Here is a 245,986-nt window from a genome sequence, read left to right as displayed (position 1 = left end):
AAGAACATCTGAATAGATATGTTTTAATTTTGAAAAGAAAGAAAATCGATTACAGAGATTATCGACAAATTCATCAGATCGAAATGATAAAAGACAACACTTCTGTTTCAACTCCACATTATGTTCGATAGAATTTGGTAAGGAGAATGACCAGTTATCTTCAGTAGTGCGAAGGAACTCCTGACCCACCCACCAAGCAGAAGTATTTAAGAAATCCTCAGAGAAAAGTCCACGTGGATCCGGCGATCCGGGATCCGAAGCACTATTCAATGAAGAAGGAATATATCGCCAGTGTTTTGAAGCAACCCTAATTGGAATACAAGAAATTCTGCTACTTACGAAGGCATTTATATGGTTGTAAATTAATCCAATGAAGAACAACAGTCGAATCTGACCATGCGTATATTCTACTAAACGAGATAGTAAGAGTTTGCAGTAAATAAGAAATTCAATTACTAAGAATTACTGCTGAGTTGAGCTCAAGACGAGAAATAGTTTGCACTCTTGCAGGAGACACGTTTGTTCGAGTTAAAAAAAATAAATTTTGATGACAGTTGTATCATAACAAACACGAAGGTATGTAACAGCACTGCTGTTACATACCTTCGTTACCTGTTACAGCAGAAGATCCAAGTAAAGAGGTGTCGCAAAACCGATGAAGCTCACAGAAAACAATTCAATTTAAAGGAATATGACGAGGCATAGAAAACTTTTACAGTATAAGCAATTCAATTTTAAATTGTTCCCATGTTGAAGTAATTTCCAAAGGTGGAGTTCCGTCCCAATCTAAATCAAGTAGACAAAGACGCTGAATATTAGTCTTGACCATCGATGTGATAGGATTAAGAACATCATAAGGATCGATTATGCGAGCTATTTGGCTTAAGAGATTTCGTTTTGTACAGAAAGATTGGAGAGGTAGAATTTTGTAAAAGAAATCATCAGTTGATTGATTCCATTAAAGTCCTAATACCTTCAACGAAGATTGATCTAAGTCAAATGAAAGACCTGTTGCAGAATATTGAAAGCACGATTTGCTGATTTTCGTAACTCAAATCCACCACGTTTCAATAAAGATATTAATTACTTTATAGTGAGAACACTATTTTATAAAGAATCCTTTCCTGACACCATATCTATATAAGTATCATTCAGAAGTATAGATGAGGCCACAAGTAAGTCCAGTTCCTTGCACACACCGAAAGTAACTCGAGTGAATTCGTATTCAGTACCTACCAGTATATTTTAAAGCGTTTCATCACTTTTTGGAATTAAAACCTTCTGATTACATACAACCAAAACATCTTTAATAACAACTGGCAAGACTCAGATCGATGGAAGGGGAAACCATACTAATATACCTCATAAGGTAGGTACATCAATAAACTCGTGAACTGTTATTACAGTTTTTTGGCTCATTAAAGGAACGTACTACGCTAGGAAGCGCTACAGTTTGAAGGATTCTAACAGTGTACGTCCCGGAAAATATGAATGTTTTAAAAGCTTCTTGAATTATTTTTAACTAAACATCCCCATATTGAGATGTGTTATAAAACATTCAGGCAAATATTTGTATCAAAGTTTAACATCAGCTTCGGTTAGCCACGAACTGAAACGTGCTGTTGGCGTAACGAGCAGAAAGCCAAAAATTATTGAGCCGGATAGGAAAACTGCTGTTTCAAAAAGTGATGACGAAAAAGTAAAGTTAGAGGAGGATACCAGGAAGCTAGAAGTTGAAAAGACACTTCATTTGAAGAAGATCGATTGGTTTTATGTTTTTTATATTTCAAAAATCTCTCTACTCCGAATATAACTTCTGCTAAAGTGTACTTCAGAAGACAGCTGTAATTCTATATTTGTGATGTTCTTATTTTGTCAAGTGGTGCTTCAATCATGTGCACGTAAGACTAAATCATTGAAAAAAAAGGGGTCAGATGACGTTGTCTCAACGCTCTATTATTTTTTTTAACACCTACCTGGATCCTGCTGATAAAAAACTTCGCCGACTCTTGCGGGGGAGAAAACAAAAATTACTCCATCATCCAGTTCTTCCACTACGTAACCGCCACACTTAAAAGATTTGACATTGTGACAATTACCCAGTGCGCGACCATTCCTTCATGGAACCGGAAAATAACATGGGATTGATACCCAAAAGCCAGGATCCGCAGAGGATTGTCGAGCCAAAGACGATGATTATGAAGATTCCCAAAAGTGGGAGGAAATCCCAGATAGCTGGAGAAAGGTTATAGAAGCCACCCGAATCAAGTCGTATCTGTTTGTTGTTGTATCCTGTGAACAAATAATGTTTAAAGAGTGAGGTACATTTTTGTCCTTCAAGTTCTACAAAAAGAAAATTTATTTTCCTAATCGGCAACTAAAACAGTTAATGTTCTTTAAAACAAAATCCAAAAGCGTGGATCATAGGAAAACATATAGCGGATCTTCCCCGTCGTCCGTAGTAAAAGATCAACGGAAGAATCAGAAGAGGAAATCAAACAGATCTTCAACAACCCATCAGCTCTACCAAACGGTTATACTTTTGCCCAAAGAAAAGCGTGCTTATCTAAAAGTTATAATGAAATTCTGTGAAGAAGAGGGCTCTAAAGTGTACTATGGCCAATTTCTTTCTGCTAATCAGCCTGAGTTACCATCTGAGCCCGACGATCAAAGCGAAACTTTAGTCAGTAATTTGTAGCTTGGTTTGTTCTTTTAATATGACGTAGAAATGCCTTATAGAAAAAAATAGAATAAAAATAAAAATGTTTTGATTTGTTCAGAGGAAGAACCAACTCAGTGCATATTCTGTTTAAATAAAAAATAATTAACTACGAAATAAGAATACAATCATAACATTATTATAGCTATTAAGAAAAAGTAAGTACATATCGAACTAAATATATAAAAATATTTAGCTAAAAAGGTAAAAAAGCGTAGGATTTTTATCGATTCAAATTTTGTTTACTTTCTTCTGAAAAATATAGTTTTTGTAGTTGCCTTTCCCCCTGTACCCTTCAACGCCAACAACTAACGTCAGGCTGTAATACTGGTGGCCTAATAACGGTTCTTACTCAAATTGACAAGAATATAAAAAAGCGCTGTTCGTGTATTTTTTAGATTTGTTTGCAGAAAATTTATTTAAGATAAACAGTGTGAATTTAGCTTACATTTTTTAAAACATACGTGTTGTTTGAATGTATTTTATTTCCAAATTATTGTCGATTATATTCGATATAATCGCATTTCAACCGACGACAGCTGTGCAATCGAATGATTTAAATGACAACCTTAAGCGAACGAATGGTTTCTTGTCAAAGTTTAGTACGTATGTAGGGCGGGGAGGTTTCGTTATCGTACGTCCTTATTTTCCCGAAAAACAGTGTTTAGAAAAAAGAACTAATTGTAACTTTCTAATTTTGACATTCGTGTGTTTCATAAACATTCGAGACTGTTTAGTTTCTTTGGTGAAAAAGTGTTTATGAAAGTGGTATGTATGTACATGTACACGATAAATGTAAACAATACCCTCTTCATTTCTTTTCAACTTACATACAAGGTACAGTAAATTAAAGAAAATGTTGACACCACATTGTGTTTTTCATTTATTTAGCGTTTCTCAGGAACTGTTTGAGAAATTTTAAGCTTTAATAAAAAAATAAACCTGTGTTGATGAACCTTAATATAAAAGAATAGGGTAATAAAAGCAAACATGGGTGGTTATTAAGTTAAAATATTATAATGAGTGTGAATTAATTGAGTTATCCTGTTACTACTAGGAGATAATTATAGAAATTAATTAAATCTTACATGATACATTATTGGAAAAGGCATCAAATGGCTTTAAAGTAGAATTATATTGTTAATTTAAAGGCACATCTTGATTAAATGAGTTTTAAATTCTGATACTACAGATTTATAGACTAATTTCTTAAAAATCTTATTGGTAATTATCACGTTAAGTAAATGTAAAATCTAAAAAGAAGTGAAAATTGTAACACATTTACAGAACTAGCAACAAAGAAACATAAAACTGTTGTTTATAACAAAACTCTCCAAATACCTATTGTTCAGATTATAATTTAAAATAGTGAATACATACTAAGAAATACAGTACTTAAAACTATTAAGAAATATTGTTGTGACTGAAATCACTCAATTGGATTTTATGGCGCTTATAATTAAATTTTATGTTGTTAGAGTATTAAATAGCTATTTCATATTTCAAAGTAAATATTTTGCCAAGTCTTCAAGCATGGATATTTGTGTTGGTAGAAAAGTAGGATTAGTTTCCTTGATGCATGTTTTTTATTGTATGAGCTGTGGACAGATGATTTTATTTGTTTATTGACATGATAAACAGATAAATAAATGAATATATAGTGAATACTATCATGCAAATATATTGGATCATCACTTTAGTTGTCATTCTTATGCAGTAATATCAATTAAATTAATATTTTTCATGTTTATTTGGATATACTGACATTAAAACACTCATGGCACATCCACTTGTCATACTGTTACAAATACTAAAACAGTTATCACAAGTGATATCCATCCACAGGTGAGCACAAACAGATTCTTCATTTTTTGTCACAAATAACAGATATTCAGTGGAGAGTTCTTCATTTTTGTGACAAGAAGAGTTAAGTACTTTAGACAGTTTCACTTTTGGTTAATGGTCAGCTCCCACACAGGCCACTTTTCATAAATTTTTATTGAAAGTCACAAAATACAGCAGGTATTTCATGTGTCATACATGACAAGTGGCAAAAGACAATTAAGAGTTGTATAAACAAGTATGGATTTCTGCAGCCGGTTTTTTCTAAAGGTACGTTTTGATCGGTGTTCATCAACACTGGTTTGGAATTGTTTTCTCTCTGCTCCTGACAGTCCTTTATAGCTGCGGTAGATATTATCAAAAGCAGATGCGGCAGTTGACGTAATAGTTAATGGAAACCAAGATTCAACAAGGAAACATACACAAGAGCTTCGAAATTGTGACATGGAATATAAGACGCATTTATGACTCGGAAAATTAGGAAATATCGAGCAATAGAGATCCAAATGAAACATCGATATACTGAGAATCAACGACACGAGATCAACTTTGGAAAATGCAAAAAATGGAATATAAAGAATGGAAGAATATAAAATTCGGGAAGTCAACCGAAGTAGACCTAGCAGTGGAATACATTTACCATTATATTGAGAACAACGCTGATGAATGTCAATTTATTGTAAAACGGCTGCAGCAACAGATTGAAGGAGACTTTATTCTGGATCGAAGGACAATAAAAAATTGATTGCAAGAGGAATACAGTGACGAAAATATATAATTTGACGTACCCGGATTAGAGACGAAAATTTGTTTTCGTAATACTGGTCAAAAAATCCTCGCGCACAGCTCAATTATTCTAGAAGATAATACAATCTACACCGTATGATACGAGATTGTACCCTCATTCAGGTAATTTGATGGATAACGTCGATGAATCCATCCCGACTTCTCTTAAGCGGCTACTGAAATGAAAGAAAGTTTTTTTACAGTCATGGAAAATAAAATGCACATATATCCCGCATGCAATTATATCCGCAGCTCGTCCTCGATCTTTCATTTCTTCACTGAAAAATAGGCGTGGGTGCGTTGTTATACAAAAAATTGGGTCGAAATCTTACGAAGAAATCTATTTTAGAAGCTGCTTCCATCATCCGTCCACAGCGTCGCGTAAGTCATCCGCCTTTACGCAGTTCGTTTACGACAATGAGGAATTTAATACCAATACACTTGATAGACACGATACTTTCCATTGTATGGGGGGATTCAGTGCATAACTCCATACACGACGCTGTAGAATCAGACGGAGCAATGAATCGGAAATCTCAAGAGGATAACTTCCGCTGCCACTGCTGAAGTGGGACATGTAGAGATAGTGCAAGCACCACGGCGCAGTAGACGAAATTTGGTTAACAATAGAACCTTTTTGCCTTTACGTGAATTTTGAGTCCGCCTTTGCGCAGCTCTATGGTCAAGAGTGTTTGCACTATCTTTAGATATTCTCTACTACGGAAATAAAACTGAGCGTTTTTTGACTAAAAGATGGCATTCGAACGAGTACCTAGACCAAAAACTGTTAAAAATTAAAATAAAACTTTAGATTTAAGAGAGAGTTTCGTTGAAAATCCACATATTATATCCTCACGTAGAGCTGCACAAATACATGATGTAGGTCATTCTTCAGTCTTGCGTGTATTCCATAAGAATTCATTTAAACTCTACAAACTCCAGTTTTTGCAAGAATTAAATGAAGATGACTACGACCGTAGATTACAATTTAGTGAGGTAATGATAAATAAAATTGTAACTGACGAGAACTTCGTTAACAAGATATGTTTTACCGACGAAGCAATACTGATACTGTGTGGAAACGTAAACCGCCAAAATTTAAGGTATTTTAGTGGGGTAAATCCACACTGGATACGTGAAAAATATACTCAAAAAGTTTGGAACCAACTTTGGAGCCTATTTTAGTGAGGTATGGTTTCAGCAAGACTCGAGCTCCAGCTCAGTTTGGAGTAAATGTTCGGCGTTATTTAGATCAGACATTTCCTGGACGATGGATTGGTAGATTAGGTATTATTGAATGGCCTCCTCGTTCACCCGATTTGAATCGTAAAGATTATTTTTATTTGGGATATTTGAAAAGTAGAATTTATAAAACTAAACCAGCAAGTGTTACAGAGCTAAGGTAAAGAATTATCGATGAATCCATATTAATTACTAGAGAAACATGGAGAAATGTAATAGACGCATTCTACCATCGTTTTTTAGGATACTGTCAAATTAATAACGGATGACATTTTAATTAGTTAGACATTAATTTAATATTTTAAATGAATGTATTTTATTAGTCTGTCGTGTGGAAAATTTACTTAGCTTTTGAAATATTTAAAGATTTCCCAGTTTGTAAACTTTAAAAATTATAATCAAGATTTCAAAAATGAAGGGAGATAGGTATAGCAAACCCCAATAAAGATTGAAAGAAAGTAAATAGGTGTTTCATTTGAAATAAGTACGTTAGTACCGCTTGAATTTGCTAATAGAACAATCTAATATTTTGACCACCCTGTCAATAATTTTGTTATAATAAGCATCTGTTTAAATATGACAAATAGTTTGTCTTGAATTCTTAGATTTGTCGACATATAATTTTTTTCCAAAAATCTTACATTTTTAGAAAAATCGAAATAAAATCAAAACTTAAACTTATAAAAGTATAGTTTATTTTTTACGGACCTATATATACCGCTCTTTTTTAGAGCACCCTGTATAATTCACGTTATTTTTAAATTGTAGCGTTAATGGCCCTGTATAAATAGTTCTGTGAAGAAAAAACGAAAAAAGGTTTGGATATTAAGTTGTTTTCCCTATAGAGACTGAGTCGTTAAGATGGGATAACCTGTATATATTATAATCAGTTCGAACAAGTCACAAATTTCGTAAGAATGTTTATATTTCAAATATAATGTCTTAAATTTATTACATGCGCAACGTGATAATATTACTTGTACTTAAATTGTGTTTTCCAACTAATTTGGGTCATGTATCCATAAAAATTTTTCTACAACTACTGAGGCTCCATTGCCAATAAAAGTTTGAGGACCGTTGTTTTAGAGAAAATACCTCACGCATAGTGACCTTCAAACTAAGGCGGCGCGGCGTAAAGAAACTCATTGCATTAGATTTGTTTATATTTGATTGAAATTAGTTTGTGTAAAATAGTATAGAAAGATGCATTATTCATAAGAGATGGACAAATTGAACCTTGTTACAAATTATTGTACATTAAGTTATCAATTTGTAATTCTGCAAAATAACAAATAACTATTTTATAAATTATTCACATAATACTTATTCGAACATTATAAAGGACTTATTTACATTTATATAATCGCATAACATACATAAAATAAAATATCTAATGCAATAAAATTTTCCAGTTCCAATAGTTGCAGTATGCAACTAGGCAACTAAAAAACAATACAGCTTCGGCTCCAAATTTAATTTTTGCTGAAATGTATAATACAGGGTGAGTCATGAGGAACTTTACATACTTCTACCATATGTAGAGTCCCTCAGGGAGCATATCATGTGGCCACTAAAAAATGTCAACTCCTCTTCTTTATTAATTAACAGGGTGATTTGTGTAATTGACCATTTATTTCATTTTACTGTAGTGTTTATACGGCTCATTTGATTTTTTTAATTTTTGCATGATACAGTACACTACTATCAAGCATTCGACTGGTATTAGCTAAACTAAAAAATTCCAGGACTGGCTTTGGAAAAATTAATTTAGGGATTCGTATTAAATATTACACCCTGTATATATTTTTTTTTAAAATGCAATAAGTGATTTTCAAACTACATAAATAGCCAATGAAAACGACATATGCGACAATGTTGTCGCACTTTTATTAAATTTTTAGTGAACGATCAAATCTTACCAAAAATAGAACAACCATAATGAAGTATCAAATTATAAGGTAATTAATTTAAACAAATGTTATAAATTTCAAACATTTTAATTGAATTTAATTGTAGAAAGTTCAAATAGACCTGCCTTGTTAAAGGACCATCAAAAAAGTGAGGACCCACTAATTGGTTATTTATGACACCAATCCACACGTTAACCGAAAACCTTAACTGAGAACGACGTTCTCGAATAGCATGGGGATTTTCTTCTGCCCACACATGTGAATTTCGTGAATTATTTATCCCGTCTCTGGTAAATTGGGCTTCATCTGTAAATAGTGTCCTGTATAGCGTTGGTCGATTATTGTTAATCCATCTACAAAATTCCAACCTATCGATCTCATCTCCAGCATGTAGTCGCTGAACCATTTGAATGTGATATGGGTATAGATTATTTTTTTGTAAGACTCTACTTACTTTTGATTGAGTAACATTGAGTTCTCGACTTACTTGTCTAGTGCTTATTGTAGGGTTCATAGTAACAGCGTCCATAATGTCATCTTCCTGCGCTTCATCTACATGTCGCTCTGTTGTTCCACTAGGAAAAGTGCCATTTTCTCGCAAATAATTAAAAACTGACCCAAATGTTGGATGACTGGGAGTTCGACGATTAGGAAATCTCCTGCGATATTCTCTACTAGCAGCCCTACCATTCCCATTACAGAATCCATAAACAAATATTATGTCTGCATATTCTGTGGTCGAAAACTGATGTGGCATTTTGAACGAAAGTAACAAAAGCTCTACCAATACTAACACAATGTACTTAACGTAGATATGACAGAAGAAATATGTATTCTTGTACACATAAATAACAATTGATAATGACAATAATGACAATGGGTATAAAATATCAAGAAACGTCAAACGGTCAACGCCAACCTTCATTTTAAACTTTTTTAGATTTATTTTTATTTAGTACAGTTGATGCAATGTATTATTATTTGACATAAAATTTTAATCATTTACAATCAACAAAAACTAACACATACAAGAGGTTTGACTTTTTAATCAATTTAATTTATTATTTATCGAAAATAATGCCCCAATACGATCTATGAGTAAAAATTTAAAATTGAAAAACAATTGATTCTATCGTAGAGATAATACAAAGTGATAGTAAAGATGTTAATTTTCTACGTATTAGATTATGTTGTAGGAACTCATTTTAATTAAAATGTTTGAAATTTATAACATTTGTTTAAATTAATACCTTATAATTTGATTCTTCATTATGGTTGTTCTATTTTTGGTAAGATTTGATCATTCACTAAAAATTTAATAAAAGTGCGACAACATTGTCGCATATGTCGTTTTCATTGGCTATTTATGTAGTTTGAAAATCACTTATTGAATTTTAAAAAAAATATATACAGGGTGTAATATTTAATACGAATCCCTAAATTAATTTTTCCAAAGCCAGTCCTGGAATTTTTTAGTTTAGCTAATACCAGTCGAATGCTTGATAGTAGTGTACTGTATCATGCAAAAATTAAAAAAATCAAATGAGCCGTATAAACACTACAGTAAAATGAAATAAATGGTCAATTACACAAATCACCCTGTTAATTAATAAAGAAGAGGAGTTGACATTTTTTAGTGGCCACATGATATGCTCCCTGAGGGACTCTACATATGGTAGAAGTATGTAAAGTTCCTCATGACTCACCCTGTATAAAAAGGAATCGCAAAATGTGTTGGTAAGCGCATAATTCAACAAGGGATGGGTGGACCAATCTTAACAATTCTTTTTTTTTTTTAAATGTTCCTTGATGTCTAAGGATGGTTTTTACGGCTAGAAAAATTCGAAAAATTTCCGGTAAAATCCTAAAACAGCCCTTTTCTTTTTTCCATATAAAAATTTTCTAACTAAATGTAGAGTCAATTTGATCTTTATTGCTATTCAATAAAGTTTATATTAAATTACAAGCATTCATTGTTGTATAAACAATATAGGTGTGTTTCTAACTTCGAAGAGTCAATTTGCGCTTTATTATCGCTGCACAAAGTTCAAATTCAATAAAATGTATGTGTGTGTGCGTTCGTGTGTGTGCGTGTTCGAGTTGGAGGATCTAATGCATTCACACAAAAGTGATAATATCGCGAACCCGACCAAATTGAAAAGTCAAAAAATGTAAGAGCTATAGATTTGATAGGCCTCGCAATATTCTTTCATTCTTTGTATCAAATACGGATCAGAAGAGAAAATCCAAATATACAAATAAGCGAAGAAATTTACAATGAAGCATTGATTTCATTTGAGGACATGTGCTTGATGATGTCAAACGAACTATTATTTCAATTAGGCCTGGCCGCGCCCAATCGTCCATTGCATAATGCTTTTAACCAAGAGTTGCACCGAGAAAAACTGTAGGATCTCAACACTAAGTGTGCGTTCATAACGAGGCGCCGACCCTCGATCGGACCATACGATAGTATTATATTATCATCGCCACGTAAAATAAATGCATTATTTTAAATGCGAGTGTTCACTGTCAGTGCTATGCTCTAGGCGAGGATACCATGCCATGGTCTCCGTAATGAACGCACCCTTAGAAACAAAATTCAAACAAATCTTCCACTATTGAATGAACAACAGAAGTATTTATTTCATACACTTATGGATTGATGATATACTTAAAACAGGAGGGATTTACTTCTTAGATACACCTGGTGGTACAGGAAAAACTTTTTTGATTTCATTGATATTAGCAACAATTCGCTCACAAAATAAAATTGCACTTGCACTTGCTTCGTCGGGAATCGCAGCAACTTTGCTTGAAGGTGGTCGAACAGCCCATTCAGCACTAAAATTGCCATTAAACATGCAAAGCAACGAAACTCCAACCTGCAACATTTCGAAGAACTCTGCGATGGCAAGGGTTTTGATTGTAAATTGTAAATTGATATTTAAATTGATAAATTGATTGTTTGGGATGAATGCACGATGGCACATAAAAAATCTTTGGAGGCTTTAGATAGAACCTTACAAGATCTACGGAGCAATCATAACCCATTTGGTGGTTCAACTATTTTATTAGCAGGAGATTTTCGTCAAACATTGCCAGTGATTCCACGATCAAAGCCAGCTGATAAACTCAATGCATTTTTAAAGTCCTCCAATTTGTGGAAACATGTCAAGGTATTACACTTAAGCAACTCATTGACATTGCTAATGGCAAATTTCCTATAAATACCTTGACTGGTTGCATTAATTTTCCTCAAAGTTTTTGTCAGTTAACTCGATCAAAAGATGAACTTATTCAAAAGGTGTTTCCAGATGTTGCTCAAAATTTCAGAAACCATAATTGGTTTAGCGAACGGGCTATATTGGCTGCAAAAAACATAAATATAAAAGAATTAAATTACAAAATTCAAGAACAAATTACAGTCGAATTGAGGATATATAAATCAGTTGATTCGTCTACTAACCAAGATGATGTCGTCAACTATCCGCCTGAATTTTTAAACTCGCTGGATTTACCAGGATTGCCACCTCACAATCTTCAATTAAAGGTTGGATCGGTAGTTATAATGTTGAGAAATATCAACCAACCGAGTCTTTGCAACAGCACACGGTTAGCGATAAAAAAATTATTGAACAACGTGATAGAAGCAACTAAACTGAAAGGAAAGTATAAAGGAGAAGACGTTTTGATACCACGCATCCCAATGATTCCGACTGATGTACCATTTGAATTTAAACGACTACAGTTTCCAGCGCGGCTTGCTTTTGCTATGACCATAAAAAAATCCCAGGGGCAATCATTAGGTGTTTATGGTATTAATCTAGAAAACCCATGTTTCTCACATCGTCAATTGTATGTTTCCTGTTCCCGTGTTGGAAAACCATCAGATTTGTTTGTATATACCAGATAATCAAACAAAAAACATTGTATATCATAAAGCACTACAATAAAAACAGATTTTTGTTAATAATTATGATTCACTTGATTTACAATAAAGCGATTATTGAAAATACTTATATACGTTTTATTTCATTATTCTTTATTACATCGGTTATTAACCCTATGTTAATAATAATAATAATAAATAATTAATTGTCTCTATGTTTTGTCATTAAAGCACCCACTTTATAAATATTTGTCACCTTTAGGTTCCCACTATCCCTTTAGATTATTTTTCAATCAGGTTTAAACCTTAAGTTCCCCTCTTAGTTTGAAGCCCTCTGGTAGACATCCCAGTCGGGGTTTTTAGTGGGTCCAAAAGGGTGGCCAAAGTTCGTGGAAGCGAAGATACTTAGGTCACCCGAGCTGACCCTCACACACCGCCCTATCATCATGGTGACGGTTCTGTTCAGGAGAATTAAAGAAATAAACTGCCACATTCCAAATCTATTTGACAGAACGAAGTCTGTCGGGTCCGCTAGTAATTAAATAAAAATGAAAAATTATAAATAATTGATCTGCATTCTTAATAAAATCTACAACATAAAGGGTGTTTTTTTAGAGGTATAGAAATGTAAGTTGGTAACACTTTTTTAACTGTCTGGCATTTTGACAGCTGTCAAGTGATTTATGTTTGATTTAACAAAATAGGTTTCCGAGGTTACAATATTACCTATTATTCAGAGCCGTAATAGTAAACATCATTACTTAACAAAAAATAATTTCATAATTAACTGATATGCAATAATGTAGAAGTGCATATTTTCGCCCAAACTTACGAGACATGACCAATTTCAAATCGCTTTTCCTAGCGAAAACAATAAGTTTATTTTGTTCTCCTGTGTTTTAATTTAATTCCAGAAATGGCACCATATCGTTTTGTAAACTGATTCTAGAGTAATCTCATCCGCTGTTCCGGTATTTTATCCATCATACATCAGTTTCGCTCGGATTGTGAAACGAGAAGATTGTTGTTGTAAACGGGGTTGAAAATCTCATTTTGTTACTTTAATTTACCGGTTTAATTTTATTTTGAATTTCGAGCGCTTTCAAGGTGAGCTATTCTGTAAAATTAATTAATTAAAAACTTATTAGGTTAGTGAAAAAATATTGTTGAGTTTAAAAACATGTCTAGTGTTTTAATCATGCATTTACTGTAATTCTAAATTACATTCTACTGTTAATTATGGGACATCATAGACAGAGCTATCGAATTGTCACTTTTTCTTCTTTGTCTTAAGGTGGTCATCTTGTATCGAAGGTTGGCGATCATTTTTTTAAGCCCTTCTTTCTGTTCGAATTGCCGAATATAGGCCTCTCATAATTCTCGCCATTCATCTCTGTTGTTTGTAAGACGTTTTCACATTGGTCCTGCAGTTCTTTTAATATCGTTGCTCCAGCGCATTTGCGGTCTTTCTCTTGGTCTTTTGGCTTCATATGGCTCCCAATTCCCGATTTCTTTATTAAATCGGCCATCCCAAAGTTCGTTATGTCCAGCCCGTTTCCATTTCAGTTTAGCTGCCTGTGCGACAGCATATTTTACTTTTGTTCTATTACGAATGTCTTCATTGGTTTTATGGTTTTTGAGTGAGATACCCAGCATCTGTCGTTCCATAGCTCTGTGAGTTTTTCTGATCTTCTTCATGTTTATTTTAGTGAATGCCCAGCTTTGAGCTCTATATGTAAGTACAGGTAGGATACAGGAATTAAACACTTTGGTTCGCAGTCTTTGAGGTTTATTTCTATTTTTAAGTACAGTGGGTGATCAAATTATTATGATCACTTCAAAAAACTTTGTATTTTGCTGTTTAATAAAGAATAAAACTGCATATAAGCATCTAATGATGTGAATATAATATAAAAGTAGATCATAAACACGTTCTTTTACAAAATTTGAAAATATTTTTTTCTTTGACCTTAAATAACAATTTTTTTAATATTTTGTGTGACCTCCTTTAGCTTCGATGACAGCTTTGATCCTCGTTGACATGCTTTGAATGTTTTTGAGGCAGTCTTTTTTTATTTTATCGTTTATCGTTTCTGTGTCAGGTGGCAATGAGTCCCTCAATTAACTACTGCTTATTTGTGACAGTTTCCTGGGCAATCCCCCTCTTCATAAGCTCCCATAGATTTTCGATCGGATTGAGGTCTGGGGAATTACCTGGCTACTTCAGTACTAAGATGTTACTGTTTTTGCCTTATGGCACGGTGCTGAATCGTGCATAAAGGTAAAATCCTCCGATTCGCCAAACCAATCTTAATTTGTGGCATGAGCTTTCTTTCCAGAACTTCAATATACTGATGTTGATTTATCATTCCATTCACAATGTACAGCCTTCCTGTGCCCTTACTGCTAATCACAAATCATACCATGATCTTGAGAGGATGCTTTACTCGCTCCACTATGCAATCCTTTTGATATTTTTCACCCACTCGCCTTTGGACGAAGGCCGACTTATCCATGAGTATCTCCACTGTAGACTCATCGAAGAAACAAACCTGTGAATGGTTGGTATTCTTTGGCCCATTCCAGTCTCTTTTTCATCATTGCGATGGTCAAAATGTTTTGAAAATGTCTTTAAAATTACAACTGATAGTTTTTTTTACCCACAATTACCACTAATACATTAATAAAACATAATACAAAGATAAAACGATACTTATCTGTCAAAAACAATACAAAAACATACAAATTCAGTTGTAAACTCCAAGCGCAAATTCACAGCAATGTGTATGTTGTCACGTAATTTGACACAAGTGACAGTTATAGAGCTGTAAACGTCAACAAAGTTAGGTTATTAGTGATAAAATATGTTGGGATACCTTAATCGTAAAGCAGCATATTATTTTATTATAAAATTTTTGAATAAATTTGAAAAACTTAAACTTTTGTGACTGATCATAATAATTTGATCACCCACTGTACGTATGAGAGTCTTCCGAATGCTGCCCATCCCATTTTTACACGTTTGCTTATTTCGGTAGTCTGATTTTCTTTGCTTACCTCGATATTTTGACCCAGATATGTATATTCATTGTGTTCTATCTTTATCTTTATTTATTATTTGGCATTAAATTAACCATCATAATAAATATTTCAAGTTTTTAACAAATATTATTACTTACTACTATTATTACTTGATACTTGATAGTATGATTAATTATTGCCGATAAGCACCCATGAATACTCCAAAACTTCTTAAGCCAGAAGTTTTGAATGCCGCCTGGTCCAGGAGATTTCCAGTTATGAAGTTCTTTGATAATATTTGAAGCTTCTTCACTAGTGAAGGAATCGTAAAGGGCAGTAACGTAGTGTTGGCAGTTGTGCCGTATCTTCGATCCATCCAACATTGGTATTAAGAGCGTAGGCGCAAAATTTCGGGCAAATGCTTTTTAAATGCATTCATTTTTTTTCGAATCCTGAGAAAACTAATAAGTATTTTTGAAAAATTTAAACGCAAAATGAAAGAATACATTATTGCTGAGGACCGAAAGTCGCTGAAAACTTCTATAATGTTTATTTTAGAAAGTTATAGGGGTCAAAAAGAAGAGAAAATTAAGTGTGATTTTTAATTTCAAATATCTCAAAAAAAAACTTTTTGTTTATTCTAAGGGACTTTTGGCCCTCGGTAATATTTCATTTTGCGTTTCAATTTTTAAAAAATATTTAACAGTTTTCTCAGGATTCGAAAAAAATGAATGCATTTAAAAAGCATTGGCCCGAAATTTTGCGCCTACGCTCTTACGAGCAGCTGCTGTGGAAAGTTGATTTCCCCAAAACTCCCCCCTAATAATAGTTATTATTATTATATTATTATTAGCATAATATTCTTTGATTATTCCTTTGAATCATTTTGTTAATCTTTTCTAGTTCTTTATACATATATACTGAAAGAATTTACTTTGTTTCAGGGGTAGGAGAGGATGTGAATATTGGTTAAGCAAAGATCAGGATGCGTTCAATGCCAGTTAGACAGGAAAAGCCAATAAAAGCAGTGAAAAAAGTTTCAGCGCCAAAAAGAAAACCTATAAGCGACCCAGCTACTCCCGTACCCAATACCATTGATGAAACTATAAATTTCGTGATTCTCGGACAACTTTCTTCACCACAACGTATTTCTCACGAAAAAGGAAGTGTTGTGTCTGAAAGAGAAAGTAGCGTCCCAGAGAAAGAAAGTGTTGTGCGGGCGAAAAAGAACACTACTAGAAGTCATAGAATCTTAAGGAAATTCGAAGGCAAAAATTTAAGAATTAAACCTTCGAAAGAAATTATTGTTAAATCAAATTCCAAAGCTCAAACAAAAGCTGCCAAAAAACTAAGTGCCCAAAATAGCTGTAAAAAGAAATTTAATAATAAAGTAGCAGAAATTATTACGCAACCCATAAAAGAAATAACATTAAAGAAACCAAAACTTGAGAGTGTATCAAAAGATAGCAAGAAAAAACTTAGAGAAGTAGACAAACCAAAGATTACAAAGAAAACTATAGTTAAGGCTAGGACAATTATAAAACCAATCATCAGGAAATCGAAAAAAGTAACGGTAAAAGTTACTCTAAAAGCATCAAAAGAACCTCCCGTAAAAGCATCAAAAGGCATCTCTCTAAAATATACAAAGGATATTTGTATAAAAACACCAAAAGATACTTCTGTAACGTCTGTAGTAGCGACCAAGGATACCTATGTAAAAACAGCAGAGGGTCCTCAAAAAACCACAAAGGATATTACAATTAAAACAACAGAGGTCGCTGCGAAGCCAACAGAGACGACTCTAAAGAAAACAGAGAAATATGTAAAGACAAATAACAAACCTCCAGATGTTATAACAATTCCCGATGAGGATGAGATCAAAAAACAACAAACTATAAAGCAGTTGTTAAAACAAGTCAATGAAGAAATAAAATCTAAAAAAACCAAAACTGCTAAAATTAAAAAGCGCAAGAAAATTTCTGTAAACCCAGCAGAGAATTTGGTCAAATCAAAAGATAAGGCAGAAGAACTTTTTGATCAAATAGTTAAACTTGAATCAGTGTACTCCCCTTTGGAGATTAAAATAAAAGAAGAAAAACCAGAACCAAAAGTAGAAATATCTTCAGAAGATATTCCTGTTGTACCAAAAACCGAACTTTGTTTAGATAACGAAAAATCTGAGGATACCAGTAAAAGTGAAGCCGAGGTTAAACCTGAAGTTCAGCCCAAGGTTGAAATTGAAAGTCAAAGTAGAAGTGAGTCAGACTCGTCATCCAAAGAAAAACAGGCATTACTTAAAAAGAAAAAATACATAAAACTAAAATCAAAACCAAAGTTAACAGTTATCAAAAAGAGAGTTCTGCAAAAAGGTAAAAATAACTTAGATGAGCAAGCTTGCAAGACAAAGCTATTTAAATTTTGGAACGGACCAAAGAGACATAGAGTAGCTTCTTTAAATGCTTTAGCTAAGGTTCACTGTCTGTATGAAAATGAAACAAGAGCAACTATCTTGGACGTGATCGAAGAATCCAACAAAACCGCTTATATGCCCAAAAATTTTGGCACCAAGACCAAATTAACTAAAACTGACACTTCTATTAAAAATGTTGACTTCGATGAAGAACAAGAACAAGAAAGTTCTCCGCCACCGACTAGAATTTTACGATCAGTTCCAGGTTTAAGAGCAGTCGGCAAACACTGGGATATGCATGATACAACAAGCTCAGACGAAGATGATCGTATTTGCAGAGTACCAGTTAAGACCGATGAGAAACCAGCTCCGCCAAAACCAAAAATAAAAAAGGAAGTAGTTGAAAGGAAACGAAAATCGAGCGAAATCGTCATGGATCTAAAGGATATGGTTGTTCGTAAGCGAATGGCTAGTTTGAATGCTACTGCTATACTCGCAGCCAGCTACTCCCAAGAGAGGCGACAACATAAATCCAAATATAGCGACGATAGCTCTTCTTGCACCAGCAATTCTTCTGATGAATATTTCGCTGCTTTGGATAAGGATATTAAGGTAGAACAGGATGATAAAAAGGAGGAATTGATCGATATAAGTACTACTCCTAATAAAAAAGTCGCAGTTATTTTAAACCAGGATACGGATGTGACTATAACTGGTGTATATGTGAACAGTACCACTAGATCGACTCATCACGAAGGATATTGCAGTATAGCTGGGATGCAGTATAGGATTTCTGCTACTAGTCATACACAAACTGCTTCGACAGCTGTATCTACTGAGGCTATTCTTCAATCTTCTTCTACTAGCGGTCCTGAAAATGTAAGTCATTATTTAATGTCATTTTCTATATTTATAGGCCAAGGCCGATATTCTTTATAAGCAAAAAAAATAATATAAGGATGAAACCCATCGTAAAAGGAAAACATTATAAAAACTTTTAAAGGAAAAATAATTTACGGGCGTTCTGAGATCGGGGAGTGAAAAGGGTGAGTTTTTAAGGGTAAAAACGGTTTATTACAATTTCCGTCCAATGGAAAAAAATTAAATAGCAAACTTGTAGGTACCAAAAAGGTCTACAACTTTTGTATTTACACTTTTTCCACATAACCTCATCATTTATGCGAAAAATTCAGATAACCCAGTTTTTGTTTTTTTTTTACTTTTTCTCTTACAAAAAAGTTTTTTGTTCTCAAAATTTTGTGAAAACTTTCCTTTTTATGTCCCAAACACGTTGTATTTTTTTTATTTAAAATATTATTTTTTTCCTTTTATTATGATGTAATATCGGAAAAGCATTCTAACTTTCAATCGAACATTCTCACGTCAATATATATCTGGTTTTAAAAAAAAAGTCGCTGTTCTTTTTATTCGCCGAAAAGTCTACTTTCTGGTGCTGTAAAAAATTTACTCGTACCTTAATATGAGGAATTTTATCAGAAATGCAAAGAAAACAAAAAAACTCGAATTCGAAATTTTTTTTAACATTTTTGTTTAACATATTTATTAAAATATTCAGTTTAATTACTCAAAAAACGTAAGATTCCATGATACATTGATAGACGAAAAAATTGCAAATTCATGAAATATAAAAATTAAAAAAAAACATGTGAAAATAATAATATTTTTCTAATAAAGGGGATTTTATTTAAAAACTGTGCCTGCTGCAATTTTTTTCAGTTTAAAAGTTGATTTAATAAATTCTAATTACATTTATGTCATAGAAAATCTCATAATATATAAAGTAATAAGGCAATTAATAAAATTCTTAGTGTATTCACATGCTTAGCGGCCCCTTTTTTCTTTCAGTTGTTTCCTTATAAAATAATGGGGTTTTACTGTGACTAAATCAGGCACATTTCCCAAACGAGCTGAAATGTTTTAATCGAAATCATTTAATGTGTTTTGTTTTTGAATATATTATCTCTTGTATCGTTATTTTGAACAGATCGAATTTTTTATTTTGAAATATCGCCTAACACCCACCACAGAGAAAGCAATGAGATTCAAAGTTAAATCTAAGAGGGTCTTTATTTATTTCTGTTCCTTCCTTTGATTTTCCCTGTCACAGCGTTAAATTTTTTTATTTATTGTCGCTTATTTTCTTGCTACACCCCACTAAACGATTCAAAGCTGTTTTTTTATTTCATACACTAGCTTATCATCTGTCTTATTGCAGATTATACAAACCAATTCATCCATATTGATAATATGAAAAGACAAAATCAAATTAATAAATCTATGGAAAAAGTATGGATCAAGTTACCTACGATATGAAATGGAATTTACCAATTGTCGGTAAATTATTTCTTTTAGAAATTTTTAACGATATTTGGTTATACATATAACGCTGTCATCGAGGAGTGAAAGAATGTTGTAGTTGTACCAATCCCCAAACCACAGAAAAATCCCAAACTTGCAGAATCTTATCGGTCCATTTCCTTATTATCCTGTGTAATGAAAACTTTTAAACGGATTATTAAGCACCGGTTAGAATTTCATTTGACTAGCACTGCCTTTTTTCCGTTGGAACAATTTGGTTTTAAAGGGGGGTTTAGTACTATTGACGCAATTTTTTTATTTAACAACAGACATTCAGTTATGTTTTTCAAATAAATATTACTTAGGTGATACATTTCTCGATATAAAAGGTGCCTACGATGCAATTAATATCATTATTTTGATAGAAAAATTGCTTCAGGCAGATGTTCTTGCGAGAGTTTATGTAATATAAATAAGTTTATGTTATAAATCCTTTTATTAGAGAATTTAAAGTAAGAATTCATAAATTTAAAAAAAGTTAATACGAATTAAAATTCACTTGGGTAAAGGCTGTTATAGGACTTCATGGCAATGAGGTTGCAGATTCCTTAGCCAACATCGCTACAACTGGACAGCATATCAATAACAGTTCAGGAGCTCAAGAATATTGAATGATATCTAAAAGTAACTTTAAGGGAATTGGGAGTTGCATTGGAAAAAGTATTGCTCTAATAAGCTCACACGATACACACTGTTACATCCAAGTATTCTTAAAGTGTTGTGGCACCAAGATTATGATTTTACAAGAAATGATATTGTAACTATTTGTAGACTGAAATTCGGACATGCAAGCTTCCCTCAACACTTTTATAAAATCCGTGTAGTCAACACCGAATTTTGTGAAACCTGCAATCTGGTTTGCGACTTAGATCACATTTTTTATGGATGTAGTACATTTGAAATGCAAAGACAGGAACTTATTCAATCAATCAGCTTATAACGTTCTACGTCGTCTTCTGATTTCCAGTTTTTATTTATCTCGATAGTTTCAAAGGTTTTCTTTGACTCCCCTCTCCCTTAAGTCTATATCGATTCCCTATCCCCAACTTAATCTCGTTCTACCTTGCTTTCTTCTTCCATGCGGTGTCCAGTTCAATACTTTATTTGGTATTCTGTGTTCATCCATTCTTTGGACGTGTCCATACCATCTTAGTTGATTTATTCTTATGTTCGCTGTTATATTGTGCTTAACACCCATAATTTCTCGTATTCTTTCGTTTCTAACTCTGTCTAATTTTGATTTTTCAGCCGCTCTTCTTTCTCCAGAAGTCCATTTCTGTTGCTTTTAATGCTTTTAAGTTTTTTGCTTTCAGTCGCCATACCTCACTTCCATACGTAACAATGCTTTTTATAATGCTGTTATAGATTTTGTGTTTGTTTTCTTTGGAGATTGTTTTGTCCCACAATACACTGTTTAATTCCCTAATGGCTTGTCTTCCCTGGTTATTTCTATGTTTAATTTCTTCGTCTAATTTGCCATCGTTGGTTATTTGTATGCCTAAATATTTGTATTTTTGACAGTGATTTATTTCTCGCTGTATTTCTTCCAAGATTACATTTTGTTGAATTCCCCCAATACACATGTATTCAGTTTTTTTGATATTTACTTCTATCCCCTATAGTTCGCATTTATTTTAGATTTGGCATCGCCAAATATTTTACCTTTTTATCTATTCTTTTCGTGGCCCACCCTTTCTGTCTTTAAGTCACTTTGAATGACCTCTAGGTGCAAAAAATAATCCTAGTTCCTCTCCCATCGTAGTTTATCTTTTAATTTACAGAATAGTTAGTGCAGTTAGTCTAGTTAGAATAGGTTAAGTTAGGTGAACGTCATTACACATTTGCTGCTGGCTGGATGGCCACTTAAGCCCGATTGCCAAAAAACGCTAAATCCCGCAAATGCGATGAATTTAGCCTTATTAGCTTAATGAGACACTTACTAAAAATGTTCTTATGTGTGACTTATGTGTAACAAATGTTCTTATATGTGACCATATAGAATCGTATCTGTAGAAAGTGTGATACAGAGAAGTTTCTTTAACGATATATGTTTCCTCCATTTTGTATTCCGGTTCGTTGCTGGTTTCTTCACGTGATATAGTGCTGTTGCAAAATGAAATAAAATGAAATGTCTCAAACGTCAATTTAAAAATAAATTCAGCATATACCAACCAGATTAGGACTTTTCAGACACTGTATAATACGATTAGATTATACGCATTATGAACCATTGTTTTAATTGAAATTTTTATTAATTTATTCGCTTACAAAAAGTGTTAACATACATACAATCTATTAACCACAATGACGAGCACAAAAATTAAAATTCAGCAGTTGCTTTCAAGAAGCATTCTAAATATGTAGTCAGTCAATGTTAAAAGCTTATGTGTATGATAATGTCTAGTTTTATAAACCTTGATATATAAAATATTGAAACTATTCTGTCGTATATAAATTGATTTTGTCAAACTATCAGCCGTATCATCGATCATTTGACTCGGATAGTGACCTTACTAAGATATTACTTAGTGTTTTGTTAGATAGGTAAATAAAACGGACTGAAAAATACGAAATGAATTATTATGAATAAGGAAGAACGTTTTTTGAGGTCAAACAGAAGTGCAAAGGGCAAGTTTTTATAAAGGAGCGGTATAGCGGTACAAATCAAAGAAAAAAATGTTAACACAAGTGTAGAACGTTTATAATTAATTATAATAATTTCAAGAATATAAGAAATAAGACATAAGAAACATGAATTGTCAGGAAATAACAGTTAAACGTATATACCGCATATAAAAAATAATTAATTCGCAGCATCGTTGGTGATGGTGGTAGTAACTACGTGTTTTACCAATAAAAACATTCACAGAGATATATATGACAGTCACATACAGTACATTCAACCAACTTACACCTCTAAACGATTAACGGAATTCGCAGAAAACTTTCGTTGTAGTAAAAGGCACGGTAAACTGCAATGGTGTTCTCCATAAAATGTAAAACTTTGATAAATTTTAGGCATTAACCAGATGTTTACACTACGACAGATCCTCGATAAAGCGCAAGAATTAAAAAAAAAGGCGACATTAAAAAGCGTGTCAGCTTTTTAATGTCGCCTTAGAAAAAGTTGTATGAGACGCTAATTTAGATAGCAGGGGAACAATATTTAATAGATCAGTCCAAATTCTAGCATATGCAGGCGACGTGGACATTATAACAAGAACCAGGGCAAGAACTGCGGAAATCCTAACCGAGCTAGTAGCAGCAGCAGAACGAATGGGGTTACATATAAATCAAAATAAAACCAAATTCATGGCCACTAACACAAACAGAAGAGCTGGAAATGTTGACGCAGATTTAATCATCAATGACCAAAACTTCGAAGCAGTCAAAGAGTTCATATATCTAGGGACATCGGTTATCCCCAATAGTAACACATCTGAGGAAATAAAAAGGCGAATAATAATTGCAAACAGGTGTTATCATGGTCTATCAAAGCACTTAGCTAACAAACGTCTGTCTCAAAAAACTCGTATAAGGCTGTATAGAACACTGATAGTCCCCGTTCTCACACATGGATCAGAGGCATGGACGCTAACTAAAACAGATGAATCCGCTCTATCGATTTTTTAAAGAAAGGTGCTACGCAAGATATTCGGAGCGGTCTGTGAGAACGGAATATGGAGGCGTAGATATAACTTTGAACTGCAGAATATCTACAAGCATACGTTTGATGATAAAAAAGATTCGAAAAGCTCAGCCGGTAGGAATAAGAAGACTGGTAGACCAAAGCTGAGGTGGATATACGGGGTAACACATGATGCTGAGAAGATCGATGCAAGAATGGCTAAGCCATTCAGACAGAGCAGAATGGCAGGTCGAGGTCCTTTAAGGGATATAGCACCATGATAATGATGATAATATTTATCTTTTCTTCTTTCTTTGAATCGGCTCGTGTTAATAATTCTTCTTCACTAAAAAGGAAACATTGGATCTGTTTAGAATCAAAGGAACATAGTAGATCTTCTTTATGTTCATCATCTGGAACAGTAAAATAGATTTTATAAAATTAGCGCAGCAGATTACTTGGTAAAAATCGTATGAAAATGATGCCCTGATATTTCTGCTTTTTATAAAGTGAATTGTAAATTTTTTTTACATTCGGTTACTCATTTTTACAGCACGTACACAACAAACAGCAATTTAAACTAGGATATAAACTGTGACTTGCTTCAAGATGAAGCTAAAAAGAACAATGCTGCACCAAAATCAAAACAGGCTGGAGATTTCAAATCCGAAATCATTTAGAGATGCATTAAAGGAAACCAGTATGTTGAACACACAAGACAACCCAGAAGAAATGTGGAAAGGTTTCAAAAATGCCATAGAACTACATCTCTGTAGAAAGAACTAGAACCGAAGAAAAGATCATCAAGAAAAAACACTGGATGACAGACAGAACGCTGCAACTTCTCGAAGAGCGAAGAAGAATCAAATCTCTCATATATCAAAACGACAGCAACAAAATTGAATTAGCAAGGTTAAATAGAGAAATTAAAAGAGCATGTAGGGATGATAAAAATAAACATATAAATGAGAATGCGAAGAACTAGAGAGACATGCAAACCGGTATGAATCCCATGAGTTATATAACAAAGTTCGATATCTATTCAGGGAATTTAATGTTGGAGTAAATGTTATGCATATGATCTGCAAAAAGATTTGGGAAACCGGAGAGTGGCCCAACGACTGGACAACATCCACTTCATCCCTATATTCAAAAAAGGAACTCCGCTGGATTGCAGCAACTACAGAACGGTGACCCTAATATCCCATGCAAGCAAGGTTCTACTTCATGTAATACATGAAAGACTAAAAGCTTTTCTATTGCCTCAGATATCAGAAGAACAAGCGGGATTTGTCCCAGGAAAAGGCACAAGAAAACACATCCTTAATGTCAGACAACTAATCGAAAAAACTCGTGAATTCAATACTCCTATGCTTACGTGCTTTGTGGATTACACAAAGGCCTTCGATAAAGTCAAATGGCAGCAGCTATGGTCCATACTAGCGGAAATGGGAACACCCCACTATCTAATTCAACTAATTAGAAGTCTATATGAAAATAATAAGCGCACAGTAAAAATAAACAACACCCATTCCTATCACTTCAGAACAGAGGCAGGTGTCAGGCAGGGATGCATAATCTCGCCAACTCTGTTTAATATCTATATTACACAGAGATATATAGAACACATTATGCGAAAGGTACTAGACGAATGGAAGGGTGGAATATCAGTAGGAGGTCAAAAAATCAGTAACTTGAGATATGCTGATGACACTTTAATAATCGCGTCAAATCAAGAGATGTATGGAGGAGAAAAGCAAAACATATAGACTAAAGCTAAATAGGAGTAAGACAAAAATCATGATAGTAGACAGAGCTCGAAATAATCTTCAACACATTAACGAAATTGGGGGCTTTGAAGTAGTAAATAGTTTCATATACCTGGGGTCCCTAATAACAAATGACGGAGGGTGTGACAGAGAGATACGTAGAAAGTTGACTATTGCTAGAACAGCTATGACGAAACTGGTAACAATTTGGAAAAATTCTAGCATAACAATACACACAAAACTAAGGCTGGTAAGGGCACTCATTTTTCCCATAGCCACATATGCATCCGAAACGTGGACCTTAAAGAAAGCGGATAAAAATAAACTAGACGCTTTTGAAATGTGGGTATACCGCCGCATGTTAAGAATATCCTGGATTGATCATTGTACTAACGTATCGATATTAGAACAACTTAAAGTAAAGGATAGGTTGCTTAAACACATACAACAGAGATATTTGCAGTATTTTGGACACATTGCTAGAAGAATAGGTACGATGGAAAAACTGATAGTCGAGGATAGAGTTGAAGGAAAGACACCTAGGGGAAGATCTCCAAGCCGTTGGGTAGATCAAACAAAAATATTGATTAACCAAGGGTTACATGTAGCCGAACAACTAGCCCAGGACAGGGAAGGATGGAGGGAAATCGTGAAAAAACTGTAAAGGCCTGATGGTGTCACCACATCCCAAAAGGGATTAGGACTAAGGAGGAGGATAAACTGTAGATACAAACGAATGTTTGTGTGCATCTCCAATGTGCGAAACAACTCCCAACCTAACCTAACCAAATCAAACGACCGCTACCAAAACGACAGCTGTCATGGCGGTCGAATGTATACGGTCGCTTGCTGTTTTTTGCAAATATCTTAAATATTTTAAATAATTTGGGAGACATAAAAAGTAAAACTTATTTATTGCTCTAATATAGTAAGTATTTTCATCTTGGCTACAGAGGCATTTTTTTAAATTTTCATGTGGCAGTCAACCTGTTGACAAGATATTCATTACTTTTACAATCTTGTCTTTAAAATACATAGTAGAGCAACAAAACTGTGTAATGATCACACATTTTAAGCGAGCATTTAAACAAAGTTAACACTTTAGCGGTGTGGGGTAACATAAATAAAAATATTCATTTAACTTCAGTATTATAATGATAATTACATTGCAAAAAAGACGTGTAAATACATGCTCGTACTGCCAATTTTGTGGTTAACCAAATTCCGCCAAACGTTTTATTGGGGGCTGCGCACGATCACGAAATCACTGGAGCCGTACAAAAACTATAAAGATCAAATGTAATAAATTACATCTTAAATAGACGTGGAAGAATTAGACGGTTTGTTACGATAATAAGATACAAATAGCTGTAAAGGCCAACGAACTTGAAACGTTTTCAAGGTTAAAAAATTACGCAAATTAGTAATTTACCACAAGAAGACAACAAAGAACATAAGATCAGCCATCGAATTATATAATAGGTTCAAAGACTTATAAATAGTAAAGCAGTTGTGTTTGTAGAATATAAATGCGCTCAGGAAGGGCGAATGATGTTCCTTAAGTAGCTTTTGTTATTTTATGCAAACATTAAATAAGTACTTATGGCGATTCGTGTGTGTTATCGTCGTGTCTTTCAGTGTATATGATATTGTTTCTACTTTCATCCATATTTATATTGTTTGCAAAAATGTTTTGTCTCATCTGTGATTTTTTACTACAGTTGGTTTGTCCGTCAAGGTTATCCACAAATCTTTTTATTTGCCTTTCATTTGTCTTTTTCCTTCTAGCTCTTTCGTCAGTAATTTTTTTGTTTATATCTTTATACATCCTTTTAGGTGTGCTAAAAACATCAAAATGCTAGAGGTAAGGCAAGGGTGCATTCTTTCTCCATTGCTCTTTAACTTGTACTCTGAAGCGGTCATGCAGAAAGCTCTAGAAAGTGAGACTGCGGAGATTGCAGTAAACGGAATCCCTATTAAGAATCTGAGATACGCAGACTATACTGTGTTATTAACGGAGAATATTGATATATTGAAAGAATAGTCCAAAAATTATATACGGCTTGTCTAAACTTTGGCTTAAACATGAACCTGGACAAAACAAAGTTTCTCATATGAACCAAGAGACCAAATAATATTGCCCAACTCATTATTACTAACAAAAATATATATGTATTTCGAACGTCTTTTTGAATATGCAGCCTTGTTTTACATCTCTTTCTGTGAAATTCATCACATTCTTGATTATGTGTCCTTATTTTTATATTGTTATTTTTATATAGCAATTTCTATCATATCCATTTCTACTCATTTTTTCTTCACACACATCCATATCACTTCTTTACATTTTTATGAAAAATGCGTTAAGACGAGACAAGAGTTAAGACGAGAAATCATCAAAGGGGCATTTTAACAAATTTAGTGAAGCCCCTAAACCAAACTATGTTAAACCATAGACCATGGAGATTTCAACAGGACTCTGCACCTGCACATAAGACCAAAACTACTCAAAAGTGGCTTAAAAATCATGTACCCGAATTTATTAGTGGTGACCATTGTCCATCAGCCAGCCCAGACCTTACTCAACTCGACTAAAAATTGTGGTCAGTTTTAAAAGGCATGGTCTGAACAAGACGTCATCGTAATGTGGAGTTATTGAAGCAGGTGCTGGTAAAAGCTGTGGACAATTTTCTGAAGGATGTCATCCGTACAGCGATAGATGAAAAGCCTAACAGATTTCGGCGCCACATTCAGGCATCATTCAGGGATTTGATAATTCGTACATCGGATTAATAAGAAAATGAAGAAAATTGTTCAATTGGAAACATTTTTGGAAAATATTTCGAAATTTAATTTTCTTAAACTTCTGTACTTCATTAAAGAGGTCAGCTGTACTTCATTTTTAAAACTTTGGCGTAAATTTCATTCCTCAATTGTTATAAACAAAGAAGCTGTGAATTTTTCAAAAATTTTACCTAGATCAAATTTTTTTCTTTAGATAATGGTAGAAAGATATACGCTTTCTGAATATCTAAAAATAATTATTTTACGAATAATAACAAAAAGTTATTCTATTTGTTTATAAGTAAAAAATTGGCATATTTTTGTAAAATTATTTTTCGGCAATAAATATTTTTCCTTCAATTTCTTTTTACTATTTTTAAAGAAGAAGAAACACTCTTTCATTTGAAAATCGAAAAATTGTTTTAATTATATTTTCTTCATACATCTGACTTGCAAAATGTTATTGCAAAAATATTATTGCAAAAAACAACTTTCTGGGATAAACAAATAGAATAACCGTTGAGGAAAATTTCAAAGCCTTAGAACAATTTTTCCAAGTAAGATCCAAGACAGGCGAATTACTTACTACAACAGATGACCAAGTAGAGAGATGGAAAGAGCATTTTCAGGAGATGCTAGGTATTCCCAGAGATAACGCAGACGAAATTGTCGAAAACCCGCAGAATATAGACTTGCATATTTCTTGCGAGGCCCCTTCCAAAACGGAGATAATAGCAGCTATCAAATCTCTGAGAAACAACAAGTCACCGGGAATCGATAACATTGCTGCTGAAATACTTAAAGCTGATCCGCATCTAACTGCTGAACTTTTGCTCCCCATAATCCGAGAGGTGTGGGAAACAAACCACATTCCAGCGGGCTGGAAAAAAAGGTAACATTATCAAGCTTCCAAAAAAAGGCAACATCACACTGTGCAAAAATTGGAGAGGAATAACCTTGCTTACTATCATAAATAAAATTTTCACGACCATAATACTGAAAAGAATAACAAACAAGGTTGAGTTTCGAGCTAATCAAGCAGGCTTTAGACCAGAATTCTCCTGCATAGACCACATTAATACTGTGAGGGTAATAATGGAACAATCGGTTGAATGGAACACACCCCTATACATGGTTTTTGTTGATTTTGAACGTGCCTTTGATAGCTTGTCTCAAACATCCCGCAAAAAATAATTTCACAATGGGATCAACAGCGACGAATTCGATGTACTTACTGGAGTTAGAGCTTTCTCCGTTTCTTTTTAACATAGCTATAGACTATGTTTTCTCTAAACTAGACTCCGACACAAGAGGGATACAATGGACGTTAACCACACGCCTAAGCGATCTAGAATACGCGGACGATATCTGCCTATTAGGTCAAAGGTTCCAAGATCTGGCTTACCAATTGGAAACACTTTCCACTGAAGCAAATAAAATAGGTTTGAAAATCAGTATTAGTAAAACCAAGTCCATGAGAATAAATGCAAGGAACAACACGCTATTTACTATCGACAATATGCAGATTGAAAACGTGGAAAACTTTGGAAGTGCGTATCTTGGAAGTGTCATAACAGAAAACGGAGGTACAGAAGACGATATTCGTACGAGGATACGAAAAGCCCAACAAGCTTTCAGCACGCTCAACCCTGTTGCAACACGCTATTTACTATCGACAATATGCAGATTGAAAACGTGGAAAACTTTGGAAGTGCGTATCTTGGAAGTGTCATAACAGAAAACGGAGGTACAGAAGACGATATTCGTACGAGGATACGAAAAGCCCAACAAGCTTTCAGCACGCTCAACCCTGTTTGGAGATCTGGCGAGTATACTACAAGGACAAAGATCCGAATATTCCGATCAAATGTCATGTCTGTTCTACTCTACGGATGTGAAACCTGGAAAGTGACAAACACCCTCACAGACAAACTGCAGGTCTTTGTTAACAAATGTCTACGAAGAATTGTTCGTATATTCTGGCCTAACACCATCAGAAACGAAGATCTGCTACACCTGACCGAACAAAAGAGGGTACAAAATGAAATTAAGTCCAGAAAGTGGGGTTGGATCGGTCACACACTCCGAAAAAATAGTTGCAGTATCGCAAAGACTGCCCTAGAGTGGAATCCCCAAGGGAAAAGAAAAAGAGGTCGCCCAGTACAAACTTGAAGAAGATCCATCATGGACGAGATAAGAGGCCAAGGAAAGTCTTGGAATGAGGTGAAGGCCTTAGCGCAAAATAGAACCCGATGGCGCGTTTTCACTGAAGCTCTATGCTCCACTTAGGAGTTTAAGAACCTTATATATATATATATATATATATATATATATATATATATATATATATATATATATATATATAGAACAATTTTTGCAAGAGATATAAATAAATGAATTTTTTCAAAATTTTGGTTTTTTTTTTGCATTTATCTAAAAAACAAATACGTATAGAAATTTTTGTAAATCTTTATTTTGAAACTTTTTTCATGTTCTAATATAAACCATGGTTGTGCGAATAAACCTTCAAAACCTTATGTTTTTCAATGATAAAATAAAAACCCCAAAAAGTACTTTTTTCCACTAATTTGTTTATAAATAAATATTATAAACAAACCTCACTCAGGAAATGGTTAGAATATGTTTGTATAAGTATTATACATAAAAAAAACCTGTCAATACCCTCGCTTTTTGAGTGTCACGAACAGGGTATATTATTACTTACTCTAAATTAAGTTAAATATTGTATTTTATGAGATTCCCAACTATTAGTCTAATGAACCACATTGTAAAGCTATTTCTACGAGTGAAACAAAGCCGACTGTATCGAAAACTAGGAGAACACAGTGGAGAGGCACAATAGTTTAGTTTCAATAAGAGTAATGACAGAGGCGTAATGTAAGTAAAGAACAAGTATTCGGATATATCACATATTACTACAGTGGACCAGCAAAACATCGATAGTGTTGTTTATATCAGTAATACACAAAATAAAATGTAGTTTCCAACTTCTTACGAAGTTCCGTATAATCCGCGTTGTTTTTCCTACAACTTCTCAGCTACATGAGACACTAAATGGATATAATTTTGAAATCAAAATACATATTGTGCTGGAAATATCTCTGATTGTTTTGGAGCATTTTTTCGGAGTATTAGGCTTATTTTTACTTCAATGACTGTGCTGGTCAAACTACGTGCAACATAAATGGAAAAGATTAAAATTATTGGTCAATAGTATCATATTTAACTGATTACTAAGCTGAATGACAATATTGTACGAACTTCTCAAAAAAAGCAATAAATAAACGATAAGACGCTGTTATTAATTTTTCGTTTTTCACGTGTATTCTTGTTCTCAAATCGCGAGAAGTGTTGGTATAAATTGGAATCTCTATAAAGTTATAGATATCTGGAAAATCTCGACACTCGATCCATCATATCTCCATAAATCTTTAAAATTGAACTTATTTGATCTTAGGCATCGGCTGGGTAAAAGAGACCGATAAAAGCGTTTAATTCCGTCATCGACACATGATTCTTTTTAATATTATTTTGACAAGCTACTTCAGATTTATTTGATTATTTGTACGAATTAGAACTTGGTACAATCAAGGGAGTAACCCTTAAAATTAACCAATAAATAACAGAATATTGAACAAGAACCGGGAGTAGAGAATGTGGGGGGTGGGCTAGAGCACGATGCGATTTTATAGAGATCATGTTGACAGGGTACCAAAAGAGAGATATGTTCAACAAGTTCCACAATAACATTCAATTCACTTAATTAATTAGAAGAAAACAAAAATACTGAAAACTACTAACTGGTTTACAAAAGATGTTTGGTCAGGAAGATATTTAAATTTTAATACCAAAGCATCTGTAACTCATGTACTGACAGATCGGTTAAGGTATCTAGACCACAATACCATTCTGAAAATCTGAAAAAAAAAGAAAAAAGAAAAAAGTTAAAAAAGAATAATCTACCCGAATTTTACAACCGTCTAATTAAAAAAGAAGTTGCATTAGCAAAAATCAATCTAATTCCGCTACTAATCCAAAATATACCTATAAAAATAGTAAAAAGAAATTGAAGAAAAAATATTTATTACCGAAAAATAATTTTACAAAAATATGCCAATTTTTTACTTATAAACAAATAGAATAACTTGTTGTTATTATTCGTAAAATAATTATTTTTAGATATTCAGATAGCGTATATTTTTTTACCATTATACAGTGGGTGATCAAATTATTATGATCAGTCACAAAAGATTAAGTTTTTCAAATTTTTTAAAAAAAAATTTATAATAAAATCATATGCTGCTATACGATTAAGTTATGCCAATATATTTTGTCACTAATAACCTTACTTTTTTGACGTTTACAGCTCTAGAACTGTCATTTGTGTCAAATTACGTGACAACATACATATTGTGGTGAATTAGCGCTTGCAGTTTACAACTGAATTTGTATGTTTTTGTATTGTTTTTGAAAGATTAGTATCGTTTTATCTTTGTAGTATGTTTTATTAATGCATTAGTGGTGATTTTGAGTGAAAAAAAAACCTGTCAGTTTTAATTTTAAAGGCATTTTCAAAACATTTCGATTTTTGAGAAGAAAATCATAATGGGTAAGGCTAAAGACGTCCCTGTGTGTAAAATGGTGGAGATAAAGACACTTTTATTGAATACAAAGTTTTCCCAACGTCAGATAATTCAACAATGCCAAGTAGCGCAAGCATCAGTGAGCAATATCAAGAAAAAAATTGATACCAACAAACCCCTGACTCACTAGCGTGTCCAAAAATTTGGTCGAAAGCGTGTCACTACAAGAAGAATCCTCACGGGACTTATTCGTGAAGCTGTGATGCCGGTTGCTGACATGACAGTCCGCAGAAGGCTTGCTGAGCAAGGTTTCAAATCATGTCGCTCTGCCAAAAAACCAAAGTTGACCATCACAATGATGAAAAAGACACTGGAATGGGCCAAAGAACACCAAAATTGGACAATTGAGGATTGGAATAAGGTAAATTACGTCACTAGGTCACAAATAAGCAGCAGTTAATTGAGACACTCATTGCCAACTGGCACAAAAACGATAAAATAAAAGAAGACTGTCTGAGAAACATTCAAAGCATGCCAAGGAGGATCAAAGCTGTCATCGAAGCTAAAGGAGGTCACACAAAATATTAAAAAAAATTGTTATTTAAGGTCAAAGAAAAAAATATTTTAAAATTTTGTAAAAGAACGTGTTTATGATCTATTTTTATATTATATTCACGTCATTAGACGTTTATATGCAGTTTTATTCTTTATTAAACAGCAAAATACAAAATTTTTTGAAGTGATCATAATAATTTGATCACCCACTGTATAAAGAAAAAAAATTTGATCTAGATCAAGTTTTTTTGATAAATTCACAGCTTATTTGTTTATAACAATTGGTGAATGAAATTTACGCTATTTTAATTATGAATTATCAAAGGTTTTTGTAAACAAATTTTGGTTCTATTTGCACTTCAGGAGATTCGTCGGTAAAGTTTTAAAAATGAAGCACTGCTGACCTCTTTAATGAAATACAAAAGTTTAAGAAAATTTAATTTCAAAATATTTTCCAAAAATGTTTCCAATGGAACAATTTTCTTCATTTTCTTATTAATCCCATGTACGCATTATCAAATCCCAAAGTCGCTTCAGTTTTGTTATAAATAAATTAATTTATACTCACGTCGTCAGAGACGAAAATACCACTAAGATTCTACAAGTCATAAGAACAAGCTTAATTTTGCGGCAAAATTCAAAAATTTAATAAGAAAGCTGCACTCTTCACTTTTAAAGCGTCTTTTGATTTTTGTCGATAGGACACTCTGATCAAAAGATGTCGAATTTTTACCGTTGAATTGATACAAATTTTATTCAAAATCGCCGGTCCCTTTAAGCGTTGTTTCCGAGACTCTAGATACCAGATCTTTCGAAAGTACCTTCGTTTCGAAGGGCTGTAAGTTTCGAAAAATTTGATGAATTTTATAGCTATAAGTTTCAATATAAAGTTTAGATTTTCATTCAAAATTTGTGCAAATTTTACTTCTGAATGTTTATAAACAATGGAGATATGATTTAAAAAAAAAATAGTCGCTAACTTCGTTCCTATTGGTCATAGAAGTTTTTTTTTTAAATGTGAGTTTTTTTAGCAGCTTTCCAATGGTTGTACGTACAAGTCTGTAGCTTGAAAAATATAGAAGTTATTACAATTGTTTATAAATAAAAAACATACCCCTTTTCAAACGTTTATTTTGTAAATAATTTCACTGAAAACGCAGCAATATGCATTTAACTTCTAAGTCTTAAAGAATCCTATGTAATGTGATAAATGTGTCTAGCATCATTCATAGGGCAAGTTCAATAGTTTAAATAATTAGCCTCAGGAATAAATAAATTAAATAACTTTTAAACTATTTGACCGATCGGGGGGAAATTTCGCACAAATTTAAAAGACTGTAATTCCTCAATGTTCGAATGTATTAATAACATTTTATTTTGTTAATAAAAAAATTAATAAAATTTATAAATTAAGTAGTGCAAAAAAACTGCTTTTTTGCAGATATCTCAGTAAATTATTTATCAATTTTAATTGAAAAAACGGGAAAATAAAGATATTCTTGATATAGAAAAATTGTATAAATATTGTTTATTTAAAATATAAGTGAAAAAACTTATAGACAAAAAATCAAATTGCGACCATAAATTATTGTTTAAAAAAAAAACGCAAGGTAAAAATACGAGTACTTTTTCATCTATTCGTCATCTAGTAACCCCCACCTATGTCTTAAATGCTTCAGATATCTGAGAAAAATTTTGCCGTGAAGTCAGTAATTTTTGCATAACCAGACTGGGCTATATTTATTTCCAATAATGATGATTCTTTAAATTGTTATGGGATTTTGCTGTACAAGTTTTTGGCTTTTATCTCAAAATTGGAAAAAGTGGATTTATCGGTTTTTGTATGTATGCTCCTCAAATAATGTAGTCCTATGTTTAATACGAAATATAAGGTGTCATAATTTTATGTCTGATAAAAGTAATAAACTATTAATTACGTCATATATTTACTGTCTTAATCTCTTACGTATCATTTCAGAGTAATAGTGAGTCATTACCGTCATCTAAGTCGTACACTCCTCTCGATGCATTATCTAATATGCAACCCCCACCGGGACCCGGTATACAACATCCGGTTCTGCACGGACAGCAGATGGGACCACCGCAACATGTTCTTCCTATGCCTCCACATCAGCTGTCGCCAGGTAAGATATAATATAATAATTGTCTATGTCTTCGCGATTATTGAATGTATTTTTATGTTTTGAATATATCTAGGACAGCAGGTAGACAAGGTTTGTATTACAAAAAAAAACACAGATGATTAGATCTAAAGAGAGATTATATGATTGATTTTATTTTATGTCGAAAGATATAAAAACTTAATAAATATAGAGCGTTGCATTTCGATCCAATTCGAGTTTTCTCTCATCAGTTTTCTACACCTGTTTCAAGGTTTACCTTTCATCAGAAAGACTCGTGAAAAGACTGAACTGGATGTAATAAAATAAAAATAAAAACATTTATTGCCTTAATAATATTTACATTTCACGTCTAAGATATTTCATAAACTTAAGATATCGCAGCCTTCTTTCTTCTTGACGCCCCGCACGTCGTGGACTCCTTGGCTTCTTCTTCTGTAGGTACTTGTTTTTGACATCGTACCTACTTCCCTGATTGGTTATCTTCGGCAACCACACGGCTAGACCCTGATCATATATGGTCGATCAGTCTGTGAGTTGTCCTGAACATCCTCTGGCTCCGATTTTACGCGAGGATGTCTCTGATCTTAAGGAGTCTTCTTGTGGCTTGGTGGAAGAAATATCGTGTCCTTTTCTCAGCCACCTCTCTCAGTGGTGTGTACTGGAGCCTTTCTTTGATGGTTGCATTTGTAATCAGTTCTTCCCATGTTGATCCATCGATGATCCTGTAATATGACGTCTCTGTTGCTTCCAATTGTACTCCGAAATGGAACTCGAAACTGGGACAGCGTACAGCATTTGTATTTGACTTCTATGTATTTGACTGACCCTCCTGACTGGATCCTGTTTCCACATACTTTTATTTCTACCGCTGGCGGACTCGTCTCTTGAATGAACATGATACATTGTGTTTTTTCTGCGTTGATTTTGATCTTTCGGTGTATTCCGTGATTTTTTGGAGGTGATTTTTTGTTTTGGACTATAAACGCACCGACTAGTTGGCAATTATAATAAAATAATATACCATAGTATGCAATAATTAGCGATCTCTAGTGAGAAAAAATGGATGTAAAACATGATTTACCTTTTCCGCTAATAACTATCATCTTCTCCGTAGGAAATTAGGAAGTCTACTAGATATATCTATTATAAAGAGTAGAAAATCTACTCTTATATGTTTTCTTAAGACACTGACTACTCTTTCATCTACATATTATGTGTAGTAATTTGGTATCTCTACCAATACTGCCCTGGCAAAATCGAACAAATAGCTTACTTTAAACCTATCTTCGTACGCCGTTATTGTTTATGCAACCTTTTATCGGAGACTTTTATTCATTTATAATTTTTATCTTTTTTGTCGATATTTTCATATTGAAACTTTTACATACAGTTTATAGATGGCTCTGTATCGAACACTTTCATAATTTTTTATTATCAGCTGATCATCGGCGGAAATTATAGTTTTTTGTGTATGTTGATTGATTCTGATGCTGTCAATATACATACATACATCTATATTTAATAAGAATAAAATTAATCTTATTAAATAAATTAACATCTGAAATTAATATTTAACTAAAAAAATTTAAACTACTGGTTTGATTTTAAAAAGTTTTACACACTATTTAATTACTTATATAGTCGGTTACAAACTATAAAATAATTATTCGAAATGGCGATCATTTGCCTGAATGTGGCGCCGAAATCTGTTGGCCATTCATCGATCGCTGTACGGATGACATCCTTCGGAAAATTGTCCACAGCTTTTACCAGCACCTGCTTCAATAACTCCATATTATGGTGACGTCTTGTACAGACCATGCCCTCTAAAACTGATCACAATTTTTAGTTGAGTTGATTAAGGTCTGGGCTGGTTGATGGACAATGGTCGCCACTCATAAATTCGGGTACATGATTTTTAAGCCACTTGACTAGTTTTGGTCTTATGCGCAGGTGCAGCGTCCTGTTTAAATATTCATGGTCTATTTTTAAACATAGTGTGGTTTAGGGGCTCCACTAAATTTGTTCAAATGCACCGTTGATAATTTTTCGTCGCTCTTTTAACGCTCTTTTCATAATAATATAAAGAATTGACGCTGTCATTGGATACTCCCTTCAAATCATCACTAATGCAGGATAATAATATCGTTTGCTCTTTGTCACTAATTTGCCGGCTTCCTTGTATAACCGTGCATGTAACACTCTATCGTTTTGCTTATTGAAAGTTTTCTCCACAATTAAAATTTTTTCGTCTGTAAAAAGGACTTCTTTGTAACGGTCGTTACCATAGAACGACAATAGGCGTCTTGATTTTTTTCCTATTTTGTTTTAATGCAACGGTAAAGCGTTGTTCTGTTCCTCGTTTGAAAGCACCAAGTCCCAAGTCTTGTTTGATCATCCGGTTCATAGTTATCGGTGAAATATCCATTTCTCAAGCAACGATTTTTTGTTTTTGGACAGGATTTCGGTTAATTCTTGACCTAAAGCCGCGTTTACACGATGACAATTGGCGAGGCAATTGTCATTGGACAATTGTCATCACGTGGTTGCGGATTGTCGGAGGCCAGTCCAGTTGAACGAGAAGATGTTTACACGGGGCCAACTATTGCCATGGCAGTAGACAGCTAAAACATGACCGACTGCTCGTCATCTGTGGTGTCCGGTGAGGGAACTGGCAAAAAACAAGACAGCACTACTGGCCTACACCATTCACACGGCGCCAATTGTCGCGACAATTGAGATTTCGAGTGGTGGGGGGACTCACTGGGCGCAGCTCATTGTCCTCAGTCTACTCCCGAAGACAACTGAATTTTGGGCCAATTGTGAGGGCAGTTGGCAAGGCAATTGGCCTGAAGTGTTAAGACGAAGACAATAATTTCATGCCAGTCAGTTGTCTTCTAACAATTGTCTCGCCAATTGTCATTGTGTAAACGTGGCATAACCGCAATAATTTGTGGTGTACGAGACACACGAGGCCGGCCGTATCTTTTCCGGTCACTTACTCCTGTATTCGAAACCAAGTTAACATACAAAAACACGCGCAATATTTAACGGTTTTGGTAATTAAAGAATACGAGCTCTTTTTATTCCGCACTTAAAAAGAGCAACGACAGCAATATGGTTCTATTTGTCTGTTTACTCCATCGTAACAGCTCAAACTAGAGCACTAGACTAGAATGTTTTGGCGTTTTTATAGTGTGCATATCTAGAGTCAGTAATGTCAACATAACTTTCGGTTGCGTTCAGTTTTTCAGCTGTATAAGCTACGTATAGTAGTGTGAAATGTCATATTGTAAGAACAGGGATTATCAGAGGAATCTAAGTATGAGAAAATATACAGGGTGTATTTAAAAATTTGTGTTTGCTTTACCACATAGTTATTAATTACCCTATAAAATTCGGCCTATTTTTCAAGTCTGCAGAATATAATTGCCTATTTTTTTTCTAAATAATTTTTTTGATCTTAAATTAAATTAAATTTATAAGTTGGCTATAGTTTATTACACCATGAAACAAAGCCGAAAAATCACTGGAAAAAAAATCGAAAATTTATTCGGCGCTATTTTTTAACTGGAGTAAAGAACTACACGTTCTTGATAAAAACTTTCAACACACAACTTTCTTGAAAATACTTTCTCAATAAAATGAAATTTTCTAAATTAAAAAATGTTTATAAACAAAAAAGTTGTTGCAAATTAAACCCGAAAGTAAGCATGTTTTCTGAACATGCCTGAATCTCTGCTCTCTAGGTAACTGCGCCTCCGGAACCGGTGTCCTTTATATTATAATTAGGGGTACGGAATTTTCGTTTTGACGAAATAGATGCGAATTTCGGCGAAATTTTGAACAGAAATGGGATAAATGCGAAATATGGAGTTTTCGTTTATTTCCGCGAAATATCTGCAGGTGCTCAACTCACCCCTAGATAAAAAGGTATGGAAAGATTTTACGGAAAGTTTCCTATTGTAATTTTTGAAAGGATTGTTGATTGTTGTAACACGTGTTGAATCAGAAGGATATTTCATTGTTCATCATTAAATAGATAAAGATAAGATAGGGAATTGATATTTTTCAATGTTGATTCTTTGAGAAATATAAATAAGCAGACTGTTGTTATCTGCATTTCGGTCTTTTGTATTGGTAAAAATCTAAGTAGGGATAAAAGTCGGCTAATTCTTATTTTCTAAACATATAAATTAGTCAACCAGGACAATCAGTGCTCATTCCGTCAATTTTTACTGAGTGAGAACATAGTCTATCAAAAAAGCTTTAAAAGTAAAATAAAGTTACTTGAAGTATCCCCTAAAATGGGACGCCCTAAAACAATTTTGAGTGATCGAGTCAAAGAATTTGCAACAGATGGCCTATATCTGTGTTACACAAATATTGTGATGTGTAAATATTGTAATACTCGTTTGGAAGATGAAAAAGGACATGCTACAGAAACATGTGAAGTGGACTAACCACATTAACAAGAAAAAATCTATAGCATCTACTTCAGGAACTAAGCGACAAATGTCAATTGCTAGTGAGAGAGAGAAACGAACAAAAGAAGAAAATGATACTTTTGTGGAGGATACAGTTAGTATGTGTCTGAAAGCCAACATTCTACTTCATAAATTGGATCATCCAGCTGTGCGTGAATATATCGCTAAATGTGTGCGGGGGTCGGGTGCTCTTCCATGTGCGGACACTTTAAGGAGAAAGGTAGTGCCACGGTGTGGGCTGTCCAAAAAGTCAATACACAATAACAGCTGAAAGACAAGCCCATTGTAATAGTAGCAGACGACACCTCGGATGGACTTGATCTAGATAGTTTTATGCTCTTTCGAATACAGATATTTGTCCACGCTCTTTATGTGGCCCTGACATGAGGAGTGCAGTGTCATCCGCATACAGAAGAAGGGTTTCCGATCTATACTGTGGACGTCACTATTGTAGACTGTGTATAATATTGGAGCAAGAATTGAGTCCAGGGGTACTCCAGCTTGTGTTAGTTGCTACGGACATTTTTGGTTCAGAATGACTCAAAAAACTTTGTCTAAGGAGAAAAAGTTAATTTTGAAATTTGTTTGAACAAATTATTTAAACAAAGTTTTAACCAAGGTAGCTCGTGGTTTCTTGCGGATTTAATATTATTAATGTTTGATAGGTATTTGCACTTATCTAGTTTCATCGTTTTTTGTTCTATATCTAAATTTTCTCGTGGGTTTTGCGCTAGGGGATGATGGGGTAGTTTTTGGGGATTGTTCAATGTACCAGTCAACAGTAATAAATTAGCAATAAAATATGCCGCCAAGATGGGCCCTTATATTTTCTTTCCGTAATAAATTAACAATAAATTAGTATAAATTGTAGTCTTGGTCTGAATTCGACCTTACAAAAAGGATATGCTAACTTTACCGACATATATGATTTACTCTTTAGTAGACCTTAGTTAAATGTTTATAAATCAATCGATAACACTGGCACAAATTGATGTGGTTTTAACAGGAACACCGCCCAATTACCGAATAGTAAAACATAGATGTTGTTTATGGCTGGCATAAATGATTATGTTCAAATAAAATTTGAAGTGTTTGTGGAAAGATAACATTCAATTCCTATTTTTTAACTTTTTCCGGTGGATATCTGGAAGCTAAGTGCGTATTAGCGGTTTTTCGTTTTGACTTCCTGGTGTGAAATACTACAATATTGTTCTGAAGCTATTTTCTTGTGGCATCTTAGTACAATTTACTATTTTTATTGGGAATAAGCCACAACTTTACTTTAAAATAAGTTCATTTTGATGATATCGATTTCCGCTTAGGAAATAGTTCGCAATTAAAATTGTGACTTATTCCAAATAAGACTAGTAAATTACTACAATATATTAGGTTAGCTAGATTTGAAGTCAGGTAATACTATTTCCAGCAATCTATCAGATAATTTAAATTGAAAATTCGTTGATTTTAGCAATCTGACCTAAAATTCGCAGTTTTAAATAAGACCAGTAAAAAAAATAATGTAATGTTATCTAACGAGGCAGTTAATTCTAACTTACTACGTTATTTACTTATTTAGGTCTTCGTCATAGCTGTTCCAGTGCGTTTTCATCACCTCACTCAACGCCTGGTTATCCCACCCCTCCAGGCCATCATCCACCAGTGACGGGAGAAGCACATGGTGAGTACATTTTTAGAACAACTGAAGTAGAAATACATTTAGCGCTCAAAGAAAAGAATTTAATTATTTTAACTACATATTTAATTCACAATGTGTTTTTTACTCCCATATTTTAATACTTATACAAAGTAAAATAATATCTATCAGTAATAATTGATGGATTCGACCGTTACTTGATGGAAATTCATTTTATGTAACAATAAAACACTGAAAACTTTGTTTTTAAAACTTCCACAAAATTTATTTTAAACTCTTATCACTACAGCTGTTTCGGCTGATTGCCTTTCTCAAGTGATCTATTTTTGGCATGCGTTTACACTTTATAGAATCTAATGAAATAGGTTGAGGAGGGGAGAACTGTTTATCTCAAGTTGGTCATTCAGAATTATATCTGTGTTTTTTAATTTGTTGATTTCCATAGATTCTAACAAAGATATTTTAAGGCCTTTATTTTGAATATGAAGAATTTTAAATTCGTCAATTAAAGGATGATTATGATCTAGAAGGTGAAGTGCGTATGTAGAATCTGTTTTTCTATTATTGAAAGCTCTTTTATGTTCTGCTATTCGTTTATTAAAATTTCTACCAGTTTGACCGATGTAAGTTTTTGGGCAGTCGCCACATTTAAGTTTGTACACACCACTGTGTAAGTGTTTTTTATGTTGGCTCTTATTGTTTTTAATATATTTGCCTAGGTTGTTATTTGTTCTGAAAGCTGGTGTTATTCCTTTCTTTTTTATGTGTTTGGCTATTTTTGTTGATATTTTGCCTGTATATGTAATCGAGCAGAAGGTACTGGGTTTTTTCTCTGGTGGTGGAAATACTAAGTTCAGGGCTTTCTTGTGTAGTTTTTGATTTAACATTTTATTAATTGTTTGTTCGTTGTATCCATTGTTTACTGCTATTTGCTTAATGATATTTAATTCTGTCTTTAATTCTAGTTCTGTAATAGATAAACAGAAATTTCGATGTCAAAATACGATTTTGAGACAGAAAACCTATCTCTATCTCTACCTTTAAAAATTAAAGAACAGCAAGAAAATATGGGTAATTATCAGCATGAGATACAATTTTTACAAAATTCATGCTTTCTATTTTCATATTGTTATTAGTGTTAAGAGTTTTTAATTTCATGGGACCTTTTTTTTTAAAGAATATGTAACTTAACAAATTATTGCATACCTCAAATTTTAAAAAACTTTATAGCCTTGACTTTAACGCTTTACCTCTATTTGAAGATTTGCATTTGTAATGTACTGCCAGTTGCAAACAGATAGACTTTAATGAATTAATTACCATGAGTTCATAAAATCTTCAAAAGAACGGTCAAAAACTAATAGTTGTCCGGGAGAATTTTAAAAAACTAGACTTTAAAACAGTTATTTTGACAATTGACTAACAGCATAAAGTGTGATCAACTTACCAATATTGTTTAACATTATTTATCCGTATCATTTATATTTAAATAATTGTGGCCTACTAATAAAAAAAAACCATTTATCCTATACTATCCTAGTTTGTTTTATCAGTATACTGTAAATGTTTTAAATTCCCCAACACCTTTTTAATAGAAGGAGATTAAACGAAAACAAAACTAGGGCAGTTTCTACTCAGGAAAACCCCATGCCGTGTAATGGAAAAACCGGCTTTTATATGACGTGGCTTTGAAAAAGGACCATACGTTATTCTCCTACTTTAATATAGAGCATAAAGCCATTTAAGTTAATAGGATAATATTTATTTTAAAATATTTCATTCGGTTACATTGAAATATGGGCATTTGAGAATATAATAATATATTAACAAACTAGCAATTTCTTTTTTCTTAATCGTAGTGAATGAGACAATAATGATAAAAAATAATATTGCAATAATATTATTTATTATTATATAGAATTAGAATTTAAATTCAAATAAAGTTTGTTTTGTCTGAATTTATAGTAATAAATGTTTGTCTTCATCTTCTTTTTATTTTGCCGTTTTCTTAGAAATATTTGTTATAGTACATTTGAAAATGGTTGATAGCACACATTTTATAGCAAATGTCTAAATGCAGGGTTGGTCAAGAAAAAACGTAATAATTGATACTTCTTATCCGAATTTTCACTCGATTTTCATATGACCACCCCGACAAACTTCAAATACAATACATCATAAAATACGAATGAGCAAAACCTAAGGGATTAAGCAATTACTGAACGCCCCAGTGACGGAGAACATAACATTACTTTAATATAAAAAAAACTAAAATGTCAGTATTACTTACGTATCCACATTAATTTTTAACTTCTTCTTTTTATGTAGTCATGACTCTGTCTGTTTTTCAACATGCCTCCAGTAAGTTGTCGTTCCATCGCTTTAGTGGTCTTCCTACTGATCGCCTTCCTATTGGGGAACCGTCTCTTGCCGTCTTTATTACTCTATTTGTTGTCATTCGGCTTGTATGATCGTTCCATTCTACTCTTCTATTTCTTACCCAGTTCTTGATGTTCTCTACCTTGCATCTACGTCGTATATCTGTACTTCTAGCTCTGTCCCATAGTATCTTACCATCAATTTTTCTAAGTGTTTTCATCTCTTCTGTTTCTAACATCCTTTTTGTCCTCTTTGTGTCAGGTCATGTTTCTGCCGCGTATGTCATTATTGATCTGATGACTGTTTTGTAAACTCTACCTTTCATTTCTTTCGTCTTAGCAAATATTTGAATAGAGGCATTTGAGGCGTGGATATATAAAATATATTAACGATATGATGAAGAACGCAGAAAAGTATAGTTTATCTAAGTAAATATTGACGACGGATAGGATATCCCAAGAAAATGAATTATTTCCTCAATTTTGTTTGTATATATCACTCGTATATTCTTTTCATGTTTAATCTACTATACCAACTCAGCTCCAATGGAAAGAACATATATGTAGTAAGCAGACTATTGATGAACAAGTTAGAACTGTTATTGGTTCTAACAGAACAATTATAGCGCTGTGCTAGCTTATCCCAAGTCATAACAACCAACATTTTTAGAAAAAAGTATCAAAGGTTATAGAGAATGCGCCTTGGCAAATGCAATATTGATCTTTATAGTGACCTTAACAAATCACATCAAAAGAGCAAAAACCCACGTCAATACCAAAACCACCACACTTATTACCATGGGGAAAGCATTTGAACTTGCTAAATGGCAAAATACTAAATGATTCAGTGGAAAATAATTGGATGGCAATAACAAAAATTAAAAATTAAAAACAGTTCGATCATTTAGTTTGTGCGGTCTGCCTGCCCGTTTATTAGTACAGTTAAAACGGCAACATATATCGAGAAACACTGATGCCGGATTCGGATTTATTGTAAAGTTATTTTCCTTCTTCTTTCATTTTGCTCCAGATTCCATTCCACTGATCTCCTGGGGAATATTCATTAATCTGCGTCTTATCTGAGGCTTTTCATTTCTGCGGTTTCTAGCATTCTTTATTCTTCGTGTTGTGTCAAGTAGTCAAGTATTCTTCTACTGCTGTTTCGTGCTTTCTGTGGTTTGGTATAGTGATATCCAGGTGTTTGAACTACATCGCCTTTTATGTCACGTTTTCCCATTCCTCTTTCCCTTTACCGCCAATTTTCACTTCAGCAGTTCGTTCCATGAAACAATACATGTTAAATTCAAAAGATACTAAACAACGAAAAAAGGAAATAAGGAAGAGAACAACTCTTTAAAAAAGAAAGGACGTCACTGTTTTTAAATAATCCCAAAAAAAAAGAGAAATGGGATATTCACAAACCAAAGAGAAAGAATGCAAATACTATTAAAATAAAAAAGGGAAAATTCACTATATCAAACTATATATCAAAAATATTAAAATCGCCAGGTAACATATCACATGTTTATAAATTTATCATCATAACAACATGAGAACTGTCTTATTGACCTATTTGACTAAGTATATAAGTACTAAGAGTAAATATATAAAGAGATATCCCGGACACTTCATTATCATACTAAGAGAGATCCCGGACACATGCTTATCATAGTACGAGAGATCACGGACACATCCTTATCATAGTACGAAAGATCCCGACCACATATATAAGAAGAGATCCCGATTCAGAATCAGCATACCGATTCCCGCTCAGGTGACGTCAATACGCTGTTTCATCGATACGTAGTAACGTCCTCCGCCCACACGGAGCCAAATGCAGTATCTTCGCTGCACGCAGCAACGTCCACTGATAAACATAGACCTGCTGTGCTTCCCGCTAGACATAGACCTCCAGCAAGCAAATGTACAAAGCAGTACACGTGCAGCGAAGATACTGCATTTAGCTACATGCGGGGGGGGGGGGGCTACTACGTATTGATGAAACAGCGTTTTGACATCACCTTAGCGGGAATCGGTATGCCGGAAGAGGATTCTGGACCATGATGGGGGACAACGAATACGTACGTCATGATACGTTGGCATGGAACACTCTGACAATTTCAGACCACGTTGGCCTAGAACCCTCTGACAGTTCCAGGACACTGCGATAAGGATGTGTTCGGGATCTCTCATACTATGATAAGGATATGTCCGGGATTTCTCTTTATATATCTACTACTAAGTCCTCTCTTTAATAGATTAACTATATTGGAATATGCAAATAATAAAAAAATAATGAAATATGCACTGTTTCAATAAAAGATTTCAAGTCTTTATTTTTACTATGAAGTAACTATATTTACTCTTATTCTATTTGTAACTTTCTTAACTCGAAAGAACTTCACTTAAATCGGTTGACAAAAGAAGGTATATGTACTCACATTACCTCAGATTGAGATATAAAACAAATCTACTGGACGTTGACCTTCTGTGTAATCAACTTTCTTATGAAAAAGGCTGGAATCCAGGAAATTTGCTGGGGTAGCGAGAAGTACGGGTCTTGTAGAAGATTTGTTAGAAGAAATTGAAATTTTAGAAGAAATTTGCTTATTACATCAATCAAATCTTGAACCCTATAATATAGTAATAATGGAGTGTAAAAAGTGAACATGAGAAAAATAAAGAGAACATATTAAGAATTAATTGCATTTCACTTCGAGACAACACAACTTCAACAACTCAATTTCTAAGAGCAAATCAAGAATAGCAAGAGTAGGCCTATTTATAGGAAAACATTAAAGTAGAAAAATACCGTTGAGTTGGTGTGTGATCTAAAATGAACTTCAGCTAACGGGATATCTTTCGGCGCTTTCTTTGAGGAATTATATTCTATATTTGCAGACAAAAACCACCGCCAACTTTATTCAAAACAACGAGGTGGTAGTTTTAACGGGGATACTATTATAGCACCCGAGAGGTAATTTTTGTAAAAAGGTTCATCGTATCTAACGGTTGTTTTAAGCAGAGGATCCAGAATACAATCATAAACATCGAATATTTAGGTAAGGATTACTCTGGGAAGTAATACTATAACGCAGATTTTATTGCTAAGGCCAACAAACAGTTTCAAGAACAATATATGTTTACAAGCAATATATGATTGCAAACATAATCTGTCTTATTTTAGTGTCACTTTCGATCAGATCAGTTAGTTCTTCTTCTATTGTGTTGGTATGATATATGTTTTGACCGTTTTGATTATGATTAGTAGTATATTGCTTGTGGATGATGTTTCTCAGTTTGTTCCTGCCGAAAGTCTTTCAAGTCTGAGTCTACAGTCTGGCTATGAAATGGTTTCAGTACATGATCTTCCAGATCTAAAGGCCTATTAATCTTCTCGTAATATTATATGTTAATTCAGTTTATTTGTTATTGCTTTTGTTTATACTTATTTCTATACTTATTTGTTGATATGTATTCATTAAGTTTATGACCTTCTAAACCGTATTCATTTTACAAATTCCCAATCGTCAATAGAACCACGTGTAAGCCAAACAGGGCCGTACTGATGTACGACCTATGTATCATATGATTTTTAAAAATATTTTCTTTTGAAACTGTTAGTGTAAGAATTTCTTGAAATTTAATCATTATATCACAATTAAACTAAACTCTAAAAAATAACACGACCAGTAAATAACTTAACAATAACTATAACATAAATATAACACAATATATTGACTTAAAAATCAACACGATACAATTTGAATTTAAAATGCTGGCAAGTTTGGATCTGTAACATGAGAATCTGTCTGACGTAAGCTAATAAATTATATTTAATAGCCTCTTGACGAATGAGACGGCGAATATCAACACGTGCTCATGTTTACTGATGGGAATTTGGTAAACGAATGTACTTTAGTATCTTGGATTCCCTCTTTATCCTTTTTAAAGATCTTTATCAAAATACTGCAACCTTTATTCTTGCAATATTTATCTGTAATATTTAAAATTAGTTATGTGAAAGAAATTATAAAACCGGAAGTATTCACTTTGGGTTCCGAGAGAACGGGATAATTAAATAAAACTTATTTACATGTAAATTGAGAGAACTAGTTTGTCCTTATTTTAGGGTTACTGTTGTGACTGAGCATTGAAGTCTCCAATATAATTTTTGAATGCCATTGAGAATAGGTTTAGAAACTGTAAGCTAGCTTTTATTCAATAAATTCAAAAGAATCTTCAGACACGTTCATAAACTGTCTTCCAAAACTTTATTTCTTAGTAAAAATGCACAAAAAAAATTTGTGCATTGGCCCAATCGTACCAGTAGCTTCTTTTGTCACGGCACCATCAGTACAACTTTTAAGGTTATTAATTGATATCATAAAAACCATTTTAATTTTATTTATAATCTCTCTCTTCAGTCCTGACCCCACGGGGGAGTGTAGTGGTCATCGTGATGTTATGTATTGGTAGGGTCCAAAGATCTCTGTCTCTTGTCATTTATTTTAACTCATGTATAGGTCTTTAGCATATTCGTGTAATTTGGTCGATCCATCTTGTTGGGGATCTTCCTCGTGATCTTCGTTCGTTGGATGATAAGCCTTTCCATGTTTTCTGTGTCTGCTCTGATAATATGTCTAAAGTATTTTAATTGTTGGAGATGGATTTTGCTGGAGAACCATTTGTTGATCTTTAGCTCATTTAAAATTGAATTTCAGTGGCGTCCATCTATCTTCTTTCTGTTTGTCGTAGGACTTACGTAGGATGTAAGATTTCAAAATATAACATATATAACAAAATGAACACCAATTCATAATCAGTATAAAAATACATAGGATCGACATTCAGGGTATATAGATGGAGATGCATGAAGTAGAATTAAGGTGGGCTATCTGAAGTGGAAATAAGCTAAGGGTGTGTTGAGTGTGACAGAAAGATTCTAATGAAACTGAAAGGAACATTTTATAAAACTTCTATAAGAGCAGAGGTGATGTACGTAACTGAATGTTAAGCAAATAAAAAGAAAGAGGAAGAAAAAATGCATGTGGTGGAAATAATAATTCTTAGATGGAAAAGTAGAGTGACAAAAATGGATAACATTGAGATTGAGTAAATTGAGAAATGAGTGAACATGTATTTTAAGATGGTTCGGGCAACTTTTGCCAGTTTTTAGGAGAAGTAGGTAATAAAGAACAAAGAAAATCTGGGGGGGGGCTTAGGCAGAACTTATCGGTAACAGCATTGTGATTTCACAACATCTGGCAACAGCGCATTCCATAAAACTCAGTGTGTTGTTAGAGAGCGAGAATAAATTTTTCTCTAGATTATATTAAAATTTTGAAAAAAATTTTAAGGTCCTTGCTGGTAATTTTACGACCTTCTTGCTGGTTCCTGCACGTTGAATCGTTTAGGCTCTATTAACTTAGGGTCCTTTTGACAGCCTATCGTATTTGATTGTCATTGTACTCATTACCCTTCTTTTGCCAACAACGTCTCATACGTCACCTCCCGTTTGGTAGCTTGTGTTCCGCAAGGAGGTCGTAAAATGACCAAAATTGACCTAACATTTTTTTCAAAATTTCCTTAGAATCTAGGGAAAAATTGATTTTCTATCTCACTCTTACACATAGACTCTAATGGAAGGAGCGGCTGCCAAATATTGTAAAACGTCCAGTTATCCTGTTTCTTTTCTAGCACAGAATTTCAACGACACTCTTCAAACATTCCTTAATTATTTCACCATCAGAATATGGCTTAGATTTTTCTTTGCCAGTATCATGGCCACTGCATAACTAGCTTCTACATAGCATGTAGACGCTTAGTCACTCTAGTACATATCTGACGTTGTGCAGAAACTTTTCTTTTTAATACATTCAATTGGTCTTGTCGAATTGCCCTTTGTACTTATCAAACGTATTTGCATGTTTAGTTTCGTAATGTCATATACTGTTATCCTCTTTTAATACAGAAAATGAATTATTGCATATCAAGCATATTTTTTTTTTTTTTTTTTTTGATGAGGGTGGAAATGTTCTAAACACCATACCATTGCTCGGCGTGTGTTGGATTCAGAGCAGAGGAAAACATCTGAGCCCATTTCCCCCTATGTAGAGGAGGTCCTGCAAACGGATGCCTTTCTGTTGCCCTGCCTACCAACTAAAACCACCCATTCTTCGTCAAGACACCCCCGTACGTGTTCAGTTAGCGAACGAAACTTAGAGATGCCTTGCGCTGCCTGAATTAGTAATAAAGTTTTGTTGCTGGTTCTTAGCTAGAAGCGGTAAGGAACCAGAAGAAAAATGTATGTAAAATAGGCCCATATGTAAATGGCCTTGCCGATGGTATTACCTAAGAGCGGTAAGGAACCAGGGGGAGAGTATATGGAATGTATAGGTATACAAGGTAACAATAAGGTGTAAGAATATTTGGTATTAGGTAATATTAGGTAACAATAAGTAAGTATACATACGTATGCAATAAACAAGTGTACTACACACATATACACACATACATACGTACATACACATACACACCTACGAACACACAAATACACATATACACATATTTACATACATATTCATACAATGATAACTAGTTTTAAATGGAGGTGGATTGCCCCAGATCACTCTCATCCTGTCTCAGTTTCTTTCTCTATCATGGACTTTCTCTTCATAATTTTTGTTACTTGGTCTACAAGAAATTCAAAGTTCTCTCTGCGTTCCATAGCGACACGTATCAAGTTGTCAGAGGATATCTCTCCTAGCTTTGTTCGCATTATGTGTTGTTCCGACGCAAACACCTTGCACCTAAAGATACAATGCTCTGCATCGTCTTCTACTTTACATATGACACAATTATCATCGCTGGTTTTTCGTATACGATACGTGTAAGACCTGAAAGATCCATGTCCGGTCAGGAACTGCATAAAATAAAAAATTTACTCGTTTGAACTTACATTTGTACCACTCTATTACATTGGGTATTAGTTTTTTTTTTTTTTTCACCTCCTAGCCTCCTATTCACCTCCTAGCTAAAGAACGGCAGATGCTTTATAACTCTCGAAACGGCCACCTACCTCAGGTCAGAGCCGCCATTAGAGAACAATTACTAACAGAATGGCAAGCAGAATGGGAGGCACAGATAGACAAGGCACAATGGACCAAAAAAACTAATATCAAGCATATTGGCTTTGTTTTAAATTCCACGAAAAAATAGTTTATAGTCCATTTGCTTTGAAAATTTTTTAGTTCTTCTGTGACTCTTCTGTTCTTTAGTCCAACGTCTTTACCACTTGTCGCCATTATGCGTCTTCGTTTTTAACTAAAAAATCAGTAAAATGACATCAGTATTACAAAACTTTCCGACAAAAAATATAGATTAATTTAAAAAAATTAAAGCTGGATTTGCTTACCTTCACTGCACTTCAAGAAGTAGACAGGATATTTGATTATAGCAACTTATATTCTTATCAATGTGTATGTAAAAGACACACGGCGATAACGCACACAACGGAAGAGATCACACGTCAGACTACGTCGCAAGCTAAGCAAGCAAGCAATTTGATTAAACCCAGCCTGTGAGAAATGTCCACCCCTAAGAATTACGTTCGGGTGTAACAATTCATTCTAGCGAGGTGTGTTAACTAGAGTAAAAACAGGAGTCACCCCACCGCGCCCCAATGCTCCAGACCATCCATTCCCCCCTATAGCACTCTGATGCGCGATAGGGGCACAACTATCACCCAAATGCTCTTCATGTGGAGGTCCTGGGTAATAGAACCCCAACATGGTTTCCTAACCGAATGCAGAACTCAGGACAGCGCATTGTCGCTATAATCCTGTTATCTTAATGTGGCTTATCCGCGAACTAAAATTGCTTACTTGGGCCTTAAGTCTCCGCTCTGAGCCCCGGCTCAGTTCGGCGACTTGGTGCTCAAGGGGTTGGGCCCTACGTGCCTGGTTTGGGGATTTTTGTTAATTTTTTTTGTTGGATTGCGCCGGTTTTTGTTAGTATTTTTTTAATTTTTTTGGTGGCCGAGGCCGGTTTTTTGTGTTTTTTATAATTTTTTTTTGTAGGTGGCCCTGAAACAAAAATCAGAATTAGTATAAAATCTATACAATACTGAAAAATATATAAAATATAAAACAATATGACAATATAGAGTTTATCCCCTTTAAGGCAACCGGGCCCACTTTGTGTTTGGCGATAGTCCTTGAGTGTTTTTGAGCTACGAACTGTCTTTTGTGTGCGTTGTTGTTATTTTGAAGTATATTCTCTCTAGTGTTTTGTTTTCTCTCTGGTTTAATTTTCTCTCTGGTGCTATTGTTTTACTCTACTATTTGTTGTTTTGGTCTTTTGTGCTTCCATCTATGGAAAGCGTCATACCTCATTATCTCTCGTAGTAACGTCGCAAGCTTGCTACAGAATAGCGGCTGAGCTCACGGAATACGACCAACCAACGAGCTCAAGGCTATCGACGCACGCGCAGATCAGAGCACGCTTTTTAAAATCAGCTTAACGTTGTGATTGTTAAGACGAATATATATCATAGAAGAAATTATCACGATAGTTATATGAGGTATGATACGAACTATGCACATTTGAATGTTATTTTAGTGGTTTCTGTACATTAAAATAAAAAAAATTGTTCATATGCTCCGCGGGCCACAAATAGACACTCAGAGGATCGCGGGTTAGCCACTCTTGGTTTAAATCATTTTATACCATTTTATAAAATTTACTTAGTTTGTTTTGTTTCGCCACCTGTCGTAGAACTTCGGCCTTAACGTTGCCGTACCTCGTGATATCTATTCCGAGATATCTAAATTTCATTTCCTGTTGTTTTCGGCCGTCCACTTCCAGCTTTTATCTGATTGGCTATTTAAATATAGTAATATTATATTGCCAGTTATTCTGAATACATTTAGCGATTGTTGAAGATAATCTTCGTTTTCTACGTATATGGCATTCTTCAAATAACACACAATTTCTTTAGTCTTTATCTTTTATCCTATATATTGTACTAATAATCTCACTCTTTTTATTATCACGTCCAATATCAGATCCAACAACAGTTTGTTCTCATTTAAATATAGTCCAGGGAAATAATTTTTTTTTTCAGAACTTCACGATAGCCAAGTATTTAATGAGATTTTCCGTTAAGTAAAATATGTGCATATAGTAAGCAACCTATACGTTTTCTGTAGACAATTCGGTGTTGTTTTTTAATTATTAACAGTTTACTGCGAAAAATGTGATTTTTTCGAAATTTCGCTTACTTTTAAAAAGGTATCTATTTATAGGCGTAGGACATTTCGACACTAAGCAAGTAGCGACCAAAATTTAATGCAATTTTCGACACCAGTTCGACACTTCATTTGCTGCTAAACACAAAAATTAAATACGAAAGCTGTCCTCTTCACCTTTAAAACGCTTTTTAAATTTTGTCGATAGGACACTCTGATCAAAAGATATCGAATTTTTACCGCCTGGTTGATACAAATTTTATTTAAAATTGATTTCGCACGCGTAACTGACATTCAAAGTCGCCGATCGCTTCAAGCGTTGTTTTTGAGAGAACGGTTCATTCTACACAAAAAGTGATCATAAACATTTCTATTCGAAATTATCCGTTTTTCCCTTCCTACGAGGGCAACTTTTTGGGGGAAGCATGGGATGAAAGTGGTAAACTTTTTTTTTCTTTTTTTTGGGGTCCCAAATTTACATTCTTTACAAAATTCGGCTTGTTCGTATGATTTTTAGAGGTTCAGTAGCATTTTCGTCTGTGACGACTGGAGTACATTGCCTACATTTTTTTCTAAATAACTATTTTGGATATTCTCTATGTTTTGTGTAAAACTTAATGAGGTCGATGATGAATATTTAATTTAAAATAACGAAAATTGCAATATTTATAAATGGATATCGATGGTGTAGCACACAAATGTTGTAAGTGCTAAAGTTACTGTTTTGAGAAAAAGCGGTTTGAAGTTTAAACCTTTCTATTAAATCACGAATTCCTAAGAAAATCACAAATTATCTTCAATAACGTCAAAAGACAATCAAATATAAGTTTAATTAATAACATTTAAAAAAAAATGACTTGTAATATTTTTATTAAATACTTTGTTACTTACCACCTTTGTGCATAACCATTACTTGGGAAACTGGTTCAAATTATGTTACGGTGAACAGATGATAAAACACAGGTTTTGATTCAAATAACAACAAACAATTAATCTTAACATTTTTCTTTAAATAAAATAACAAAATGTGTTAAAAAAAGAAATAAAACAAAATTTGTATATTAAAAAAAACTATTCGTTGTCGTCCGGTAATAATGTTTCATTAGTAACAGGAATGTCATTAATAAAATGAGCGTAATCTTGTGGAATAATACCACAATTTAAAAGAGATAAGAGATCCTTCTTCTTTTTTTGGGATACCGGCAATCTGTGAAAATATTTTTGGGTTAGTGCTAATGACTCCCAAGTTTGTGACCTTCCTCTTAGTTTCCTTGTATCAGAAACATCTATGGTTAAAAAAGTATCATCATACAAATTGTATTTATATTTAATTAAAAAAGGATCTTTTTTCTCAAAACGAATCCATTTAATTTTTAGCCACTGAACCTTTTCTTTATCTGTATTTAAAGTATTGTTAGGAGTCATAAGGTCAGCAAGTTTCTGTAGATCATAAAAATCGTTGAAATTTAAATTATGTACACAGTATGGTTTAGGTTTTACTCTTGCAGCTGAAATTAGCACAGACCACTCTCTTGTAGAATAGATTTTTTTATGCTTTCTTGCTCTTTCGATTGTGGCGTGCATCGAATCAGCTTCCAAATAGGAGTGCCCTGTCTCCATAAATTTTAAATCGAAAACTTCCAAATGTTTAATTGTATTTACTGCATAGAGCAATGCGGCTGACACATACTTATTCCTGTTCTGGCCTCCACATGTATCACTGAATGTAGAAACATGCGTCACAGTTTCCGATAAGCTATACAAGTATTTAAGGAGACACGTTCCTATTTCTGTACTGCCTTTTTTCCCATGGGTTTCGTCCCATACATAACAATGACCTGTTGCATCTGACGCATCAAAAATTGTAAAATTATATACATTTAGCTTTAACTTATAAAATATTTGATTGTCTCCCGCAAATGGCACTGACAAAATTGCTTGTAAGTCAAATGTTGCGGCTCTAAAAGTTTGTCCTTTTTCTCTAGCGGCTCTTTCCTTATCTTCAGATTTCATCTGCATTGCATCCTTTTCTCTCTTTTTGTGACTGTCAAATTCCTCTTTTAATGGTTCCTTGTCTTTAGCAGTATTATAAGCATTACACTTAAAACACTGGTCCTTTTTCGGAATGAAAAAATCCAATGCTGGGTCATACTTGTGGAATATCTTCTGATAAACAAATTTAGAAACCTTGGTCACGTTTCGATTTTCACAGAAGCCAGTGTATAATCTGTACATTTGGGATAAATTTAAATCTGAAGACAAATACTGTTTCGTTGAATCTCGCCGGCAATAGTGTGATTCCACACGTGGAAAACTATCAATGTGTTCCTTGACAAGCAATACATCTTGTTCCTTTGTAACATTATGAGGTCTTTTACCTTTTCTTTTATCAAATCCAGTGTAGGTGTGAGTATTACCCACATTTTTCATACATGTTTCAATTACCCGATGGGAAATATTAAATGTTTTACAAAAAAAATTTAAACACACTCGAATTCTCAAGCCTTCGAAGTTTTTTAAATAAAAAATCCTTGAAGTTTTACGTCTTGACTGTTCTACTTGTTGTTTTCTTCTTTTTATTGGAACATCGGTCACTAATGAACTCAGGTGTAATTTTTGCTTATCATAGTCGCCCATTTCCCAGTATTCGCGACAAATAATTATTCTTAGTTCTTCAGTAATATTTTTTTCACATTTATACCTACATTTGGTGCAGTTAACGGGCAAAGGCTTCTTTTCTTCAACTGTTTTTCCACTCCTGTTTATATATTTCTTTCCACTAAGCCTATTTCTTTTCACAATGGACCTTTTCCATAAAAACTTATTACCTTGTTTTCTCTTCTTTGTTTTATTGTTTTGTTGTGCGAGCTCTTCCCGGTGTTGTTCAAGGGGCTCTTCCATTATCTGGTCCTCATCTGAGCTTAATTCTGAATCTGAAGGTACGTATGACTCACTAGAATTTTCAAAAGGGTCTCTTTCACTTTCACTGTCATTGTTTGATGCATCCGAAAACATTTTTGCAGTCCCGGATGTGCTAGGAAGCTCACTTTGTAATCTGCTCACATCTACAAACAAAAATTACAAATGTATAAAATAGGGACTATTAGTTACCTAAATTAACCATTTTTTAAATTTATTTCATATTATTTATGAGGTTTTCTCTACAATTACTTGATATAATATTACTTACTTGATATACTTTCCGTGGATAGAATAACCTCAGACGTACTTTCCTTTTGATGATCAATTACACTAGAATCTAGAAAACAAAACTTTTACTTTTAAAATTAAACATGTTTTATAAATAACATACCAGTTTTCCTTTGCATTAATGCCAATTCTACTATTTTTGCCACCCTGGAAGTCATTTTATTACAGAAAATCAGGAGCAAGCACAAAATACTTTTGTCACTCAAGTAAACAATATTGTATAACCTCAAAATTAACACGTGTAAAGTGGTAGGTACACCATTTGTTGGATAAACCGTCAAAGAAATACATGCACAAATGTGGTAGGTGATTTTACAACAAGTGCGCATACAGATTTTAAGTGTAAAGTACTTATACTGAATGGCAGATGGCGCTAGAGGTATTAAATTTATGGATTTAATCTACCACCTTTGTGCATAATAATTCTATAGCTTTAAATATACTTACGTGATACTTAACTCATTTTTCCTACAGATTGCACTTACAACATTTGTGCGCTACACCATCGATATGTAAAGTAAAAGATTGTAATTCAAATAACAATTGGAAGATTTAATAACTTATTGTCAATTCTATATGAGATTCACTTACCTTTTATGAATCCATCGTCTGTGGCTGGTACACCGCTCGTAATCAAAGGGTAGTCTGGACGCACACTTGAGCTGGTTTTGATGCTTTCGCGACGACGAGTTGTTGTAGAGTGGTCATACATACGGAAAAAATACGTATGTACGAAAGTCGACTTATAGGTTGTTTCCTTTGTTCTTAGGACCTCCGTGCATAGCAATAAATTTAGCTGAAAATGTCATTTTACACAAAAGACGGGTACGTTTCCTTAAGGAATCCGAATTGTTTTGGGTTGATAAATAGTTTCCCAAAAACATGTTGTTTTTCAGACAAGTGAATTCTCAGAACTTGACAATAATGACTCAGCCAATTTAGTGCGAGAATTTAAAAGATGTGGAACTAAAGTCTTGAACACTTTTCCAAACACTGTACTATAATGGAATTATCTACCAAGGTCGCACTAAAACTGTATATATTTGAGTTTTTGCAACTTAGTCGTTTCTCTCATTTAACACGCCATAGTTCTCTTTCATTACTGTCTCCCTCATGAGACTTTAAAGCCGCGTTGACATGGGTAGTGAATCACGAGCAAGAGCCATACTCGTGGTGACACGAATCTTAATAACTTCACGATTGTGGTCATGCCTCGTTCGTGAAGAGAGTTTACACGGCAAATATTTGATTCAGTGGCAAATACGCAGACCTTGGTGGCAGACGCATGTCAAGTTATGTGTGGAGTAATAGCAGACAGGATTTTCCCAAAATTTGCCAAAGAAAAGGGAACAAAAGACGATGGGTTACGAGGGACTGGATTAAACAAAAAAGTCATATTAATTTAATTAAATATATCTCCAAGTACCTTGAAGATTTTAAAAGTTTGCTTAGAAAAAACCATTTTCAATATTTATTGGATCTCGTTTGGTCCAAAATGTAAAAAGAAATCTACTAATATGAGAGAAGCTCTATCTACCAAACTTAAATTATAAATTACACTTTGATATTTAGCTACTTTATTTAGAGTGTCCAAAGGATAAGTCGCCATAAGTAAATAATCTATAGGAGAAGTTTTGGATACAGTTTGTTATGAGTTAATGTTATGTTATGCAGTATGCTCTAAAACAATGTAGGTATAAAGGTAAGTAAAAACACTATTTAATTAAACAAATTATTAAAACCCAGTATTGCGGTATTATATAGGTACCTCTACATTCTTAGTTTGATTTTTATCAGCCACTGCATTGTTTTTCGATGCATGACCTTCACTCTGTTTTTACTTTTGCTTACTTTATTAAAAGCTAGTCCATGTTTTTTTTAAGTGGACACCAATAAAGGACAGAATCCTAACCCTCAGCAGGAAGTATGTTTTAACCATAGCTGGCTCGAACAACAGAGCCAAACGAACATTGAAGACACCTTGCAATCATAGAGGGAAAATTCTCACCAGGCTTCCAATTAGAAAAGTTCCACTTCCTCCAGCTAAACTTCTTCACAACACTGGACACGAACTTCCTGATGAGTATTTCGATGTTTTAGAATCATTCCCCATCCAATATCGCAGGTAAAGACTGCGCGCCAACAACGCTGATAAAGAGCCGTTCCTAACACTTGGCTCGTAACCCCTGAAGTACCTAAACTGGCATGCTAGGCAGTTCCCAGTTCCTCTTGTGCGTTTCTAGATCTTCTCAGATCGTCCACACACATAACCACTTTCAGCTTCCTCCTGCTTCTTAGTAGTCCACTACTTCCCGACAACAATTTCACGCGATTGCCGTTTACCACACCCCCACTACTCTGAGAAAAAAAGGAGTACCCCATTCCTTGAAGAGGCCCAGGCCTAAACAAGGTAAAAACGTTCTTGTCGTGTCAGTGGTCGTACAAATTGGAGGTATTTTTTGATGTTTCTAAAACGTTGGAGCAAAAATTGCAGCAAGATTGCTCTTTATTAAAAATGTAACCAAACGGTGCTTTTGGGTGGTACCATTTTTCTTTAGTCTATTGAAAAGTTACATTGAGATCAAATTTTTGAGAAGACACAATTTTCAATGGATTACATTTTAATTGCTCTATAAAAATGATTTTGTTAAACTTTCTTGATGCACATTAAAAGTCTTCAACCTTTCACACGATACTCGTACAATTATCGAATTATGTTATTACAAAAAATGACCTCTGCGATAAACAAAACTCGCGAATTAACCTGGCTATTGAGATAATGTTATCCTGGCTACTTTCATATAGTAAAGAGGTCTGAGTCTACTGCAACTTTATTCCTTAGTGTGGTTTTATACAAGGTGGTCCAGAATTATGTACATTAATTTCTAGAGCTCATAGTACGTCCAAAAATAAGGGTACTTCTTTATGTACACTTTTTTATAAAACTGAATAATAAGGGAGATACAACCCTTTAAAGGGGTGAATTGAAATTCTTATTTTTTCAAATATTTTCCAAACGGTTTTGAATACGGAGTTCATATTTTGGGAGTGATTATGACATTAGGATAATTAATTTCATGTCACCACCTACCACATCCTATATTAATACAGGGTAGTTTTGGAGGGTAAGTGGGGGTTATTGCGTCACATGTTTTTTAATTTTTACATATTTTAAAAAAATATTTTAAAAATTGTTTCCTTAGACTTTTCTACGCAAAAAAGGTGCTCTTGTAATATTTCGATAAATATCACCGTTTTCGATTTATTTAAACTCGAAGGTATACATGTATTTTATTGTAATCGTTACATTTCTTAATATTCATCAAGTATGCTTTGGAATTGACACTTGTGTTAGCAACAACACTTTATCTCAAGTAGTCTATGAATTGTCAGTGACGTTTAATAACAATTAAATTATTTTATCTACACTTTTATTGTACTCGACAGTGAAATTTGTTTAACACGTCTCTTTTGCTATATTTTTAAATTTGTTTGCCCGCAATATGGCACACTATTCAAATTCTGAGATGACAGACATACTTTTAGTATTAGGGGAATGTTCGGGAAATGCTGCTGCCGCTGTAAGACGCTACAGAGAAAAGTATCCGAACAGAAATATTTGTTTTAAGAGTTTTAAGAGTTCTGCATGAAGAGCAATTACATGCTTACCACTATCGACAAGTGCAAGAATTGTTACCTGACGATATGCCACTTAGAGTTGATTTTTGTGAAGTATTGCAAAATAAAGTTCAAACTGCACCAAATTTTTTAAGCAACATTCTGTTTACAGACGAGGCCACATTTACAAGACAAGGTATGTTCAATTCTAGAAATATGCACTTCTGGGCTGAAGAAAATCCAAGGGCTACAATGGAAACTCACTTCCAACACACGTTCAAGATAAACGTTTGGGCAGCTACTTTAGGAAATAGTTTCATAGGATACCACATCTTTCCCGGAAATTTAAATGGTAACATGTATTACAATTTTCTAGACAATATTTTACATGATATTTTGGAAGATATTCCATTACAAATACGAAGAAACATGTTTTTCATGCACGATGGTGCTACACCACATTACACAAGAATTTGTAGAAGGTGATTACATGAACATTTCCCTGATAAGTGGATAGGCCGGGGTGCGGATGCACCGATCCATTGGCCTGCTCGTAGTTGTGATCTTAATCCAATGGACTTTAAAGTATGGAGTTATTTGAAATCAAAAGTGTATAATACTCCAATTAATACAGTAAATGAGTTAAGAGACAAAATTGAACAAGTATTTACCGATTTACAAAACGATCCAGTAACATTAAATGGATTAGTGCGTTCGCTAAATAAAAGAATTAGATTATGTATTCAACAAAATGGAGGACATTTTGAACAGTTGTTGTGAAATATTATTTTCGCCATTAATTAAATGTTAAGTATATATTAATTAAGTTTTCCATTAATTTGTAATATTATTGCTAACACAAGTGTCAGTTCCAAAGCATACTTGATGAATATTAAGAAATGTAACGGTTACAATAAAATACATGTATACCTTCGAGTTTAAATAAATCGAAAACGGTGATATCTATCGAAATATTACAAGAGCACCTTTTTTGCGTAGAAAAGTCTAAGGAAACAATTTTTAAAATATTTTTTTAAAATATGTAAAAATTAAAAAACATGTGACGCAATAACCCCCACTTACCCTCCAAAACTACCCTGTATTAATATAGGATGTGGTAGGTGGTGACATGAAATTAATTATCCTAATGTCTTAATAATCACTCCCAAAATATGAACTCCGTATTCAAAACCGTTTGGAAGAATATTTGAAAAAATAAGAATTTCAATTCACCCCTTTAAAGGGTTGTATCTCCCTTATTATTCAGTTTTATAAAAAAGTGTACATAAAGAAGTACCCTTATTTTTGGACGTACTATGAGCTCTAGAAATTAATGTACATAATTCTGGACCACCTTGTATATACAAATTATCGTTTCAAATTACAATACATAAAACGCATTTTAATTCTACATTCAGATTTATACATCTAAATTAAAAGAAAAAATTTATATTGATCCGTATTTGCATTATGATTAGTTCTGAAATAAAACCCAAAGCTCTAACTCCTTCATCATTTGTAAATTTTGTGTAACAGTTCAGCGAGATCGGCGGAGATAAACGAAGAGGTACAGTTTTGACCTCTATAAAGTATACAAAGAAGCCGGAAACAAAAGACACGCAAACCGCAACAAAAATCGGCGGATTAAAATGGGCGGGTCATGGCACTAGACTGGCCGATACAGGTCAGAAACCGGAACGAATAACGAAAGAAGCTTGAGAAAGTCGGGGCCCCCCAGAGGGCATAGTGCCTGCTAATGATGTTTGAGTTTCGTCAATTAACGCCCGTTCTTTTTTGTGAAACACTATATTGGTTAGGGAAGTATCCTTGTGAATTTATAAATTACGTAGCTTAAAAAGGTATACTGGCCGAGAATTACTAGTAATTGATTAGGGAGGCAAAGGATGCGAGATTCTATTGAGAATTTACGCAAAGCAGGTCAACTGTATTCGTTTTTTATTGTTAGCAAACAATGAAGAAGGTTCGAGGAATTTGGGCGATATTTTAAGCGTGATTAATTTAATAGGTAAGAGCTAAACACACAATTGGAGCTTACCCGAATGAAATAGGTAAAACATACTATCGGGGAGATTGTCATGATGACAGAATTAAAACAATTTTAAAGAAAGATTGATAAATAAAGATCCATAGTTTACCTGTGTGATCTGCTGTATAAAATAACTGTATAAAATTATCAAATGCCACAAATACAATCATTCATTCATTAATTCTTTGTACCTTTATCTCTAATCAGACCCAGCTTTCATTTTCCTTAAATTTTTGCTTTTAAATTATTTCTTCTTCTTCTTGTGCCACTCCTGATTGGAAATCATCAAGGCTATCCTGACGTGGTTTACAGCTGACCTAAAGAGTTCATTAGTGGTACAGTCAAACCACTCTCTCAAATTACGCAACCATGACATTCTTCTACGGCCTGGATTCCGTTTTCCTTCTATTTTTCCTTGCATTATATTTTGAAGTAATGCGTATTTATGTCCTCGCATCAAATGACATAAATATTCGAGTTTTCTTCATTTGATCGTTGGCAAAATTTCTGAGTCTTTTCCTTTCCTTTGCATTACTTCAAAGTTTGTGACTCTTTGTAGCACCACATCTCGAAACTTCCAATATTTTTTATGTTGTTCTGTTTGAGAGTCCAGGCCTCTACACCGTTTAATAGCGTGTTAAATACGTAGCCCCTTAGCATTCTTAATCGTAGAGGGATACTTATATCTCTGTTGCAGAAGAATTTCCTCATCTTTATGAAGGTGGCCCTTGCATTTTCGATACGTCTTTTTATTTCATTGTTTTGGTCTCCAGTTTCGTTTATTGAAGTCCCCAAGTATTTGTAACTTGATACTTTTTCAATTTGAATGCCGTTTGTATTAATATGTGCTGGTTGTGTCATGTTCTTACTGAAGACCATATACTTGGTTTTTTTTGATATTGATACTTATGCCATAATTGTTGCAGGCAATATTTATATTTGTAAGTAATCGTTGAAATTCTTCTACTGTTCTTGCAACTAGTACAGTGTCGTCTGTGTATGCTTTCACTATAAACATTAAATAGCAGCGGTGACAAAATGCATCCCTGTCGTACTCCTCTACGTATTTCTATTGCTTGTGATATCTCATTTTCTATTTTGATGTTAGCTTTCTGATTCCAATAAATTATTTACTTTAACTATTTTTACTTAAATTATTTACTTTTCCTATATTATCAAAACTTTATTGTAAACCAAAGTACAAAAGGCCTTATTATTCACTTTAAAGCCTATAATCAAAGAATGTAATATTTGCGCTTAAAAAGGAAATTCTTTAATTACAGTTTGACCAATGCACATGCCCCAACTGATGACAAACCAGAGAGAATAAAAGAAGAGTTCTTCGAAGACCTAGAGCAAACCTACAGAAGATGTTCCAGAAATGACATTAAGATTGTGTTAGGTGATATGAATGCAAGAATAGGACGAGATCGAGTTTTCATGCCCACGATAGGAAAGCATAGTCTAAACAACATCAGTAGCGATAATGGATTACGACTGATAAACTTAGCACCAGCACTAAGTATCACAGTCGCTAGTACCTATTTTGAACACAAGAACATACACAAGGTAACCTGGACCTCTCCTGATGGAAGAACGAGTCAGATTGATCACATCTTAATACATTCAAGGCATGGAACAGACGTAACAAACTGCGTTAATAGAGTTATAGAGGCGCAAACATAGACTTAGATCATTGGAAGTGCAATGATCAAGTGCAAAGTCAGAACAGAAATTTGTGCCCGTAAAAATCATTGGTTTGACGATGAATGCAAGAATGCAAAAAAGAAAAAAATGAAGCCTACAGAAAGATGTTTACCCGATGAACTATAACCACTGTAGAGAATTACCAGACAAAGAGAAGAGAAGAAAGGGGGATACACAAAAGAAACAAACAAAACCATTTAAAAAGAACTTAAATATATCGAAAACCTCAACAGAGAGAAAGAATTCAGAGCATTCTATAAGAAAGTTAACATCAACAGAAAAGAATTCAAGCAACCACAAAACAATGCAGAAGTCAGAATGGCGATCTATTAGCAACAAGGAAAGATGTATTGAATGGATGGGTGAAATACTTTAACCAGGCACTTAATATAGAGGAAGAAGAAGAAAACCTGGAAGACAAAAAAGATGAAATGATGTAGTCTACAAAAATGGGTTTAATAATAAACACCAACAAAACGAAGCATATGAAAATAAACACGCAACCACAAATTCTACGAGAATATAACAGGAACCAGATATCGTAAAACATTAAGATAGGACGTCTGAGGTGGATAGGGCATGTAATGCGGATGGAACAAAATGACACAGCTAGAAAAACGCTTCTAGATAGACCTATTGGTCAGAGAAGAAGAGGAAGACCCAGAACAAGGTTCCTTGATAACATCGATGAAGACATGAGAAATATGGGAATACGTGCTTGGCGGAGGAAGACGATGGATAGGGACGACCGGAAAGAAATTCTTGAGGAGGCTAGGACCCACGCAGGATTGTAAAGCCAGTATGATGATGATATTATCTAAACTAAAGTACACTTTTAGGGCCAATGCGAGAGCCCCTTTCGACTGGTCTAATTAGGAATTTTTTAAAATAAAATTATGCAGTGGGTAGTCCAAGTTTTAAAGCTCATGGAGCTTTTAGTTGATTCATTAAAAAATAACAAAAGGTCATGTAACATAATGGGAATCCATAATTAATAATCTATAAATATATCCCCGTAATTAAATTTATACTTTGTCACACTAATTTATTAGAATAATAAAAAACGCAAATGGAGAAAAAATATTGGTACAATAAATTATATATTTAAGCTGCATGGGATTACGATAAAAAATCGAAAATTTTTAATTTTTATGGTACAGTGATGTACCATAAATCTTTTATTGTTCTCTTACTGACCAAATAGCTTTTGCGTTATAGCTAAGAGACTGATAATTTCGGCTTTATAGGCAAATGTTTTCCAAAACTTCTATAAAACTGTAACCCTGCTCCGGTTTCAGTTGTATAGACATGAGGCGGGTCAGTTATATGACGCTAGTCTAAGAAACTGAAGATTTTAGCTTCATGGACCAAACGTGCGAAAATTGTCTATGAAATCAGCTTTTTCAGCTTTATAAAAAGGGGGGGCACACAGTGGGACGAAATGTTGAAAACGTTGCCAACAGACACAGAAATAAAAGGATTTTCGACTATTAAATTGTCTACGGGAAGGTTGGCACTGTTGAATTCGGGTCATAGAAACAGCCGGCCGATTCATTTTCAAGATGCCGAGTAGGTCTAACACGGCATGTTTTCGTTAGTCAGGCGTGGGACCAGCTTAGCGTAAAATTTAGTGCTTCTTCAAAAGTTAACTAACTTTTTCTCTACAATGATACATCAGATACAAAACATGGATAATGTTTCTCCATGTATGTACTTTATTTTTTAATGATTTATGCTTATATAGTATCAATAGTGTGTTGTTGTTAAAATAAACAATTTTTGAACAAAAATATGTAAAAATAAATCGAAAACTTCGTTTCAACTAATCGAAAAGTTATGTAACGTATGGTCCTAAAGTTTTGGGAAAAATTTCAAAAGTATATAACTATATAACCACAATAATCTTATATTTTTATTAAATTATTTAACAATTTAACTTAACTATCCTTATTATAAATCAAAATTCAAATGACAGACAAGGGACCATTATTTTCGATTTGCCTAATAATTCCCCTGACACGTTGCATCATCCTTTGGACCACCCCGGCGTCAAATTTCTCTAATTTTTCTATATATGCGGCGTCTTAACTTAGGGCTGTGAGATAAAGCCAGCCTCAGAAATTGCACACTATACCAAAATTTTGTCCTCAAATTTTTTCTTACTTTTGAATTTTATTTCATCAGGTACATTTTCGTAATCGTTCGTGTAAAACCCATCGTTACCCTTCATCTCAGAGTTGGACAAAGTAAAATATTTTTCATCGTCCATCACGATCAACTTGTTGACGAAATGCACTCGCCTTAACGCGCGGCAATATCTCGGAATTCTTTCTAATTGATCCTCTGTGTATTTTGGAGCTTTCCTTCTTTTCCGGTAGATAATATTGTTACTCGATAGGGTCCTGTATACTGTAGTCTTTCCAACATGAAATCTTCTGGGCAGTTTTCGCTGTGAGACCCCAATTTTGTTCTTAGCTGTTTCAATCAGTTTTGCCCCTTTTATATGCTTCAAAATCCGCAGTCGGCCACTTTTAAGCAAGTTAACACATGGTATCCCTTCTTCACATTCTCTGATTGTGCGATAAATTGTCGATTTGCTTATGTTTTGATCTCGATAAATAATAACAATATCTCGTTTCGACATTCGCCCAACCATATTGTAAACACCTCGACGAATATCAATTTTATAAGACATTTTGCAGAGCACAAACCAAAATATTCTGCTTTGTTTATTAAATGTCAATAACTGATGACATTTCAATTCCATGGCCTTCTTTGTTAAATGCATTTTGATTCTCAATCAGACCAGGTGAAATTTTTCTAAAAACTTTAGGACCATACGTTATTAGGCTGCATTAGGCAAAATCTGAAATATTTCTATTAAGGCAGTAGTCTTAGCAAAACAACATCTGCAGTCGCCACCAAATTACTGTAGAATTTATTATATGCATGCATTTGCATTTTCCTTGAAGGAAATTTGAATTTTAAATTGAATTTTGATTTGTACTTTGATTTGTATTTTGAAATCCCCTCGTATATGTATTAAATTGAAATCCCCTCATATTGCATTATAACGAAGAATTTTTCCATGTTTCTTAGTTCGTATCTTTTAAGTTAAAATACCCGAAATATATTTCAATTCCTTCTTAGGTCGGCTCAAGTTAATATAAACCATCTTAGAGTTGTTTATTTATTTCGCAGCTGCGTATGTTCCTCCATATTTCTTTGTTCAAACCGACCGATACTGCGTTTTCAAATTAATAATTTGCGTCTTAATTCCCGTTTGTGTTTTGTTTATACCCAGCGTTTTGTTTATACCAAGTAATGTGAATTAATTTTAAAGATAATTTCTCTCGCTGGAGCTGCGGTCAAGAGTGATAGGCTTCAGCGTTATGTCCAAAGTCACGTCGAATTTGTAAAGTTTTCTGTTTTTGTCCCTTTTCATGGAAATCTTCGTCTCCTAACAAACCCTGAGTGCCGTTCGCACAAGTAGCGTTTATTTTGCTTGCCCTATCTCGACCCCCAAAAATTTCAGTCCCAAATTATCTTAGCCTATGGTAGGCAAAATATATTCATTAGGACGTAGTTTCTATTTGATGGGATTACTAACAAAAATAGGTAGTAGATATAACCATAAATAAATAGTCCTTTGTTTTGGTCTCAACCAAATGGACACCGCTCAAATACAAATGACTTTGTAATAAGCTTAAGATAAGGTTTTCTGCAATAATTTATTGGCAAATATACTGCAAATTTTCAATCAACTTTGGCAACATCGGCAATATTCGTCTATATGAGCAAAAGCCACAATTTTGCCGTTTTTAAAAACCAAAAAACCTTGACTGGACCCAGAATCATACGGGCCCATCTCTCTAACCACCAGAACCAAAATGAATCGTTTTTCTTCTATAATACATTTTATTAGGTCCAGGAGTTTGACTGGTTTAAAGTGCATTATTTTTGAAAAAAGTTATATTAAATTGTATCGTCTATTTTGAAAATTTACTAAAAATCATTAATTTTTTCAAAATAACTTAAAACCTTTAATATACACATCCGACGCTTTTCAACGTGTACTCACAGGTCATATTCAGAAAAGCCTTATGGGAAAGAAAAGAGGGAATAAGAATTGGTGAAGAAATCATAAACACCATGAGATTTGCAGATGACACGGTAATTATGGCTGAGAGTATAGAAGAACTACAAACTTTACTAGATGCAATAAATAGTGAATGCATTCAAATGGCACTTGACATCAACACAGATAAGACCAAATTTATGATAGTATCAAGGAGTCCAATAAATAATGAACAACTAACTCTTGGTGGACAGCAAATAGAGAAAGTGACAAAATATAAATATCTGGGAGCTTACATCAACACAGAATTAGATCCAGACCAAGAGATCCGGGTACGAATAGAAATGGCAAGGGCAGCGTTCTTAAAATTCAAACAATTGTTCTGTGACAAAAATCTGAATATTGCGCTGAGACTGAGGTTTGTTGAATGTTACGTCTGGTCGCAACTATTGTACGGGGTAGAAACATGGACACTAAAAGCGCAAATAATTAAAAAGATTGAAGCCTTTGAACTTTGGATATACCGGAGAATGTTGAGAATCCCATGGACTGCCAGGGTCACCAATGAGGAAGTGCTGAGAAGGATGGGCCGAGACAAAAAATTGTTGAGAACGATAAAAGTACGCAAGACTGCATATCTTGGACACATACTAAGAAATAATAAATATAGTCTTCTGCAGGTCATCATGCAGGGTAGAGTCGATGGCAAAAAGGGAATAGGTAGAAAGAGGAAGTCATGGCTGCGAAATATTCGAGACTGGACAAACATGACTGTAGACGAATTATTCCACGTTGCAAAAGACAGAGAAGCTTTTAAAAATGTGGTCGCCAACCTCCGTTAATGGGGACGGCATAGGAAGAAGAAGATACACATCAACAATGATAGAGTACAAAAATGTAGTTCTTTTTTCTATAAATAATCTCGTTTTTTAATAAACTTCTCTACCGTAAAAAAACAATGAAGATATCACCAATTAAAATGTCTTGGTGTGAACATCCCCGTTTCGAGTTCTTCAAATCTTAATTTTTCAAAATGGAAGGGTGGTGCTTTCTAATGAACCAAGCCTTATAGCTCTTAAATTTACCATTCAAATGGATATGTATACATATACCAAATCTTGAAAATGAAGTGACTTATTAAAGAAGCACCAATGATATTTTTGGGAGATAATTTTGGAGCGTGAAAAATATACGTATTTTGTAGCGAGGAATGAATTGTTGGTTATCTAAATGGAAAATTAAAATATTTTTTTAAACTATAAATAAGCTTTTTAAGTATTTTTTTGCATGAAGGGATGCTTTCTAGGGGTTAAATATTTAAAACCAAAGAAACATCATTTTAGAAGCGATGCATTGATTTTAATTCATACGTTAAGCATTTTACATCATAGAAAAATGTTTTTAACTTTATTTGTGTCATAAGCGGTGGTTATTAAGGGTTGAAAATTTGTATTAAAGTACATTGAGTACATTTATTTTACTTACTTCAATAAGATTTTAATGCATAAAACGCTTAAATATGTGTTTTCCTATTTTCTCCACTTAGGGTTAGTTTTAACCCCTTAATAACAAAAATCACACTTCGCCCATACATAACTTTTGAAAAGAACAGAAAGACAAGCTTAAATCCAAATTTTCAGATAAATACATGCAGTCCAACAGAATTGGGAGGTAACGTCCTATTTTCCTCCCGAATTACTGGACTATTTCTTCAATATTCGCATATATCGAAAATGTCTTAAAAGTTTCCAAGTAAGAGTTAACAACGTTTATTCAAATTTTTATACTACACAAAACGGTACTCAACGAGGCTCAGTACTCAGTCCTACCCTATTCCTAGTTGCCATAAACAACATAAATATATTACCTAAAGCTCTCAAAGCTCGTCTCTATGCAGACGATTTACTGGTGTACGTTAAAGGAGCTCAAAAAGACTCTATGTGCAGAATAGAACAGACATTTTTAACCCAGCTAGATGAATGGACGGAATACAGGATTCGAATTTTCCGTTACAAAGACAACTTATATGCCGTTTTCGAAAAGATCACCCACTGAACCAGTCCTTTATCTTCACAACAACGTCATTAATTTCGAAAATTCCGTGAAATTCCTCGGTATATGGTTGGATCAAAAGCTTTCCTGGAAAAAGTTCATACTACACTTGGCGTTAATATGCAACAAAAGACTCAATTTGCTTAAATCCCTATCAAATCGCTTCTGGGGATCCGACTTCTGTACACTGCTGCTTCTGTATAAAACACTAATCAGATCCAAAATCGATTATGGTTCAATTGTTTATGCCTCCGCAGCCAAGACTACCTTCTTCTTCTTCAGGTTCCTTCTCCTATCGGAGGTTGGAAATCATCATCGCTATCTTAATTTTATTGGCCGCGCTTCTGAATAATTCTAATGAGCTGCAACCGAACCACTCTCTCAAATTTCTTAGCCAGGATATTTTGCGTCGTCCTGGGTTTCTCTTCCCTTGTATCTTCCCTTACATAATTAAAGACTACCTTAAAACCACTAGATACAATTCACAATGCCGCACTTCGGATGGTTTTCATTTCGCCGCACTTCGGATGGAAAGATTATATTCCGAAACTGGAGAACCATCATTGCAGTATAGGCTAGGCTGACACTTTCACATGCTTCTGTGGCTGCCTGAAAAGAAGTAAATGATGTGGAAGAAGAGATCTTATAAGAAATGGACACATACATAATGAGCTAAACGTCACTATATGTTATAAACAAAAGACAAGAAAAATGTATGAAAACCTCGAAAAAAAAAAAAATGATCATAACACCATTGTGAAGCCGGAATTGGCAACGACTAATCCCTGTAATGAAAATGAAGAAGATGTAATTATTTTTTTAAATAACCACATTCTAATAATTACCGAAGTTATATTATTAAGGATGTTCAATTTATGAGATAATGAATAACATGCGTTGTTAACAAAATAATTTCATGAGTTTTGTAGATTATCTAACATCTCCCGTATAAATGTAGAATTTCTAACCCTTTATAAGTAGTGCATTTAAAGGTCTCCTACAAAATAAGCAAGAGAGTATATTAATTATTGTAAGAGAGCGTATATATTACTGCATTACTGCGGTTTAGGTAAATATATTACATGAGTGTTCCTCGTTGGAATCGTCTAAATTCTAGATTCACGAAACGCAGCGCTATAAGCTACTGGCATAACGTCACAGTGACGTAACAAAAAATCCCACTACAATTGGTTGTTCGAGGCGTTCTAGAGTGAACTGACCGACAAACAAGAGAAGGTTAACTTAGTCGAGTCTCGACTGTCGTACGGTAGGGAAAGTATGTCGATTTTTCGTTCGTCTCGTTGTTTCGACCCAATTCACGCACGTATACATACACAACAGGTTGATCGTCGAGGTGAACATCGATTTTCCTCGGAAGTTTTTGCGTTGTTCTGTGTTGATATTTTCAAATGTGTTGTGTGCGTTTGCCGAAATGTTCAAATGTGCTGGATAAGGAAGTGTGCGAGATCAGAACAGGCTGCAAATATGGCAAGATTATGGTTTAGTTTATTTTAGGAATGATAGATACCGTGCCTGTATAACCTCTAAAGAGCTTAACCGTTTTGTATTTGGCCGTATAATTTGCAAGTTAATTGACATTAGAAGCTAGATCATAGACGTATCTATCTCTAGAGACAAAGGAGGCTTACTATTACGATTTTAAGAAACTGTAAACATTGTTTTTTATCGTCCGCACTTGGAGATTTAGAACGGTTAGGTTAGCGGTGTTGAATTGAGTGGAGTTGTGACGCAATTATTATTTGGAAGAGTAACCGGTGGACGATTAATAAGAAAAACTTGGGCTTACCTAGGGGTAATTATATTTCCCCTATTGTTTATGTAAAAAGGAAACCTCATTGTTGAATGTTTACACATGTGTTTGCGATTGTTTTCATACACGACCCATTTTGCGACGCAATAGTTTCAGGCAAGCTGAAAAGTGATGCTTAACGTTTGTGAGTAACACATCATGCTGTTTTCAATAAGTATATGTTAAATTATTTCTTATTTATGTAGTAGCTCTCTAAATTGTAGTACTTTTTGGTTCTTGCTTCTATATCGTTTAAAAATAAGTGGGAGTAGATTAGAACTGTCAGAAATCTTCATAGTTAGAGGATGTGTTTGAATATATTTTTTAAATATATCATGTAGTTTAGGTCAGTAGTAGTACCGTATGCGCTAAAACAAATGACACTGAAAATAGAAGTTTTACTAAACATTAAAAATTAAATAGCAAATTTCAGATTCTGTGAATTAAAAATATTTCTTCAGTACTTTTTTGGTGTGACAAGTAGTCCAATTGGCCCTGTTAGATATTAAATTTGTTCAAGTTTTGTTTTTTATATCGCACCTGATTTAGGGTACTTTTGAGAGTAAGAATTTTATCTAAAAATGGACAAAAAACTTTAATTTCGCGTGTTAATAGGGACAGTATCACATGTATTCAGTTATAAAAGTTTCACCTAATAGTTATTGCAAAATTGAAATTGTTTATCCCAGAAAGCTTTTATCTAAAACGTTATTATGTGTAAAATATTACGTTTACATGAATTCTGAAAGCAGCAAATTGAATAGAAAGGCTTATATTATTAAATTAATTCATTTAACGATTAAAAGTTTATGTTAAATATTTTTTTATGTAAAATAGTTATGGTCAGATCTTAGATTAAAGAAATTAATAAAGATTAAAGGGTTTCTTTAATCTAAGGGCCAGACATTGCCCAACACTAATAAAAATCTGCAAATGGCTACAAAGAAACTAAAAACAAGAAAAAAACAGGTGTGCCCTTATCATATTATTTAACACTTTCTGTGTGCACTTTTTAAGGATAATGTATGCCTGGTGCGGAAGAGTATTTTTGTAAAAATGCTTAAATATTTGTTGTTAGGAGGACATTTAATATTTAAAAAGATATATACAGGGTGTTAACTAATTTTTGACTTGCGACTCACATGTGCGGCATGCGCACCCTTCTAGGGTTTTCTTGCTATGTGCTGACTGGCGCACATGTGAGTCTTACTAATTTAGTTTTCCAGTCAAAATAGTTTAAAAATATTTTTTATAATTCAAAAAACTAAAAATTCATAACGTCAAACAAACTAAATTATAACAATTGCGCAACAAAAAATTAAAAAAACTTGACTCTAAGCATGAAAATCAGTAAAGGACTTGCCAACACAAAGTCCAGATTTTTCCGGACAGGTTTCACAATGATATATTCTTCGACTGTTCAAAACGTCCCTTTTGTCTCTCCATTTTCCTACCAATATGTTATTACAGTAAGCCACAACTGTTTTACCTTTCTTTAATTTTTGTGCTATTACTCCTCTAGGATTTTCTTTTTGTTTGACATTGAGGGTGCCAGTGCAGTTTGAACTTCGTGTGGTTAAATAGTGAGCTAACTTACATGACTTATAAAAGTTGTCCATGTAGACACTATGTCCAGAATCTAGATAGTCTTCCAATAGATACTGAACCACTTTACTTGTATGACCTTTCCCTCCCATATTGTCGGCTTCTTCAGTATACATTGAAATTTTTAAAATTAAACCGTTTGGTTCAGTTAACATGTATAACTTTATTACGTATTTATAGCGTTTATTTTTGATGTACTGGCGAAAAATCAGACGCCCACGCCATAGTACCATTGACTTATCTTCTTCTTCTTCTTTCTTCTTCACTGGCTTTACAACTCGGGGTGAGTCTTCGCCGCATCCACTATCGCCCTCCATCCTCTACGATCTTGCGCTTCTATTTCCCATTGTTGTATCCCAATTCATCCATGAGTTCAATTGACTTATACAGAGACAAATTTTTTCCGGGATAATAAATGGCTCCCATCTTTCTGTTGATAAAAATTGATGATTGGTTTAATTTTTATCAGACGATCTGTAAAATTTTCTTCTTCTTCTTCTTCGGCTTTTCCCATTATGAGTTCGCCGTTTTTGTCCTCCACAGCACTCTATTCTCCCAGTCACCTTCTCTGAGGTCTCTATCTATCATAGCATTTCCGACGTATGTTTTGCATCTTGTAGCAGGTCTTCCTCTCCGTCTTCTTCCCGGCGGGTCCCAGTTTAATATTCTTTTCGGCCACCTATGCTCTGGCATTCTTTGTACATGCCCGTACCACTGCAGGGCTCTGTTTTCCAACTTTTTTGTAATGAGCATTTTACTTCCATTCTGTTCCATATTTCCTCCGTTCTTATTCTATCCGCTCTTGTGATTTGTAGACATCTTCTTATAAAGTCCAGTTCAATTGTTCTTATTTTATTTCGTATTGTTGTTGTCATTGGCCATACTTCCGCTCCATATAGGGTAATATTCATCACTATGCTTTGAAAGATCCTCTTTTTGTTTTCTTTGGTTAGAGTGTTGTTCCATATCACTCCATGAAGTGCTCTTGTGGCTTGTTTTCCCCGTGTTATTTTCATTTCTATATCTTTCATACAAGTACCATCTCGGCTAATCATTGACCCTAAATACTTAAAAGCCTTACAACTCTTAATAGTCTCTTCTTCTAAACTTAAGTTCAAATCTGCAACCTCGGGTCCAATACATAAGTATTCGGTCTTGCACATATTTATCTTGAGTCCCCAAAGTTCATATTCTTCCTTTAATTTCCTTATCATATATTCCATATCCTCCCTGTCTTGTGCAAAAATGACGTGATCATCTGCGAAAAGTAGTGAATGTAATATATTCTCTTGTACTGGTATGCCCATTGTTCCGCATTTTCTATACCATCTTTTCAAAGCCTGATCTATATATATGTTAAAAAGTGTAGGTGAGAGACCACATCCCTGTTTGAGGCCTTTTGTTGCGGTAATTGTTTTTGTTATTTCATTACCTAACTTTATTTGCACTTGTGTTTCTTTATACAGTCTTTGTGTTATATTCACCCATTTCTCTCTAACGCGCATTCTTCTCATTGCTTCCCATAGTTGTTTCCTGAGCACGCTATCGTATGCTTTCTCTAAGTCGATAAAGGTCATACGTGTTTCAATGTTTTTTTCTTTGTACTTTTCAATCACCTGTCTCATAATGAATATATTATCTAAACATGATCTGGCTTTTCGGAATCCGGCTTGTTCTTCGCTATAATGGTCCATGTGTTGTTCTAGTTTTTCTTTTATAACTGATGAAAAGATTCTTGCTATTGAAGGCATTACACTGATCCCTCTGTAGTTATTTGGTGACCTTTTGTCACCTTTTTTGAAAATGGAGGACATATATGATAAATTCCACTCATCGGGAATCTTCTCTCCTGCTTCGATTTTATTGAACAACATTCGTATAAAGGATACTATTCTTGCGCATCCATATTTCAGCAGTTCCATTTTTATGTTCCCTGGTCCTGGTGCTTTATTGTTTTTGGATTTCTTAAGTGCTTTATTTATATCTTCCTCTGTGATTTCTGCTTCCTCTGTTATTATTGTCAATTATCTGTATGGTATTTTTACTTCATTTATTACTTCTGATGTTTTTTATTTTTTTCCATGCTTCCGTTGATCTGTAAAATTTTGATGGTCATTATTGGTAAAATGTAGACATCTTATGATTAATAGAAATCTGTCCCGACTCATGTGCTCAGCGAAGCATTTTATATTAAACAGATAGTGGACCTTTCCAGTAATCTTGTAATCTATTAACTTTATTGTTCCTGTGTGCAACACTAGTGCTAAGAAAGTCAACATTTCTTCGAATGTAACAGGTTTCCATCGTGTAACTCTGGACTTCTCAGTAATTCCTTCCGAACAAAAAAGCTCTTCAGCATAACGATTAGTTTCCTCAACAAATAAATTTACTAGTTCATCATCAACAATAAATCTAAAAAAATCGATAGGTTTCTTATTGCCTGGAATTGTTCCAAAGTCCGTTTTGTGCCAAAATACCTTCTATAACATCATTTGTAACCTCCGACTCTTGAATGGATATATCATCAATTCCACCTATAAAATTTTTTTTGTAAAAAAGTACCATAAAAATCAATTACCTATTATATTACCTTCCTCATTATCTGTATGCTCTTCCGAATTCGATTCACCCGAACTGTTTTCCCGACCACTTATACCAAAATCTGAATAATCATCATCACATCGGAATTCTGCAATATGTTTAAAAGTTCTTCTTCTGTTAAAGGTATTTTACGTTTTTTTGGTTTTGATGGACCTGCCACATTATTATCCATTCAAAAAAAAAAAAAAGAAAAATTTAATAGTTTTGGGTAGGTTATGTTTTAAAGAACACGCTCACCGATTCACAAACACGTACCTCTAATGCTGTTGAAATACTAACGTGTTTATTTTGAACGAGCTTATGGCTCACCAGCAAGCCATGCGCATCCGACAAAGAAACGATGCGGCTCACATGAGAGCCATGCACAATCAAAGTGTTAATGGTTTTCGTATTGCTATGTTGTGGTCGCTTGAGAAAAACTTAGGTACTAAATATTAATGTCAAACACTTACCTATTTTCTTAGTCGTTCTCTTTTGTAGCTCATTTGAACTTGATTGTTGGGTGATATCTCGAACAACATCATTTTTGTTTTGAAAAATTTCATTGAGTTGGGAATTGTATGCCATTATCGGTATGTGTTTCACTGTCTGTGATTCTGTCTTGTCTGGAAAAGAGGTTTGAAACTACTTCTAAAAACAGAAACCCCTTAATATGCACCAACTTAAACTTTTACAATAAAAATAACTTACCATGATTGAAAGAACAAGACTTCTCATCTTTTTCTTTTAACACTAGTTGTATAATTCGTTTACCTCTACATTCCATTATGATTTGTTATTATATTATTTATATTAAAACCGTCTTTTATATACAATAACTATATTAACCACTGGACAACAATTAAATTTTTAAGCCATGGGCATACAATACAAAATCTTTGCAATACCAGCCTGCTCGCCAAGTTCGACAGAGAAAACTGATGCAAAGCAGTCCCTGGATCTCTTTCTAATGGGCCGGATTTGTTGACTATGTAACCTAAATGTCCAATGGGAAGGTCACGTGTTCCGCTGCGTTCCCAAGTACGGCAGAGAAAACTGACGCAACAGTCCCTTCATCTCTTTCTAATTTGCCAGGTTTATCATGACCTAAGTTACCAATTAGAAGGTCAAGTGGTCGATAAACTCGGCCCATTAGAAAGAGATGCAGGAACTGCTTTGCGTCAGTTTTCTCTGTCATACTGGGCGAACGGGCTGATATTGCAAAGCCCAGTCTATCTTGTATTATATGTCTGTAGTTACAAACACAGTAGAACGATAACCTTAAAATGTAACATAGCATTCTTGCATCAACAAAACCTTGTGAATTGCTTAGTGGATAAAGGTGTCATATCAAAAATGTAACATCTTTATCCACTTAAAATATACTCTATGTATGTGACATGGCGCCTTTATCATCAAAAAAATTCTTTAAGATATCATAAACCCAGGAATTATTATTATTGGGATGTTAGAAAAGGATCAGAAAAGATCAAAAATTGCAAAAAGTCATTAAAAAAAAATGTGACATAACACCTTTATTCACTCAATTGATAAATCCATTCAGACCGAAAACACATATTTGAAAGAAATAGGATTTGTGATTGCTGAGACATGTCTGTAAAGTTATCATATCCATTTTATAAGGTCGAATTCAGACCACTCTATAATTTATTGTAAATTTATTACGGAACTAAAAAAAATTATTGCTGTAGCCTTTTCCGAGCAACAGTGGGACGCTAAGTTTACGTTAAAGCTAGCTTAGCCATAGCTATATCTCGGCAAGGAACAGAGGTTTATAAAGGGCTCATCTTGGCGGCATATTTTATTGCTAATTAATTGCTGTTGATTGGTATATTAACCAATCCCCAAAACCTACAATATTATCCCCTAGCTTAAAACACTCACCCGGAAAACCGAGATTATGGGTCAAAAAGCGAACGGCAAGGAATTGGTTGATAATTTATTTACGCAAAGAAACAATTTATTGCTGCAACCGTTTCCGAGAAACAATGATTGTGCTAACTTTATGGTAAAGCTAGTATACTATGCTACTAGCCTAGCATGTTAACTTTACAGACATTGCTGAAGCACAGTTTGTTTATCTGCATCATTCAACTGTTACGCAATCTGTATTTTATAGTGAAAACAATAATATTCTTCTAAGAGATTCTTCTTCTTGGAGATTATAATATCCATTGAAATATCCTTTCTTTTTGGTTATACTCGGTTTAAAAAGGCGTCATAACACTGTTTTTCTCTTTAACATTTACCACTTTTTAAATTGACTTTCTGTTTAAGTTATATCACTTAAAGCGATTATCACAAGCTTCCTGATTTTAGTGTCACCTGTTTTAGCGCATACTGCATTTAATTAATTTAATAAGTATGGGTGTAGTCCAGTTGTCAGAGATTTGACCCCTAAAAATCATACGAACAAGCTGAATTTTGCCGAGAATATCAATTTTGGGACCCCAAAAAAGATGTAAAAAAGTTTTCCACTTCAACCCCCGGGTTTCCCCCTAAAACCCCCTCGTACGGTGGTAAAAACGCAAAAAGATCGATTTACCAAGAATCTTTGTTCCGTAGAAAAAAATTTTTCAAATAAAAAATGTAGCTGAGATAATTTTAAACAAAAATGTTGATTAGCACTTTTAGAGTAATTTTGAATTTTGAATGTCATTTCCACGCGCAAAATCAATGGTAAATAAAATTTGTATCAACTCGACGGTAAAAAATCAATATATTTTGATCAGAGTGCCCTATCAACAAAAATCAAAATGCAAGAGTGTGGCTTTCGTATGTAATTTTTGTATTTTGCTGCAAATGAAGTCAGTTTCTATAAAGCTGTTCAATAAATAAACTTTGCGCAATATTTGCCATTTTTTACGATCTTCGTGAGATCAATAAATTTATTACTTTCATTGACCCGTCGTAGTGAAATTTCCATTGTTGGAGATAATTCTTCAAAACCTATAACATAAAAATTCGTTTTTGATTTTTGGCAACAAATATGGGGCATTTGAAATATGACTAAAAACGCGGAATTTATACTTTAACAGTACAAATGATCGCACGTCACAGAAAAAGCCTCCAAGATGGCAGTTTTGGGTGTAATTTATTTTAACAGAAATTAGTAACAGAAAAGTACTTTTGAAAAACTTACTAGTGTAATCAGGAAAGAGCAATTTTAAATGTTTTAGATCGCTTGTAATGTAAAAGTTAAAATTCAGTGTTTTTTAAGCATACTTAAAATGTCTCACATTTGTTGTCAAAACTCAAAACTAAAATTTCATCCTATATGCTTTGAAGATTAGGTTCTAGTTATGGAAACTTCATAGTGGCCGGTCAATGATAGGAATTAGAGATGTAACGAATATTCGCATTCGTATTCGCGAATATTCGCATATTTTTGTATATTCGCATTTGCATTCGCGAAATTTGTGCGAATGTTTTGCGAATATAAATTTCAGAAAAAAAAAACAATTTGAAGATAATATTAGGTTAACACAATAAAAATCCATTCACTTTTATCCATTCAGATTATCAGTCCTCACTTTATTCTATTATTTGGTATTATGTAATAAAGTTTTAGATTCATATTTATTTACATTTAATATCAATTAATTTCTTCTTCTAAAGAAGAAGTAGAATAGTAAAGGGAAACAAAGCTTATTTTTCACTCGATCGTGTGTTCCGCCATAAAAACGTACACTGGAGATCGAAAATCAGGGTCTACAAAACTATTATCAGACCAATAGTATGTTATGCATGCGAGACATGGGTGATAGCAGAAGAGACAAAAAGAAAATTTCAAGTCTTCGAAAGAACAGTCCTAAGATATTTGGACCTACTAACGAAAACGGAATATGGAGATCGAGGTACAACCATGAACTCTACCAACTGTTCAAAGAGATACCGATCTCAGAATTCGTTAAACTTCAGAGACTTCGCTGGGATGGCCATGTAGTAAGAATGGAGACAGAAAGATTGCCGAAAAGAGCCTTAGATAGTAAAATGCAGGGCGCAAGACCAAAAGGAAGGCCACGGTAAAGATGGGAGGATGAAGTGGCAGCGGACGCGCAAAATTTGCTAGACGTGAAAACCTGGAGCAGATCGACGCGGGACCGACAAGGTTGGAGGCATAGTTTGGAGGAGGCCAATGCCCGATTTGGGCTGTAGCACCATTGGAGAGAGAGAGATCAATTAATTTCTCATTAGAAAACAAAAAATAAATGAAAATTCTTAAATCCGAAAATTTGCAAATGAGCTCGTCTTTCAAGACGGTAATCGTATCACCAATGTATTCAACGGATGAATCAAGATCATTAACAAACTTTTCTAGAGTGGCGATTAAGGAAATCACAGAAGAAATAGAAAAATGGACTCCATTTAACTCTTTGGTTACTTCTTCAAATTGTCCTAGTAAACCGATAAGTTTTTCAAGAATTACCCACTCTTCAGAAACTAAATGGGGAATTTTATTATTTGCCGATGCATAGATATATAAAGACTCTTTGATTTGAAAAATGCGCCCGAATATATAAAAAGGGCTATTTTATCAAGAAGCATATTCTAAATGTAAAATAAGTCCATATTTCACTATAATTTGATTTACTCATGTTAATAAGTCACTGATCACACTTTAAATTCAAAATTCACTTTGATTATTTGTTTTTGTTTACGAGAAGACCAGGGCGAGCGAGATAACATTTAAGTTGCATGGATTCGCATTCGCATCCGCGAATGTCGGTAGCAGATATTCGCATTCGCGTTCGCGAATGTTCAAAAAATGACATTCGTTACATCACTAATAGGAATACATTGTATTGACCTCATGAGAATCATAATAAATGCCAAAAATCGCGCCACGTTTATTTATTTAATACCTTTTTCAAAACGGAGTTAATTTGCGGCGAAATACAAAAAAAATGCACACGAAAGCTGCGCTCTTTATCTTTAAAACGCATTTTGATTTTTGTCGATAGGACATTCGGATCACAAGATATTAAATTTTCACCCTCGAGCTGATACAAATTTTATTGAACATGTATTTGAACTGACATTCAAAATCGCCGATCGCTTTAATCGTTATTTCTGAGAGAACGAGTCATTTTACACAAAAAATGCTAATAAACATTTTTGTTCAAACTTATCTACAGCTACATCTTTTTTATTTGAAACATTCCGTTTTCATTTCCGTTTTCCCCCCTCTACGTGGTGGAAGGTTCTAGGAGAAAACTCGGGGGTAAAAGTTGTAAACTTTTTTGTATCTTTTTAAGCGTCCAAAAATTGACATTTTTGGCAAAATTCAGCTTGTTCGCATGATTTTTAGAGGTTGAGTGGCATTTTCGTCTCTGACGACTGGAGTAGTTTCAAAGATAATGCATGCTATAGTACTACCATATTTCTAAGAGACTTATTAATATTCAACTCAGCAAGTTATTGTTCGCGGTGTGAAATTATATAAAAAACGGATCATTTCATAAAGCAGGTTTATGGAATTTCACACTACGGGCAAAAGCACCCCGCTGGGCGGAATATTAATGAGTCTCTTAGAAACATGGTAGTACTATACTCGTCTGACATCATAGTTTATTCGTTTAGATCGTTTATTTTAAGAGCTTACACATTATCAAATGTTTCTTATCTGCAATTCAAACTAGATCTGTGATATATATGTCAGCCAACTTATTTCTTCCTCATTTTCAAGACAATTTTAACTCTCGAGGCTGGTATAGTTTGTTTCACGAAAAATGGTTGAGTGCTTAATGGTTGCCTGAGTTGATCCTATTGTGTATATAAGAGTCTCTCAATAAACTACCGAAGTACACAGGGTCGCACTTCAGAAAGTTTGTTATTTAATATATTTCATTGGTAGCTGTGTAATACACGATTATAAAAATTTATTAAATTATTTCATATGGTATTTTCAGGTTGTTCAAGTGAATATACTTGATAATTGAACAATTTTTAACATGAAGAAAGTAGTTTTTTTGTTCTACGTGAATAATTGTAGTATATGGATCTAAATTCAGGAAGGTACTTTCCTTCACACTTTTTACAGGCTTAGGACTGTCAGCAAAAAACTGGCGTGTTTAAAAGTTTTTGCTCTTCCTAATCGGATATCGTTAAAAATGTACAGTAATAATAGTTCTATTTACAGTATATACATACAAACGAATACATAATGTACAAAAACTAGATGAATTGAAAAAAAAATATAGAAAAATATATACAAAAGTATATATAAGTTAATATTTACAAAAAAAATACCCGAAATAATCAAAATATATTTATGAATTCCTAAATACCTAATTCTGTTTCGCTGTCGCTATCCTCTTCAAGATTAATAACAATTGGTTTAATTATGTGATTCAAAGTAACATATGAACTTTCTACGTTCATTACATGGCGTACTGAACTTTTCCAACTTTCTGGGGAGATATCATCAACACATTTCCTTAATAATTCGACTACACTACCACTTACAGTCGGAGAAACATTTTGTGACCTAACATTTGACTTTAGTTGGTGCCACATATGCTCTATGGGATTAAATAAACAATAGTAGGGCGGGAGCCGTAAAACTGTATGTCCCATGTCCTCGGCCAGTGCGTCACAAACATATACTTTTTTAATAGAAAATGATTTTAACACTTCTAACAGTTCATTTTTTAAATAACTTTCTTCAAAATATATATCGTTTTCTAACAGGTAGTTTTGAATTTCAATTTTCGAGTTATTTCCACTTGGAGACTTATGTAATTGACGACTGTGGCAACTTGCATTGTCCATTACTATCACACTATTTTGAGGAAGGTTAGGTATAAGACAATTCTTAAACCATTGCTCAAAAAGCTCTGCCGTTGTATCCTCATGGTAGTCCACGCAGGAGTCTTTAATGTTCTTTGCAGAAAGCCGTAAGGCATTTGGGACCCAACCATTTTCTGATCCTGCATGTAAAATTGTTATTCTTTTCCCTTTGTTTGATGGAGCTTTTGTTTGACACCTGTTGGAAGAATCGAATCATCCTTTGGATGGTGTTTCATGAGTGTCAAACCATGTCTCGTCCAGATAAATTATTGGTCGATCTTCTGTACGGTACTTTCTTATGGAAGTTATATATTCAGTACGCCACTTTTGTAAACGATGGGACTCCATAAGCACTTGCCTTTTGTCAATTGTACGATATCTGAAGCCCATTTTAGACAAAATCCTCCAAAGACTAATGCGGCTACAGTTTATTTGTGCAACACTTGTAACACTTTCAACTAAATGAAACAAAATGTATATTTAAAAATTTCTCATCGGTTTTATATACTTTTACAAATTATACAGAATAGAGGGAACCTGTATAATTATTCCAGGAAATACTTAACGATCAACAAATTTATTGTGGTCATTAAAAGATCAACCATTGATAGTGAAACTCACTGTTAAAATGTTTACAACTTTATGAAATAAAATGTATTCTAATCGTTTTTATAATTTTATACGATTTTTTAATCGTTTTTATATTACCAGGAATTTATTATACAAACAAGATAACGACACTCCACAGTAGCTTCAATTTTACCTGAATACTTACCTGCTCAACTAATGTTGACTAAGCTGGGGTACTTGCGGTCGGGTTTTATTGCAATCATTAAGCACTCAACCATTTTTCGTGAAATAAACTTTACTCCGAACGTTTAAATAAAAATGCAAGTGAACCATTCGATTAGGTTTCTCCACCAAGACATCTTTCTCTCAACAATACCGAGAAAAGAACATTTAAGCATACGCAAAAGTTTTGAGTTAAGTTTTCAACTACACAGTATATCGTTTTCCTTTATATTTCATCTGTATATTCAGTTGACTCATTAATATTTGTTCCCAGATAGTAGTAGTATTTTACTCATGTGATTCTTTCGATGTTTACGTAAAAATATATATTTTTGATATGTTTCTTTGTACAGCTGGTACCTACAAAAACTGATACGACTCTTAGTAAGATTTGCTCATTTTGAGCAGTGTATTTGATTGGTCTGACACTATATTATATTTATTATGACAGACAAATAATAAAATAAACAAACAACAAACAATTGATTACATATATGTTAATTCATAAATTGTAATAATTATTAAGGTATAAATTTTGATATAATTTTGAATTACTTCATTTTATAAAGAGTATATAAATGATAGTTTCTACATAAAATAGCGTTGTTGTTATTATTTTTATTATTACTAAGGAATAAAACAAACGACTTAACTCAACAATATATTAAAGCACGAATTGTAACCAAATTAAATGATAACTGGGCACTATCAGAGGCATCAAAACATTTTAATATAAACAGAACCACAGTTTTTCTATTAATAAAAAATGGAGGGAACAATAAACTCTGGAAAAAACTATACTAAATTTAAGTAGGTATGTAAAAATAAAATTAATATTTTGTAATATCTCCATCAGCATTGATAACAGCTTGTAGTCTTCGGCCCATCTTCGTGAAAAGAACCATGAAATTGTCTTCTTCACAGATCTCTTCCCCAACCTGTTGCATACCGTGCCACAGCTCTTCAGCATTTTGAGATATAAAATTATGCCACTACAACCGTTTTATAATACCGCCCACACATTCTGGATTGGGTTTAAATCTGGACTGTAGTTGACCCATGGTAAGGTTTCGATGTTGTTATTCTGGAGCCACTGGTTTATTATATTTGCAGTGTGAACAGCGAATTATCTTTTTGGAGTATAAAATTATTTTCTGGATACAACTGTTCTACACTGGAAAACATGATGTTTTCTAGAATATTAGGATAAGTCTGCCCAACAAACCTGCCATCAATACGCCAGACCATTCCCATTCCTCTAGATGAAATCCATCCCCATACATTGGCGCTAAAATGAAGTACCTGATATCACTGGCTATTGTATCTCCTTTAATAGTTTTGGGGCTGGAACTGGATTCAAAACATGGATTCTCGCAAGCTGCAAAAAGGTCTGGAATGACCAAGACCAAACAAATAGACGAAGGAAGCTGGGCACGGGGTTATCTTGTCGCAATCTTCAAAGCTTGGCTTTAAAAAAAAAACATCAAGCTCCTGCTTGGAACCATGTGGACATCTTTTAAACTGTTCGAAACGCCGTCTTACAAATTCTTCAGGTAAAACACAGTACTCAGACAAAAACTGACACATTACTTTTGAGTATAAAATTCACCTCTCCACAATAAGAAATATGCCGGTTGTTTTTGAAGATTACACACAAGCTCTTTTCTCTTCAAGATCTTAAACCAACCTTAACTTTTAACTGCTCACTAACTAATTTCCGATAATGAAAAAACGAATAACGAAAAACCAACTGCCTTTGACAGCGGCTCCACCGATAGTGATCTCATAATCTTTGAAAATCGTTCACCCAACTCGGTATAAACCAAACTTAAACCGAAAAATTTCTGTTTATTAACATAAACTTAAAAATGTGTTTTTTATAAATTGATTTTTATAGATTGAAATATTATTTCGGTGCTTTAATATATACAGGGCGATTTTTAATACATACGAAAGAAAATACAAATGCTACACTTTAGTATAAACAAATTTATTTATTTATACCAAAATATTTAACATCTAAACTAAAACATCTCTGTCATGCGTTTTTAGGTGTTTCTATTCAAGTTACAACGGATTAAAAAAAAAAAGAAGAAAATTGCTTCATTGCAAGCCGAGAAAATACATTTTTTTACGTATTCCGATTTTGATATTTGAAATTCAATTTGCTTCAACCTAATATTTTTGGTATTTTTCACGAGCAGTACTGGTTGGTTTTTATTATTTTAATATATGCTATAAATATCTTAAAGATATCAAAATTTTTATCGAAACTGCCGAAAAATCATCGCAAATGCCGGTCAACTTTGACCGGACATATCTCAAGAACCACTGCTCGTAATTCAACTTTTTTTCTTTTATAACAAACATCTTGCTGGGTCTTTTTCAACGTTCTTTCCTAAATTTAAGCTTATAGTTAGAGATAGTTCAAACACTCCTGACCATGTAGCTGCGCGAAGGCGGAGTCAAATTCACGTAAAGGCAGAAAGGTTCTATTGTAAGTGGAATTATACAGTGCATAGTACAATGCGTTTCGCATGGAAGTGGGGACTAAACCAAATTTCGTCTACTGCGCCGTGGTCAGGAGTGCTTGCACTATCTCTACCGAGATATTCTATTTGTTTATAAGCTAAAAGTTGCTTATAGTTTTAAAATATTCCTGACACCGTCCAAATAATTCGATTTCAATTCCATGAAGTACTTTAGGCCGGCCACTCACTATGAGGTACACCTGAACAGGTAGACCTGATGGATGTCTACAGGGTGTTTCAAAAAAAGGTAACCCCGTCTCTAGGGTAGGTAAAAAACTAAAAAATAATTGGGGTTTGCTTAGTAAAAAATTTTTGTAACGCCATCCGTTTTCAAGATACAGGACGTTGAAAAAAAAAATTTACGCATTTTTTACGATTTTGCCGAAACTACTGGCAACATTGTAATGAAATTTTATACGAATATGTTTTGGAAGCTGATATATCCCATGAATTTGTTTTTATATCTGATTCTCATGGAGGGCGCTAGTTACACGGATCGTACTAAGTATTAGTCAATATAACTCAAAATTTCAAGTAAACTTAAACATCATTCAATTTTACACGAAAATGTACTCTTGGTAAAACTCGATACTGTGTACCGTTTTCGGAATATTTTAATTTGAAAATTATGAAGTAATAATTGATACTGGTATAAAATAGTTAGTAATTAAACAAAACTCACAAGAAGAAAATTAAATTAATGACTAAGAACATAAAATAAAATTCAATTACAGTAAGTGTTCAAAATGCGCTCCGTTTTCGCGAATACAGAAGTCTATTCTTTTTTCTGAAGATTCCATTAACCTTCTAAACGGTAGGGGATCAGCTATGATGTCATTAAATTGACGTTGAATTCTTTCTTCCAATTCTTGGCGTGAATTTACCATTTACCATTTAATATACGACCAAACTGCGTAGTCCAAAGGGTTAAAATCGCATGACCGAGGAGGCCAATGAATCAGAGCTTCTGCACCTCTACCAATCCATCCATTCGGAAAATGATTACTCAACCAATTACGACACCTTCTATTAAAGTGTGGTGTCCATCGTGCATAAAAAATAAAGATCTTCGCTCGTTTAGCGTTAAATCTTCTAATATCTCGAATAAGAAATAATGTTTAAAAAATCAAGATACATATCACCATTTAAATTTCCATATGATAACCTATTAATTTGTTGCTGCCCAAACATTAACTTTAAATGAGTGTTGGTAATGTGATACCCTTTTGACTCGTTGATTCTCATCACACCAATAGTGTGCATGGGAGTTAAACATACCTTGTCGCGTAAAAGTGGCCTCGTCCGTAAAAAGAATGCATTTTAAAAAATTTGGATTGTGGGCTGTCCTTTGTTGCAATGTTTCACAAAAATCCATTCTAACCGGTAGATCATCTGGCAAGAGCTCTTGGACTTGTCTGTAATGATAAGGATGTAATTGCTGTTCTTTCAGTATTCGCTAAGTACTTGAAGAAGAAGTATTTGTTTGTCTTGCTATATTCCTTACGCTAACTGTTGGATCTTGATCAAGTAAATTTAAAATATTATTTTCTTTATTAATTGTTTTTGTTGTTCTTGGTCTACCAGAATTATTTTATTTGGTCTCACATTCCCAGTTTCTCGACAACGTCGTTCAACGGCTCTAAATGTTTTTTTACTTGGTAAGTTTCTTCTAGGAAACTTTTCTACATAACGTGTCACAGCTGCACTAGAACATCCTAAACATTCGCCTAAGGTTAATAACATGTCAGTGCATTCAACATTTGAGTACATTTTGATTTGATTTTACAAATAACAAGGTTTCGAAACTCTAATTATTGTTGATTTATCCTCATAACAATCAATAAATGTCAGATTTCCATGGCACACTTGGAGAAAATATAGATATACTTATTAGAACTTTATCATTACTACCAGCATCAATTATTACTTCATAATTTTCAAATCAAAATATTCCGAAAACGGTACACAGTATCGAGTTTTACCAAGAGTACCTTTTTCGTGTAAAATTGAATGATGTTTAAGTTTACTTGAAATTTTGATTAATAATTATACTCTTAAAAAAGTTATATTGACTAATACTTAGTACGACCCGTGTAACTAGTGCCCTCTATGAGAATCAGATATAAAAACAAATTCATGGGATGTATCAGCTTCCAAAACATATTCGTATCAAATGTCATTACAATGTTGCCAGTAGTTTCGACAAAATCGTAAAAAATGCAAAAATTTTTTACTAAGCAAACCCCAATTATTTTTCAGTTTTTTACCTACCCTACAGACGGGGTTACCTTTTTTTGAAACACCCTGTATATCATTAAATATTAATATAAATATTTCAAGCACATGGCTCTATTTTCTTCAATTGCATCAGGCTCTATTTTCTTATCCTATCGCTATTCCTTATCCCTATCGTTGCGCGATTTTTTACATTTTTTATGATTCTCATGAGATCATAAAATGGATCACTTTCATTGACCAGTTACTAAGAAATTTCCATTGTTATAGCCTACTCAGCAAAACCTACAGTATGAAATTTCAATTTTGAGTATTGGTAACAAATATAAGGCATTTGAAATATGACCAAAAAGCGCTGAATTCCAACTGAACTTTCACATTACAAACGATCTAAAACGTTTAAAACTGCTTCTTTTCAATTACACAACTACGTTTTTAGAAACTACACAGCTTCAGCTACAAACTCCACCAAACACCGTCTTCGTGAAGGCATTTTGAACAAATTTATTGAACAGATTTATACAACTGACTTCATTTTCGCCAAAATACAAAAATTGTATACGAAAGTTGCACTCTTCACCTTTAAAACTCATTTTAATTTTCGTCGATAGGACACTGATCAAGAGATATCCAATTTTGATCATATAGTTGATACAAATTTTCTTTAAAATTGATTTCATGAGCGTAACTGACATTCAAAAATTACCGGTTGCTTCAAGCGATGTTTCTGAGAAAACGGTTTATTCTACACAAAAAGTGCTAATAAACATTTTTGTTCAACATTATCTCTGCTACATTTTAACAAAGGAAATTGGCCCGAATTCACCAAAGAGCTGGACACCTTCATTCGCTTCATTGACCCAAAGGCCAACAATTATCACCGTTTTTTAGGAATGGTTATCTCTATCGCCAAAAATCATATCCCCCGAGGTTTCCGAAAGGAGTACATCCCAGGCTGGACGGAAGAAAGCCAAAAACTATATGACGAATTTCTGAAATCAGAAGATCTCGAAATTGGTGACAACTTACTGAAGTCACTGGACTCAACAAGACTTAATAAAGGAAGTCTACCGTAGAACATATTGATTTCTCACGTTCCAGTCGAAAGGCATGGGGAATGATCCGCAAACCGGGCGAAGCAAGCAGAGCGCAACACTTAAACAAATCAACAATTGGGCCAAATAAAATAGCCAATAGAATAATTGAGAACTCCCGAGCTCCATCTGAGAAAACTCATACAGCTACCGTAAAAAGAGCTCTTAAACAACTTAAAGCAAATACTCCCGCAACATCAGAATACTCACGTGCCTTCTCATTGGATGAAATAAACGAAGCGCTTAAAAAAACTAAAACAGGAAAAGCAGCAGGCTTCGATGGAATGTATCCTGAGTTTATAGTCCACACTGGTACAAAAACACGACAGTGGCTCAAAAAATTCTTTAGCGACATTGTGAATACAGCTGTGCTACCCCCAGAATTCAAAAGAACAAAAATTATCGCAATCCAGAAGCCTGGCAAAGACAACAAGCTGCCTGAAAGTTACCGGCCTATTGCCTTACTCAGTTGCTGTTATAAATTACTAGAACGACTTTTATATAACCGAATATGTAACACCATTGCGGATGCTGTTCCAATTGAACAAGCTGGATTTAGAAGAGGACGAAGTTGCTGTGACCAAGTGCTGTCCTTAACTACATTTATTGAAGCTGGCTTTGAAAGACGCGAAAAATCTGCCATAACATTTATAGATCTCACGGATGCCTATGACACTGTGTGGAGAGAGGGCCTTATTTATAAGCTGATGAAAATCATACCTTGCCTCAAAACTTGTCAGCTGATAAACAATCTACTGACTAACAGACTGTTTCAGGTATATATGAATGATTCACAGAGTAACGTTAGAAAACTTAACAACGGCTTACCTCAAGGCTCAGTGCTAGCTCCTTTATTATTTAACCTTTATACAGCAGATATACCTGAAACAAAATCGAGAAAATTTGCTTATGCTGACGACCTGGCCATTGGCTTCCAAGATAATAGTAAAGAAGCAGGAGGACGAGCTCTAAACGAGGACTTAACTACACTAAGTAACTATTTTAAGAACTGGCGCTTACGTCCTAACACAAGCAAAACTGAAACCTGTCTGTTTCACCTGTCGAATCAACTTGCGGGCGATACTCTCAATGTAACTCTAAATGATACAGCTATCAAACATAACAACAACCCCAAATATCTAGGCGTCACACTTGATAGAACACTCACCTTCAAAAGTCATCTTACAAACGCAGCCGGTAAACTAAGAACAAGAAATAACTTAATATCAAAACTTGCTGGAACAACTTGGGGTGCTTCTGCAGATACTCTTCGGACCTCTGCTCTAGCTTTGGTTTTTTCAGTGACAGAATATTGTGCACCAGTATGGCTAAATAGTGCACATACAAGCAAAATCGATGTCCAACTTAACCAAACCATGAGAATAATCACTGGAACAATAAAACCAACGCCAGTGAGATGGCTGCCTACGCTGAGCAATATTGCTCCACCAGATCTACGCCGTACAGCAGCATTAGTGAGAGAGTACCAGAAAATTGTAGCCAACGTACAATTACCAATACATCAAGATATCCCAGACATCTCAAAAGAGCACCAGCGACTGAGATCTAGAAATCCTCCAATACTATCTGCCCGAAAAATTGGTATTTCCTATGATATACATAGGCAATGGACAACAAGATGGATGCCAACAGTAGAATCGGACTATATTAAGATATCCACCCCAACTCAGGGTTTCATCGGATCAAATCTGCCCCGGTCCACTTGGGCAAGGCTTAATCGTATACGTACCGGATATGGTAAATGTGCTGATTCGCTGTTCAGGAGGGGGCGTGCAGAAAGTCCACAGTGCGATTGCGGACAATCTAGACAGACCATAAGCCATTGTGTTTTAGACTGCTTGAATCGTGCCTACCGTGGAAACCTCCAGGACTTTGCGGAATGTTCCCCAAAAGCAATTGAATGGCTATGTAAATTGGACATTAATATTTAGTGTCATTCATTCTATCTTTAGTGTTTAAATAATATATTTAATATATATATATATATTATTGTATTTGTATATTTATCGTACTGTGAAAGTCCATACGCTAAATAAATTTGCTACATTTTTTATTTGAACCATTTTTTTCTACGGCATACAGATTCTTGGTAAATTTTTGATAATTGTTAATACCTCCGTAACGGATAAACTTGAAGTATAGTAACAGTCAAACTGTTAGTATACTTCATTTATGAAATTTCGTCCCTCCTTCGGATTCTGCTATTGAATTCTTATGATTGATTGTTTGAATTTTTATATCTTCCACCTTCAATAAAAACTTAAAAAATTACGAGGAACAATTTAATCACATACAAAATACAACGCTGATATCAAAATTCGTTTTGAATAAGACGCTGAACGAAAAAAATAAAAATTACCCTTAAAAAGATCAAAGACATAAAATATTATCGTTTCGCCAGTAAATATATATCTACGACACATTTTATTCTCGCTTTTTGTCGTGAAACCTATCGTGATAATAATCATTTGAATCTTTAATAAGCAGTAGACTGCTCAACAGTTAACGGTAATTCAGCCTTTCTCGTTGAACTGTTTTTTTACTTGAAAGGCATGGATCAGCGGCTTCGATGCGTTTCATTATTTGATTGTACCTGATTGGGTGGTCATTTTATTGTCGTATTTAAGTATTATCCTCTCTGTGGTTTTGTTTTTTAATTTACTGTCAAAATAGTTACATTCTGTTTTTATGGAGAGATATCACTGAGTTAGTGTGCTTTTAATATTTGATGCAACATGCATTCTTGGTGTATTAGAATCTATTATTATTATTTTCAACGATTAATCACCGGGTGACCAATTAAGAACATTCTCATCTATATCTCTGGAATGGATTATGGAAATAGGATCATCGGATCTATGCTTCGACAAATTCTACGTGTCTTTAATATAACAAGTCGAAGTTTTTTTTTTAGTAAGAGGTGGGGGAGAGTGTAGGTAGTGACAAATGCAGAGTTTGCAAATCACTGCATCACTCTTGAGGCGAATAGAGATAGCGAGACAATCGTTTGTCAAAATGAAAAAGTTCCTATGCAGCCGGGACATAAATATAAACTTAAGAACGAGAATGTTAAGGTGGTATGTTTTCTCCGTTCTGCTGTACGGCATGGAAGCCTGGACACTGAAAAAGATAAACATCAAAAACATTGAGGCATTCGAGATGTGGTGTTACAGGAGAATGTGGAAAATACCATGGACAGAAAGAGTAACAAATCAAGATGTTCTGCTGAAGATGGGGAAGGAATGCGAAGTCATAAAAACCATACAAATGAAAAAACTGGAATATCTGGGCCACATAATGAGAGGAGAAAAGTACTCACTGCTTAGACTCATAATCCAAGGAAAAATCTCGGGAAAGAGAAATGTGGGACGTAGGAGGATTTCCTGGTTGCGAAATTTAAGGGAGTGGTATGGGTGTAGTTCAATACAGTTGTTCAGAGCTGCAGCCAACAAAGTAAAGATTGCTGTGATGGTAGCCAACCTCCCATAGGAGACGGTACTGCCAGAAGAAGAAGCATCACTCTTTTCTTTCTTTTGACCAACCGTCAAATAAATCTTGGTCCTTTTGTCAACCGCTTCTTCAATCACCTACATCAAGTAAGAACCTCAACCCATATTAGAGACGTCTCTAATCACTCAGTATAGTTTTGCTCCGACTGCTCTAACGAATTCTAATTTTTCTACACAACCATGTTTAACGTCCTAGTCTGTTTTTTATATACATGTTTGACACATAACATCAAAGATGTTTTCGGCAATTTCCATAAAATTCGTATCCTGCTCCATAGCCAATTTTATTTCGGACAGTTTTGTTCGACGTTTAGGGCTTTATCGTAATAAGATATGTACCTGTGGAAGGTCTGAATAGAATGTCGACATGTACCACTCAAGGTACCACGTTTTATCATATTAAACGGTGCGATCGTGACGGACCAATTTTCTCTTTGGACGCGATTATTGTAGGCGATCTCACTCAACGGAATTCTTATAGGAAAAATGGTCAACGGTATTCTTTTTGGACAGTCTCCATACATGACGCACCTTCAGTGCAAGACTGTAGCTCAAAATTTTATGAAAATGAAGTAATCATGGAATTCGATTGTAAACATGCATATCTATACCCTGTAAAACTTTAGTAACTTTCAAATGCTTAACCGGCTAAATATTACAACAACAACAGTTTAACTATTTTACGTTTTTGTACATAAGTTCCGTGCAAAACTGTTGTAATTCTAATGTGACAGAGTTACAACAGTTTTGCACGGAACATTGCAATGGTTTTGATAACAAGCAATAAAAGGCACAAAAAAAAGTAAGATATTTGTTATTTTAATATCTATATCTGTGGTGTTTAATTTTAATATACAGCGTGTCTACGTAATCCATTAACGGCCGAGACAATAAATAAAGATTTACGAGACCAATATATTCATGTAAGTTTTATGTCCTTTGTGTGACAGTATATTTTCCATAAAATGTGTGCGATGTCGTTTGACCATTTATTTATTAGATTGGATTAAAAACACATAAATTAAAACTAATTATTTACAGCCAAAAAGTATTTTTTCTTATGAAAGGAAAACAGTTATCTTAAAGTATATATACGTATCTTATATACGAGAAAAGGACAAAAACTAACATAAAATGTGTCTACACTTTTTACAATTTTCTCCGTGCAAAAGTGTTGTAACTTTAAAATTCTAATACTAAATGTGTAGTGATTAACAATTTTCTCCGTTCAAAAGTGTTGTAACTTTGAAATTCCTAATTTTTTTAGCATTAATATTATTTTATTTAAATTTCTATTTTTGGTTAATGTAATATAGGCTGAAAAGCATGCAAAATCATAATTAAATGTTAATTTTTTTTAAAACTTATGTCTTATTTCACCGATATTAGCACGAAAATAAACAAAATCGTCTTTATCTCAAAACTTACTTATTCCGACTTACTGCAGTCTTGCACTGAGGGTACGATGAGTATGAGTATATCTAAAAATTCATTACTGCTTGCGTCATCGCAGACCTTATTTTTTTACTTCCTGCGAGGACGACGAGATTCGACGCTACTCTTCTTTACTGACGGCATTGTACGCGTTGTTAATCTGAGAACAGTTTCAAATGGAATCCAATAATGTCCGGTGGTCAAAATATGCCTGCGGCTTATTTGTCAATCCATATTTTTATTCTTGTTTCGTTCTTTTATTATTATATCTATATTTTCATGTCCATGCTTTACACTTATACTTTCAGCTGATCTTAAAACATTCTTTTTAGAGGGGGAGAACGTTTGGGAAAGTATTTGGTATTTATTTAGATATTTTTCTGTATTTTTTATTACCCTACTATAATATGCCCTTACAGTATATTATTTTATTGTAATTTAATCTTGTTTAATTATATATTCTAATTACTTCTCACTCTCGGCCACGTGATGCGGAACGAAGAAAAATATCGAATTCTTCAACTCGTTATGCAGGGTAAAGTATTTGGCAGAAGAGGACCGGGACGCCGTCGTATCTCGTGGTTGAAAAATCTCCGACAATGGTTTGGGATGACCTCAGCGGAGCTGTTTCGCAGAGCAGTCAACAAAACCATGTTAGCCTTGATGATCGCCAACATCCGGACCGGATAAGACACTGAAGAATTACTTATTTCATTTAAAAGGTTACATTACCTTCTTTTGAAAATTCATTTTCAAACTGGGTAACACATAATGTCTAGCTTTGACAAGTCATTTGCTACATTCCCACATGTGTTAGTTTTAATCTCGAAAGCACAAAAGCTTTTAGAATATCAAATTTCTGCGGAATTGTATACGCAACTTGGTATCACGGCCGAACGTGATAGTTTTAAAACCCTAGTTTATTAGGGTACCCACTTTAGGTACTACGTCTGTATTCACACGTTGGTTATCCCTTCTTTTTCCTTCAACGCTTTCTTTTATTATAATTCGAAGTAGATGGTATTGAGGTCCTCTAACTATGTGACCGAAGTATTCTATTTTCCTTCCCTGCACACTGTTTAAGAGCAGTCGGTCTGGCTAAATCGACGAGGTTCTAAACCATTTGCTATGTCATAACTTACACTATGTAGGGGATTTGATAGGTAAAAGATTATACCAAGATGTAAAATTCAAGTTGCTTGGGACTCAATTTTGTCAATAAGAGCATCGTTATATTAGAAGCATACCTCGGAATGTATAAACTTAAGAGAGGGACACCGAGTCGAGTAAAATATCCAAGCAGTCTAAACAAATTCGGTTGAAACGTTGATCAGTATTCTACTTAGTTGGTCTCTGATTCTCAAAGAATATTTTCATTTAATTTGTGACAAGATAAATGTAACACAGACTATAATAACTTGTTCAAAGTACAAAATTACAGATACTACAATCTGTACTGATTTATTTAATCTTGAGCATTAGGCATGAGTCACCTTCGTGAATTCAGTTTAAACTAATCATCAAATGGAAATAAAAAATTCAAATCTTAGCCATTAGCTATTCGAAAGGTTAATACTTCTTCATTTTAAAACGAGCTTTAAAATATATATCATCGGATCTTGAAGCGAAAACATCTGTTGCGCAAGAGCATTGAACTCTTAAGCAAGAGTTAAATTGCTCGAAAATATTATTAAATTTATAATAAAGTACAGAAGCTAATATAAAAATTAATGTAGTCAACAAGTTGATATATATTTTAGTAAATTAGTCTATTGTTATGGCACTTAACGGTGAGTAAAACCATAATTTAAAAATACCCTTGACATAAATGGAATAACCTTAAGCCTACTTTATGCACTGAAGTGAAAAAAGAAAACAAAATTTTCAATGATCGTAAAAACGTCTGCAACATGGCCAATTAAAAAATTTATAATAACTGAAAAGAGTGACACTAAATGGATAACGATCATTTTATCAAGTAATTAAATGGGTGGAAAAAATTACATACCTACAAGGTGATACTGTAGTAGTTAGGCAACAATTATGGCGAGTTTGAAACTGTGGTAGCGTTATAACAGGGCTGTTAAACAAGTGGGAACTGCTTTGATTCACTACATGCCAGAAAGGATGAGAACTGTTATTCGGGCTCGAAGAGGAAATACTACATTTGAATATGGAGATTTTGGAATTATTTTATGATTTCGATTTGAAAAATATCTCACTCCGTAATAAAAAACATTGAAACTTTTTATTTGTGTAAATTAATCAATATTTTGGAGCTTATTTTTTATTTTATGGTTTGTTATTGAACATACAATAAAAAATTATTGGAATTGTACTTATGTTTTTCTAATTTTTTTCCTTTCACTTAAACCTCTACCAGAATATATATGACGTGATATAATCTTGACATAAACGGTGACGTGAGGTCTAACTGTACCCCAACCTTTTAAAAATATAAGAAATATAAGAATATAAGATATATATGAAAACATTGATTTTGTCATACAAAAAATAAAAACAGTTTTAATAGGATTTTATTAAAAAAATTTTAAAAAGAGTGTTTTTAGTTATAGGGAAAGAGAAAAATGATCAATAAATTTGCACTGAATAGATTATTTATAAAAAATTAGGCAAACAAACAAAAATTAGAACAATATTCGTTTAGAAATTAACTGAGATATGTACGCCTTAGGCCTTACACATATTATCATTAAAATATAAAATAAAATGTTTAACAAAAAATTTCACACTTTTTCTGTACATTCTAAACAAATAGGTACCATACATGACTTATAAGTCACAGTTTTTTATCCTTGGTCCTAGGACATTTTTCACATCGTCTTCTTTTATTATCTGCAACAGGAATCGTCACTACAGGAATTGGTTCTTTTAAAATTGAACTAATGATTGATCTCAACTCTCTCGGCAAATGATAGTTGGTCAATCGTCGTCTTATATGCAGTGTTATTAGATTATTACCTAATTATTTAATGAATTAAAATCTTGTACGGTTATTCTGTTTTGTAAAAGTGTATAAAACATATGAGTTTACGAGAGAACTGATAAAAAATAGCCAGATGCCATCTTCTTCGAGACGTAGAAAATCGCATTTTTGATCCAAATTATTTACTCCCTCTTTTGTGTTGTTGTAGAATTGGATCACCTCAAGTTTTCCAGTTTGACCATCAATTGATTCAAAACTATCCATAGATGATATCATTGTCAGATCTTTATTTCGTTTAGGCACATATAAAAGAAGTATCGTGTTTCTTTTTAAATCCATCGATCGATGATTTTCTACACGTGTTTTATTTGGCAAAAAATGATCAGGAATTTCTCGTTTATTCTTTTTGAGTGTTCCCACATATGTCATATTTCTAGCAAATATCTCTTCAACAACCTGGATAGAGCTGACCCAATTATCCGCAGTAATATTTCTACCGCTTCCAAAAATTGTCGACTATGTCGTCGTCCGAATCAGCGTCCAGTTCATCAATCATACCATTGCATTACAGTCTCCTCGTGTTTTTGTACTGGCCATTTCTCTACAAAAAAGAATTTATAAAACTATAGCATTCATACACTGTTCACAGAAGACTGATAAAGTAATATATTATATCTCCCTAGTTTTACAATTAAACTTATACTTCTCTGGGGTATTGAGTGACACCAAGTCACCAGTTGAGGGTTAAAATAAACTGTGTCCGTTTAATTTTGCGGGGCAGTGTATATTGTCTATTATTATATTTTTAACAATACTAAAATTATTAGCAAAGATTACAATAAATAAAGGATGACAAAAAACACACAACTTTCTAAAAATATTAAATACCACTTCCTCGTTTTTATCCATATCAAAAATCTTTAAATTATTCCCGCTTTTGTTTTACCAAGTCAACCTGTAATTCATATCAACGCCGGCGTCTCGAACGGATAAAAACAACATCGTAGTTACCCGCTTGTGCTGGAATTATTGGAAAATGCTGTTTGTCACGTACACATTTTGTTTCAGAAGTGACGCAATTTCTTGTAGGTCCATTTACTGTAGTTCCAAATGGCGTATATTCTATCAGAACTTTGTAAACTGGAAAGTGTTGGATATAGATTAAATTATGGTGTTTATTGTGAGTGATATAATATTTCGGTGGTACGTTAGATTAATTTTAATCTTGATAATTATCTTTTCAACTAATTTTTGTGTTTTTTTTTCTATTAAGGTAACCGCATACTTTTGAATACTTTCGACAATAATTTTCTTGGTTTTACGATTGTTATACCATATTTCTTTTAGTTTATTCACATTTTGAAATATGCGAAGATTTTTCAAAAATAAGTAGCCTAGGAAAATGATACAAATTCGGAGGAATTTTGTATATTATTTTCTTGAATCCTATTTTAATAGGTTAAATATGACAGTACAGTGGTATTAATTAATCAAAGACATAACGAAAGCGACAAAAAACATAAAATGACTCTAATTATGGGATATTGGAATGCGAAACTAGGCAAGGAAGCAACTGAAAGCGTCATCGGACAGTACTGTCTAGGTACACGTAACGACAAACAAAAACTTATAGTTTTGCCAGGAGGAAGAATTCATAATCACGAATACTTGGTATAATCAGCCGTACAGAAGATTGTGGATGGCCCCAACATACGCAGAAAAATATAGTAAAAAGCCAAATTGACTTCATCTTAGTTAACCGACGTGACGCCATAGACATATACAGTGGAACTTGGTTATATCGTCATTACAAATATTAAGACAAAATTTTATTACAGCATTATTTATTATTACAGCTGCATTTAGGCTAAAAAAATTAAGAAATAAAACGTATCATGTATATGAAACTTACATTTTTTATGAAAAAGGTCTCTAATGCTGAAAAAGGTCAGTTATTTTCTTCTGCACAACCCTTTCCGAAAAATAAAGTTTTTCTGTAGTGTCCTTAATAATCTGAGCTGCTTCTTTGGTAGTTTTGGATACCTCCCTGAACTGGTAAAACCTTGAGAAGATAGAAATCTTAAAAATTGTTTTTGCACTTTTTCAATCATTTCTGAGTTTGAAAATGCAGAAGGAGACGAGATGATTGAAGCATATTCCATATGTGGTCTCACCAGGGCATTATAGAGTTTTATAATTGTGCTTATTCTGAAATTTTTGCTATTTCTACTGACAAAACCCAAAGCACGATAAGCTCTGTTAGTTATTTCATAAAAGTGTATATTGAACTTCATGTTGATTTGGAATTTAACTCCAAGATCCTTCATAACACTCACTCTCTCAACTAGATCATCATTAATATAATAATATTTAATAACATTATTGAGTTTTCGCGTATATGAACCTACTGCACACTTTTTAACATTAAGAGTAATTTTTGAATCGTTGAACCATTGAATAACTGATCTTAGATCATCTTGCAATTTGACTGCATCTTTCTTATTTGAGATTGTTTTAAAAAGTTTAAAATCATCGGCATACATTAAGCTGTTACAAGATTTAATACGGTCTGGCAAGTCGGTAATAAACAAAATAAAGAGCAATGGTCCTAGTTTGCTCCCCTGTGAGACTCCTGAGGATGACACATATTGGTGAGAAAAGCAATTACCTACTTTTACTGTATTCTTTCTATCTGACAAATAAGATTTTAATAAATTAAAAGCTATTCTTGAGAAACCAAACTGTACCAGTTTATTTAAAATAATACAGTGATTTACCTTATCAAATGCTTTTTGCAATCAATATACAGAACGTCCAACTGTTCCCTTGCCTCAATAGCCTTAGCAATATGTTCAGAGAGAACACAGAGATTAGTTACTGTTGATTTGTCTCTTACAAAACCATGCTGGAATTAGCTGATTTTACTCTTAACATGCTCATATATATCATCATAAAGAATACTTTCAAAAATCTCAGCAATACTATCTAACAGGCTGATAGGCCTGTAGTTTTCAATGTCATTTTTTTTTATCTTTTTTATGTATTGGAGAAATTGTTGCCACTTTTAAAATATCTGGAAAATATTCCTGTTCAATCGACATATTAAACAAAAACGCCAGAGGTTTAGCCAAGGGTTCGGCCATTCCCTTATAGACATGGGTGGTATTTCATCAGGGCCTGTAGATTTTTTGGGTTTAAGTTTTTTAATACTATTTACAACATCTAATTCTATGATATATTTAAAGGTAAAAGAACCCCACTCAGTACTTTGAGAATGACAATGTGTGCAGTCAGATGTATCATACAGTGATGCAAAATATTTAGCAAAGGCACTCGCAATATCAAAAGGTGTATTATACTTTGAGTTGTTTAATGTCATTTCTATAGGAATTCCACTATTCTTATATTTTGTCTTTCTTTAAGTCCAGAATTTGTTTGAGTCAGCAAGCAGATGGTTTTCAAGTAAACGTTTGTATAAGTTATGCTCATATTTGGTTTGGCTTTTAATATCAGTTCTTAAAAGCTGAAATTCAACACTCTTTGGGCTCCCTGAGGCTTTATTTAAACACAAACGATGCAGACTATTTTTGTTTTTTAATTTTATGGATCAAATAATGATGTGAGTCTGTTCCTAGAAGTCCCTTTTTCGGCCTTCTTTTAACTTCCAGATCCAATGCTCTACTTATCAGTTTTACCTATTTTTGTTCTTCTTTAAGCTGACTCGATAGTGATTCACAATTTATTATATTGCTTGCCTTACACATATCGTCCAGAGATTATACCATTGAATGTATCGTCCGTTCACCATCTAAAATTATTTTCGAGATGAGTGTTTATTCTAAATGTCTATAAAAATTCTAATATTTAGTTTTAATTCATCTTATGCCTCTTTTATTTTTTTTTAATTTGTCTAGTTATGTCTTTTTAGTCCCCACATTCCATTAACACCCTCTGGTCAGTTACGACCTGTCTGGAACTGACGATATATTGATTACCATTTCTTGTCATAGTGAAATTGTGCTCTCATTGTTGTATGTACTGGTTACTTTTAACGATAAGTGGAATTGCATTTTCTTAATTTCAGTTCTTATAGTTATTCCGCTGATACTTTTTTTACGATCCCGAGAAAAAGTAAATAACCAGTAACCAAAAGTTTATGGTTTATCTCATTACATTAGTCTATATTTTCAGTCCAGATTTTGAGAACTTGTCTTAACTAATATCATTATCGTAGTATTTAACACGTTTTACAGGTTGTCAACGTTATCACTTTATTAAGGCTGTATTACAATTAAATGTTGAAAAAGGTGACTAATAGCTTTGCATGTGCATTACCATATTAAAGTCATCAGAATCACGTGTCAACGGATATAATAATAAATCCACCTAACGTTTTTTCAATTATACGTCTTGACACGTGATCCCGATGAAGTTTAACATAGTATTCTAGGTGCAAAATTTTCGTTACCTTCTCCGATATGTAGTTCTTCTTCTTCTTCAAGTGCCCTGTCCGTTGCGAACGTTGGCTATTAACATGGCAATTCTGATCTTATTTGCGGCGCTTCTGAATAGTTCGACCGATGTGAGCCCGAATCACTTCCTCAGATTTTGGAGCCACGAGTGTCTTCTCCTGCCTGGCCCTCGCTTACTGTCTATTTTTCCCTGGACAATCAATTGCAGTAGACGGTACTTATCGTGTCTCAATATGTGGCCTAGATATTCAAGCTTTCTTTGTTTAATTGTATTCACGATTTCTTTCTCCTTTCCGATTCTTTGGATTACCTCTATGTTGGTGACATGTTCGGTCCAGGATATACGAAGAATGCGTCGGTACACCCACATTTCGAATGCTTCTAGTTTTCTCGTGAGCGTCTCCGTCAGCGTCCAGGCCTCCACACCATACAGTAAGATCGGAAAAATGTAGCATTTAACTAGTCGTAGTTTTAGGGGAAGAGACAAATCCCTGCTTATGAGGAGCTTTTTCATATTGCTAAATGCTGCTCTAGCTCGTTCTATTCTCGCCTTAATTTCTGTGGCCTGTTCCCATTTTGCATTTACGTTGGTGCCAAGGTACACATAAGATTCTACATGGTCAATTAGTATGTTACTTATCCGTAACTGTCGAGCAGGCTGTTGCTTCCTGCTTATCAGCATCCACTTTGTCTTCTTGAAGTTGAGGCTCAGGCCGTATTCCTCACTAACTAAATAAACTCTTTCCATTACCTGCTGTAATTCGTCTATGGTACTGGCAAGGATCACCGTGTCGTCGGCATATCTTATATTGTTTGTTAACTCGCCGTTTATTTTTATGCCCTCATTTGCATTTTCCATACATTTATTAAATATTTCTTCGGAATAAATATTGAATAGGAGTGGGGATAATATACAACCCTGACGGACACCTCTTTTGATCTGCACACTTTTAGTGAGTTCGTTGCCAATTTTTGCTCTTGCTGTTTGACCCCAGTATAGGTTTGCCACAATTCGAATGTCCTTGTCGTCAATACCTGTCTTTCGCAGAATATCTATCAATTGTTCATGATTGACATTGTCAAATGCTTTTCTAAAATCCACAAAGCACAAATACACGTCCTTATCAACGTCTCTACACCGCTGTATAAGCACCTGGAGAGCGAAAATTGCTTCTCTAGTTCCAAGTGCTTTCCGAAAGCCAAACTGCGATCTATCAATATTTGACTCACATTTATCATATATTCTTCTATGAATGATCTTAGTGAACGCTTTAGTGACATGATTAATCAAGCTTATAAGCCGGTAGTCATCACAGATCTGGGCCTTTGGTTTCTTCGGGATTGTAATAAATGTTGACTGCAGCCAGTTCTCCGGGATTTTACCGCTATTATATATGTTGTTAAAAAGTTCAACTAGATTATCAAGGAACTGTTTGTCCGATTTACATAGGATCTTTAATATTTCGCAGGGTACATTGTCCGGACCTGCTGACTTATTGTTTTTTAGTGCTGCAATGGCATCTTCTATCTCCGATTTAAGGATTGAAGGTCCTGTTTCTCCTTCTCCATATAGGTAATCATCAGTCCTGTCAGATGCAAATAATTTTTCTATGTATGATTTCCATGTTTCTAAGATCGTTGATGGCTCCGAGATAAGATTTCCATCGCCATCTTTTATGCTGTTGGGTGACTTATTGAATTTCCTCTTGTTTGTCATTGATTTTATTTTTTTGTGCATATTGTAACTGTCGTATTTTCGTTCGTATTGTTCTATTTCCCTGCATTCGTTGGAAAACCATTTTTCTTTGGCTTCTCGAATTTTCGTTCTTATGATTTTGTGGATCTGCTGGTATTTTTCTTCATTTTTATTCTTGAATTTACGTCTTTCATCCATCATATCCATTATCTCATCAGACATCCATTCGTTCTTCTTTCGTCTGTGTATGTAGTTACAATATTCAATTTATAATATGCGTGCCAAGACGAGCTACAATAATACACTTAGGTGCAAAAAAATCGATCCATTCCTTATTTCTTATTTATTTGAAGTTGTATAATTTTAGAGACATTAAATTACGTATGTAAATTTAGGTGTACCCTCGTATACGAGAAATAAAATAATTTTTGTCAAAAAGGGTCTGAAGCAAGTAGATATTTATTGAATGTTATTTTTAATTCAACAACCATACTAGTGGTTTTTAGTGGTGATTTTATTCTCAAAACGTGTTATATTTTTATTTAATTATCCTTCCTAAATGTCTCTAACTCCGACAGATGTTGCAAGAGCTGTGACTTTAGTTCAAGATGGTCGTAGCCAATATTAGGCAGCTGAAATGTTGGGTGTTGAAATGTTGGGTCGATCTTCGGTTCAAAGAGCAGTTCGGCGTTTTAGCGATACCTGTAACTTCACAAGAAGACCAGGATCAGGTCGTAGGAGGGTAACATCCGAATGAGGTGATCGATTTCTGGTCTCATCATGTTTGAGAAATCGGCATCTAACTTCAGTTGAACTGGCAAATCGTCTGAGCGAAGTGAGAAATGTGGAGGTAAGCAGATGGACAGTTCATCGACGACTTGTAGAAGGTAATTTATTATCCAGAAGGTCAGCCCTATCTCCAATACTATCCATAGAACATCGCAGAGCTCGCCTTGCTTTTGCAAGAGAACATGAACACTGGAGTGATGCAGATTGGAGCAATGTATTGTTCTCAGATGAGCCCAGATTTTGTCTAAAGTTACCAGACGGCCGAGAAAAGGTTTGGAGAAGACACGGAGAGCGATATTTTTAATGTAATATTGCGGAAAGAATAAATTATCGGGGGGGCTCCGTTATGGTTTGGGCTGGTATCAGTTCAGAAGCCCATACTGATTTAGTTATTGTAGATAGAGGTTCTATGACTGCTGCAAGATACATAACAAGTATTTTAGATTAGCATGTGGTACCTTTTGCTCCTTTCATTTGACCTAATTTTATTTTTATGGACGACAACGCGCGTTCTCACCGTGCTAGAATCGTCAACCAATATATAGAGGAGGTGGGAATTGTCCGTATGAACTGGCCAGCTTGCAGTCCCGATCTCAATCCCATAGAACATCTATGGGACATGATGAGAAGACGTCTTCGAGTACGAGTACCCCGTCCAAACAACTTGGCTGAACTTACAGCGGCTCTTCAAGAAATATGGGACCAATTGGATCAATTTGATATCCAGAGGTTAATTACCTCAATGCCTAGACGTGTACAGGCTGTTATAAGGGCCCGAGGGGGAAACACTAGATATTGATTTATTATCAATGTTTTTCTTAATTTCAGAAATTTTTGAATATTGTTGTATTTTTGAGTTTTGGCGTATGTCTCTATAAATAAATGATTTTTTGGGATAATCTGTAAAAATTATTTTAATCTAACATATACTTTTACATATGTACCTGATTTAAAACTAATATCTTCAAACGTTTTTTTTTTTTCAGTAAATAATACCCATGGATCGATTTTTTTGCACCTGAGTGTAATACTACTACTATTATAATATAAAATTATCATATGTGATAGTCAGATTTCAAAGTGGATAAATTTAAAGAAAATTTAAATGAACAAACTTATTTTCTGTAATGTTAAACGTCAATATTTTCCTTCTGTACGTCAGAAAGAACCTGCTCGTTAGATAAAGAAATCATCAATTATAATAATTACCCGTGAATGTTTTGACATAATTGTATTACGTAAAACTGATAGCTATTAATTCATTGCTCTTTATCAAGAATTGCTAATGCCGCGGAAAAATAAAAAGTCCTATATAGTAATCATAAAGTAGATAAGAGTTATTTTGTGTATATAAAATAACTTTATATAATAACACATTTTTGTTAGTTAGCTTTCTGTGATTTAATGAAAGATTGCACATCAATAAAGGACGGAAAATGGAAGGCTCTACTTTGAGTTCTATCCTTTTCTTACTAGCTCGGCATCAATGATATTTGCTCTTATATAAAATCTCTCGTTAAATTTGTCCTATACGCAGATGACCTTATTGTATAATACTGCCAAGGAAAATTCACAGCTGCAACCTCCCTCATCTTTATTACAAAATTCTGCTGAGTACTTTACTGCATGGTCCGAGAGAACTTACTTCAGACACTCTTCCAATAAATCTAAAATAATTAAATTCAGCAGGAGATACAACTGCTCAGAAATGCCCAAAATAACACTAAACGGAGGAAATTTAGAGTTAATTGACCATTACAAGTTCTTAGAACTAACTGTCAATAACAAACTCACCTGGCGTCGTCATATCGATGAAATAAATGGCAACTCTTTAAGCAGAATTAATCTGTTAAAAACATTATTCCATCATCAGTAGGGTGCCGATGAAAGTGTTCTACTCAAAGTATACCGAGCTATAATCCGATCCAAAACAGGCTATGGTTGTATAGTTTACTGGTCCACATCCAATCATTTATTACTGTCTTTAATCTCTGTTCACAATACTGCTGTCCGAATATGCTTAGGCGCATTTCGATACAGCCCCGCTGAAAGTCTCTATTGTGAACTTCAGGAACTCACACTTTACCTTCGAAGGCAACACCTACTCACTTTTTTCCCAGCAGAATTTCATCGGATCTTACAAACCCAGTATTTAATTTTCTGATGACACCAATACCAGGACTCGCCCAGATGTACGCTTTAAATCCCACAGATCCTACAACCCTTGTACCAACAGACCCCTCTGTAAATTAAATAAGCAACAAACAAATATCATTTTTCGACAAGCTTCCAACGATATTGTGACAACATCCCATTATGATAAGGTGCTCTATTATACCAATAGATGGTATATAGAGCATGAGGCATCCTAAAATATAGATAGAACTGGCTGTTCTGTCACTACAGTTAATACATTATTAGGATAATACCCAATATCCAATGATTGTAGCGTGTTTTCCGGAGAACTCTTCAGAATTTCAAAAGCTCTCGAATTTCTTTTCGAAAATCATCAAAGTGTAGCCCTGTGCACTGATTTCTTATTCGCAATTCACACGATAGAATATATTTTCACTTAACATTACTTCATGCAGAAAATGCTGCTCCACACTACTTAAGGGACTTCTTCTTCTTATGGTGCCGTGCACCTATAGTGCGTTGGCGAATTATCTTAAGGTCAGACGTCTGTCTTTTGCGGCATGCAAAAGTTCGCCAGTGTTAGTTACGCCTGTCCAGTTCTTTATATTTCGCAGCCACGACATTTGTTTGCGACCTACTCCTCTCTTGCCCTCAATCTTTCCTTGGATAATTAGTTGAGGGATTGCGTATTTTCCCCTCTCAGGATGTGGCCCAGGTATCCAATCTTTCGTGCCTTGATCAAGCTGAGCAATTCTCTCTCAGTATTTGCTTTTCTTAGGACTTCCTCGTTTCTCACCCTATCTGTCCATGGTATGCGGAACATTATTCGCAAGGTCCACATTTCGAAGGCTTCCAACTTGTTAATGGAAGATATTTTCAACGTCCATGTCTCCATGCCGTATAACAATATGGACCATACATAGCACTTAACCATTCTGTAACGGAGATTGAAGGAAAGATTGCGGTTACAAAGTAGCGGTTTAAATTTAAGAAAAGCTTGTCTTGCTTGTTCGGTACGGCATTTTATTTCTTGTTGAGGATCCCATTGGTCATTCACCATCATTCCCAAGTATTTGAATGTTTTCACTTGCTCGATTGGAGCATTATCTACGTGCAGTGTACTCTGAAAAATGCGCCCTTTCTTATTGTCATGCATTTTGTTTTTCCAGCATTTATCTTCAGGCCATATGTTTTTCCTGTGGTGTTTATTTTATTTAGTATCAACTGCATATCATGTTCGTTATCTGTGATTATTGCGGTGTCGTCAGCGTAACGAATGTTATTTATCGGGTACCCGTTGACCTTTATACCACAATCAGTGCCTTCAAGTGCCTCTGCAAAAACATTCTCCACATAGAGGTTGAACAGCATAGGAGACAAAATACACCCCTGTCGCACCCCTCATAAAATTTCGAATTCCTCTGTGTTTGTTGATTTGTTCAGCCTCACACGTGCCTTTTGATTCCAATAGAGATTCTGGATAACTCTTATATCTTTCTCATCAATATCAGCATTGTGTAGCATTTTTATTATTTCATCGTGTTTTACGGTGTCAAAAGCTTTTTCGTAGTCGAGGAATGTGATGACTATATCTTTACGTTGGTCCATACAGTTTTGTACCAGGGTATTCAAGCAGAATGATGCTTCGCGCGTCCCGAGTCCCTTCTTGAAACCAAATTGTGTCTCGCCGCTCAGCTCTTCTAGTTTTCTGAACATTCTTGTGTGGAGTATGCGAAGAAATATTTTAAGTAAATGACTCATCAAGCTAATCAGTCTGTGGTCCTTGCACCTTAAGGGACTACAATAACAATAATATGGGTGCCTTCTCGTATCGGCGTCCAAGGAAATGAGATGACTGATAGCGCCATTCATAGGACAGCCAGGCTGGTAGTGCCGATAGGAGAAACGTTAATAAATGTGTTGAAAAAGATGTTTAATGTTTGTTTGTCAAGATCTTTCAGATCTGATCAAGACCTGTTCGAGACCTGATCGGGACGAAGGTGGACGGGGCTTGTGACGTCAAAGGTCAAAGTGTCCCAAAGTGGCTTACTTTCTACTGATATTACTATTGCTGTCAAGCACATCCTTACAGTGTGTCTAAAAAGAAAAGTATTTAATCAGTGTATTTTGCCAGTGATGACCTACGACGCAGAAACCCTAACACTCACAAGAACAACAGTGAGTAAACTACAAGTTGCGGAAAGGTCAATGGAGAGAATAATGTTAGGGATTTCTCTACGTGATAGAATACCCAAGGCTACTATACGCAAAAGATCAGGAGTAGCAGACGTTATTGAAAGGATAACAACACTAAAGTGGAACTGGGCAGGTCATGTAGCAAGATCAGTTGATAACCGGTGGACGAAAAGAATTTTGGAATGGAGACCCCGAATACAAGCTAACAGAAATAGAGGTCGACCCCCAACGAGATGGACAGATGACATAAAAAGAGTGACTACAAATTAAATTCAGATGGCACAAAATCGGACTAAGTGGAAAAGCATGCGAGAGGCCTATGTTCAGCAGTGGACGTTAGAGACTAGTTGATGATGATGACATCCTTACAGAATGTCAACACTACCAGGCCGCTCGCATTGCCAATTGTAAAAACCACAGTTTAAAAGAACTTCTGAACTATTTCAAGCCGACTCAAGAGCCTAATAGATGTCTTCTTTCTAAACAATTGTTAAATATAATTTAACTCATAATAAGTGGTTAAAAATAGTTAAAAAGGTAGGAGTTAGACCGAAAACCACAAAATTCCGAACCTTTTTATATTCTCTCTTGACAACGCTTTTGTTTAGACGTATTCTTTTGTTAAATTATCAAAACTTTCAACCATAAATACCAAAACTGTCAACTATTAAATCAGGGATAGCAAATGTTTGATATCCTTTCCAATACAAGATCTTTGTCATATTGTTAAGTATTCCGTTTTTTTTTTTAGTTCTACGCCGTCTTTTTCGTAACTGAACATCCTTCAACTAAATTGGGTTCAGGCACGCACGCAAAAGAAGTTCTCTTAGCTGTAAACAATGCGGCGCATAATTCAAAATTAAGGTTGCTTTAATTTAAAATTTTTAAATATAGTTAAATTATGCTTTCGCAAGCATTTTAATAAATACTGAAACGATCGTTTAATGATCCTCACGAAGTATGAAATAATGTCATTTATTTGCAAAGCGTGTGATGTATTGTAATTATTATATTGTAATTTATTCATTGAAGAACAAGGAATTTTGATTAGGTTATACTGTTTTTGGATTTGTAAGATTTTGTAAGATCTTATAAAACATGTTGACAATTAAAACAAAAATTATTTTAGAGGTCTTTAAAATGAATAACAATGAAGTATTATAGAATGCTAAACATTCTACTAAACAACAATTTAATACTATTTATAAATAATATTTATTTAATATAACTATATTTTTTGTATATCCGGTAGTTATTAGCTGTTTTTTTTTTTTTTTGATAATTTTGCAATGAAAATACGATAAATGTTACTATTTTATGGTTTTATCCTAGTTTAAAAAAAAGAAACAGCAAATTTAGTCCAGTAGAACCCGAGATATGTCACTTTTTTCTAGCGCTCTATGTTGAAACTGTATTGGATTTTTTGAAGAGCGCGTCTGTCCCTCACTCTTTCTCTAGTCGGAACGAAAAAAGCTCTTCGTTTACAACAGCTCTGTTTAAACAATTTTCAATAATTTTTTATGGTAAAAGTTTTGTTAAAAACTTTGACTTTTCTCTTAAAATATTGGTTAATTTCATCCCTTAACACGTTCGCGACGACGTGTACCACCGGTGGTACATGCCTAACTTTTCGTTCAGCCGCTTGTGTCCACCGGTGGTACACGGTACTCTCTAAAACCTTGTAGTTAATAGATATGTTTTTTATATTGCGTACACACTTAAAGTATAGTTTTAAATATATGGGTTTGTCGTTGTTTTGGCATATCATAATTTATATGATCGCAAATAAAGGCCAAAAAACTACATTAAAAATGGTTTATTAAAATTAAAACATGGAAGTATAACATAGATATTGTACAAAACTTAAGAAATAATTTGAACATTAATCAAAACTAGGTGGGTTTATGAATTTCATTTAAGCAAGAAAGGGACATAGTTGGTCTATCCTCACATATATCACAGTATGCACACACTCTTTTTGTTTTTGTTCGAGCTGCTTTTGATCTTTGTATATCCTGAATTTTCTTATCAACATGAAAAACAGCGTCTTCTTGTTTTTCTAGCATTACCCTCATATTTTTGTAACTTACATATCGGGGTATAATATGAAGACATTTGATTGGACAAGTCTACACCTTTCTTTGCATTACTATATGCAATAATCACAGGGAGTTTTAGAATGTATTCACCTTGTCTATTTTTTTCCTGTCGGTTGGAGGTTTACTATATGGCTGGGAACTGAACTAATCAGTAATACAGGACGTTTGTCCATCCATTTGGGAACTCTTATGCCATTATCATTTTGTTTTTCAGATATTTGCCCTTTCTTAAATTTTTTTTTGACATACATCTTTGGGCTTTTTTTTGTTTTAGATCTAAGGGTTCCACAAACATGTGTTTTAAACTGAAGAAGCTTCTTATATAAATTTACACTAATATAATAATTATCAATATATAGTGTCCCTCCTTCATACAGAAGCCCCTCAAGTAATTCCATGCAAATATTGTAGGAATGTTCAAAATCATTCTCAGGTATATTTGAACCATTTTTACCTGTGTATATTTTTAGGACAGTGCAGAGTTTGTACAATTTTATATTGTATTTATGTCTTTTTGCTGGTATTTTACAAAATATTACGACACCCACGACTTCACATTGTGTCCACCGGTGGTACACGAAGTTTTTTTTACACGAAGCATACCACCAAGTTTTTTCTTGAAGAATGTTCACTACAGCCGACGTGTACCATGGGTGGTACATACAAAAACTAGATTTTAGATAGAAAAATATGGTTTTAAACATATAAATAATATATTGATAATAGTAATAATAGAGACTGTTAGTTAAAATATAAAAAAAAATTACGGCTGAGAGATAAAATCTCGGAATTCTGCGTTGTCGCGAACGTGTTAATGATAATAATTAACGTAACAGTGATTAAAGAAAAAGGGGCTATTTTGGCTGCCAAAGGACGTAGAACCTCTTTTTTTTTTCAAAATCAAAAATTTTTTAACCAGCTTTCCGAATATTTTTTGCTATTTAATTTGAACTAAATTCTACGGAGTTATTGTAAATGTTTGTAAGCTTAAAAAGTGCTATTTATTATTAAATAATTTTGTGTACATAAATGTAATTTTTTTACGCGTTAACAAAAAAAATAAGCCCCGGATTATTGAGATATAGGAGCCCCTTTCCATATCAGTTGGCCCAACGTTAGGTTAGAATAATAAATTTAAAAACGCATAGAATATGTAATACATATTAACAAACAAAAAATGTGAAAGTTTGCCACTGAGTTACATCCCCTTTATTTTTAATGACATTCACAATTCCTCAAGGCACAGTTTTTACCAAGTTCTGACAAAATTCTAATGTAAACGAATCCCATATTTTTTGCAATTTTTCTTTCCATTCGTTGACGGAACTGGCAGGATGTTTTCTTAAAGCTTTTTTCATTTCGCGCCACGGGGACAACTCGGGACTGTTAGAAACCCATTCCAGAAGTGGTATGGCTTGGTCTTCAATCCATTTTAAACTCTTTTTTTGAAGTATAACAACCTGCGCCGTCCTGTTGGAAGACAAAATCTTCCGCTGATTAAACGCTGTTCCATGATCGGTAAAAGAGATTCTTCTAAAATATTCAAATATCTGTCCGTGTTTACTATTCCATAGTTAAATGTAACTTTCCCACACCTTTAGACGTCATGCTGCCCCAGATCATGACAGATGCAGGAAATTTGAGTTTTTTCTTCAGACAGTCGGGATGGAAAGCTTCATTTTTCCTGCGAATGACGCGACTCCTACTGTCTCCAACACACACTTCAAATCTGGATACATCACTACATTGTATTGAATCCCATTGCGACTGAGTCCAATCTTTATGCTCTTTTGACAATTTTAGTCTATTTTTCTTTTGTTGTGATGTAAAAAGTGGCTTTTTCTTAGCCTAAAATAAAATGAAATTTGTTAAAAACAATTCGTACTAATTTTTTCAACAATAAAACTTACTTTGTAATTACCAAATCCTAATTTCTGGGCCTTTCGGTGATATGTTGATCTAGAAACGTATCTTCCAATAACGTCACTCCATAAAACGCTCAACTCCATATAATTTGCTCGTCGATTTTTCACTATAATGCGTCTTAATGTCCTTCGATCTGCTTCAGTTATTTTACTTTTTCGTACATTTCTACCGAACCTGTAGTTTGGTATCTTTTGACTATATTTCTTACACTATAGCGTGACAATTGCAACATATTCGCGATTTCCGAATTGGATTTTCCAGAATTAAAAAATCTAATAATGATTGAACAAATTTTCTCATCGATAACTACCTCGACCCATTGCACAATCCACCAACGTCAAAAAGCTTTACAATACTATAAAATACATTAATTTGATATTAAATGACAATATTATTGTTTAAAGTAACCTATTAAACGATTTAAGAAACTTTCTATCCTTTGTTTTTATGCGTAGTGACTATAACTCCGTATTCGTATTGTACTTACTAATCGGCCTATTAGAGGTAAAACCCACTAAGTGCACTTTTTTGAGATTTCTACATTTTCATCAATTTGTACCCAATAAGGCACTACTCAGCCGTGAAAAAGTCACGTGCTTAAACCCTGCTAATTGATGAGATAATAAATAAATCTTTCACCTTAAATAAAGACTATTCATTACTCTTTTGTTACATGTCCTAGACCGGGGATATAAGATTTCTTTCGGGACTATGGCTAATTTAGATATCTGACATTTTTTTTTAGTTATTATTAACAATCAATTTCGGCGTTTTTTTAATTATTAACAATTTGCCATTTTTTCGATTTTTGATTATCATTAAAAAGCTTAATATTTGAGGTAAAATTACAAAACTTTATAATTTAAAACATAAAAAAGCTGTAAAATGGCAATTTTTAAAAGTTTTGAAACTGATTTGTTGCTTCAAAAACTGCAAAATAAGGAAAAAACGATATTTGTTAATAACTATTGTAAAAATTAACCTAGGCATTTGTTATTCCGTTCAAAGTTGGTTATTGTGGTCTTTAATAAAGCCTCAAAATTTCAGATCCATCCATTAATTAGTTTAAAAGTTATTTTATTTGTTTATCCCATTGTCTATCCAATTTGTTTATAATGAAGATACCAAATGAAAGTTTAAGAGGTAAACTATCAATATACATCAAAAAAATTGAAAAAAAAATTTTACAACGCAAATTCCTTTTGTAAAATTACGGTTATTTTTGATTTATAAACATTTAGAATATCTTTTATACTATTGCTCGTAGATAAAATCTTTTTTTGATATTTGAAAAGCTGACATTTTACACGAAGTTAAAAAAAGTTTCTCTACTATAATTTGGGGTAAAGTTAGTTTTTTTTAATTCACAGCTAATTTGTTTATAACAATTAAGGAACGCAATTTTCGGCATTTGAAAGAAAAGGATTCGTTGTTTTTGTACGAAAAGGTGTACAAACATTGCACTAGAAGGGGGTTGAAAGTTTGTTAAGGAACACAATACCCAACTTTAGGCAGAATAACAAATGCCTAGGTTGATTTTTACAATAGTTTTAAACAATTAACGTTTTTGCCTTATTTTGCAGTTTTTGAAGCAACAAATTAATTTTACAACTTTTAAAAATCGCCCTTTTACAGCTTTTTTTATGTTTTAAAAGATAAAGTTTTGTAATTTGACATCAAATATTAAGCTTTTTAATCTTAAACAAAAAATCGAAAAAATGGCATTTTTTACACTAAATTGTTAATAATTAAACAAAATTACACTGAAGTTTATGCGGAAAACATATAGGTTTTCTTTATATAAGCCTATAATAATTTAAAAAATTGTCAGATATCTGGATTAGTGGCAGTCCCGATCAGGATCTCTTTTTTGCTTATTTCCCTGTACCAGAAAATAAACGACTCCAATCTCTTTATACCACTATTTTTATATATTTCCTGCCTCGAAAACAAATCCAGTATTTTGTTCTGTTGAAACACAAACAACATAAAGCATTTAAATTAAAATATCTCACTTTGTAACCGATACCGATGCAGCGGTGTTCTCCCAACACGTAGCTTTTAATTTTGATGTAACAGTATAACCAAAGGTAGGTGTTAGGGTCCAATTTAAAAAAACACATTTGATGTTCATATTAACGAGAGGAAATAAATACGCTTTGATTTTGTGGAATAGCAGTGAGTACGAGTAGATGCTTTTCTAAAAATAAGGTTAAACCACAATCCAGATAGGGTAGATTGTTTTTCGAAAGTAATTTCAAAATTCGATCGATTATAGACAAGGCAAAAAGCTTCGAGTTCGTTCGTTCGTTCGAAAAAATATTCCCATAAAATATTTTTACATAACCACTTTCGTGAGGCACCCCAGAGTAAGGTTCAAGAAGTAGCCCAGTATTTAAATAATTTTTTTTTGAAATTGTAAAAATCAGCTTTTTCGGCTCGAACCAATATTTTTTTTATATATTTTTTGGATCACTCTGATCCAATAAGATCTCTTGCAATTTTTTTTAAAGTTGATTATTGTCTAGTTATAAACGAATTATCTGGTGCCAGAAGAAATATCCCATGTACATCTGATGCTTCTAAATTTCATGGATTGAGATCTTCATTTCAAACTTATAGTATGAAGAAATGCCATATATGGAAAATATCAGGTTTTGAATTTTCAAGATTTTGGCTATGATTTGGCTTGGTTTTGGATTTGAACCTTATTTTTGGAGCTATTCGCCCTGCTTGTGTCTTGTTATGCATGCTTTCGAAACTGCGAAATATGCTTACTATAGTAAAAAATTATCTCTTTATGCGTGTGTCCTAAAACAAGGCTACTAGGATAGTCTGCAAAGACTGGTCCACAGATTTAACATAAGAGCAAAAGAATTTAATATGACAATCTCATCTCAGAAAACTAAAACAATAGTAATCAGCAAAGAACAAACCATATGTAAAATCCAAATTGATGGCATCAGTATTGAACAAGTAATTGAAATAAAATACCTTGGAATTACACTGTACAGCTATGGAGACATGGACAAAGAAGTGAGAGATTAAGTAAAAAAAGCAAATAGACTGGCAGGATGCCTTAATAACACTATATGGCGAAACAGACACATTAACACTGAGATGAAGTCAAGAATTTATAAAGCCAGTGTAAGACCAATAATGACATGACACAGAAACAAGACCCGACACAGCCACAACACAAAGGCTACTGGAAACAGCAGAGATGAGAGTACTGAGAAGAATTACAGTAAATACGTTGAGATGTCGAAAGAGAAGTGAAGAAATTAGAAGAAAATATAACGTACAGCGCATAAATGAATGGACACTAAATAGAAAAAAAAATGGAATATTCACATAAGCAGAGTTACGAAGACCCGTGTCGTCAAAATAACAAGAGATAAGTCACCAATTGACAGAAGTATCGGACGACCGCGCAAAAGATGGAGTAACAACAATGAACAAGCAGAATTGCTTATAAAGAGGAACCAAAAGGAGAAGACAACAAGCCTGTATACTGTTGTCAAAGTCTTTTATCATACACTTCGAAGAACATATTCAGAGAAGGTTTGAGTAGCAGATAGGACCCTATCAGACTCAGCAGAAAAGTCTTCTTCTTCTTCTTTTTATATAGACCTGACTCTGTCTGTTTTTCAATGTGCCTCCAGTAAGTTGTCGTTCCATCGTTTTCGTGGTCTTCCTACTGATCGTCTTCCTATTGGGGAACCGTCTCTTGCCGTCTTTACTACTCTCTTCCGTGATCGTTCCATTCTACTCTTCTATTTCTTACCCAGTTCTTGATGTTCTCCACCTTGCATCTACGTCGTATATCTGTACTTCTAGCTCTGTCCCATAGTGTCTTACCATCAATGTTATTTTTATCTCTACTGTTTCTAATATCCTTTTTGCCCTCTCTGTGTCAGGTCTTGTTTCTGCCGCGTATGTTATTATTAATCTGATGACTGGTTTGTAAATTCTGCCTTTCGTTTCTTTCCCGATATTTCTGTTTCTCCATATTGTTTCATTTAGGCAGCCTGCGGCTCTGTTTGCTCTATTCACTTGATCTTCCACTTCAGTTTCGAGCTTTCCGTAGCTAGATAATGTGATGCCTAGATATTTAAACTCCACCACTTGTTCTATTATCTGACCTTCCAGCTCCAATTTACATCTTAGTAAATTTGCTGTTTGCATTTTGTCTTTTTTGGGGAAATTAACATGTTAAATTCTCTTGCGGTTATATTAAATTGGTGCAGCATACGTTGTAAATCATCTTCACTTTGAGAGAGTAGGATTACGTCGTCTGCATATCAGATTATTTTAAGTTGTTTTTCTCCCATTTGGTATCCTTTTTTAGTTCTTTTTTTTTTATTATTTCATCCATAACCAGGTTGAACAATAGAGGACTCAGGGAATCTCCCTGTCTTATCCCATTGCCAGCTTCAACAGGGTCGGTTAGTTCTTTTTCTACTTTTACTTTTATTGTGTTGTTTTGGTAGATATTTTCTATCGTTTTGAATATTCCTAGAGGTATCTCTCTTGCGTACAGTAAGTGGATTTTAATTTGACCCGGTCAAATGCCTTCTTGAGGTCCACGAAACATAGACATGCCGGTTTGTTGTATTCTAATGATTTCTCTTGCACTTGCCTCATTATAAATATAGCGTCGGTGCATGATCTTCTCAACCTAAAACCTTGTTGTTCTTCTGCTAGTGTTATAATTTCATTCAGTTTATTTGTTATTACTTTGGTTGTTAATTTTAGTGCTGTGTTTAATAAATTAAGCAGAAAAGTAATCAATACTATTAGATATGCTGATGGTCTAATAAGAAAAGATCCCAGTACAGATCGTATAGAACTAGGCAGTTAGAAGGACGTTCATAAATCACACCCTCAGAAGTAGGATAAATACAGCTAAATGCAAACAGGCACATGGTCTGGAAAATATTCTTGTTGAACCTCTCAAAAGACTAGATCAAGACAACATTCCGATTATGGTTAAACTCTACAATAAAGTCTATAAAACTGGTGTGATACCTAGCGATTGACTAACGCGTAAATTTGTACTGCTGCTGAAAAAAGATCTCGACCATGCGGTGTTTACAGACATCAGTTTTATCAGTCTTTCTCCGAATTATACATGGCCGAATTAGGAAGAAATGTCCTCGATGAGACACCTCAACTAAAGCATCTTTGTGATTTGGTAATGCGTTTTTTAGATGTCTCTATTTGAGTACATCGGATTAAAAAAAAAGAAAAAAATTGCTCCATTGGAAGCCGCGAAAATACATTTTTATAGATATAAAGATTTTGAACTTTGAAATTCAATTTTCTTCAACCTAGTTTTTTTTGTATTTTTTACGCGCAGTAGCGATCGTTTTTATTATACTGTATGTTATAAATATCTTGAAGATATGAAAATTTTTATCGAGAACGAGCTTCGAAAGAAAAAGGTAATTGTTCAAAGATTATCATCCATTGTTTATAGCTTCGTCGCAAATGCCGGTCAACTTTGACCGATTGTATCTCAGGAACCACTGCTTGTAATTAAACTGTTTTTTCTTTTAAAAGAAGCGTCTTGCCGAGCATTTTCCTACGTCGTTCTCTGAATTTAATTTAAACTAATAGTTACCGAGATATTTTATTTGTTTATACATTGTTTATAATTTTAAAACATGCCTAAGTCCGCTTAAATAATCCAATTTCAATTCCGTAAAGTACGATAGGCGGAGTGTTTCTTCATAATTAAAAAAATTGGCAAACGTCTATATGGTCTAGTTTTTGTTTTACATAATTTTAAAGAATTTCAATTAAAAAAAAAATTAGATTGCAAAATTATTAAGTATGCGAAATCTATCAAATCGATTCTAATTTGTTGGACTATTTTATTAGATTATAAAGAATTTCTAGGCGAGTTATGAAGGTCCTAAGTGCAATCTAAGTGGTTGAAAAACATTGAATAAGAAAGGCTTGTTTTCCCCTCTTTTTTTTTGTCTTTGAACTTGTGCCGTAGGTTGCTTTTTATTTTTTAGGGATGAAAACTACCTCTATTAGAAAAAAATCATCTTTTAATGAAAAGAATGAATGCCAATCAACATTAAACAATATAACTTAAGATTTTATCACAGCTTTACCCCTAAATCTCACTCCCTAGATTAGTTATAATTAAATTAATGCCATTGAATACCTTTGTTCCACTAATTTGCATGGAAATTTAGATTTAGGTCATAACTACTTACCCTCCACTTCAAAATTAGACTTGTGCCGTTGGTTGCTTTTTATTTTTTAGGGGTGAAAACGACCAATCTTAGACAAAAATCATATAATAATAATAGTCTCCCGTTTTTTACCGCTCGCGGCTTTGGGAGTATAGCAGGGTAGTCTGCTATATCTAAGGCCTACGGTATACAAGGAAGGTAACATGGCCAGTGCTACGCTTCAACCGCCTATTATTACCCCTGGTTTTACCCAAGGTACTCATTTTATTCAGGCTGAGTCAACCTGGGGCCTATAGACATTTTTAAAAATGTCTAGTTCTTCTTGCCGGCGGTAGGATTCGAACTCCGGACCACCGGCATGCGAGGCAAGCATCCTACCGCTTGCGCTACGCAGGCCCTCAAAAATCATATAATGTAGAAAAAAACGATGTGTTTAATAATTTTTATAAAATTTGATTTTTTTGAGAGGGAGGATAGGTCAATGATTATTACTGAAGTTATCACACCACTTTTTTGCCTAAATCCGATCCTGCTATCACATTCCACCTTAAAACAGATCCGCCCTGATCTATCTCTTAATTAGATAGAAAAGCACAAACTTTGTTTATTTTGAAAATAAGTATGAGACCAATGCACAGAAGAGCATCTAATTAATGTATAGCAAATAAATACTCCAAAATAAAGAAAACCATACAAATCTAACACAATTTTGAGCATTTTCACAATCATAATTAATAAAATGGTTTTGTTTTTAAAAACAAAACAAGTTTAGATATTAAAAAACAGCTCATTAGGAGCTATAGCTATGTATTATAATTGCTGTGCAGGCGCTTCGATTTCGTTCTGAAATTAGCTAGCATGTATAGTTGTTGTCTCGTATAATTGCAAATAGGAGAGAATATGTGTAAAATGCCAATTAGTAATGTTAAAAATATGTAGACATTAGCATTACTAGTTTTCGGGCTCATGTCATATGTTTTTTACTACCTATTTCTACTCCTATATGTGTCACAAATTAAAAAATAATTTTCTCTTTTTAAAACACTATTTATTATGCCCTTAGCTAAACATTCTTTAGAAAATAATCATTCGTTAAATTTTGAAAATCTACAGACTTTAGAAAGAGAGTCAAATTACAATTAAATATGTAAATTGGAAATGATACATCTTAAAATATCAATAATAAACTCAAAGACATCTCCAATATATATTATAATTTAATTCTTTAATTATAAACATATTTACTACGACACTGGCGCATCTTCAAGTGCATAGAAAGAAACTGAACGTATTTTCATTGTTAAGGAATCGCTTGTTTTTCTTTGAGGTTAGTTTTATATACCAATAGTTTAATATTTCGGTTACAATTCGGTTGCCTCATGTACACTATTATAACAGGGAACAGCCCATTTCTCCATGTTGGTTTTACACTTGGACATTCCGACTCGCAGACTATTGAGAGTCTTCCACACAGGGTAAGGAAGATGGCTACCAGACTTTCGTCTGGAATACATTCAGCTGCCGAGGAACAGCTTCTTTCCATTTGGCTTGCTGACTAGTGTCTAGCCGGTGCTTCCCATACTGGTGAGGCGTATTCGACAGCAGAAATAGAGTAAAAGCGTCGACGTTTTAAGGATGGAAGGACGTGATTTCGATAACTGATCGTTTATAGCTCTCAGAGATCATCACTGTGTTATGTACATGTCTAACATCGTTCATCTTGTCTCATGTATATCATTTCAGGTTGTTTTTTTTATAACATATATTCAGCAATCTATTAGTTACATGCATTCTAATAATAAGCGTCTGTAGGATCCGAAATAAAAATTGAATTTAGAGAGGTCAGTCCAATAACTGGACTTCTGGTATGGAAAAACATGACATTCCGATAATATGCTATATACATACACTTTTCATTTACAAATAATACATTTTATATCTAAAATTTTATAAATCAGGTCCAATGGATTTTTACGTTTTAGTTTTTGAGTTCGTAAAGTGTTATCAAGCAAGTTTATTGCCAGAGCATTTGGATACTTTTCTAGATGTTTTAGGTACCGAGCACTGTACTGAACTATCCCTTCACTGATAGTAGGTATTAACCATGGGTCGTCTGTTATAGACCGTAACACTTTGGATTGAAATATTTCCATTATTGATAAGTTGGATTTTGCTGCTGTAGCCCACATCTTGATCTAATAGGTCCAGACCGGTTTTTTGTATTGTATTGTATTGTATACGAACAGTCTGTTACGAATAGACAACTTCGATGTTCTGCCTCGTATCCAATAATGTTTACGAAATTTTAAGTTCAACTGTTAGCGCTTTTTCCTATGAGTTCTCCATGTCAGGTATTTAACGCTTTCAGCTTGTGGAATTGCTTTATTATTTATTTCTATAATAGGCGATATTTTACGACATTTTGTATAGATATGTTGTGATTAGAAAGGATAATCTTTTAAGCGTCATCTCTTTGTCCACTTTTCAATGCCCCTAATATGGCTTGGAAGAGATTAGGTAGCTATTGCAGGATTATTATCTGTGACTAACATAGCAGTGCCGTCTGCGAATGTTGTCGTTACATTTTCATTTGCTGGTATGTTGTGCGTAAATATCCAATATAATATAGGACTTAGAACACTACTTTGGGGGACTCCAGGGTAGATTTCACGGGCCTACATTTTTTTTTCATGTTCACGAATCTGTGCTTAGTTTTTTCCAGCACGTCAGGTTTTCAAGAAAAGTGTGTTTGAAATTTTTCATAGAAACTGCCAAAAATACTGGGAAAATATTTATTGAAACTGTATTTAACACAAAATTCTACTCCAAAGTTGAGTGATTGATTGGTTATACTGACTTCTTAAAAAAGAATTTAGTATAACCTACGTTATACTTGGTAGCCGTTCTCTTTTTCCATAAAAACTGCGTTTTGTAGACTTCTTTTTATGGATTTTTGTGATAGAGTCTTTTTTCAAGATCCAGCAGTAATCAGCCATCATTCTTATATCCCATCTTCATTGGTAACGTCTCCCCATCTCCTTTATATCTTGAGGGAACCTCTCTCCCTGCTCCTCGCTGACAGCTTTAAGATTTTCGGGAAACTAGTCAACGTGGGAATGCAGAAAATAAAGTTTGACGCTCATATTGCATCCCAATTTTTTATAATTTTCGACCATGTTGGCTACAATTTCTTTATAGTTTGGAGACTTGTTGTTTCCCAGGAAACCGTCTATGACTTCTACGAAAGAACTCTACGCTTCAGATTCATCCTGGGTCATTGTATTCTGGAACAATCTGTCCGATTTTAAGGTTCGAATTTGAGGGCCTACAAAAATTCCTTCTTTAAGTTTAGCTTCAGAAAGTGCAGGAAATGTGTCGCACAGATATTTACAGCAGCCACCTTGTTTATCTAAAGCTTTGACAAACTGCTTCATCAATCCTAACTTTATCTGAAGAGGAGGCAAAAGAACTAATTTTGGGTCAACTAATGTATCACGTTGCACATTTTTTTGTCCCGTTACAAGTCTTTCTCTGAGTGGCCACTCTTTTTTAACCCAATGTAAATTTCGTGCTCGACTGTCCCACTCGCATAAAAAACATGGATACTTTGTAAATCCAAACTGCTGACCCAAATCTCAGGATTGAATTCGTCTTCATCGATTTTCGATACCAGAGCAGTATTTTTTTCGTCAAGAGTTTATTCACTATATCAACGACTCTATCTACTTATTCCATTGTTAAATGTTTCTCTCTGAAACCAAACTGATGATCCGGGAAGAGACTATTATCAATTATTATCTTCATAAGTCGTATCGCTATTAGGAGACTAATAGGACGATAAGAGGTATATTCTTGAGACGGTGTACCAGGTTTATGGATCATTATTATATCAGCAATTTTCCATTGAGTTGGTACAATTTTGAGCTTTACTGAGGCAATGAAAAGTTGTGTTATCATAACTATTCCTTTATTTAGTCACTCTTTTAAGATAGTTCATGTTATAAAGTCATAGCCTGAAGTTTTTTTTTGCTTTTAATCTATATTTAATAACACTTTTTACTTTTCTTTTTGATACTGGTTTAATTGGCTCACCTGGCTGTTGGATTGTTGCTAGACTTCCGTAAATGACTTCATCTTCTTTAGAAGAAACACTTCTTTGAGATGTTTTCCAAATGTCTTTGCTTCTTCTTGATCTGTTCTCGCCCATGATCCATCTGAGTTCCTTAATGCTAGGATTGGTATCTGCTGTTGGTGTTAAATTTAGAAGATAATTTTCAACGTAGGATTGTTTGTGCTGGACTATTGTATTTTTTAGCTATCTTGCGGCTCTATTGTAGTTTATTTTATCTTGCTTGCCTTGTGTTTTGCGTATCATCCTTAGTCGCCTCTTCTCTTTAACTCGGTTTCTAATATTGATGGGACAGTTTCTTTTATTCCGTATAGCTTTACATTCTGGAGTGGCATTCCAGGCAGCTTCTTGGAGAATTGTTGTAAATTCGTATACTTCAAGTTCATCTTTTGTTTTTAGGATAATATTAAGGTTTATTTTTTGATGTATTCCTTCCCTTAGTCGGTCTTGTGATTGTGCAGTTTTGCTTGACGTTCCTTCTCAACACAACTTGAATTTAGCGTCGCTATTACTGGGGTATGGTCTGAAGCAATTTCCTAATTAGGTACAATATTTTAGTAGCCTTCTCCAAAGCCTTTCCTTACAAAGTTTTTGTTGGATATCTTTTTTTTTATAATTGGACATACTGTGATTCTGCAACCATTTTGACTTTTAATGACCATTGGGAAAGGACGCGTTTTAAAAACTTTTTATTATTTATTACTAAAGTATTTATATAGTCTTCAAAAATAATTGCTCAAATCTAATTTCTTAAAACTCGTAATATTACCCAGATGCAACTATGATCTAGCTTTAAATTGTCTATTTTCAGTGCTGTGACATATTAATCATCTATTTTTATACACATCAATGAACAATAACTTGAAAATAAGATTTGAATAGACCACCGTGCCTACGTTTGTGATAAAAAGTGCTGTGATATAGAATAAAATTGTGATCTTCAGTGATAACTTATAGTTTCCTTAGCGACATGACAATGAAAGTCAAGATGCCGTGCAAACTGTGCGATTTAATGCTAAATCAACAAAAACTCAAAGACACTTGCATCCATTCTTCTACTTTTCTGAACACATTTGGTTCCTCACATTTGGTTCCGTCTATCGGATTTGCAGTTCAGGACAGTCCATTTATACTCCCAGAACTCAAGGATTCGATGTTGGCCACCTACATGCTAAGAGGTGAGAAATTATTAATTTTTAACACGTTTAACCTTATGTAAGGTAGCGGATGGAATCAAGCACTCACTAATTCTTTGGCTTATATGTGGTGTTTGGGTTTGGTTGTGATTAAGCATTTCAAATACTAAACTCAGTTGTTGCTCTAGTGGTTTATATTGCATCCTCTTAGTTTTTCCTAATGATGGCACTCATACTTTTATGATTACTGGTTATTATGACATTCTTATCATAATCACACGTTCCTTTTAACAAACTATTTCAAACTTTATTAACTTATCATTAGAGAAGTTTTTTCAGCAACTGATACTCGAAGGGAAGATAGAGGGTAGGAGAGGTCTAGGACGTAAAAAAATGTCATGTCTGCGCAATATTCGACAATGGACAGGAATCTACAGCTATGAAATGCTTCGGAATGCTGCTAAAAACAGAATTATTTAATCCTGACTATTTAACATCTCACCTGACAAGACGATGTACGGTGGACGCCTACGCAGAAATGCACGGCACCTTAAGAAGAAGAAGAGAAGTTTTTCAAATACGTCTTAGCTTAAACAGAATTATGTTAGTCTCATGTAATCAAAATTCTTCTGATCTAAACATTCACCTAAACCATTATATATATACAGAGTGGACCAAAAGTCTGGAAACGCTTAATCTGCAATATGGAGATTTCAAATTGGATGCTTACAATGTTGCCAATGTTATTTAGATCGGACATTTCCCAGACGATGTATTGGTAGATTAGGTAGTATTGAATGGCCTCCTCGTTCACCCAATTTGAATCCTAAAGATTATTTTTATTGGAAATACTTGAAAAGTAGAATTTATAAAACTAAACCAGCAAGTGTTGCAGAGCTTAAGACAAAGAATTATCAACGAATCCATATTAATTTCTAGAGAAACATGGAGAAATGTGATAGAAGCATTCTGCCATCGGTTTTTAGGACCATCATCATCCAGCCTTCATTTATCACGTCCACTGCTGGACATAGGTCTCCCTTAAACTTCTCAATTTTTTACGATTTTGTGCTCTTTGTTGCCAGTTTTTGGTGATACGCCTGATGTCGTCAGCCCAACGTGTAGGTGGTCTTCCTCTACTACGTTTGTCTGCTCTTGTTCTCCAATTTGTAATTTTGCTCCTCCATCGTGAGTCGTGCATTCTCGCTACATGGCCTGCCCAGTTCCATTTCAGTTCCGCTATGCGTTCCATAACATCAGCAATACTCGTCCTTCTTCGCAGATCTTCGTTTCTTATTCGGTCTCGCAACGTCACTCCCACAATGCCCGACTGAAGGATAAGAGATGGAACCACGAAATACAACAGTGGAGGCCATGGTTAGGAAAGAGAAGCAGAGGAAGACCACAAATGAGATGGGCTGATGACATTAAGAAGATCGGAGGACACAACTGGAAGCAAGTGGCGCAAAATAGAAGACACTGCATTGATTTGGGGGAGGCCTATGTCCAAAGTTGGATTACTTAAGGCTGAAGAAGAAGAAGAAGAAGAAGTCTTGGTTAGAGTCATAGTTTCCGTCCCATAGGTCATGACTGGTAATACGCAGTGGTCAAATACTTTTCTTTTGATGCTAATTGGTATGTTGGTCCTAAGTGTGTCTCGCAGTTTTCCAAAGGCTGCCCAAGCTAAAGTAATTCGTCTTTGGATTTCGCATGTTTGATTATCCCTGCTGATTCTTATTTCGTGACCAAGTACCTATATTTCTCCACCAGTTCTACCACTTTGTCTTAAATAGTTAAATTTTATTGGGGACCATATTTGCCTTAAACTTAGTTTTTGGTCAAGATCATTCTGAGGCCCACCTTCGAACATGCGAAGTCCAATTCATTTAACATATCTGTGGCTTCTCGTAAATTATCTGTGATAAAGACAATGTCATCTGCGAAACGCAGATGGTTAAGTTTTTCGCCGTCTATTGTTACCCCTCTGTGATCCCAATTGCCCATCTTAAAGGCATACTCTAATGTCATTATGTTTAATTTCGGTGACAAGGTATCTCTTTGCCTTATCCCACGTTTTATTTTTATTGGTCGGGTTTTATCGTGTATCTTAAGTCATAGTGACAATTTTGTAAATATTCTAAATAAGTTCTCTATACCTATGGTCAATCCTGCTGTCATTTATTGCTTCTATAGCGCTGTCTTATTCGATTTTATCGAACTTGTTTGTTGTATTCTATAGATTTTTCAATGAGTGTCTTTACTGTATGGAGGTGATCATCGGTACCATAATCTGAACGGAATCCTGCCTGCTCTCTCGGTTGGTAGAAATCTAATTCTCCAATCTTGATGTCACTAACCTAGTGAAAGTTTGTATATGTAGTTCAACAGGCCAATAGGTCTATAATTTTCGAGGTTCCTTCTATCTCCTTTTTTATGCAAAAGGATGGTTATAGAATTGTTCCATTCTTTGGGCACCTCTCTTTCCTGCAAACGTAGATTAAACACTTTCCTTAATGTATTTAATAGCATATCTCCTCCATTTACGATAGCTTCTATTACAATTCCATCCTCTCCTGGGGCTTTGTTATTTTTCATATTTCATGCTAGTCGAATCTCATCTACCTTTATCTCTGGCATTAGTTCGGAACCTTGATTCATGATCTTCTTTGAAATTGCTGTTTGTATTCCTGTTTGATCTTCTCGTCTACTTTCATAATTTCCTCGTAAAACTCTTCGACGACCTGGATACTGCCAAATGAACACCGTATGATATTTTAATTAGATAGACATTAATTTAGCAATGTAGTAAACTTTTAATTATTATGTTCAAATTTAGTTGTACATAGTTTGAATCAAAAAATTATGGCGACAACGATTAGGCGTTTCTAGGCCTCTAGATTGCATTGTTTTTGTAATTTCTTCTCCAGGAATTTGGTGGTCTTCCCCTTTTCCTTCTTTCTGGCGGAACATACATTAAGACTTTCTTTGGCCACCGCTCCTCCTCCATTCTCATCACGTGACCATACCATTGTAATTTGCTTCCTTGTATTCTATCTGAAAGAGTATCTCTAATTCCTGTACGGTTTCGTATTTCCTCATTCCTGATTCTTTCCATTCTCGATACTCGACATGACCTTCTAAGATAATCCATTTCCACAACGTCTACTTTATCTCGTTCATTCTTTGTCATCGTCCAACATTCGGCACCATATGTGGTAATTGGTTCTACGATTGCTCTGTATACGCGAAGTTTGGTATGCATCTTTATTTTATTAGACCACAGTAATGAATTCAATATTCGGATGCATTTTTCCCTTGGGTTATTCGGTTTTGTACATCTATCTTAACTCTGCCATCTGCTGATATGATGCTTTCTAGATATTTATACTGGTTGCAGCCTTTTATGACTGCGTTTTCAAGCCTCAGATCTGTGGTATTTCCTCCAATTTTTAAATATTCTGTTTTGCTTATGTTTACAGTAAGCCCCCATTTGGCATATTCCTCAAATAATTTTCGATTCATATAATTTATATCTTCCTCATCGGTTGCAACCACCACCTGATCATCTGCAAACAACAATGTATACAGAGTTTCTTGTCCCACTTCGATGCCCATAAATCTACCTACCTACCTACTTCTATAAATTAAAGAAAATTCTAATTAATAGAGATATTACGTTAAACCTTAAAGTCAAATTAATACGCTGCCACATATTCTCCACATTGCTGTATGGTATGGAGAGCTGGACCCTTACAGAGACATTAATGAAAAAATTAGAGGCCTTTGAGATGTGGATTTATCGACGAGTATTGCGGATAAGTTTTCTTGATCGAATAAGAAATGAAATAGTTCTACATCGAATGAAAAAGAGCACAGAAATAACAAAAACGATAAAAATTCGAAAGTTGCAATATTTCGGTCATATAATGAGACATCCAGAGAGTTATAACCTTGTACATCTCATAATACAGCGTAAGATCGCCGGAAGGAGAGGCCCAGGCCGACGCAGAACATCTTGGCTCCGAAATCTCCGAGAATGGTATCAAGATACCACCGCTAATGTATTTAGAGCCGCCGTAAACAAAGTTATTATTGCCAATATGATCGCCAACGTTCGATAATCGGACGGGGTAATGAAAGAAGAAGAAGTGTAATACATATGGTGATTATTTATTGATATCTCTCCATTTCCTGACCATTGTACATCGCTAACACCAAGTATATCTATATTGAGATTGGGCCTCTTTTTATCTTTGATAACGTTATGTAGTTTTCCAGGCTGATACGCACTTCTTATATTCCAGGTAGCTATTTTTATTTGAGTGGGTTTTTTGCTTTTGTGTGCAAGAGTTTCGCATGTTGACGAACGAGGAGGCTTTGCATTCTGATGGTTGTCCTCGCCTGCCGGATTTTGGTATCTGGACTGGCTGGACAGCATCTATTTACATTGGGGGTGGATGATTACACAAACTGGAGTGTCTCGCACAGCGGTTATACTAATACTAAGCTATGCGTGTGCACGTCGAATCTTCTTCGCCTCCCTTAATGAGGGAAGAGGGGGGGGGGTGTGAATACACACATATGTTAATTAGTGAATTAAATATAAAAAGATGATAAAAATACTTAAAGAAAAAAGATATGTGGAGTAGATGCAGAAGTAGAAAAAGCAACGAAGACATTTCATAGCCTATAGAAAGAAGCATAACATATCACTGAATGTTAATAGGTAACTTTAACGAAAGAAGAGGTGCATGTTCAAAGATGTATTGAAGAAAACGCTGAATTAAAAAATAATAATTTTATGAATTTATTTTTTTTTCTTTTCATTTTCGAGATGTTAATTTAGATAATTTTGAGTTTTCTCGCAGTTAATGCCACTGATTCCAACGTTAATAAGATTAGATTTTTGTACACAAGTTTTGGGGAATATCACAGGCTACTTACAAAAATATATGAATGAGACCTGTCGTTCGAGTGTGGGTGTAAAAAAATACAAAAAGGAAAGTTGCAAATAATCTGCCTCATTTGCTTCTTGATGCAAAAGAAGCACTGTGTCCAGACGTCCCATTAATGTTTAAAATTGTTACTTTGAAAATACGCTTTACGAAATAAAATCGCGTGGTAGCTGCTCGCTGAAAATTGAAAATTCGTGTATAAACTACAATTAACAACAAATTGGAAAGGAGGTTAGATCTTGTTCAAAGAAAGGTTCATTTCGTATTTCGTAAATATCTTTCAGTTTGTTTGGCATCGTTTATTAATAAATAACATGATGTTATTTAAATTTGCCTGTCTAACAACTTTCAATGCTTGTAGCAAAGGTTTCAGCGCTCGTTTACCATATAAAATACCCCGGAGAAAGTGCCAGGCAATCGTGATAACCGTAAAATACTCGTAAAATGAAGATACGGAAAACAATTTTTAGAAGATTATATCTCGATACTAAAAGTGAATACTTACGGCAAGTTATCTAATATTTGCTTATAATAATTAATGTAAAAACGTCTATTTAGTATGAGAACAAAGTTTTTCGCAAATTGGAACAAAGATGTATTACGTAAGTTAAGTTTATGTTTGAAACGAGTTTTTTGTATCTGTAATTAGTGGAAATTAATTATTTACACAATGGGAAGACATTTTTAAGACGATATTCGCGCGGAACTGGTTACGAAACTTACCAGTGCTAATATAGAGGGTGACAAAAATCTTTGTAGAAAAGAGGGATTGGGGCATTAATCCCAAAAGCAATTAAAGTCTATATGTTTGCAACTTGTAGCTCATTGTAAATGCAAATCTTCACTAATCTGCAAACACCAGGTAAAGTGGTCAAGCTGAAATCACTAATATCTACATCTCCTGTTAAGATGTAGTTTTACATATTATTTTTCAAAAAGTCCACCCTGCTTACATAGAGATAACAATACAAACCCATAGATTATAGCCTACCAGGTATGAAAAACATGAGCAGATACATCGTATTGATATCTAATTATTAAGCAATGTGCGTAAATTAAAAACTTACGGATTTACTTAAAAATTATGGACTTTCATGTCTTCCTCTTCGTCTGTGTCAGATTCGTTCGTTCGTTGTCCAGTTCGATTGTAATGATTATAAATTGACCAAGTTCTTGAAAACGGTTATAGAAGTGTATCTTGGCATCAGCCACTGCCACCGATAATATCAGAAGTTCAAAAAGACCACAACGTAATGCATCTGGATACGCCATCGTAGTTGGCTCTACATTGAAGTTGGCTCTACATTGAAAGTAGGATCTACATTGTCCAATAAAATTGAGATCAAGAAAGGGGTACGACAGGGCTGTATCTTGTCTCCTATTTTCTTTAATATATACTTAGAAGAAGTATTTAAGACAGCGCTGGAGGAAAGCACAGAAAGCATAAAGATAAATGGAGAAATAATTAATAACATAAGGTATGCTCAGACTAAATATCACAAAAACCAAATGGATGTTAGTAAGCAAAACCCAACAACCACCACAGCAACTGATATTAGACAATGAAAGAATTGAACACGTGGATTCGTACATCTACTTGGGAACAACAGTTAACTCAAATTGTGATCAAGCGAAGGAAATACGTATAAGAGTAGAAAAGGCAAGAGCATCGTTCACTAGCATGAAACAAATTTTCACCTCTAAAAGCCTCACCCTACCTCTCAAAATTCGACTTCTGAAATGTTATGTAGTCCCGGTTTTGTTATATGGAATGGAGGCGTGGACAATGACCACAACATTGTTGAAAAAAGTAGAGGCCTTCGAAATGTGGGCTTACCGACGTATATTACGTATATCCTGGACTGAGCACGTGACCAACGAAGAGGTACTACGCCGGATAGGTAAAGAGAGAGAGGTAGGAATAAGTATAAAAAAAGAAAGTTGGAATACTTGGGTCACGTTATGAGACATAATAAATATAGAGTACTACAGCTGATCGTTCAAGGGAAAATAGACAGCAGAAGGCGTCCAGGGACGAGAAGACACTCGTGGCTCCAAAACTTGCGGCAATGGTTCGGATTGTCATCTGCTGAACTATTCAGATCTGCCGTAAACAAAGTCAGAATATCCATGTTGATTGCCAACGTTCGGAACGGACAAGGCACATGAAGAAGAAGAAGAAGAAGTTGGCTCGATTGGAATGATTATAAATTGACAAAGTTCTTGAAAACGGTTATAGAAGTGTATCTTGGACATCAACCATTGCCACCGATAACACTAGAAGTTCAAAAAGACCACAACTTAATACATCTGGATACGCCATCGTAGTTGGGAGTTGTTATATATGCCGCCAAGAAAATCCTAAACAGCAAAAGACAAGAAAAATTTGCGAAATCTGTTCAAAGCCGGTGTGTGATGAACATTCAATAAACAGACCAACATGCAACCAATGCAGATTCGTGCATTATATTGGATTCGTAATTCCATATTGGAAGCTGACACTGCTTAGATACCTTTTAAAATATAAGGTTCTAATCTTTTACTATCAATGTTGATGATGTCTTCCCACTTAAGATTTTTACTCAATCCTAGTAGCATTGTGAATAGTGTTGCTAAGATATTATCACCTTTCCAGACTCAGCGTTCCATTTTCAATGTTATTAGTGTAGAGTTTCACATACTTTCTGCTACGCCGTTATATGTGTTTGATCATTGTTGCATATCTGAGATCTATTCTACAATAAGATAATGCTTTTTTATCCATAATTAGAGAAATTTAGTGCTTTGAAACTAAAATTTTTAGAAAGTTATTCGTATTGTCCAGATTCGACACATTCTGACCTTCCAAAATCATAGGAGATTTGTGGCTGCAAAATTGTGACATTCCAATTTCTCAGTATCGCACCTTATGGATGGAACCCGATTATTGGGAAAACGTTCAACCAACTCATAATATAGACTTAAAAAAATACGTGCACTAAACCGATATCTTTTTTATATTGCCTTTCTAGATAGTTTAGCTTTGATTAATTTTCATACCTGTTTCCAGCAGGTTGTACTTAGTGGATAATGATGGTATAAAAGCCTAAATTAGGACCGAAATTAATTTTTGCCCATTTTACTATATGTCTCCGTTTTTTGTCCTTCATAAAAGTTATATGGAATAGAGATCGGCGAAAGAGAGGTTGACATAAAGCGCAGAAACAAACGCCCGGCCCGGAGAGAACGAGCAACGAGAGCAGTATGTTACCAATTTGATTTCACTCTGGTACGCATAGTATGGGCGGTCTGCTCAGTCGTTTAAATTGTCTGGCCACTTAATACCTATAAAAAAATATGTTATTCGCACATCTACATTCGAGCATTCATACCTACTATCGCTACATTAAACCATTTGACCTTAACGATGTGAAATTGTAAAAATGAATACGAAGATCGCTGGTTGCCGCGAGATGCGAGATGGAGATATAACGGGTGTAACTTTCGAAACGCCAGATCGCTAACAGGGTCACGCGCTATTTATACATTTACTTGCACATTCAATCTCACTTCGTCGTACAGTGGCGTTCACAGGTGTTTAAGTACGTGAAATGAATGAGTAAGCGTCACGTAGATCCGAAATGACAACTCCCGATATGCTACCGTACTTCTAATCTCCACTGCTCGAAACAAAAAATAATGTTTCCTTCACTTCATGAACTAATTTTGGGTTGAGAAAAATGAATATGATAAAGAAATTATTTTATTACCAGGGCCATTCATAAAATAAGGGATCCATGAATTTTAAAAATAGACAGCTTTATTTTTGTCTTAGTGTTATACATCATTTTAAAACTGAAAACTTACGCTATTCTTCTACATAATCGCCGTTTTTGTCCATTCACTTTTGCAGACGATAGATACTCCAACTTTTCTATCCCCATGTTATAGAATTCTCCGCAAATCCTTGGAGGAATCTAGTAACTTCTTCTTTAACTTCACCATCGGTACTGAAGCGTAAGCCAGCTAAGTGTTATTTAATTTTCGGAATAAGTGATAATCAGTAGGTATATACCATAATAAGTGGTAGGTCCGGACTGTAGGGGGCTGGGGCACAACAGTCCAGCTAAAATCTCTCAGCAGTTGTGCAGTTTCAAAGCCTCAAACCACTGGACAATCATCCTCGCCGGCGGTTCTGGATCGCACGTTGTCTTTTTAATGTCTATCTGTCAAAATAAACTGTTGTTCCATGGGGCAAAAAGTCCACTACCAGTAGGCTTTTCCTGTTCTAAAAGACCTACTTTTGCTGGTAAAGTGAAACACCCATGTTTCGTCGCCAGTCCAATGTTGTCTTCACATTGTTGAAAAAACTGTTATGAAAAAATGCCCATAAATATGCAATGATTTACCCAAAAATATCCATTAAATATGCATTTCTTTTGGAAAATGTGCGTTAAATATGCATTTCTTTTAGAAAATATGCATTAAATATGCATTTCTTTTGGAAAATATTCATTAAATATGCATTTCTTTTAAAAAGTATTCATAGTGTCAATGGAATCGTATATTTAATAATGGTATATTAATTAATGTTTATTTTAATAACTAGTAAACAATATAAATAAATTAAAAAACTAAGTAGGTAATTGTAATGTACTAAATAATTGTAATGAAAGTAGTAAAAAGTAAAATACTATTCCTTAGATTTATGGAAACAATAAATCACCAAATATTTTTCAAAATTTTCCAATAAAAACTATGGCTTCTAGCTGTGTACATATATTTGTAAATTGAGAAACTTCTTTCCACATCAACGGATGAAATGGGAGCATATTTTTAATTCACAATTCACATTTGGTTCTAAATCTATTTCTTCGCAAAAATTACCAACAAGGTCAGCTACCTCAGTAAGTTTCTAAAAATCATTGTTTTCTTGAATTATCTTTAACATTTTGACAAGCTGATTTAATTTCTTTTATTAAAGCTATGCTTTCTACCAAGGACAACTTTGATGATTCTAATTGAGTAATAGTTTTTTGATGCAAACTAAGATTGACTTAATGAATGAAAGTTGCTGCTGAAGAACGTTGTTTTTAAAAATTTGTTTATTTAACAGAGATTGGGAAATTTCATCCGTAAAAAGCGTCAATTATATTTTTTAAATCTACGAAATAGTCTGAATAGAAAAAAGCGGCTTTCAACCATGTTCCCCAACGGGTTCTGGTGGAAGTGGAATATTTGGAAGCATTTCTTTATAAAGTTGAATTCGTATAGGAGATTTGAGGAATACATTTTTATGCTTGATATCAGCGAGTTTACAAAAGGAAACTTCTTCCGCAATTCTGTACATTCCATGTGCTAAACAAGTAACGTGTATTAAGTTGGTATAAAATATTTTTAAATTTTGTCATGCCTTGAAGACATTTCATTTAAGTAACTGCACGATTATTGCATGGCAATCACTGATATTGCAGCAATAGATAAAATATTTATTTAATAATAAAATATACATAAATAGGTATTCTTCTTCTTCTACGGCACTACAGCCCAAATTGAGCCTTAGCCTCCTTTATTTCTTGCCTCCACACTTGCTTGTCTGTGGCTGATCTTCTCCATACACGGACTCCTAAAAGGGCTTGGGCGTCGCTGCTTACTGTGTCTTCCCAGCGCTTTCTTAGCTTTCCAACCGGTATCTTTCCCTGTATTCTAGCATTCAGTGCTCTTTTTGGTAGCCTATCCTCCCCCATTCTTATCACATATCCGGCCCATTGCAATCTTTGTATTCTAATGAAGTCTGACAGTGGTGCTTCATTATAAAGTTAATAAAGCTCGTTATTGTATCGACTTCTGAAGATTCCGTTTTCCCTCACAGGTTCTAGTATTTTCCTCAGTACTTTTCTTTCGAATGTGTCGAGTTTGCTTTTGGATGTTTCTTTCAGGACCCATGCTTCACTGCCATAGCATGCTATTGGTCGAATTAAGGTTTTATAGATTCTCATATTTGTATTTCGGTGGACATTTTTAGACCGAAATATATGGGAGAGGGCAAAATAAGCTCTGTTTGCCTGCGTTATTCTCTTCCGTATTTCTCCATCTTCTGATCCGTCGGCATATATTTCTACTTCCAAGTATGTAAACTTTTCAACCGTTTCAATGTTACCTTCATATATAATGTTCTGTGGGACTATATTTCTTCTCGTCTGTATCATTATTTTTGTTTTTTCTGTGTTAATTTCTAGACCTAGCCTTTTTATTTGGGTTTGTAACTCTGCGTATGTTTCCTGCGCTACTGTTGGTGTTACTCATAATATTAACACCATCGGCATAAGCGGACAGTTAAACCGTTCGGTTGGTCAGTAGGTTTCCTCGTCCAGTTTGCATTTGCCTAACCGCGTACTCCAGTGCCAGATTAAACAAACTTCCTGCATTAGGTTTTGTATTCGTACAGATGCCTGAGTTTCATCCATTGTGGCTTTAATGAGTCTAGCTTTTGTGGTATTGCCAATTCAGCCAATATATTGTAGAGTTTGTTCCTGTTGACTGAGTCGTATGCCCGTTTGATGTCTCCAAACACGTTGTGAACAAGTATTGGTATTATATTAAAATTTAATTATTTTATTCCCGTTTTATTAACGTTAATTTATACTATAATTAAAATATTTTAAATAACATCAAATATAAAAAAAATATTAAATATTTTGTACTTAAAATTTTGCCACTAACTGACGAATAAACTGTACATATCTATAGATAGCCCTTTGTAAGGTAAGTAGCGACTATTTGTTTCCGGCATTTTAAAATCAAAATAGTTTACAAATTAAACAAGCTCGACTGACGATGCTTAAATTTTCAGTTTCACTTTTTAGAAAAAAAGATTTGCAACAGGAGAATTCTCTTCATACCCCACGCAATAAAGTTTTGAAACACTCTTTTATCACAGGATTATAATCGGTTACCTGCTACAATAATACCAAGAATATTAGGTAGTATCTATAGGTACTATCGGTAATATTGAAGACTGAAATAATAAAATAAAATTATCATTGGAATTTCCAGTTAGGTAATCATAACATTATCTTTGGTTAGATGAATATTATTTACAATCTGCAATTAGAAATAAATTGCATTTTATGCATTTTTTGTATAAATATTCAAAATGCCCAGATATTTGTATAAAATATGCAATATAAGCATTATATTGTCGTATTACTATTGTTTAATTTTAAAATTCTCGTTTTAACCATTTTTTTTTCTGCCAAATTAAGTACGTATATATGATTAAGGAATAACTAATAAGTTCTTTTAAAATCTGCGAAATATACAGGGTGTCCCATTTAAATTATATATGCTGAGGGTATGGTGAAACTGGAAGTAGAATAGTAAAAAAAAGATATGGTATCAGATGCGTTATGTGTCATTATATATGCATGCAAAGTTTCATGAAACGCGTCTTTTTGGTTTCAAAGATATTTACTCGGTTCCATATTTTATCCCAACCTCGTATAAGCTCACTGCACCTACATTATTTATGTGTAAAATATTGCAAATTTTTCAACTGAACTCCACCAGAACTCTTGACCAATGTTTAATGTCGGGTCCAAAATATGTGGAACGAGTATTTTGTAGTTCTTAAAATTTGGCTTATTCGTTCAAAGAACTGCTTACAATAGAACTCTCTTTAAGAATCGGTGATTTAGCATGTACATATTCTTTTCTTTCAACCTCATACTTTTAACGTATATTCTATGACCTTTTTTTTTAGATATTTCATGAAATATCGAACAAATTTATTTAAAGTAACAGCAAATACGCATGAATGCGAATTATTTTTATATCGTACCACGAACGTCTATGCTAACTTACCGTAGACTTTCATTATTCTTCCCTTTTAAACATGACCTCGTCTGTTTGGTATAGTGAGTGATTTTATTGGCGGTTAACATTGTTAATCTCATAAACAGTAAGAAATCGCATTTGCAGAAAAAGCTGAATTACAAGTAGACCCTTGTTCGTAAAGGTTATACTGGTATTCCTGGAAATACCGCGAATATTGAAAACATGACTGTCGGTTTAGATGATTATCTAATAATAAATTAATGCGGAATATTGGAAGGCCTAGTAAATAAGCTAGGAATAATATTTATATTATGATCTGTTAGAAAACTAGAGAAATTATTTTATTTATTTTTTAGCAGTTAATCTTACAACTATCAAAGCACAAATTAGCAAATTCACTTTTATTGATATTAAATATTAGAGAAATGTTTATTGTAGTTCTGATGCTATTTTCCTGTGCCATTTTACGTTTTTTTGGAGTTTCTTGAAAAGGTAGCTGAGGAACAAGCAAGATTTAGAGCGGGACGATGCACAATAGATCAGACCAGGTAAAGCACCTTGTGTATGCGGATCTCAGAAGAGCATATGAGAGCGTTCCTTAGCAAAAACTTTGGGAATCAATATAAATACCTCCGTTATAAAAGCTGTCCAGAAACTGTACCAAAACAACACCGTCAGAATAAAATTAAAAGAGCTCTTTCAAAAAGGTTTTTAAGATCAACAAATTACTAAAGCAAGGATGTATTTGTCACCGACGATTTTAAAATCTATCTAGAAAAAATAATGCGACGGAGTATACATTATGTTGTTCAGACGACCAGATAATACTTGCACAGGATTTTGAGAATACTGAATATATAATGCGAAAGCTAATAAAATATAAAAAGTGGGGATTAGAGATAAATATCGACAAAACAAAATACATGTGTATCGCGGAGCATGGTACTTTACAATATGCATAGAAATAACGAAGGGAGAAGAAGAATAAAACAGATGAGTAGCATATTGTGGAATAGAAATACAGAGCATCATAAAAATATAACAACTTATATAGCAGTAAGGTATGGCCGCTGAAAGAAAGAGTTCTTAAGAGGCAATCGAAATGGATTTTTGAAAACGTGCGTCTGGTAAATCAAGGTTAGATAAGGTTAAGAATATAACCTTATGTTAATGAATAGAATTCAAGAAATTATAAATGTTAAGCATACAATAACCGAAGACATAACAAACCAACTAAGATGGTATGGTCATGTGCGAAGAATTAGGGAGAATCGTTTACCTAAACAAATACTACATTGAACACCACAAGGCAAAAGTGAGAGAGGAACGAAGAGGGGAAGAACTAGATTAAGGAGAGAAGGCATTGTCAGAGAGATCAGAGAAAGATAAATAGACGTTAACTTGTGGGAAGACAGAGAGGAATGGAAACTGGAAATCGGAAGACATTGGAGATTCGTTTAGCCCGATTATTACATTTCATTCTGAAGATGTAGAAATACCAGTACCAACACTTCAAGAAGTAAAGAATGCGATAGAATCTCTTAAATATCACAAAGCGCCAGGAAATGATGGTACAAATAAGAAGATGGAAAGGTCAATGCTGAGTATATCGCTTCGTGACCAAGTTAGAAATGAAGACTTAAAACGAAGAACATGGGCTAACGATGTAATTTCCCGAATTGCTACACTGAAATGGAACTGGACTGGACACGTCGCCCGAATCAGTGATGAACGGTGGACGAAGAGCTTGCTTGAGTGGAGGCCGAGGTTAGACAAAAGAAATAGAGGAAGACCCCCTACTCGTTGGACTGACGATCTGAAGAAAATGTCAAGAAATTGGATGAAAAGTGCTCAAGATAGAACACAATGGACAAAAATGAGGGAGGCAGTGGCGCAAAGGGCTTGGTGATGATGTACCCTTTCTTTTACCAGTTGCGACAGCTCTAATAGACTCCAATGAAGTGTTATCAAATGCTCCCTGAATATCTCTGAACCCAGACAACGCCACTCCTGGAAATATGGGCATTTTTAAGATCTTCAAACAAGTCAATACGAAAATTATTCTTCGGGAATTGTAAACTTATAATAAATATTCACTTTTCAGCCAAAATTCTCATGTTTATGTAGCCATTGCATAAATTTGTTAATTAATAATCTTTTAATAGACTATATCCATTAGATTAAATCATTTAAATTTCGATACATCTTTAGTACATATATTAACTACACATTTACATCTTTGATTATATTTACATTTTTCAGCAACCATTGTTACGTAAATTGTTGACTTGCAGCTCGTCCACAAAAGTCCATTTTAAAAAATTTCCGGCCTTTTTAGTTTCTTTCACGTCAGAGCACGTCGATTTTATTTGTGTTCAGTACAGCATGAGCCCAACACTGATCGGTGGCTTACTGCTAAGTGACCGGCGACTAGCCGCCAAGAGTTTACCGGTCGGCAGGTGATTTTTCTCGGTGATTGAACACAAACATACATGAACGAACAATATTATAATATTAAATTTCTCGAAAAACAAAAACAAAACGAACTCTTTTTACAAGAAGTTTATTGGTTGCTTTACTCATTCTAAATTTGAATTAGTATAAATTGTCCTCTTTTTTTTTAACTTTTGTAACAGTCAGCAGTGAGAAAATTACCTACATAATTACTAATTAAACAATCGTCAAATTGATTTTGAAACAAAAAGTCTACATTGAATTTTTTGGATTTCTTGGAACCACCTTTCGGGAAAATTAGACACGGTGTAGGCCATTTAACTATCGGACACTATTTTTAGATCACATATTACGTTCCTAGCGCCAGCTGCTTGGGTAGTTTTTATTACAAAAACGTGAAGCATACAAGCGGACCCATTTCTCATCCTGTAAATTTAAATTGCATCATTAAAATTAAGCCACTTCTGATATGTATCATTATCAGTTTATCCCCATCGTATTATTTCCAGCTTTATCTTTTCGGCTCATCAACAATATGCCTAATGATAGTTTACCCAAAATGAATACATTAATAGTTTTTATTAAGACTTTAATACTATGTATATATATATATATATATATATATATATATATATATATATATATATATATATATATATATATATATATATATATATGTATGTATAAGAAATACTGGATATTATTGACTGTCGATAACAAACAACACAGTTTATTAGGGCTGCAGTCAGTAGGTTTGGCCGGGATATTATAGAAACACTCTTTTGACTTTTGGTCGAGCTTTCGGAATTCTTTTATTCCTTCTTCAAGACACTGTAATTAGAAGAAAGTGTAAATATTTACAACATATCTCAAATTGTCATTACAACTTACTAGTCGTTGAGATTATTTGTGTAAAGCTACGACACTCAACATTAAAAACACACATATAAAATATAACATGTAAAATAATGGAGAAAATACATTTTAAAATTTAGTTGGAAAGTTAAAATTTTGTTAGTGACATCTTTTAATGGTGTGTTTTGACTGATCCATAGAGAACAGAAAAAAAAAACAAAAATAGTGTGATTAAAAGGTAATTAGGAGTTCTTGCTATTATATTAATGGAAGTAGTATATTAAACCTGTCTTGATAGTATGCAACATGTTTTGTATGCAGGTGTATTATGGTGTGTATATGTAAAAGTAAATCTTTATTTTATTTTTGATGTTTTGTCAGTAAGTAATAATAAATGTTGCTCAATTTATCTATGTCTGACTTTTTATTTATACAAGACGTATTAGATTTTATGAAACACATTTCCAAGAAAACACGTTTTGAGAGAAGGACATCTTGAGATCTCAAAGCACTAATGTTATCACTAACTTTCTACACAAAACAAGTAAAGAAGGACACTTTTTGAACACAATATACAATGAGTGCAAACAATTTTTAAAATCACATCCAGAAATTTACATTGTTAGAAGTGACAAGGGAAATGTAACAGTGGCAATGTATAAGAATGATTACATTGAAAAAAGCAATAGTTTACTACATGACACAAAAAGTTACATCAAACTTAAGAACAGTCCAGTGTATACCCTCCAACAAAAGGCGAACAAGCTGGTTTCGGATTTAGCTTCTTCCAAATCCATAACAACAGAAGTTGCAAAATCTTTGAAAATTTACAATGCAGTTGCACCCAGGTTTTATACACTTCCTAAAGTTCACAAACCCACTCTTTCAATGAGGCCTATTGTTTCTTCCATTGATGCTCCTAATAGTAAACTTGCTAAACACCTTACAGATATCCTCACAATTTCCTACAACGAATCCAATGAATTCTATATTAGAGATTCTTTCACATTTAGCAACATTAATAATGATAAAGTTCCGAATAATTATATACTAATTAGTTTAGATGCTGTGTCACTATTTACAAACCTACCACTAGATGCTATTCTCAACAGCATCAAAAATAACTGGAACAGCATCTCTCTGCATACCAAGATCAGTTTAGATGATTTTATAAGAATTTTAACATTCATTTTTGACTCTAACATCTTTTTGTTTAATGGTAAACAAATTTTTGGCACTCCAATGGGCAGTAAAATATCCCCCATACTATGTAACTTTGTATTGGATGAACTTATAAGAACATGTAAGGAAAAGATACCTTTTCACATACCTTTTATCAAACGATATGTAGATGATTTGATCTTATCGGTCCCTGAAAACAAAGTAACTGATGTTCTAAACACTTTTAACGCCCAGTGTGAACACTTAAAGTTTACGGTTGAGAGAGAAGCTGATAATATGATTCCGTTTTTAGACATGCTTATACATCGTGGCAGTGATGGCATGCTAAGGACGGAGTGGTATCGTAAACCTTGTTTTAGTAACCGTTTCATAAACTTTTATTCTCAACATCCATCTAAGATGAAAACAAATTTGGTTTTGGCCCTTAAAACTAGGGTTATCAACTTATCACACATCGAGTTCAGGGACAAGGGACTAAAAAAGGTGAGATCTATACTACAAGAGAACTCCTATCCTACAGGGCTTTTGAATAAACTCATTTTTGGTTCTTCTTTTCCTGCAATTTTCTGACAACCAAAATTTTCATAATAATGAGGTGAATGAGGTCCGACAACTGACACAGACATTGACACAGAACACATCAGAGCTACCACAATCTAAAATAACGTATGGTTGCCTAGCATATACTCCAGTTCTCACACCTAAGCTATTGAACATTTTCAAAAATGTTAGTGGCTTAAAAATTGCAACTAAGAATGTGAAAACGGTATGGAAGTTGAACACAAAGACAAAGGATCCTTTCACAATACAGGAGTCATCGAATGTTGTTTATTCTATACCGTGTGCCAATTGTAAAAACGTGTATATCGGAGAATCATCTCGTAATTTTCACAATAGAGTAATATCACATCGCAGCGACATAAAAACCAAAAAGATAAACGCATGTGCGCTCACAGAACATGCATTAACTTTAAAACATGAATTTAATTTCGAAGATTCCTCTATTTTGGCAAAGGAAAAAAACCATTCAAAACGTGTTTTCTTGGAAATGTGTTTCATAAAATCTAATACGTCTTGTATAAATAAAAAGTCAGACATAGATAAATTGAGCAACATTTATTGTTACTTACTGACAAAACATCAAAAATAAAATAAAGATTTACTTTTACATAGACACACCAACATGTTGCATACTATCAAGACAGGTTTAATATACTACTTCCATTAATATAACAGCAAGAACTCCTAATTACCTTTTAATCACACTATTTTTGTTTTTTTTTCTGTTCTCTATGGATCAGTCAAAACACACCATTAAAAGATGTCACTAACAAAATTTTAACTTTCCAACTAAATTTTAAAATGTATTTTGTCCATTATTTTACATGTTATATTTTATATGTGTGTTTTTAATGTTGAGTGTCGTAGCTTTACACAAATAATCTCAACGACTAGTAAGTTGTAATGACAATTTGAGATATGTTGTAAATATTTACACTTTCTTCTAATTACAGTGTCTTGAAGAAGGAATAAAAGAATTCCGAAAGCTCGACCAAAAGTCAAAAGAGTGTTTCTATAACATCCCGGCCAAACCTACTGACTCCAGCCCTAATGAACTGTGTTGTTTGTATATATATATATATATATATATATATATATATATATATATATATATATATATATTCAATAAAAGTATAGTAAACTAATATTTAAGGTATTTTCTCGCTGGAGAAAATTCCTACATGTCTTTAACAATATTTGTCAAAACTTTTTCCACCTCAGCCGAGCTGACATCGGTAGATCTGATATTTTATAACAGATCACTTCTATATTATAAAATCGTGTAAAATCTCTTTTAAAGACAAAAATTAACATATCCTTGGATTCCGATATTTTTATTTATGATCATTAATTCTATTAGCAACTCAAAACGCCATATAATATTTAACAAGCCTTGACATGTGGAACACTTGGCCTTAAATCGAATAGCAGAAAACAATAAAATTCGCAGTTGGCCAAAATTTTATTATCAAATATTGTTCGCAAAATCTTGGTATCAGATAGAATTGTTTTATCTACGTTATCAATTCGTGAAGGCCACCCATGTATGAAACGATATATATATAACTGCATTAAAATAAGAACATCGCAATTTTTAGTGAATTACTTTGTAAGTAGATAGTACGTGAGTTATTTTTTAATAGTAAACATAAATCGTGCGGGTGAAAAACTTAAAAAAATACTATATTAGTTTGTGAAAGGTAGTAGAAGGTAACCATGCGATGCGATTATACTTTAAAGCCAGATTGGAAATGCAAATGTATGGTATGTATTCTTTTTTAAATTTTCTAATACAGCTTTCTGCATTTTTGATCGATAATAATATAATAATAATTTTCTATCTTGCCCAATTTGTATCAATCTTGGTCCAGCATGTTGTTTTATGCCATCTGGCCACCTAAGTTGTGGTCTTCCTCTTTGAGGTTTATGATCCCAAGGTCTCCAAGATATAATTATTTTGTTCCATCGGTTATCCTTAGTTCTACTACAAATCCAGTTGTTTCTTTTCTTTTATGTGTCTTTCCATAAATGTTTGCGTTTGCGCTGTCTTGTCTATATTATCCTTGGTAAATGTCCTTGGTAAAAGTTTGACAGTTATATGTAAGAACATGTAGTACACAATGATCGAAAACCTTCGTTTTTAGGTACAGGGGGTATTTTTTGTTCTTCAATTGAGAGTTAAAGTGCAGGTAACATAAACGTTAACACTAACGTAAACGTAAAGAAATTACGTTTACGGCCACTATACGTTTTAACTGTGAAGTGTAAAAAAACGTTAACGTCTAACGTGTGTTTCTAACCTTACTTTTACTCAGATTTGTTGTGGATTGTTTACAAATTTGAATGATTAGACAGTGTCCTTTTATATTTTTTTCCTGGTTTAGGTTGTTCGGTGGTTTAGGTAGATTTTTTATGAAATATTTTGAATGCTTTTACAGCAGAATGGAAGATATTCTTAATATTGAAATGTTTGGGGAATCTGATTTCGAGGATAATAACATGGACGATGCTGTACTTCTACATGTATTTGGGAAATTGGTTTCCGTCATTTTCCGTTACAATAATACAAACAAAAGATAAATCTTTGGTTAAAATCACAAAACAACAAAATGTTTTTAATTTTCGGAGATTTGACAGACATTCGGTAATACTCGGAACAATTTAGATAACGTTAAGGGAATTCGTAAACGCACGCAAGGTTACGGAGACCCGTTAACGCAAACGTGTGTATTCCTCTACTGCGCACGAGTAGCTGTCAAATTATACGTTAACGTTAACGTTTTGCCCTGCACTTCAACTCCCTAATATATAACAAAGTTAATAAAATGCTGCCCAAGCAAGCTGTGACTTCTTTTATTTTCCTTCTTCTTATATTCCTTGTTCAGTTTTGTGATTTGCACTAAGTATACTTATTCATTTACTTGTTTGTTTACTTTGTTTTTTCTACTGTAATATTTTTTTTTGTTTTAGTTGGTCATAGTTTTAGTTTTATCACAGTTCATCTTTAATCCTTTTTTTCTTGATTTGTTATTCAACTCTTCAATCATTTTTTGTAATTGTTTTTTATTAGATATGAGCACGATGTCATCAGCATATCGCAAACGGTTTAGGTATAGACCGTGTGTATTAATATTACAGTTTTCCCAGTCAGACGCCAAAAACGCTCATTTTTTTTTTAACTTTGTAGTAAATCCGAACCTGATACAACTCATCACAGAACCTACTAGATTTGGAATTAATAACCAACCTTCTAATTTAGATCTAATACTTAGTAACGACGAACAGCTGATTTCATCTCTGGAAGTCAGTTTTCCTATAGGAAAGTCAGATCATGCCGTTATAACGGCTCACATCCAGTTTAATCAAATAATATCCAGCAAAAATAAGTTTTTAACATTTTTTTTAAACTTTGTAGTAAATTCGAACCTGATACAACTCATCACAGAACCTACTAGATTTAGAATTAATAACCAACCTTCTAGTTTAGATCTACTGCTTAGTAACGACGAACAGCTGATTTCATCTCTGGAAGTCAGTTTTCCTATAGGAAAGTCAGATCATGCCGTTATAACGGCTCACATCCAGTTCAATCAAATAATATCCAGCAAAAATAAGTTTTTAACATATGCTACTACCAATTTTTCTGATGTCGACACTAAACTCTCTGAAATCGACTGGCATTTATTTGTGCAGACTTAAACGACCCCTCATTAATGTGGACTACATTTCTGGATACCGTCCACAATATAATTTTTACAAATACCACCTTTCGTAAGATTTATAAAAACAACCTTAAACCCTGGATTAAGTCGAACAGCAATAAAACAAATTAATCACAAACGACACCTCTGGCGGAAATTTAAACAAACCTGGCTTCTAAGTGATTTCCAAAACCACCGCAGATTTTCAAATCTTCTTCTTGGTGTGCCTATCCGTTACAAATGTTGTCGATCATCATGGCAATCTTTATCTTATCTGCAGCAGCGCGGAAAAGATGCACAGATGTTGTATTGATCCAGATTCTGTGGTTCTTTAACCAAGATGTTCTTCTTCTTCCTGAACGTCGTTTTTCAAATATTTTTCCTTGCAGGATTGCTTGAAGGAGAGCATATCTGGATTCATTTCGCATATGTCGAAAGAATTGTAACTTTCGAGATTTGATGGTGGTCAGTACCTCCCGGTTCTTATTCATTCTTCTGAGGACCTCCAAATTTGTAACTCTGTCAGTCCACGGGATCTTAAGTATTCTCCGATATAGCCACATCACAAATGCTTCCAGTTTTCTGCACATATCTTCGTTCAAGGTCCACGATTCAACACCATAAAAAAGGACAGAGAAGTCGTAGCATCGCAGCATTCTTACTTTTGTATCAAGAGAGAGGCTGTGACTCTTGAAGAAGGCCCCATCCGATTGAAGGTGGATCTAGCTTTTCCGATGCGTACTCCTTCTACGGGGGATTGGTTGACGTAGAGTTGACCTTCTGTTATCCTTTTCTTGCTAATTAACATAAGCTCTGTCTTCTTAACGTTTATATTGAGACCATATTGTTGACTGTAATACGTGATTTTGTTCATAAGCACTTGTAGGTCTTCTAAGTTGTCCGCAAATACTATGGTGTCATCTGCATATCTGATGTTGTTTAGCCGGTAACCATTTAGTAAAATATCTTTTTCAGTTTCGTGCAAAGCTTCGATAAATATTCTTTCAGAGTACAGATTGAAGATTAGATAAGACAAAATACAGTCTTGCCTCACTCAACGCATGATTTTCACATAGTCAGTGTGTTCAGCTTCAACTCTGAGATTTGCTATCTGATTCCAGTAAAGATTCTAATTATTTTCAGATCTTGTTTGTTAATTCCTGCTTCTTTTAGTATTTGCATCATCTTGGCATGCTGTACTCGATCAAACGCTTTCTTGTAAGCAACCAGACATGCGTATACGTCGCAGTTGACGTCTCTGCATCTCTGGAATAAGACTTGTACTGAGAACAAAGCCTCTCTAGTACCAACAGCATTTGTGAACCCGAACTGTTTGGAGGAAATTTGACTTCACATCTTGTAGATTCTCTTATGAATTATCTTTAGGAACAATTTTAGGAGATGACTCATGAGGCATAGTACGGTAATCTTCGCATTTTTTGGCTCCTGGTTTTTTTTGGAAGTGCAATAAACTCCAAAGTGCAATTCTTCAGAGTTGTATATGTTGTTGAATATCTTTGCGATTATTGCTATTGATTCGTTGCCCATTAGTTTGAGTAGTTCTGCTTGTATATTTAGATTTTCAAATAACTTAGAAAAATCTCTGAAAACTCAGAGACAGAATTTTGAAGCAGGTGTTATTGAAAGTGGTTAGATTAAATTAGTCTACACATACATACGATCCTCCTTGACGTCTAAAGTTTTCATTCCTCTACTTCAAAAACCCAACCAGACTTTATACTCTTCGGAAAAAGAGTCTTCCGAAACTCTCGTATCATTTTCACACGTTTTTACTAAAGAATCGAATGATGGCTATCTACTATCTGCTACTAACTTTAATCGTATCGGCGCATCCTTACAGCAAGTTGAATTCACAATGGATTATGTCAAACTAAACTTAATTAAACTTCGCACAGCCGCTTTACCTGATTTAAATGGTTTAACATCAAGACTGTTAGAAAGATGCGCAGATTCGCTTGCAATACCCTTAATGCAAACTTATTTTGTCCAGAATTCTTTACCACCTAGTTGGAAATTAGTATCCGTCACTCCTATTTTTAAAAAAGGCAACAAACGTGACACCAACAATTATCGTCCGATTAGCTTGCTGCCAGTAGTTGGCAAAGTCATGGAAGCCATTATTTTCGAAGAAATGACCACATTCCTTCTCTAGGAACATGTTATTCCAACATAACATGGATTTGTTGTGATCTCTGGTCGCTGTACTCTAACCAATTTCCTAAATTGTGTTAACGACTGGACGTCATGCCTTAACAGTTCGCAGCCAGTCGACGTTTTATATCTAGATTTGTTTACCGTGTTACTAAGCGCAGAATTCTACCTAAGCTAGAACATTTTGGCATTCGCGGTACTTTACTTCGTTGGATAGATTTCCTAATAGATCGACATTACAAAGTTTGGCGAATCTTTCTTACAAGACAAGTTAGTGGAAAGTGGAGTGCCTCAAGTTCTGTCCTTGGACCTCTGCTTTTTACGGTTTATACCAGCGATGTTTCTTATTATGTTTCAAGTAAAATATCGTTCTATGCTGATAATAAGTGGCTACTACCCTTAAATGCGGAAAAATGTGTAGTCTTCGAATTGATAAAATTAACCCATTTATGCTGTACTTTGTTAACAGGCAATCATTAGATTCTGTATTCTCGTATAACGACCTTGGGGCAGTCTTACTTGGTCCGACCATATTACTTGTATTTGTAAACGTGCGAACTGCACTGTCTGTAAACTTTAAACTCTTTACGTAAGACCGATTCTTGAATTCGCTGAACCAATGTGGTATCTTGATTTGGTTAGAGACAAAACTTTGTTGGAAAACGTTCAAAGAAAAGCCACTCGAATTCCTTTGGGACCGTGAAGACCTACTTATGCAGAAAGACTTAGTATGGCTAACTTAACTTCTTTTGAACTTCGCCCACAACGTGGAGACTTAATTACCACATTTAAAACATTAAAATTCAATTTTGGAAATCTCGATGAAATGTTAACCATAAATCAAGATGAGCGCCTCAGAGGTCACCAGTTTTATTAAAAAAGAGAACTTTTCTACAAGATCGAGGCAGAACTTTCTACCAAATAAAGTTTTTGAGAGCTGGAATAACCTTAATGATAACACTGTTTCTACTCCCTCTACCAACGCGTTCAAGAACAGACTTGACCGTTTTATATTATAGTTAAAATATTGCTTTTCCTTTAAACCAAAAATTGTTATTTTGTGATTTTTTTGTTATTTTTTAATTTACTAGTAGGTTACTAATGTAATTTCTTTGTTTTTGGGCATAATAGGGACTTGTCTCTCTGCCTTTGCTTATATATAATAATAATAATAATATGAGTATCAGAGATTCCACTATAAATTAAATCAAAACGCTAAGAACGAATTTAAAATTTGTTTTTTTTTTTATCTAGTACGCTGTGGATAAGATTAAGTTATGGATTATTGGATAATTTAGGTCGGTACTTTAATTAAGAACGCGTAATGTGTTCGGTGCATGTAAATTAACCTGATTCCAGTTAGTTTACCCATAGTTTAATAACTTTTTTCGCTGAAGGCCAAGAAAATGTGTTTATCATTTTAAGTATACATCTATTATATATATTTAAGTATACATATTTCATCTAAAATAATCCATAATTTGCCTTAACGTAGTACTTATATCATTTTAAATAGAGATAGACCAATAAAAAGTACATCGCTACATTGCTGTGGCTTTGGAAACGATGTACCGATGAATTTTTCTGCTTTTTAACTCAGACTCTTCCATTTTTTCACCGCATTTAAAATAGCCTTCAGCAATTTTAAACTTTACATTTTTATGTGTCTACAAAAGTTTCGATTTTTATGTAGTCACAGTGGGATACCTATTTTCCGTTCTTTATGGTTTTGTCTATTTATAGATTTTGAAGTATAGAACAGCCAAACATTTTCCACTGCCAAGGTTTTGAATTTCTAAGCTTCTCGTCGTGTTTACACGATGTTTAATATAAAATTTGCTGTTAAAAATAATACGAACATTACATTTATTATTTATGCTTCCAGTATTTTTACGTATTGGTGCATAATAGTAAAATATAAATCAAAACAATCATCAATTTATTTGATTTTTGTTTTATTCATTATTTCAGCAATGTTATGTATAGGAATAAGGATTTTTCTATAACTATGTAAGTGAATTCGAAAGAATCGTTACTAAATCATATTTCAATACGTTAAATGTGATAAACCGAGCAATCTTTGAAATATGTTTTTGATAATCATCATCAGAGTGGAAACCAAAATGGAACAAAAATCAAAACAGATATAGATTCTCACATTATTACAATTCTCAAATCTCAGATCATGTGTAGGGTATCATGATCCATCCTTTTTTATCACGTCCGCTTCTGGACATAGGCCTCCATTAAACTCCTCCAAATCTTTACGATCTTGGGCTCTTTGTTGCTAATTTTTGGTGATACGCCTGATGTCGTCAGCCCAACGTGTAGGTGGTCTTCCTCTACTTGGCCTCCAATTTGTAATTTTGCTCGTCCATCGTGAGTCACGCTTTATCACTACATGGCCTGCCCAGTTCCATTTCAGTTTCGCTATGCGTTCTACAACGTCAGCAATACTCATCCTTCTTCGCAGATCTTCGTTCTTATTCGGTCCCACAACGTCACTGTGCCACTCTCAATTTCTAAGCCGTAGTCGTGGTCAGAGTCATAGTTTATTCCGCATAGGTCATGACCCGCTAATACGCATTGTGTCTCGCAGTTTTCCAAAAGCTGGCCAGGCTAAAGTAATTCGTCTTTGGATTTCGCATGTTTGGTTATCCCTGCTGATTCTTCCCTTTTATTGTTACTTCTCTGTGGTCCCAATTGACCATCTTAAAGGCATATTCTAATGCCGTTATGAATAACGTATAAACGAATAAAGTATCATAACGTGTAGGCGTCAAATATTTGACTTAACCTATACCCTATACATGATCTATAAGGTCGAAACTTAACTCTTTCACCACTGAACATGTTTTTAGTAGAAATTATTAAAAAAAGTATATAAACGATTTCAAACTGGTAACAAATTCTCGAAAGTGTCATAATTATATTTTTTGGAAAATCTGGAAAACCAATATAACGGTGGGATCTATTGTCCCAGTAGTGTTTTTTCCGTGGGACCATTTGTCCCTCTAGTTATAGAATAGAAGCAAAATAAATTCAATGTTTTAGGAAGAATATTTATTTATTACGAATGGAACGGTAAAAAACATTTTTGACACAAAGGTAAATTACATGCAACACGAATTGTCTTTGTTCTAGTTTCCTTTTTGTTGCGGCTACAAGGATAGCATCGTCTCCTTGTATCTCCTTCCGATGGTAGATGATCCCCCACATTATTCATTGACTTTTGACGTTTTGTTCTGGGACCACTTTTTGCACTAAGGCGTCTCTTTACCATAGCCTTTTCCTTACCCATTTGTATCATCTGTTCCGCAAATGGCACAATATATGAAATAAATAATGATTTCTTGATAAATAATCCAAGAGTTAACAATTGCTGTCATTATAAGTTTGTAAAAAACTTTCCTCCACCATTTGGTTGATTTTCTGTCCAGATCATAGGTTGATACTTTTTGATCTGCGAGATCAACTCCACCCATAAAACTATTATAAAAGATAATAGATTCAGGACATGTAATTTCTGCTTTATTGCCATTCTTTAATGTCCTGTTAGTGACACCAATTGCAGTAGAATGGCAATTCGACATGAGTAATACCTCCTTGGTATCCAACCACCTTGCAGCAGTTATGCCATCTTCAGTGACTAAGAATTCACTACTACCTCTATTCGGAAGTTTATTTTCGAAAACAGGAGTGTTTTGTCGATTTTTAATATAAGTTCCGACACATGCAAACGGTAAGTTTTGCATCAAATTCACACTTGTGAAAAATCTGTCAAAACAGATACAAACTGCTGGAGATTGGATACTTGCTGCCAACTTATTGACCACTCGTTCTCCAAGGGTGCCCTCTGAGTGTGAAACTTCCTTACTTGCATATATATCAAAGTCATAGATATATCCATTCTTGGCATCTGATCTTTGCCATAGTTTTATACCTCTTTTGATCGGTTTAATTGGTAGATATTACTTGAGACTAGATCGTCCTTTGAATTGTGTCATGGTCTCATCTATTGATTGGTGAGAACTTTCAGATCGAGCTTGTTGAAATGTTTTTTTAAGCAAGATACAAGGTCATCCAAGTAATAAGTTTTTGAGCAATTCTCTGGTTTTTGTGGAATAGTATAATACATTTTCGACAAAAGCAACGTACATCGGTCTCTGCTAATAGACCGCTTTATAAAACAGTTGGAAAGATATTCATTAGGCGACCAGTAATGATAAAAACGGGGTACACTATTATACTCATTACTAACGTGCAGCCTAGAACAAGCATTATTGCATACATGTCCGTTTTTGGTATATTTTTATGCTGAATGAGTGATAATCTCTGATTCGTACAATCAGCTATATGAACTAGTAGACTTCTCAGAAACAATTTTAGAAATACATCTAACTCCATTGATGATCTGTCCAAATCTAACAAAACTGCACCATTTGCTTCAGTTTTGTTTTCAGGAATTTGTTTTTTAGGTACAAAGCTTTTTTCAGGAGATTTACATGTAACTTTCTTAAAAGTTTTAACATTCTTTTTAGAATTATCACCTTGGTTTTGTGTTAGTTGAAAGTCTGTTGTGTTAGTTACCTTTGGTTCTATTACAGTTTCGCTTTCGCTTTCACCTATTTCACTCATCTCATCTATTGTAATGTCAACACGCTTTGATGTAACTTGTAACTTTGATGTAACCATCAAATGGCTCATCGGATTCAGAGGATATAGAGATATCACTCAAATGCCCAGCTATTTCCACTAAGTCTTTTTTTGCCAATGCTTTGCGGCTCATCCTAAAAAAGAACAAATCAACAAAACACGTAATAACAGCAAAAATGTAGAAATCATTTTAATATATTTCCCTACGATTGGGACAAATAATCCCTTTTAATATTACTGTTGGGACGTATATGTCCCACACACATTCTTATGCAAAAAATCTTACATTTACAACAAAGAACCAAATGTTTTTATCTATAGTGACACTTACCTGTAACTGTTAAATCTACTAGTATATATAGAATAGGTTTTTCAAAGCGTCAGCAGTTTAATTTCTACAATAATCTCACTTTTATACTTCAATGATACAACATGTGTAAATTTCTGCCGCCATAACTGAAAATGAATCACAATATACATTGTATTTTGTATTGCATACCTCCACAAAGACTTAGAAACACTGAATACATCAACTTTTACGTATTTTTGGGAGTATATAGTCCAACAGTTATTTTGAAATATCCGTCGGGACATATATGTCCCGATAGTGGCGAAAGGGTTAAGTATCCCTTTGGTAGCAAACGCGTTACTTTTATTGATTTTTTAATTGGTCTCAATACACAACAAAATTATTTAAGTACATTGCTTTTATTTGTTCCATCACAATTGATTAAAATTATAGAATCCCATTTTATCGCAATTGCACAGAAAAAACTCTTTAAGAGTAAACCATCACTGCTCTCGAAATCGGCCAACCAGACCATAGTAAATTATAATTGTACAACCGATGATAATATCTCAGATTTAGATAGTGGCCATTAAAATTCAATAGACAAAAACATTTCATTGCCGTACTCCCTGACCTCGCACCTGTTGTTTCCTACCGTCAGTTTAATCCCTTATTCCCATCGCACAACTGTTGGTGTCAGATCAGCGTCGGAACTAAGAAGTTTTTTAAAAGGACTGTAATTAGATGCACGATTCACGTGTGTTTAAACGTTATTGCAGTCTACAACGGTCATACTATACATTAATGGGGTATTTTTTATTTTAAAAAAAATAACATTACCAATCTTAACAACATTAATTAATAAAATTATAAAACACAATAAAATACCGGAAGAATGGAGAACGAGCGAACTAATTCTACTATTTAAACAAGGAGATAAAAAACAAAACTAAACTACTAAAACTAAAATTTTACAAGTATTAATAAATCAGAGGATAAGTTTAGCAGATAAACAACAGGGTTTAAGTAGTGGAAGATCGTGTACAGATGCAATATTCGTTATAAAGCAAATTACTGAGAAATCACTAGATTATAATAGACCAGCAATTTTTTGTCTGATTGACCTAAAGAAAGCGTTTGACAGAGTAAGACTCTAAAGATGTTCTGTATAATCGAGAAGTTCCTTTAAATATTATAAAAACTATCGGAAACATCTACCAAAACAACACAATGGAAGTCAGAATAGACGGACAACTTACAGAACCTATAGAAATAGGCAGCGGAATAAGACAAGGGGACTCATTGAGCCTCATGCTCTTCAATTTAATCATGAAAGTGTTAACAAAGGAAGAGGATACAAAATGACAAACAAAGAAATAAAAATACTCTGTTACGCAGACGACGCAATATTGATAGTCCAAGATGAACAGCCAATGATTAACAGCCAATGGGATCACTCCAGTGAAATAAAACAACGAATAGGAAAAGCGAGATCGGCGTTCATAATGATAAAGTCTCTTTTCAGAAGTCACGATTTACCACTTGCTACCAAAATCTCTCTCATTAGATGCTATGTATTTTCTACGTTATTATACGGATTAGAGGCCTGGACACTTTCCGAAGCTTCTTTAAGAAAACTCGAGGCATTCGAGATGTGGTGTTACAGACGTATTTTAAGAATTTCATGGGTGGATCGTGTGACTAATGTTGAGGTCCTACGTAGAATAGGCAAGGAATGCGAGATTATTAACACCATCAAAGAGCGCAAACTAGAATATCTTGGCCATGTTATGAGGAATGAACAGAGATACGGCTTGTTGCAACTCATTCTTCAGGGTAAGGTATTTGGAAAGAGAGGACCAGGGAGAAGAAGAATATCTTGGCTTCAAAACCTGAGAAAGTGGTTTAATACATCGACAACCGGACTATTCAGAGTAGCAGTAAGCAAAGTTAGGATAGTCATGTTGATCGCCAAGATCCGGAACTGATAGGCATCGTAAGAAGAAGTAGATGAATATAGTCTGCAAAGACTGGTTCACAGATTTAACATAAAAGCAAAAGAATTTATGTCAATCTCATATCAGAAAACTAAAACAATAGTTGCCAGCAAAGAACCAACCAGACATAAAATAGAAATTGATGGCATCGGTATTGAACAAGTAATGGAAATAAAATACCTGGGAATTACACTGTCCAGCTATGGAGACCTGGACAAAGAAGTGAGAGATCAAGTACAAAAAGCAAATAGACTGACAGGATGCCTTAATAACACTATATGGCGAAACAGACAGATTAACACTGAGATGAAGTCAAGAAGTTATAAAGTCAGTGTAAGACCAATATTGCCTCAGAAACAAGACCCGACACAGTCACAACGCAAAGGCTACTGGAAACGGCAGAGATAAGAGTACTGAGAAGAATTACAGGAAATACGCCGAGAGATCGGAAGAGAAGTGAAGACATTAGAAGAAAATGTAACGTACAGCGTATAAATGAATGGACACAAAATAGAAAAAAAGAATGGAATAATCACTCAATCAGAATGGAGGATATCCGTGTAGTCAAAATAGCAATAGATAATTCACCAATCGGCAGAAGAAGTATCGGATGACCGCGCAAAAGATGGAGTGACAACCTTCCATAGAGGTATTAATCCGCCAATGAACAAGCAGAATTGCTTATAAATAGGAAGAAGAAGAAGAAGACCAATCTTAATTTATTTTGAATATTTTTAATTTTTTTTTTTATTGAATTTAGAAGTTTTCTTCGAATTTCCTAATATTTTTCCTTCAAAAGTGATCTTTAACCGCTTAACTTACAGCTCTTTTAATAGCAAAAATTTCTGTAGTTAAAAGGGATGTAAAATTTTTTATTCCAAAAGAACTGCCTCTTTTTAAATTAGCTCTGCTTTCGATGTAAGCATCTACAAGTGAAGGTTTAATGCTCCCATAACAAGTTGTTAAGTTGTGTTCGGTTAAAACGTTAAATTCCTTTCTAAGATTTAGAGAAGATTCCTCAGTTTCATGTCTGTAAAGTTAGCATATTTATTTTATAATGCCGAATTGAGACCACCATAATAATATAGTAAAATATGCTATAATCTATGTCAGTTATTATCTAAGTGGTCACATATATTTATCCACACAAACTATGGGCAATAATACTAAGTACCTACACATGTATATGTTACGAGCAATGTCCGAAATTGGACAATCCTAGCATTGTACAAAAAATCTTGTCCACTTCTAGCATTGTACCCCTTTACTGTACAATCTCCGAAATATATATAATCGGCGGACTTTGTATAAAAGAATTGCTGTACAATGTTCGAATTTCAATAAGTAGCCATGCGTCAAAGTTTAAGATAATATATCAGATATCGATTCATATCGATTTTTACGATTATTCCCCATCTGTTATTAACGACAAACAAACATCAATTGAGGTTATAAATCCATAATTAACCAGCGTTTTTGACTTTTGGATTCGTAGAATTAAATTATTTTAAATTATCATACATCTCTCTTGAAAATCTAAGATGTTTTACAAACATCTTCCCTATATTATAGTGATGTATCTATCTCTTGAAGCTTTGAAATGTTTCACTAACAATATCTCTATTGTAGAACAATTTTTTCTTCGATTTGATTTTTCAATTTTGGATTTGGTGTGTCGCTTGTCAATAATAATCGATTCGAACCGATGAGCGTTTCGACAATTATTTTGATTATTTCGGACATTGTACATTTTGGGGGTACAATGCTAGAAGTGGACAATAATTTGTGTACAATGTTAGGATTGTCCAATTTCGGGCTTTGCTCGTAACATATACAAACTGAATCACTGTAAATACGTCTTACCTCTGCCGAGGTTGAAACGCTACTGGTTATTATTAGATACTTATGATCAATTTTATGCTTTTCAGGAAAATAATGTGTTTAGTAATTAAGACCATGTTTACACATGGTTTTTATTTGATGCAGTTCAATGCCAACAATGGTTTTTATTGCTTCACCCTTTTCCAAAACACAAACATTATTGTAGCGTCATACTTAAACTACAGAATATATGAATGCTAAGATATATGAATTATTTGATATGTGTGTACCAATATACAGAAATTATAAACATCAATATCCTACATGGTACAATGCGGAAATAATTAGAATGATAAAGTTGAAATCAAAAAATATCACAAATTATAAGAAAACAGGTAATATACTTTTTCTTCAAACGTCAAATAATAATGACATTACTTATCTAACTTGATCCTGTCAAAGTTTGATGTCTCCGCCGGCAGCAGTTTTTTTTTTCCCATTTCTTTACGGCAGAGGGAAAAATGTTGTCATGGCAACAATATGAAACATGTCACAAAACAACAATACAAATGTCATTAACAACAATTAAACATCATTTTTATTTATAATAATATTAAAAGTACAATTAGTTAATGAGGTATTTTCAAAATTGAAACAGTGCAAAAATGATCCCGACTCTTGATACGCATTGGTAATTGTTGATGATACTGATGGTCGAGAACAACTTTCAGCAATCATTCCCGATGTTGGCGAATCATGTGGATTTAAAATTTTTTGAGCATTATCTTTCTTATTTCTTATTTCGTTTAGGTTTTCCATTTTCGCACTAAATTTGCGCTTGCGGTTGCAACAACAATAAGCTGTCTTTAATAATTGCAAACAACTGTCAAACAACTGTAACCAGGGAGACGCAAATGCCACCGACGACTTAATTATTTTCATTTCTAACATCTAGACGACTTTGATAGTTGTCACAGTTAATTTCGAGTAAAAATAGCGTATGAATTGTACTATTTGTGGTTGAAAATTGCTACGTTTGAAGAAAAAATAGTATACTTTATTCGGCAAAGAAGCGACTTTTCTTGACTTGCCCTCTATTACGCGCCTCACTTCGTTCGGCGCGTAATATCGGGCGCGTCAAGAAAAGTCATGCTTCTCCGCCTCATAAAGTAATATACTATTATATGCATGAATTTAAAAGGTTGCGAAAAATAATTAAACAAATGATTAAAACTCAATATAACGTTTATCTTGAAAAAATTCAGAATAGTATTTCTAACGAATCTAATAATTTCTGGGCATATGTTCATGCAAAGAATAAAACTTCTAGAATCCCAGGTGAAATGTGTTACAACGGCGATACATTTAATAATCCTCGCGATATAATCCATGCTTTTAAGATGTTTTTTGAAAAAGTTTATTTACCTGTCGACAACAATGTATTAAATAATCAAGAATGTAGTGATATCTACTTACCCACTATTAATTTTAACGAATTTCAAGAAAACGAAATTTTAGTAGCATTTAAAAGAATTAAAAATAAAATGACGTCCGGACCGGATAATATTCCAGCATTTTTAGTGAAAGATTGTTCTCGGGTATTAGTAAAGCCACTTCAAAAAATTTTTAACTTATCAATAAAAACGGGAACTTATCCCGAATTATGGAAAAATGCAAAAATATGCCCTGTATTCAAAAACGGAACCAAATCTGATGTATCCAATTACAGACCGGTATCTTTGTTATCCAATTTTTCAAAGGTTTTCGAAGTAACACTATATAATCGTATTTACCCTTCTGTTAGGGGATGGATATCACCTTATCAACATGGCTTTATAGATAAACGTTTTACTGTATCAAACTTAGCTGTAATAACTCAATATATTTCAGATGTTTTGGATGTACAAGGTCAAGTAGATGTGATATATACTGATTTTTCTAAAGCGTTTGAAAAGGTTGATCAAAAAATACCTTCTCTTTAAATTATCAAATTTCGGATTTGCTGGAAACATTTTAAAGTTACTCGAAAGTTACTTAATAGGTAGGAACCAATTTGTATCCTATAATGGTTTCATATTGTTGTTCCTATTATATATCAATGATTTATTTTTAGATATCAATAACAGAAAATTGTGTTTTGCGGATGATCTTAAAATATACTGTGAAATTAAAACAATTGCTAACTGTATAGATTTACAGAAAAAACAAACTTTTTCTTAATGTCAATAAGTGTAAAGTAGTAAGTTACTCTAGAGGGGAAAATAAGGTTGATTTTAATTATGTAATTCAGGGGTCAGATCTTGAAAAATGTAATAGCATTAAAGATTTAGGAGTTATATTTGATTCAAAATTAACCTTTAACAACCACATTGAGCAGGAAGTATCCGACGCTATGAAAATGTACGGTTTTATCATCAGAAACTGTAGAAATTTTAGCGATATAAGACCGATTAAACTGCTGTATCTATCGCTGGTACGAACAAAACTAGAATATTGTAGCTTAATTTGGTATCCCATTTATAAATGTTATATGCAACAGATTGAAAAGGTACAACGGAAACTTTTAAAATATTTAGCTTTTAAGGTTGATGGAGTATATCCTGTCCATGGTTATGATTACGATTTGTTATGTAACAGGTTTAATATTGTAAGTTTAGAGTTAAGAAGAATTATATTTTCGGTTTCATTTTTATATAAGTTGTTACACAACTTTATTGACTGCAGTGATATATTAGGTCAAATTAGATTTAATGTGCCAAGAATTACTTCCAGGTCGACTAGCGTGTTTACTTTTCCACGTGCGAGAACAAATATGTTACTGAAGTCACCCATTTATATTATGTGCAATAATTATAACAAAATATGCAACCATTGTGATATTTTCTCATGCTCAATTAATCATCTGGTTGATACCGCACTGGTTTATGGAGTACATTAGATTGTTAATTTTTTTTGTGTATTTTTTTTTATTTCTTATATACGTAGTGATTTGTTTGATTATATTGTTCTCACACTTTATTTTGTTTTTCACCTACTTATTTTTTGCACTTATTTTTTTACTTGACATTTTTGTATCACCTACTAATGATTTATACTAATTAAAAATGTATCTTAAATGTTTACCCTAGAAATGGGAACCTGTTGGGTAATAAAGCTATTATTTATTTATTTATTTATTTATTTATTTATTTATTTATTTATTTACAACACCTATTGTTTCTCGGAAGATGGTGAATTAATAAAAGTCTCAGCAACTACAGCAATAAATTAAGAATGAAAGGCGCATGTGTGTACTTATCTTAAAATAGTTTATTTCCATGTTTTGTGAATTTAAGGAGTGAGATCGGTAGCACACGGTGTAAGGAGTACTTTAAATTAGCAAAAATTTAGCAGTAAAAAACTATATAATTTTAAAAAACTTATAGATACTTAAAAAAACTTATTTAGCAATAAAAAAAACTATATCTCGTAGCTCCCATATTGTATGGATATTGTAGCTTAGAAGAAATATTGTTTGGTCTGTTCAAAGAACATCGAATATAGCGAAAAGCTTTACAAGCTAAAAGCGAGGGTCAAATGATATATTATTTTTTTATAAACTGTATCAGCACTATTGCGTCAGGAATAAGATTTGCATTGGAAGATGATCGGAACAATTTAGCAATTAAGTTGAACATTATTCAAGAAAATTTAATTAGCAATACAATATAATAATATGACGTTAAGATCGGTTCAGTCGTTATAATTTTTGGGAAAAGCTTACAGACATTCAAAATCGCCGGACACTTCAAGCGTTGTTTCGGAGAGACGGTTCATTCTATACAAAAAGTGCTGATAAATATTTTTATTTAAAAATATCTCAACTACATTTTTTATTTAAAACATTTTTTTCTACGGCGTACATATTCTTGGTAAATCGATGTTTTCCGTTTCTTTCCCTAATAGGGGGTTTTAGGAGGAAGTTCGGGAATAGTAGTGGTAAACTTTTTTGCATATTTTTGAGGTTCCCAAATTGACATTCTCAGCAAAATTCAGCTTGTTAGCCTAGTTTTTGGAGATCAAATCTCTACCACTGGACCATTAGAATATTATATTTATTCTGTATTGGCTGTGTAGGGGGACAACGTGACCGTTTGGTATTTTTGAATTGAAAACATCTATAAACACGCATGAGAAAATATAATTTTTTGTTCAATCTGGCGTCATCATACAATGAACGATCTTTTCTTTAAGTAAATATTTTAATTGCAGCGAGATTAATAAACTAATTATTTATTCTGTTTGTTGCAGCGGGGTATTATCAACCGGCTGGTCCATTGATAACAGTACCTCCCTCGCACGGCCAACCGACTCATCCTCCGCCACCGCCGCCAATCAAAACTATTTCTCTGTCGGAAACATCACCGTCTTCTTCGACGACGCCGTCTGTAATATCGCACGACGTACCACCTCCTCCACCCAGTTCCAACGGAGATTCTTCCGATAGTGAGGTAAGTTAAAACTGTTTGACTATTATAAATTATTATATCGGCACCTGATATGAAAAACTTAACTCACTTTTGGTTAGTTTAGAGGAGAACGATTTAAAAAAAATTCAGAAAATTTTGTTTTTTTAGTGCGTCAGCTTTTATAATTTTTGTAATTTTCTTAATCCATATCTTTCACGTACCGCATTGTTGTTAAAATTACTGGTCCTGATTTAGGTCGAGTTACAATACCCAAGTTTTTCAAGAATTTTAGGAAGATCATTGTAAGTGGTTTATACAATGATATTTCAACAAAGTATGTTCCTTGGATTAGGTGCATATAAATGGTAACTAATGAGTAAATATCAAAATAAAGAGATTATTATTAGTTTTTTATTAATTTTACTTAAAACGTGATTTTTTACTTAAACAAATATCTGAGAATTCACCATACATTTAGTTATTACAAAATGAACATGACAAATTATAAAACAGTTTATTATATTTTATTCAAAAAAAAAAGTTAACCACTAGCAAACTTTTATTCGGAGTCATCATCCGAATATTGTGTTTATTGAGAGTAAGGGAATTTCAAATAAAACCTACAATATTGCTCTGGTATAGCTTTACTAGAGCACAAAGCAACAAGATCTTTATATTTTGAAGTTGTTATACGAAGTAATCCATTATATTGTTGTGAATTTATTAATTGTTAAGTCTTTAATTTATTAAAAGGCACGATAATTTATATAAGTTTATTAACCACTAATTACTACATAATTTATTATAGGCGAACGTAACAAATTCGCGAGCGCGGGGTCTTGAGAATTAACTGGCCCTCCATATAAAAATGTTGTATTTATATACGAAATCCTGATATACTAGAACAGCATCGAAAGATCGCTTTGTCTTGCATCGAAAAATCGAGAAATATCTAGTTGGAGAATTCACCATAGTTTTGAATCTAGAACCTCCGCCAAATTTCTACAACAAAACAGAATATTATTAGTCATCATATATTTAGGCCAGTATATATTTATCGTAACATTGCCCCCCTCTTAAAAGATGGTTCCTCCTGGAACCTTGTCGGGACTGGAACCGGAACTGTATGCTGGTATCGGCAACGGGACCCTCTTTTACAACTTCCAGTTGTATAAAAATGACAAGGGACGGTTTTCTCTCCGCACAAGGTACTTAGCGGATTGCAACAGACTAACACCTGGACTTCGGTGTCTTTGAAGATCTCCTCCACCATATTTCGGATAACCCTCCAATCTAATTGGCGGCACTCCAACTTTGGCATGGCTAACTTTTGCACGTCGGACTCTAGTACGTGCTCTCTCAATTGAAGTAAGGCTTCCCATACATCTCGGTAGGTAGGTTGGTCACGGGCAGTGTCTTTTGTTACCAGGTAGAAAAGGTAACGTGATGCATCTTGGAGTTTCAAGGTTTTACCGGGAGCTGGCACCTGGCATTGCAGTTCTGCAACTCGACCAAACTTCCTTCGAAAGACGGATGCCAACCCTGGTGCGTCTTTGATACTGGCCGGGATGGTAAGGGCCAGCGAGTAGTCATCGGGGAGCGCGAGTAGATCTTGCTTTTCTTCAGTGGTAACACCATGTCTTGCTTTACCGGTACCTCCATAGGCACCCATGAATTCCTCAAACGTGAGGTTAAACACATCTTGGACTTGGTTTACTTCCACTTCTTCATCTACGTCGTGGTCACCTTCGAAAGATGCCAACCGGTTATGGTGTACTATCATCGGCTTTCCCTTCGGAATCTTGCTTATTCGGTAGATGACATCGTTGATCTTCTCCATGATGAGGTATGGACCTTCCCAAAACTGCTGCAATTTGGGAGAACAACCTTTTCGCTTCTTGGGATTATACAGCCATACTTTGTCGTTCTTCTTAAAGCAACCCTTTTCGGCTTGTGTATCGTACCGTTTCTTCATTCTGTCGCTAGCGATCTGAAGGTGGGAACGGACCAACTCATGTACATTGTCCATTCTTCTTCGTAATTCGATCACATAATCTTCACCTGCTACATCTTCTCCAGGTTTACATCCAAACTCGAGATCACAAGGTAGTCGCATTTCGCGTCCGAATAGGACTCTGGCTGGTGTCTGGCCCGTTGATTCGTTAACAGCAGATCTGTAGGCCATTGTGAAGAACGGAAGGTATTGGTCCCAATCTCGCTGATGATCGGACACCATCTTTGTCAAATACTTGCCAACTGTCCTATTCATTCGTTCTACCATACCATCCGATTGTGGATGATACGCGGTAGTTCTTGTTTTCTTCATGCCTAGTCTATCACATATTCCTTGGAATAGATCACTTTCGAAGTTCCTGCCTTGGTCACTATGGATCTCCAAAGGCACTCCAAATCGGCTGATATATTCTTGGATCAACTTATCTGCAACGGTGGCGGCCTTCTGGTCTGGAAGTGCGTAAATCTCGACCCACTTAGTGAAGTAATCCATTACTACCAACATGTACTTGCCCCCATTTTCACTTTCTGGAAATGGCCCTGCAATGTCCAAAGCTATTCTTTCAAACGGGCTTCCAACATTATATTGTCTCATAGGAGCTCTCCTTTTTCGGTAAGGCCCGTTACTCGTGGCACAAATAGTACATTTTTTACACCAGTCTTTTACATCGTCGGAACTGTTCATCCAATAAAACCGTTCCCGAATTCGCTGAAGGGTTTTCCTTACACCAAAATGCCCTCCCGATGGACTGTCGTGTAACTGACGAAGTACTTCGGCTATTCTGCTCTTTGGGATCACCAACTGTCTTCTCTTCTCTGAACCGTCATCATTTTCCAGGACTCGTTTAAGCAAGCCATCTTCGATGATAAATGAGTCCCACTGGGCCCAATACGTCTTAACTACTGAGCATAGGTTTGATATTTCCTGCCAAGGTGGTCGACGGTTTTCCTCTTTCCATTTTCGGATTTTCTGTATAACTGGATCTCTCTCTTGTTCTTCCCTGATCTTAGTAGGCGTCCAGTCGTCGTTGACAATCGTCGTTCTTAGCACTGCTGCTTCCTTGGATTCCGTTTTGTTGCAGTGGGAACACTCTGCTGAGCATGGCCTTCTGGAAAGAGAATCAGCGTTTCTGTGGCTAACTCCGGCCCGGTGCTCAATCTTAAAATCGTATTCTTGGAGTCGTTCGATCCACCTGGCTATCTGACCCTCTGGATTCTTAAACTGCATCAACCACTTAAGGGCGGCATGGTCGGTTCGGATTAGAAACTTTCTTCCATAGAGGTATTGATAGAAGTGCTCTACTGATTTCACTACTGCCAGAAGTTCTCTTCTCGTGACGCAATAATTCCGCTCAGGTTTTGAAAGAACTTTACTAAAATATCCGAGGACTCGTTCCTGTCCTCCTTGAATCTGAGACAGCACTCCTCCAATTCCCACATTACTTGCATCTGTATCTAAGATGAACTCTCCTTCTGGCAGTGGATACCCTAAAATTGGTGCTGTTATTAAATGCTTTTTCAAGGTCTCAAAGGCATTTTGGCAGTCTATATCCCAGCGGTATTCTCTCGCTTCCTCTGTAAGTCGCGTTAATGGCTTAGCGATATCTGCAAACTTCTTAATAAACCTCCGGTAGTAAGTACATAATCCAAGAAAACTTCTCACTTGATGTTTGTCAGTTGGTTTTGGCCATTCCTTAATGGAATCGATTTTTCCCTTATCCACGGCCACTCCTTCTTTACTGACTATATGACCCAGATAATTGACTTTACCTTGAAATAGCTGGCACTTCTTGGGGTTTAGCATCAATTGGGCAGCTTTAAGTCGATTAAAAACGTTTTCTAAATTCCTCAAATGATCTTCGAATGTCTCCCCCAAGACGATTATGTCATCTAAATAAACCAGGCATGTTTTCCAAGATAACCCTCTCAACACATTTTCCATAAGCCTCTCAAATGTCGCAGGAGCATTACAAAGTCCAAATGGCATAACGTTGAATTGCCACAATCCAGATCCTGTGGTGAAGGCTGTCTTTTCTTTATCTACTGGGTCCATTTCTACCTGCCAGTATCCAGACTTCAAATCTAAAGTGGAAAACAATTTACTTCCAGCCAATGTGTCCAATGTGTCATCGATCCGAGGCAGAGGATAACTATCTTTCTTGGTAACGTTGTTCAGCAAACGGTAATCCACACAGAACCTCGTCGTTCCGTCTTTCTTCTTAACCAGGACCACCGGAGAGACCCATGGGCTCGTAGAAGGTTCTATCACCCCGTCTTTCTTCATTTCCTGAACAATCGTTTCAGCTTCCTCTCTTTTCGCCTGTGGTAATCGTCGAGCTGTTTGACGAATTGGCTTAGCATTACCAGTATCAATTTTATGCTTAACAACGGTAGTTCTTCCCGTCTTTCCTCCTTTCGGTACGAAAATATCACGATACTGCCGAAGAAATTCCCTTAATTTCCTTTTCTCCATCTGGTTTAGAGACTGTCCTGCAACTGCAACCATTTGGTCGAATTTGTCGTTGGAATTATCAGATGTTGTCGCCTGACGAATTATGGATGTCACAGGTACACAAGTTCCTACTTTTGTCTCTTTCTTTATGGTCACTGGGTAGTCGTTGACATTGATAAGTCTCACAGGAATTTCTTTAGCCGAAGTCACCAATTCCTTTCCAATTATGATTCCACGGCCAACCTCATCGTCGTGGTTCCAAGGCTCCATCATAACAGGTCTCCCTTCGTCTACAATTCCCTGTAGTCGCGCTACTATGATCGTTTCGCTTCTCGCAGGCACGACTGTATCTTCTGTAATGGCTGCTTGCACAGTGTTGTCATTATGTGGATGGAGAAATACTTCCTCGTTGCCAACTTTGATTACCTTATTCTTAAAATCCAATTGGAATCCATGCATATTCATTACGTCCATTCCTAATATAACATCCTCTTCGATGTCAGCAACTATAACAGTATGGACAAACTTTTCTGCTCCAATCCCCAATTGTACCTGGATTTCTCCATGAATGTTGGCATTTTCACCTGTAGCGGTCCGAAGTCGCAACCTCGTTGGTAACAGTTTCTTTCGGCTGTTTATAACTGTCGGGCGTATAATGGTTCTGGTCGCTCCGGTATCCACCAACAACGTATGCTTTTTACCATTTATGTCTCCATCTACATATACACTATCTTCACGACATTTCAAAGAAGCTATTAGTATAAGAGGGTCTTTGGAAGAGTTCCGGGTCGAAGCTGCCCCCCTAAGGTTGACTCGTTCTGGTTTTCCTGATGGTGAGTTTCTTGATTTTATGGTCTTCTTTTTCTTGCATGTCATGCTTTTCATCAAATTAAAGAGCTGGTCAAGTTTATCTTCATCTCCTTCCTCTTTTACAGTCCTAACTTTACTGTAACCGCCAGAGGCCTGCGTAGCTGACTCATATTCGAGGGCGGCGGATAGGACATCAACCAGCGTCTTGTGACGTGCTAATCGCAGTGTTCTCTGCATTTCATGATCACGAAGACCATCAATAAACGTTTGAACGGCCAATTTTTCCATCATGTCTTCGGGAGCTGTTGGATAAGCATATCGTACTAATCTGGCAATATCTACCTCATATTCTTGAAGAGCCTCATCTTTCTTCTGTCTACGATTTTTAAGCTGTGACTGATATACATGCTCCAAATGTTCGTGGCCATATCGCATATTTAACCTCTTCTTCAGTTGTTCGAAATCATCGGTCTCCTCTACGGCTATGGTCTGAAGCACATCTAAGGCATCTCCTCGAAGAGCGATAGTCAGGTTTACAGCCTTTTCTTTTTCAGACCATCCATTTGCTCTTGCGGCTGATTCGAACTGTTTCATGTAGTTGTTCCATGATGATTTTCCGTCGAAAGTTGGGACTTTAACATGAATAGAACCTCCACTTCCTTCAAATTTCGGCCGTGTCTCCAACTTAAATTTCGTCTCGTCTTCTTTTATCTCCACTGTAATCGGATTGTTACCTCTCTCTGCTGTCCCTGTTTCTTCCATCTTCCTTTCCATCTCTTTAATCTTTTCTTCGAAGGCCAACTTATCGGCAGCAACTTGGTTTTTCAACGAAGATATTCTATCGTCCAGGGCAGACATCTCAGAAGTGACTTTAGAGATTTCTGAAGAGATGTTATCAGAAACTTTGCTTTCCAGAGAAGAAATCTCGTTAGAAACTTTGCTTTCTAAAGAAGCGATGTCGCCGGATACTTTGTTCTCCAATTTCGAAATCGACGAGATGACAGCATCATGTTTGTCTTCAAATATATAAGTCTCTGGGTCTAGTCCTTCTTCTAGCAAAGCGTTCTTTAGTCGTTGGACTAACTCAGCCTTTTTTCCGGTGGAAGATAATTCTCTGTCTTCAAGATGTCTTCTTAAATTAGTCACTGTCAGCTCATAAATCGTAGCCATTTTCACAATTTATTTTATATTTACTTGTATTATTATTATAAGTCTAATTTATGTTCGATCTCACTCTGACACCATTTGTTGTGAATTTATTAATTGTTAAGTCTTTAATTTATTAAAAGGCACGATAATTTATATAAGTTTATTAACCACTAATTACTACATAATTTATTATAGGCGAACGTAACAAATTCGCGAGCGCGGGGTCTTGAGAATTAACTGGCCCTCCATATAAAAATGTTGTATTTATATACGAAATCCTGATATACTAGAACAGCATCGAAAGATCGCTTTGTCTTGCATCGAAAAATCGAGAAATATCTAGTTGGAGAATTCACCATAGTTTTGAATCTAGAACCTCCGCCAAATTTCTACAACAAAACAGAATATTATTAGTCATCATATATTTAGGCCAGTATATATTTATCGTAACAATATGCTAAAGAAATTTGTAGTTCCTATATATCTTGTATATTTTTATTCCCGGATTTGGTAGCCCTGTTGCTCAATTTTTTTTTGCGTTCTAGGTTTATAAACGATAATTGACCAGAAATAAGATTGTACTGAAAACTGAGGACATATATGACCCAGATCAGCAGTTTTTCTTCTTTTTATTATTGGCAGCAATTCTCGTTCTCTGTCCATTCGATTTAATATTTCGACATTTGTTGTATGATCTGTCCAGGGAATTCTAAGTAGTCTTCTAAATACCCAGATTTCAAAGGCCTTCAATCGGTTCATCACAATGGCCTTTATGATCCAGGTTTGGTCCCTACACTATACAGCAGTATGGAGTAAATGTAACATTTTACAAAGTGATATCGAAGCGTTAAGTTAAGGCTGCTGTTGCTTAGCAAGGTTCTCATATTAGTAAATGCTGTTCTGGCTTGCTCGATTCTGCTACGTATCTCTATGTCTGGATCTAGATCTTCAGTTATCCAACTACCGAGATATCTGAACTTAAAGACCTTTTGGATGTTCTTTGGGCCATTGCCCAAAAATTATTAAATAAATCGAGTCGTATCATTTTCAGATAATTTTGATTTACATTTTCTGTTACATCCAGGTACCAATTCGCTTATTTTCTTTAATTTTCCAGTTTTGCTGGTATATTTTTGGCCAGGGTTCCTCAGTTTCTTCAAGACATTCGTTTTCCAAACACTTGGAGCTCCTTGTTCCTTTTTTCCAAGTTTTTTTCTTCGGTTATTGTTTTTCTTAGCAGAAGTATCTAATGATGAACTTGTACCTTTGGTACATGGTTCGTCTTCTCCACAAAGTGTTAAGTATTGGATGTAAAATCATGGTAAATTGACTTACAATGTTATTCATCAATATCATCAATAATAAAATTTTTCAATATTGTAACATTGGTTACAACGGTTTTTCCACCAAGTGATCCAAAATTTGCACTTATAATGAGGTTATTTTGGTAAATAACTTTATATTTACTTAACATTTAGATCTACGTCTCTATCTTATATATAGGCAAGTTAGAGTTTTAAATGCGGACGTTTGATCTTTAATCCAGCACCTAGGCAATTGTATCTAGTTTCATCGGTAAATAGAAAACATATGAAACAATATAATGGCTTGTCATTTTAATATCCGGGTATTTCGTGGAAGGTCTAAGTCTCCTTATATTGTATATTGAAATACACTATATCACATTATTATACAGTAGTACTCCTATTTATGTAGTTTTTATTTGTTTTTCACCTCTTGCGATATAAACAAACGCACATTTAAATAGTTATTGTTTACGAGCGTGTTATCCTGTCTCCAACAATCACTTCTGGACATTCATTTCAAATGACGTAACTTGAATTTGCATAAAAACAATCAATATATAATAACATACTTTTAATAAGTAATGACTTTGTTAACAATAATATGAGAATAACTACGATCTTTTGAATATACAAAGATATAAAAATATGGCCGGAAGATATAAAATGTTGAACAATTAAAGCTAACTACAAAGAAAACTGGCGTAGAAAAGAAGAAACTTGTTATACTAATGTCGTCTAGATGTTTGAGGCTTACTAATGAACTGAATAAATTAATAATATTTGCACTGTGCTCTCCGAAGCACGGTGACGGCTCGTTATCATTTTTAGAAAAGAAAATGTCGTTGTGGGTGTCGAAAAACGAACTCCAGCGCTCTGGCTTAAGGTAGCATTCTGCAACAAGCGACCGAGTCAGATAGATGAGACTCAGACAGCAAGTGATCTGTCGCTCGTTAAAATGAGTATGCGACCGAGACAAGGGACATACGCGAAACGTACGTCTATACCTCAGTATATCAGATGTAGAAAAAGGACATATAAATACTTCAAAACTATTCTTTAAAAGATTACTACGGTCGCCACATTTATTATTCGCTACAATTAGTTAATTTTAGCTTTGGCAGCGGACATCTACGGTAGACAACAGATTCGACCGACATTTGTGTCTGTGCAACCGTTTAACTCTTTAGGGGGGGGGGATATTCCAATCTACCAGTCCCGGGAATTGAAAAATGCAAATTGGACATATTTATCAATCCGATATCGATAAAAAACTTAAAAATTTCCATCTAAGCAATTATATAGTGATATTACCTCTTTAAATAACATTATTATAGAAGCAGCATTTTTTTTTATAGCCCTTTTTCTATCCGAATTGTCGAATAAAGGCCTCTCCCATTTCTCGCCATTCATCCCTGTTGTGTGCTAGGCGTTTCCACATTGGTCCTGCGACTCTTTTGATATCGTCGCTCCAGCGCATTTGAGGTCTTCCTCTTGGTCTCTTCGCATCCTACGGTCGATCCCTAGTTTCAGGAAGCAGAAAGATAGAGGAAAGATAAAACCCTGTAAAAGGTAAATTATTCCTTGCCAATTTGCGAATTTCGAAAATCACCAACAATGAGTTCACGTTGTTTAATCACTGGAAATATCCATCGTCGATCATATCCTGTGTACAAATAGTGTATTGGGAAGATTCGTCGACTCTGACGTCCCTTTGCTAATCAAAATTGACTTTAATTCTCTTGCACCTATAGTTACTGAAATATATAGACCAGATTATCGTAAAGCTAATTGGGAACTATTCCATGAATTCATCAACCATAACCTCCCTAAGTTAGGCAATTTCTCAATAAGAAATCTTGTTGATATAGGAATTTCCAAAATTAAAAGTTTTCTTCAAGAAGCTTCATTCATTTCAATTCCAATTACAAAATATACTCCACATACTCCTATACTCCCACAGAGAATTATTACTAAAATCAAAACTAAGCGTAGACTATTCAGAGAGTATAAAAGATTCCGAGACAATAAGACTAGAGGTGAACAAGCCGAAACAAGAACAGTGGATGCGAGTCACTTCTGGCCTTCAAAGGAAGAGTTAAAAAAAACTCAGCCACATTCTCATCTAAAAGTAAATAACATCATACTCAACAATACGACACCGTCAGGTAAATGTGTAACCTTGGGAAAAACGCTTCTCCTGGTCCATATAGCATCCATAGAAGATGCCTCAAAAAACTTCCAGAGTATGTCATACCGCTGCTTACTAATATAATTAATTTATGTCTAAGGTTCAGTTACTTTCCTATCTCCTGGAAAGTGTTGTCAAGATATCCGATAAAAAAATAAGCTAAAAAGATGCTTGGAAAAATTACGTATCATCCATAAACTCATCAACTCCCTCACAGGTTATTCGCTCTAAAATTCGTAATCTTAAAGGTACTAAATCTTTTAGGCATATAAATGCAGTAATATATAATAATTAGATCATCACTTGTAAAAAAGCTATCGCTGACACTTTAGCTGAAGTTTACCAAGAAAATTGTAACGACTAAAATATAACTCTGGATTTTTTATTATACAAGCAAAATATAGAATCTTTCAGAACCATGGAAAAAAATCTGACGATCCAATAAATGCTGCCATAACTCTTTAAGAACTAGACTTCTCCATTTTAAACTCCAAAAACACATCTGCAGGACACGATGATCTCACCAATATTCATAAAATACGTATCTTCCACAGCAAAAATAATATTGTTAGATTTATTCAAAATTTTTAAAACTGTGGTATCAGGCAGGCAATAACTATTCCCATTATTAAACCGAATAAGCTCAAAGATATGACCTTATCGTACCCTCATATTTTCCTCACATGCAGCATGTGCAAAATACTGGGAAAAATTTTAAATTGTCTTTCAACATGGTATTTAGAAACAAAAATCTCCTTACCCACTTTCAAAGTGGTTTTCGCAAGGAACGGTCTACATTTGATAATCGTATCTCCCTACAGACCTCAATTAATGAAGCCCTTGCAAACAATAAGAAGTTAATAGCAATATTTTTGACATAACCCAGGCTTTTGAAACGCTCTATATTAGCAACACTTAGTCATTATGGAATTCAAGGTAACATGCTTGCATTCATAAAAAAATTCTTAAGTAATCGTTCTATACAAGTTAGAATAAATGAAATCACAACTTCTCCAAAAATACTTCTTCTTCTTAGGGTGCCTGTCCGTTCCGAACGTAGGCGATCATTCTGGCTATGATGACTTTGTTGGTTGCTATACGGAATAGCTGTGTTGAGGTCTTTCTATACTATGCTCTCAGGTTAGCAAGCCAGGATATTCTTCTTCGTCCTGGTGCCCTTTTTCCTTCAATTTTACCTTGCAAAATGCATTGAAGTAGCTCGTATTATATGCCCCAAGTACTGCAGCTTACGGCTCTTCACGATGTTGACCAAATCCGCAGTTGTGTCCATCCTCCGCAGTACTTCTTCATTTGTGACTTTGTCTGTACATGGTCCATGGACCATGGACACGAAAAATACTAGATAATGGAATCCCTCAAGGGTCCATTTTAAGTTCAACCTTATTTTTAGTGGCTTTTAATAACATCATAAATGTAATTAGAGCTCCTATTAAAGCTAGTATTTATGCGGATGATAGTGTTATTATCATCCATAGATGGAAGAGAAGGCGTGGAAGGAAGAAAAAGGAAATCTTACTTGAGAATGGACATATCAGAGATTGGACTAACCTCAGTGTAGTTTAGCTTTATTTTGAACTTCTTCATTTCCTTTTTAATTTTTTGTAAAAACTTAAAGGGCAGCCCTCGCATACCAGAATTGCAACTCCATATCAATTTTTATGCCCGTTTTTTCAAAGTATCATACCACACCTTTGTTATTACCTTATCGGGGTCTATCCAGTGGCCGTCACTCACGGACATTAAATTTATTTTTAAGTGTGCCACTTTTTCAACAGATTATCTGGCTTTCTTGATCCTCGTTCCATGGTGCGACCTTATAGACCTTATTTTGTTTCATGATAAAGTCATAGTCAAAGTGAAACATTTTCCCCTGTTGAATGTTACTGTCTGAAGTTCATGGTCAGAAAAGGAGTACACGTTTGTAATACGTTATTTAATAAATATGCCAGCTTTTTATTTTTCTCTTACAACTTGGAATAGTTTGTCTTGAATAAATATAATGCCAATAAAATTATCAATCGTTACTACAACGATATCAGAAGTTGTGGCCTTGAACAATATGATAAGAATTATTTAAAAATATATCTAACAATTCGGTAGCTGTATTCACAAGCTTATATAAATTTTATTTTTGTTTATTAAAAAATAGCTTCTGCAGATTACAAGTTGGTTTAAATATTTATTGTTTGTACTTTTTGTGGGTTTCATACTGTTATGTTATCAGTTATTTATTGAAACTTGTAATATAAACATGGACAATTGTGTAAAACCAAATAACCGGTGGTTTTTATGTACACTTAGGGATAAGAGACCGGAACTTTTTTTGTAATTATCAGAGTTAGTATAAAATTACTAACTAACAATAGACCAATCAGTTAGTAAAAATAAACCTTTTTTCGTCACAACTGTATAGACGGGTTTGAAAGAGGTTTATTTTTTTCTTTAAGACGTATACTAATAACCTATGAAAAAAAAAATACAAAAATTACATTTACATTAAGCTTATAAACATTTACAATAACTCCGTAGAATTTTGTTCAAATTAAACGATTAAAAAATAATTGGAAAGCTGGCACGTTAATTAACAACATTAAGGGCTGAAATTAACCAATCTTTTATAAGAAGTCAAAGTTTTTAACAAAACTTTTAGCAAACAAAATTATTAAAAATTGTTTAAACAAAAGTGTTGTAAACAAAGAGTAGTTTGCGTTAAATTTTTTTTTGTGTATAATAAATATATACACATATGTATAAATAAATAAATAAATATACAACGATGATGTTTTCTGACACGCGACCAATTGCCCATGCGCGAAACATAAAAACTCTAAGTTAATTCCGCAAACTTTCAACGGTGGGCTTTGTGATTTGTTTATTGTCATTGTAGAAGCCAAAAGCACGGGAAATTGTGAACGTTTAAAATAAAATGGTACGTTCGTTGAAATCATTATTATACGCCCGATCAAGACATCTTCTCCTTTGTATGTTCATTGATGATCGTTTTCGCAATGCCATTATTCATTAGCCTTTTCAGTCAGTCTTGTTCCATTGCACAGTCGAGGTTGATTAATGTTACGCAGCATAATGATAACTATTCCTACTTTTAAGTGTAAAGTGTTAAAGTATAAAATTCAGAGTAGTGTATTCAACCGAATATACATATTAAATTTCATAAAAATCGATCAAAACGTTTCAAAGGAATGTGGCAACTAACTTTGTGACACTAATAACTCTGTCACAATAATTTCGCTATTAAAAAATAGAGTTTGGTGATAGAATGGTGAAAATGAAGTGTTGTATATATTGTTTAATGCCACAAAAAATGTCATGTTTGGGGTGAAGCACCCTTACACCTTATGGGTATGAAAAAGATATTATGACCTATTCTCAAACCTACCGAATATATACGTAAAATTCGTAAAAAATCGGTCCAATCATTTCGGAGAAATGTGTCAACTAACTGTGTGACACTAAAATGGCTATTAAAAAAGGGGTTAGTAATAGAGGGGTGAAAATTAATTATTAATTAATAAAAATCAAATATTTTGTTTAAAAAATAAAAAAAAAACATATTTTTAGTGGACTACCCTTACCCCCAAGGTGTATGAAAAATGAGTAATAACCTATTCTGAGACCTCCAGAATACGCATGTAAAATTTCATAAAAATCGGTACAGCCGTTTCGGAGAAGGAATGTTTCACATGTCAACAATATACGGTGTTCCCAAACGGTCACTCATCCAACTTTTAACCACAACCGAAACTGCTTGACTTCCGTGATCGAACGAGAACCGATATATATTCAGTGTGCTATGGCTATTGCCCACTCTAACAATACTGAAATTTATTTTGTTAATCCTAGCTTCCTTTGATAGTCATAGAATGTCACTATCTTTAGTTATATTGCGATTTAAAAAAAAAAGTAAAAAACTTTTTAAGGTCTTTCCGTACATTTTTTTAAAAATTATCTTTGACACAAATCCTGATAATAAACAAAACAAAAAAAAAGACTTATCTAATTTGGTGCAATCGTTCTGAAGTGATGCCCGTACAAACATTTCGGCGATTCATTTTTATTAATATAGATTATTATGTGGTTTTGACACCGTATATGTATACAGGGTGAGTCACCACTAACGAGACGGAATATTACAGGGAAACGGTAAAAGATTTTGAAAAAATTTTAAATGTATAGTATGTAGGTTGATAAAGGCTACATTTTTTTTGTAGACAAAACTTTTACTTTTCTTATAAAAAATTGATGAATTGCAGTCCTTAATGTTGTTAATGAACGAAACAGTGATTAAAAAATGGGCTATCTTGGCTCGTAAGGCTCCTACAACATTTTTGTTTTGTTTTAAAAGTATCGTTTTTTAACCAGCTTTCCAAATATTTTCTACCGATTTAATTTGAACTAAATTAAACTTTTTTTCATAGGTTACTAGTATACGGGAGTATAAAATATAAAGTATACTAGTATAAAACGGGAGACTATTATATACTAGTATACGTCTTAAAAAAGATAATAAGCCCTGGATTATTGAGATCCATGCAGTGAAATTATCTGGACCAGCCTTAGAAATTAGCTAATTTTTCAAAAAGGCTTATTAAATTAAATTTCGCAAAAACTATTCAACAGATCAAGCCCATCTTTTGCACACAGTTAAAACACTATGAGACTCTCAAGTTCAGGTACATTTAAACAAATTTTTCCACTAATTTTATTTCTTCTTCTTAGTCGTTAACCTGATGCAGGTATCGTGATATCATGAAGCTATTAGCTAAATTTCCCAATGTTCCTCCACGTTTTTCTATCTTCTGCCATTCTAGCACATTCTGACAATGGAGCGCCAATGGTAGCAACAATATGGTCCGTGTATCGTGTGGGAGATCTACCTCTATTTCTTTTGCCTTCTACTTTTCCCTGGATGGTAAGTTTTTCAAGACCATTTCTTCGAAGCACATGTCCAAAATAGCTTATTATTTGTTCTGATATTTGTGTTCTTAGTCTTTTCTTTATGTTTAGCTGGTCCAGTATGGATTCATTTGTTCTTCGGGCCACCCATGGTATTCTCAGCATTCGTCTCCAGCAGTACATCTCAAATACATCTATGTTCTTTTTGTCTTTCTCAGTAAGGGTCCAGCATTCCGATGCATAAGTAAAAACTGGAAAAACTAGACTTCTTACTAGTCTCATTTTTGTATCGGTAGTTATTTCATGGCTTTTCCAAATTTTTGTTAATTTTGCCATAGCGCTTTTTGCGATTGCTGACCGCCGCTTTATTTCTTCAGTACAGCCTCCTTTGTTGGCTATTAATGAGCCCAGATACACAAATTTATCTACAACAGCGATATTGTTTATCATGACCAGATGATTTTGATTGTTGTTAGCTCTGTCAATTATCATGATTCTCGTTGTATCTCTGTTTATTTTAAGGCCCATCGTAAAGCTTACGTCTTCTATCCGTTGTAGCAGGTGAATCAATTCAGCTTCAGAACTAGCGAGGATAGTAGTATCATCTGCATATCTTAAGTTGCAAATCTTCTTCCCGCCAATGGTGATGCCACCATTGCCACCGTTCCAGTCCTCAGTAGCTTTCCGCATTATCCATTCACCATAGATGTTAAATAGAATTGGGCTTAGTATTTAGTTCCACTAAAAAATTGATGAAACCGTAGATGAGAGTCTTTTTGTAATATCTCATACTACACATTTCAACTGTCAAATCCATCTATAAAGTTGTGTCGAGTAAAAAACTTACTCAGTTGGACTAGAAAGGAACTTCACTGCCATTGTTGAAATTATTTGTATTTTTAAGGACCAATCACATATCGGTATTATTTTTGCTGACAGATAAGTTACAGCTGATTTGATGTAATCAAATGAACTAACCAATAAAATCATCTCATGAACGCCACTGAAAAATTCTGACAATATATTAAATATCTGAATTGTCATTATAAATGAGGCAGATACAATTAAACTATTACTAAACTTTTTACTATCCAAGTATTCGATAATGTCTATTATTTTTTCAAGGACCCAATCATTTACGATCTAATCTTCAATTTAAGAATATCGGATATAGTCTGTACTCTGTAAAACCATTTCTTAATCTAATCTTTGAATACCAGCAGCTTTATATTCTTTTGAATTCCCGTTTCACCATTTAGGGAATCGGCCAGCGAGAAGAAAAAAATAAAAGCCTAATTTTTTAAACTCCCTTGCATATGCTCTCGAATGTAAAGCAAGGGTAAGGGAGAAACCAACATCTGGAATTAGTCCTTTGAAAATGATGGCTTGAATAGATATTCCGTTAGGGCAGGTGCGATCGGTAGGCGGAAATTTTAAAAGGTGCAACATTTAGGGGTCTTACGAAATCGTGTTCTTGAGATCTTCCTTCCTATTGTTCAGTTCAGGACCGGACTTCGCCCAGAGCGTTGCGTTTAATTAAGTTTGATTTTTTTATTCGAATTTTAATTTTAGAATATAAGTAATTGATTTAATATGTTTCATTATGTTCTTGTTACCCTTCCTCTCTCTTCGTTTTTCCCATTCAGGTCAATTATCTGAACGAAAATTTTATTTAATATTTATAATATTCATTTTTCAAGCAGCTATTCCTTAGTACCCAAGTGTTTCTATGAAGACGTCTCCTACCATGATTGGCTTAACGCAGATATATGCTTAACATTCCTATAACTGTGTAGTATATGTCTTAAATATTACTTTATTATCGAATTCAGTAAAGAAATGCATCGTGCTGTAAAATCGCCAAAGATACTAACTTTTTAACAATAAATTCACACTTTGGCCCGATTGAGTCAGGAGAGCCATAAATTACATCATTTCAAAACAGAAAACTGGAGATCGATCTTAATTAAATAGAAGTAGCTTTACTTAATTAGAAATTCATTATTTTATCATCTCATCTAAAGTTTGTGTTCAAACATAAAAGTTCAAACAGGCCGCTAATATTTAAAGTTCAAATGGAATAAAGCCCACGCATTGCAAATATACACCTACGTTTAAAACACCACCGACTGTATATGGCAATTCTGGAAAATTACTAGAAATTTATGGCTTAAAAGGAAGTTAATGGCACTAATATAATCTTGAAATGTCAAAGTATAATATACCTAGATAACAAAACCATGCAGGCAATATACAAAAATGCAATTGAAATACCAAGATCTCAATTTAAAAGTTTCTACAGTTGCTAAGTATAAAACCAACAATTACCTCGAAAAAAAAACGCTAGTATATAGAGAAAAAAAATCGAAATAAAATACTAAGGATATCAGAATTAAGATTTATAAGATCGATTTAACATTTACCTTGATATACTATATACGAAAAAATTGGTAGAAAATGATAGAAACATATTTAAATAACATTAACGGATAGGAAAAACGGTAGGAAATGATAGAAACATATTTGTTATAGCATATATTATATGTCATGTTTTATAGCATGAAATGTCGATTTCAAGTTTTGCCAACAAGTATAAGGCATTTGAAATATGCCTAACAAACGCTGAATTTAAACTTTCACTATACAAACGATCTAAAACGTTTTCTTCGTACTCCCAACGATAGTTCCCGAGGTACTTTAAAACACCTCCTCGTCGTCGAGTCTACGTCGAACGTCTACCTGCTAAACCAAATCCTCCTCTGTCATTCAGCGATTCGGATGCGGAATGACCGCTATGACGTCAGCAAGAAGGCTTCATGTCCCTTTTCCGGTGTCCCCTTTTTTTGGTCACAAAAACTGGTTTTTGTCTAGAGGAACCCCTTTCCAGGAAGCGCGTGGAAGACCCTCATCGCTTCTAGTACGGCATCACTCCCAGCCGGGCATTTACTCCTTCCCCAGTCTAACTCACACATTCTAACTCATACAATCTAACTCAATTTTGTACCTTTAACTTACAGCATCCTTTCCTCTTACAGTCCAGCTGTCTTTCTTCCTCTTCTTTTTTCTTGATCACTGCACGCATGTAGTTGTGTACACTAGTCCAACCTGCTTTATTTTTAATCATTCTCTCAATCATTTCTCTAACTGTAACAAAATTCACACCTGTCTCTCTTTACATTCTGTTCCTTTCTACTATCCATATGTTGCACTCTAACATCGTATGTGTCACAGTGTCCGAGTGTCCGCAATATTAAATTCATCTGTTTCAGCCTTTCCGAACCTAGAGTACTAGGCCCTAAAACGGCCGTCTCCTGTGAGCACCTGCGTTAGGAAATAATCAAGTCGCCTGTGACCAAATTCCACCCAATTTCTTATCTTCGGGATCAGCATCTTTGCCTACTGAGCCACATCCTCCGTGTTCATTCTTCTTGCCATTTTTCAATTGAACTTTCCCTTTCCTGTATTCTTTCGGCCATAGTTAGATCTAGGTCTCTTCTCTCACACAGCTCTTTTCTTTCCGCTGCAAACACAACACATTGATGGTCCACAAGGCTGCCGTAGACATAGTTCTGTAGGCGCTCCTATTATCTCTACCGCCTCATTCCAGACTGATGCTGGGTAGAGGACGATCGACTGCACAGCACCGTGTAATACCTTCCTTCTTCCGGATTTGGGTCCCCCAATGTTGGACACCACCTTCCCCAACGCAGCTGCACTATTCGCATTCTTCCGGGAAACCTCCCGCAAGTGCTCCTCCCATTTTCCATTCTGGTGCAACGTTACTCCCAGGTGCTTTACGTATTTCTTGGATGTTAGACACGCCTCCGTGTTGTAGTTCCACACTTTGCCTGTTCCTTTTCCTCTTCAAAACGATGACTTTGTTTTTTTTTCTGCCTTTCATACAGCTTACCGATGCACGGAAGGAGGCAGATGGGGCGATACTTTTTCCCAGCGTTGGGGAGCAGTACCAACCTCGATGTTCTCTAAGGCTTAGGAAAGGTATGTGCTTCCAGCAGTGCATTCATGTGTTAGGTGAAATGAAATTCTGGTTTTAAGAATTGGTAACATATGCGAGGCATATGAAATATGCTTAAAAACGCTAAATTTAAACTTTCGCATTATAAACGATCTAAACACCTGCTTCTTTTCGATTATACAAGTACGTTTTCCGAAATGCCACAACTTCAACTACAAATTCCACCCAATACCGTCTTCGTGGATTTCGTGAAGCATTTCCCGTGACGTACGATCGTTTGTAATTTAAAAGTTTAAAATTGAGCGATTTTAGGCTTTGAAGATGACGTCCTAACAATGAAAATACCATAGTGACCTATCAATGGAAGTGAAAACTTTTATTGATCTCGTGAGAATTGAGAAACAAAGAAAAATTGGCAGAAATTGCGCAACGTTTATTTATTTAACATATTTATAGAAACTGACTTAATTTGCTGCAAAATGTTAAAATTTTCATAAGGAAGCTGCACTTTTCACCTTTAAAACGCATTTTGATTTTTGGCGATAGCACACTCTGATCAAAAGATATCGAGTTTTTACCGTCGAGTTGATACAAATTTTATTTATAATTATTGACATTCAAAATCGCCGGTCGGTTTAAGTGTTGTTTCTGACAGTACGGTTCATTTTACAGAAAAAGTGCTAATAATAGTATATTACTTAATGAGGCGGAGAAGCATGACTTTTCTTGACGCGCCCGATATTACGCGCCGAACGAAGTGAGGCGCGTAATAGAGGGCAAGTCAAGAAAAGTCGCTTCTTTGCCGAATAAAGTATACTATTTTTTCTTCGAACGTAGCAATTTTCAACCATAAATAGTACAATTCATACGCTATTTTTACTCGAAATTAATTGTGACAACTATCAAAGTCGTCTAGATGTTAGAAATTAAAATAATTAAGTCGTCGGTGGGATTTGCGTCTCCCTGGTTACAGTTGTTTGACAGTTGTTTGCAATTATTAAAGACAGCTTATTGTTGTTGCAACCGCAAGCGCAAATTTAGTGCGAAAATGGAAAACCTAAACGAAATTGAGTCCGAGGCTAATGATGCAGTAGCACGTTTGGGGCCCTCCAAGTCCGGAAAAAAGTATCGGTTAGCGTACAAGCACTTCCAAGAGTGGTGCGATACAAGAGGAGTACGGCAAGTTACCGAAGGCGTTTTACTGGCATATTTTAATATAATGGAAAATGAAAATAAATGGAAATCTTCTACAATGTGGTCACGATACTCTATGATAAAATCCGAGTTAGTTATTAGAAAAAATGTGGATATAAGCAAATTTTTAAAGTTACGTGCCTTTCTGAAAAAAACAAGCGAAGGATATACTGCAAAGAAGTCTTAAGTTTTCACTAAAGACGAGTTTGATAAATTTTTGTTTGAAGCGCCAGATAAGTTGTATTTAGGATTAAAGGTAAAAAAAATTATATTGCAAAGTATGTAGTATACTCTACTAAATTATAAAAATATTTCAGATTGTTTTGTTAATTGGGGTTACCGGCGCCTGTCGATGCGACGAAATGGTAAAAATGAAGACTGTGGACATTGAGGATAAAGAAAATGTAATAATTATCAAAATCCGAGACAGTAAAACACGACAAATTAGATCTTTTACGATAATTGGTCAAAACTACATTAAACTGTATAAAAGGTATGCATCACTGCGGCCTGAAAATTTCACAGAAAACCGATTTTTTATCAAGTACCAAAATGGAAAGTGTTACCGAAGCGTCATGGGAATACATTCGATCAGCGCAGTAGCCCAAAAAGTAGCTAGTTATTTAAATTTAAACGATGCAAGCGCATACACGGGTCACTCTTTACGACGAACTTCAGCAACACTTTTAATTGATGGAGGCGGAAATCTAGAATGCCTCAAACGACATGGGGGCTGGAAATCAAGCACGGTTGCCGAAGGATATATAGAGGATTCAATAAGAAATAAGAACGATAATGCTCAAAAAATTTTAAACCCTCATGATTCGCCAACATCGGGAATGATTGCTGAAAGTTGTTCTTGACTATGAGTATCATCAACAATTACCAATGCGTATCAAGAGTCGGGAACATTTTTGCAGGGTTTCAATTTTGAAAATGCCTCATTAACTAATTGTACTTTTAATATTACTATAAATAAAAATGATGTTTAATTGTTGTTAATGACATTTGTATTGTTGCTTTGTGACATGTTTCATATTGTTGCCATGACAACATTTTTCCCTCCGCCGTAAAGAAATGGGAAAAAAACTGCTGCCGGCGGAGACATCAAACTTTGACAGGATCAAGTTAGATAAGTAATGTCATCATTATTATTTGACGTTTGAAGAAAAATATTTTTGTTCAAAATTATCTCGGCTACATTTTTTATTTGAAACATTTTTCTACAGCGTACAAATTCTTGATAAATCGATATCAAAATTGACAGTCACAGTACTGGACCAGTAAAAAAATTCAAATTTTAATATTGTTCTGAAATTTTCTAGTGACATATTAATGTTCGGAAATCGTCCAACATTTCAACATTCAACATTTATTACACAATTGAACCATTTAATTCATAAAAACAGACTGTGAGAAACTTTTAAAACAAGGGTTCTCTGAAATATTTTGAATAAAACAGGTAAATTGGTTTTATTCAAGAAGAAAAAAATGCCTTTAATTTCGGTTAATTAAGAACTCATTCATTTATTAGCTCTTTAGAAGTTGTACTTTAAACAGGAAAGTTAAAACAGAACTCAATCATTAAAGTTGAACGCAGTAAGGCACACGTGTTAGAAATTTACACCTACGGGTAGAATACCACCGACTGAACATGTCAAATATATAAATCGACCGGAATAAAAGATTAAAAGGGAGTTAAGAGAGGTAAAAACCTAAACTGTAAATGTCAACTTGAATTATAAGGTAAATAAAGTTTCAGGTGAAAAAACTTACAACCACGTTAGATATATTCAATAAAGGTCTAAAATACATGCGATTATGGAAACATGTACGGATCTATTTTACATAATAGACCAGGGCGGATCTGTTTGAGGTGGATGTGAGAGGTGCCATTCGGATTTGTGCAGAAATAGGTGATAACTTCAGTTATAATAATTGCCTTATCCTTCCTCTCAAAATGGTCGGGAACATTAATAAAAAAATTAAAATATTTAAAAATTACTAAAAACATTGATTTTTTCTACTTTCTTTGCTTATAACTTTAAAACAATTAACTTTGGAGCAAAGTCGTAATGAAATAAAATAGCGACAATTAAATTTTGTATAAGGTACGGCAGGTTAATAATGTTTTAATTTATTAAACTTACTGCAAAATAGCAGAAAATACAAAAAAGAGGGGGAAATAAGCCTCTTCTTATTCAATAATATATCTTGAAGGTAAAAGGTAACGGTTTAAAGATTATCATCCTATTGTTTATAACTTCTTTGCAAATGCCGGTCAACTTTTGACATAGCACTGACAATGAACGCTCGCATTTGAAGTAATGCATTTATTTTACCTGGCAATCGATACGATCCTATGATCGGAGCGAGGGTCGGTGGACAGCGGCGCCTCGTAGTGTCGATCGTAGAGTACTAGGGTCGAGGGACGAAAAAATACTAAGCTCGAATACTATGGCCCGATACCTGGCTCGAGGCGCTACGCTTTGACAGTGAACGCTGGCATTTTTAAAATATTGCATTTATTTTACTTGGCGATGATAATATGATACCATCCTATTGTCCGAGCGAGGGTCGGAGTCTCGTTATGAGCGCACACTTAGGGTTGTAGCATCGAGTTTTATTTTGTGTTTTTCGCGCCATAATGTCATCAAGAAAGTATATGATATATTTTGTTACGTGTGTGATGATTTAACAATAGGAAAGCATCAACGAAACATAACAGACTTTATAAAGAAAGCTTATTACGCTTACTTCGGTGTAAAGCTTGGTGATCAGGACAAACCTTGGGCTTCACACAAAGTATGCTTTCAGTGTGTAGAATTACTGAGAAAATGGACAAAAGGTACACGTAACTCTTTACCCTTCGCCATTTCTGTGGTATGGAGGGAACCAAAAAACCATGGAGATGACTGCTACTTTTGCTTCTGCGATATCAAGGATTTCAATTCAAAATTCAAACTCAAAATTCAATATCCTGATTTACCTTCTGCTAAACGACCTGTATCTCATGGACCAGGAATTCCTATTCCTCCACCTTTTTTTCACACCATCCACCAGCAATCAGCAGATTAAAGTTCAGACGAAAAAACCGATGAAGACGAATTCAATCCTGAGATAGGTACCACATTTTTGTGGTATAGACATCGTGAAAAATACTTAGCGGAATATTTTTCTCAAGTGGGCTCACTGATGTATTGTCATAATATTCCTGAAGAAGTCATGAAACTGGGAGCTGACAATTAGGATTCTACATTATGGTGGTTATTTATTGATTCCTCTAAGAGAAGTATGAAGGGTGTCTTGTTGCACAATGGTAATACTTATGCTGTAGTACCTGTTGCTCACTCCGTGCATCTCAAAGAAACATACGAGGATCTTGAGCTGTTGCTAAATAAAATAAAGTATAGCGAATATTGTTGGCAACTCTGTGGAGATCTCAAAATAATATTCATGCTTTTGGGTCAGCAGTATGGATTCAGAAAGTATCCATGTTTTTTTGTGCGAGTGGGACAGTCAAGCACGAAATTTACATTACGTTAAGAAAGAGTGGCCACTCAGAGAAAGACTTGTACCGGGACAAAAAAATATGCAACGTGATACACTAGTTGATCCAAAATTAGTTCTTTTGCCTCCTCTTCACATAAAGTTAGGATTGGTGAAGCAGTTTTTCAAAGCTTTAGATAAACAAGGTGACTGCTTTAAATATCTGTGCGACAAATTTCCTGCACTTTCCGAAGTTAAACTTAAGGAATTTTTGTAGGCCCTCAAATTCGAACCTTAAAATCGGACAGATTGTTCCAGAATACAATGACCCAAGATGAATCTGGATGACCATGGAGTTCTTTCGTAGAAGTCATAGACAGTTTCCTTGGAAACAATAAGTCTCCAAACTATAAAGAAATTGTAACCAATATGGTCGAAAATTATAAAAAAACTGGGATGTAATATGAACGTCAAACTTAATTTTCTAGATTCCCACGTTGACTATTTTCCCGAAAATCTTGGAGCTGTCAGCAAGCAGCAGGGAGAGAGGTTACATCAAGATATAAAGGAGATGGAGAGACGTTACCAAGGAAGATGGGATATAAGAATGATGGCTGATTATTACTGGAACTTGAAAAGAGACTTGATCACAAAAATTCATAAAAAAAGATCACAAAATGCAGTTTTCATGGAAAAAGAGAACGGTTTAATTAAAAAAAAAAATCTGTCTATAAGTTTCAATAAATATTTTCTCAGTGTTTTTGGCAGTTTCTACGAAAAATTTCAAAAACGCACTTTTCTTGAAAACCTGACGTACTGGAACAAAAACTAAGTATAGATTCGTGATCAGCACATCACATTTACTATAGGACATACATATTCAACTTAAAACACTTTCTATATACATAGTCTATTTTTTTTTGTTGTGCAAGCTTTTCAATTTTTTTTTTCAATTTAAAAAAAAAATTAGATTGCAAAATTATGCGAAATCTATTAACTCGATTTTAATAAAATTTGGGGGGCTGTTTTATTACGTTATAAATATTTTCCAGGCGAATTATGAAGGTCTTAACTGCTATCCAAGTGGATGAAAAACATTGAATTAGAAAAGGCTTATTTCCACCTCTTTTTTTGTATGTATTGCTATTTTGTAAACGTAACGAGTTATATAGTACCATGGAAAAACTTGCCGTAATATCCTATATAAAAAAGGAAGAAGAATTTACTCAAATAAAATTTATTGCTTTCATTTTATATCCCTCTATATGCTTACGGTTATATTAAAAACGTTCATTCCACATTTGCATTTGTTAGTGGATCTTGGGACATAAATTTATTTTCTCGGAATGTGATGGCCAGGAACAAGTAAGTTCTTCTACGGAAAGCAAGAAATAAAATCTATTTTTAGCAAAGAATGCCCTTCCACGATTATCTTTTATTATTAAGGTCACCTTAAGTAATTACGTCATTGGATATTTTTATGACTGTGGTTATGTTTTAGAACGATTACGGGAATCAATCTTACATAACGTGGAAAACAGTTAAACCTTTAGCTTATGTGTTTCTTTAATCGGGAGCGTATAAATCTATTATGTCATGACCACGTCAATAAATTGTTTTTATTTACATGTAATTCACAAGAACATCAATTTAAATTATACATAATATTGATAATTGTCAAAAAAATAAATGTATGTAAACAAAAGTATTTATCTGGCTTTATGTATTGAATCTAGGTACTACACTTGTCTAAATCCTGTCTTTTCTGATGTCTGGAATTTGTCTAATCTAAAGGAAATTTTTGATAATTCTTAATTAGCTAGTAATTAATATTAATAATTAGTTAATAGCTTGATCACAAGTTCTTTACGTCCTTCTTCAAATCCAATGTCTTTTCTGCTAGTCTAAGGATTAATTTCCTTCTTCTATATTTACATTTAAGCAATTACATACTAACATTATTTATTGAAGATAGCGACAAGAGCCAGAAACAAAGTACATCGATTCTATTTTCCTGCGACTTTTACCTAAATAGTAAGTATTCTGTATTCTTCTTTTAATAGTGTTTGGAAATTCCCTCTCTATCTTCATCATTCTAAGTATCTCCTTATTAGTGTATTATATATTAGAGGAAAGTACTTCGTCCGTTCGAAAACCCCATTGTTTATCCCCCGATTAAATAGCTAGCAAAATAGTGACCCTATCTAGGGCTCCACGTGATAAAGAACACATAAAATATATAAAAAGGGAACTCAATAATTTACGTCAAACAGCCCACCATAACTCAAAACTCTCCCACGAATTTACCACCGAAGAAATAACATCAGCCCTCCGGGACTTGAAAACTGGCAAGGCGCCTGGCTTTGATGGGATACATTTTGAGTTCCCACTACAATGCGACAAAAGGGCAAGAAAATGGTTGGCTGCGTTCTATTAACGTATGTTAATAAGTGGAAGCGTACCAAAAGCTTTTAAAAAGAGCAAAATAATTGCTGTATTAAGACCCAATAAACTCCACGATAAAGTTACCATAGCACTTCTCAGCTGCTGCTATAAACTGTTGGTGTCATCAAGTGCCTCAGTCTATGGACTAATGAGCACGTCGATGCGCATCGCCCCGTCTTGAATACCTTTCTATTGGCCAATCGACCTGAAAATTCCTAAAATATTATGTATAAATATTAGTGAATTTCAGGCCACAAGTCAGTGTCTTTTCGGGTCTCCTCAGGTCAGTTCCTTATACTCCAGGGCACTCTGTCCAAATCTACTACCTACAGACTCTGCGTCTGATGAATATAACACACACATAGTCCTATCTAAAATGGACAGAAGCAAGGGATACTTCGCTCATCTATACACGAAGCCCCTTGCAAAGCGTATTTTGAACAGTCTTTTCTCCCCTGAGACGATAGAACAACTTATCTTAAACAGAATAGACCCATAAAATCTTGAAAAAACCCACTCGAACAAGCAGGACCAAATCGAAGCTGCGCAGACCAGGTCCTAAGTCTAACTATAATATAGAAGCGGGTTTCAATCTGGCAGCTACCTACGGCACAATATGAAGGGAGGAATTCCTATATAAGCTGACCAAACTAATTTCATGCCAAAGAATATTGAAACTAATCAGCAACATGCCCTGTGATCGATACTTTCAGCTAATTCACTGTAATGGCATAAGAAAAGAGAAGAAATTAAATACTGTTTTACCCTAAGGACCAGTCCTTGCTCCAATGCTTTTTAAATTCACTAAGATAGTTGTACGTTGTACGGAGTTGACTCTCTCAGACGCTTCCTGCAAGAAAATTGATGCTTTCGAAATGTGGCTTTATCGTAGAATCCTGAAGATATCCTATACCGACCATGTTACTAACAGGACGTTTTATTAAGACTGCAAAAAGGAAAAGAGTTGTTAACCACAATAAAAACAACCAAAATCGAATACCTCAGTCACATCATGAGGAACTGCGAAAGATATGGTTTGCTGCAATTAACTATTGCATTGCAACTATATATATTAACTAATTAATTAAAAGTAGAAGGAAAACGAGGACCAGGACGGCGAAGGACCGCCTGGCTGAAAACGTGGTTCAACACAACAACCACAAACCTTTTCAGAGCAGCAGTTTGCAAAATACAGATTGCCATGAGGGTCGCCAACATCCGAAACGGTTAGGCACTACAAGAAGAAGAAGAAGATAGTGAAGGGTTCTCGGTCAACAAGTGGAGAATAAAAGAAAGGATATCAGCTCCTTCATCCTCATCTGTATTAAATTTTTTCACATCATCAGTTCATCTTACAAAAGATATGCAGCAATACTATGATGAAAGTGAGGAAAATAGCTTAATTTATGAACTATACAGATTAAAAAGTACAAAACGTTCAATTCGAGTTATCAAAAAACAGAACTAAGACAGTTCTGTAAAAGTTAAAAACTATTTTAAAGAAAAGACAAGTTAAAAAAACTTTAGTGTCGGTAACAAAGCAAAAATAAATAAATAAAAAGAAATTAAGCAATATTATTATTAAGTAATATCAGTGCTTACTTTGAAACTTTGTCATCCATATTGGATATAATTTTTTTTAAAGCTGAGGGAGACCTATGTCCAGCAGTGGACTCACACAAGTTGTTGATGATGATGATGAAACCAAGAATTAGAGGTCAAAATAAGGAACGTAGTACTACCCTACCAACCCTACCTAAAATATCTGGAAGTGACCTTAGACAGGACTCTGTCGTTTAAAAAAATCTAAAAATAATTGCACAAATAATATGTACTAGAACTAACCTTATTTAGAATCTCTGTGGTACTAACTCAGGTGCATACACACTACGAACATCTGTGCTAAATTTGGTCTACTCTGAGTACTATACACCTGTCTGGCTAGGTAGTCGCCATGCGAAGATAACAGATACGCAGCTTAATATAGCAATGAGAAGAATTAGCGGCTGCATCAAGACTACTCCACTATATTGGCTTCCCATCCTCAGCCGTATAACTCCACTTGTTCTGCGAAAACAAAAAGCCTTGATAAAAAAAATATTCGAAAATAAACAGTAATTGACAACTCCCAATCCATGAACACATCCCGAGTTTAGTAGCAAACCGACTTCCATCCAGAAAACCACCAATAGTAACAGGCCAACAGCTAACAGCAGATTATTTCAATGTTACCTCCAGACTCAAGAAGCTCCACCTGAAGTATCCAGCTTTATTGACCCAGTCAAAAAGCCTTATGGCTTCAAACAGCCACGAAACATATGGAAGAGCCTTAATCGAATTAGAACGGGATATGCAGTAAGTACACACAACCTACATAAATGAGGAACGGTCTGACTCCAGCTGCGACTGTGGTGCTCCAGATTAAACCATCCAACACATAGTGGAGACGTCTTCACAACTACACCTCCAAGCCTTAAATAGATAGCTCAATTTGATCTGAAGATATAAACTTTTATTTATTTATATTGTATTTTAACTTATGTGTTCGTTTTATATAAGCTTATGTTTGTATTTTAAATTCTGTACTTGTGTACTTACGTTTTACAACTATGGTTATATTTATTCCATCTATTAAGCCAAATCCTAAATAAATAGTGTATGTCGTCCACGATATTAAAACTCGAAAACCGTGCCTCAAATCCTACAACCTTTTGATCGTTTCTTGATTACGTCATTATAATGACGTAACTTGATTAACTGAAGAAAATAAATTCCCTATACACAATAATTTGTTATTGTTGTCAACGATTTAGAATGCATGTGTTATCAGTCATTATTTTATACTTCCTTTTGCGGCTACATTGTTTCAGTTATCATTACTGAATAATAAAATACATAATTTCACTTTATGATTTACTAATACAGTATAAGACGAAAGAATCACGTTACACCTCTTGGATCCCGATGGACGTAAAATCCGTAGCGATATCACACGAAACGAATTTAGTTAACATAATCGACAAGCGTTTTATTTAACATCTTTGGCGGCAGAGTACAAAGAAGAGGTTAAAAAAATTATTTCTTAAATCCAATGACGGTAAACATCCATCCATATTATGAAAATATATTTTTCAATTCTTTTTAATCAGACTGTAATACAAGTGTAGGCTGTGAAAATTAAATATCTTAGGTTAGAATTTGGGATAAAGATAACCTACAAAGGATTACTATACAGGTACCAAAATATTGAAAAATTAATATGTAGACAATATAAACAATCAAAACTTCAAACTCATAACTTAAAAACTTGTCTAAATACAGATTTGACGTCAACATACAACTTTTTCGGAAAAAATGCACAAAATGAGATATGCTAAATTAAAATCCGTTAATAAACAGAAAAGTTATTGCAAAAAGAACAAAAAAATCGCTGTTTTTGAATATTGTTAATAACTTTATTATTAATCAAAATTTGTTTAAATGATCAGATGAAGTTATCGTGATTGAATTGTGTGCAAAAGTTGGGCCAGAGCGGTTGAATAGTTTTTGTACAATTTAATTTGTTTAAAAGTCCAAATTTTTTGGAATTTGTTGAGAGAAGTCTTTTTCACTTGTTAAATTTGAAATTTAAATTCAAAATCTTGAAAAGTGTTCTGAGAAGATTCTTAGAAGCGGATCCCAAAAGTAGCACCGTAATCTACGATGGATCGCATATAAGCGTGATAAAACAACAAGGATGTTCCAATCTCAGAACTCCATCATACTTTAGTTGTCGTTCTGCGAACTGCTTTTGTTGCATCAATTCAAGCAAATATTTATGTGTTGTTTACATTACATGTTTTTTACTAATGACTAATGCCTTTACTCAGACTAATTTGACATGACTTTTCAGATTAAAACATTAATTATTCAGACTTGCATTTTAGTTTGTAGGAATGTTGTGTCTTATAAATATGAATACTGCTAATTCTGTGATCGACAAATTAAAACTGTTTTCCAAAAACCACGTACCTATGGAAATCTACACGATAAGAAACGCAAAATAAAAATTTTTCTTTTCGTAACAATAAACTGATACGAATGGATAATGAAACTTATTAATTTATCCTTATCGTACATGATTTTGCTACTCTTCAAATAATTTTCTCTGTGTATAAATTACGAAAGCCAATAATTCACTGCATTAAAAACAAATTGGATATCCTATAACCTTTTTTCTATATTTACCTCAAAAATGTTTAAATTATTCACGTGTATGTTAGAGACACCTGTCCCTCTTAGGAGGCATTTATGTATAAAGTAAGTCACGTGAGCATAAAATAACCTTTACAATGTGTAAAGGTCATTTGAAGAATGTTTGTGAAGGGAGTTTACAAATACCCTCTGTAAACTTAATCGCATTGATCTACACATACGTAATTTCTGGTGAATGCACACTTGTACCCGCCAACTCGAAATCAAGATTGGCGAATGCGCCAAATATATCCACCATAAATTCAAATTTGTCAATATTGAATGAAATTATCTGCCAATTGGTTGCCAGAAATTGAATGAATGTGCACCTAGATACATTCGGGTCCACGATACATCAAACGAAATAGATATCTGATAAAAATAAAGTTGTTAAATTCTTCCCCTTTTTACCTCCAGATATAGGTTTATTTTTGCTTTTTGATATACAGGAAGTGTCCAGGAAGTTTTGACAATCTTGATTGAATCATTTAGATAAAGCCGCTTCCTACCGAACTCTGGTTATATTACCCAAATAAGGAAGAATGAGCTCAAAGTTTTAATCTTAATTTATGAAATAATAAAAGTTTATTAAAATTATATACCCTATCTGTTTGCAACTGACAGCTCATTACAAATACAAATCTTCAAATAGACGTTAAGGGTTACCGTCAAGGCAATACATAAATCATTGGCGTACGGATGAAGTTGAAACCAATAAGGTTTAGAAAGGAACAATTAGAGGAAGATGCATTTTCTATTTAGATGAAACCTGGCTAAACGAAAATCATACCGTTTCAAAAGCATGGGTAAATAAAAATATTACAAGTTCTCGACAAGTCTTTCTGGAATGATATTCTACTGGTTTAAATGCTCCCTCAGGAAAGGGTATTCAGGCCTATTTAAAATATTTAGGCCACATTACCAAGGTAAAATCAAGGGTAAAAGATCCATAGGGAGACGAAGAATTTCCTGGCTAAGAAACCTAAGAGAGTGGTATAATTGCAGCTCAGTAGATCTTTTCAGAGTAGCCGCCAATAAGGTACGGATAGCTGTGATGATAGCCGACCTCCGATAGGAGAACGAACTATAAGAAGAAGAAGCAGCAAAGGGTCGAAGATTAATAATCACGCACGTTGCACAAACATGTTTTTGCGTCGTCGTCTTTTATTTTTGGATAATTCTTTATTTATAGAAACAGATAAGGGCTGGGCTGTAGGTCTGGAATTTTTAAATAAATTTTGTGACCTCTATGGAAATAACTTCTATTGGCGTAGGGCTGAAACTGAAATGGAATGATCATAGTTTATGTCTTAGATTCTTCGATGGTTTTGGCCTATGTAAGATCGTTGACATTCTACACAAGGAATTTTATAAACTCTGTGTTTTTCGTTTGGGATATACTCCTTGACAGATCGGACAAGAGATGACTGTTTTTGGAGCAGAAAAAATTAAAAATTTCGTCCATCTTGTCAGTGACACCTTTGGTATAAGGTGTTAATGCTTGAGGAGATATGATTTTCGCTGTAACCGTTTTGGAGGAGAGCTTATTTTAAAGAAGAAAGTTCTGCGGATCTATTTGAATCGTTACAAGAGCGTATTGATCTGGAAACAAGAGTATTAATGACAAAATCAATTTGTGAAGATGGGTGAGGAGAGCTGGCATGCAAGTAGAGGTTGATATGGGAGGGTTTTCGGAAACAGTACAATGGAAACCTTGGGATTGGTTTTTCTTTATGACTAGTTCGAAGAGCGTTAAAGATGAATCGTTTCTGCCTCCTTCGAGAATTAGATATTATGATTATATACCATTCGGATGGGTTTAAAAGATACAAAATTCTTCCGTTTGGCCAAATGACGAATGGCCGTCAACAAGTTTGAATATGTGTGAAGATAGCGCTCGAGTCTCGAAGTCTTCCATGTCTTAATGTTTAATTAGAGATAAGTGTCTTGCTAGATATTGTGATTAGTTTCCTGAATATTTAAGATTTTCAATGTAAATCATTTTCAATTTGGTATATAAGCTTGTAAACTATTAGTTCCAACATAAAATATAAATATGATTTTAAGGGGCCCCATTGCTGAACCAAAATAATATATATTCTAGGTTTTTCGCCTCTCGATTTGAATTAAACAGTAAAACATCACCACAAGCCGCTCATTGTAAAAAGTTTTAACATTCTGCTGTTATCGCTTGGGTAATTTAAAAGCTTTCCTAACTAGATTAATTAATAATTATGGAAAACTGAAAGCTTAATAACTAATTATTAGTTTGTTGTTACAAACCCTAACGGGAATATTTGTGCATCAATTAATATAGAAAATTTTGTTAAAGAATGTTTGATGCATTCAATTAAATACATTTCGAATTTAATTTTAATTGCACAGTTTTATTATGACCGTGTTTATTGTAAATATTTTATACGAGAGGAATTACTTACTGTGTTTACTTTGGCGATACTTTAATGAGGTTAGGTGGCATCTGACGCTTTTAGTAGCAAATTTGACATCTTTAACATAAGCTTTAACCTAACAGTAGCTCTTAAAAGAAATATGGACACAAAAATCCCTCCCCAGTGATTGGAATATTGGAATTTTTTGCACCACATACAAAAAAGGAGATATCTTGTGAGTGCTTTAACCTCAGAGGTATTAGCGTATAAAATATCTTTCACAATGCTATGCCGTATGGCACCACATGTGTAGTATATCCGGTTCAATATTAACAAATCACTGCAAATCCTTGCTTATGCTGATGATTTAAATATTGTTGGGAGAACGGAAAACGCTGTACGAGAAGCGTATGTAGCATTAAAAAAACTAACTAAAAAATATGTTTATGAAAATAAGCAGACAACCACAAATACTACGACTACTTGTTATAGAAAACGACGTCATCAAAGCAGTGAACGAATTTCTATACCTGGGAGAGCCCGTTAGCACTGAAAATATACTACCACAGAGAAAAACCGCACAATTTGCACGGCCAAAAGATGCTATTTTGGGCTCAATCTCCTAAAATCCTCAAAACCTGGACTCTAACAAAAAGTAATGAAAACATGTTAGGATGTTTCGAAAGAAAAGTACTAAGATGAATCTATGGAGCGGTGAATAATGATGGAGTGTGGAGAAGGCGATACAACTTAGAACTTTATAGAATATACCAGGAACCAGATATCGTAAAATATATTAAGATAGAAGGTCTGATGGATAGGGCATGTAATCTGGGTGGAACAAAATGACCCAGCTAGGAAAACGCTCCTTGGTATAGAGAAGAAGAGGAAGACCCAGAATAAGGTTCCTTGATAACATCGATGAAGACATGACCTTTTTGACATGACAATGATCATGAACATAACCTTTTTTATTATTTGAGCACAATTTCTTTTGCTCAGAGTCACTTGAAAATGTGAATTATTTATTCTTATGAACAATTTAATTTCTTTATCGAAAAAAAAATTAAATAATTCTGAGTGGAAATTACGAGGTCTTGGTGCTTTCCCGTCTTCATATGTATCGCATTCCTCATTTCTGCCTCTGTAGTCGTGGTCCCGTTTTGTTTGTTGCAAAGGTCTTTCTTCATCATCAAACGCCCAATTCACATAGTTCTAAAAAGTTTTTAATTTGTGAGCTTTGTCCACTATTAACTTCTCTTACTTTCTTGTGCACATTGGAGTTGTTATGCGTTTTATCTAGTTTTTGCCATACTTTCCTCTAAATCATGTCTCAGCTTACCTTAAAAGGCAAAGTAATGTCTGGCGCAAATTAACTGGACCAAATATTTAGTCAGTGTTCCACAGCAGTCCACAAGTGAGTCACCCTTACATTTTAAAACGACATCATTTCTCTTTGGCATAGCGCCTACTAGTGTTTGTTTAGCAGTAATTTGGTTTAAATTTATTCCACATTTTTTGTCCTTTACCCTTTAATTAAGAAATTGTAGTCACTGATATGGTTCGAAGTGCTTTTTTTATCTCTTGTCAAAGAGTCTTTATAAAGTTAAAGATTTCGTTGCATTGCAGGCTGCACTATCTTGTTGAAATATAAATCCCCTATTTGGCAGTTGAATTACATTAATGGAGGGAACAATTCTTCTTTCTCTAAATCTTTGTGATATTTTTCTCCTGACGTTCAAATAACTGAGTGTTATTGACGATGAGTTTCGGTGCTCTTTTGCCCATAAAAATCGGTTTCTTTTTTTCAAAGAATGGAAAAGAGTGTGTAAAAATGTATATCTTAGCTGAGCACTTTTGGCTTACAAAGCCATCCTCACAGCTATGGTCAAGTTTTAAAAAGCACCACTACGTAAGAGAGATCCCGTTTGGTGGAATATCCACAATTTTTCTTTTTTTGTATAAAAACTTCTTGAAAAAACACATAAAAGACGGAACATTGGACTCCACAAATAACACATTAAAAAATTTGTGCTACGGGTGTTAGAACCCGACCATTTGGTTGGAGTTGAAGCGGCAGACAGATTCTGCTCATCTAGGAAATAAATTTTTACACACTACAAAAATATTTTTCTTTTCCATTTTGTGACTTTTTATAAGTGTGTACAAAAAACATATCAGTCTTTTTATTGGCTGATTTTTTATTTGTTTTTAAGATGTGGTTCTTCCTTTGCCTAAAGTGAGATGGTAAATTTTATTATTTAAGACGAGTTTGTTTTGAAATTAGTCTACCACTAGCACGGCCTATTTTACAGCCAGTTCTTGAGAGGAAGCTCGGCGATCTTGTTTAATAAGGTCAAGCGCCCACGGTGCAACTGTTTTAAAACTACGATCTGAAACCGATTGTACTCGCAACTGTATTGTTAGCGTTGGCAGTGTAAATGCACGACGATTCGCCCACCAGGCGATCCGCCTGTGGCTAGTTTTCAACCTTATTTTAAAACAGTTGCTTCGTGTGCGCTCGACCTAAGTATCCTAGGAGCATGATCATCTGCATTCGGTAATCTTTGAATAAGACCAGTTTTCACTTTGGTTTTAACATTTCCCATTTTTGTTAATTTTTTGAAATTATATTTCTCAGAGGTTCTTGGAGAATTTTGAGCAATTTCATGTCCAAGAAGTCCTTTGTTATGGGTTGCAATATGAAATTTTTTGATGATTTGCAATATGTCATTTTGAGCGAAGTAACTGAATTAAGTCACTTAACTAAGGTCATAAATTAGTTCTTCAACGCACACTTGATATTATAATTTCCAGAAAAAAGAGATTTTATTAGGTACATAAATATTTATCACTGATTGAATGATGATCCAATTAATTTGCACCAGACATTGCTTTTCTTTTTGTTTATTTTATAATTATTGTAGAAATTGTTGGATATTGATAGTTGAAGTGAAGTACATTCCTTACTCATACATTATGATTATTCGTCTTAGTATATACTTGTATACTCTTCAATTAAAATCATAATACATATATAATGTCTGAAATTTTTTAGAAAGCAACCGTAAAATTTTGGTATTAAAAACAGTGATCCACTTTATAATCTTCTAATAAAAACCTTTCAACTTATTCTATAATTTTGTTCCAGGTGATAATTACTTCAGTAACCACGGCGAAAGACAGCGTACCGCCTCCATCACACCCGCCTGCAGCTTATAGGTATCAACAGTATCCCGGCTATTCCTATTCATACCCTCCTCACTCGTACCCCTATCCAACACCACCGCCTAACTCGCCTTATTCACATCACGACATGTGCTATTCGCCCAATCCTTATGTCCACCATAAGTACCCCATAAGAAGATACCTCACACAGTACTATCCACCTCCCAATCCGCCGGAGATCTATCAAGTCCCGCCTAGTGGTCCTTCATCACAAAACCAACAGGTACGTAAATACTAATATAAAATTTTTATAGACAGTTGTTCGGGTAACAATTTGTCTTCAAGTTCTAAGAAGATGTAACCGTAGGTACAGAACATTCAAATCAATATTTTAAATATAAGAATGAGAAGACATTTTCTAGCGTAAATGATTAAAAAATTGAATCCTGAAGATTGTTGCTATTAATTAGTTTATGAGTTTTTCCGTTTGTTTATTAAAAAGTTGATTTTTGCAATATCGCTTAAAAATGATCCTAGAACAACTTTTTTTTAATTCGTGAAAAATTGTAAGAAAACGAATCTCAAAACAGATTAGTAAAATATTTATTCCCCCAAATGTATTAATGAAAAACATTATAAATAAATTAAACAATTTTTCAATGGGAATTTTGGGGAGGGGGGTTAGGGTGTATGGTTGAAATTTACATTTCTTATTACACATCTTGCAAATACTAAACGAAAAAAATTATTAAATCAAATTTTGCGTTTTCTTAAGGGTATCGAAAGCCTGTCTTCGATCAGATTTTTACGTATGGTGTGCATCTTCAAAAATTCGAAAAACTTATTTTTTTATGGTTTTTGGGGGATTTTCTCCATTTTATAGACTTCAGAATAGATCAAATCAAGGTTTTTTAATGAATTATGTATATTCTAAATTAAGTGAGCCCCCTAGGACACTCAAACTTTGGGTGAAACACCTTTAAACCCCCCAAAAACCACGTTTATAAAAAAAAACTATATATTTTTAGACCACCTCAACGTCTTTCTGTCACAAGGGTAGTAGGAACTCAGTTGATCTTGTCGGTCAACTCCTCCCATAGGCTTATTGTAATGAAAAATGGGAGCAGGTTTGCTCTTCGTCTGTTGTCTTTTGTCTATATATTCAATCATGTCGTTTCCAAATTCGTTGGATATATACAAAACGTCTCTTTTGTCTTTTCATTTTCCTACCAATATGTTATTACAGTAGGCCGCAACTATTTCACCTTTCTTTAATTTTTGTGCTATTATAACTCTAGGATTTTCTTTTCGTTTGACATTAAGGGTGCCAGTTCAGTCTGTACTGCGTGTGGTTAAATAGTGAGCTAACTCATATGAATTATAAAAGTTGGTCATGTAGACACTATGTCCAGAATCTAGATAGTCCACCAATAGATACTGAACCACTTGTATGACCTTTCCCTCCCATATTGTCGGCTGCTCCAGTATACACCAAAGTTTTTAAAATTAAACCGTTTCGTTCAGTTAACATGTATAACTTTATTCCGTATTTATGGTGTTTGTTTTTGATGTCATCATCATCATCACTGACTCGACAACCCTTTTTGGGTCTTGGCCTGCTCCAGGATTCTTCCCCATTCTGATCTGTTTCGTGCTTTTTTTCTCCAGTTTTTTATTGTTAAGGTTGTTATATCATTTTCTATTTGTTCTAAGTATCTCAGCTTCGGTCTTCCTCTTGTTCTTTTTCCTACTGGCATCTGTTTGAATGTTTTGTTTGGTATTTCGCCTTCTTCCATTCTTTCTACATGTCCTATCCAACGCAGCCGTCCTATTTTAATAAATGTTTGTTATAATATCCGGATCCTGGTATATTTTATATAGTTCAGAGTTGTATCTTCTTCGCTATATTCCGTTTTCTTTTGTGCCCTTATATATGTGTCGCAAGATTTTTCTTTCGAAGGTGGGTAACAACGTTTCCTCTCTTTTAGTGAGTGTCCAGGTTTCTAAGCCGTATGTGAGTACCGGTCTTATTAGGGTTTTATATATTTGGCATTTTGTTTTTCTTGCGACGTTATCTGATCTTAGTTGCCTAATTAAGCAATGGTAACATTTATTTGCAATAAATATTCGCCTCTTCACTTCATCCGTAACGTTATTATCGGACGTGACTAGGGATCCCAAGTATATAAAGTTTTTTACCCCCTCTATGCTGGGTGGTAGCAGCTTGTTTTTTACCTTGTGCAGCTCGTTCTATTTGGTTGTATGCCTCTATCATTTCTCTTCTTGATCTTGCGATTATGTCAACATCATCTGCAAATGCTAGTATTTGCACGCTTTTATTAATGATTGTTCCTCGTGTATTGACTGTTGTGTCCCTCAGTATTTTCTCTGGTGCGATGTTGAACAAGATGCATGATAGAGCGTCTCCCTGGCGTAGTCCCTTTTTCACATCTATTGTTTCCGTTAATTCATTTTGTATCCGGATTCTACTTTCTAGTTTTAGAGATTCTTTTATCAGTTCTATTAGTTGTGTTGGTATATTCTTTCATTGTTTTTATTAAGAATTCTCGGTTTATATTGTCATATGCGCTTTTAAAGTCTACGAGGAGATGATGTGTGATTGGTTCAAAAAATTGTGCGATCAAAAAATTGATGATTGGTTTAATTTTTATCAGACGATCTGTAGAATTTTGTTGGTCATTATTGGAAAATGTAGAAATCTCATGTATAATAGAAATCTGTCCCGACTCATGTACTAAGCGAAGCATTTTATATTAAACAGATAAACCTTTCCAGTAATCTTTTAATCTATTTAACTTTATTGTTCCTGTGTGCAACACTAGTGCTAAGAAAGTCAACATTTCTTCGAATGTCAGGTTTCCATCGTGAAACTCTGGACTTCTCAGTAATTCCTTCCAAACAAAAAAGCTCTTCAGCATGACAATTTGTTTCCTCAACAAATAAATTTACTAATTAATTTATCATCAACAATAAATCTAAAAAAATCGATAGGTTCCTTATTGCCTGGAATTGTTTGTAGAAGTTTCTTTTTTTAGTCAACTGGAACTTTTTCATTTCCCCCGGTATATCGGACCACTGCAAAATACCATCGTATATCGGACCACTGTAAAATACCATCAATAACATTATTTGTAACCTCCGACTCTTGAATGGATATTTCATCAATTGCATCTATAACATTTTGTTTGTAACAACAAAGTACCATTAAAATCAATTACCTATATTACCTTCCTCATCATCTGTATGCTCTTCCGAATTTGATTCACCCCAACCGCAGTCCGACCACTTATATCAAAATCTGAATAATCATCATCATCATCGGAATTCTGCATTATGTTTAAATGTTCTTGTTTTAAAGGTATTTTACGTTTTTTTGGTTTTGATGGACCTGCCACATCATTATCCATATTTAGTTCAAAAAAAGAAAAACTTAAAACGGCTAATAGTTTTAGTTAGGTTATGTTCTAAGAACACGTTCACAGATTAACAAACACGTATCTCTAATGCTGTTGAAATACTAACGTGTTTATTTTGAACGAGCTTTTGGCTCACCAGCGAGCCATGCGCATCTGACAAAGGAACGATGCGACTCACATGAGAGCCATGCGCAGTCAAAGTGTTAAAAACTATTTGTACGCGAAAATGTCTTCAAAAAACTCAAATAATTTAAATCGGTCTTTTTTTCGTCTAAAACTAATAAATATAATAAATTTATTTCAAATTATCGCTTTTGTCACATTAATTCGCACATAACTGTATGTGTTATAGATAACAGAACGATACTAGATTCTAATTTTATCACATATAACTTATTTTTAGGAACTATCCACATCTGTCTGATCACCATATCTGCATAGACATAAAAATATGATCTGAAAATAATTAAAACAAATTTGGCGAAATGTAATTTAACACATTTCTTATAAAACCACTTTAATAATAAATTTTTAGTATCTAAATCACTCGGACCACGTGGAAATCTGATTTCCGGGAATATTACACAACAATCCACAATATTTCATCAATAAACACGACGAGGCAGATTCGTTATTTCATTACTTAAAATAGGTACATATTTACAATGGTTAGTCTAGTTTGGTGACAGGCGATACTCTTAGTACGTTGACACTTTTTTGTGTTTGAATTATATATTTTGTTTAAAAGTACGTGAAAATTAAGTGCGGTAAGTGTATCGTTAGAATTAATGCATTTTTAGGAACTTTATACTTTTATAATAAGCATCTGTTTAAAACGTAATAAAATCTCCGGAAAATGACTTATTAGTGCCATATTGGTTCTTTTTTATACGCCCCTATTACGGCGTCGTCGGTACAATATATTATCTATATTCTCTTTTCTATCATTCTATATCCTTTTCTTTTTTTGACTTATGATTTCATCCATTATCAGATTAAATATTAATGGGCTTAGCGAATCTCCTTGTCAAATGCCTGTTTTATACTTTATAGGTTGCGAGAGTTTTCCTGTGGACCTTTCCATCGCTATGTTGTCTTTGTATATTGGGGTGCAAAATTAACCGGACACTTAGATTTTTTTGTTTTTTGTTGGTGTTTAGTTCAAAACTTGTTTAATTTGTTTGAATTGTATTTTATGCCTTATTAACGATAGCGTTTTTTCTTACTTGAACCTGTTTAAATGTTTTGTGCGAACAACAACTTTTACACATACGTTTTGTGATTAATGTGAAATAGTGGCTTAGTATTAGTTTAAGTTTATTGTGGTACTGTACCTGATTATAAGTTCGTCTGTAAGTTTTTGTATTGTCTCCTGTAATTGCATTAAAAAATTATGACACCAGAAGAAGTAGCACAAGCTGTTGCTTTATAGGATGAAGGGCGGAGCATTCGTTACATCTCAAATGCTTTAGGAATTTCTCGAAATACAGTGTTCCCTTTTTATTTGTCTAACTAAAGTATTCGTTTCATTTTTGATTCGTTTATAGTGTTTGTATGCCTGTTGTGTTTGTTGTGTTCTGTATTGTAAAAAGGCTTTCTTCTTTTCTTCACATTTTGTCTTCACTTCATCTCTAAACCATGGTGCTTTCTTTTTTGATATGTTAGTGTTCGTTACTTTCCTCTCTCTTGGTGTTTTCTTTTTTGATATATGTTAGTGTTCGTTACTTTCCTCTCTCCAAGTGATTCTGTTGCTGCATTAATTATATTATGTTTTTCCCAGCTTTCCTCGATGCTATCGTTTTCTAATATTTCATTCCCAGCGATCTTCTCTGATATTCTTTTCCTCTATAAGTATTCCGTGGATACCGTATTTAGTCCTTCAACTTTGATTTTTTTTGTGTTGGCGCCGCTCTCTTAGGAGGGAAGTATTGCAGGATTATTCTTATTTTACATAATACTAGGCTATGGTCGCTACTTACATCTGCGGAGTTGAGGCATCTTACGTCGATTATTTTCGATGGATGTATATCTCGGTTGCTTATAACATAATCTATCATAGATCTTTGTCCATGAGTGTTATTAAATGTATATTTGTGTTGGCCTTTGTGGTCAAAAAATGTGTTGTTTATTCTTAGTTCGTTATTTAAAGTTTATCATCAGTTCTCCATTTTCGTTTTTGACATCCTCGTTATGTTTTTGCTTAATTCCGAGTATTACTTGATTGCCTATTCGATCATCTTCCCTCTGACTTGATCTACTACTTGTAATTGGTCATAGAATGCTTCTCTTTTTGTTTGAGGCTTGTTATTTTCTGGGCCGTATACTCCAATGATTTTCAGGTCTTCCTTCTCCGTTCTTATCTTTGCTGTTTTTATTCTTTCTGATATGTATTGACACTCTTTGATGTGATTTTGGTACCTTTGGTGTATTAGTAAGGCTACACCTTCTTTGGCCCTGTTTTCTTTTGCTACTCCACTGTAGATTAGTATGTATTCACCTTATTTTGATTGTCTTTTTCCTTTCTTTTTTGTTTCCTGTATAGCACAAATGTCTATTTCTTTCTCTTTCAGCACTTGGGTTATTTTTTGGTCCCTTGAGTTGAGCGATCTGATATTCCAAGTGAAGACCACACGGAAGAAAGGCGAAATGTCACAAAGAGGTTAATTCGAGAAAATTGAATTTTTAACTTTCAAACCCTAAACATCATCATACAATTAAATATTTTGCTTACTTCTTTATTTAAGTAGTCTTTATACTTATTTTGTAACGTATTATTTAATCAACGGAATTTAAAATAAAACACAAAACTTAGAAACATTGCTTTATGTAAACACAAGTCACTACAAACACGGGAAAAAAGCGAAATATATGACAATTTTTTTTCTGATCTTCATTTGTCTAGCTTTTATTATTTTCTCCTCATTTTGTTTACGTTTTTGTTGTAAGGTAAGCCTCTATAGAACGATCTAGCCCTTTCGGATGTGCAAAACTGACTCAAGTGGACCAGATCGTTAAATTTTTCCTTAGAAATTTTCCTTAGCTCTAAAAAACATCTCTATGAAAAAAGAGAAAAGGAAGGGAATTTTTAAAACAAACTCACCTGTATCTAATTTTGGTGGCAAAATAAACTGGCTCTCGGGTAGTTGCACCTCATCGGAATTTGTAAATGGTTTGCGTATAATTGACGTCTCCCATTGTCCATTATAGGAATCTCGGTGTTTGAAAAGGCGTGGATGATCTTTCAAAATTTGGAAGTGGAAATTGAAACGTCAATAAATGTATTTTAACCTTTAATTGTGGCTTATTCCCATTTAAATATTAATCAATATTTCGAGTTCTCTGATTGGTCTTGATTTATATGTTGGTTTAGTTACGTAAATTTTGCCCAAGAATAGTAACCAGTTTCTTATAAGTGATTGATCGACCTCTACGACATCGAACGGATTTGGTTTTACTCGACATGATCTAATTTCCGTGTACCAATCCTCAGGAAGTTCAGCCATAATTTTTTGGTTTATCACACCCATATCTCGATCGCACTCCATGTAAGAATGACCTCGTATTGGGAAGGTTACTTTGATTGAGTCCAACCTTTTTGCAGTATTAACTACATAGTGAAGATAACGGAAAACAGTGAAGTTTTTATTTTGGCCGCCACATGAATCACAGAATATGTGGAGGTGACGAACTGACAGATCAAGCTGAACAAAGATAAAATGGTGCAGAAATGACACTACTTCGTTTGAACCTTTGCCTCCTATGGTTTCTGGAAAACAATAAAATGTAGCATTTCCTCTTGACAATACATGAATATTAAAGGAGTGAAGCGTCAGTTGTCTCTTATAGTAGACGTCGTTGGTCGGAATATTTGGAGTGGATAAATTTTTTTCAAAATCCATAGATACTGCTTCACAGTTAACATTCTGCATTGCTGCTTTCCTTGCCCTTCTCTTTATTTCATAAAATGCTTCCGCTTTGGATGTGTGTAGGCTATTTGACAAAGTTATTCGATTTATCTCAACTTCTATCTTTTGTTTTTCAGAGGCATCAATTGTTTCATTCAGTTTATTGTGAAGGACCTTAAGTTCAGCCAAGAAATGATCGCAAGCACTACACGTATCACTCCGCGGATAGCCGAAGCTAATGTTAAAATGCTTATTAAAGATTTGTCGATATGTTTCGAAAGACAAAGGAGCGCCCTTATCGGATTTGTACATAGTGTACATTTTCTTAATATTTAAGTCATCCGGAAGGTACATTTTCTTAGTTTTATTTTTACTATAATGGCTTTCTCTTCCTTTAAAACCCTTTATGTGTTCAATAACTTCATCTAGCTGTTGTTTTGTTAATGCGTGTTTTTTTGGATTTTTTCCGCGTTTGTCAATTGGTGCACTACCAGTAGCTTTTAAACTTTTTTGAATATTTTCAAGCCTCTTCCGACCAATGCCATGAAGGCTTAGAAAAGCTTTAAAACAAACTGGGACGTCAGTAGTTTTATCGTCAGTCGTTATTCTAACTCTAAAAGAATACGTTGCATCATGCAATCTTGATGTAGCTTCATCTCGGGCTCTTCTTTGCTTTACGGGCATTAACGTTATTAGGCCTGCCAAGTAAATATTTTGTTCATCACGCCCCATACGGTTAAAATTGTTTATAATGTTTGATCGATTTTGTTGATCTACTGTTTTGAAACACTTAAGTCTCTTACATTGACAATCGTCACCTGTTTCATGGCTCTGTTGTCTTAACTGCTTCATTACTTCATTTATTCGACCTGTAATTTTCCTTTTTCTAGTGTTTTTTTCGCGACACGTATCATCTCTTTCACTATCCGTCATTTTAGAACACAATAACACGCACTTTTTTTAATGAAGGCTAATCGAAAACTAAACGTTTTTAGTAAACAAAATGCGGCGTGTACTCCCCCGACGTCCCGACAAGCACTGACATTCCACCTTTCTCGGATTTACGCGAGGACCATTCGCCTTTCTTCCCTGTACGAAGAATTTTGTAACGTGTTTTAAGCTATGAGGATTCGTCTTTTTCCCATGTTTGAACGACTCACATAAAACTACTACTAAAAACCTACATATTGCTGCTCTGAACAAAAAATAATCAAAAATTGACATTTCGCCTTTCTTCCGTGTGGTCTTCAAGTAGTAATTCTCATTTGGGTTTTGGATGTTTTTCTTCTTCTACTTCTTGGAGATCTTTCGATCTGTTTAATTCTGAAGCTGCCTCTGGTTAATTTCCTGGGAGGTAGATTGCCAACTATCCCTCCATCTTTTAGGTGGTCTTCCGGGAGGTCTTGAACCGAGCGAGTTGTGTTGTAGGGCAATTTTTGGGAGTCTATTCTCATCCATTCGTCTGTACCACATCCTTTTACGCTGCCTTCCCCATCTTACAATATCTTGAATTTTGCACTGCTCTCTAACGTTTGTATTTCTCACCCTGTCTCTTCTTGTTTTGCCCACTATTGTTCTTAGGGTTTTCATCTCGGATGTGTTTCGCTTGTCCATATTTCTTGCCGTAGTCGTCTTTATAGTATCAATCCGGTTCCGAGGCTGTACATTGCTTCTTTGAGCGCAATCACCCCAGGCAGTGTTGCATCAGGAGTATAATTCTCGTAATTACCACAATTTTCGACTGATGTAAATTTACGACAAACCATATAACTTTGAGTCACGTGTTAGTTTTACTTCTTCTTCAGCCAGTTTCTGTCCACTCTGAACATAGGTCTCCTTCATATTTCTCCATGCTCTTCTGCCCTCTGCTATTTGAAAGCACCAGTTTAGTTGTGCATCTGGTTTGATCTTGCTGAGCTACATATTACTACACTCGCGATCATAAAATCCGGGTCACCTTGAAAATTTCAAGTTTCTGGAATATTTTTGTCTCTGGTGCAATAATAACCTTTTTTTTAGGCTAACGTATTTTTTATTTGTCATCAATGTTTGTTTTGAAAGAAAAAAAAACGGTTTTTTATTGTTTTTATTGAAAAAGCAGAAAACAAACCAAATAGTTGATAAAACAGGCATACGAAAAAAATGGAAAATATAGAACGTGGTAAAATGTCAGTAAAATTTCAATGACTAATATCGTGTATTGCCTCCACTTGCTCTAATGACTTCTTGCAGGCGACAGGGCATACTCTCAATTTTTCTCCAGATTACATGTTGTGGTATGTGATTCCACTCTCTCACTAACAGATCCTTGAGCTCCTGTCCGTTGTTAGGAAGAGATGTTAGGGGTTGAATACGTTTTTTCCAATTCGTCCCAGATATGTTCGATGGGATTCAGGTCCCGAGACCTAGCTGGCCAGGGTAACCTCGTAATTCCAACCTCGTATAAGTATTGCATACTGATGGCATACCGTGGAATCGTGCGTTCGCGCGTTGTTCTGCATAAAAACGACGTTTTTTCCAAGCCTTGCCATGGTATGCATAACATGTTCTTCCAAAATCTCCTTAATGTCCCTACGTGCAGTTAAGGACCCATTTTCGATGAAGGGTAATTCTGTGCGGTAGTCGGAAGATACACCTCCCCATGCCATGACCGAGCCTCCAGCAAATGGCATTCTTGGAGCAATGCAAGCTTGTGAAAATCATTCACCGGTTCTCCTCCAAACTCTTACACGTCCATCGGATCCAGTTAGGCTGAAACGGGATTCATCTGAGAATAACTCTTTGTCCCCATCGTTAGTTCCCCAATGCGCGTATTGTCGAGCAAAAGCTAGTCGTGCAACTCGATGCGCCAGGCGAAGTGGCGGTCCTGTAGCCATTACCCGAGAAGATAGTCCAAAAGAACGAAATCTTCTTCTAACCGTTGCAACGCTAACATTGCGATTTCGTACTTCCTGTAAACGATTTCGATGCATAATCGCAGTTGAGGTCCGGTTTCGTAAAGCCTGAAACACAAGAAAACGGTCATCTCGTACCGTGGTCATTCTTCTTCGTCCAGAGCCTTCTCCGTTTGCTATCCGTCTGGATAGCAAACCCTTCTCCTGAAAGTGTTGAAGCACTCGTTGAACCGTAGAAAGGCTTACGCCAACAGTTCTTGCGACTTGCCGTTGAGTGTGACCGTCTTTCACAAGCGCAACAATTTGTGCCGTTTTAACAACAGTCAAGGGTATTTTTGGCACAATAAACACTAATAATGGCACTAATAAACACTAATGGTGGCAATAATAAACGTTTGTTCGTTGCGTTTGAACAGAAAGTCCAAGCACAAATGAGACATTTAACACAAGCGGCAGTTACAGGTACCGTTCATTTTGGGAAGTGTGCGCTTTCCCTCGAAATCGGCACTATTGAAATTATTTGTTGCAAAGGAAACCGCTAAGCCGACAACAATTCCCAGAAACATGCATTAGTTCGTATTTGTGTTATTATTATTTATGATAAAGCTCGTTAAAATTGAAATATCGGTGATTTTCAAGGTGACCCGGATTTTATGATCGCGAGTGTATTTTATGTATGCAATATTTTATAACACATCTAACTTTGATTCTTTGACGAATTTCTTCATTTGCTTTTCTGTCTCTAAGACTAATACCGAGCATTTTCCTTTGCATAACATTGCTCTTTGCATAACTCTTAATTGTTTTTTTTTCAAGACTTTTTCTTACAGTTATCGTTTTAAGCTATCATTATTTTTAAATTTCTGATAAGCAAACTTTTCGGCCTGAATATTAAACTGAATATATAAGTTAATAAAAAATTATGTAATTAAGTAAAACTTCATAAAAATGATTGTACAAGTTCCAAGAGAAAACAAGAAAGGTAATTTATAGTTAAATATAGTTAAAGTATTATTAATGATACAAGTACGAAGGTTTTTCTAATTTTTTGCCCAGCCGGGTATTCCAGCTCAGATCAATAACCGTTAATAAAAAAGGCTTCTTTGAAAAGTTCCAACATATTCACTCAAGGCCAATGGGGCTGTTAAAATTTAAGTTACATCATAGTTCAATATTAGTAAAGCAATCTGTTGTTGTAAGGGCATTAACAATTTCTGTGAATCATATATGAGAACATTCTACGTTAATTCATTACATCTGCCCCTGTCAATCACAATTAGCAGGTGAAATGGTTATCACAGAAAGGGACATTAGTTCTGAATATCAATAGGCTAATTTACAACATGCTCTAATTGGCCGTATGACTAGAGAAAATGGTGAATAATTAAATACAAATTAAATTACGGAATTGTTAATATTAGAAATATAATTGGACAATCTTAAAATTATTTCATTTCAGAAATTAACACGTTTGTTTTGTTGCAACAACAGCTAAAATATCGAGAGTTTTTATTTGATATATGATACTTGTTTCACGAATGGAAAAGTTAACTTAGATGTGCTAGCGATTACGCAAACTTAAAATAAAACTCCAAAATTAGATGTTAGAAAACTGAAAGAATATATAAAAAGATATAAAAAACAAACTCCAATAGAAAATATACGAAAACTTTGATAAATTAGATACTAACACCTACGAGATAAACCAACAATGGGAAACATTAAAAAACTGCCTTCTCGTTCCATGCAAACGGATATTAAAAGAAACGATAAGAAAGAGAGACAACTGGATGACCGACGAAATACTCGTCAGGATGGACCAAAGAAGACAAGCCAAAAACAAAGACAGTCACAATTACAAAATAATTAATAATGAAATAAGAAAAATGATACGAGAGGCAAAACAAACTTACTATGAGGAAAAAATGTAGAGGTAGAAGATCTTCAGAACAAATACGACCTATTCAACCTACATAAAAATGTTAAAGAAATGGCAGGGCTGCAAAAAAGAAACCACAACACAACTCTTTTAGATAAAAATGGAAATATTATGATAACGACTCACGACAGGCTAAAACGATGTAAAGAATATATGAAAGAGCTCTTCGACGACGAAAGAGGAAACCTACACTACATATAATTCGAGGACAGAGAAACAAGTATAGAAATTACAAAGGAAGAAATATTTTATGCACTAAAGAACACCAGAAATGGAAATAGCCCGGGGCCAGATCAACTGCCTATTGATTTCCTTAAAATAATAGAAGATAAGTAAATGGATGTCCTCTTAAAGCTCTTTAATGAAATTTATCAGTCGGGTGATATACCCATTGAATGGTTGACCTTAACATTTATTTATCTCCCAAAAAAGAAAAATGCTAGAGAATGCACCGACCACCGCACCATAAGCCTGATGTCTCACACACTTAAAATGTTTTAAAGATCATACATAAACGCATTTACCAAATACCTGATATGGATATTGAAGAAACCCGTGAAGCTCTCTTTGCATCCAAAGTATTAATCCAGAGATGCTTGGATGTGAACCAAGATATGTACGTCTCTTTCATAGATTACAAGGCTTTCGATAAAGTCCGCCACAAAAAGCTAATGGACGTTCTCAAAGCAAAAGAATTACAATACAATGACCTTCCAATTATAACAAATCTATATTATAAACAGCAGGCACACATACGCATTAATGAACACACAACAGAAGATTTTGAAATTAAAAGAGGTGTGCGACAGGGGTGTGTATTGTCACCACTACTATTCAATGCATACTTTAAAGAAATTATGAAAAGAGCTCTTGAGGGAGAAACAGTAGAAATAAAGGTCAATGGAACACCAATTAACAACATTACATACGCGTACAATAATATCATAATAACAGACAACCTCCAAGACATCCAAAAGCTAATGATCTTGGCACTATCTTATTAATTAATCACACAAACAATTATTATAAAGAAATCAAAGTTCGAATAGAGAAAGCACGAACAAACTTCAATAAAATGAGAAAAGTACTTTGTGCAAGAGAACTGAAATTAGACTTGAGAGTTAGGCTGGCCAAGTGATATATTTTCTCGACTCTGCTTTACGGGATAGATGCATGGACACTTAACGCATCGACTACTAAAAAGTTGGAACCATTTAAACTGTGGGTGTATGGAAGAATCCTGAAGATATCCTGGACGGAGCATGTAGCAAACAACGAAGTCATGATAAGTGTCAACAAAAGAATGGAGATATTGGAAACCATCAAGACACGAAAGCTGCAATACCTGGGGCATGTTATGCGTAATTAAAGATACAACATACTTCAATTAATTATACACGGGAAAATCCAGAGCAAGAGAAGTGTAGAAAGGAGAAGAATATCATAGTTGCGTAACTTGAGGGAATATTACAGACGCACATCAATCGAACTATTCAGAGCGGCAGCATCTAAGATCAGAATAGCCATGATGATTGCCAACCTCCTTCGCGGAGATGGCACGCAAAGAAGAAGAAAATGAGGAAAAAGAGCTGGCTATTAGAGGTGGAGGAAAAGAACAAGATTAAGCAGCTGGAGGGTTATGTTGTATAGAGCATGAAAAATAAGAAAGTAAGACTGAGATATGGAAACCTTGGTCTGGACGAACATTAAGGATTATTTTAGACCCTATCTATTTTCTCTATTTATAGATAGCGAAATTAAATTGACACCGATAATTGCTTATGGTCCTAATAAAGGCGAAAATAAACCAAGAGTTTTTTCGACAAAATAACACCTCCTACTATTGTAGTTTCAATTCTTAAACGGAAGTCATTTAGAAATACAGATCATTTCTTAACAAATTTTTTTACAAGAATGGAAATGGACTTTGCATTCAATTCTTAAATAAATACGTCTTCTAGTTATGACCATACGAACTGCCCAATGCTTATTAATCTACCCAATAAAGGAGTTTATCATCTTCATTATTTGCTCAACAACTCTTTGTGGGTCTTAGCTTGTTCTCTGATTTTTCGCCATTCTTATCTGTTCCTTACATTGTTGTTTCAGTTGCTAATCTTTAAAGTTTTCAGATCGTGTTATACTGGTCTCATATATCTAAGTTTGGGTCTTCCCTTTGATCTTCTCTATATTGGCGTCTGTCTTATTATTTTCCTTGATATTTAATTTTCCTGCATCCATTCGACATGTTCTATCTACTGCAAACTCAGGATTTTTTGTTCAAATATCTTCCTTATATTTTTGAAGAGTCTCATCTTGCTTTTGTCTTGAATTTTTGAACTGTGACTGGTAGACATGCTACTCCCTATTTGTGACCATACCGCATGTTTAGTCGAGGAGGGCAAAACTGTTTGTCTCAAGTTGGCCATTCATAATTATGTCTGTATTTTTTAATTTGTTGATTTACATAGATTCCAATGAGATAGCTTAAGGCCCTTTATTTTTAATGTGAAGAATTTGAAATTGGTCATAAAAAGAATGCTTATGGTCTAGAAGGTGAAATACGTACATAGAATCTGTTATTCTGTTAATGAAAGCCCTTTTGTGTTTTGCTATACGTTTGTTAAAATTTTTACCAGTTTGACCGATGTAACTTTTTGGGCAGTCGCCACATTTAAGTTTATATATATATATATATATATATATATATATATATATATATATATATATATATATATATATATATATATATATATATATATATATATATATATATATATATATATATATATATATATATATCACTGTATAAGTGCTTTTTCTTTTAGCTCTTGTTGTTCTTAATATATTTGCCTAAGTTTTTGTTTGTTCGGAAAGCCGATGTTATTCCTTTCTTTTTTATGTGTTTGGCTCTTTTTGATATCTTGCCTGTTTATGTAATCGAGCCAAAGGTACTGGGTTTTTTCTCTGGTGGCAGAAATACTAATTTCAGGACTTAGTAGTCAGTATAGATCGTGTCATGGATAGGTTTATGAAATACGGAGAACTCATGTTTGTTTTAAGTAGGATAATTTTTAAATCTAGAGAATTTATTGATTGATTCTGATTGATGATCGATCCAGATTGATTTCATTTGATTTAAAAATCTTTTTCCTAGTATTCCTCCTACAGAAACTTTTGTTCTAATAAAAAACCGAGATGATGATTGATCCAGATTTCATTTGACGAAAAATTATCTTTTTCCTTCGTCAATATACTTTCGAATGCCATATGGAACAACATAAAATACAACTTTAAAGTGTTTTTGGTGCCCTTCTAGAACAATCAACAACAAAGAAAAATAAATCATATATGGCCGATGAGATAGAAAAGACTTTGTATTGTAGACGAAAGAAAGAGTGCAAAAATCCAACAGCAACAACAAAATAATTTAGAACTAAAATGCAGACAAGCTAAAGAGAACTGGATAATTGTCAAATCTCAAGAAGCAAGCGCCTGCATGCTCTGTATGACAACGTATATTTTCATAAAAAAAGATTAAAGAAATTACTAGCACCTCAAGAAAAGCAGCACCTATAACATCTCAAAAACAAAACAGAAAATTGATCTTGGATCCAGTAGTTATATCCAACACATGGAAGAACTATGCTCAGTTGCTTTTTGAAGATCTGATTCAAGTTCTACATTGATTAACTAATCAATAACGTTAAGGAAAGAAAGATTTCCTACTTTGGCCATATGCTTAAGGGAAGAAAATATTACATTCCCAACCTAAGTTTGCAAGGAAAGGTACAGAGTCGCCGAGACCCAGGAAGAAACGTTCCTAGCCAAGAAACATTAACGATGTAGCCACTATATTTCAGGTTTGATGAATATAGCTTACCTAAGGCTCAGCATAAGGCGGAAGAACAAGAAGAATATATCAAATATATGGAAAATATTAGTGTTGTTCTGTCAGAAATACCTGTCTCATCAAGTGATTTATGTTATTCTACAGATTATAATAATCTCTCTCGCCTCTTTTTTAACTCTTCTACCACCTCCCATCTTTTCACTCCTACCATTTCCTTCGCATTCTTTCCCATTTCTTCGAACAAACAAACAAAAATAACACATATTGATCGCGGCAACTAAAATTAATTGAGTTAACTTGTTTACTGAATTCTGAACGTATTAAGTACATAATCAGGCAAATTAAAAAATTCGTTTTTCTTTTCAGGTCGTATCAGCCACTCCTCCATCGGCCAGCGGTGCATCATATTCGAGCGCACCACCGCCAACAATAATGGAGACCTACGCACCTCCTCAAACTGCGCTAGTGGAAAGCTACCAACCACCCCCACCAGCGCATTACTACCCGCCACCAGTATATGGACCACCAACACCTCCTTGCTACTCTTCGAGATCAATTCCATATATAAGTAAGTTGATAGATTTTTAATTTATTGTTATATATATATATATATATATATATATATATATATATATATATATATATGTTCGGATAATTTTTTTTATATATATAATGTATATCTTTACATGAGATCAATTTAGTACATCAAATGATCAATGTTTCAAAACAATTTCCTTATTCTTTACAGGGAAATTTGTTTTGGAAATCGATGCACTCATGATAACCAAATGTCTTCTTGATGAAATGCGTCCCAAACATGCATGATTAGGAAGCATGTTAGCTGGGAAAGAAAGTGAAACTTGAGTCATGACAGAACTTGGTAGTGACTACTGCTGTATGTCATTTGATTCGAAAATTAGGATTTCTGGCTGCTGAAACAGCTAAGTTTTCTAACTACATACTGTTTTCTAACTACATACTGAAATGTTCTGTTCACGGCTCTCCAGCAAAGTCTATCTCCAACAATTAAAATACTTTGGACATGTTATGAGAGCAGACACAGAAAAGATGGAAAGACTTTTTAACCAAGGAAAGGTATAACTAAGAGATATTTGGAGACGGACAATACACAACATCACGATGACCACTACACTTCCTCCTGAAGGTCAGGACTGAAAAGAGAGAGAGAGAGAGAGAGAGACAGAGAAAGAGAGAGAGGGAGATGCTGTTGAAGATATGATATAACAAGCGGGTTCAACAACACTGTTATGTAGTTCTATATAGTTCATATACCCATTGGTCAGAGAAGAAGAGGAAGGCACATAACAAGGTTCTCTGATAATATGGATGAAGACATGAGAAATATGGGAATACGTGCTTGGCGGAGGAAGGCGATGGATAGGGACGGCTAGAGAGAAATTCTTGAGGAGGCTAGAAATGCATGCAGAATGACGATGATGTCTAATGCTACTGTTTAATATTTGATGGAAACTTTGCCGTAATCACCTTTTATTGTTTGGGGAAAGCTTATTGAATTCCTTTCCTTAGATTTTACAGCACCAAATATTATAGGACCATGGAACTGTTAAAAGATATTCCTTTGATATAATTTAACAGACTTCAAGGCTTTGATTCAGTATGTGTTTGGTTTTATCAGGTTGTGTACAAGAGGAGAATAAAGAAATATAGCACATCATCATCATCATCATCATTCTGGCTTTACAACCCTGGGTGGGTTCTAGCCTACTTAAGGATTTTTCTCCAGTCGTCTCTATCCATCGCCTTTCTCCGCCAAGCACGTATTCCCATATTTCTCACGTCTTCATCGATGTTATCAAGGAACCTTGTTCTGGGTCTTCCTCTTCTTCTCTGACCAATAGGTCTATCAAGGAGCGTTTTTCTAGCTGGGTCATTTTGTTCCATCCATATTACATACCCTTGTCATTCACTGCTCCATAGATTCGCCTTAGTACTTTTCTTTCGAAACATCTCACATGTTTTCATTATTTTTTGTTTAGAGTTGGGATCTCTGAACCATATGTTAGGACTGGGCGTACTATTATTTTGTATAGTTTTATTTTTGTATTTCTCGATATAATTGTGGATTTAAGGAGAAGATTGACCCCAAAATAGCATCTGTGGTCGTGCAAATTCTGCGGTTTATCTCTGCGGTAGTATTGTTTTCAGTGTTAAGGAGCGCTCCCAGATATACAAATTCGTTCACTGTGATTGCGTGCTGAGTTTCATATACTTCGTTTTGTTGGTGTTTATTATTAAACCCATTTTTGTAGCTGATTCTTTTAATGCTACATAGGCCTCTCGTACAGCGTTTTCCGTTCTCCCAACAATATTGATAGCATCATGATAAGCCAGGATTTGTACTGATTTATTATATATTGAACCAGTGGTTGTGATTTGTGACATACGTATTACTTTTTCCAGAGCCAGATTGAACAGTATACAAGAGAGAGGGTCTCCCTGGCGCAGCCCGTTATTTGTTTTAAAAGGTTCAGACGGTTCCCCCTAAATTCATACTCTACATTCAACTCTTTCAAGAGTTAGTTTTGTTAAATTTGGCTAAATTTGTAGGCTGCTTTGTAGTCTATAAATATGTGATGAGTACCAATGTCATAGTCCAGTGTTTTTTCCAAAATTTGTGTTTCAGGGTTGCAATCTGATGAATTGTCGAGTTACCACCTCTGAAAGCAGCCTGGTATTTTCCTACTATCCGTTCTGCATTTGGTGCCATACGGTGACATAGCACTGTGGAAAATATTTTATACGCTGCATTAAGAAGCGTAATTCCTCTGTGGTTAGAGCATTCAAAGATATCTCTTTTTTTGTAAACGGTGCAAAGTATTCCAATATTCCAATCATTGGGAAGGGATTTCTGTGTTAATATTTTTTTATAAGCTGCTGTAATGCCATTATGGTATCATGGCCACCTTTTTTATATAGTTCAGCTGGGAGATTATCTATTCCGGGTGATTTCTTTTTGACTATCTTTTTAACTGCATCTTTAACTTCAAGAATCGTGGGTGGTTTCTCTTACCTCTCGTCTGTTCCCCTTGCCTCATCACATTTGTCTTCCAGGTATTCTTCTTCTTCCTCTATATTAAGTGCCTGGTTAAAATATTCCACCCATCTATTCAATAGATGTGCTAAATAGAGCACATGTAATTTCAAATCGGTAGATTCGTCGGGCAGCGCATACCTACAATATTATTTTTTTGTCTATACTCAGTGGAGCACCCAGGGGAGGTTTTGGGAGTTAAACCACCCCCAGGGCTCTATTCCGACACTGTTACTGACAAATTTTAAGGACTCAAAATGGAGGTAGCATCATAAAAAAAAAATCGGTGCCCAACCAAAACCCCCCAGAGGGAAATTCTAGGTGCGCTACTGTCTATACCTATACACATTCTAGGGTGAAATAATTTTCACTTCTTTTGACGACTTGAACATAGAGCTGCTCAGCCATCTTTTAGTTGTTGTTTTATAATTTAATTTCTAAATTCTTTTCTTTACGTAATATTACTCTGCGAAAGACACAAATTAATAAAACTTAATACAAAATATCAAGTAATTACCTACAAAATAATTAAATTACACAAACAAAATCAATCGACAAATAAAAGCAAACTTTAAACACTATAAATGTCATTGAATAAAGGAAACATCCTTCATATATATATATATATATATATATATATATATATATATATATATATATATATATATATATATATATATATGTATATTATATGTATTTAATTATTTCAAAAATGACCAGGTATTGGAAAATCAATACCTGATAATACGTCATTTGTTTAGAAGCCCATAATTCGACAAAGTCACAAACACCGTTATTATCGATAAACTATAAACTAAAAGGCATTTTAAGAACTATTACCAAACAATACAGCTTAAGTATTTCTCCAAAACGTAAATACAAATCTATTAAATACCAGTAAGTTAATAATCTTACAAATCAAAAGACAATTAGCCCCGAATAACGGAACAAATTGATATAACGCCAGAAGTTATTTTCTTAAATAAAATGCATAATCGGCGATAAGATAAGATGTTTACACAAGTAAGATTAGGAGTGATTCACAGGTATAAATTGTGTATACTGAATAGAATTCAATGCCAGAAAAAGTTGAGCTGATGTTTACATCCAGTTGTTGTTTAGTATTTGCTAGTTGAAGTTGCTCGTCTGCATTACCGATACCGCCATTATTCTGATTTGTGACGTATACCAGTACGTATTGGTAGTACCCGTTTTATGAGGGTTTCGCAGAACCAACCAGGTTTATCGGACCGTATTTATTTCGGGCGAGTGATTGTTACAAATAATAAGTGTTGTTTTGGTACATTTTAAAGATGTTTTTCGTTTTTTGCCGTTATTGATTTTTGGTTTAATTCAAAAATGTCACGTAGAGCAACGTTGCGTACGAGTAAGTAGATCTTAATTAAATTAGAACTTTCTGGAAAGTATTTCTAAAGTGTTCCATTCTTCCTTGTTATTTGTATGATTATTAATGGCAACTAGAATGCACCTGCCGGTGTGTATAATCATGTCAGCTCCGACATCAAAATTTGTTCCATCTTTTCAAGAGATGTTCGGTTTGTAATTAATTATTTCGTTAATTAGTCGATAATAATCCAATTCCTTTATATATTATTTCCAATTTTGTTTGTTTTCTATTTTTTTCTCATTGATACGGTAGATATTTAGTTCTTGTCTCTCCGTCTTGTAATGTCTTTCATTCTTCTGAGAAATCTCATTTCGCTAGCTTAGATTCTAGAGTTATCTTTTTAGGTGATCAGCCAGCCTCCACACCAATATAATAGAGTAGGTGTGATCATTGTCTTATAAAGTTTTCTGTGAATTATTCCACACATAGTCCAATCGTCAAGAGTTTTGACCCCCAAAAATCATACGAACAAGCTGAATTTTGCCGAGAATATCAATTTTGGGACCTCAAAAAAGATGCAAAAAAGTTTACCACTTTAACCCCCGGGCTGTTCCCTAAAGCCCCCCTCGTAGGGGAGTAAAAACGCAAAAAATCGATTTACCAAGAATCTGTATGATCATGAAAAAAATATTTCAAATAAAAAATGAAGCTGAGATAATTTTGAAAAAAAAAAAAATGTTTATTAGCAGTTTTTGCGTAGAATAAACCGTTCTCTCAAAAACAACGCTTGAAGCGGACCATACTTCAAGGTAAAGTGCATGGGAAAAGAGGTCCAGGACGAAGAAGAATATCCTGGCTGCATAACCTGCGAAAATGGTTTAACTTAACCACTACCGGACTTTTCAGGGCAGCAGTCAACAAAGTCAGAATAGCCATGTTAGTGTCAACATCCGTTACGGATAGGCACCATAACAAGAAGAAATCCCCCCTCTAAGGGGGGTTTAGGGGAAAGCTCGGGGGTAAAAGTGGTAAACTTTTCCGCATCTTTTTGGCGTCCTAAAATTGACATTTTCGGCCAAATTCAGCTTGTTTGTACGATTTTTAGAGGTTTATTGGCAGTTTCGTCTCTGACGACTTGAGTAATATAGAAAGTTCCTAGGTAGAGTCCGTTTGACACTTTTTGACCGATTTTATATTCTTTGCATCAAAGTTTATAGCAGAAGTTGGTAAAATAACTATGACATTTTCTATGTCCGGTACCAATTCATCATCGTGTTGGAGTGTTAATACAAGCAGTCTGTCAAAATCAAAGTTACAGAATGGGGAGCAGGGAGATCCGAATAATATGCTATACAGACGATGCTGTAAGCTGTATTAGTCGCCGAAACCGAAAATTATCTCCAAAGATTATAGCACGTTTTCAATACAAGCAAAAATACAATATACTTAGTCTTCTGAAATGTTACATTTTTTAGGCGTTATCGTGCATTTTTCAGAGGACGCAATTTTATTTTTTTTTTAGTTTTTGTGGTCACCCACCACTAGGCTTACCATAATTATGAAACTCTTAACCGGGACAGTAAATGGTGGATAGGGTAAAGTATAAAAAAAAACGATTAAGCTGCTGCCAAAAATTTGTATTAATAGAATACCTATTTTTTGTACCATTCATACCTACTTCTCGCTTGTATGTACTTTTTTTAAAAAAATGTTATTTTTTTTTATTTTTTCGTAAAAATCGTTACATGTCATATTAAAGTTTAATTTACAGTATAGTAATGCTTGTACGGTAGACTCCAACATACGTCTTCTATCGTCCGACCAAATATGTTTCATCATCGAGAAGACACGCTCTAAAGGAGCAGAGGTGCCTGGTAAGCACAAAATATATTGCACCATTTTTACCAGGTTGGGTGTATCGATGTGTTGGTTATGAAAATGTTTAAATAGTAGAACCCATTTGTCAACATAATCAATTTGTATCGTCGTGGAATTCCATTCATCATTCTTTGATGCTATAAAAACTTTCGTAAGTGACAGCTCGTTAAAAAGGTTGTCAGTATTAATATTTTGTCGATCGTCCGAACCGTGTATTTTGTTTATAATTTCAGCAGATCCTTCGATTTTGTCCCATTTTAATACCTGATTCAGTCCAATCCATTCGAAAATGTCGGCTCCTCCGAAACTGTCTTCCCACAATTCAATGTATGAAATGCATCGTCGGTAAAAATCAGTTACTTCTGTTTGAAATTTATCAATAGCCTGGCTACTACCAAGATTCTTTTATAATAATTGTTTCGCTCTTTGTGGTACAAAATTGCTGTCCATGCGTTCTTGAAGATTAGATTTCAATCTTCTTAATTCCAAAATAATGTCAGTCGCACTTGCTTCACTTTTTTCCATGGGTAGTACAGTCTCAGCTAAACATAAAGAAAAGACTAAGAACACAAATATCAGAACAAATAATAAGCTATTTTGGACATGTGCTTCGAAGAAATGGTCTTGAAAAACTTACCATCCAGGGAAAAGTAGAAGGCAAAAGAAATAGAGGTAGATCTCCCACACGATACACGGACCATATTGTTGCTACCATTGGCGCTCCATTGTCAGAATGTGTTAGAATGGCAGAAGATAGAAAAACGTGGAGGAACGTTGGGAAATTTAGCTAATAGCTTCATGATATCACGATACCTGCATCAGGTTAACGACTAAGAAGAAGAAGAAGTACAGTCTTGTTAAAATTGTTTAATTGTCCATGCACAAACCCAAAATATAACTCACCCGTTTCACTTTCAAAAAAATCTCGCATTGCACGTGGACAGTTACCTTGGGAAAGGAAATATGCTTTTAGTCCTTCGTATATATTTACAATTTTCTCAATTGCCGGCAAAAGAGAAAGCAATCTGGTACTTCCATGTTTGATTAGGTTTTTATATTTCACATCTACACATTCACAGAATTTCTTCAATTGAGGTACTCAAACTGTGTAGATATGAAAATGTTTATATATTTTGACAACTAGTGCTTTAATTTCGATGGGTAAACCATCCACAGCATTTTGAATTGCATTGTGTACAATATGTGCGCCACATCCAATTCCTACAATATCTACACCGAGTTCTTGTTTAACTCTTCTGTAAACATTATTTTGTCCTCTTCTATGTACACCTCCAAAATTTGTATTACAATCGTCGCCACAAAATGCATCTACTTTTTTTGTAATGTCATGAAGACGTAATGTTGAAATTATATTTTGAGTCAATATTTCCGATGTCTCATCCTGAACGGACTCAAAATTCAATAGTTTCACATTTACACCTTCTAATGGTAAAAAGTATTTAACAATAATCGGTGACAGTTTGATGTGCTTTTTATTTGAGGTGTCGATAGTAACACTTACGAAAAAAGCCTTAAGTCGGTGCGTAACTCTGACAAAGACAAAGGTGCCAAGCCAACACATTTAAAATGATCGCTTCACATTTGGTTCTCGCAACCCCAAATTTTGATTAAAAAAATTTTGAAATCAATTTCGACGTACAATCAGATGTTTTGAAGCTTACATCATGCATTGCCGTGTGATAAGCGAATGTGGCCTCTTTAGCTGCAATTAAGTTAAATAGTTTTGAATGGGATCATCATTTTTAAAAAAAATTTTGATATAAGTACTTGCGTTACACCAGTCTTGTGTTTTGCACACTTTAAGTGATCATTGATATCTGCTCGCCCACCGTGTGCAATTGAAAATTCTGAAAAACATTGCTGGCATTTCACCCTGCTATTATCACTACAAAGATTTTTTTATAAAACGATAATCTTTTTCAAGTTCGCTTGTGAATTTGCAATTTCTTTTCGGCATTTTAAATCAAACACAGCAATTAAATAAAACAAAGTGTTTTCGTATTTTACCACCGGTCACAAAAAAACAAAATGTAATGGCACTTCAAATGATTAGAGTAAACTGAGATCTGTTTTTTTTTAATTCATTAATTCTTGATTTTTTTAATGTTTATATTCGTTAACGACTCACTGAAATAATGTGTTAAGGAAATGTGATACGGTGAATTGCTGAATTGGACATTTTGATGATTTCGAGAATTAAGCACCTCTTCTGTGGGAACCCTATTAAAATATCTTATCAATCAGATGTGCAGTCATCATTATTAGAATTGTTTATATAATACGAACGTGAATAATCTTATTTATTCTCAGTAAATATAAATCCAGGAGGAAAAAAATCATTCGTGAAATCACTTAACAAAAATTCAAAATTACGACAGTTTTGTCAAACCGGGACAAAATGACAAACCGGCCGGGACTCCGGGACTGATGTCTAAAACCTGGACAATCCCGGTTAAACCGGGACGTATGGTAAGCCTACCCACCACACGTCTCCCCGGCCCACCTCTGGAAAAATGGGTTCAAAAGATGTTCGCGCTATATCTCGTAAACTAGCAAACCTAAAGAAAATTTTATGCATCATTTATGACAAGAGAAGTGTCAGAAGAAGTGGAGATAAGGAGAGGGGTCAGGCAAGGTTGCATACTGTCGCCGTTATTGTTTAATGCTTATTCTGAAGAAATCATACAAGAAGCTTTGGTAAACTAGACAGTCGGCATAAAAGTGAACGGAACAACATTTAATTAACAACATTAGGTATGCCGACGATACAGTCATAATAGCCGACAACTTGGAAAACTTAGAAAGAATAATGAACAAAATATTAAGATATAGTGGAGAACTCTCTTAACATCAAAAAAACCAAAAAGAACAACAATACAAACGAAATATTAACGGTAGGCGTCCAGCAGATTGAGAGAGTAAAAAGATATACTTACTTGGGAACGATAATCACAGAAAATAACGATTATACTGTAGAAATAAGAGTCAGAATTGAAAAAGCACGTGCCAACTTCGTGAAAATAAAAAAGATTTTATGCAGCAAAGATCTGACATTGGCCCTCAGAATAAGGCTAATTAAATGCTATGTACACAGTGTACTCTACTATGGAGCTGAGTCATGGACATTGAACCGGAATACAATAAATCGACTTAACGCGTTTGAAATGTGGACATTTAGAAGATTGTTAAGGATTCCATGGCTAGATAAAGTCACGAATACAGAAGTGTTAAGGAGAATAGGCAGAGAGAGGGAAATGGAAGATACAATAAAAGAAAGGAAATTGCAATATCACGGTCATGTGATGAGAGGCGAAAGATACAACATCTTGAGACTCATAATTCAAGGAAAAGTAGAGAACTTGAGAGAGTGGTTTGGTTGCAGCTCAAGGCAATTGTTCAGAGCAGCTGCCTCGAAGGTCAGAATAGCCACGATGATTGCCAACCATCGTCGCGGAGATGGCACTTAAAGAAGAAGATGATATTACTACAGCTTTCAACAGAACCATTGGGGCACACTGCAGAATATTTGAAGACTTCGTTTTTGGCAACCGCACATAGTTCCACTTTTTCTCTTGCATCTGCAGAAAATTAATTTTAGAAGTTCGGAGAGTGCTGGAGTTTTGGCAGTTTCGATTGGTATCCAAATGTTTTCCATGCTGTATTCAGAACCAATCTGTAGGATTACAGTGACTGCCTGGTGAAAAACTCGGAGACTGTTGAATCTTGTGTTGGAGGAAGCGATGATAATTTAAAAATGTATTTTTTGTTGCTGTCTTGACGAATCGTTTGTATATCATGGTGTCCAGAGAATCATCTTTATTTCCACCATACAAAGAGACGGAAAAACGTTCGACAACGATAGTGGGCAAAGATGGCGCGATTTTCTGACTGGGAAATAATTTAGCTCTTCTGATGGCTAATTCAGGATTATTATGTAAAATTTTGATGACTAATTTAAGTTTGGCGATCTTGTAAGCTGCTGATGTTGTGTCGCATCCTGAAAAAGCATAGAGAAACAGTAAATTCTCTGCAATGACTTCGCCATATATAAAACTTAAAGGACAGTAAAATTGATTGGACTTGCACCCTTTTGACGGGTTTAAAAAAATACATTGGACTGCTTCCTTCGAAATGCAGTGAGCAAGAAGACAAGAATGTTAATGTCCTCTTCTGCGATATTCACAGAATCATAGGATAACGGATGATGACTGTATCTGCATCAGATTCAGCCTGGTCGACACTAAAACCCACTTCTGATAGAGCAGTTTTGAGAAGGTCTATTAAGTTTGTTTTGTTCTTTCCATTATCAAGAAATATATCTTGGGATAAAGTTGGTACGGTGTTTTTATTAAACTTTATCCTGTCGATTGGTGTTTTTTCGTGTGACGCAAGCGCTCCAACAACTTTGTTAAAACCAAAAAAAAGAGCCTCAAGCTCTTATATATCAATCCATTAAAGTATACTACTTTAAGAAATCTTGAAAACTTCCCGTTAACTTACTCACCAAATTACACGAAACTATTTATATGTTTAGTTATTACAACAAGTTGATAACTGAAACACGAACCATTGAATAAAATGATAATCCGTCTCGGTGTCGCAGTATCGTCGTATGACTACAGTGAATTTATATATATAATTTCAAGGTTACACAAGTCATGAAGTTTCTCCAAACCTGTTTTATTGGATATATTTCCCAGAATTGATATACTTTTTAATGTTCACTACTTAATTCTCTATATTTTCCATTTTCTAGATATATATCTTAAAATGTTTTGCAACAAGTCATTCCAAAGGCATCAGGTCGGAAAAAATAATATTAATAAAGATGCATTTTGTGGAAAAATATTTTTTGAATGACACTACAGCGGAACTTGTAGGCCCTTAATTTTTCTAAACCATAAGACAATACAAAACAAAACAAAAAAGAACCCAATAATTATAGGGGAATGTACTGATAATATTATTTTCTATAAAACAGTTCATAGAAAAAACAATAGCATACAACGCTCAATTGCATAGGACTTCGTGGACCTCCGAAAGACCTATGACAGTGTCCCAGTCAACAACATGTGGAAAGCAATGGAAGATCACGAAGTAGATAACACCTACATAAATGCCACAAAATCACTTTTCGACGGCAAGGAATGTAGAATAAAAATCGAACAAAACTACTCAGACCGTTTAAAGTCGACCACCCGAAGCCGTTGTCTAGTAAGAGAGGTATTGCTTGTACCGACAATCAATCGGTGAAATTTTCTCCATATCTGGCTACACTCAGTTTAGCCCCCAGACCAATGTAGTTGCCCAGAGTGTGGCAGGTGGAGCCATAAGTGAGAGTTATGAGAACCAGTTATTAAGAATTATCTCCCGTCTAGGTCGCTCGATGTGATCGTTCCGAATAAATGGTGATACCTGTATAACACAACCCTCCATTCCTGAACGTATGCAGAACCATTATGTAGCTTGTTCCAAGAAGAAGAAAACTCAGAAATATTTGATGAGTTGCTATGGCTTATTGATAAAAAAGAAAACCAATCAGTGGGTGATTGCGTAAGCTGTTTTCAAAAATACTCCACTGTGGTATTCTCTCCAAGGAATACTTTGGCAAAAAGGCAAAACTAATCGCTATTTTAAAACCTAGCAAAGCAAATGACCAGATAATTTCATATCTATCGCACAGAATAGCTGACAAGAGTCTTTAAGAAAATACCTGTGGAGCAAGCTGATTTTAGATTCAATCAAAGATGTTATGACCAGGTACTGGCACAATAACTTATATCGAAGTCGGCTCTCAGAATCGTGTCAAAACATACCGTTAATAGTATATCCGTTCCGTATATGGTAGATGTGCTGACATGCTAGAAAAGTAGGGTGAAATTCAGTGTCCAGATTGTGACAGAGGCCACGAATGACAAAACTATACAACATATTACTTCTGAATACCTTCTGCGTCATATCCAGGGTCATGGAATGACTTTCTCGAAGCAATTAACTGGATACGTAGTCTGAACATTAACGTTTAATACATAATATTTTAATGTTATTTGTATTATTTTTATTTCCATGTTAATAAAAAGAAAAAAGACATTAAAGGTTTATTTTTTATCTTTCAGATGCATACCAGAGTAGCTGTCCGTGTCCAATGCAGTCCTGTCCAAAAAACGTACTTACTGGACCTCTTACTGGTAATTGTAAGAGGTCTAATATGTCTTCAATTTCCAAGGACTCAATGCCTTTACCTCCAGTCGCTATAATGCTTCCTCTTGAACCTGCAAGTGCAACGGGTCCACCTAGTCCTGCTCGAGGTTCAGCAGGAATGCCACCTCCGCCGTCGCCAGCTGGAGCTACTTACCAAGCGCCTCCAGTTTCGACGAAACAAGAATCCAGTACGCCGGCAAATCAAGAAGATTGTAAAACGGAGAAGAAACGGAAACCTAGGATCGGCAAAGCGATGGTTAGAGACAATATAGCAGCTAGTATGCAGCAAAATACCATGCTGCTAATGTGCAATCCATCTCAAAACTGTGTAAAACGGGAGATTGAAAGCCCGAAGGATTCAGAAATTGAACAAAAAACAGAAATCTCAGGCAAGGAATTACAACCGTGTGAAATAGACTTACTACAGGATTCGTGTCTCAAAGAAGATGAACCAGTGAAAGAAGAATCTCAGTCACCAATCTCGTTACCATCAAAGGAAGAAACTCCCCCAGAAGAACCAAAGGAAGAACCGCCTAATCCACTTCCTCCAGTTATAAACACAGTGGCAGAAAACGTTAAAGTGAAAAACATGAAACGAAAACTTTCTATGCTTTCCGACAAGGAACCTAGTCCAGAAATCGTAATTCCTCAAAAGAAAAGACAAAAAACCGGTTCTTACAAATCATTGATCAAAAAGGATACAAACGCAGTGAAAATCAACAACGGTAAAATAAAGCTTTTAGGAGAAATGTCGAAACCTCGTCAAAACAGAGCGAAACTCAAGAAATCTCTTAAGAGAATGCACAGTATGGAGAATGAAGCGACAGTGAAACGACGGAAAGTGCCCAAATTGCTCCCAATAAACAATTTCAAATCAAAAGAAGTTAACCCGTTAACTGAAACCAAAGAAAAGAAAACAGTATCGTTAAAAAAAGTCAATTCTAAATGCAGTTCTAAACCAGCAAGCGAGAAAGTGTCCGCGAGAAGTAATGTAGATATAGTTATAGATAATGTGATCAGTGATGCTTGTATAAGGACACAGGAAGAGTGCGTAGGTAAATCGGAAAAGTGTGCGAAATCTCAAACGAACGGTCCGGTGTTAAATAAGAAAAGTACAAATAAAAGTGTGGTGTCTAAAAAACTTAAACTCAATCCTAAGACGACAGAAAACACCAGGCGAAAATCCAAATCTAGTGAAGAAGTAATACCACCTCCTGCGGCCAAGATTGTCAGAAGAGTTTCGACTATACCGAAGTGGTCAAACGGGTGGATGTGGGAAGGAGAACCGTATGAAGCAAAAGTATTTTTAAATGTAAGTTTTATTTACCATTTATTTTTTCCGTATAAGTTTTTATCTTGGATCATTTCAGTATCAACCCCCTTAACAGATTTGTCTTGTATAAGACACTCACGCATGGTCTTCTTGTGGGAAATGAGATGAATACATATAGCATCGTATGAAGAACGTGAGAAAATAATTAATAACTAATACTCATCATTATCATTATCACCATTCAACCAATCGGCTCTACTGCTATATATAGGCCTACCTCAATCTCCTTCCTGCTACTCTTTTCACTCTCCTGATTTGAAGGCTGCCTGATCTTTGAGACCCCAAAAATATGGAAAAAAATTTACTATTCCTATCCACCGGCTTCCCTTTAAAACCATCCCCACTATTGTGCATGGTAGAAAAAAATATAGAAAACCGAAAACAGCTAAAATCCGGTAATCTACTGTATTATAAAGAAAATAAAAATAATAGTAAATTTGAAGTAGGATTTATAATAAATAAAGCTATAAGTAAGCATGTCCAAATTATCAAAGGTATATCAGATCGTGTCGCCTATGTCATACTTAAAATAAGAAGAACATCAATTAAAATTATCCAGGTATATGCCCCCACGACAGTTTATGATGACGAAGATATCGAACTATTTTATGAAGATATATCAAAGGCTATAGAAGAACATAAAAATCATCTTACACTAGTAATCAATGCCAAACTGGGTAGAAAACTAAACAAAGAAGAAACTAAAATAGGAGATTTCGGATATGGTCAATATAAGAATATGTAGAAATCAATAAAACAATAAGCAGAATGATAATAGAAAATAAAAGAAAAGAACAAGAAATAAAAATAGAAGAAGTAATACAGAACAGCAAAAATATGAAATGCTTAAGACCGAAATTAGGTAAGTGTGAAATAAACAAAATAAAAGATGTAAACGGAGTAGAAACAAACATTAAAGATGACATCATAAATATAATCCACCATTTCTACTCAGAATTATATAAAACAAAAAAGGAACTACCAGAAGAAATTAAAAACCAACTTACAGCTAAAATAAAAAATGTCAACTCAGAGCTACAGCCAGAAATAAGCAAATCAGAAATATTGAAGGCATTGAAAGAAATGAAAAACAACAAATCGCGTGGAAACGATGGAATAACTGCAGAGATGGTGGAAAAGTGGTAATTAATACTCTACATTCCTTTTTTAACAAGATATTAAAAGAAAAAAGAATCCCAAACAACTGGAAGGAATCTGTAACCATTATCCTACACAAGAAAGGGGATATAGCAGATATAAAAAAACTACCGTCATATAACACTCCTCAATGTAATGTATAAACTCCTAACAAAAATATTTAACCAATAGATTGACGACAAAATTTGATATATACCAGATGAAAGAACAAGCTGGTTTTAGAAAGGAATTCATCACAAGTGACCATTTACTAAGTATGAAAATACTTAGTAAATGGTCTTGTGAGAGTTGACTTCATGCACCCGAGGATAACCCTTAGAGCTTGGCATTATACTGTATCAAGTTTACGCAAGGTGTTCTTGTTTGATGGCTTTAAGAATATGCTGCCAAAATCAAGACGAGATCTTACCATACCGTAATATACCAGTAATAAAGTAGCAGGGTCACCACACCACCAGGTTTTTCCTATTGCCCTCATTACATTAATACCTTTAATAGACTTGCTTCTTATGTTTTCGATGTGGGGATTCCAGTTAAGGTTTTCAATAAGGGTAACTTCTAAATATTTTATTTCCGTTTTACGAAGGATGATCTACTAGTCCATGATGATTTCTGGGTATATGTAGTTATTACGTGTTTCTGCAAACCATACTACATCGCTCTTGTTTACTGATATAGAGAAGTTATGTTTCCCTAACCATTCATTTATGTCTGCAAGAATTAAATTTGAGCCTGTTGCTACATGGATTGGGTTGTGGTGTTTGTTTAATAGGACTAGATCATCTGCATATGATAATAAAATGCATTCCTCTGGTATTATTTCATAAATTAAATGTATATAGATGTTGAACAGAAGAGGATTGAGTGGTGATCCTTGGGCTAAACTTTCTGTTGTGAAGGCCGGACGTATGAGATTTTCTTCCTTCATCTTCTTTCATCTTTAATATATATTTTTCTGTTATAGAGAAGCTTGAATGTGAGGTTAACCAGGTCTATTGGGAGATTTAAATCTAACATTTTTTTTTTATAAATATCTTGAAGATATGAAAATTTTTATCGAGAAAGAGTTCGTCACAAATACCGATCAACTTTGACCGTTTGTATATTATCAGGAAATTACTGCTCGTAATTTAACTTTTTTTTAAGAAGCTCTTTTTCTGAATTTGAAATTTGAACTCATAGTTTCCGAGATAAATTTGTTTATAAGCCAAAAAATTGTTTACAATTTTAAAAAGTTCCTGATGTCGTTCAAATAATTCAATTTTTCAATTCTGTAAAGTGCGTTGAATAGGTGAAGGGCTCTTTTATATGTAAAAAAATTGGCAAACTTCTAGATGGTTTAGTTTGTGTTGTGCAAGATTTTAAAGAATTTTTTTTTAAATCTAGTTTACACTATTTATATAATTTATTTCCGCATTACAATTCAACGACTCGATACAATCCTCTTTTCAGACTAACTTGTTTTCAAATAAAAATGTCCTCTATATATATAAAATAGCCGTTATTCTGGAATCTCCTCGAATGGACGGTGACCTGTGCTGACCCTTCTCGAATAGGATGGAACGCCAGACAGGTTTTTTTGCGGATCGGAGAACCTACTAGAAAATACTTGTTAGAATAATAAAATGTTTACAGGTTAAATATGAGTCATATTTATCGTAACACTAGATTGCAAAATTATTATGCAAAATCTATTGAATTGATTTTAATGAAATGTGGTAGATGGTTTTATTATACTATAAGGATTTTCTAGGTGAACTACGAAGGTAATAAGTGCAATCAAACTGTTTGAAAAACATTAAATAAGAACGCACAATCTCAATTTTATTTCCTTACGACTTCGCTCCAAAATAAATCGTTTAAAAGTTAGAAGCAAGGAAAGTACAAGAAAAAAAACTATGTTTTTAATCATTTTTAAATATCTTAATTTTTATTAATATTCCCGACCTATTTGAGAGGAAGGATAAATCAATTAATATTATTGACGATATCAAACAACTTTTTCTGCAAAGATCAGAATGCGACCTCTCACATCCACCTCAAAACAGTCTATATCACTAAATGATCCCAGTCCTTTGGAATCGTACCTCGTGTAAGGATTTATTAACCAATTCGCTTACTGATTTAAGTAGAATTTATCTTCCTGTTTTTATTCCTTCAATAACGAGTCCATTATCACGTCATTTTTTGGTGACTGTCCGTAATTTTAGACAAGGTCATCTCAGTAGTCATATGTCAGATATCACTTTGAACATTTCCGACAAATCTGAATGAGCAGGAGGACCAGGAGCCATTCTGTCCCTGTCATTGTCGATGATGTAGCCTCCAGAATAATAACTATTTTAAACCTAAATGTTCCTTTCCTAAATATCCTTTTGTCTGGTGTCTTTTATTTGTATAATTTGATGTGAATGTTTATGACATTCTTGGATGTGCTGACTACCCTACTATTTTCGATAAAGTAAGTCTCCAGTCGTCTCCATATCCACATTTAGAAAACGTCTATACGTCGTCTATCTGATTCTTTGACTGTCCATGCATAGTAAAATATGGAAAAGACCAGAGTTGAAACGAGTCTCTTCTTGTTTGTCATAGTAATGTGACGATCACGCCACACTCCGTTTAGTTCAGTCATTGCTGCTCTTGCTAGTTGAATGTGTCTTCGAATTTCGTATTCACGTTCTTTCAGTTCTTTTTTCAATTCAATTTTCCTTTCACTACAAAAGCGTTTTCTTGCTTATTTTAGATGCCCCTGAAGATGGAAAAAAGATAAGAAAGTGCCAAGCGTTCAGTTAGATCTATATTTTCAATTCACACTGCAATCTAAGTAAATTTTTATGTTTCAGAGCGACGAATTGACTGTCTACAGAACGTGCTATCCAGCAATGAGGCACAGAGGAGGTGATAAAATCGTTCCTAGGGACTGCGTTCTTCTTAAAGCAGGACCACGTAAAAATGATCTACCGTTTGTGGCCAAAATTGCTTCTTTATGGGAGAATCCAGAAGACGGTAAGTAATATCGTGCTTATTTTTTTTATGCAATATTCATGCATATAAAATTATTTGATATTAAATATGCATCAGCTACAATGGCAGATTTTCATAATCTATCACAAATAAAGCTTTTGCGGTTTCTCCTTCTCACTCTCTTATATTGTAAGACTGTTATTTCAATTGATATCTGAATGCTTCTTAATTCTCCCGCTTACTAGATGGCTATTTATCTGATTACTTTAGGTTTTTATATAAATAAAATCTTTTAAAAGTTAATTCTTTATCCAAAATTAAGATTAATATTGGGGGTCATATATTAAGACTTACTATTAACATCTTACCATGGGCTATTCGCTCCGTGCGTAACCATGGTAGGGGTACGTATTTAATTGTGCTAATAATAACAAAAATAGTAAGTGTAGTTTTTATAGGTTTCCAAAAATTACATATAAATTAGAGAAAAGAAGAAGATGGATTCGTGCTATTAATATGAAAAAGTAAATATCAGCTAACTTCATTTTTATGGCAGTTGAAATAGGTATATATATCAAGCAGTTGTTTTTTATTTTTTAGTATTAACTCAACAAATTTTGACACACTCTTCGTTATTGACCAAAATAAATTTGTTATATATTTCTTAATAAATCCGTTGAAATAGGTATATAATTTGAATAAATTAAATTCTTACTTAAAAATTCTAAAAAAAATTTTAACACATTCTTTGCAATAATCTTTTACAATAATTTTGTCTACATCCACCATACATACACCATATATTTCATTAACTGTTGAATATCTTTCTCAGTCTGAGTTTTTTGGCTTCAATTATTAACTTTTTAAGAGGCGATTCATCAACTAATTTAGTCTAACTGGCATTGCTGAACTGCAAGATTCTTTTTTGGAGGATACATTGCCTTAAATGACTTTCCTTTTTCATATTTTTCTTTGGCAAATTGTCGTACACTAGGCGTTCCCCAGCTGCTCAAAATCTGTCTTGGCTAGACTATCTTCACTATTGACATAGTAAGTTAAACCAAAAATGCATATTTCGCTTTTGTTATAAACACAGGTACAACATGTCTTAATCACTAGGCGAGTATCATCAAGCTAGAATAAGAAATTGGAATGATTTTTATATGATTTTTTTACTTTTATGAATATATTTTTTAAAAATTTTAATAATACCTATACCTTTAATAATGTTTCATAAGGCTTCAAGCTAACTAAAGCTTGCCTGGTGACTTGAGCTTTTATTTCATAACTTTTACTTTTTTTTTATTTTTCACTACATGCTCTTCCACGTGACAAACATGATTTGCCAGAACTAGATTTTTCCCTTTCTTTTCCGTTTGGGGTTGAAAAGATATGAATTATGATGAACTTTTAGAAACCCATTTCTTAATAATACATTTATTTCATATATAAACTAGAAAAATATAATTAAAAAAACTTAATTGTCAATATCGTATGTATTTATCGTGTGTTTAACTTTAAATTGGGAGGTCCAAAACTGTCAGTTGAAGGCAGTAGGTGTCGCGTCAGTCACACACGAAGCGAATAAGGCATGATTATAAGAAACTGTTGCAACTCTTAGAGCTTCTAGAATTTTTAAACGGCTGTGAAATTGACAATATCTGCCCGTCGGGTCGTCCAAAATTATAAAATTTTCGACGGTCTAAGCGTAAATTTGTATCTTGCGCATGCATGAGTCATAGCCCTTTAGATAATCCACTACCCTACACATAATTCAACAAGTAAGGCTGGTTAATCAGTGGAAACGTTAGTCAATTGAATCAAAAAAATAGAAATTTGTTAAATGCTATGTCAAAATGATGATTGGAAGACAAAAAAGATATGCATAAAAAGATCCAATACCCCTTGTAAACGAGTCGTTTATGCCTGCATATAAAACCCGTATTTACGCTAAATGATTGGGTACATTCCACTAATTAAATATCCTGAAAATTATCACTAAAAAGACAATCTTTTTGAAGATATTTAAATTAAACCGATTTTAGGATGCCATCTTTAAGGGGCTCTAGCGCCCTTATGAAATATTTTTCGGTAAGGCGATTTACGTCAAATGGACATAACATCAGTTCCATAAGAAGAGTTCAGTTCTTCTTAAAATATCTTTTGTTCGTGGACACCATGTATAGAAGTAATATTTATTAACAAAATAGGCTTAACACGTTAACTGCCACTAGAAGCAACTGTGCATCTCATACACTGAACTTACTGACCTCGCCCACCGATAACTAACTAGTAATTAACACTTAGTGCATTCGTATAGTGAATGCAACGTATAAAATAAACAAGTTACACAGGTTACTGTTATCCAAATGGTAATCCAAACATTATTTGTGACCACGAGATGCGTACGTGTTTCCCAATTTAGATAGTTCTAAAAAACAATAAAAATGTAAGATTTGGTACTCAAACTGAGGAAAATCTATTTAAAATGCATAAACTAATACTTTACCTTTTTAATATTTTGGTCTACTCCAGTTTTTTTGATGTGTATTTTGAACATTTAACGTGTTAACCAAACTTTACATTGATAATGTCAAACCATAAATGCCATGTCATTAAAGATGGTGATTAGAATACTACTAACCGTATAAATAAGTGATGGATGGTCTTCTTAAGTTCTGCTTGTTTTCGATGGCTCAATATAATAATTGCACTATTTTTTAGGTGAGATGATGATGTCACTTTTATGGTATTATCGACCAGAACATACGGAGCAAGGTAGGCTACCAGCAGATCGACCAGACGAAGTATTCGCTTCAAGGCACAAGGATTCGAATAGCGTGGCGTGCATTGATGACAAGTGTTATGTTCTGACTTTTAACGAGTACTGCAGGTAAGTTATGTTCAATAAAATCTAATTAAAAACGGTTCTTTGAATTTCTGTGTGATTTCTGTAAATATTCGACTCTGTACGTGGAGAAACCTTTTTAATTGTGAATTTCTTCGTTCCTCGTCTGTTAGTCTTTCAGAACTTTGATAACCTGATGTAATTCTGTAGGATGTAGATGTATCTCTAGGTATCGTTTACTGGCACAAAAGTGACCTAATCTCGAGTTAATTAGGGCTTAAATTTTTGTCAAAGAGTGGGAGTGTCAGTCCTTACGCAAGATTAGCCCTAAATAAGAGATAAACACAGAGAACCGTTTCGAATCAAAGTGGCTTCAATAGAAAGCGAGACATTTGTCGCGAAAAAGGAACAGCGTGTATGCGACTTAAGCAAGTTCTAGGAAGCCAAGGGTCTGGATAAGACAAGGGTGTAGCAAAAAAGTTTGTAATTAAATAGTTATAAGATACATTGAACATGCTTCTACATAAGAGTCAGATTCCTCTGCATATGGTTGTATGTATGATCAGAAATTTTGCTAGTGATCGCAATGGTGATCCTATGTTACATATTGGTCGCAATGGAATCCCAGTTGGTTAGGCCGTAACGACTGCGCAATTTGATACTTTCATTATTAGTATTTTAATTAAATGTATCGTTTCAAAAACAACAAAACAAGACGACAACAAGAACAAAATATGACTGAAATGTCAGATGTTTATAGTTCAGATTTCTTTCCTAGGTGGCGTAGTTACACTACCGGACAAACAGTGTGACTTTTCGTCCTAGCCTTTTATATAGATATATGTTGGTACTTATTTCGTATTTAAAGATAAGTTATTTGTGTTTATGTTTCAGATACCGCAAGACGTACAAACGCATCGAGGCGGGAATAGAAGAAGTCCTACCATGCATTCCCAACCCGGAACCATATCCAAGATCTCACAGGCAACCTCCCATGACTCTAGTATCTCCCGAGATGGTATTCTTTTGCCGACGAGTGTACGACTTTAGGCAAAAGCGTATTATGAAAAATCCTACTTAAGTCCTTTATTATTTTTCCTGTTAGAATTGTTGATGATTTTCTATTTTTATTTTTTGTTATTTGTGTTTGTAATCGGGATGCCAGGAGACGTCCCAAACTTTATTTATTGTTCAAATAATCAAAAACAAAAGACTACAGGGTTCTGAGGGATATGAACATTTTACGTTGACTTTTATCTGAAGTTTCTTTGAGAAATCAGAGCCCGAAACACATATTTATTGTCTAAATTTGATACCTACTTATACATATTGTTGCAAAAAGGGAACATTTGTATAAATAAATTATGAATAATGTTGTATAGAGTATAGAGATTATATATTTAACATATTTATAAATAGTCAATAGTCTACGCAGGTATAAATGGTGTGTGCTTTCATAGTAGTAGTTGTTTTTTTCAGTGTCGTATTCTACATATTTTATAATTGTCAGTATAGACGTTTGCTTAAGACTATTACACACGGTACGGTTGATTTTGATAAAGAAATTTGATTGGTACCCAATCACGGCTAACGTTCCTTTACGGGACCAGTGTTTTATATGACATTGTTAACTTTTTCGACAAAACTACATGGAGTTAGAAGTGGTACAGAACAAAAAATATTTTTTGCAATTGTGATTAAACGATTTTGTAAACTAAGGTCCAAAATTCACCATTTTTGTTGATAAAAGATCTTAATTAAGTATACAAATGCTTGAAGAATAGTCATTTTTTGCTGCTAGTTTAAACAGAACCCAATATATTTGACACCTTCAGACTAAGAAAACCTAATTTATCTGCAGTTAATAAACCAATTATAAAATTATCTCGTACACTGTCAATAAAAAACCGAAAGAAATATAAAATTATTGGAAGGACCTACATATAGTATACATAAATAGGTTTTGTCACGTTCTTAACACAAAACCCTCAACAACACTTTCTTATTGAATTATTACTGATCAATGATCTTCACAATTTCCGTATTTCGCTAAAATACAAAATATTACAATTTATCAATTGCCCATGTTTTAGTCGAATTGATTAAGAAACTACGTTTACCATTCCATTAAATTTTCTAGTTAAAAACATTGCGTTAGTGGTAGTTTTGTTTCTTCGGAAGACTTGCTATCCATCCTTTTTTTTTAAACAGATACAGGCCCCATGTGTGTTTTCAACTTTTTTATCTAATACAAGCCATCATACTTGTACGAGCCTTGAACTGAATTCCATAATATTATAACTACATTAAATTTGGTAGATCAACTATGATAGTAATCATAAAGTAATCCAAAAAATATTGCACTGGGTGGGGGCAGGGGTGAGCTGAAAGAAGTAAAAGCTCTCTTCCATTAGATATTCAATTAAAAACCTGTATCAGTAAAAGGCACCATGGGTACGGCCTCATTTGACATAAAACGTGACATTTGATGTAAAACGTGACATCTGACATAAAACGTGTCAATACGAATATGTTTTATGTCAAATTTCACGTTTTATGTCAAATATCAGATATATTATTATGTTATTTAATAATGTTTTATTAAACTACAAGGTTAAAGGAATTTTATTGTTTCATATGGTCAATGGACTCCCAAATATAAGAAAACCACACAGTGCTACTATTTAAAGGGGTGCGTTTTTGTGTAAGGGGTGAATTAGTCACTATGCAGAGGGTGCATTTGGGTGAATTCTATGCACGTTTCGTACATATATACTTACAGAAAAGTTATTCAAAATTAAATTTCCAATTGAAATTCATCTTTTAAAGTGAAAAATATGTTTTTTGACAAAATATATTCAAAAAACGAAGCAAAAAATCACGAAAACACGCAATTTTTCTTTTTTGCATCATAACTTTTTTACATTAGGGTATAGTTACAGGTATTGCTTCACAGAAAAAAAACTTGTATCCTTTCTCTTCAAAATGACGTTTGATACAAGTTTCTACAATCACCTCATTTTTTTGGCAATTTTCCCTATTTTTTCACTAATACTGTTCTATAACTATTTTCTACGTATCTTTAGGTAGATGTAATGGTACATTTAATAGAAAAAACTAACTTACCTTTAAAATGGTCTGTAGACAAGGTTCTAGGACTATTTTTAAGCAAGATACGGTTCTTCAAAGTGTTCTACTTTTAATGATTTTTGCTTTTACGGCTATTTTTTAAATATTTCATATTTTTTTTCTTGTACTTTTAGGAATATGCATTACCAATAAAAAAGAAAGCTTATTTACTGTACTTTAAAATAGTCTATTGTAAAATATTCTAGGACTAACGGTAATCTAGATTTTTACTAACTTTGACGGATATTTTTTTAATTTCTAGTAATAAGTTCTTGAATCCTAAAGGCTTCTATCAAACGTCATTTTGAAGAGAAAGGATGAAAGTTTTTTTTTTCTGTGAAGCAATGCCTATACCTGTATCCCCCTGGAAAAAAGTTATGGAGCAAAAAAGAAAACTGTGGAAAGTGTTTTTGTGTATTTTTGCCAAAAAAAATATTTTTGACTTTAAAAGGTGGCACTTTGATAGGAAATTTAATTTTGAACAGCTTTTCTGTACATGCATATTTTCGAAAAGTCCATACGAGTAGAGTTCACCCAAATGCACCTTAGTGCATAGAGACTAATTCAACCCTTTCTCAAAAACGTACCCTTTTTGGGAAGTTCCTTTCTAAAGTACATAATCAATAGCCTATTAAAACAGTTAGATTTAAGCCCAAAAAATCTTCAAACAGCTCTGTCGTTCATGTGACATGTATGCATTTCCAGCAGTATTTTACTTAATAATCAGTCCTCATTTAATGCATTAATTAATGTTTCAAAGGTTTTCTTTAGTTTTCTCTAATATTTTCTTAATTTTGTGTTTGATTGCATTTTAGAGTATTACGTAGCATTAGATCGTACAATCATCGTCAATCAGTTCAAGAGTAATTTGAAAAGTAAATGTATTATTTGAATATATAACGATACACTTTTAGGTTATGTTAGGTTAGTGATACAATACTTATTTGGTTACCAATATGAAGCGACAAGTAAGTCAAATGAAATAGAAACATTACAAAATACATAAAAAACGATGAACTCATTTTGGGTTATATCGTTTGTATAATTGTAAAAAAATCACAAAATTAAATCTTTATAAGTAAAGAAATTTGAAGATGATGCTTTGGTTAATAGGAAAAAGGAGAATAAGACTGAGATAAAGCAAACAGCGGCAGCTGTATACTATCAATATGATTTTAAACACCATCTACAAATTTTTTACTTATAATAGAATGTATAACGAAGAATCCCCTCATAAATTAACAAGTATTCACAAATATCCCCTCTGTAATTTTGTCGAAAATGTTTTAATGCACCTTTTATTTCTTTTTTATGAGTATATTGGACCGTTTTTTGGGTTTTATACGTATGGAAATTTTTATTTTCGATTGTATTCTCGTATATTTTCCAATTTTTATTCGGGAGTTTATAATCATTTTTAATTGCTGTAGACAAGTTGTAAAAAACAGTAACACTTTATATTCTTCACCAGGAATATGGTGTTTTAATTGAATTTTTATAAATAAAATTGCTTTATGTGTGTTTAAAACGGAATGCATGCAGAGAAAAATATATATTCAATCTGTTTTGATATATACACATATTTTTCTATACTACTAACCCTATTTTGCTTATATTGTCTTAAAATTGCAACAGTTTAAGACAAGTTTGTTCTTTATTATTTCCCATTGTGTAGTACAAGTCAAGATATAGTTCGACTTCTAAATCTTTTTACAACTATAAACCTGTCCTTTTTACATTTTGTTGTCCAAATCTATAGTTATAAAAATATAAAAAGTCAATGCCATAAAAACTACTACATCTTGTCCTGCACTATATCAAAATTCATGTACATACATTCCAATCTCTGTTTATATCCCGTAGAAATTGTTCTTTCTACATATAAAATAATTATAATATTGATTGAAAATAGTTATATAATTGAGAACTTAATAATTCAAGAGTGAATTCAAGCTTTTAGTTTTTTTAAACATTGATTTTTATTCATGGTATCTAATAAAACCTTTGTGTTTAAACCTTTTTTTTTGTTGTTTTGTTTTTTTTGTGACTTTTATTAAAGCGAGGTTTTATTTCTACCAGCTATTTATCCACTAATATTGTTAAATTTCTTATGTATTGTTTTGTAGTCGGTTTATTTATTGTCCTATCTACCGCAGATTTAGTTAGTATGCAATTTAAGTCTGTTTTTAGTTAGTTTGTCGTTAGAAATCTCATAAAAGGATTACACAAATAGTGTCCCCAGTTTTTTCAGTAACTTTTGCAAAACTCTTTGGCTTACATTTATGTACCTTTTAGGAGGTGATAATCGTATAATTTGTAGTAGCATGTTATATCGGAATTGCAGTTTGGTATGTTATATCGGAATTTCTTTAACTTTTATGAGGCCAGGTTTACATTCAGGAATTGTTTAGTTCGTATACATCAATGAAAGTTGAAAAAAATAGTCAAGTGTTACAATAGTACATTTTCTGATCAATTTTCGTTTGTATGATTCGGCTTCAAGTTACCGAGATATCATCAATTAAAAAATAGCTTTAAAGTTTCAACGTACCAGCCTCTCCCCATGGGGAGAACATAAAAATTGAAAGCAAACTGGATTAAAACTGAACGGAGTTATACAGAATCCTTTGTTCTAGCTATAGACATAGTACCTAGACTGTACGCTGCAATCTAAAACCGTTCCCCCAGTGCGACAGAGAAAACGGATGCGAGCAGTCCTTGCATCTCTTTCTAATGGGCGGGGTTTATCGACCACGTGACCTTCCCACTACCAAGCAATCGCTAAACAGAAGTGGGCTAGCAACTTAAATATAATATAAATCTTTGACGTAACAGAGAGAAGTAGCGACGTGGTATTGTCTTTGCTTTCGGATCTGAATAATCGGGGTTTGATTCTTAAGTTCCCTGATTATTATTATGTGTTTTTTATTGGCGTTTGTCTGCTTCATGGTTTAGATTGCGTCTTTCAGTTAGACCGTGTCTAATGCGTTTGTGAGATGTGATTTTTTTTATGTTATTTGTACCTCTTCACTAGTTATAACTTCGTCATTGTCAAAATCTACGCTACTTTGGTGTTGTTCTTCGGTGTATACATCGGTGTCATTGTACAGATTATTGAAGTGTTCTTTCCATGTTTCATGCTTTAAATGTTTGCTTTCTTATTAATATAGTTAAAAACATTTCACTATAAATTGCTCTTTTGATATTTTGTATAATGAAGAAAAAAAAACATATTTCACTAGCGGAAATGAATTCTAAATTATTTGAAAAATATATACCAAACAACATTTCAAATCTTTCTTAGAAGTATATCTTGCATGAGCCTGATCGTTTAACTATTCTTTATATAGTGATAGGAATCTAGATTTCACAATTTTCGTATTTAAATGCTATCGATTAATTGTCTTTCCGAACACACTGCATTCATGATTTATTTAGTCGATAATGACAGCATTCTCAAAAACAGTTACATCTTAAATGTCTCCAGATGCTTTATACTATAATCTTAGTAGGTTGCTGCTTTTATTTTCTAATACGGATGTAAATATACCTAACACTCTAAAATTGAATTTAGTGTTGGTTGGACGGTTCTCAGTAGTAGGAACATATTTGATGCTAAAAATTAAAAAAGAATGCACTTCATGCTAATTCTACAGTTTTTGAGTTATATTTTTGAGTATTTATTGTAACAGACGACGTCACACCTGACACAACGTTTTCTTTTCCAAAAAATCCGTAATTTTACATTAAAATCTTGCATTTTTTTTAATTAGTCAGATTTGTATAGTAAATATATCGTTTTATCATTAGTGAGTTTCTGGAAACGCCATAAGCGTTTTCTTCTTGGTCTTCCTATTGGGAACGGTCTCTTGCCGTCTATTTATACTTCTAGCTCTGTTCCATAGAGTTTTGATTATTCCTAGAGGTATCTCTCTTGCATACAGTAAATGGATAACGTCTTTTAATTTGACCCGGTCAAATGCCTTTATAAGGTCCACGAAACATAGATAAGCGTTTTCAAAATATATAATTATAACTGACTATTTTTCAACTTAAATTGATTCTTTTAGCTTCCATGTTTCATTTAATAACTGATGCAGAGTCTAATCTTTAATTCATTACTACGCTACTATCTAATATGCAATATCACGTACCTACTGCATGGGTTTGTTCCCAAACTTTGATTGCATTCATGGTCGTGTTTTATAGATTATTTCCGCTCTTTAGAGTAACTTCCATAAGTAATAAGGTCCTGTGGGCATTAGAAAGCCATATTGCTAAGTATTTGTTGTATCAGAGGACCCCACACCTGACGCCATTATGTGAAAAGGAATAATTTTCTATAAAAGAATATTTTCTACAGAAATCAATGGATTGTTTAAACGAGACCAACTCTATTGCTTTTTGTATTTCATAACTTGTTCTTTTCCAAGAAATCCGTAATTTAACATTATAATCTTGCAATAGTTTTAATTAGACTGATTTCTATAGTAAATTTTGTATCTTTGTATCATAAATGAGTTTCTGGGAATACCATAAGCGTTTTCAAAATTTATACTGACTCTTTTTAAACTTTAAGTGATCTTTGAGCTTCCGTGTTTCATTTAATATTAATAACTTGTGTAGAGTCGTATAGTACTTTAATTCATTACTAAGCTACTATCTAGTATTCAATCTCACGTAAATACTGCATGGGTTTGTTACCAAACTTTGATTGCTTTCGTGATCGTGTTTGTGATTCAGTTTTCCAGGTAATTTCCGCTCTTTAGATGACTTCCACAAGTAATAAGGCCCTGTGGGCAATAGAAAGTTTGTAGTAAGTTTTAGCTATTGAATTTTATTGGTTATATAATGTGAGGAAAATGTACGGAACCCTTAAATTATTTCAGAAGCGGCTAACAACATAAAGATAAAATGTTACATTATACATTATACATGTATAGCATGACCGATCTGTATATCGTATTTTTTTGTTGCTTGACCTTTCCATTTTTATAGTAATATGAAGATATTTGTTTTTTTTAAACTTACATGGAAAAAATTAAGAATTACTTAGATACCTACTATAATAATCATAAATTAAACAGTTTGATCCATAAAACCAATTATCCTATATTATTTGAAAAACGAATGATATGACAATAGCACAAATACCATATATAGATCAGACAGATTACACAAGCCCCATAAAATAATTATCTTGTTAACTGTTTCTGAAATAATTCGAGCAGTCCATATATTTAGCTCAAATTGTATGAGTTGTATGCAGTGATTCATCGACATGAATCGTTATTAGTGACAATAATTGTTGAAGAGTGGATATCATATTTTTGCACCCGTTTAAAACACTATTAGTATCCTAATAATCATATATACATGTATTCGAAAGTTATTTAAAGGAAGAAGTTTGTTCAGCAACCGAACCCTGTGTTATACTCTATCTAATCGAATATGTTTTGCGATAGTGCACATTTCCATCGAATGGATAAAGAAAATAAATTAAATTTTGGTAGTTAAGAAATTGTTACTTGTAGTATTTGGACAATGTGGTCGCGATAAATGAACTGGACATGTGCTCTCTCTCGAATAAATTCAGTGTTAATCCAATTTTTTACTGTTTTCTGTCACCTTTAATTTAAAGCGAAAATAACTAGAAAGTTCCCCAGTTTAACAATAGCAGAATTAATCTAAATCTTTCATATTAATTTGAACAAACTTGTTGTTTTAGTATTTTATTAAAATCTAAAGACAAATATATAGTTTTTTTGTATCCTATTTGTATCTTTTATTTACAACTGAGAAAATCCAAGCCAAAAGAGGATGGGAGGCGTTAAATGGAGGAATTTCGGAACCATAAAAGATAAACTTGAATTGTGCGTTGCGCTTGATATGGCTACTGTTAATACACTGTTTCAAAATAGAGTAAGGCAACGTATATAGGATATAATAAGTGTCCCAAAATTTACGCAAGATTTGACTAGAAAATACCCAAATGATAAAATACATGCCAGAAATCAGAGTAATATTACTACATAGAATTATAAATTTAGCCTGGAAAAACATCCGTATTCCTAAAAACTGGCCACTTGCAAATATCCTCCCAATATACAAGCAAGGAGATAGAAAGAACTGCTCAAATTACAGAAGCAAATCTATTCTGAGTAGTATACAAAGTATACGAGATAATTCTAGAAAAAGATTAAGAAATAAGTTGAAAAAACGCTGTAGAGAACTTCTTGTTTGTCAATATTTCTTGAATTTAGTACAAAATTATTAATTGACAAAGACACGAGCGTGAAGAGACATGGCAAAACCTCGATAACTCAATCAGTGATGTGATAGTCAATATGGATAAAAGTCGTCCGGAAAATCTCGTTGTTGCTTGCGCAGCTGTTAGCTCTGCGTATTTAATTAAATTAAAAAAAGAGAAGAATATGGTGCATGGTATCATTAAATAAAAGAAGAAACAGGTAAGAACCTCTATTTAAAATTAACTAAAACAGCATGGTACTGAATATTTTATATATTATATATATATTACATATATATTATATATATTACATATATCACATATATATATATATATATATATATATATATATATATATATATATATATATATATATATATATATATATATACTACTCAACAATTGAAATGGATAATTTTAAAATTCCTAAAATTAACATATAAAACTATTTTTAAAATAATTCCCTGTACTATATTCTATATGTTATCTTTATTGCCAATATTTTTTGCATGTGGTTTTTTTCTCCCTATTCTTATCGGCCCTTATCTCGTACAAAGAGAGACATGTTATTCCAAACATGAATATATCATTCGTATAAAAGTGCTTGTATTGGCTTTACCAGTTGTCAATAAGTCAAGAAATCTATTTATCACAAAAACATTATGCCGCAAAGACGTTTAGAACTAGTGCAGCTCAAGCAACTAGTTCGTTGGATCTAACAAGGCATAACTCAACAAGAGGTTGCTATGAGGCTAAATGTGTCGAAGTGTGGTAAGTCGTGCATGGAATGGGAATGTAGCAACTGGATCTGCAACATACAGGCATGGGGAGGAAGAGAACGATCTACAACTCGTCGGCAAGACCGTTTTGTAGTTCTGACGGCAAGAAGAAACCCAACATTCACGGCTTCCAGAATTAACAGTATCTTGAGGCATGCTACTGGACGAGCGATTTCCAGTCAAACTGTCAGAAGACGGTTACATGCATCCAATTTAAGGGCTAGACGGCGCGCTACCCGTCCACGACTAGCTAGAGAGCAGCGTACATGCAGATATCGCTGGGCGATGGAACACTATCAGTGGAATTTCGAAAATTGGAGGATGTGTCTCTTTACTGACGAGTCCAGATTTCGTTTGTAAGTGTATAGAAGCTCATGGCATTACAAGAATGGAGTGGCCACCGTGTTCACCTGATATGAATTGCATTGAACATGTTTCGGCCGAAATGTCTAGGCAACAAAACAGGCTCCTTCAACCGCCCCAAACCTTAGATCAGTTGACCAATACATTAAGCGCGATTTGGGAACGTATACCGCAGCCGTTTATCAATAATTTAATAAGAGGTCTTCCAAATAGAGTTAGAGCACTAAGGCGACACAGAGGTGGACCCACACACTATTAATTTTTATTTTCAGGATATTAGAAATTGAGCAGGAATAGAAATTTTAGGTTGTTAATTTTATTTTTGTTTATTTTCTATTTTTTTTTTCTTTAAGAATTTCTTTCTTTGGGTTCATCTGTATGAAAATACGAAGTAAATATAAGTCTATTTATATCACTCAATTTTCCTTTTTGCCTTATAAACAAAAAATAAAATAGACATTTTCATAATATCCACTTCAATTGTTGAGAAGTGTATTTATATATAAGTATATACATAATCGTTGAAAATTTGTCCTACGTATTAAATAATCGTTCTCGTCACCCCATATATGGCAATTATAAAAATGATACGTACCGTTTCTCGTGAAACATGCTTCATCCGCACGTAACACTTTAGATGGATTCAGGTTCTCAAGAGTGTATCTTGAAACTACCTACAAAATGTTAATTTTAGAGGAAGATCACCTTGTTGTAAATCTTGTACTCTTTGATAGTGGTATGGATGTAGAAGTTGTTCCCTAATTGTTCTACGAATACCGTTTTTGTCATTCCAATATATATAAATTCCCGACATAAATTTGGGCAGCTAAATTACTGTTACACTGCGCTTCTCCATAAACAATCAACATATTATGGTACTTACTCAGATTTTCGTACTAGTAGTAATAAGTTTAGTAGTAATAATTTAGAAAAAATAAGAATTTTGCTCTAAATGGTGCCTTCTACCTATACCTTTAAGGAATGCATTATTTTCGGGGACACCCTGTATATAATTTCTCTTATTTCTTCCACGGTGGGAGTCTCCATTATTTCCGCTGTGTCGTTTACCTCCGCTACCATTTCCACTTGCTCCCTCATCATTTCCATCCTATTCTTCATTAAGTTCTCTGAAATGCTCTTGCCATCTATCTTGCTTCCCCTTCTTATCTCCTATTAGATGCCCTTCTTTACTATTTTAGTAATTCTGTTTTCTTGCACCTTGGTCACTTCTTTTTTTCGCCTTCTGGTAAAAGTTCCTCACATTTTTAGGACAAAATTAGTCCCGTAGTCCCAAAAAAAAATAAAAGCAGTAAAAATTAAAGACAAAATCTTATAAAACCTCTGAAAGCCAATAAAGTTTTTATACAATGTACGAAGAATTACAAGTGGCCAGCCATTTACTGATCATATTGTACGACCTGCATAATAAAACTTCATCAACAGTTCATGAACTTCTAAAAGTTCATCAACATCTTCGGAATGAGTTTTACAAACAAAAAATTTAAGATCCGTAAACTAATTTTTGAAACCAAAAATCGAAAAATTTAAGATATCGGCAAAAAATCAATCGTAACTTATTATAGTATATCAAACGTATTTAACTCCGGTGATCTCCGATGCCATTTA

General features: G+C 34.2%; 2 protein-coding genes across 3 annotated transcripts; one reads left to right on the top strand and one right to left on the bottom strand.

Annotated features, from left to right (window-relative positions):
- Positions 1-3,311: 3,311 nt before the first annotated feature.
- Hers (Histone gene-specific Epigenetic Repressor in late S phase) lies at positions 3,312-242,743 on the top strand. 2 transcript variants are annotated; one of them, XM_072535621.1, is made up of 11 exons: positions 3,312-3,487; positions 16,357-18,701; positions 35,520-35,685; positions 41,749-41,850; positions 161,078-161,277; positions 196,968-197,267; positions 213,379-213,580; positions 225,449-226,845; positions 230,871-231,033; positions 233,716-233,884; positions 234,734-242,743. In XM_072535621.1, the coding sequence occupies exons 2-11, from the start codon at positions 16,398-16,400 to the stop codon at positions 234,918-234,920; spliced, it is 5,190 nt and encodes a 1,729-aa protein (XP_072391722.1). In that variant the 5' UTR covers positions 3,312-3,487; positions 16,357-16,397; the 3' UTR covers positions 234,921-242,743. The 2 variants fall into 2 exon arrangements, with proteins under 2 accessions (XP_072391722.1, XP_072391723.1); XM_072535622.1 differs by having other exon boundaries at positions 3,312-3,556.
- Positions 54,140-57,174, bottom strand: LOC140444035 (uncharacterized). Its single transcript, XM_072535623.1, has 2 exons — positions 56,646-57,174; positions 54,140-56,520 (listed from the first exon to the last, which is right to left on the bottom strand). The coding sequence occupies exon 2, from the start codon at positions 56,468-56,470 to the stop codon at positions 54,527-54,529; it is 1,944 nt and encodes a 647-aa protein (XP_072391724.1). The 5' UTR covers positions 56,471-56,520; positions 56,646-57,174; the 3' UTR covers positions 54,140-54,526.
- Positions 242,744-245,986: the final 3,243 nt, after the last annotated feature.

This window comes from Diabrotica undecimpunctata, chromosome 6 (assembly GCF_040954645.1).
Source record: "Diabrotica undecimpunctata isolate CICGRU chromosome 6, icDiaUnde3, whole genome shotgun sequence".
Lineage (NCBI taxonomy): Eukaryota > Metazoa > Arthropoda > Insecta > Coleoptera > Chrysomelidae > Diabrotica > Diabrotica undecimpunctata.
The sequence above is the reverse complement of the archived record's forward strand: the minus strand, read 5'-3'. Positions and strand labels throughout refer to the sequence as shown.

Coding starts and splice junctions, on each gene's coding strand:
- Hers (XM_072535621.1), top strand. CDS start 16,398: ATGCGTTCAATGCCAGTTAGACAGGAAAAGCCAATAAAAGCAGTGAAA. Junction 213,581..225,448: donor GAGATCAATTCCATATATAA/GTAAGTTGATAG, acceptor TTTATCTTTCAG/ATGCATACCAGAGTAGCTGT. Junction 226,846..230,870: donor AAGCAAAAGTATTTTTAAAT/GTAAGTTTTATT, acceptor TTTATGTTTCAG/AGCGACGAATTGACTGTCTA.
- LOC140444035 (XM_072535623.1), bottom strand. CDS start 56,470: ATGTTTTCGGATGCATCAAACAATGACAGTGAAAGTGAAAGAGACCCT.